This window comes from Rhinolophus sinicus, chromosome 1, assembly GCF_057876585.1.
Source record: "Rhinolophus sinicus isolate RSI-liver-muscle chromosome 1, RSI-T2T, whole genome shotgun sequence".
Classification (NCBI taxonomy): domain Eukaryota; kingdom Metazoa; phylum Chordata; class Mammalia; order Chiroptera; family Rhinolophidae; genus Rhinolophus; species Rhinolophus sinicus.
In genome coordinates, this window is record NC_142501.1 from 42,605,348 (window position 1) to 42,856,171 (window position 250,824).

The 250,824-nt window shown below is 39.0% G+C and overlaps 2 protein-coding genes and 1 long non-coding RNA gene across 7 annotated transcripts; 1 reads left to right on the forward strand and 2 right to left on the reverse strand.

The window, feature by feature from the left end:
- Positions 1-38,895: 38,895 nt before the first annotated feature.
- DENND5B (DENN domain containing 5B) lies at positions 38,896-191,640 on the reverse strand. Of its 4 annotated transcripts, XM_019736890.3 has the most exons (23): positions 191,145-191,640; positions 128,095-128,160; positions 125,015-125,124; positions 114,604-115,270; positions 97,718-97,905; positions 92,238-92,774; positions 89,302-89,533; positions 85,304-85,454; positions 79,607-79,697; positions 78,691-78,801; positions 75,281-75,412; positions 73,894-74,046; positions 72,950-73,028; positions 64,814-64,895; positions 57,905-58,033; positions 57,206-57,327; positions 54,282-54,427; positions 52,255-52,373; positions 51,227-51,414; positions 47,354-47,436; positions 46,996-47,122; positions 45,302-45,476; positions 38,896-43,760 (listed from the first exon to the last, which is right to left on the reverse strand). In XM_019736890.3, the coding sequence occupies exons 1-23, from the start codon at positions 191,263-191,265 to the stop codon at positions 43,577-43,579; spliced, it is 3,993 nt and encodes a 1,330-aa protein (XP_019592449.1). In that variant the 5' UTR covers positions 191,266-191,640; the 3' UTR covers positions 38,896-43,576. The 4 variants fall into 4 exon arrangements, with proteins under 4 accessions (XP_019592449.1, XP_019592458.1, XP_019592467.1 ...); XM_019736899.3 differs by lacking the exon at positions 128,095-128,160; XM_019736908.3 differs by lacking the exon at positions 78,691-78,801 and having other exon boundaries at positions 191,145-191,639.
- Positions 191,641-205,841: 14,201 nt separating this feature from the next.
- Positions 205,842-219,708, reverse strand: LOC141570122 (uncharacterized). Of its 2 annotated transcripts, none has more exons than XR_012494022.2 (3): positions 219,611-219,708; positions 215,039-215,136; positions 205,842-209,151 (listed from the first exon to the last, which is right to left on the reverse strand). It is a non-coding gene; the product is annotated as an uncharacterized LOC141570122 (long non-coding RNA). The 2 variants fall into 2 exon arrangements; XR_012494021.2 differs by lacking the exon at positions 205,842-209,151 and adding an exon at positions 211,256-211,737.
- A 22,721-nt stretch (positions 219,709-242,429) lies between these two features.
- Positions 242,430-248,615, forward strand: ETFBKMT (electron transfer flavoprotein subunit beta lysine methyltransferase). The gene is made up of 4 exons (XM_019736858.3): positions 242,430-242,608; positions 244,109-244,550; positions 245,810-245,940; positions 246,740-248,615. Exons 2-4 carry the CDS (start codon positions 244,225-244,227, stop codon positions 247,081-247,083), a joined length of 801 nt encoding a protein of 266 aa, XP_019592417.2. The 5' UTR covers positions 242,430-242,608; positions 244,109-244,224; the 3' UTR covers positions 247,084-248,615.
- The last annotated feature ends 2,209 nt before the right edge of the window (positions 248,616-250,824 follow it).

The window sequence follows — 250,824 nt, forward strand, 5'->3', positions numbered from 1 at the left end:
TATAATACATACTTAAACTAATAATTTACAAAATGTTTGTGGAAGAAAATAGAGGACTCCAAGACCTTTGAAACTAGTTCTGAAAAAATGCATTCTTTAAAATTTTACATTCTGTCATTTCTTCAAATCAGAACAGTTGTCCGTTGTGCTAGAATGAATTTCATTTATTAAATAATTAAGTATTTTTTTGTCCAAATTCGTGATTTTAGAGAACTGAAATAAACCAAACATATCCCTGTTAACTTTTACAGTAACTGATGTAATATAGTCAAAAGAGAAAATTTATGAACTTTTTCCTATTTTTGGCACGTCATGAAAATGATTTTAAAAGAATGTTGTAATTAAAGGATGGAATTAAAAATTTATATCAAATATTTTTTTACTCCTGGACTGAAGGAACTCGACAGACTTAAAAAACTAATAAACTTAACAACGTAAAATTTAAAAATTCATACATAGGGGAAAATACCAATAATCAAAGAAAAAAGTTGAACTGAAAAAATCTTGCAAAATAAAGGCATGAGTAAAAACCAGGAAGGTTAACTCACCCAAAAGTATATCAATGAACAAAAAATAAAAATACACAATTCTATGTTGATCTAAAAAAAAAAGTATATCAAGGGAAATAAGCATATAAACTAAGCTTGTTTATTTATACATTTTATAATAACTTTATTAATAATTTTAATGTAAATAGAATCAACCACTTTTTATCTAGATTTGATTGTAAATACGTTTATTTGATAATATCCAGGGTTGATGACCATGTAGGAAAAGAGAAACTCTCATATTTTATTATTGGGAGTATAAATTATTCGTTCCATTAAGACACCAATTTAATATTATCTATTGAAATGTAAAACTTTTTGTTTGGTTCCACTTCTGGGAATTTCCCCTAAGATATATTCACACAGGGCACACAGGTATGTGTATAAGAATATTCATTCCAGCATTTTTTGTTATGGAGATAACCCAAATGCCCACTCATAAGGAGTTAAATAAATGATGGAACATCCATAAAATGGAATTCTATGCTGCTATTACAAAGAATGAGGTTACTTTATATATACTGACATAGGAAGATATTAACATTCCAATTAGTGGCTAAAAAATTTTCCAGAACAGTAGGTAAAGTATGATTTCATTTGGAGGCAAAAAGGACTATATACATACATATATGTGTGTATATGTGTGTGTGTGTGTGTGTGTGTGTGTGTGTGTGTCTGTGTCTGTGTATATACATATATACATATATATATACATACATATATATAACATATATACAATGCATTTCTACATGCATAAAAAGTGATTATAAGACATACAACAGTGTTAATCACTATTACCTCTGAGGATAAAAGTGAGAAAGAAAGTGGGAGAAGTCATTTTTATTTTATATAAATTTTTCCTCTTTGAACTTTTATGAGCATCAATTACTTTTATAATATATTTTAAGGTAGAAAAACAACTATTAAAACACAAGTAACACATTAGGAATACAAGCAACATTACTAAAAGAAAAAGGGTCTGTATTCGTTTAACTAATGAATTATTGAAGTAACGGTTAGCTTCTTGAACCCAAGATCCATACATGAATTGGCTTTGAAGCTTCCAAAATATTTTGTACTGTACATGCATATAAATAGCTATAAAACCATGCAGTCCATAAAAGCTCTTCTTTCGTTCTTCTGCCTGGAATTCCCTCCCCCTCATCTCTAAATGTTTAAACCCTACCCATCCTTCAAGGTCTGACTCAAATGCCAGCTTAGGTTCAGACATAATTATCATTTATTGATTGCTAGCTGTGGATCTAGCATTACTCTATGTGCTTCCACATGTTTTATCTCTCTTCATTGTTTAAAATGTTCACGATAATCCTGTGACATAGATATGTCTTTCTCATTTACATATGAAAAATGGTCCTTAGCAGTTATGAGGCTTATTCATTGTCATATGTGTCATAGTAAATGGTGGAAGTGAGAGAGGAAAGCAGGTCTCTTGAGTCTACATTCCGGATTCATTCCCCAAGCACTTCTTCCTGATTTCTCATACAGGAAGTACTATTTTCCTTCTCTCTACTCTGCTAACACTTTGTCAGTGCATCTTAAGGCACACATCAATGTCTGCTTTATATTTAAGTTATTCATATATAGCCTTACGTTTCTGTATTACAATGGGACCTAAATCTAATAGTTTCAATCCTTGGAGGGCAAGAAAATCACCTGTGAATTTTTTTCCCCAATTTTCTTTTATTGTGGTAAAATACACATAAAATTTATCATCTTAACCATTTTAAGTGTACAGTCAGTGGTATTAAATACATTCATAAGGTTGTACAACAATCAACACCATCCATCCCCATAACTCTTTTCATCTTGTAAAACTGAAACTCTACACTCATTAAACAATAACTCCCATCCCCCCACCCCAACCCCTGGTAACCACCATTCCACTTTCTGTCTCTCTGATTTTGACTACTCTAAGTACCTCATATAAGTGGAAACATACAGTATTTGTCTTTTGTGATTAGCTTATTTTACTTAGCATAATGTCCTCAAGTTTCATTCATATTGCAACATACGGCAGAATTTTCTTCCTTTTTGAGGATGAATAATATTCCAGTGTGTGTGTGTGTGTGTGTGTGTGTGTGTGTGTGTGTGTGTGTGTGTAATATGCCACATTTTGCTTCTCTGCTCATCTATTGATGATCACTAAGATTGCTTCCATGGTTTTGCAACTGTGAATAATGCTGCTATGAATATGGGTATACAAATATATCTATAAGACCCTGTTTTCAATTATTTTTGATATATACTCAGAAGTAGAATTGCTAATCATATAATTCTATTTTTCATTTTTTGAGAAACTACCATACTGTTTTCCACAGGAGCTATACCATTTTACATTCCCACCAACAGTACACAACGGTTCCAATTTCTCTACATCCTCACCAACATTTATTACTTTCTGTCTTTTTGATAGTAGCCATTCAAATGGGTGTGTGGTGGTATCTCATTGTAGTTTTGATTTGCTTTTCACCAAAGATTAGTGATGCTGAGCATCTTTTCATGTGCTTATTGGCCATTTGTATATGTTTGGAGAAATGTCTATTCAAATCCTTGGCCCAATTTTGAATCGAGTTGTTTGTTTTGTTGTTGTTGAGTTTTAGGAGTTCTCTATATATTCTGGATATATTAATCCCTTATCAGATATATGTTTGCAAATATTTTCTCCTATTCTTTGGGTTTCCTTTTTATTCTATTGATATTGTCTGTTTTTAATTTTTATTGGGGAACAGTGTGTGTTTCCAGGACCCATCAGCTCCAAGTCAAGACATTGTTTTTTTCAATCTAGTTGTGGAGGGTGCAGCTCAGCTCCAAGTCAAATCTTTGTTTTCTATCTAGTTGTGGAGTCCTTGTTTTCAATCTAGTTGTGGACGGCACTGCTCACTGGCCCATGTGGGAATTGAACCAGCGACCTGGGTGTTATGAGCACTGTGCTCTAACCGTCTGAGCCAACCGGCCATCCTGATACTGTCTTTTGATGCAGAAAATATTTTAATGTTTATGAAGTCCAGTTTGCCTATTTTTCTTTTGTTGCCTGTGTCTTTGATGTCAGATCCAGTATCTATTATCTATTTGATGCTAAATCCAGTATCATGAAGTTTTTGCCTTATGTTTTCTCCTAAGAGTTTTATAATTTTAGATCTTACATATAAGTCTTTGATCCATTTTGAGTTAATGTGTGTATATGGTGTTAGATAAGGATCCAAATTCATTCTTTTGCATGAAGATATCCAGTTTTCTCAGCACCATTTGTTGCAAAAATTGTCTTTTTCCCCATTTAATGGTCTTGAAACTCCTGTCAAAAATCACTTTACCATATATGTGAGGGGTTATTTGGGGGCTTTCAATTCTATTTCATTGGTCTATATAACTGTCTTTATGCCAGAACCACACTATTTTGATGACGGTAGCTTTGTAGTAAGTTTCGAAATCAGGGAGTGAGAGTCCTCCAGCTTTGTTCTTTTTAAAGAGTGTTTTGGCTATTTGGGGTCCTTTATGATTCCATATGAATTTTAGGATGGGTTTTTCTATTACTGAAAAAAAAATAATTGAGATTTTGATAGAGATTACATTGAATTTGTAGATCACTTTGGGTAGTATTGACATCTTAACAATATTAAGTCTTCCAATTCATGAACATAGGCTGTATTTCCATTTCTATGTATTTCCATTTATTTATATCTTGTTTAATTTCTTTCAGCAATGTTTTTCAGTTTCATTGTGGAACTCTTTAATTTCACTGGTTCATTCCTAATTATTTTATTCTTTTTGATGCTATTGTAAATTGAATTATTTTCATAATTTCCTTTTCAGTTTTATTGTTAGCATGTAGAAATGCAACGGGTTTCGTGAGTTGATTTTTTTTGTCCTGCTACTTTGATAAATTCATTTATTAGTTCTAACAGTTCTTTTTGTGGAGTCTTTAGGGTTTTCTGACTATTAGATCCATATTATCTGTGATGAGATTCAAGACATGCTACTCCAAAATATGGCACTTTGGCATACTGAGTATTTTAGCTAAAGAGTTTGAGGAAACGGGAGAAACAGAAAGGTCACTCTTACTTTCCCCTAACACCCTTCTTCCCTGAAACAGGTCTTAAGACTCTCATGTGAGACATGCTCTCACTATACCCAGAGTAAAGGAACAATCTTATGTCCAAAATAAGGATAAAGTGATGCCAAGAAAAATCCAAACAAACAGGCCTTACTAAGTTTTCCTCAGTTCACCACACTTACCTCATACTCTTTGACCAATCATATTTCTTCACAACTGTCACTCTTCATCAAACCTAGCATAAAAATACTCAGGTTTAACTGTTATGGGGGGCGGGGGGTTCTTCATTTCCTTACAAAAGCTGTCATGTTATGTAAAACTTAAATAAATTTATATGCTTTTCTCCTGTTAATCTGTCTTTGTCCATTTAATTTGCTGATGCAGCGAGGTTCTCTAAGAGGGCTGAGGGAAATCATTTCATCCCCTACATCTGTGAACAAAGATCTCGTTACTTCTTCTTTCCCAATTTGGATTACTTTTCTTTTTTTTTTTTTTTTGCCTATTTCTTCTGGCTAGAACTTCCAGTGCTGTTAAATGGAAGTGGCCTTCTTTCTGATCTTTGAGGAAAAGCTTTCAGTCTTTCATCATTGAGTATGATGTTCAGTGTGGGTTTTTCATATATGGCTTTTATTATGTTGAGGTAGTTTCCTTGAATCCCTAGTTTGTTGAGTGTTTTTTATTATTTAAAAAAGTTCTATGTTTTATCAAATGCTTTTTCTGCATCAATTGAGACAATTATGTGGTTTTTTGGGAGGGAGTGTGTTGGACCATCCTTGTACTCCAGGAATAAATCCCACTTGGTCATGGTGTATAATACTTTTAATATGCTGCTATATTTGGTTTGCTAAAATTTCTTTGAGGGTTTTTGCATCAATGTTCATAAGGAATTTAGGTCTATAGTTTTCTTTTCTTGTAGTGTCTTTGTCTGACTTTGGTATCAACATACCTGTGAACTTTTTAAAAATGTTCATGCCACAGACCAATGGAATAAGAAATTCTGCAGTAGATGCCTGGTTACCCATATATTTAAAAACTTGCATAGGTCATATCGATGCATATACTGCATCAGGACTGCTAGGCTCATCTATACCTGATTCATCTTTGAATTTCCATAGTGCCTTGTGAAAAGCAGATGCTTAATAAATGTTTGTTAAATTACTCATTATCATTAATAATTTTTGTAAATCCAAATGTGGAATCAGAGTGGCCTCTGTAGAAAGAAAAGTCCAAGTGATTGGGTGATAGGGACACTGAGAATAAGGTGCCATAAGCTGTAGGGAGATAGTGCACTGTGAGAGTAAAAGGTGAAACAACTGGGATACAAAAGTCTGCTAAAAAGTATCTTAGGGGCCGGCGCACATGGGTCAGTGGGCTCTCAACCACAAGGTTGCTGGTTCAACTCCTCGAGTCCCGCAAGGGATGGTGGGCAGCGCCCCCTGCAACTAAGATTGAACATGGCACCTTGAGCTGAGCTGCCTCCCGGATGGCTCAGTTGGTTGGAGCACAGGCTGTCAACCACAAGGTTGCAAGTTCAATTCCTCGACTCCCGCAAGGGATGGTGGGCAGCGCCCCGAGCAACTAAAATTGAACATGGCACCTTGAGCTGAGCTGCCGCTGAGCTCCCGGATGGCTCAGTTGGTTGGAATGTGTCCTCTCAACCACAAGGTTGCTGGTTCGACTCCCGCAAGGGATGGTGGACTGCGCCCCCTGCAACTAGCAATGGCAACTGGACCTGGAGCTGAGCTGCGCCCTCCACAACTAAGACTGAAAGGACACAACTTGACTTGGAAAAAATCCTGGAAGTACACACTGTTTCCCAATAAAGTCCTGTTCCCCTTCCTCAATAAAGTCTTTAAAAAAAATCTGAGATGTTAACCTAGAAACAACCAAAAGGAATGAAGAAAACAGGTTTATTAGGTTATACCATCAGGTTATATATTGCCCTTTTATTATAGGCAGTATAAGGCCTATAATACTCTTTCTTGTCTTTTGAAAGACATCCTTATTTTATCTAGATCACACTTGTATAAAAATATTTTGGTATATTGGAAGAATAAAGAGTTTACCTGGGCTTTACCAAAATCCCTTGAACTTATAAGATAGCTAGAGAACTACATCATGCCAGCAATGCTTTAAAAAGATGAATTTATCTGGAACGGGGAAGGGACTTCAGGAGACCACAGCAGGAATGTGGTTGAACAGGACTGATGACATATGTACCATAAAATATGGTGTTCCTTACCTGAGGAATTGCCTTTTAAGGGAGCTCATTTTTGTTGATATCTCTGCCTGTTAGCTAGATACTTTTACAATAAGAAAAATATTTTTCTGTGTGTGTGTGTATGTGTGTGTGTGTGTCTGATTAACTGATCTTTCACTTTTCTCAATTTTTTATATTAACTGTCAGCATAAGAATTTAGATATCTTGTTGGGATGTGTTGAAATGAGTTGCTCTTATTACATAGGGATGATAGAGCTGACCCACAATTAGTATATACTTGAGTTGTTTTTCATAATGCTTACAATAGTAATTATTTTATAAATATCTTTATGCATATAATCTGCTATATGTTAAGTATGTACAATGTTTTAAAATATAGTTCCTACCCTTAATGAGCTTCCAGGTCATGAGGGAGACATAACAGTTACATTAAAATACTCAAAGTAATACAAGTTCTGTATTTAATAAAATATACTCATCATTATTGCTATAATGAGTTCAGATGGTCTGTTCTTAATACTTGTAAGGAAACAAGATAGGTAAATAGATAATTTCAGTATAACATGATAAAGTACGTACAAGGTTACTAAGGAAGCACAAAGTTGGAGTATTTAGCAGCCTGTTGTTCAGAGAAGTTTTGGAGAAAATGCTACTTGAGTGGATTTGGAAGAATGGATGTGAGGTTGACAGGTGAACAAACATGGGCAGGGTTTTCCAAGCTGCAGGAAGAGCATAAGCAAAAGCACCTAAGTGGAAAAAAGCATGCCATGTTGAAGGAACATTCAGAATTATTACAGTGTCAAGTGCATGATTGAGATTTATGGGGGATAAGTCTGGTCAGGTCATGGAAGGCCTGTGAGCCATGCTAATAAAGAGCTTGGACTTAGGATGTAGGTAATGGGAGCCATTGAAAGCATTTAAACAGGGGAGCAACATGATTAAATTCATGTTTTTAAGTATCTACTTCTAGGTGCAGTGTGGAGGATGGATTAAAGTAAAGTAATTTTGGAGGCAGGCTGATCACTTAAGATTATAATGCTACATAGTTTAGGTAAAGTATCATTAAGGACCGTAACTGGATTAGAATGAACCAAAAGAGGACAGATTTGGGAGATTTCAAGGAGAGAAAACAAGTGCTTGGTTATTGACTGAATGTATATGAAGGAGAGCACTGAGTCTAGAATGAGTCCCATGTTTCTAATTTGGATGGTGGTCACATCAGCTGAGATTGAGAAAATTGTGAAATGAGCAGGTTTAGAGAAGAATATAATTAGATCTGATTTGAGGAAGGGAAGGAGAGGGAGAAGCTAGAGAGGGAAGAAAAATCAAGGAAGCTTTTTGTTTGTATGTGTTATATTTTAGTGTGTGAATAACTTGATCATACTCATAGGCTGAGACCCAGGGGTGCTTTTTATGCTGCGTAGTAGGCACTCAATAAATATTTGTTGTAAGAATGGAAAGAGTGAATTGAGAGGAAGAAACTGGAGATCAAGAGAGCATGCCTGAAAAAGTCAGGTCTTGGGGAAAACAACATGGAGTAAAATCAGGAGCAAAGGTGGATGAGTGGGTCTCGAGCAATAGAAGGATAGCTCATCCTCTGAGACTCATGGGAAGGATGTAGCCACGGTGGAAAATAAAGCCACATTTTTAGGAGTGGGAGAAGCTCAGATAACTGTTGCTCGATGACCTTGATTTCCTCGGCAAAATGGAAGCAAGTGAATCTGTTTAAGAGTGAAAGTCAAGTACTTGAGTGAATTGAGAAGACTTGTGAGGGAACCATTACTGAGTAGAATAGGAGAGAGTGCTTTCAAAGGATAAATGAAAGGGTAGTTGAGGGGAATTGAAAGCTCAGCTAAGACTGGACATCATAAATATATAGTGCTGATGATTTTAGATGCCAAATTTCCCCCCATAGTAGAATTCAGGATTTCTAGAGACAATAGATTACTGGATAGGTGAGAAAGAAGAGATGAACGCAAAAAAGTAGAGGATGTTGCAGAGAGAGTGGTTTAAACAATTAACCATGCTGGTTGGAGTGAAGGAAGTAAGAAAAATGGGGCAATGTGGTAGGCTGAGTAATGGCCCACAAAAGTATCCTAAGCCACAGAGCCTGTGAATGTTACCTTATATGGCACAAGGGACTTTATAGAGGAGATTAAATTAAGGATTTTGAGATGGGGAGATTATCCTGCCTTAGCTGGCTGGGCTCTAAATGTTACCACAAGTGTCCTTACAAGAGGGAGGCAGAGAGAGATTTTACTGTAAGAGAGAGAAAAGGCCATATGAAGACAACAAAAGCAGAGATTGGAGTAAGGCACTTTAAAGACAGAGGAAGGGGCCACAAGCAGGTGGCCACTAGAAGCTGAAAAGGGCAAGTTAACAGGTTCTCCCTTAGAGCCTCCAGAAGGAACTAGCCCTGCAGACACCCTGACCTTAGCCCAGTGAAACTGATTTTTGACATCTGACCTCCAGAACTGTAAGAGAATAAATTTGTGTTGTTTTAAGCCACTGAATTTGTGGTAATTTGTTACAGCAGCAATAGAAAACTAATAAAAGCAGTGAAATAAAACGTGTCAAAAAAAAAACCTGGACTTTGGAGGAATGGTAGGATACGTATAAGCAAAGATGACGGGATGGGGAAATAAGTGATAAAAAATGCAGATAGGAAGAAGATGACAATGCCCAGAGCACACTCAGGAACCAGGACACTAGTTTGCTGGAACAAAAGTAGTGCTGGGAAATGAGGTTGAATTGGTAGGAATACACTAAAATGCTGAAGGCCTAGATTGCCTCCTCAATGAGTTGGGCTGTGTCCGGCAGGTTTTGGGGAGCAACAAAAGAAAAATGAACTTAAAGCTGATTTATAAGATTTTGGAACAGAGAAATACTTCCAGTAGAAAAACTAGTTAAGTTTCCAAAAGTACAAATATTAGATGATAAGATCCTTGATTGGGGATAGTGGCAATGTGTATCTTCCAGGGTTCTCCAGAGAAACAGAACCAATAGGAGATAGATATCTAGATATCTAGATGTATAGGTATAGGTATAGAGATAGAGATAAATAGAACTATCTCTTGCATATGTTAATAATATAAAACCTACCTCAAATCCCTTCTACTGGGGAAGTTCTTTATGGCCCCTGAGGGAGATGGACAGACTACTCATGCCTGTATCGACAAATATTATCACACACGTTCTTATCGCCTGTTTATTCTTGTGAAAACCCATTTGTCTTTCCAAAAAGTCATTTGTTTTCTCATAAGTGCTTTTCTTCCTCTCCCCCTCACCTATTAAGATGGTGTATAAGACCCACATTCTAGCCACTCCTTTGAGTTACTCATGACTGAGTTCTGCTATATGCACATTGCCTGGGTAAATAAACTTTTTTCGCTCCTGTTAATCTGTCTTTTGTCAGTTTAATTTGCAGCTCTTAGTCACACAACCTAAGAGGGTAGATAAAAAGTTTTTCCTCTCTTACACTTTCAACTGATTGGATGAGGCCCACCCACATCATTAAAGATAATCTCCTTTACTTAAAGTTAACTAGTTACAGATGTTAACCACATCTACAAAATACCTTCACAACAACACACACATAAATTAGTGTTTGATTAAATAACTGGCTACTGTTGTCCGGCCAAGTTGGCACATACAACCAACCATCACACAAATGTAAGGAAGAGTAGGTAATGTCAGAAAAATATTAAGAAAACATTATCAGGATTTGGTGATTGACTGTGTCAATGTAAAAACACCCAAACCTGTTAAGAATTTTTATAAGATTTTATTTGAGCCAAAATGATAACAATTGCTGGGAAACAAGATCTCAAATGTTCCGGGGAAATGAGTTTTGCAGTTTCTTTCATGAATTTGAAATTAAGGAGGGGATGTAAGGAACATTACATGAAGGTAGGAGAAAGCAAGGCAGGGGTTGGATTACAGGAAAGTTAACAAGATTTTACATTCTCTTGAGGGTGCTTACACTTATTTCAAAGGTGTGCTAACCTAGATGCACAAAAACAATGGACAGGTCTTGCTTAAGGCAAAGATAAACCTTTTACTAAAAAGTTACGTGCCTGGGGCATGACTATCCACCATGTCCTGCCCAGTTAAAAATATATTATCAGTTCACCCTGTGAGGTTACTTTCCTAGGACCCTTTTTTCGTTCACAACTGGGTTATGGGGAAAAAAAGAGAAAAGGAGGTCCAAAGTTTTAGGTTTGGAGGCAATGGTTTGCAACTATCCATCTCACTCTTGTCCTACCATAGAAACGTGGCACACACGTTTCTAACAACTGATTCAGGTTACGGATGCAATGTGTGGCAACGTAACAAAGGTATGCGCAGGGATGATCAATGTCCTTGGCCTTATAGGTGTGATGCTTAGATGAAAGTAGTCCCACTGGAAATACTGCCCTATAGAAATAACAGTCTGTTATCTAAGAACTGAAAAATCAGTCAGGCAGGAGAAGAAAAAAGAGCAAGAAAATTTTCTGAAACATAAGAGAATTGTCACTTTCCTTTGGGCAGTGACATGCTGACTGGCTAATGCACTTTAATCAATTGAAATTTAAGCAATTAGTGTAACCTTGAGCCCAAGTTTACAAGCTTTCTACATTTGACAGAAGATTTTTTTTTTTTTTTTGGGTTGGTGTTTTCCTGAGTTTCATTTTTATTTTTAGGTTGGGTTTCTTTCTAAGTGACACATGGGTAACTACCGTGTTTCCCCGAAAATAAGACCTAACTGGAAAATAAGCCCTAGCATGATTTTTCAGGATGACACCCCCTGAACATAAGCCCTAATGCATCTTTTGGAGCAAAAACTAATATAATCTTATTTTCGGTACTTGTAAATTATAAGCTTGGTATTTTGGCAACCGTAATAACGAAAACCTGAAGCATGAAGATTAAAAACCCTGCCTGGCCAGGTTTTAAATTGAGTCTGGATGCACTTCATTTACTCTGTTAGACTAGTAACTTGTTGCCAACAGAAACTTAAAGAAGCACTCTCTGCAATTAATATGTTAACTATCATTAATGGCTTTGTTTTCACCAGACAAGCCAACAGCAAAGGCATTCGTCTTTAGTCTGGATAAACTGGTTCTGAGCAATGAAAATCACGTGAGTTCAGGAAAGACGACAATCAAGTAGTTAAACTAGCTGCAAAATGCTTTTTGCCCCTCCAAGGTGAACTAAAACCTTGAACTTAGAAGCCAGTATGACAGACTTTATTTAACGTGTCAGAAATGACTGGTGACACAAGCTATATAGCCTGCAGTCCAGTCTCACTAAGCAAGCACACCACTCTGCGCAACCCCTAAGGTGCCAAGCCTCCAGTACACACACAGTTCCCCAGTTCTCTAGATCAGTGCTTTGGGCACTCTGGAGAAACCATTTTCAAAACCTCACCTGATTCCTCGTACTTTCCTCAGGGTGTCAATTATCCCATTTCCCTACATTTTAGCTGCAGACCAATGGCTAAGGTAGAGGTTGGGGAGGAAGGAAATTAATGTTTGATACTGGCCCTGTAATACAGGGACTCAGCTCCCACTTCCGGCAGGTGAACAGAGGAGACGTGGAGGCACTATAGTCTCGCTGGCGGCTGGGTTGGAGACACAGGAAGCAGGAGCCATACAATGCACAATCTGCCGTCCGCTTCTCTGCCAACCAACCCACCCCATAGCGTAGCCACGGCAGTTATATTAGTGGCTAATAGCTAACTGGTAACAACTGATGGCCACCCAGCCACAGCAGATGGCCATCTGATTACAGCTGATGGCCATCTAATAACGGAGCTAGCACCTTTCCACGTGAGGCTGAGAGCCTGGAAACTGCTCTCTGGGACTCTGTCCCCATAGGCCGCTACTACGCAAAACAACAGGCACTTTATCTTTTATCTACTTTGTCTCTTCCCTTCACTCTATCCCTGTGACCTAAGCATTATTATTATCACATCCATTTTATTACTACTTGAGAGAAATGAAGTAAGGTCTCACAGTGAATAAGTGATGGAAATGGGATTGTGCCCTGGTCCTTCTGAATCCAAATGTTGCTCCTTTAATTAAGCTTCATTACAAATGATCATTTTACCTGCTTAATGTCTACACGATCATTTCCTGAGAAAGGGATGCCTCTCCTACTAAGCGTGTGTGGAGGAGTCCTACAGCTTACCTACACAGTAGCTATTTCCCAAAACATTTGTTTACTTAGTACAAACAAGGGGGAATCAACTTGAGCTTCTGAACTGTCCTTACAGCTTTCAAAGGACACTGTCCATCTTCCATTTTAATCTCCTTGGTATGATGGAAACGGGATGGGCCATTCAATAGATGGAGTATTGTAGTCGGGGGATGCAGGGAGCCACAGCAGTCTCTATCATCTCCTGATAGGAGGCCATGGCACTGGCTCACACAGTCCAGAGTTCTGGGTTCATACCATGACCTGCCAGTTCTCTTCCAACACCAACAAAAACGCATTACACGGGGCTGGCCGGTGGCTCAAGTGGTTGGAGCGCCATGCTCCTAACACCACCGAGGTTGCTGGTTGAACTCCCACATGGGGCAGTGAGCAGCGCCCTCTACAGCTAAGATTGTGAACAACAGCCCTCCCTGGAGCTGGGAGGTCGCGAGCAGCCAGAGGTTGGTGTAAGCTGCCTTGGGCTGGTGTGTGCTGCAGTGGGCTACCGTGTGCTGCCATGAGCAGCCAGTGGCCAACGTGAGCGGCCAGCAGCCTGCGAGAGCTGCCGTGAGCTGCTGTGAGCAGCCGACCAACGACTGGTGACCGACTGCCTCAGCCGGGGGGAGCGCAAGGCTCACAATACCAGCATGGGCCAGGGAGCTGTGTCCTACACAACTAGACTGAGAAACAACGGCTTGAACTATAGCGGGGTGCAGGAGGCAGAAGAAGTGGGGGAAAAAAGGCATCACAGAGCAGCGTGAATGTACCACTACCAAAGGGATTTTATATCCATTATCTCATCCCACTTCAAACAGTCTCAGAAAATTAAATTGCAGAAAACTTTTATTCTGCCCTTCACTCTGTGTGCTGGAACAAAAAGAGTAATAATATAAGCCTGTTCCTGGTTAATTGCAGTTAATAAATGCATGATTTCAGTCTGACTGTGCACAGGAACCAGACTGTTTCTCAGTCTCATCTTAACTTGTGAGAACATGAGCTGAAATTTGTGAAATGACGCTTGATCTGTGAGATTTTTCCAAATGATGAATTCAAGGCCCTTACGAGTGTCTCTCAGAGCTGAATTTTATACATTTGTCTTTTCTGCTTGCATTCCTCCTTCTGGCTCCTGGAAAAACATAGAGGCTCATGTGTAAAGAGTGTGATCAGGAGATCTGTGATTATCTCACTTTCTACAGCAATCTCAACAGCCATGAAACTACATGTGTAAACATCCAACTAGAGCTTTTCTTGAAATTTGGTGTTTAGACTACCCAGGATCTGCCACTTCTTGGCTACGTAACCTTGCAAATCACTTAACATCTCCTACTCTCAGTTTCTTCATTTCTAAATGGAGATAATAACATAAACTACCTCATAGAATTCTTCTGAAGATTAACTAAGGTAATATCTGTGAAATTAAGACGCTTATTAAAGGTAACTCATATACTTAAGTTAATTATTATTCATCCTTACTAAATGATACTTTGGGGCAAGAATAAATTTTACTAGGTTGTTGCAATCATACCACTTAGGCAGTTGCCTACGGAATAGAGTTGGTACATTGGCACAGAAGATTTCTCATCAATATAGTACCGAAGAAAAATGGAAATAATTCCCAAAGAACTAAACTATAAAATCAAAATGCAGTGGAATTGACACAATGATATACTGTCACCTTTAAAAATTCTGGCTCACAGTTTAATGAAGAAAGTGAAAAATATTAATGTAAATGAAGTCCTTTTATGTCACCCAGGAGGGGTGAGGAGGGAAGGCTGTTGGTCAGCAGCAAAAGCAGAGTGTAGATGGAGGCAGAGGCTGCCCACCGTAGCCGTGTCCAGAGAAGACTGTCCTCTCAAGCCTCTTCCAGGATACTGTCTAGTACCCACTGTGTATTTTTATCCTCTTGCTCGGTTGGAATTATTCCCATGTGTATTCAAATGTGCTCTAAAATCTTACCCATTTTGACTTCACATTCTCTTTTTAGTTACTGTCCCATTTCTCGGCTTCTCATCGTAAACAAAAGTTTTGAAAGCATTGTCTACACTTCCTGGCTCCATTGCCCACCTTCCATTCACTCTTCAACCCATTCCAGTCTAGCTTATGTCCCCACCACTCCACTGAGGAAACGCCTGATGAGGCCATCAAAAGCACTTCTGTTTGCCATATCCAATAAACAGTTTGCAGTCCTCATCCTACTGGACATCTTAGCAATTGATATACATAATTGGCGGCTCCTTATAACACTTTTTGGAAACTGCAACACTATACTCTCTTGTTTTTTCTACCACTGCCTGGTTGTACCTTTTCAGTTTCCTTTGTGAACACACTGGCTTGTACCCAACAACTCGGTAAGGAGTTCCTCTGATCTCAGTCCCTAGGCCCTCTTTTTAGGCGATCTCAGCCGTTCCTATTGGTTTTTCCCAGTGACTCACAGATTTATACCACCAGCCCAGATCTTTCATATATTATATGAGACTCACATATCCAACTACTATTTAATATCACCACTTGGAAGTCCTAAAGGCATCGTATACCTAACATGTTAAAACTCAAATCACTCTTTGATCTTCTTGGCCCTTTTCCTTGCAACATCTTTCTTCATTATTCCTCAAGTCAGTTAATGGCACCACCATCTACAAGAAACTCAAGGCAGTAACGTGAAAGCTATTCCTGATGCCCTCCCTCCCTGTCACCTAGTACCACACCAGGCCTAGTACCATCAGGTCTACACGTATCTGAAATCCAGACTTCTCTGCTATCACGTAGTCCAAGCTCTCATCTCTCCTCTGAACTATTGCAAATAGCCTCCTAACTGGTCTCTCTGATCTCTCGTCTTCCTTCAATTAATTCTCTTTTTTTAAAAAACGGTAATTTGCAACATTAATTATAATTCTTCAGTGGCTTTCCATTGGAATTGAAATAGAATCTAGAATCCTTACAGCGGGTCTTTGCCTCTCTCTCTAGGCTCTTTTCAAGCCACTCTCTCTTCCCTCCTTAATTATACTTCAGCTTCTCTTTCATTTCTAGCCAAGCTCTGTCTGGCTGCAGGCCCTTTGTATACACCATTTCCTTTGCATGGAATTCCCTTCCCTTCTCTTGCCTTGCCTTATCATCCCCCTCTCCCATACACCTGTTACCTGGCTAACTTATACTCACCTTCAGATCTTGATATTCTCTCTTCATAGAGGCCTTTCTTAACCTTCCAGTCCAAAATAGGTCCCTCAAAATTACTTCTCATAACTTTTCCTTCATAATATCTACTATAATTTGTAATTATATGTTTACAAATATATTTATTTGTTATATATATATATATATATATATATATATATATATATATATATATATTTCCCCCCATTGACAAAATGCCTTGGGAGCAGAAACCACCCGTCTTTTGTGTACCATTATACAAGGTCAGACAATTAAGTTCATGAACTCATCCTAGAAAAAGTGCTCCATACCTCATTGCTGAATATCACTATGGTCACCTTCGAAGTGATCCCCTTGGGAAGCTATGCACCAACACCAGTGCCTAGTTCACCCTTCAAAGCAATTTTGAAACTCTTTCTGGAATGGCCATCAGAGCTGTCATCATATTACCCATGAAGTCCTGAATGTTAAAATGTCTTCCTTTCAATATTTCCTTTATTTTCAGGTAAAGAAAGAAGTCACTGGGGGCCAGATCAGGAGAGTAGGGAGGGTGTTCCAATACAGTTATTTGTTTACTGGCTAAAAACTCCTTCACAGACAGGGAACTGGTGCATTGTCATGATGCAAGAGCCATGAATTGTTGGCAGAAAGTTCAGGTCGTGGGGCAGTTGGATGGTTCAGTTGGTTAGAGCGCGAGTTCTTAACAACAAGGTTGCCGGTTTGATTCCTGCATGGGATGGTGGGCTACATCCCCCGCAACTAGATTGAAAATGGCAACTGGACTTGGAGAGCTGCGTCCTCCACAACTAGATTGAAGGACAACAACTTGACTTGGAGCTGATGGGTCCCGGAAAAAAACATACTGTTCCCCAATATTCCCCAATAAAAATTTAAAAAAAGAAAAGTTCAGGTTGTCAGGTTGCCTAACTTTTTCACACAACATTTTCAGCACTTCCAAATAGCAAACTTGGTTAACTGTTTGTCGAGTTGGTACAAATTCGTAATGAATAATCCATCTGGTATCAAAAAAGATTAGTAACATCGTTGCAACAACTTTGAGAACTTAATTGTCAGACCTTGTTTACTCATCCTTACTAAAATGCCTGGGACATAACAGGCCCATAATAAATATATGTTGAATGATGAATAAAGTAATGTCCTCCTGATAGGCATATTTTACTGTGAAAACAGACATCAGAGCCTAATGCCAGTAAACATTTAAATCATACAGCTCTTTTACTAGGATTCTAGGCTCACCAACCAGTGTTTTGATAATTTGCCTTTTAAATTCTCATTCAAATATCTTCAGGTCCCGTGAGAGCATAATCAAGTCCAGCTGAGCTTTAACACCAAAATTCCTAATTTGATGCCTCCTCTATAGAGTCCTATGCCTAAATCTCCAAAATGCCCCCCAAGTATTTCTCCGGGTCCACGGCTCTTCTCTACCCAGCCCCACTGTTCCTCTGGGCAGATGTTTTCCTTCCCAAAGGGTCTCCTCAGGGTTTTCCCAAACGGTAAAGCCCTCCAGGATCCACTTCATGCTCAGTCTCTTTTGCCATCACTATGCTGCATGTATCTCCTAGAAGAACTCTTTTCGTTCCAAGTGATAGAACCCAACTCAATCTCGTTTGAGCACAAAGGAGGCTTGATTAGTTCTCGTGACCGTGGGAGGGCCAGGACTGAGCCCTGGGGAAATCTGGAAGCAGGAACCTCCAAGATCTCTGGCTTTCGCTCTCTGCTCTTCATCTCAGCTCCTCTCCTCCTGCACCATAATATTTTCTCTTAGTAAAGACAAGTTCCCTCCATGTATATGGGACATAGCTGAAGCAAGTCCAAGATTTCATGACCAAGTTCCACATCCAGAGAGGAAAAACTTTTCACCACCAGCTATACGTAGAAAAATCCAACGGGAGGGTGTTAGTTGACCAGCCACATGCCCTGCTTGGATGACATTCGGTCTTATGTAGCCAGGGTATGGATTTCCAGGTTTGGAGTGGTGGGGAATACAGTCATGTGCTGTTTAATGACAGGGATACATTCTGAGAAATGCCTCATTAGGCAATTTTGTCATTATGTGAACATCACAGAGTGCATTTACACAAAACTAGATGGTCTAGACTATTATGCACCTAAGCTATATGGTACAGCCTATTCCTCCTAGTCTACAAGCCTGTACAGCATGTTACTGTACAACGCAAGATTCAATTAAGCATGAGAGAAAAGTATGCAATCAAGAGATGCGGTAAACACGAGATGTATGAGGCTGCTGCTTGTGGCATAACAAGGCATACTGTTTTACAGCCAACTTTTTTATAAGTAGAAAGAGAACCCTCTAAAACAACAATATAAAGTGTAGTATAATAAATATATAAACTGTAACATAGTCATTTATATCATTATCAAATATTATGTAATGTACATATTTGTACAAGTATGTGCTATACTTTTATATGACTGGCAGCGCAGTAGGTGTGTTTACACCAGCATCCCTACAGACACACGAGCAATGTGTTGTGATACAAAGTCACGATGGCAAATACGTCACTAGACAAAAGGAATTTTTCAGCTACATTTTAATCATATGGGACTGGCGTTGTGTATGTGGCCATTGTTGATCAAAACGTTGTTCTGAGATACATGACTGTAGTCTCCCATTGGGACAGAAAGAGGGCGGTCCACTACCAGAAGAAGGGAGAAAAGTGTATGAGGCAATATTAGAATGTCCACTATCCTATGTTTTATGCAGAAATAGTGAGGCTGCCTGTTAAGGGTTGAATTGTGTGTCCCCCTAAAAAGATACACTGAAATCCTAACTTCCAGTATCTCAGAAGGTGACCTTATTTAGAAATAAGGTCATTGCAGATGAAATTAGTTAAGATGGGGTCACACTGGAGTTGGGTGAAGCATTAAACTAATATAACTGGTATGCTTATAAGAAAAAATATTCATAACACTTGTTAAACAATGGTAAGGCAAATTTTACTCAGGGGTACTATCTAGATAGGTGTAGGGACCACTGCAATGGGGTTTTGCAATAGAAGAGAGAGAGTGGGCTTGACTTCGAACACAACAAGGAAAAGTGGGAATTTCGAGCCAGTGAGCTAGGTGGGGGTCATTGGATGGAAAATTCCTAAGAGGGGTAAGGAGGGATTTCTTAGTAAATTCACCTAACAGAATTCTTGCTGAAGGGAAGCCAGGGTGATCAGATTTTACCTGAGGTATGGTGGAGGATGACAACCCAAGCATATATTGAAGGCGATCAGATACTGAGGGTAGGAGATTCTGGCTAAAATTGGGTGATACCAAGAACTACATGGAACTCCAAAGGTCAAGGCCTCATTGCAAAGAGGAACGTAATTTGAGTTTGGTCAAGAAGAGAATCCTTATGGGGGAGAAGAACACCATGTGAAGGTGAAAGCGTTGCATATACAAGCCAAGGAATGCCAAGGGCTTCCAGTTGTCACCAGAAGCTAGGAGAGAGGCATGGAACAGATTCTCCCTCAGTGCCCTCAGAAGGAACCAACCTTGCTGATGCCTTGATTTCCAACTTCCAGCCTCCAGAATTGTGAGAGAAACAAAATTCTCTCCTAAGCAACCCAGTTTGTGGTACTTTGTTACAGCAGCTCTAAAAAACTAATATAAGGCCCCTTTCCCAGCTCCGAATGGCCTTTTGTCTCCTGGACTCAGAATCACATACAGTTTCTCATGAAACCCCCATGTATCTTCTGACCAGCTTCTGAGTATACTTCACTCTCTGAGGGGGTTCAAAACCTAGTCCATGAGTCTGGAAGGAGAAAGTGGTGCTATTACCATTGAATCTGCTCTACCGGCCCATTACTCTCCTTTCTGCCCAGCAACCATGGGCCCCCAAGGCACTCACCCAGTGTGAGCAATGGCCAATAGGGACATACACGTGTCATGGCCTCTCTTACCAACAGGGAGAGAATACTGTGACTAAGCTGACTCAATACCGGTTAAGTTGGGTAGTTATATTTCTCACTGGAAATGAATAATTTGGCATTCTATTTTATACCTTCCTATCTTTGAGCTTTGTTAGCGAGTTAGTATCTGAGTCCTGTTAATTAATTTTACTAATTAATTAATTTAACTAATTTGGGCTGCTAATTAATTTAAGGTTCTGAATCTGCAAAGGTGAAAGCCAAACCTTTTGGGCCTGCCTGGAGGGGCTGTCAGAAGGCCAGGCGGCACCTGTCTCTATGATATCACATTGTTCCTTTCCATTGAAATGTCTTCATGGATGCAATGGACTCTGGTCATAGCTCTCTTTCCTGCCCGTGGACCCCACCCCTCAGTCCTAATCAAGGATTAGAACTAAATGTGGCTGTTTTTCCTCTTTATCCCTGAAAGCTGCTCTGACTTTATTTTATCTCTAATTAATTTTTATCCATAGGAAGTAAAATACTCCCAACAGATTAAGTCTACTGTAGTTTAGTGGTTGCTTCAAATTCCCAAGAATATGTGTCCTTGGGCCTAATGTTTTTCACCATGAAGTAGTTACGAGTGTCTGCATGCGTGCGTGGAGGCTAGGCTTCAAATGAGTTGCTTTTACAATGTGATAACCTTGTGCCATATGTTGGGCAAATCTCTTGGCCATAATTCACAAGCCACTGACACATTAATAGATCCTCTGCCGTTCTCATTCTGGAGACTGTGTTAGTGGCCTTTGTCTACCATGGATCTGACAGAGGGGCAGGATTAGCTCACTGATGCTGGGAACACAGTTGACAAGGGATTTCATCAAAACAAAGCCAAACAAATGAGGCCCCTTCCACAGGCACCTGGATGAATAAATTAAACTTGATTGAATCCTCTGTTATAACGATGACAGAAAAGGAGGTGAAATATGACTTTCCTAATGAGTTTCTTTATAATCATTTACTATGTGAAACTTACTATTCCAGGAGAGCAGCAACTTTGCAAGACACCTTCAACTGGGTCTTTCAGGCTCTTTGACTGGGCCTGGGACCCCAGAGGAATTGTGCATACTTCCTGCAAGCATGGCCACTGGACGATGTTGCTTCAAAGCCGGTGCTAGTAAATGAAGCCAATGCTCTCTTCCCCTTGACCGGCCGTGGCTACAGAGTGGTTACCTGGGGAGGGTACGAACGCAGGAGAAATTAAACATGCCCAGAAGGGAAAAGACTGATTTGAAGTAACAGTCTAAAAAGAACTATGAAAATAGAGACAAAATAAGTCCGGATTCTACATGAAAGAGGATAAATATAGCACCAAGGTTTTTAGAGCTCCAAGCGTGGAGTAAATAACACTGTACCATTGAATTTAACATTATCCGTGGGTCTTTCCTTTGCTGTAAATTGGCATTACCACCCAGCATGAGGCACCCAAATGCAAAAGTACAAAGGAAAACATTTTTCATTTTGTAAAACCGAACACATACAGTATTACACAAGTGCCCTGTGGAAAGGTAAATGTCTGCATAGCGCGATTTTAATGGAGTCAGACCTTCCCAAATAGAAGTTCCCATTGACCTGCCATTGAGCTCTTCCCACTATGAACGTCCACCAACAGAGTCCCTCAACAAAAATAACAATGTAGGCTAAACGGAGTTAAAATATACTGAGATTAAAATGTTACCTAGGTGTGAAAGGAGTCACTGAGGTTAGCTTTTACCCATTAGTAAATTATAATTGACCCCAGAATCAGCTACCCACCTTGGTAGATGTGGGGTTGATGTTTGATTTCTGTGTAGGATCGGGGTGCCCTTCCCAAACAGGAAGTGACTGAGGGTCATACAGAGTAGAATAAATAAAGCATGCGAAACAGCAAAGAGGTGCAGGGAGGCAGTGTATGTGTGGTGAGGATACTTACGTACTGACCCTGCTCCATAAAACTGTTATTACCGCCACTTCCTAGGCTGCATAATTTTTCCGCATATTATCTAAGTTTTATGAGTCCCAGTTTTCTCATTTATAAAACTAGGCTCATAATACCAGTGTTATAGAACTATTGTGTTAATTAAATAAGATATATATGTAAACACAAACATATGAGACACATATGCCTAAGCTTTCCTACATGATAAGCCACAATTGTGAAGGAGAACACTTTAGGGAGAGCAGTGCGATACCTGAGGAAGTTTCTGAAGTGCAGCCAAAGCTGGAAACTTCTATGTTATCTAGTTAGTAGAAGACTTTCTTCATGTAACTGTTATAATCAGTGCTGGACCTCAACTAGGGCTTTGCGCAAACGTTTTCTGTAAAGGGTCAGAGAATAACTATTTTAAGCATGGCAGTTCAGCCATTGTCACAGCTATTCCTCCCAGAAAAGCAGAAAAGCATCCATGGACAATACATAAATGAATGAGCTTGGCAGGATTCCAATAAAACTTTACGTTTGGACACTTACACTTGAGTTTCATACAATTTTCACATGGCATGAAATATTATTCCCCTTTTGCTTTTTTCAACTAATTAAAACTGTGAAAACAATTCTTAGCTTATGGGACATACAAAACCAGATGGCAGGGCTGAATTTGGACTGTGGTCTAAAGTTGGCTGACCCCTGTTCTGGACACTGGATTATTTTCTTTATATTCATTATCTCCTTTAATTCACATATCACCCTGATGAACTAATGTCAGGAAGAGAACTCGTTTTACAAAAAAGGAAACTGACCTTGGGGTCAGCTGTGTGACCTTGGGCAAGTTTCTGAACATTTCTCTGCCTCAGGTCTCTCATCTATCTTGTAGGCTTGGTACAAGATTAAATGAGTTAGACACACACAAAGCCTTAGAACGGTGCCTAACACATAGTAGGCACCTCATAATATTAGCTGTTACTTTCCTAAGCATGAAAAACTCTTCTACAACATGATTTCTAATGACCGGATAGCATTTCATATAGATTTTCATGATTAATTTAACAAAATCTCTAATGTAGGACATTTAATTTATCCTTTATTTTCTTCCCTCAAAAGGAACTCATAATTATTTTGAGGAAAAGTATTAAAAAATAAAAATTCTGTCATCATTATATGTTTTTCTAGGTTTATTTTTATTTTTAAACAAAGTTGAGGTTGCATTGTATATACTGTTCTGTAAACTGCATTTTCACTTACCAAGATAATAAAGGATTTGTTGACCTCTAAGATCCGATCTTGAACTCCTGGCCTCTGACAGCTATTATCCTAGCTTAACTTGTGCCTTCCCGCTCACTGCCTCATACTTAGTCCCATACAGGAGACTCTGCTAACCATCTGGTCTTACTGGCAGTGTATGTCTTACTGTGAAAGTACATATTGGCAGCTGCTTGCACATCAGTCTCTTAGGAGTTTGGTTACTGTTAACTCCAAATATGGGTTTGGGGGATCTTCAAAACTGAGCACCTTGGACTTCATGACCTAAAGTAATACAGTCCGGTCCGAGCAACCAGTCAAACCCGGTCAGCCTCCTTCCCTGACATCTTTATTTTGCTTTCCTTAAATGCCTTACCAATTATTATACATGATGACTAGTATTTATCAGTTTAAATGGCAGACAACTCTAAGTGGTTCTGGTGGAGGGCAAGTTCAGACATCGTTGGTAGAGCCTGGCTGAAAGCAGATGCCCCTTTGGAGTATTACTTGAAGTGCTGACTTTAGTTTTACAAAATGCCAAATTATTTCTTCCACTGTTAAAACGTTTTTCTCCTCCTCCTTCCTGTTTATACTATCAAGGAAGCAGTATATAGACTTTAGAACTCAAATTTTGACGTGCACTTGATTAAACTGTAATTTACAAAAGTATGGTAATTTTTACACTGTTGAGAAAAGTTGAAATGCTGCAATAATGGATTTTCTGAGGGTATAGGAACTTCTGTAGTTGATTTCAATATCTAAAAACTTCAACATAATGTGTTTGGCTCCTCTTTGGATTATGTTTCAAGTCAGGCACTACTACACACAAAACCATAAATTTAACTGATTGGAAAAGACCACTGAAATCCATGACTAGATATCTTACTTACTGCATCTACTCTGGACAATGAAAAGAAAGTTGCATGCACTTAATTTTTAAAGACAAGTGTTTGTTGATCTGGAAATTGAATGATGTATGTGGGTCCTAAGAGTCTGTATACCTGCTGATAATGGCAGGAGGTGTGCAGCATGGTAGCCACTGCATTTTATGTGCTCTCGGGGATGTGGGCGCTTCCCTTTCATCTGTCATGGGGACAAAGCAGAGGCACAGCGATCTGAATACAAATGCAAAAAAACACCGTACCACCTGGGAGTCAGTGGCAGGTTCAGACACATCCATTCCTCAGGCATTTGAGCAGCTGGTTCCCAGAGCATTACCTCAGAACAGCAGAGGCAAAAACATCAGATGAGAAACCAATAAAATAGTGGCCCCCTAACATCACCCTCAACCTTCTCCGACTCCGACCATCCCCTGACAAGAAACAAACAAAAAACCTAATATGGCACTTCATCAACTAGACATCAAAACTCTTCCTTCGCTTTATATATTTCCAAGGAAAAAAATGACAAGAATTGCTAAGGTCCTTTGACACACACGACAGGAAGCATGTATTGAACACTTAGCACTATTATATGCCATGCATTGTCATAATTGTGGTTTAATGTAATCTCAGAACAACTGGGGAAATAGCTTAGTAGCAGACCCTATCTAAGATGAGGCCTGGGCGGGCCAGGTCACACAACCAGGGTCAAAAATCATAAATGGCAGAACTCATCTGGCCCTCGCTGCACATCTAGAGCACAATTGATGAGCGTGACCATCCTAGCAACAGTGATGAGCGGAAAGCAATTGCAGGAGGAAGGCCCAAGAGGGAAAGTGCTGAGAGTGCTAGAGTAGGCCAGAGAGGACAGAAGCACACCCTATAGGGTGCAATGTTATTTAGAAGCTTTTTTCTAAAATAGACAGGGGTGTGTTCATACCCAGGCGTGTCTCTCAAACTTTCATTCATCATCCTTGGGCACAATGGACGTGTTGGCAGATTGTGGCCATGGGGGTGGGGGTGGGGTGGGAGGGAGTGGCTAGGGGAGACTGGCGAAGTGGCCACCATTGCAGTGTACGGCCAGCACAGTGTAGCAGACGGACACCAGGAGGACACTGAGCCATCCTCCATCTAGCAAAGTGCAGGAGAGCGAACGACAGCCCACAGCACAGAGCTATCCAGACGGAGATGCTGCCAGAGACCCCAGGAACGGAGGCTGCACCTTATTCAGATCTCAGGGTTAAGTCAGAGCCAGTAAGCGGCCTACAGGTTGAGACATTAGAAAATGAAAGCATCAAGAAGCATACGGGCTTGCTTCTTTTTTTTTTTTCTTGTTTGTTTTTGCAGGGACACACCACCAAGTCCTCCTGAAACAGTTCTGTTGGCTGGAAACAAGGGTGGAGAGACTGAACAGTTCACAAAGGTGGAAGGCTCAGGACTGAGGGGGTTCTCCGTCCCCCCCTTTCATTCAGAAAAGCCACAAAAGTGTAGCCTGAGGGTGTGTGTGAAAGGAGCAAGGAGTGGCTCCACCCACTCTCCTCCTGAGTAAAGGGCAGTGGGCCCGAAGTGTCTGAGTGTGTGCATGGCTGTGTGTACATGCGTGTACGCTCGTGTGCAGGGATGGGGGCGGGGAGACTTGGCTCTAGCTGGCCCCAGCCTCTTCCGGGGGTTGCAGCTGCCCTTCAGGGCAGTCCCCAGTGGACACTGTGGGTATATACAGGTGAGGCCAGAAGCCGAGCAGGGATTTAGTCTTGAAAAGGCAAACGGTGACTTTCTTTCCTCCCTGCTTTTCCCTACAGGGCCTACAACCTGGGGGCAAAGATATGGACAAATCCTTCATTACAATAATAAGAACTAAGTACTGGGGACAGACAGGTGGAAACACACTGGTTCTAGAACTCAGAGGGCACTGAATTTGGTGTGGAGGAGGGGCAGGGGTCCAGAGGCAGTTTGGTTATCTATTTCTGTGCAACAAATCATCAAAAACATAGCTACATAGGGGTGGCTGGTTGGCTCAGTTGGTTGGAGTGCAGTGCTGATAATACCAGGCTTGCAGGTTTGACCCCCGCATGGGCCACTGTGAGCTGTGCCCTCCTTAAAAAAAGAACAAAAAAACAAAGAAAAAAATATAGCTACTTTAAACAACAAACGTTTATTATCTCACAGTTTGAGTCAGGAATCCAGGTGTGGCTTAGCTGTGTGCCTCCTGCTGAAGGTGTTTCATGAGGTTGCAGTTATGCTGTCATCTGAGGCCTGAGGCTGTCATCTAACTGTGTTTCCCCGAAAATAAGACCTAGCCGGACAATCAGCTCTAATGCATCTTTTGGAGAAAAAATTAATATAAGACCCGGTCTTATTTTACAATAACATAAGACCAGGTATAATATAATATAACATAACATAATATAATAATATAATGTATATAATATATGTATAATAGATATAATATATATAATATAATACAATACAAAGTCTTATATTCATTTTTGCTCCAAAAGACGCATTAGAGCTGATTGTCCGGCTAGGTCTCATTTTCAGGGAAACACTGTGAACTGCAGGCTCAACTGGTTGGAGGACCCAATTCCAAGCTTCCTCACATGGCAGCTGGTAGGAGTCAGTTCCTCACAGCTGTGGGCTGGGGGCCTCCCTCTGCTCCTAGTCACCTGGCCCTCATCACAGGGCAGTTCATAACATGGCAGCTGGTTTACCACAGAGCAAGCAAGTGAGAGAGAGCCCCAAGAAAGAAGCCACATCTTTATGGAACCTAATGTCAGGAGTGACATCCCATTCCTTCTGCCATAATGTGCTCTTCAGAATCACATCAGGAAATCCAGCTCACCCACAAGTGACACAGGTTAGTTAGCATGTCGTAGGTAGTGAGGAAGGTCCCTGGTGGAATAAACAAAAAAGCAGCCATATCCTGAAATTCGAGGTTCTGGAATGTCTCCTTCACTCCAGGACAAAGATATGAGAATGTGCCTCGAGGTTAATAAATTATTTCAAATCCCTTTTGGCTGGACAAAAGAGCACGTCTGATAGATAGGAATGGGTTATTTCGTGACTCCCTTCAGGATGGGCAAACAGGACAAACCTGATTGATGAATTCCATTAGAAGGCTCCAGCCCTTTTCCCCAAGCAGGCAAGGGAAGGTATAAAAGTAAGAGCTTTTGCCTCAGTCAGTGGGAACCCCCATTCGGGACCCCTTCCCGCTCGGGAGCTCTGACCCTTTGCTTTCAATAAACTATCCTCTTTTTAAAACTCTGCCTCTCCTGGGTCCATGTTTGCATTCTTTGGGTTCATGAGACATGACCCGGCACTCACTCACTCACTCAAAAGTTCCCTACATCATTTGGGGACTCAGAGAGACATATTCCTACCATCACAAGGGCATGGATACTAGGAGGCAGGGATCACTGGGGCCACCTTAGAGGCTGCCTGTCACAGTAGCCAAACTGCGACCTGAACAGGAGGTAGCCAGGCAGGAGGGAAGGGAGGGAGTCGGGAAAAGGCACGTGTAGTGAACTGCAGCTGTAATAAGTGTGGCTGAGCAGAAAGTGGTTCATGTGGATGGAGGTGTGTGGTGGAGAGACCAGCAGGGCCCAAAAGATATAAAACCTTTGAACCCACATTTGCGAAGATCGACTTCATCTGGGAGGGGTGGAGAGCTAAAGCTGGAGGCTAAAATTTAAGATATGGCTTCAGAAATGTTCTACTGCTGTTGGGGAGAGAGGACTACAGGGAGTCAGAGAGAGAGAAAGAGAAGGCCATTGGCGGGATTTCGACTAAGGTGGTGACTGGAGAGGCAGAATGAAGTCTAGAGAAATTAAAACCTAAGATCCACTAGATTTAGGAACTTGTTGCTTATTGTTCAGAATACAAGTTCAGTGAGGGCAGAGGTTTTTGGTTTGCAGCCTCTGGAATCCCCAGTGCCTAGAACACTGGCTTTCAATGAATGAATGGGTTACCCCCAGGTCTTGAGTAATTTGGTAGAGGCGTTCTCCGAGATATGAAACACAGAGGACAAACACGGCTAAAAACTTAATATTTGAGAAATATTGAGTTTGAAGTGCTTTGTGGGACATCCAAGAGTAAATAGTAGGCAGCTGAAATGTGAGGATCTGGAGAGCTTCCCAGAGAAAGTGAGCGATGCTGACTTGAGAATTATAAGCACCCCGATACCAATCCTGGGAAGGTTTATGTGGCCCGGGATCAGTTTCCCCAAGTTTCCAGGACACTCTGAACAGCAGCAGTGCTTTGAAAGACAGTCTAAGAAGAAAGGCCAATTGTCATTCACAAAAGAAAGCCCAAAATATGCTGCCAGAGAGGAAAACAGGGAATCATGGGACACCGGACAGAACACTGGGTAGTGAGAGCAACAGCATCAGAATGTTGGGTCAGGACTGAAGAGCCCAGTGAGGTGAAGCCGTTGCTGGGTAGGGAAGGAGGTGAAAAGGAATGCTTTCCAGAAATGCAAAACAGTAATATTTCCGAAGTTAAAACTGCCACTTCCATACTTCATTGGAAAACAAACGAAATAGGTAAGCATTAGACATCAGTTCCCCAGAACTGGTCTTTGTAGCAGCAGCATAAGAATCACCTGGGAAGCTTTTCATAAATACCATTTCCAGGGTATGTCTCAGCCCTATAAAATTAGTCTCCCAAGAGGGAGACAGGGAAAACTATAATTTTTTAAAAGTCGCCAAGTGATTCTGAAGTGTGATGAGGTTTTGAAACCATTCATTTAAACCTCCAAGAAATACGGGTTCATATTTGACTTAAGTCTTTTTAGAAGAATTAAAGTGGCAGAAAAATTCATAGATTGCTAAGCTGTTAGAAGCTGATTGGTAAATTTCAGACTTTACTAGGAAATTTAAAGTAATCAAGAAAATAAACTTCCCCACAAAGTTTAAAAACAACAACTATAAAACACATCCTGTATGTTTATTATCAACAAACTGCTGACTGTAATTAGGACTATAAATTTCGTTGAGGGCGAGAGCTAGATTCGTAAGTAAAATTCTCTGTAAACATTTGGAAATCGGTTATCCTCCTGGGTATGGTTTGCCAAGGAACCCAGTGGATATCTGAACACCAGGGGAACAGTTCCTGGCTATGACCGCGTGAGAAGTCCTCATTGTTTCATAGCCAAGAAAAGCTCTCCAGCATCACCTCTTCTCTGGGGAACCACCAAAGCTACCTTCTCACTCCTAGATCACAGCTGGAGCTACACCGCTGCCCCCACTTCCTTGTGATTTTTCTTTGTCCCTGGCAGTTTAACTTTGATCCTCAAAAGTCCATTAAAATCCCCTTCTGAGTCCTCAGGGTCCCCTGGCCTTGTAAGATCCACACAAAATAGCAGTCTCTCCAGTACAATCTCCAGAGCCGCCCCCACCCCCCACGCCCCTGCAGGCCTCTGGCTCACTCCCCTCCACCGCCCCCCCATGTTGGCAGCAGACACTCAGGGACTTACCTCCCATCTTCTGGAAATATCTTTCAAAGTTCCCCACTCACCCCTCCCCCTTCTCCAGGACTTGAAGTTGAAATCATTATCCTATTTCTACCTTTTCTTGCTGTCCTTAAAGACACGTCTGCAGGTTTTTCATTTGTTTCCTTCCCTGGCTCAACAGAAGCCTCTCTAGCAAGGCTCAGGTGTTTATATCTTCAGGTCAAATCATCCCAAACACAGGTGCTCTTTGGTTTCACCTCACTGGGCAGAAGGTGCCTCATTTCACCGGTCTCCTACCCTACGCAGGATTTCTCTGGGCTCCTTAGAGTGTTTCTTTAAAATTAGTTCAATTGCCATCTAATTAGTCCACAAAGAAGGGCAAATAAAATATCATTTTTGTTCCGTCAAGACGGTAAAAAAACAAAAACGAAGCCTGAGAACACCCAGTTTGGGCCAGCTTGCTGGGAAGCTGACTTATTTTTGAACTGCTGGAGGGGTTCTGAATTAAAAGCCCTAAATATATGCATAGACTTCAACTCAGTAATCCCACTTCTAGGAAAATATCCTAAGGAAATAATCAAGAGATGCAGTCAAGGATTTATGAACAAAGGATATTCGTTGCAAAGCCGTAATTGAGAAAAACTGGAAGGGACTTACATGCCTCCCAGGTGGGGCTTGGCTCCCCAAAGCCTCCTACATCTCTCTGCTGGAACGGGGTGCATCCAGCCATGCAGTCCTGTAGGCACAGATATTTATTAAGTACCTACTCTGCATTAGGCACTTAGCTGGGTAAACAAAACAGGTAAGTTCCCAGCCCCCTCCCCACCCCCCAAAGATGCTCTCACTAAAATTCATGATCTCCTAAAGCAATTTTAAAATTGTTCACATTATGTTTATTTGAGGAGGCGGGGAAGCAGGTTACACACTGTAGCATCCCCACTCTCTCATCTCCTGCCATAAGCAGTTACCAAATCCGAGTAACTTTTCCTTCAGTGGCTCCCCCTTGTTGACCTCTTCTTTCCTTTTCAAAAGCAGAGCCTCAGGCAGCGAGGTAACCTGATAACAGCGGAAAGAACAGCAATATGGAAGTCTTCCGATTGGTTTCTAATTCCAGGAAGTTGCAAGACTGGGCAAATCACATCACCTCTGGGACTGTTTCTAATTAGAATAACGAAAGAAAGGGCTGGACCAATCTTTCCGGTTCTCTGAGTCCAATAATTTTTGGCTCCGTGTCAGAACCATGCATAGATGAGGGGGTCTTAATCCATGGCTAAAGGGACGGGGAGACTGTGAGCCCCTTGAGGATCTTACGTTCCTGTTATGAGGAGTTCCAGGACAGAAAAAAGGCAAGGAATCATCTACACAGAAAGAGGGTGCAAGTGTTCGAAGACGGACAGGACTGTGGGTCGTGGGGAGGTCGATAAGTCTCGCAGGCTCAGTCCCAGGTCGGCTCCCAGCCGTCTGCTTTTCTTGCCCCTTAGCAGCTCCAGGCCCACAGCCAGCTTTGGGAAGCAGGCAACGTCCTTTCTTCGTGTTGCTATTTAACTATTAATAAAGAACAGCTAACAATTAGTGTGTGCTTCTAGGTGCAAAACATTGTGTAGGCGATTTACAGTCACCTTACTTTCTCACAACAAAAGTATGAGGTCCCTTCTGCTATTCCCTATCTTCTTAAGGCTTAGGGAGGTGACAGAGTTTATAGGAAGTCTTACAGCTACTGGTCAGGCCCAGGGATCTTCACCTTATTCTGGGCAATCTTCCTCTTCCCCTGAAACGGTTGTGGGACAGTCTCCCATTTTATCCCTCTCCTGCTGCAGAAGACAGAAACATGAGTCATCACAGTAGAAAGGGTTTGTAGATTACCCACTGGGAGACTGAGATAAATAACTCACAGCGTGTAGGTTAGCAGGGCTGCTGAAGTTTATAAATGGTCTTAGACTCTACTAGAGACTCCTGCTTCCATTTAGAAACCAGTTCCTCCTGGCCCTCGTCCCACACGGTCTCCTCCTTTGGCAGGATCGGTTCTGAAAATGCAGTCAGGAAGGAACAACCTGCATCCTCTTCCCAAAAGGGAGAGAGCAATTTGCATCTCAGAGGAGCCCAGTTTGGACTCTGATCCGTGCAGTAGATCTGCTAGGGGGATTTCCTGTGACCTGTTGAGGTTTGCTGGTCCGAAACAATAATAAGTCTTTGACATTAATGTCTGTTTAATTCAGGAATCTAAAAAGTCAATTTAGTGTCAGGGTTCTGTGAGCTCCCTGAAATTGTACATTAGAGTTTGTGTGTATATGCATAGGTTTGTTTTTCTGAGAAGTGTTCATAGCTTTCCTTGGATTCTCAAAAGGGTTTACAGAGGCCCGAAGGTTAAGAACTTCAAGTGACTAGTGCCACTAAGGGGGGGAACAAGCGTGTAAATCCTGTGGGAGGGGGAAGAGGGAGGAGGAAGAAAGACATGACTTAAGGAAGGGGGGAGTGGGAGGGTGACTTCACAAAGAGGGAGGATTTTGAGGGGGAGCTAACATTTCCTGAGCTCTTACTGTGTGCCAGGCATTGTTCTAGACTAATATTTATGAGGATTAGTTAATTCTTATTTACCTATAAGGTAAGTAAGATTATTTTTCTGGCTTTGTAAATTCATGTATTTAGTAAACATTTATTGAGTGCTTACTATGTTTCAAACACTGTTCCCAGAGCTGGGGATATAGCAGTTAACAAAACAATAAAAAATGTCTCCTTTTGTGGAGCTTACATTCCCGTCGGGAGACAGATGAGAAACCGGGTTCACACAGAGTTAAATGATAAGCAAGGGTCCTCAGCTAGTAAGCCCGTAGAGATTTGAACCCTGGCAGTATAGCAGCAGAAGCTGGTTTTTGTTTGTATGTTTATTTGTTTGTTTTAAGGAATGGATAATGATTTTAAACAATTGAAAACTAAAAATTTCTGCACAACAAAACACCAAAAATTAAAAGGAAAGAGAAATATTTACATCATATAGAACAGATGGAATAGCTTAAAAAATGTTTTCAAACTACACATCAAATCCAAAAATGCACATTAAAAATGAAGAAATGGGCAAAGATTACTAAAATCATTCAGAAGGGAAAATATGAATGATCAATAATGTTGAATACTGGCTCCCTGAATTATCAAAACGATCTTTATTGCTTGCACAGTAAAAAAGAGCATTACCTTGATGGAGTCTTAGCAGCTTATCAGGAGGGCAAAGGGCAAAGTCTGGATATTTACTGAGGTTTTGAAAACAGGTCTAAGGCAGGTCTTTCAATGGAGAAGGGGGGGTTTGGTTAAGATTGGGTAGGATCATAAAATAATAGTGTAGGATTAATGGACACAGCCAGGAAATGATTTTAAGGGGAGAAGTTTAAAGAGTCCTAATTGCATGCCATGTGGAAACCTAGAAATGCAGGTTGGCTTCCTTTGGAGGACTGCACACCTGCGACTGCAGCCATGCGTGTTTTGAAGGGGTTCAGAACGTCTTCCCAGAATATGCTACTTTGGCATGTGGACCATTTTGAGCTAAAGACAATCAAAGCTCAAAAAAAACTCAGGAAGAACTTATTACCTCCCTTTTAACTACCTAGAAGAATTTAGATAGGGGGCCTCGTCCAAGAAGAGAACTATCACCAGAGGGAACTACAAACAGCATGGGCTGTGGTGGGCTGAGGGGAACTGGCAGGAGCTGGAGATCAAAGTCCTGTCTGTGTCCCATTGTTTGCTCTGGTGGCATGGCAAACATTTGTTTACCAAACACTTGCTCTTCCCATCTTCCTGTCAATTGTTTTCCTTCCCTTTGAAGCCCCAGACCCCACACTCTTCTTCTTAGCTCAGAACTTTTTGTTTTTGCCTGGCTGCCTGTGGGTCTCATAGTCTTATGGGGCCCCTGTGTGTACTTAATTAACTTTGGCCCCTGTGTGTACTTAATTAACTTTGTTTTTCTCTGGTTATGGTTAATCCATTTTATGTTAATTTGATTAGACCAGCCAAAGAACCTAAATGGGCAGACAAAATTTTTTCTCCCCAACAGTTTCTTCAGACTAAGCATTTTATCGCTGACCCATGAACATAGTGTATCTGAGGTCAGGAAATTTGCTGAGTTTTTTTTTTTCCCCTAAGACATAATTAAATGAAATTGTTAAAAAATTTTTTTCCATTTTTTTAGTCTGTACACATGGTGAATTATATTGCTTCATTTGTGAATGTTAGACCAACTTTGCATTCCTTGATAAACCCCAATTAGTCATGACATCGTTTTTATCACTGGATTTGAACTGATACGATAACATTTGAGAAAATAACATTTGGACCTATGTTCATGAGAGTTTTTGGTCAATTATCTTCCTTTTCTTGTTATTTACTTGTTTGGTATTGGTATCAGGGTAATGCTGGCTTGTGGAATGAGTTGGGAAGTATTACCTTGTGGGCTGAACTGTGTCCCCTCAAAGTTCGTATGTTCAAGTCCTAACCCCCCAGTACCTCAGAATGTGATTGAATTTGGAGGTAAGGTCTTTAAAGAAATAATTAACGTAAAATGAGGTGATTAGGATGGGCCCTAACCCAATATGACTGGTGTTCTTATAAGAAGAGGAAATTAGGACACAGACAGAGGGGACATCACATGAATAGAGAGAGAAGATGGCCATCTCTAGCCCAAAGAGAGAGGCCTCAGAAGAAACCAACCCTGCTGATGCCTTGATCTCGGACTTCTAGCCTCCAAAATTGTGAGAAAATAAATTTTTGTTGTTTAAGCCTCCAAGTCTGTGGTACTTTGTTATGGCAGCCCTACCAAACTAACACATACTTCATAAATTTTATGAAAGAGTTTGTGTAGACTTTTCATTATTTCTTCCTTAAATTTTTGATAGGATTCACCAGTAAAATTATCTGGGCCTGCAGTATTCTTTGTGAGAAGGTTAACTAAAAATTCAATTTCTTTAATAGACATAGGCTATTCAGGTTATCTATTTCTTAAGTGAACTTTGATAGTTTGTCTTTAAGAAACATCCATTTCATCTAAGTTGTGGAATTTATTGCCAAAAAGTTGTTCAAAATATTCCCTTATTGTCCTTTTAATATTTGTAGGATCTGGGGGCCAGTCCGGTGGCTCAGGCGGTTGGAGCTCCATGCTCCTAACTCCGAAGGCTGCCGTTTCGATTCCCAAATGGGCCAGTGCGCTCTCAACTACATGGCTGCCGGTTCAACTCCTCGACTCCCGCAAGGGATGGTGGGCTGCGCCCCCTGCAACTAAGATTGAACCGGTACTTTGAGCTGAGCTGCCACTGAGCTCCCAGATGGTTCAGTTGGTTGGAGCACCGGCTCTCAACCACAAGGTTGCCGGTTCGACCACCTGCGCCCCCTACAACTAGTAACAGCAACTGGACCTGGAGCTGAGCTGCGCCGTCCACAACTAAGATTGAGAGGACAACAACTTGACTTGGGGGGAAAAAAAAAAGTCCCGGAAGTACACACCGTTCCCCAATAAAATCGTTACCTTTCCCCAATAAAATCTTAAAAAATATATGTATTTGTAGGATCTGTATTTATGTCACCTTTCTCATTCCTGATATTGGCAATTTGTGTCTTTTTTCTCTAATCAACCTAAGGTTTTATCAATTGAGATTTATCAATGTTATTGATTTCTCAAAAGAACTGGTTTCCCTGATTTTGCTTTGTTTGGTTTTTCCGTTTCATTGATTTCTGCTCTAATATTTATTATTTTCTGTCTTCCTTTTTTGTTGTTGTTTTTTAGTTTCTTAAGGTAGAAGCATATTTCATTGATTTGAGACTTTTTTCCCCTAATATAGGTGTTCAGTGTTATTAATTTAAGAGCTGTTTTAGATTCATCACAAAGTTTGATATGCTTTGTTTTCACTCAGTTCAAAATACTTTCTGCTTTCACTTTTGATTCATTTTTTGATCCATGTGTATTATGATTTCCAAACATTGGAGATTTTTCAGATATATTTTAATTGATTCCTAATTTAATTCCCTGTGGCAGAGAATAGACTTTGCATGACTTGAATCTTAAAATCTATTGAGACTTGTTTTATGACCCCAAATATGGTTAATCTTCGTAACTGTCCTTTGTGTACTTGGAAAGAATTTGTATTCTGCTGTTGTTGGGTATTCAATAAGTATCTATTAGGTCAAGTTGGTTGATTGTATTGTTCAAGTCTTCTATGTCTCTACTGATTTCCTGTTTACTCTATCAATGATTGAAAAAGGGGTGCTGAAATATCCTACTATCCTTGAGAATTTGTCTATTTCTCATTGATTACATCACTTTTTGTTTCATGTATTTTGAAGCTTTGCTATTTTTTAATAGGATGTGAGAAATCTAGGAAAAGTTCTGGAGCATTTAAGAACAGGTTACACAAATTATGGGTAGGTAAATAATAGACATTGGGCTTATGTTATATATAGAGAACATCTGGTCTACATGTTGGCTCTAACTAGAGGGATTTATTTTTAAGCTTTGCAGCCCAGAGATTAATTGCTCCATCTAGGTTATAGTATCTATTTTAATCAAAGTATAACACATGGATAAAGAATCAAAAGGATTATCAAAAATATTAGGTTGAACCATATGGAGTTGTTGACATGAGCCTTTGCCCTATAAAAATTATAATTTCTCACACAGCAAGGATGTTTGTTTGTATATAGTATTGTTCAGAATAGTTAAACATTGGAAGCTATGCAGATGTTTTTCATCAGAGCATTGTTCAGAACAGTGAAAAATCTAAATGTCAAACAATAAATCATGGTACATCCATATTATGGAATTAAAATTAATGTTTGGGAGGTTATTTAATAACTCACCCCCTTTGTGGTCTCATCCAGTTTGGGCACTAAATTCCATCTATATATGCTGGCAATTCCCAAATTTATATCTGAAGTTAAATTGCTCACAAAATCCAGACTCAATTTCCCGTTCATTATTTCCACTTGGATAGCTAATCAATATTTGAAATTTAACATGTCCAAAACTGAACTCTTGATCTATCTCCAAAGCCTGTTCTCCCCACACATTTATTTATCTCAGTTAATGGAAATTCTAGCTTCATCCTTCCAGTTGTTCAGGTCAAAATACTTGGAATCATTCTGGATTCTTCTTTCATTCATCCCTCACATTCATCACATCTCTGCCTTTTAACTTCAAAATGTGCCCAGGATCCAATACTTTTCACCATCTTTATTGCTGCCACCGTGGTCTTCATTCCCGAGACTGCAAAAGCCTCCTAACCTTATTAACTTCAGTGAATCAATATTTTTGATTAAAGTCAATATTTTAAAGGGCAGCAATGAAAACTGTACACGTCTGGGCCAAGTCCAAGTGTACATGGCAGCGTCTGCTCTAAACCATTGCCTCCTAAAGACATTTGCTCTACTCTTTTCCTCCTGCATTTTCCCACTCCCTTCGGATTTCCTCCTTAACTGAATATAAAGAACTAAATTGTTTTGGGCAGTTATCAATTTTATTGCCTCTCAGCTCCAAATCAACCCTTGATTGCCTGCTCTGCAACAAGGAGGTAGACCCTCTTGTAAACATCTCTCCTTTGCCAGCTAGCACAAAGTTAGCCGTTATCAGAATGCACTGGAGAGGGTTTCTTTTCCTGGTTCAGCTCGGCTCCCCTCTGCAGGCTCCTGCAATGTGCTGTGGCTGGCTTTTAAGTACTCAGCACTAACCAACCTCATGCAGCACTCCCTTGGGTGGTTCTGCAGTGGGTTTTACTGGTATAGCACCTCTCCATGCACGTGTTCCCTAGCAACCCCTCCAGTGGCTTCCCAGCAACTTCTGGGGTATGGCACCTCCACATGGATGCTTCCCTAACACCTGTGGGAAGATGCCAAACAAGGTCCACTAGTGCAGCATCTCTAAACTTCTCAGCCTGAGGGGGAGGGGACTCTTCGGTTTGCCTTGCCTTGGCCCTCGGTTTAGTGGCTGCTCCTCATAGATGCTCTTGTATTTTTTTAGAGTTCTTTTTTACTTATTAGCAAATCCTCCATTATTCCAATCTCTTGTTATAGTTTGAGATGGTTAATTTTAAGTGTCAACTTGGCTGGGCCATGGTGCCCAGATATTTAACCAAACATTATTCTGGATATTTTTGTAGAGGTGTTTGTTTGTTTGTTTTAAATGAGATTAACATTGACCTTGGTGCACTTTGAGTAAAGCAGACTACAGTCCACACTGTGCATGGGCCTCACCCAATCAGTTGAAAGCCTTAATAAAACAAACACTGACCTCCTCTAAGCAAGGCAAAATTCTGCCAACAGATGGCCTTTGGACTTGAACGGCAGCAGTTCCCTGGGTCTCCAGCCTGCCAGCCTACACTGTAGATTCTGGATTACGAAGCCTTCACAATTGCTTGAGCCAATTCCTTAAAATAAATCTCTCTATATATTTATATACACATATCCAGTTGGTTCTGTTTCCCCGGACTCTAATACAGTTCTTTACATTAGAGTGCCCCTGGTCAAATCGCTTTGGTTTCTGTCTCTTGATTGGACCATGACAAACAGAACACTGTTCTCCCCTGAATTCCCAATCCACATGTGCAACTGCCTACTCAGCACTCTTACGTGGATGTCTAACAGGTATTCCAAACTTATGTCCAAAAGTAAGCTATTGATGTTCCTCCTGCAAACTTATTTCTCCTACTCTTTCCCAACCTCAGCTAAAAGGCAACTTCATTTTCAGTGAGACCTTCCCTAGCTAACCCATTTATAATTGCAGCCCCAACCATACCTTCAACCCCTTTTCTTTGCTTGTTATAGTCTTATTATCTAAATACTATGTGTATTATTTATTTACCATGTTTATTGTGTAACTCCTCAATTAGAATATGAATTCCACGAGAGCAGGTATGTGATTTATTTGTATGTTCAAACTGCTGTGTGCGCATAATCTAAAGCAATGCTTAACACACAGTGGATAATCAACAAGTCTCTGCCTTCTGCTTTCAACATGGACTACAATGCTAGTGATTTATGAGTGTCTCGTTTAAGAAATCTTTTCTTTTCCAAAATTCATAAATACATTCTATATTTTCTCCTAAAAATTGTTTTGCATTTTAAATTTAGGTTGTTAAGCCATCAAGAATTGACTTTTCTGTATGGAGTGAGGTAGAGTTCATTTTTTTTTTTTTTACCCCTTCTGCATAACCAGTTGCTCAGTAGGCTGTATTTTTACTACATAATGGTTTTCGTTTTCTCTCTCTACTTTCTGAATTTATTTCTTCTGTTAAATACTTAGCATTAAGATTCTATAATAATGAAGCAAAACAAAGTATCAACCCCACAGTTTTATTTGTAAAGAACAAAGCATGAAAAGTCATATTTAAATGTACTCCAAAACGTGAAAAACCCACGTCAGTTTCTGATATGTATGCTAAAGTGCTTGATATCACAATACTCTTTAAATTTTATATTATGCTCAGATGAGAAAAAAAAAATCCAGTTCTGATGCATTTTGTTAACAATACAAAGAAAAACAATACAATTTAAATGCAGAAATGCTCATTTGTTAAAAAGATATACAGGATACATTTATACATGGTTCAAGTTTAACAAAAGAGGATTCTTTCTATATGTATAACACCTTCATTTGATCGACAACAGGAATTTCTTACCATATCTCTCTACTGTCAGCAAGATTTGGTGTTTGGAATAAAGACTGGAGCCACATACAAATACATTCAGGTAACTGGATCAAGCATGATTTCTTCCCATATAACCCAAGGATACCTTGGATTTCTTCAAATGAAAATAAATTTTTGATGACTTTTTTTCATTTCGGTATTAATTACTCAGTGTTAAACCTTTCTGGAGCCAATCTTTATTTTGTCCTTGAGAGGATGATCAGCTTTAGTCAAATCTGAAAGGATGAGGTTCTCCTTGGATTTTTTGATCACACTCCATTAACACCCTCCTCAAAAAGTTTGGACATCAGTTTGATTTAAGAGATTCATAAATGTATTTTAATAAGAATAGGGGCCTAGTAGTTTATTATTCATTTGTTTCCTTTTAAGCTAAATGGTAATATAACAAATACTTACATAAGAAACGGGACTTGAAAAGACACAGATGATTTGAAAATAGGATTCACTTTATAAAAGTAGAGAACAGCTCAAGACTCCATTCTCAATCAAAGAAGGTGTGTTAATACTGAAATATAAATAGCTAAGGTTCAGATTGTCCTTTCAACATGGTGAAAAGGATAGACTAGTTTCTGTAAACCTCACAGAGAAAATACTCACAGTTCTCAAAATAAAAATCTTCTGAAAAATCGTAATTCTTAGCAGAAAGAAGAAATTTCATTATTAAGAGCTACACTCCCACTGTGTCAAATAAATATTTCCCTGGGCATCTGAGGTCCTCGTCTGTTGCCTCATATTTCAAAATATCTTAGAGGTGTCAACATGTACTGCATACAAACTGTTCTGTATAGTCTCTACCCCTCTTTCACTTACATTTACATACAACAGTGCTTTATTGCCAAAAAAGGAAATATAAGCAGTTCAGTATTTCCCCTATATCACTCATACAGTGTGACAGAAGTTCACTAAGATGATTTTTCAAGAAGCCATGTTAAAGTAAATATCACAGGGTTACAAAAGGTACAAAAAGGTGTAAAACATTTAAAATAAATTTTAGAGGGAAATCTCAGACTTATGCAAATTTTAGGTTACTTATACCAAATTCTTGCCCCGAGTGGGAAAGAGGATGGAGTAGGATGGGAGGCCTTTCTTTTGTTCTCGGTAGTCTGTTTCCCCCCTAGAACCTCACTTGATGCTACTCCACACTGAGCCTCAGTCAATGTTAAGGCACGAATGAGCCTCGACCAGGCAAAGCTGTAGGGTCTCCAATAATACCGACATTGGCGTAATGCCACCATGTCACAAAGGTTGAGGTTAGGAGTCTCAGGATATTTGAAAAACACTTGGAAAAAAAAATGTTTCAAGAGGTAATATTTTTGGCAATTTAATTTTAAAACAATTTCTTCTTAAACCATTATTATGTGAAAATACTAGTTATGGTTCCAGGCATTACTTTTAACTTAATTTGAGAAAAAAAAAAAAGCCAATTACAAAATTTGATTTTTATTCACTTTAGCTTTAAGGTGTGATTATAAAGCAATGTACTAATTTGAAAAGTTAACATAGCAGAAAGGATACCTTTAAATGGGTATGGTCCTTCCACAAGTCAGCGTGGAAGGCTATGTACACTTATTCTAAGAATTCTGTTACTGTCTGGCCCAAAATATTTTGGTATTGGCTCAGAGGCAGTTATAAGCCATGTAAGAACTAAGTCTTACTTCTTTACAATTGGGTTTCTTATGTGACCCAAAACTCTTCTTAAGCATCCTTTTTACTCACCAACGTGGATTCTAAGGACTTTTTATTGTTTCTAAAAATTACATTTCTTCTTCAAGGCCAAGATTCACCATCACTGGCAATATAGAAAAGCATGGGCGTAAGCCTGTCAAGCAGCTCACAAGGGGGTCCCCAATGTTGGGAGCTCTGGCTGGATCCCTGGAATAAGGATATGGGCTCCCAAGGTGACAACTTTATAGGGCCTGGTATTGTAGAGGGTGTGTCAGTTCTGGTGTGATTCTTTTGACATTGGTCATTTCACTGTTACAGTCATACTACATAAAGTGGGATGAAACTTTAGGTATAACTCTTGTTTGGGGTATTACCTTCTAAAGCGATGGTTTTATTCACAGGCTCCAAATCCAATTTTCTCCCAGTTTTTATAATAGATGTTAATTCTGAACAACTTGAGAACAATGTTAAATGAATATTAATACTTACAAATGATTATTCTACATGAATATTAATCTTTATTTCCTATCTGTATAGGTGAATGAATAAAGATCCAAGGGTAGAAAGACTATTAATACTGAATACCTTGGAGGTCAGTCTCATGCAGTCTGGTGTAATAAAAAACATTAATTCTAGACCCTGTGTTGCTACTGACCAGCTGTGGAAGTATTTAATCTCGTTAATCCTTAAGTGTTCCCCTCTATAACATGAGAAGGCTGGACTAGATGACTCAATTCTCTGTGCTAACCTACGTCATCTCTCTGGTTGCCCAGAGTGTGTCAGAAGCTTGGCCTCATGGAAAAGGTAATAAGAACAAAACCCTGGACTGGACCATCCCATGGTTTCTGATCACTGAAACACAGTAAGCGCCTGGTGGGAAATGGGTCTTGGAAGAAGAACCACACCGCTACAGACACACCTTATTTAGCCTCAGGCAAACGACTCTCTGGCCCCCCATGCTGCCCAGAACCACCCTCTTATACCCTTTCCATGGATTTCTAAATACTTTAACCCCCACTTTCTTCCTCAAGTACTAAGCCCCACATCAAAAGGCGGTGTGCCTTGGTTGAATTCAGTGTTTGATAAAGGGAGTGAGGCACTTGTTTCATTAGTTTCTTCCTCTAGGAAATAAGGGAAACCAACTGTTGGCTAAAGCCCAGCACCCTCAGATTGCACAAGGGTCCTGGGAGGCCATGGCTTTGCTTCTCAGCCACAAGTGGGAATAAAACCCAGAGCTCTGCTGAGGCAATTTCACTGCTAACAATGTGCAAATGCCTAATTAGAGGTACGGGACCTACCATAAGATGAAGACTTAAGGTCTAGCTCACCCACATTTATTTAACTTCCTCATGAAAGACCAAACTGGAAAGTTACTCACAACATTTGGTTTTACAGGACTATTGTCTCTTCTTTTGCTTCCACTCTGCCCAGCTGTGCTGTCCTGGCTTTCACCTTCTCTGGGCAAGTCGTTTTATATTACTACCCCTTCTTACAAAGGAACGTAAAGCTTGCCCTGAACACCCAGAAAGGGTTCATTCTTTCTCTCTCCTTCTGTTATTTGCATTATCATAGTCAACAAATACTTTCACAAAAACATTCCAAGCCACACAGAGCCCTCCTCCTTCTTAGACATTCCTTCCATTTCCTGAGAGGGGGATGGGCACGGGGAGAGGGAAGGGGGTGACTGGAACCAAACAAAGACAGAGCTTATGGTTATCCTTAAGAGGTAAGGGACCTCGGCCGGGTTTAGATGGCTAAATACAAAGTACAGAATCAAACTGCTGTTTGCAGTTGTTATAACTATCAGGCGAACACTTTGAAATTCACATCTGCCCAAAGTACCTCAAATAGCAAGAATAAAAATGCCAAGAATGAAATTAGTCTAAGCTAATCTTTCCAAAGTGTAAAGGAGTATAATCCCACAATTTAACACACTTCTCAGGGCTTTGTGTGTTCTCTTTCCAGTTCAGCCAAGCTCCTGGGGTTCAGTATTTAAGGTATTTGAATTATATCTTCATCTAGTGCTGATGAAAAAAATTTCCCAAAGGGCTGGAAAAGTGACTCAATTAATATGTATGAAACTATTTGTAACTTAAAAGCTATAAGTGAGGAAGGAAGACCCCGTACAGTAGGTAAAGGTGTTTACATTCACAATACAGAGGCTCAGACACCTGGATGGATGGCTACGACATAACAATGCACTCTGGGTTCCTTTGTGATACCTGGAGAAAATAAAAAGCCCCAATGGGTTGCACTATATTTACATGTTTACTGGCTTCTTCCTGACTAGCACCACTCTTCCCCCCTAGCTCCCAATGCTTTTAAGCTACTCATTTTAAGTCACAGGAATATTCAACCTAAGAAAAGTATCTTATTAGAGTAATATAATTTCTTAAAGAAGATAGCATATTTACACACATCTAACACATGAAAATACTCTATTTTATACTAAATTCTTGGTTCAAATGAACTACAATACAGCATTTTGCCTTGTCTGTGGTGTGATGATTGTTCAAACTGGGGGATACAGTGTATCGCTCCCCATAGTGACTCACTACCTTGGCAGACAAGTCCACATGGGTCCCGTAGATGGGGAAGGTTCAGAAGCAAGGGGTCTTGGACCGCGAGTTTCCAGCCAGTTGGGTTACACATCCACTCCTTTGATGAGAGAGCCTTCTAAGACTATGGTGAAGTCCTGAATGGTCTGCAGGATGCGGATGAGGGAGTTGACGGTCATGTGGTCCCTCAGGAGGGCACTCTCCTCATACATTCGGGTAATGGCCGGACACTCGGCTAACAAGGGAATCCACTGCGGGAGCAGGCGATCCCTACAGACCCAAACAGAAACAAGTCCTGAGCACGGCTGACCTCGCTGCAGAATAAGGCACAATACTTGAGCTTTCAATGGGAAGGTAGGTGTGGGGCTGGAAGGGGCAAAATCTAGCTAAGTTCTGAGGTCAGCAGAGAGGAAACCAAAGGCAAGAAGCTGGATATTTACTGGTCAAAAAGACACAGTAATGAGGCAGTGTAAGCTATTGGGAAAACCCATCAGATTCTAAAAGAAGGTCTGGACAGGTTGGCCATAAGGACTTCTGCACATTAAAGAAACTCTCTATTCTATTCTGATTTTATACTTTTCAAAAGAGGCAGAATGTCATTTTGTATTTCTTTTTTACAGGTTGTTACTCAGACATGTGTAGTAAGGTATGCCAAAGTACACTGACCTTTTGTGAGGAAAGACTATCTTAAATAGTAGCGATTAGTTTTTTGTTTTTAATTTATACAACATAATAAGGTAAGGAACAAATCAAAGCAGAACAACATTAACTAGGTCTTTATAAACCAAAAGAGGTTGCAGGGGTCTAATAAATCAGCGCCGTAGAGATAAAAGGAGATAAGGATCATGTTCAAAAGGAACTTTAAAAGCACAGCTGAAATTGGGCCCCAGTTATAAGGAAATTCAGAACTTAGTTCTGTAATGCAGTTGTTTTGGGACAGAATTTCAGTCTTCCGTGTTTCCTGATTAAACACGGACAGTATAATCTGTCGCTAAGTACCTAAGACACCCTGAGACAGCATCTCTCAATGTGCCTTTCACAAGGGCAGCGTAGCTAGTCCATCCTACACCTCTGCTTGGGGCCTCCAGGGGCTTAGAAGAAAATAAACTTGCACAAAACAATCTTCTCAAGATCTGTGTGTTTCCTTTCTTATAATTCTAAGAGCTGTTTTAAAATTAATGGATTATACAGCGCGTATGTGTCATTTTCAAAAAAAAATAAAGGGGTAGGAAATGGTCTTAAAGAGAAGATTTTATATAGTAAGAATTCCACAATGTTATTAAATTTAATATGGTGGTGTACATGCACCACGCAAGCTCTACATAGTAAATATGTATGTGTGTGTGTATGTGTTGGTGTGTCTGATTATCTATCAACCTACCTGTTACCTATCTATCTATCTCTGGAACCAGAATCATGTAATGGTTGAGAGCCTGGGCTCTGGAGTGAGACTGGGTGTGAATCTTGGCTGCACCTCTTTCTAGCTGTGTGACTTTGGGAAAACTGGTTAACTTCTCTGTGCCTCATCTATTTTCTTTTTTCTCATCTATACAATGGGGAGATCAGTTGCTACTTCATGTAGTGGCGGTGGTGAGCAATAGGATTCCATGAAATAACGTATACGAAGTTCTCAGCATAGTGCCTTATCCAACACATACCAGGTACCCAATAAACAGTAGTCTCATAATGACACTTGGAAAGAAAGAAACCCACGGGAGAGCTTTGGAAGGGGCATGATCTGGTTTTAACCCATTCTAAATTCTTGGTCAACATATAGCAAAGATAGGGAAAGTCAAGAACTGGCTTTATACCGTGTTCCAAGGCAAACTAAAATCTGGAATTTGCCGTCCTTCCCAATGTTCCTGGGTGCAGTGTTAATAGCATTTACATAGTGGCAGAAGGTTTTGCAGGATGACTTCTGAATAAGGACATCATCTTCATTGTCTAGAATCTGGTCAGTGGTTTCAAAATAAGCAACCGCTCTCTCTGGGGAAGGAAGTCAGAATCACATTATAATACACATCGACACTTTATAACAGAGAGATTAAACACTTCATGGTGGAACAATATGCTCCCGGGAGTTTATTTTCTCATCTAGACTGCATTCTAGAAGGCTGGAAAGTATACTCTCTTTAGAATAGCTTCATAAAATGGAAATTGGCAAAAAAGAAGAAAATCAAAATAGACTCCACTGTTAAGACCGGAATCTACTAGGAGTAAGTAGCAAACACCTGGTAGCCACCAGGAAGGTGCCCTCTGTTCCAGCTACACAATAGTTGGCTAACACTTTGCAACAAAATCCCTGAAATGGAACTGAATCTGTAAATAAGAGAAAGAGGTATGTGTACACATATCAGAAGCAGAATAATATTCTAGGCATTGTAGAAAGGGGAAAAAACCACTCCTGGGGGCCTAATCTGTCAACTTTCCTTTCTTTGTCCAAAAATTCTAAGTTACATGAAATCAACTACTTCACCTAGGCCTTATTTACAAAACACAAAATGATTAATCACCCCTTTAAAGAAACTGGGAATTCGAGCGGAACTGCATACCAAAATAAAGACTACAAAGTCTAGCAAGCTAGAGCAGCACACTCCTAGGGAACTTGCTGTGATGATGAAAACATTCTCTATCTGTAACATCCAACTGGTAGCTACTAGTAGGGCCCCTGTGACTAAGGAAGTAAAGTCTAAATTAAAATGAAATCAATTTAAATTTAAATAGACACATGAGGCTAGTGGTACAGAGCTCGAGTAATCCTTGTAAAACGTGTTATTTCACGTCACTCCTTCGCTCCAAGCCTCCCAATGACTTCCCATGTCATGCAGGATAAAGACCAAAGTCCTCCGTGGCCTAGAAGGCCCTACACTAGCTGCCTCTGGCAGTAAACACCCCTCTCCCCCAACATCCTGTCTTCCTCCTCACTCTGCTTCCCTCACACTGATCGCTATTGCACGAAAGGGCCAGATGCACTCCCTCCTGGGGCACCTGCCCTGCAGTTCTCTCGGCCGCCGGGAGTGCCCTTCTCCCAGACACTACACGGCTCACTTCCTCACTTCCTTCAAGTCTCTGCTCAAATGTCACCTTGTCAACGAAGCCTGTAATGACCCCATTTAAAAGAGCACTTGCCACTCCATTTCCTTTTACCTTGCTCTGTTTCTTCCAGGTCAGCGATCACCTTCTAACATAGAGCTGAATTGCATATTTGTTATGTGTCCTCCCCGCCCAGACCAGAATGTAGGTTTATTAACCATAAGACTTTTTGTGTTGTTTGTTTACTTACGTTTTGATATATATCAGGAGCATCTAGAACAGTGTTTGGAATACTGTGGACACTATAAATATTTGTTGACTGAATGAAAAGCAGGGGTAGTGCTTATTGGATATTTATTTTTAAAAACATACGCCCTTATCATTAACTGTTATCTGCTCAATTCCTGGATCTTTGAGTTTTCTAAGAAACATGTCAATGATCGTAAAATAACATACACCTGTTTTAATTTACCTATGAAGTCCCAGATGAAGACGTTTTTGTGAAAGATGCGGGCAGATTTGAACCCGTGGTGGAAAACTTGTTCGAGTGCCGCGACCAAGCCATTTTCTCCGCAGAGCAGCACCGTGAGGCTCCCTCTCTGTGGAACATAACACAAACTGAGATGCCAAACAACAAACTGAGATGTCTCTGTTTGTGTCTAAGAAAAATACTGGAGAAAACAAGGGCAGAGCGTAGCTACGAAGCATGTTTTCTGCAATCTTTATTAGAAAGCTTACAAATGAGAATTAAAACACCCTGTATTGCCTTATGTTTCATGTACAAAGTGGCTTTAAAATCTTACTACACTAAGTGTTATAGTTCATCATACCTCTTTTTCAGGTTTGTGAAAATGTTTCACAATGTTGTTCACAGCTTCTCCAATTCCTTCTTGGATCTGTCCAGCATTGGGTTCTGAAAAATAAAAAACAGTGGCTGAATTCTCATGCAAGGGAAATAACCCAAAGTCCTTTGGGGAGTAACTGTACCACCTGTGCAGGAAACACTTCACTAGTGCAGGCTGGCTTGCCCAGGGGCTTCACGAAACTTGCATTGGGCCCGTGTGGCCAAGTGAGAGACATCTTGGCACAATGGAAAAGAATCCAACAGACCCCTGGATTCAAATCCTAGCCTTACCACTTGTAATCTACAATCTTGATCAAATGTCTAACTTCCTCTGAGTATGAGTTTCCTCAACCTAAAATAGGGAAAAATGCACACCTCATATATGGGTCCCTGGAAAAACTGAATGAGATATTAGGTGTAAATAACTGGGCAGGGTGCCTGTCCCAAGTGCTGACAAGTCTGCAGGACCTGAGGAGTGAGGTAGGGAGGTCCTACAGCTTCATTCCTAGGGTACCCCACTACCTTACCCCACCTACCTCTAAGTTCTTTGGTGGGCACAGACCAAAGCTGCTGCAGCTCTGAACGGCTAACCTGGAATCTGTGTTTTTGCTGCTGTGTTTAAAGTAAAGAGAAGATCTCAGGTCCACTGGGTCACCCTGCCTGAAGACCGGGCTAGTCGCTCCACGTGGGCACCGCTTCCTTCTCCAGCCAGCACTTGCTCATCTAGGCTCTGTTCCTGGGGGAGAGCTTGGTGGGCTGCTTAAATAGGATCTAAATTGCCTTTGCCTCCCAAACCCCAAGAATAGTTAAAAACAAAACAAAACATGGCAAACAAGTTTCATCCAGAGATAGAAGTAGGTAACAAGAAAAAAATTACATATTTGGTATTTTCTTGTGGTGATTAACTATTATATCTAATTTACATATTATACTATAAAGGGAAAACTATAAATTCCAGTGTTTAAGAATCTCTGAATTCATTTTAGGAAAAACTCAAGTAAGTTTTTTTCTACATCAATGCATATAAATTGTTAAAATGGAAACCTCTTATGATTGAAGCACTGATACTGGGGCCTTTTCAGCTCTTAGTAGTTTTACTTTTACTGAGTATTTCTTCTTTTAAACATTAACACCTATTTTAAAAGCCTTCATTCATTCAACACACTACCGATCAGTACAGAGCTCCGGTACTGATCAGTAGTATATTGAAACCGATTTAAAACTTTCCGTTTTCTAAAGATCACCTTACACACACTGTGAGAAAATACCAAGTTACCCATTTCTGAGTTTCAGTTTATTTAAAATGTTCTGCTTATTGAGTAAGAAAAGAAAATATGACCAAAAGTGAGGATAAGGCTTCTCAAAATAGGAATATTCCATGAAACTGGACTGATTCAGAAGTTGTAATAATTTGGATGGACTGACCTGAAATCTAGTTTAAAATTTTTTTTATAGGAATTTTGTTATTTTTATTTTTAATTTAATTATTATTATTTTTAAGGGGAACAGGACTTTTATTGAGGAATAGTGTGTACTTCCAGGACTTTTTTCCAAGTCAAGTTGTTGTCCTTTCAATCTTAGTTGTGGAGGGCGCAGCTCAGCTCCAGGTCCAGTTTCCGTTGCTAGTTGCAGGGGGCGCAGCCCACACCATTACCTTGCCGGAGTCAAACTGGCAACCTTGTGGTTGAGAGGACCAACTGAGCCATCCGGGAGCTCAGCGGCAGCTCAGCTCAAGGTGCCGTGTTCAATCTTAGTTGCAGGGGGCGCTGCCCACCATCCCTTGCGGGACTCGAGGGATTGAACTGGCAACCTTGTGGTTGAGAGCCCACTGGCCCATGTGGGAATCGAACCGGCAGCCTTCGGAGTCAGGAGCATGGAGCTCTAACCGCCTGAGCCACCAGGCCGGCCCCTAGTTTTAAATTTTAATCAGCATGATTGCATACAATAAATTCAGCAATTTTAAATGTGCAATTTGGTGAGCTTTAATAGACATATAGTCATGTAACTACCACTACAATCAAAATACAGAAAATCTCCATAAGTCCAGAAACCTCCCCTGTGCCCCTTTCAGTCAATCCTGTTCCCCAGCTCTCAAACCCTGGCAACTGCTGATCTGCTTCATATCATGACTACATGGCCTTTTCCAGAATTTAATATCGACGGCATTGTACAGGACACAGTCCTTTGTGCCTAGTTTCTTTCACTCAGCAGAATGCTTTGGAGAGTCATCCAGGCTGTTAGACGCATCAGTAGTATGTTCATTTTTAACATATTGCTGAGAAGTATCCTGTTAACTAGACATACCACCGTGTGCTTGGTGGACACTAGGGTTGTTTCCATTCTGGCTACTACGAGTAAAGCTGCTATGAACATCTGAGTACTGTTCTCAGTGTAACTACAGGTATTCATTTCTCTTGGGTAAACATCTGGGAGTTGGATGTTGGGTCAAGTGTATGGTAAGTAGATGGATATTTTTACAAGAAGCTGCCGAACTGTTTTTCCTTTTGCATTCCCACTAGCAGAGTATCAGCTGCTCTCCATCGTCAACAGTATTTGGTGTTACCAGTCTTAAATTTTCTCTTCTAGTGTGTGTGTGGTGTCAAGTTTACTTTTGAATGCAGAAAGGATTTATGAATCAGGGGAATACTTTAAGAATAAGGGGGCTTTTTAGATACTATTCTAATAGTGAGTATATCACTGTGGTGTGCTAACAAATGCGTTGGGACTAATACTATCTAAGGAAACTGCTTTGTTAGTAAACCAAGGACCTCTTAGGTACTTTTGTTACTCTACTGATGGCTGTTGTCTACAGTTGAAATAAAACCACTTCACTGATAAACTTTTGTAGTTTTTCACTAGATCATACTGCCTCTGCATTACTTTTCTGTGGCTCCTATGACAGATTACCACAAACTTGCTGGCTTAAAACAACAGCAATTGATTCTCTCACAGTTCTGGAGGCCAGAAGTCAGAAATCAGCGTCCCAGGGCAAAAATCAAGGTGTCAGCAGGGCTGCACTCCCCTCGGCGGCTCCAGAAGAATATGCTTCTTGCCCCTTCAAGCTTTTGGTGGCTGCCAGCATTCCTTGGCTATGGCTGCATCACTCCAGGTAATGCTTCTGTCTTTGCATTGACTTCTCTGTGTGTGTCTGATCTCCCTCTGCCTCCCTCATATAAGAATGCATGGGATTGCATTTAGCACCACCCCTGGATAATACAGGATAAACTCTCCATCTCAAAATCCTTAACTTTTTCCAAATAAGGTAACATTTACAGCTTTAGGGATTAGGATCTAATATCCTTGGGAGACATTACTCAGCCTACTAAAGCCCATATTAGTATAAACAGAAGTTTACTGTACTATTAAAAATTGCACGTGAACACAGTATCCTATCTATAGAACTCACTCTTTATAGAATCTTGTTCCATCCTTTCTATAGAAAGTTGGGGGATGGGGAGAGGAAGTTTTAGAATCCCTCTTAGTATAAAGGGCTCTAGATAGCTAGAGGTGGCTGTCTGTGAGTACTGTAATATATAACTGTCCTTGTTGCTCCTTTAGGTTTAATTATTCATATTTCCATAGCTTAATTGAAACAGAACATGCAGTTTTTATAGGATTTTTAACATCTAAATTCTTTAGGCTTTTAATCATTTCTAAAGCCTTGCCTTATTTTTCCCCTTTATCTTCTCTCCCTCTTTTCTAAGGTCTCTTCTCCCAAATTAATTTTCTTCAGCATTCTTTTTTTTAACCTTCTTACCACAATTTATTAGTGTGACAGTTTTCTGTCAAATGGCCACATGACGTCTGCAACATTTGAAGCACTCTGGAAAATTAAAAAAAACACAAAACAACTACTCACTGGGGGTTTTTCCTGTTAGTGAAGTGATACTCAGTCTCCTAGCTGTCGTGGGTGATTTCTGCTGGGGTGGAGTCCGACACTGCTTTACTAGATCCTCATCTGCTGCTGATGCCATCAATTCTCCAATAAGAATTCTCTCCAGGCTTCCGTCATCAATGCCCTTCCCGAGCCATCGACCACATGGGAACCTAGCAGGACAGGGAAAAAAAAAAAAAAAATCTGAATCACCAATATTTTACCAGTTTTAATCAGAATTTTAAAAATAGCACCATGGGTGAAGCCTATAATTTTAGTGCCTGTGGGTTGTTTCTTACAATTATTAAAAATTTCAAACATATAGAAAAGTAGAGAGAATAGTATAATAGACACCCATATTCTCACCGCCTAGACTTAACATTTTGTTATATGCTTCATTTTCTGTTGAAGCATTTAAAAATAAATCCCACATACCAGGACGTTTCAGTCCTAAAAACACTTCAGTATAAATCTCTAAAACATAAAGACATTCTCTTATATAGCCATACACTGTTATCACCCAACCAAGTTAAAGTAATTCTTTAATATTTTCTCATGCCTAGCCTATATTAAAATTCGGTGATTAGTTCTATAAAGAATATTTTAAAACTATAAATTAATGTGGGAGTTAAATTACAGAAGAAAAGAGGAGATTGTTCCCAAAGGGAGTGCTGGCCTTAACCAGCAGAGTCCAAAAAAAATCCTTTCCTCTCCCTGAATTATTTTAAGCTTTTTTTCTTTCAGAGTTACATCAATTTTTTTTTCCAACATAATATGCAACACTTGTGGACTAAGCATTAGGAGCAAACACAAGTAGTTTTTCTAAATTATTTTTTGGGCAAATTTGTATTATATAAACAAAAACAAAACAACCCCAAAATAAAACAACCCAAAAAACTAAGCTAAAATTCAAAAAGCAGTGGGAAGCCTTAGAAAGAAAAAAATTCTTAAACGTTTTCTTGTCTAAAGCGTCTCAAACAAAGAATTCTGAGCTCCCATGGACATTTACTTACCTGTATGTGTGTCCTGTGATTTCGTTTCTGACCATGACACAGTCCACCAGCCATTTGGCTAACAGTCCTGAGTTATCGTGACCAATCTGAACAGTGGTCAGCTTCCCCAAGTTCTGGCACTGTAGGGACAGGACCATAGGTTATTCAGTACCCGATCACATCCCACTACCTCTCAGCTTTACATGTGGTACTCTGGTTCCGCGTAACTTAGCTTCAAAGAAGCCACTCTGCATAATGTGCTTGGCTAATGCTCTAGAGAAATATATTCACATCTAACGAGACAGGGCACAAATGGACATCAACTATCTAATGAGGACGATGCACAAGGTGCTAGACTAGAGATGTAAACAACTGCTAGAAGAACATTGGGGAAGGAACAGTTATTTCTTTTCTTTAGATTTTTTTTTTTATTGGGGAAGGGGAACAGGACTTTATTGGGGAACAGTATGTACTTCCAGGACTTTTTTTTTTTTTTTTCCTTCCAAGTCAAGTTGTTGTCCTTTCAATCTTAGTTGTGGAGGGTGCCATTCAGCTCCAGGTCCAGTTGCTGTTGCTAGTTGCAGGGACGCAGCCCACCATCCCTTGTGGGAGTCGAACTGGCAACCTTGTGGTTGAGAGTCCACTGGCCCATGTGGGAATCGAACTGGCAGCCTTCGGAGTTAGGAGCATGGAGCTCTAACCGCCTGAGCCACCGGGCCGGCCCCAGGAACGATTATTTCTAACTGGGGAACCCAGAAACATCACACAGATAATGATCTGTGCCTTAAAGGATGAGAAGAATTTCAAGAAGTGGAAAAAGGATGCTATCTGGGTTTACAGAGGTCAGAAAAACAATTATTGATATAAAAAAAAATCACTGACATGGTTATTTTTCTAATAAAATACTAAGTTTCTAATAAAATACTAAGGCAGAAGTGACCTCAAACCTCATCTATTAGAAGTCTTTGAAGCTACCATAAAACAAAAAGCATAGTTAATTGACATCCTTCCTCGTCCTTTGTGAACAAGTACAAAAGGAAGCAATGATAATAGAAATAGTAAAAATAAATGTCAATTAAATTCTGACTTTTAAATTTTGATATAAGATCCCAGACCCCAACCGGCTGTGTAAGGTTGGGGACATCAGAGCGATGCGTTCTTAAAGCCCTTGACTTCTCTGTACGGCAGTGAGAAAGCATCACTGTGACCCAGGGAATGGAGGGTGGCCTCTTAAATTACTTGTGGCTGCAGAGATGGGAAGAAGTAGGTAGACTGAGAGTTAGGAAACAGCAATGATGGGACTTAAAATGCAGTTTATATTCCATACTTGGCAGTCAAGAAAAGCCAAGGGTTTTAATCTTTTATATACAGATGGTTGCAAATCCACTGGATAGATAGGGCTAAAATGGGCTCTTGGGGGTTGTTAAGACTCTGAATGGAAAGTGCTATTCTTAGACTGCAAGGAACATGAGAACAGGATGTTCAGTTAGTACCACTTCCCTCCTGAAACAAGAGCAGGTATTGTCTTTCTCCTGCATGCCAGGACCAACCTGCGTGTGGGCTCAAACATATGGGAATACTTCCCCAGGTGAGACCTCAACATTGACTACAATATTGAAAGGTATTTTTACAAAATCACTTTGCAAATGTCACCATGTGGTCTAAAAGCCATAAGCAAGGATGTCAGCTCTCCTGTCCTTTTGTCCAGGTTCAGGCAGGGAGCATTTTACAGTGAGGACAAGAACCACTGTGGGGCCAGCAGTCAGTGCTAAGACACTGGGGATCATGGGCCAGGACCTGGCAAAGCCCCAAAGTGCACCATTACAAGCAGAAAAATAGAGCTTAGCAAATGAAAATAATGACAAAAACACAAAACAAATGAGCCTAAGTGTTTAAGACAACTTTAGAGATGTGACCACAAAAATGACCCTGCATGCGTTGAGTGTTCCCTATACTGTCTGACTCAAGGCAAAGTGAAAAAGTGAAACTGCATCCTTGTGTAGAACTACATGACACCTTCTGTTAAGAAAGCTATCAGCTGAACCTACCTCGAAAGTCATTTCAAGGAGGTTTTTGGGAATCGGCATCACTCCCGTGTCTCCCAGCTCCCCTGACACACAGATCCAGGGGTTCGATGTAATGATTGCATTGCTCAGCTTTTTGATGGGGATGATGACTGACCTATATGGAATCACTGAAAGAAAAAGGCTGAAATTAATTAAAAGTTACAATGAAATTCTCTTGATAACAAAACAAATATGTGTTAAGAACTCTGTTGGCTTTCACACATAGTTCACTTTTTATGCTCTATCATGATGTCCTTAAACAAAAAGATGAGGTTATAACCTCTCCCTGACAAGAAAGGTGAGGTCCAGTTTATAAGCCGTGAGTCCTAATACTTGTGTTGGTTTCCCCGGTGTACCCATCACCATGCAGGCTCGGCATGCGTATCACCATGGTGATACGTATCACCATGGTGATACGTATCACCACTACGTTTATAAACAATCTCAGGAATCAGCACCAGAATGAACACTGAACAGGACATGAACATTGTTGCTGCTATATAGTGTTTTCATTGCTTTAATGTTTATATTAATTTTGTTCCAAAATCGAGTGCAAATGAACATAGTTCCTGGCATGGTTTCATATGAAAAGGGGGTGGATGACTTCTTGGATAGTATCCCCTTGTTGCTGATTTTCTTGGGCACTGCTTTAAAGCACTGCCCTTCAGAACTTTCCCATCTGAATTTTACAGCTCAATATGCACAGCCAAGAATACTAAATAATGGCACCTGCATTCTGGATGTAACATGAAGTCTGTAAACCACAACTTGGAAAGCTATTAAGATGACTCATAGGGGGACGTGAGGAAAAGAAGCAAGATGTGGAAAAAACTGTGTGAAACCTTTTTTGCAAGCTCTTCAAAAGGCATACCACTAGATGTCACTGTCCCACCACTGTCTTCTGCTCAAATGTAGAAACACAATAAAGTTAGACATTACAATACTCCCATCATTTTCCTTTAAAAAAATGGGGATGGCTCAAACACATTAGCACATTTTTATCCTTCAGAGCCATCTTTCTTGTTTTTTAAGCAGGGTAGAATTAATATTTTTTGTTTTAAGTCTTGGGATTTCTGCTCATTCACAAGAGGGCGTATTAGAAGCCCTCCTTGAAAGAACTACAAGTAAGATGAAAAAAAGTTACTAGACAAGGTTCCCAGATACAGCCTTACAATATGGGCTTATGGTTCAATGTGTTCTTAAGATGAAGAAAATGAATAGGATAAATGATTTATTTCCTCGGTTTTACATAGACTGCTTTCTTTATGTTGGGTGGATAACCTCCCTTTCTGTCCTTTGACTTTGGCTGAAGGAAAGGAAAATGTCAGAGGAAAGGCTGTAGTTTCATGGTTTAGTAACCAGAATCAAATAGTTTTTGAAACTGAAAGCAGAAGAGGTTAGTGAAAGACTATTTTAGGTGCCGTAGGCTTCTCTCATTTGAATCTTTCACTGACACGATTAGAAAAGCTGCTGAAAAAGGCCTATTAAGGTCAGCAGTTTTGTGGCTGCAAAGGCCCCACAGATGCACGGCAGTTATTCAATAAAGTATAAAAAGAATAATATTATTTAATCTCAGAATATTTCTTTTATGAGAATCTCAATTCCTCATATTGAAAGTTTCTCAGATGAAGAGAAATCTGCAGATATAAGGCGGATCTTAGGAGTCCTAACAACCCCTGCTCTATTTCTTCTCTTTCAAAACTGTAAATAACATTTTAGCTTCTTATACTTTCAGTAGACTAACGGGTACTTTCAGTAGCCTGACAGATATTACAGGTTGGCCCAATTACCATTCCAACTCCATTTTACCTTGTTCGCCTCTACCAGAGAACAGAAAAACTAAAAAGCAACACAATTCTGGCCAGTGAAATTTTAGTGATGTTTATTGTGTTTTCTTGGAAAACTGTTTTTCTAGCAGATTCTGACCCCTCTTCCTTCTTCCTGCTGGAAGATGGATTGACAATAGCCATCTTGTAACCATGAAGTGATTAGCACATACTACTGGGGATTGTCTAGGAGGAGAGGGATAAACAGCCTACATCCATGATGGCACTGGGGACTGCCTACCTCGAGACTTCTCGTTATGTAACAAAAATAAAATTACCGATTTGTTTAAACCACTGTTTTTTAAGTTTCTGGCACTTGCGGCTGAATACAACTCCAAACTGACACAAGTGAAAATTCTCTAAAGTAGGGATGGGGACCCACTGCAAATAAAAATTAGTAATGGCGAATAGAATAAATGCTATAATTGAGCTTATCCAAAACACGTCTCTAATCAGTATTTTCTTCCTCTGCAGACCTACCACGTCCGTCAAGATCCTCAAGTCTTTCTGAATCACCAAAGTTTAGTGATGTTCCCTTATAGAAGTTCACTATCATATACTCATTCTTTGAATTTATATGTGTTGGATAAGATATAGGAATATTTGGTTAATAAAACATTCCTTTTCACATCCATCCCATTTCCTGTTGCAGATTGGGTTTCCTGGGAAGCAGACTCTGAGTCAGAAATTAGCATTCAGAATGTTGCTTCTGGGATCAACATGTGAAGAAGAAAGCAGGTCAGCTGAGAGACAAACTGAGCCTTGACACAGTCACAATGGAGTCCTCAGCTGATCGGATGGTAAGTTCTGGGACAGTCCTCCGACCAGTCACAGGAGGCTGCTGGCCCTGGCAGGAGGGCTTACCTGGGGTAAGGTAGTTTTCTTTGGTGAGGCATTCCCCACAGGGCTGAGAGCTGAGGACAGTCTCCCAGCAGCAGCTGGAGCATAACCTTCATTCCTGAAGGGCCATGGGGGAGGGGGCACCACAGTGGCTACCTGACTGTACTATGGTACGTCTTGCTTTTAAAAATATGAACTCTTGTTCCATTAGTCACTTGGCAGTCAACTCTCCAGACTTACTGATAGTGGTGAACACACTGGTGAAGCAGAAATAGTCCACAGCATTGAGGGAAAGAAGGTGGTAAAGAAACTGTTCTCTTTCTTCTTCACAACGTAGAAAAGCGTATCGCTTATAAAGCTTTCTAGGAAAGGGTAAGACAAGCACAAATCACTAGTATAGTATATTCCATCTTCCATTAAAAGTAAACACCTCCACTTAGACAAACTATGGGTAGAAACATTAATCTGAAAAGAACAGACAATTCACAAAAATGAACATACGCTTAACAATATATTTTTAACCTAGTTAGTAAATCAAGAAAAAAACCCCACGAATCCATTTTGTCTATCACACTAACAAAGATTGTAAAATGATGGTGACAGCTGACAAGGGGCGAGGGGTACTGAATAACAATTCTGATAGACAGTGGGAATGAAAATTTCAGGACAGCAATTTGTTGGTGATACTTATTTTAAACCAGCCATACTCAGTAATCTGTACAAGAATAGCCATCGTGTGATCGAGGTGAATAGCACACACAGAGGACTGCCTAGGAGGAGAGGGATAAAGAGCCTGCATCCATGACGGCACTGTGGACAGCCTACCTCGAGACTTCTTGTTATGTAAGAAAAATAAAACTCGTTTGTAAGCTTATGCAATTTGCTTTTGTAAGTACACAGGTCATAGAAACAGACGTGCCTCAAGAGGCAAGCTCTTACTTGGTGAGTGGTTGGTTAGAGAGCAACTGCTTGAGATGCTGGGACAAGAGTTTCTTTTCTAGAGACAATCTTATCCATGCCCGAGCTCGTCCAACATCAGTCTTGATCTCACTCATGTTTTGAATATGCCTAAAGAATAGTAGCAACAGCAAAGATGTAAATCCTAAGAATAACCTTGAACTGGAAAAGAACTAAGGGTTACAGCACTTTGCAACAGGTAATACACAATTTATGTTGATTAAACCTTCAAAGATTCATTCTGAATCATGAATTTAGTCCCACATCGGAATTACCATTACAACACAAGTACACAGGCAACACGCTAAGACGAAGCATTTAACACTCATTTATTCTTTCAGGTCTTATTATGTTCTTGTTTCAGCCTCACAGACACCTATAAACTGGCACTTGGTTATTCCTGACCCCCAGGAAAATAAAATAAACAGGCTAAATATTCAAGTTTTTATTCAAAATAATTGTTCTATTGTTTAACTAAATATCTGCCACAACTTTAATCCACTGAATTTTTTTCAAGTAGCCCTGGACAACACATGAAAAATATGAAATCTTACTTTCTATGGCATTCGATGATAAGCTGTACTGCATTGATAAATTCAAAATCCTTAAAAATTTGAAAGACTTGGAAAACTGTGTGGCTACAAACAAACAAACAAACAAACAACCTGCGTGGTCAAACCCCAACTGAATGTTACATATATGTGTAAATCAGCATTCTGTGTAGAAGTCAATGTTACATATATGTGTAAATCAGCATTCTGTGTAGAAGTCACTGCTATGCCAAGCTGGACTGCCTTTATCTTCCTCATTTACTTTCTTCTAACGGGGGAAGGACTGGGTAGGACACGCAAGCCTAAAGAAAGGGTAACCGTAGAAGACTTGGAGTCATTGAATTCTGTGACTGACACACCATTCCTCCCTTTGATTTTTTTAAGTCTAAAATGACTCATCCTCGCTGTAATAAACATTACAACGATCCCTTTTCTCTGGTGATTCTAAGCATTCAGAATAAGGAACAACTTCCCGGAAACACACACACATATTCTTCTTCTCTTCCTTTCTGCTTTCCTCCTTCCCTTTCTTTTAATCCCTGGATCTGAGAATTTAAGCCCTCAATCCTCAGCGCTGATTTATGATCAAACACTCTTGATACAAAACAAGATGTAAAGCATTACATCACATCACATCACACAGACCCACTGAAGAGTGGGCACACGAACAAGTCAGAATGAGGAGATAAAAGAAACAGCTGTTGTCATTTGTGTGGGGCTTAGCCAACCTCATCTCACCACTAAGAATTTTTTTCAGAAATTATGAGACTTATTTTTAAAGTGCTCATACTGTTACACATGGTCATGAGTGGAGAAAGCTGATGTCTAGCAAGCCCTCTCCGTAGACCCTGGTTCTTACTGGTGGTAGTGGCAGTGGTGGGGCACTTGACAACCCAGGTGTGAGCCCATGAAACAGCACTGGCTGCTCCTCAACCTTACTGACATTTCCCAAATGATGACACAGCTGACTAAGAGCAACAAGGGGCAAATGCTAAGGCATTTACCTTTTAAACTTCAACAGTATTTACATGGTACCCTTATGAGCGCAATGTCAGGTCAGAGCTCACACGATCCAGGAATACTAAAATGAATTCACTGCAAATAAATCTATGAGGGGTTGATAAGCACTTATGTTGTATGATCTTTCCCTAAGTATTCTTCCTACTCTAAAACAGTAGAATCTACTGAAGTTATAGGGTGACCTTAAACAAGTTTCTGGAGACATGGTAGGTGAAGAATAACAGCAAATAATTATAAATTGAAAAGCAATCTATGTTTAAGGAAAATGGGAAGAATTGGAATACATAAAATGAAACCAGTTTTATTTAGGTGGAAAATCATAAAAGTATTTGTGCTGGTGTTTTTTGATAGGCAAGGGAGATGAGGCCACCAGGTTCTTCTCTTCAAGTCCACTTTGTTCACTGGCACAAGGGACATTACTCTGCCTAAAATATCGTCTCCTTAACATAATGATTTTGTTCCAAAACCTTCTAAAGCTCACAGGATATAGCCTGAACTGCTCACTACCCCCTCGGCCTCAACATTTCTTGCTATTGAAAAATTCCATTCCAAGCAGTTGACTTCTAAGACTTTGCATTCCATTACTTGACGTACTTACTCTCTTCTAGCTTCCCTATTTGATTCTACTCATGTTTAAGATGCCAGCTTCTTCTGGAAAGCATTCCTTGACGATGACAGCCTTTAATGAACTCTCCAATTTATGGAATTCTGCAGTCTAATTTGCATTTATCATGCACTGCCTACTACTTCCATCATTTTCTCTTGGTATACATTTTTCTCAGCTGGACCAAAGCTCCCTGAGGACAAGAGGCCCAATACTTCTTACTAGTCTTACATCCTTCTTTGTACCCTATAAGGCTTAGCCCATGTTACAAGTTTAAAAAACTCTGCTGCTTTGTATATCTATATCTAATTTTATGCTTTAAAACAATTTATACGTATTGTGTTATTAAACTTTAATCCAAATCCATTAAAACTTTTTCTGTGTAGCTGTACCATTTGAATCTGTTTTTAATTGGAATAATTTATTGTAGGTAATTATAATGGCATCCAGCATAACATTATACAAGTATTACTTCCAAAATAAATCCTGTTAATTCACAGAAAAGCATCCATGGTGTGGTTTAAATAACTTATTTACTTGATTTATTTTTTTAACCCTGATACAAAACTTTCTAATTTAAAATGTTTTTATGTACTTTGTCTTATTTGATCGTCACTATAACTATCCCTAGTGAGAGGGAGAGCATCATTATTTCACTTTAAAGATGAAAAAATGAGACTCACTGAGACCAAGTGATGCACCCAAGGTCACAGAGATAATAAGTATTATTCTAGGGATGCTGCCCACTTTCTACCAATCACTTCTTCCTGGCACTCACATTCTTGGAGAAGCTCCCCTTCCACAGACCCAGGAGACACAATTTCAGGTACACCATGACCTACGGTCCTATGCTCCAAATCCCTCAGCTGGACCTGACCAGGCACGTGCCGATTTAAGTTCAGCCAGTCAGATTTTCTCTCTGAAACTGGGAATTAGTACACTGGAAAACCAAGTTAGTTTTTATTGAATGCTTAAAAATAAGAAAGGCTGTTCAAGCCCGGGCTTGAGCAAGCATGTGCATAATAAAGCAGAAAAGGAAGGGAAGCAAAGGGAGGAGTGAAGCAGCAAATGTGAAGGGGGAAGTAGAGACGGTTTGCTTCTCGTGAGACAGAGAGAGTTATCTGTGACAAGACTGTTTCCAACTCAGCCACAGTTCTTACTCTTGGATTCTGGAAACTACCTTTATGTATCTCCAATAAATCCCCCTTTTCGCTAAGGCCAGTTTGAATGGGCTTCTGTTCCCTAAAACTGAATGATTTCTCAGAGTGGCAGCACCTAAATAAATTTGAATCCACATTTCCTGAGTCCAAATCTGGTGCTTATTTCATTGTATTACCAATGAAACCCCATAATATTTATTAGAGAAATAAAAGAATTAGCCAATTTTAGTACAAGCTCATACCCTGTACAGTCATAAAAATTCCTCCAGTATTCCTTCCCAGGGAAACTAAATCAGTCATGACCACTTAATTTTAGAGTAGAATAAAATCAGCTACTCATAAGCACATATGTACACATTATTTAGAAAAAGACAAAGTGACTCACCAATTTACCCTCAAGTAATTTATTTACATTTTTATACGTAAATAGAATATTTCTAGGATTTACTCTATCTATACTTGGATTATAGAACTCACAACTCCTAGGCTCATGCAGTGTTCTGTTATGCCCCTCATCATTAATTACATTTTGTCATTAAGAATAAAAATTTCAATTGCTAGATGATACATGCACAGCTACTCTGGAAAGAAATTGGTAATAACGGTAATGCCGTGATAATACTCCTCTCCTCTGTGATATGTAGATAACCTGTGCATACATTTACCGTCCCCAGTCTTTCTCTTTGGAACAGAAAAATCATTCTCTAACTGACAGCTTGGTGGTACCTGGCAACTACGCAGGTGTTGGGGAGTCGCTGGGACACTAAGACAAAGCGGACAGACTTCCGGCGTGTGTGTCCTGGACTCATTACAGCTGCTGAGCCTTCTGGTGCCAGACTCTTGACAGCTGTGAGAATTCAAAGTCCCGACACTGCCAATGGCTTTGCCTCAAGAGACAAACTTGGGAAGATGTGAGGAACTGATAGAGGCATGTGCCCAACAGAGGGCATGGACGCAGAAGGGTATCCCACCTAATCTTCAGAAAGTAAGTTTTTTCTTTAATTGTCCAGATTAAAAGAAATCAATTTAGAATATGACTGGGGAATTTTCTTTAAGGGAAAGCATGTACATCAACTATCTAGGCAGCAATTAGGGACTACAATGGAGAACTTGCCAAGAATTTGGAAATAGGGAAACAAGTCTGTCCACTGAATAGTTAAACTCTAAATATACCATGAATAAGAACAACAATACATAAAAAGTCATCTTCAAAAGGAATAATGAAGCAGAGAAAAGAAAGAGCCAACCATGGGCAGTGTTTCTGTGGGGCTTTCCTGAGATGACATCAGTCCCACGAGCTGGATGGTCAGGCTTCCATTTATCTGCTTCTGAAGACAAAAAGCCTTCTGATTCTAACCCAGCTTTCAGGCAGAGCCTACCCATGTCACTGAGAGAATATCAAGTAATCTGGTTAGGGAAGTAATAAATTGGTTTCATTGGCTTCCTGCGACCCTGTCCTTACCTGGTCATAGATGACTAGACAAGAGTGGACAGTTGATCCAAATCCAGCCCATTATTTTTCCATCTCTTTTAGGTATTTGAAGTAAATCTCTTGGTTATTAAGAGTCAGTATCTTAGAGAGTCTGATTACATTGGGTTTACTAATGACTTTGTTTCTGAGATTACAAAGCTGAAGACTCTAGCTCATGGTCTATGAAGAGCTATGGCTACGCATGCTGTAAGAAACTGGGAAGTCACATTCATTAGGATGGCTACTGTAAAGAAACAATAACAAAAATAACAAAACCTAGAAAATAACAAGTGCTGGTGAGGATGTGGAGAAATTGGAGCACTTGCGCATTGCTTGTGGGAATGTAAAATGGCGCAGCCACTGTGGAAAATGAAGGTTCCTCAAAAAATTAAACATAGAACTACTGTATGATCAAGCAATTCCATTTCTGAGTACATACCCAAAAGAACTGAAAGCAGGGACTCAACCAGTTATTTGTACACTCACACTCATAGCAGCATTCCTTACAACAGCCAAAAGGTGAAAACAACTCAAATGTCCACTGACAGATAATAGATAAACAAAATGTGGTATATACGTACAATGGAATATTATTCAACCTTAAAAAGGAAGGAAATTCTGATGCATGCTATAACATAGATGAACCTCAATAACTTTATGCTAAATGAAATAAACAAGATGCAAAGGGCATGATTCCACTTATATGAGGTACCTAGAATAGCCAAATATGGGGATCATGATATAAACCATGTGAGCAATTTTAGGGGTTTAGACTAGAAAGGTCACACAGCTCATTGATCTAACATTCAATGGAATAGGCGAGCAGCAGTTGTACCAAGAATTGTACTTATCAAGCCCTGGATAATAAGCTACCTACCCCTGCATATCTATAACAATAACAGCCCCTATACATTTACTTTGTACCAGGCCTGATTTAAAAATATGTATATTTTATTTTGAAATAATTTACTTACAAAAATGTTGTAAAAGTAGTACAGAGTGTTGTATACCGAGCTTACCCTGAAGTGAACATCTTATATAACCAAACTATGTTTTTTATGTTTCCGTTAAGACAGCTGGAGATCATCTTTCCCTCATAATTACAACTACTCCTCTTAGCTGACCATCAAAACGAATCATAAGCCACATGAGGACAACTACATTTCACCTACCAAGGAATAATGACATTTAAGATATAAATATCTAAATTGACTGAGATAAAAACCAACATTTACTGAACTCTTACTATAAGCCAAGTACTTCTTGAAACTTTTTACAGTAATGATGTGTTTAATTTTCATAATAATCTTATAAGACAGATAACTGTTTTTATCTCTACTTGAGAGATGAGAAATTGAGGCACAGAGAAGTTAACAAATATTGCCTAATGTCACACCACTGCTAAGTGGTAAAGCCAGTATGTGTTACTACACTATGCTGCCATGAATAAAAGTTATTCTTTGCAGTTGCAAGTATCTGACAAATCAAATAAACATCAATAATTAATATTAATAAAGCAAAAAACCACAAAAGAAGTTACAACTGTTATAAATGTTATAACATTCATTTTAAACCCACACATTTTAAGAACTAAGTATTGAACCTAAAATATTTAAAAGAAAAAAGCCTCTGCCTTCCTCATTCAGTAAACCTTTTTAGATATCCTGATACCTTCTAATGTTTTCTAAGACCAGTAATTCCAAGTGATAATTCTCAGATTTGTGTTTGCTTCAAATTAAATCTACCTGACAGCAATTTTTCTGCCAAGTAACCTATCATTATTTGCAGACTTTTTTGGTCTGTAGCTATGGGCAGCAGGTATTTAAGGAGGTTTTAACACACTGAACTAAAGAAGTTGTAAAATAATTTAGGGATTCTTTAAAACTCTTCTCAGCTGCATTTTGCCTTTGGATTTAATGTCAGGAAAAATATAATTTTACAAAAGTCAAATAAACAAGATTATAAAAATGTTTTCTTGAGAATACATAAGCAAAAAATACACAAAACCAGAATCATTTGAGCAATTTAAGTGACAGCATAAACATCTCAAAGTTATCACGATATGCTAGCACACATAACAAATACCTCATGTCTTGGATAAGGGAGACCCTGAGTGTTGGCAACATAACTCCTGAGTCAGATTTTCTTCTTTCTGGTCCCAGGGCAACTATGTAGAAAAATATCAGCACACTATTAGAAAAACAACAGTAAGGACAAAAACATCTATATGATTCACATTCTACAAATAACTACTTTTTAATTACTTTGATAAGAACACATTTTGAAGACAACAGAACAGCTCAAATTCTTTTTCCCGAATGTTGCTACTTTATTAATACAGTAAAACAGCTATTTTCTTTCTAGTTAATCTGGGGCTGTGTTTGTAAATTTAAAATGAATCATTAAAGCCCTCTTAGCAAATAATGCAATGTGTACAAATTTTGGCCATAAAGGCCAGTCATTTTCTACAGTTATTCACTCTAATTGCACTGGATAATTACATGAAAGCAATGTCTATAAATTTAACTACTAAGTATGTGAATCATTTCCGGGCTCATGAATTGCAATCACATAATTTCCCTATACAGGAGGTCTTTGAATAACATTGTTTTAACGTTGATGAGATGGCAAAGGAACCTAACTCTTGTTTATATCAATGAGCCTATGGTAAAACTGGTTTCATTATATGTCAGTTCTCCTCAAGTCGCACAAGCTACTAAGGCTGTTAAGTAGGACTTACTCTACTCTGAGTCTTTAAAACGGATAAAATCTGAGTTTGAGCTTTTTAGTCTGGTTAAGTTTCTACTTCAAAGTTCAGAATGCAAACTACAGTATATATATCATGCAAAGTGAGGAATCTGAACAGACATATCAAAGTATAATGTGCATGAGTCTCTTATGAAGCCTGAATAATTAAATTTATAAAAGAAGGAAAGATTATTCTCTTACACAGCAATGGGTAAACAATCAATTACTGGCTAATGCACTGTAGCTGGAGTGCTCAATCACACTTTAAGTGAGATGCTGTGGAGTTTTGTGCTCTTTCTTTATTTCTGTTTTTCCATCTGCAAATGAAAACTAAATTGCATCATCACACTTAGCAAATAGAGTTGATCCTTGAACAACATGGGTTTGAACTGTGCAGATGCACTTACACGTGGATTTTTTCAATACATATATTGGAACATTTTTTGGAGACTTCCTTCCTACTGGGAAGCAATTGTAGTGACGTCATTAGGCTACCAGAAAGCAATCGTATTATTACTTCTTTGTTATCAGTGCATGAATCATCGTACCTGTAAATACGTAAGTATGAATTTCTTTTTCACATTATCTTTTCATTTTTGATGTCTAATGTTAGTAATACGTGAAACATCCACAGTCTTTTGTATCATATAAGACAATATTGATGTGGGTACTGACAGATGATTCATCTTGTAAACAGACGATATAAATTTAAGGCATCAATAAATACAGTACTATAAATGTACTTTCTCTTCCTTATGATGTTAATATTTTCTTTTCTCTAGCTTACTTTAAGAATATGGTATTTAATACATATAACATACAAAATATGTGTTAATCAGCTGCTTTTCTTATTGGTAAGGCATCCCTCCCATCAACAGTAGGCTATTTAGTAGTTAAGTTTTTGGGGAGTCAAAAATTACACGTAGATTTTTGACTGTGTAGAAGGGCTTGGTGCCCCATTCCCTGAGTTATTCAAGGGACAAACTGTACATCGTTGCCATTATAATTTAGGATGTGGGTTTTGTTGTATATTAAGCCTGTATTTTCTCAGTTTTCAGACGCATTCTACTTTGGAGGGCTAGGATACAATACCAGAATACATACATGTAGTTGAAGCTGGGACTGAAGGAAGATAGGGAAAATTTTGCTGTATTAGGATACACATGTTTTGGCATTTGATGAAAGAAGCTGGGCTAATACTTGGCAGGTATAAATGTGTACTGATGGGGCTGCCAGGACAAAGAAAATGTGGCCAGGCTAACCTACAGGAAGTTTTTTTGAGGGCCTTCCATACCAGGTGGGTGATAAATAGGCCATTTGTCACAGCAGTTTTGGGAGGGAGTTTTCAATGGGTCACTGAAATCACTGGTTCATCTTGATACCGAGAAGGTAAAAAACACTAGGAAATTGTTCCAGAGACTTGCAGCTAATGTGCTGTGTTTAGTCTTCCTGTCTGAGACTATCACCACATAAGTAGGTTATTAATGAAAGTGCATCTCTCTTTTTGGAAAGTGAAATACCTCAGAGAATGCCTCTACACTCCAGATGATTAGACAGCAGGAAAGAGGGCCACATGAGTGATGAGAGATAGGTTGAGAAAAGAAAAAAGAAAAGATCATGAGGCAGGAGAAAGAAACTGAAACTGTCATCAGCAACTTGGCTAGAGGGAGACATGACAAGAAGGAATTGTGCCTCTGGGAGCAGAGAACAGGTGGGAAACTTAATAACAGAATCTGACATTTACAAAAGCATCCACAATAAGAGCATTCACAGGCCTAAGCATGTTCTGGGAATCCTATTTTGGGACCCTATATTCTAACCAGCTTTCTCTGATCAATGTTCCTTAAACATGTGATGTACTTTTTCATATCTCCGTGCAATTCATTAAAGTCTTTAGCTTACCCTTTAACACTTCTGTATCTTTCTTATTTCTAGCCCACTTATCACTTTAGATTGAGAGCAGTACAGCTTCATAGCTAAGAACATGGCTTTCTCAAACCCTATAGAGAACTTAACAGCTCACTGACTTTGGGTGAGTGACTTAACCTGTCTATAGTCTGTTTCCTCATCTGCAAGTTGGGAACAGTAGCAGTACCTACCTTATTCAAATAGATGTAAAGCACTTAGAATAGTGCCTGACACAAAGTAAGTTCTCAGTAAATAAAATAAAATAAAATTTAGCTTTAATTTTGTCTCTGTGCGAAAACTTTCCTGAATATTCTCTCTGCCCTAGGAACACTATTATCAGATGTTACTCCCTCTCTCTAACAGGACCTTTAAACTGAACATCATGAGCTTATTACCACAATTTAACATTTCTGTTACTCCTATGAAACTATATGCCTCTTGAGGCTCGGTCATATCCTATTCTTAGAATACCCAGAGGGCCTAGCACACGCCCCATACAACGTACACGCTCAACAAATACTCACTGAAGAAGATGAGACTATTTAGGGCCAGATGGCAGAACCTTTAAAGACAAGTCAGACATTTACAGAAACCCTAGGGAGGGGGTCGGGATTTTGCAAAGAAATGATATGCTCCTGAGTACGTTTTAGTTAACTAGAGTGAGAATGTGATGGTATAAGAGAAATAAGGGAGATGAGCTGGAAGTTATTCCAAAGGCTAGTGTGTGGATGAACTAAGACAGTGGCAACCAGTGAGAACAAAGAGGAGAAAATACAGGACTTAATGAGTGGATGTAAAGGGTAAGCAAGATTCGTGTCAAAAACAATTATTAAGTATGGATATAAAATGTTGTGATACATATTAACTTATGTAATAACTTTCCTTTGACTTTTTTTAAATCTTAATTTTGCAGATGAAGAAACTGAGATTCAAAGAGGTTAAGAAACCAGCCCAACTGCATACATTCATTAAAAGGGGCCGAGTGTTTTGATGTTATGTCCAATGGGTTTTCTGTCACATTATGGATAACTTTCTAGCTTCTAAGCTTGACTGTGAGAAGGGTGCTGATGCCATTAAACAAGATGTAGAGAGAAAGCTTGATAAGGACAGGAGGGAGAGTGCTGAGATAATGAGTTGGTTTTATGATACGTTGAGTCTGAAGTCCCAATGGACCATCAAAGATGGATGTCTCAGAACTAGGGCTGGAGACAGAGATTTGTGAAAATCTGCTAATGGGATCATGATGACATGATGACATCACAGTGAACACTACTCGTTATGGTTTTAATTATGTCCCCCAAGAAGCCCTATCCAATGTGACTCATGTCTTTACAAAGAGAAAATTTGGACATAGAGACAGATGTGCGGAGGAAAGGAGATGTGAAAATACAGGGAGAATGGCATCTACAGGCCAAGCTAATCTAGAGACTATTAGAAGCTAGGAGAGGGGCATGGGACAGATTCTCCTTCATAACACTCAGAAGGAACTACCCCTGAGGACACTCTGATTTTGGACTTCCAGCCTCCAGAACTGTGAGACAATCAATTTCTGTTGTTTGAGCCACAGTTTGTGGTACTTTATTACAGCAGCCCCAGGAAACTAATACAGTAATTTATTAGTGATTTTGGAGGGAAGTTTAGAAGCCTGTGAGCAGAAGGCAGAGAGGAGTTAGGGACTGAATCCATACTTTTAATTTAAAGATCTAAAAATCTAAGGATTCTACAAAGTCTACTCCAGAAGAGAAATTTACAGACTATTTAAATGTATACTTCTATTACTATTTCTTAATTCAATATACTGAAGCGCAATAGGCCACTTTCTCCTTCAATAAAACACTTGTGGATTAATATTAGGTGGGTGTGAAAGTAATTGCAGTTTAAAAGGTTAAAAATTGCAAAAACCACAATTACTTTCGAACCAACCTGATATTTAGCCATAGGAATTCCCTTTATATATCTGCCTGAATCAATACTACTGCACAGGCAGTAAGTTTGCAGAGGGCGAAGACTGTATGAATCATTTTTATAGAACCATCATGTAGTCTCTAGGTAGGTAAGTTAATTAATAGAAAACTTTTGATGAGGATGACTGAAGAGTGACTCAAAATTCTTGGGCTAGATCCAGAATATCCACTTACAAGCAGTATTTCCACCCTTTTCTGCATCCTACTCCACTACCCCTTGCCAATCAATTAAAAAATCCATTTAAAGTTTAGTGGAACCTTGTCTGAGGATAAGAAGAACATCTAAGTCTAAGCTGGCCAACATTTTCAAATGTAGAAACTTGTAGGTGATATGTCAAGAACAGTCCTCTTTTTAGGATTAACTGCATAGAGATCCTTTCTCTGAAGTAGGACTTCAAAGCACTAGGTGCAATGACTTGGTCAAAATTTGACTAGGTCAAAATTAAGATAGTCTGAAAGACATGGAGGAAACTTTAAACGCCTATTACTTAGTGCAAGAAGCCAATCTGAAAATGCTACATACTTTATAATTTCAACTATATGACATTTTGGAAAAGGCAAAAGTATGGCGACAGTAAAAAGATCAATGGTTGTCACAGGCTGGAGGGGAGAGGGATGAACAGACTGAGCACAGAGGATTTTGGGGCAGCGAAAGTACTCTGAATGATACTATAATGGGGGCCACATATCATTACATATTTGTCTAAACCCACAGTTTAACATCAAGAGTGAACAACCCTAATGTAAACTATGAACTTTGGGTGATGATGTATCAATGTAGGTTCATCAATAGTAAGAATTGTACCACTCTGATGGGGGATCCTGCCAATGGGGGAGGCTATTTATGTGGGGGGCAGAGGGCATATGGGAAATCTGTGTCATCTGCTCAATATTTCCATGAACCGAAAACTGCTCTAAAATATAAAGTCTATTAAAAAAATTAAGATAGTCTACCCTGCTATGGTCCTCTTGCTATAGCAAGGTAGACTATCTTACATTCTTCTGCAGCCCTTACAACGTCTCTGACTTCTGTTTAGTGCTGTTTCTGAAGGAACAGCAATGATCGGTCATCTAGTTTCATCCTGGCTCAATGCTAATAAGAGCAGTGTTCAAACCCACCGTTGCTCTCTAAGGACTTGGAGGAAGTTTCCTTAATATGAAAATGCAGTCTGTTTATTGTCATTAACAGTTGGCAAACAAAAAGTATTTTTTGAAAAGCCAAACCAAACCAAACAAACCACCCAGATTTAAAAGCAGAAAAGTCAACAAACTGCTAATTTCTGTATAATTAGAACACACTGTTTCTCAGTAATGAAATATTTTATTTTTAAACTGATGTTTTTATATATATTTCACACTGTCATAGTTTTAAATCCTAAACTTCATGGGCTGAGTCATCAAAAGTGTTAAGAGCAATATTTATAAAATCCATTCCTCCGAATAGACAATAAATTGATTTCAAAAGTTACATGGCTTATGTTAATCCTATTTAGATCAGTGCAATACTTAGCTTGTGTTCATTCTTATTTCATTAGCCCTTCACCAACACTTGACAGTGTAGCACAGCAACTGCATCAGGCTTTCACACATCTGGCATTTCTTAGCCTTGACTTCAGAGTTTTGCTGGTCCCACTACTGACCAAGCGACTGAGGGCCACTGCCAACAGCTGGGTCTCTGGTCTCCAGCAGCCAAAGCCACGAAGTCGCTGCTGGAGCCTGCAGCTGCTTACTCTAACAGCTGGCCATTCTCACGTGCCTCACTTGGCACAAGAGCCAAATGCTTCCTTCTCCCTGTCTTAACTGAGCTTGGCTTTCCAACATTTCGTCCTACGAATGGCTGTTTCTTCGTAGGAATTTATTTTTTCTAATTAGTGTAAGCTACTTTGGTTACGGTCTTATGGGCTGAAAAGCTACATTTTCTATGAACATAGGTAAGTGTTACAGACAGTTTCAGAACATACGCCAATGCATTTTTACTTTTTCACTAGAGAAAAGGGCAAAGGAGATGGACATTAGAGAATGCTTTTTAACTTGATCTCCATCTTTATAAATATAGTTACATTCTAGGGCATTAAAACCTTAACATCCTGTTGAGAGGGGCTCCCAGGCAATGTAGTACCAATTCATATTCCTAGCTCTTTCACTGGATTCATGTAAAAACTAGGTTTCCAACAATAAACACCACATTTAGGGTAGTACTATGCTCTACGGATAGTGAGGGGAATGGAAACGGGGTGCTTCAATCATATTTGCAATGCTTTATTTCCTAAGCTGGTGGTTGGCTTATGAGTTTGAAAATTTTTTTTTACATTTCTGAATGTCTAAAAAAAAAAAAAAAAACCCCATAATTTTAGAAAAGTTTCCCAAGTAGCTGATTCAATATAAAGCATTTTATCTCTACTAGGCTTTCCACTTTTACATCTACTTTTTGTGAAACAGATGGCTATTTTACATAAAGAAAAACAAGCTCCTTATGAAAAAATACACAGTAGATAGTACATCTACAAACCCTATATAACTCTAATTAGCTAAAGAAGTATGACACATCGAACATGGGATACACTATTATAAATTGAAGAAAAAAAACTTATCCCTGAAAATTCTGAAGACATACGCATATTATTTTCCCTGAAAGATTAATGATGGTCATAAAACTTTTCTTTAGGAAAAAGATCAGTATACACTTCACCCAAATATTGGTGAGAGTAAGGTATACACTAAGTCCTCACTTAATATTGGTTAAGTTCTTAGAAACTGCAACTTTAAGTTAAACAGTGCACGATGAAGCCAATTTTACCACAGGCTATAAACAATAATTAAGTACCTATAGCATATTTCTACAGCATGTATTTTGCAAAAACATCATCAAACTTCTAAGTAAAGACCCCAAATACTTCTACTATTAAACACTGAAATAAAAGTGAGCTATATATACATTTAAGAAAGACGAATAAAAACAAGTAAGATGATGACTTTCCAACCCACTTATTCCAGTTCAGGGTCCAGGTGGCTGGAGCCTATCCCAGCAGCTCAGGGGGCCAGGCAGGAACCAACCCTGGACAGGGCCACCCTCCCATCACACGGTGTACTCACACCCACACCCACACTCACTCAGGCGGGGACAGTGGAGACACGCCAATTCACCTCACATGCACATCTCTGGGATGTGGGAAGAAATTGGAGTCCCCGGAGAATACTCCACACAGACAGTGGCCCCGGTTGGAAATCGATTTTTCTTCTCATCAACGTCATAACAAAGCAACATTGAACGAAACGACGTTATTCAAAGACCTGCTGTGCTTGTATGATCCTTTATAATGCACGTTATCTTACTTGATCGACATTACAGTCTTGGCCTAGCTAACACTATTGTTCCTATCTTGTGGATGCGGAAGCTGAAGATCAGAAAGATCAAGTGAGTCTTCCCAGATCTCACAGCTGTAAACAATATTGCTCCTTAAACTTTATCTCTCTACTGACAAGGTGGGGTAAGTTCCAGCTTGAGAGAGAGAGAGGTAGAGACAAAGCCATACAGTATTGATTCTTCACATGGTCCAATGCTGCCACTTCTGTAGAAACACTGGAATCAATGAAGTCTCACCTGGCGATTCTGCAAGGTGCTCTTGTTTCTCTTCTCTGTCCTGAAACTGAATTAAATGTGACCACAAAGCAGACTTCCCCTGAAAGTACAAGACACATAACAATTTTCCTTTTATAAGAAATAATTCATCCAAAACTAATTTCTCATCAAAACCATTCCCACTGAAATGGCCATTCGGAAGTTTGGAGACTCAAGCTCATCCATTCCTAGCTGTGTAACATTCTGGGCATCACCCTTTGCCTCCCTGAGAAGACTGGAGACTGAGCCTGGGGAAGGGCAGCCACTAAGCATGAGGCCACAAGTGCAGGCACAGAGATTTCTGATTTCAGCTTGGTTACCTAGCTGTAGGCAATTAGGGCTGCCTATATTAGCCACACTAGTAACCACGGAAGTAAAAGGCTCTAGCAGCACATGCATACACATGTATGTGTATACATCCATATGCAAAATATATTTGAATATATGGAATGGCAATGAGTGAAGAAACTGGGGCAAGAGGAGAAAGAGAAAAGGGGAAGAAGAAATATTCACACAACAGAAAAACAAAACAAAACAAAAAACAGAAAGGGAGACTACAGGGACAAAAGCAAAGAAACCATTTGAATTTTTCCACCCTGAGTAACTAGATAAAATGGTAAAGAACTGTATATTCTGAGATTTTTGTCCTGGACACTGACGAAAGCAGATCCTTAATGGAATTTACAGGGAATACGCCTCTGCAGTGAATGTGCTGTTTCGTCCTGTCCTGTTTAACAGGGAAGAGCCCCAACCGCCTCCTAATCATGGATATTTTCTTTTTCTGGAATTAAAACGCCTGTGGCACATTTCTAGTCATCCTCTGACAAAGGAACAAATCCTTTAATTTTTATGATACCCTTTTCTTGTTACATTTCCTAACAGGGCCCCTAAGCGGCCACGTCACCAGGGCCTCCAGAGACCGTTACCTGCTTGACTTGCAAGCCGTGGCTCCATATCCTTTCCAGCAGGTCACAGAGGCTGGCGATCAAGGTGTTCTCCTCCAAGCCAGTTATGTTTGCTTCTCCATGGCCCAGTTCCACGGCTTCGTGGCCCATCTTCTCCACCAACATGCGTTTTGTCTGCAAACATCATGTGTGGTCACAAGTGTCTCAGCAGTGAAGCCAAAACCCAAGCAGCCTTTACGGGATCAGGAGACCTGGCTTCCCTTCATTTTTCTAACTGCAGAGTTTTATTCACCTTGGGAAAAGTTTCTTAATCTCTGTGGTTAACTAACTGGACTAATATGATGTATACAGAGGGTCACTAAAGAGAGATTACAATACTATTTTAAAGTATCCCCATGTAGGTGTTTATGTACGACAATTTTCAGATTACTAACTTCAGTAACACTGAGGAATTACATCAGACCTAGAAATGTACTGTCAGAACCTGAAACACCATCCTGCCCCAGCTAGCAACCTACTGCCTCACCTCTTAGCATACTCAAGATTCCTGCACTTAGTTTTGACTGCACAATACAAAGCAGCAGCTCTAAATTTTTTTCAGAATTCTAATTTGCGAGTAAACCAGGCCTCTTTTTTTTTCCTTCTGCTTTTCCTCTTTTATCTCTTCTCTGCTCATGAGTATGCACCAGAAAATGGAGAATAAATCGAAATCAGTTTCAAGTGAGTTAATCTACAGCTGTCTTAGCTGCTCTTATAAAATGTAAAGAGAGACAATCTAGTTCTTTTAGGCAGGGACCTTGTCTGGCTGATTCAGCACTGTCTGCTGACGCTTTGAAAATAGTGCCTTCATTGAATACACAGAGAAGGTCCTGAAGGAATGACTGTCAAATAAATGAATGAAATTATTGCCTAAAATGATGTTGAGTTTTGTCAACTTGTATTGCTACCTCTAATAAACACAGATATCACAGAGGCGACTAGTGTGTAATATACAGTAGCTTACAACACAGCTAAAGTTTTCTTCCTTATGGGTATATATACACACAAGTATAGGCATGGATAAGGTTCTACACAGGGGCACATACACACAGAAAAAATGTGTTGCCTTTCGCATAAGATGACAGCATCTCCAACACAACCTCTGACGAGCTTAATATCCATTCATGTTGGAGAGGAAAACAGCAATGGCTGAAAAGGTGAGAAAAACTGTGCCGGTGTCCCTGTCACTGATTCTGTGATCAATGGAGAACCCATGGAGGTTCATGACCTCAGTAGAAAGCACAGGAGGTTGAGGTCCCAGTATAAGATTTTTCCTAGGGAAGCTATAGGCTCAAACGGGCGTTGACTGCTCATCTTAGCCTCACACGTGAATGGATACTGCCTCCTCGCAGCAGTGAGTAATACGTACCTTCATTCTACATTCTTTTAATAAGCCTTCTACAAATTTCCAGTTGGTTTGCGCAATCACAGCAGGAGACAGGTCTGACAATTTGGGTTGCCTCAGGTTTTTTCCTAAACTTCGTGCCTCTTGCATATATTTCTAAAAATTAAAGAGTATTTTTAATGCATAAACATCAGATATTCTTCTGACCTACTTAACCTTAGACAAACAAAGGCAGGAACAACAAGATGCAAAAAGGTCGTAAGTGTATACGTGCAACAGCAACTCAAATTTTAGTGCCAAAAGGCAGAGGACATTCGTATCCCCCTCCGCCAACTGTTAACCCCTGTGAAAACAACAGCGACAGAAATCCCATCAGGTTAAAACTCATTCAGAATGAGATGGCAGTTCATCTAGTTTAGTCTTTTTACTGGGAATACCCAACGTTGTGATTAGTCAGGGTCATGGTTGGGTGAAAACATCTGAGTGTCTGGATTACAAACCCAAGGTTGTGCAGGAGCCCAGTGAACCTCAGACACTGGTTTCCGTCACTCCGCCTCTTCCCACAGATTAAGAGACTTATCGTACTTCTAGCTCTCTAAATCAGCCCTGTGTTCTAATCAAGTCAAAACGGTACAATGAGGAGCTCTAGAATCCAGGTGCAACTAATTTTATGACCTCAGGCATATCTGCTTATTCGTAAAATGGGCATAAAATGCACCCGCCTCCCTCAGAGAAAGGCTATGAGATCCCTCTGAAAAGCATCATGTGCTCCAAATGCAGGAGGTCTTTTGTTTTCTGTGACATGTTTCCTATATCCCTCCCTTGTCTTCTTCCACAATCAAGAGAAAGTGGAAACATCGTACCACTTTCAGAGACAGTGATGGCTCAGAGAGTACCACAGAAATCCAGTCCACTGCTCTTGAGCTTTGGTTAGCGAATTTTTAGGGAAAAAATAAAAAATCTCTACATGTGATTAGCATAGGACACCTGCTATCTCTTTCTATGCCATCTGCAAAAGCTCATCCAGATACCTTATGTTTGTATCAGGACCATCGGGCAGAATTCCCAAAAAGTCCAAGTATCTTAGCACCGTATTTAGAGAATAACTACTCTAAATTATACAGTAATACTAGCAGTTTGTTGGGGGGAGAGAGAGAGATTGCAAGCCAATGCATCCTCCCACAGACACATATGTGAAATCCATCTCACTATCTTAAGGGGAAATTTGAAATTGTAAGTGAAGATGTGCAAAATCCTTTGCATTCTTTAAATATAAAGGAGTTTGTATATTTCCCTTTGAAAGAAAAAGAATCCACTAAATCTGGTACAAATTGTTTAAAAACCCCATTGATTAGGGATTCAGCAGGTTAGTTTAGCTGCTACTTCCCAACCCTCCTGACAAAAGGCTGCATCAATAAAATAATCTGTTTCCTTTCCAGTGCTATCATTTTAAGGACAAATTTAAAAATCAAATGAACTCTACAAGCATTTAGTCCCCTTAACACTTGTATATACTTCCTTCTGCTTTAAATCTTTTTTAGAAGGTCAAAGAAACAGGGAAAATTGAGAATAAGAGACAACTATTACCGCTAGGGAAACTAAGTGTAACAATACACCCTGAAGGTTAGTTTTCAAATAAATAAAAGCAGGAAATGAAAAGCTTCAGAAAAACAAACCTGAGGTATAAGGCAGGGATCCTAGAAGAGAATTATAATAACTGCATTTCCTATTATTTCAGGTTGTACTAGTTATTTGGAACATTACAAATCAGAGATAAAAGGTTGGTAAAAACAAATGTCAACTGGTGAATGTTAAAAGACTCCGTTTCTCCCCCAGTCTTAATCCGCCTCTAGGACTTGCGCAATTACAGAGAGAATCACCGCAAGACTCAATTCTAAAGAAAAATTACGTATCAAAATTGGCTTAGGAAGAAATGCCGGCTGGAAGGAAAGGACTGAAGAACACCACCAGGTAGGAGGGTAGGAAGAAGCCTCTGGCATTCTTTTTTCCCGAAATATATGAATAATTAGATTTTTAAAAGTCTGTTAAAAATTAAGCGCTGTTTAAAATGTATGCTCTATTTTATAAGTGAAAACAAGCAAGAACGGGGCTGTCCTTTGAGTGACTATTTACCGAGCACCCATCACTATACCCATGGTACGGGGATGGTTGTTAGCTAACAGTAAGCTCCACAGGGTCTGGCATCACTGCTGGAGCCCTGAAACAAGCAACCCTCCACGGGCAGGAACGAAAGGGTACAGAAGATGGCAAAGGCCCTTACTCACAGCACGCCAGGCTGCCTCTGTGTACTGCAAAGACAGAGCAGTGCCTTTATAATAAATAAGTGATGAGAAATACGTGATTTTCTTTAAAATGCAGCTGGAGGAAAAGGTGTATTTTAAGGTGAAAATGAAGCAGAAAGAGAAACATTTCACAAGGAATGTTTTAATAATAAAGTCCATTTCACTGCAGAGGGAAGTCACCTCAGATTTCTTCTGAGATTTCTACCATGCTCTTCTTCACTTTTGTCAAAGACAAAAATAACAAACCACTAGGAACTACCTATGAAAATACATCCTATTAGACAATAAACACTGAACTAACTGTTCTTTAGTACAGGTTCTCCCTAAATTTTCTAAGAAATATCTTGTTCCTCTAACTGGCACGGAGCTTGGGAAGAGAAGATCATTATAAAGTTAAGTAAATTTATGCTAGTGTGTCATAATGGGAAAAAATTACAACCAATAGTCCTAAGTTACTCTTGCCCTCAGGTGAGGAGCTGTTTCGTGCCAGCTGGTATGCAGGGTTCCTGGGAAGAGTACGGGCCTGGAGGTCAGACGTCCTGTGCTGTATGCCCAGCGATGCCTTTGTGTGTCCATTTAACTTTGGACAAGTGTCTTGGACTTCAGTTAAATTATGTCAAGTTGAACAAGATGACCTCACGTGTTCCCCTTAGCACTAAGATTCTATAGTGATGACCTGATTTTCTGATCACGTAAAACATACACCAGAAAGAGTAAATTAAAATGCTGTGGAGATAAATCCTAGCCAAAGAAAAGCTGACTGAAAATGAATCACTTCAGCAAAATGCTTAAACAAAGGAGAGTTTAAATATGTAATATGTTTCCCTTTAGAAGAAAAATAATTTGCTAAATCTGCTCCACTCTCCCTACCCCCAATCCCACTGATTAGGAATGCGAATAATCAGTTTTACCTGCCAACAGGACAGAATTACTCGTGTTAGCACACACCACCACAAAAAGGTACCAAACACAAGAGGAAGTGGACAGCCAAATGGAGAGGCTGAGAGGTCACGTCACAAGGTGATGTGAGGCATTCTAAATCTGTGTGCACTCACACATGTGGATAATTCAAGGAACACCAAAGACAAGATTCAGGAACATCTGCAAAGTACTTTCAGGCAAAGAACATACCAGGCAGCACTCAGAGAAGGACTTTTTGGGAGGTCGTGCAGGAGGAGGTGGACCCTGATCCCACTCCCAGAATACCATGGAGTTCTGACAGACCAAAAGTTCCCCCGAAGGCTAAGAGGATGGAGACGTGCCAATGGCAGAAAAGCAAAAAAGAAAAGGATATGGGAGAAAGAGACAAGCAAAACAAGCATGCATATGATAAAGTCACAGCAAAAAAAATGGGAGAGAAGAAAATACAGCACAAAGAAAAGCACGAGAGAGATGACTCTTCAGTTCTTAAGAAAATGTTTAAAATCATAAACATGTGAACACATCAACTAAAAGCAATATATATTTGGAATGATGTTTTCCGCTTTATTTCTACAGATTTGAGTTTAGAAAATAATTAACAGATCTCCTGATTTTTCTTTTGAGCACAAGAAGTAATCAACTTATTTAATATCATTCAAATATGTAATTATGGCTTTATTTTCAAGTAGTACAAACAAAGCATAGGATCTTATTTTTAAAATAATTAAAAACAAACTTTTAAAATGGTGTCAGCAAGCCAAGGACAAAGCACAGGCAAATCCATCTTTACTCACTAAGTTTAAATTACGCTTGAAACTTAGAAATGTCTACACTTCAAGAAATTGCTTTTCCCTACCGGAGATATACTGACCAAAAATGTTCCTTAAACTTAGCTTTGTACTTGTGGTACAGAGAGAGACTTGTTTTACAGCCTTATTTTAGATGTACTGAAATTACAAAAAAATGGGAACAAAGGTCTTTTCTGCAATAAGTCAGTACAAAAGGATTACTATTTTAAAATGTAACTGAACTGTTTTATACAAAGAATGGGAAAGAACCTACACAGTGACACCAGCTGGGCCGAGAGCCTGGAGCTATCGGTCCCCCAGGAAGGCAGCCCACATACCTCCCTCAAGTCGTTGTCCAGCCCCACGTGCTCAGAGTGCTGGCGAAGGCGCTCTTTCCTGCGCTGCGTGGCACTCCGACTCACCCAGCGACTGAAACAACAGGAGGAGTCGGTGAAAACAACCAAACCAAAAAAATGGGGCCACTTACCTTTAAAACAGAAAGAATGAACTGTTTAAAACAAAAGATTAACAATACTTATTTTTCTGTTTCTCAAACAGCTTTATTGAGATATAATTTAAGTACCATACAATCACCCATTTGAAGCATGTAATTCAATGGTGTTTCGTATATTCATCACCACAATCAATACTTTTTAAAAACTGAGGTTAAAAACTGCATAGTATCTCTGAAATGATCCTCTGCTTTCCATCTTACCTGTCCAACAGAGCCCCAAACCTTGGCCAAATACTATCCTCTCACTTCCCTATTCTCCTATTCATGTAGACTCGTTCTTGATTTCACTCACGACTACCCACGAACCACTTTACCTGCCCTTTATCAACTCTCCCCCAACCCCCTCAAAGACTATTCCGTATCTTTCACTCCTCTCTCTCCCCTCTATAATTATGTTTAAATCTCTTTCTTCACTCTTCTCATGTAAAAATGCTTAAAGAGAAAAGTTTAGATGTAAGGTCTCTACTTATTTACTTTTAGATCTTTAGTTCATCTCAAATCAGCTTCTTCTCATGAAAACGCGCTTGACTGAAGCCATCGATATCCCTACTTGCCATATGCAATGGCTATTATTCATCAATTATCAGCTTACTCAAACCTCTCTGCTACGTTCAGTACTACTGATCACTCTTACCTTAAAACTCCAACTATTTTCAACTACCTCAATTGTTCCAATGGGATAAGCTCTTTCACCTTTCTCCATGAAGTTTTCTCCCAACTTCTGTTCATCTTCAGATAGCTTAGATGGCACACAGAATATGTTCTATGATTACTCCAAATGTAAATTAGATGCCCCTCTTGTACTCCCCAATTGTAGTACCTATCACAGTGTGTTATTCTTATCCCTATTTTCTATAAAATCGTCTCTACTATATACTCCTGAAGGGCTTGTATCATGTCTGTCAGCCATTTTACTGGCAGAGTCTAGTACATCACCTGCCCCTTCTATAAAAACACTTTAAATAAATAATCAGAGATGCAGTCTAACATTTAAGTGTACAGAGGTTCATCACAGAATGTAAGCAGTAACAAATTCTGTTTCCTTCATTCCAAGACGCACGTTTTGACTTTTAAATGTTCCTGAAATTAGGATGTATCTTCCACTCCAAAAGCATGCTGAATGCACAATTTTTCCCAAAAGCTTTTGAGTTAATAGCAGATTTTACAGCCAACAGTTACTTAGAATTAAGTAAATGAGCACAAAACAACCTAAAATGTTTAACAGTAGGGGGTGCTATACAATGAAATATCATATAGTCATTATAAAATCAAGTTTCCAGAAATATTAATAATATGGGAGAGTGCTCCTGATATAATAATGAATGAAAATTAGAGTATAAACAATATTCTAATTTTGAAAAAAAAAAGTGTGAACATGCACATATGTGTTCACACATACCAGGATCCATGCACTGGAAAAACATAACACTAAATGTTAGCATCTCATGGTGATGGCCTTATGGGTGGTTTTAAAATGTACCCTTATCACTTTTCAATACTCTAAATTTTCAAATGAACATTTTTATATCAAACTATTTTTTAAAATTTCCCTGGTCTTAACTATGTATTCATCACACTATTATTTACTTTTGAGTATATATCCTTGACAGCATAGAGTTATACACAGTTTATAAAATGAATTTGTATTTTTGCCATTCAGGAATAGTCACACATGTACTGCATTACTATTATTAAAATTTTTTTTATTAATAAAGTACTCAATTTACAAAAGTTTAAAATGAGAATGCTGCTTCCTTTCTTTTTAAATAATTTATGCATGCCTTTGGTTTTAAGCTTCTGAATCATCTACTTTCAGTCTGCTAGAGGAACACTGAATAATTATGATAAAAATGGTAGCAAGGAAGATGTCCGCTCTTAAAGTAGTGAAAAAAAAAGGGAACAGATTTATATCAGGAAAAAAATGTGCAAAGATGTAGTGATAGATCTTTGAAGTGGAGTCCTTGGAAATGCCCCTAAAGCAAAGGATCAATGTAAGACTGTAAAAAGGATACAAAGGAAATTGGGGAAACTGAAAAAGAAGATCCAGGAAAAGAACATTAAGACACTGACAAAGATTTTTTTGCTTGACCAAACTTTAATCAGGCTCCTGAACCTTCTCCTAGGCCCATTTGTGCACTTCCTTGTAAAATCCAGTTTTAGCAAGAATCCTGCTAAGTCAGTTTAGAAGGAACCCCCATCCTCAGATGATCACTGTTACCTGATCTGGTTCCTCATCCTTCCCCATCCCCCAGGTGATGCCTAAGCACTCTGACCTGCCTTCAGCAAGAATCCTGTTAGGTCAGTTTAGTCAGAATCCCCCTTTACCCCTAATGTTCCCTCTTGGTAATTTTCCATCCACTGACCTCCACTCTGCTCCTTGGCTATACATTTCTACTTGCCCATGCTGTATTTAGAGTTAAGTCCAATCTCTCTTCCCCACTGCAAAACCCCATTGCGGTGGTCCCTATACTTATCACCATGGAATTCCCTTGAATCAAGTCTGTCTTATCATCTTCAACAAGAGTCATTAATATGTTTGTTCTTTAACAACTCTGAAGCAGAATATAAACACCAGCTGATAAACTTACATAATAAATAAAGGGGAAGAGTAAAATATAAGTAACAACAACAACAACAAAAATGTATAAAGACCTGGGTAAAGATTTTTGACCTGGAGGCCTTAGAAATAGCCCTGTAGAAAGAAAAGTCAGTGTAAGGTAGTAAAATTTGTTTAAGGATTTAAAAAATTAGGGGTACTGGGTAGGGTGGTTTAAGTAAATAATAAAAATCTGAAACAGAATATAAATGTCAGCTAACGAATTTATACAATAAAGGGAAGGAGTAGATGAATATAAAGGCAAGAACATTTCCCTTGGCAGGCAAAAGTGGAAAAGGCTTAGTCAGGTAAAGAAAAGGATAAATGTTACTTACCTAATATAACTAGCATCTCACTGTACACTCTGTGGGACAAAATGCCCTATTTCATTTTATTTTCAAAACAGGGAAACGAGCACCTGCTTAAGAAAATTGCTATGAAGTCCACACATTCCTGGTCTTGTTAGGTAATTAATTTATTCTTTGCATTATGAAACCTCATTTACTAAGCATAATTTTACTAAAGATAATCACATCTGCTGAATCACTAAAGATCACTTATTTGCTTTTGCCTTGTAAGCAGCATATTAAATTCTAACAGTTAATCAACCATTTACACAGGCCTGGTTATAAATCTCTACCCTGCAATTAGTTCTGCGATCTTTTTCCTTTCAGACTACAATCTACCTGAAAACGTAATGCTTGGGGCTCTGTGTGGACATGGGAAATCCTGAGATTATATATAAGGTTAAAAGCAAGAAAATATGGCAGTAAGATTTTAAAATTGAAATCTTCCCACCTGAGCACTCCCTACTTCCCTTCCCTGTTTAATTTTTCATCACAAATCTTATCACTAACAGGTTACTTATTTTACATATTAAGTTTCTTTATTGCTTGTTTCCTCCTACTTGAAAGCAGGGATTTTTGTTTTGCTCATTGCTAGACTTCCAGTGAACAGGACAGTACCTCACATATACCGGTAGTAGGGGTTCCATAAATATTTGCCAGATGAATGAATGAGCCATCTAATGCTATCAAAACGGAAATAAAATTATTAAATTAATAATCTACCTGTATCAAAGTGATTAAAACAATTAGGATATTTTACAAAATGAGGGGGAAAAAAAGAATAAACTGATGACTAATCTGTTATGATAGAAACTCATCCACTTCTGAAAAATTGGACATTGTATCTAGTACCATGACCTGGAAAGTTTGAACCCCACAACAGTCAACATCAATTAACAATTTTTAAGTTCAGTGTTTATCAAAGCAAGGACAGCTCTTCAGTGGAGGCTAAAACCCTGCAAATTAACTGTGGATACTGCTTTTTCTTTTCCTTTCAGAGTGTAGTATTTATCATTATAAATCTCCACCCTTTACAGATCTCAGTTACAAAATTTGGAAATTTTCATCACTGCTTTATTAAAAGCATTCTGGGAAATAGAGAGTTAAGTACCAAAACCTCTGCAACTTATAGTTCAGCAGATTATCTGAAAGGGAGAACTATCATACTCTTTGGCCATCTTTCAAGAACCTTCATATTACTTACTTATTTACTTTGGGCTACTTAGATCAAAAGGCATAATTCCACCTCTTTTTTACCACCCTCACTAACTCTATACTTGCCTTCTGAAAATTCAGGTGGCTCAACGCCACTTCCATTTTGTGTACCTAGTCTTCACTTCAGTCTTCTATCCCATTTCTTTGCTATGACCTGGCTTCTTTCCCCTTTTCTTCTCTGATTCTCTTTAATAAGATCATGGATGCTAAGAATGTTAGAGTATTTTCAGATGAGAAGACAGGCAAGTAATTCCAACTTGTCCAAGGTTCCTAAGCTGGTTAGTGGTGAAGCATGAACTAAATTCCAGAACTGTTCATTTCCTATTCAAAGCTCTTTCTTTCCAACTTATCATATTCCCCATTAATACCCTCCTTTGTCTCCTTTCTTGTAAAATCCTTCTTTATTACTCATTTGTTAATAAAACACTACTATCCACCTAAAATCAAGAACTCCCCTAAACTCAAATAACTGTTTTTAATTCTAACCATATTCAGGTATTTTCTGAATGGAATTATCTCCCATAAAGAATGATAGGGTTTATCTTTATTTTGGGTTGTTTTGTAATTTTTGCACAAGATACTTTTAAAAGTGCAAACATGGTGTTATGAGTTGAACTCTGTCTCCCCAAAAGACAGGTTAAAGTTTAAACTCTGATACCTGTGAATGGGACCTTATTTAGAAATAAGGTCTTTGCAGATGTAAGTGAGTTAAGATAAGGTCATTAGAGTGGGCCCTAATTCAACACGATCGGTGTCCTTATCAGAAGGGAAATTTTGACACAGACACAGAGAGATGACAGCCACGTGAAGATGAAGACAGAGACTGGAGTTATGCTACTAGAAGCCAAGGAATGCCTGGGGCTACCAGAAGTTGGAAGAGGCAAGGAAGGATCCTCTCCTGGAGGTTTCAGGGGAAGCACTGCCCTGACAATACCTTGGTTTCGGATTTCCAGCTTCCAGACTGTTAGAGAATAAGCTTCTGTTGGCTTAAGTCACTGAGTTTGTAGTACTTTGTTACTAGGAAACTAATACAGATAGTAAAATAATACAGATAATGAAGAATAACTTTTCTAATTCTATTAGACAGTATTAGCATTATATGGAAACAGTCATTTAAAGTGAAACTATTCCCAAGGGCACATTACCTAAAAAAGAAAAAAAATCTCTAATCTTTGTCTTTTTTTTTTTTTTTTTTTTTTTTACATGATGGAATTAAAAGTCAGATATTCAGAGTGTCAACCCATATTTCAAATGGATTAATTTGGCCTTTGAATAAAATAATCGGATTCATGTTTAATGGTTAAGCATTACTGCACCCTTCACTCATTTTTCAACCAACAACTCAAGTAAAGAACGTGCTTACTTGTTATTAGTTGGTCCTGTTGCCAAGACATCGGACTGTAACTTTGGAAAGAACCCTTGCTCATATTTGCCTTGACCAATTTTCATATCGAGTAGATGTGGGTGGATTGCAGTGTGATCCATTTTCATCAGCCGCTGTTCAATAGACTGAGCTGTAAGTTAAATTTGTAACAAATTAGAGACATTTCATTGGCTAAGCCTTAAAAAATAATGCTTCTTCCACTCATGCATCAACAAGGAACTCAATCTTTCTGACACTCTGAAATAGGCTGTTACAAAAGCTCTTCAGAAATCAGTATAATTTAAGTATAAAAGGGTTAATTTTAAGTAAATACTGGATGACTAATTTTCTTGATATTTCTACCTTTGTCAAAAGCAGGGCAGTGGGGTTGAAAAATCTATAATTCAGTACTGGCCGTTTCCGTTAAGTGGGAAATTCAATATTCTTCATGAAAATATGGTTCTAAGCACAACGTTAAAGAAAATGATGGCAAATAAAATATTTTCCTTGAACTGAAAGACAAGGCAAGGGAAAAGCAAGCACAGAGTCTTACACTACTTTGTATAAGATCCATTATACATCCATTAAAGATCCATTAAATATTCGTGGTTCTCCATTTGTAAAAACAAGGAACTGTGTGACGTTTATTACTTTTACCAACAATCACATTCTCATTAGTAGCAGTCATTTAGAAGTGTTTATTAGATCAAAAGGGAAAATAAGCAGGCATTTAGAAAACGCCCAGAGATAAGAAATTGACCTTTAGAAGAATAAAATAGGGCAAAGCTAAAGATAGGAATTACTCATCATTTCTATTTTTAAACACTTAAAGTTAGGAGGATGTCTCAAAAACCCAAGAAATAGTGAATTATGTCTCTGGTAAGAAATCTGATGTTAACTGTTTTTATCAACTGAATTTACTAGAGGAAATGTAATAGTTGAGAATCAAGACTATGTCTTCAACCCTTTGCCTAGACATTACTAGAACAGGAGAATAAGCAGTGATTGTGGCTGTGTGATAAATAGAACACACTGTGGGAACCGCTAATCTTGGGATTTAAGAGAAGTAAAAAAGTATTTTTATAAATGCCTCATAGAATCAGTTTATTTTGCCTCGTCTACACCAGCAGATTGAGTACTGTTAGTTATTTCTCACACAAAGTCTAAACAAATTCTTCCTTGGGTGGGGAGGGGTCTGTCCGTGACACACTCTACTCTTGTCAAAAGGACATGCTTAATACCATCTTACATGAGCTCGATGCTTCCACGCCAGTTGCTTGTGTCTGATAATATTAAGGGAAGCTTTGTGGAAGTCATTATTACCCTCTACAACTTAAACTTCAAAATGTTAAATATCGACTGTAAACTTCCCTAAATTTTCTCCATAACCCACATGAAATTTATACAAAACTTTATGAATTTCATTTTATTTTTAATGTGTAACTTGTAACTTCTCTTGAAACATAATCCATATGTTGTGTGCTAGGCAAAAGGATGACATGTTTTAATATGAAGTGACATTTAATTTTCAACAATGCCCCTCGGCTCTCCACAATCCTATCTCTACTCTCAGTGCTTCCTAATGTTTATAAAACACAATTAACAGATGGTTTGGGCAAAATAATGCTTAGATTTATGGCATGGAATTTTCTGAAGTTCCTGCCAATTTTGTTCCATGAAATACTACAAAATTCCATCTCTGCCAATGAGTGCCTCTGTCCTCATGAAAGGAAAAAAGGAAAAATAGCTTCAGTTTTTCCGTTGGATTTAACATGACAGAGAAATTCACCTGACATTGAGTTATTCTCCTTTAGTTAGGAAGCTTTTTAAAAGCAAAAATCATAATTCACAGTGAATTACTCTCGGGTTTACATTTAAGATTGCATAAACATAAAGAATGCAATGTTACTTTTCAGTGATTATATCACAAGTGAATACTGATTATTCAGAAATCATTAAATGCCTGCTTTGAGAGGTCACGGGCCTGTTATACTTTCAAGGGTTTGTGCCAAAATGTATTTTCTGTGATTGGCAAAGAAAAAGAAACTGCATTACTATCAACTTCATGAGGTTCTGGTGCCACACTGTCAACAGCAGGTAGCCTCTCCCTAAATAGTCATCTGCAAATCAAAATTCTTTTCAGTTAGACTCAAAACAAAAGGAAAACAACAAATGACAAAAACAATTACACAATAAAAATGCAATGTTGACAACAAAATCCCAACCTCTATAGCTTTCATTGTTGTTGGTGCTGGAGGTAGACAATTTGACCTGATAAAAGAAATAACTGCACCCTCTTGGAGGGACTGACAGTCACAACCAGCTGCCTCCGTTAACTTTTTAAAAAAGTCTTTGATAAATTAAATTCCTAGGAGACTACTGCTTTAGCGAATCTCATTTTCATCTATGTTAAATCTAGGATGGTACATTTTCAAGAGTATTATATAATTTCTGTCATCATAGTGGGAGCAAACTCTTTGAGAGGCTGAGAGAAAATCTATTTTAATTGAAAAGATTTTCCGGAAGCACACAAAGGAATCAGTGCTTAGCTCCATTAAAAAAAATCCTGTCAGGAAGGGAGGAGTGAAACTGGCTCAACAAGGCATTATACTATTCATATGGCTATTAAAGCACTGAAAGTCATATTACTCTCAGAACTGGCATAGACAATTTCATTCATTCTACTCCCTCAATTTCCAAAAACACAGAAGTAATTGCCACTTCCTGAAGGGCTCCACGGATCTACCCTCACAAGTGGGACTATGACAGGATGATGTGCCAGCAAGTTATCAGACAGAGACCTGCACAGAAGGCATCGTTCACATACTTTCCTTAAATATGCTGCAACTACAGCATCAGAACTCCTGTGACTTTGGTCTATTTAAATAAAGTGGGAAAGGCAAGCAACAGAGGCAGAGCAAAGAAACTCCACATGCTTCCTTTTTCTCCGGATGAAAAATTGTTTTCAAATGTCTTCTATGTTTGAAGGAAAAGAAACAAAAGGAGGGGGCACTCAGGTGATACATATCAGTTTATTTGGCAAAGAAAGAGGAACCATGTATAAATGAATAAAATGGTATGGATTCATACGTTTTACATGTTTCTTTATTGAATGAACCACTAACATGGTAGTAAGGCTTCAGAGTCTAAAGTCATTCAAACCTGGGTTCAAATCATGACTTCGCCAATCACTAGCTACGCAATCATAAGCAAGTTACTTAACCACTCAGTTTTCTCAATTGTAAAATGAGGATAGTTACCAAATAAAACAGAAGTAAATGTGTCTGTGCCCCCACATCAAGATCAAATGCAAAAAGGCATGTAAAACACCTGGTATAATGTCCAGTACACAGCAAATACTCAGTAAACATTGACTATTAATGATTATTTATTTAGTGGACTATATTACACTGCCAGTCAAGGCTGGCCAAGACTCATCATTTTCTTAGGGAAAAATCGGTGTCAGGGTTGGGAAAACTCCAATTTCAATACAAGAATCCAAAGATTTAATTTCAGTAAATGAAGCTATTATAATTGATGGCACCACTAAAATAAGTATACTGTTTTTGTTATGTAAATTAGGCAGCATCTCAGATTTACTATTTTAAATTAATACTTACCTTTTCCTGGATAAAGAGAAAAGAGGTGAGAAGTAAAAAGGCAACATAAACAACAAGACAGAAATTAATGGTTTTTTTCCATTAAGGCAATAAAGAGAGTAAGACAAAAATCACAGCAATCCTATAGTTTATACTCCACTCAGTTGGTTATTGCTTTTCCTCTTCTAAGAGAAGAGGAATGTCAAGTAGCAACGCGATGACCATTAACTCACAGAAACAGAAGGAAACAAAACTAAAGAAAGCACCTCTTGATACTGTGCAAAGATTAAATATGAAGTCTAAAACTGAAAATTAACTCTGTGGTATATAAGGCCAACAATGTATAAAAAGAAATAGTCATGGATTTTAAGTTAATTTAAAAGGGGATGGCAAATGTACCTGCTTCTTTTAAAGTGCTGCATTTCTGATATATAGAAGTCCTCAAGGTGGGGGCCCTTACATTATACAGTCTTATCTTCTCAATCCGAGAGTCAAAGACCCGAAGCAAAGGATCTTTCTCCTCCCACTGAGACATAATTTTATTATCAATAAAGGTGGCAAACATCTGTGTTTCAATGAAGCGTGAAAGAAATGGCAGGTATGGCTCAGGCTGGTCAGACAGAAAGGAAGCCTGTAATGAGATAATTAAAAAATTATTAGTGCAAAGAGACCATCTCAGTACTACATGATAAATCCAAAAATTACCTGTTAGTAAGGTCATTTTTTTTTAAATCTTATACAAAACTGACACTTGAAATTCAAAAATCCTTAAAAATTCACTTTTCCTTCCTTTCTTCTAAATTCATGGAATTTAGGTCACTTAGGTCTTGAGCACTGATCTTACCTTTCAAAATTGATTTACATTCTGATTCTCACAGCCATTATGAAGAAAAGAGAGCATCATTAATGAAAGATGGTGGATCAGTTGCTACACAATCGTCAATCATCCTTTTCACTTACCATTAAATTTGACCCCTTTCCCTAGTGAGCTATAATTTCTTCTGCTCTCTATTCCTAGCCTGTGCAATATACCTCCCAGTCGTAGGCGGTGAGGTGACTAACTGATACAATAATGATATATACATAAGTAATAACCTTAAGTAAAAACAATATGGAGTTTGTGTTTATAGATGAAATCTTTTTGTTCTTTTTCAAGTAAGTGGATGTTTTTCTAGGCCTCAACTCTGTTAGAGACTGATGGATGAAGTTAATTCAAAATCAAGCTCCTTCCAGACCTGTGCTGACAGAATAGTCTGGGCCTTAACAACTAAAAAAAGTATCGCCCCGAAAACCATTCAAAGCCAGCCAAACCTTTGGAAAACATGTGCCACCAGCCAGACGTCCCTGTACCTACCAGTGTGTCTGTTGCAATGGAATGGTTCAGTAAACTGCAATCTGTTTTTAATTCAAAATGTTCATTTTTTTTCTCTGGTTCTTCAGGTCTATATGTGTATAAGAATTCTATTTGCAGTTTGGTTCTAGCTGAAGTTTGGAAGTGAATTACTACTTCATTCAGCTGCTGGGTTGGTTTGACTTTTCATTCATTAGAGTAGAAGCAGGGCGGGAGAAGACAGAAAGGGAAGGATGGAAGGGTAAGTTCTAACATAGGGTTACTCTCCTGGGTACTCATCCCCTTCTTCTTAACATATTTATTTTTCATTCTGAAACGTATGAAGCCTTTTAAAAACTTCCTTACAAAAACCCACTTACTCAATTTAAGTGCCTCCATAGTGCAGATGTAGCCACATAAATCCAAATAGCCAGAAAAAGGTTCACAGTAGTCTCTAAAAATCAGTCAACCTCTTCAAAAGGTATTTTACAGATAAACATTAAGTTTACGTTTTATAGAGCAAAAAGCCTTTTTTCCCTAAGTGGGCCAAATGTCTATCTTTTGATATTCAGACCCTCATGGACTATAACATGTAAGGTTATCAAAGGTTGGGCTTGCAGGACTAGTATGTGATAGTCCTGCAAATTTTCCTAGTGAAAAATCAGATGATTACAGGACTTCTGGAATCCAACATGAAACTTCCATGTCTCTAGGGGTTATATAAGAAGAATTCCATTTATAGTTTGAAGCTACATAAAGATTAAGAAGGAAGAAAGTACCAGTGCGTGATTCAGATAAGAATTTGAATTGCCCCAAGGATAAATCATGAGTGTACACAGAGTAGTTCCAAGCTGGATAGGACAAAACGTGGAAAATGGTTAAGCTTAATGAGAAAGGAACCTAAGAGTAGGAATACATTTGGAGAAATGAAGGGCTTCTTAATTTATTAAAGAAGTCTTCTCAAACATAAAACGCACCAGAACTTAACTATTCAACATAGTTTATGTTCTCCATCTGAAAAAACATCTGATGAAATCAGAAAATAATCTTTCATGCTGCTTCCCTAAACAGAATTTTTTTACTCATACTTCTCTGTCAGATGTTCCAAGACTGCAGATTAGCCTCTTAGAATGTATTAACCCTTCTGAGCTGTCTTTTTCATGGCACAGAGATACCATTTAGTGAAAAGCTATAATTCACTCTAACAGCAATATCATGCCTCAGCAATCACAGAGGCAGGGGGCTGAACTACACCCTGGTGACCTGAAGGACCTAATGCCCATTCCTAAATGCCTTTCTTTGGAAAAAACAAACAAAAAAAAAGGTGGATATGTCCAGAAAATCTGTCAGAAGAATACTCTATAGCAAACCCTAGTTAGAAAGAAGTTTCAATGTCAGCAGGACAATCGAAAGCTGGTGCTATTTTGTCTTCCCTTCCCCCAAACTGGAACAAAGCCTTAGACTTATCATCATAAAACCCAATTCATTCACACTCTCTTTTGATCCAAGAATGAAATAAAAATTTGGCTTCTAAAATTAAACTGTTTGCTACCTTTACATGGACAAGTTATGATTTCATTATAGGTTGAAGACAAAATATAAAAATAAGGATTTATTGAAAAGGAGTAGGCCTTATTTAATTGAACTTGATCCTAAAATAAATGAAATTCTTACAAGGTCAGATAGTATTAACAGATTTGAAAAACCTGTGAAATTCGAGTTTCTATAATTCAAGAATTTTCAAAGTATCGAAAATTTAAAAATGAGGTTAAAGGCAATTTAAACACAATTCAATGACCAGCTTAATGAGCTAGTTGATTTGCTTTCCTGTGAAATTATTTTATCTAGTGTAAAATACTGGTAAAGAAAAGTTCTTTTTTTTTTTTTTTAAGAAAAGTTCTTAGTGGAAAGGGAGAGGAAAAAATCTGCATTTAAAACAAAGTTAACAAAATCGAGTACAACAGCCCACTAAGAAACACAAAAAGGGAACTATGGTTCCTTTTACTTTGTCAAAGTTCTGCATCTGTTCCCGGTTGGTCAGCCAGGATTCCATGTCCTGGGCAGTCTGAATCACAAATGCTTCGTAATCTGCAAACATCTGTGTAAAGCGGTTGGCGAAGACCTCTCGGAGCTGGACGTTGAGCTGGTAGTCCCTTAGTTCTGCCTCTTCACACTGAAGTTTCAAATCCTTTTCTTTTTCACCCAGAGAGGCAGGGAGGTCCATTTTTTCCACAGTCACACCTGTCCGCTTGGCCAAAGCCTGGAGGCGGGCTATGGTTTCGTTGCCCTTCAGTAACTCATACATACTGATGTTATTGGCGGAGACGTTGCCGTTCTTTTTGTCATTGACCAAGTCTTTTAGAACCAGATTCTTCAGTTTGGTGGCATTCTCACTGCAATGGAGGCTGCCCTCAGGAGGGATCCCAAATTGAAAAAGAACTTCGGAGAGTTCCTGGATAAAATCAACTTTATTGGGGAACTGTGGAAATTCTTCAGGCAACTCAATAAAATGGTTGTCAATATCCACAAAACACAAATTGGCCTGAAAGAGGAAAAAGAAATATAAAGGTTTTTAAATAAAGGCATGATGTTCTAAAATATTGTTGCTATTATAAACAAAATCATAGATTACAGTACCTCTCATGTTAACCTTCTCAAGATTAACAATTTTTTATTCTTTAAAAATCAATCTCTCTTGCCAGCATTTCCCCCAATGTGAGTATTTTTATACAATATTTAATACAAACATATAATTTTCTCTGGCTCTCATCAATTCATTATAATCGGGACATGACTGTGTAATTATATGGCATCCATTAGGCATTCCTGAATGGGCCAAAGTGCACCGACTGATAACACTGTACAAACTGAAGGCAGTGGGTAAAATGCTCACTGAATGACCTTGAACTTTCTATGCCATTCCAGTGCTCTAACGCCATTTGTAATTTAGAATTAACAATAACTGCTAAAATTTAGCAGTCTTAGTACCCTCAAAATGGGATAAAATTGGCAAAGAGCAATCCAATTCACAGAAAATCCACAAATTTTCACTTTATCCAACATTAGCTTCAAACGCTTGGACAACAAAAACCAGAAGTCATTAGACAAACAGCAGGAAGCAGAGAGAGGTGGTGGATGCAGTCCTTAGAGAACTATAAATGATTAACTCTTGCATAATTAAGAGTTGACTCAGGAGATATTTTTGAGTTGAGGAAAAGAAGAGACAGAAATCAGAGTAAATGTGTGTTTTTTTTTTTTTTTGAGTTTGCTTAATACTCTAGATTTTGAATAAAAAGACTTCCATATTTTTCAAGTAGACATGGAAAATTCAAGGGGCCAAGTCCCTGCATAAAATTCTGATTACCCCTCAGGTACCTGATTATAGCGGACTCCAAAGCAGTACTTTACTTTCACTGTTCAGACCTGGCTCTTACTCAGAACCAGGTGAAGGAAGACTGTGCTCCTGAACTGGGGCAGGAGGGACAGGTGACAAAGGTGAAGCCCATCATGTAAAACTGATCCTGACCGCCGCAGGTGCTGAACACAGGGCACAGGTGGAAGTCAACAAACAGAATAGGAAGCTTCACCTTACGGTTCCCCATCTTGGCCTCCCCACCTCCCTACCCCACCCCCAGGTCAGAAAAGAGAGCCTTCATACTGCGCTCTGATTCTGAATGCCACGGTAAGGTGAAAAAAGGAGAGCAAACAGCTGTATCTCTGTTTTTCTCTTTTGGTTCCTTCTCTTCATGTTAGATACTGATAAGCAAGAAGTGTAGCCAAGTTCCAAGTCAAGCTCAATAAAAACTCAAGATATCCCCTCATACAAAAACAGAGAACCAAGAATGACTTCTTTAAGTCTGAAGTAACTGTTGAATCCAACCCATTAATTCTGCAGATGAAGACACTGAGGCCCAAGGAGGTAGGTGACTTTCTGACACGTGTCCCAGATATGCATCCTCAGAGAGCCTGGTGGCTTAATGGACGTTTTTTTTTTCTTTTCTTTTTTTCATTTTTTCATCATGTTCAATGTCAGTAGTTTTCTCTAAATAAAGTAAGAGCTGTAGTAACATCTTACTGAAGACAGTAGGGCTGCCTATTGCTTTCTTTAAATCCACATCTTCATACATGTTTCTACAGTCGCTAGAAAGCGGATATATTGAAATGCTTAAAGGGGGAAAGTAGGTCACCATAATTCAAATGGATGATTCAGTATCTTTAAAAATAGAAGGAAAAAAATGCACTAACCTGCGAATCTAAATATTAACCAGCAACCTCCCACCACTTACATTTTGTACTGTCTCCTTCAGTAATGCCTTCCTGCTATCCTTTTCTATCCATCCTTTTCGTATGAAAAGAAAAAAATGACACATTTGGGGAAATTTTAACACTTGTTATACTCATGAAATCCCTGCTGAACTGAACATGTGGCGAGGCGGGTGTTCCAGCACCACGGTGACTGTCCTGCCCATGTGTTCCCAGGAGACTCTCATACCTCCTCTGTCAGCTTAGAAAGGCCCAAACTGGGGCTTTGATGATCACAAAAGAGATATAGGAAATGTGAACTTATGTTATAAAAATGTACTGAATGAAGTTAAAAAGCCATTTTCTAAAATAAGTAAGAACTCCATACAACAGAGTATTCTGATAAGTCACTTTCTCACTTTTAATACTACTAAATTTAAAAAAATTCTATGAGAAGAGCTCAAGAAGTATTAATACACAATAAAAATATATTTGACATCTTAATCTTACACTGTTCTCAGACTAAATATTTCTATAGTTTTACTGATCAGTGATGCGCAGAAGCCTTCACGATATGTAATCACTTCCAATGAAAAACAAACATTCCCTCAACAGGGAAAAAAGACTTGAAGCTTCTTTATCTCTTCTGGAGCCTTCCTATGTCCCTATCCTAAAAGCATTTTGATTTTCTCTGTGTACATTCTTAGTTCATTCATTCCTCTTACTAACACTTACTTTTAGCCTGTGTTACTGATACTGTTAAATGACTTATCTGGGAAAGCAGAAATCACCTCTTACTTATCTTGATGTCTCCCAATGTATCCTACACTAGTAGTGTATGAGAAAACTATGTGCTGAATGAATGAATAAGGCTAAAAGAGATGGTCATTTTGTGGACCTCCAAAACTGTAGGCAGGAGGAGGAAGTACCCAGAAATGTGAGGCCAGGGCAGCTTTCTCCACGCTGAGTAAGGGATCTAGTTTCTCAATGGCTAAAGTTGAGCTGGCATAAGGAAAAGCCAGGAGACTCACATTTAAAACATTCCCAGAGAATTTCAGAGAAAGATATAGCAAAAACAAAGTGGCAAAAGCAATTCCACTTCAGTTTTCTCTGATTTCTTGTCTACCATTTACTGTAAAGACGAGTAAGAATGGTAGAAAGTGAGGTACCATTCAATGCAATTAATCCTCAGTGCTATCTATATCCTTTGAACCATCACTTCCACCCCTGAAGAAACAGTACAACAAATGGCTACTTGTACCTATCATTTTGGAATCATGGGGAAAGTGAGTGGGTGGTTAATTATAAGTCTACGTAGGTACATTAGTTAGCTAACAACTAAAATCATACCTTCTTAAAATAGTCATTTCATAAACATCATTTTCACAACTATACTAAAAATCCCTGTCTCTATTTTTAGCTATATTTTATTTTACAGAAAAACGGAGGGGGTCAGGAGAGTTGAGTATTACTAGTGAGTATATTTAAGTCACTTTTTAAAATGACTATTTTTATACCTACTTCCTCCTCAAAATTATGTGAAGTACATTATTTCATCTCGTTGTAAAACGATGTAAGAATGAAGTGATACACTGTTAGCCTTTTGTTCTAAAACAGTCGTGTACTAATTTATACTTTTTATATAGAAGCACTGCTAATTTCACAGCTGATTCAGGTAATTTCATGTTATTTTACTCTATGAATAGATAGGTATGTATATTTATTAAACAGTGTTGATTTAATAAATGAAAAATTATAAAAATCACAGATATTATTGTAAGAACTTTCTGAATTTTAAAGTTTGTTTATATTTCGAGTCAGAGGATACACACAGAGACAGAAAAATTTCTTGACTATGAACACATCAAGGTGGTATTTAAAAATTCTCAACAATTATGACTAATGCTAAAATGGAAAGATAATATTTATACATCTAAACAAATGACCTTCTAGAATGTCATTTGATTAACATACAATAGACCAGATCTCAAGAAACTGAAACATGTCATTGTTTAAGTCTTTAAAACAAAATGCATTTGGCTAGTCTACTTCTTTTCCCTTGAAAATTTAAAGAATCTACTTATTTGAATCAACAAGATACCTAGATTAATTAAAAAAAAAAAGAGAAAACAAGATAGTTCAGGTAACAGAGAAAAGGTATAATAGGGAGGCAAAAGCAGAGAACATACACAAGCTCAAAAAGAGCAAGAGAGGAGGCATGTTTATTTTATAGGATCTGAATCCAGCTATTTTCCCCTGAACAAAAATGTTAATTTTGTTAGGGAAACATTCATTAGAATAAAGTAAGCAACGGATGATTACAGGAATCATTACTGGGTATAATGGCTGTGGCTTAGTGTGTTATTTTAAATTCACTTATTAAAATGAGAATCTCTATGAGAAATAAGAAAAAATAAAACTGAAGCCCAGCATGAAAGATGTTCTTAAGAAAGGTGCTAATTAAATAGCTAATAATATAATGTAATTAATCATTTTATGTTTTTTACAGGCCATGGCACTCTCATCAATATTTCATTTCAGAGGTTTTACACTGTAATTCTGAGCACCATTAACAATAGCTAAAAATTAGATTCAAAATGCTTACAAAGAATTCCTGTTTATTTTCTTCTTAAGCAACATTTGAAAATACAACACACAGAACGCATAGTATCCTTAAGGTAGCCTAAAAGCTAGGGGTTAGAATTTTTATTTCAACCACCTAGTGAAGCTGACATTTAGAAAAAGATCACTAGCCTTAGGTCTGAAAACAAAGACTACTGAAGTATTTGATATTTCCATTAACCCTAGCTTGCTAAAGGATGTTACTTTTCATTTGATGGAGGTCAAGAATCAAATTCACCTCAATTAATGTCATGATTTCAAAGGAGTTTAAAATTGGGCTGTATCATTTAGAAAACAAAATTTATAACATGAATGGGGAAAAGAAATGAAATGTTATTAGAATAACAAAGCAACTAGATAATACTACTATTGTTCCAACTTCACAAATTTATAGCTGTGAAAATTTGCCATTGTCCTGTTTTGAACCACGTTTTATTAACGGCTATGTCACAGTAACCATCACATAGCTCTGCATTCTATGGCTCAGGCTCTGCTCCAAATGGACCTGGGAGATTCAGAACAGGCAGAGACAGTTTGGACAAACACAATGCTATGTAACAAAGGTAGCCTTGACCTACATCAACAAACAGCAAATGCTTCATCATTCATTATAGGTTTTACCTCTTGAGGAAGTTCTAGTTTAGAGCGGTCAGTTCCTTCTTTTGACTGAAGGCCCATCAGATAAGGGACAGGAGCATCGAGAAAATGTAGCAGAGAAGCAGGGAGGATGGGCACATAAACATGCTGCCATTGAAATGGGAACAAAAGTGTGGTGATGCCTTCCGCCACAGTCATCAGGCGCTGATAATCTGCACAGAACAAGGAAAAATGGAGGAAGAGTCCAGGTAAAAACATCATTACTGCATTAAACTTGGAAATATCAAGTTCCAGAAAAAAACCTCTTGCACTAGTATGTAAAATCTTTATGACCATCCAGAAAATAGGTCAGTTCTATCCCACCATAATTCAAGAGTTAAATGGTTTGACTTGAAAGGTTTTAAGGGGGTATGGGTAGGTGGAAACGTCATCATCTCTTTGCTTCTGAAATCACTAGTATGTAAATTTACATTCCTTTAGAATGTGGAGGAAACAAGAACTAATAAAATTGCTCTTGGCACTTCTCCTATCAAAAACGTACAAGGATATCACTACTAACCACGTTTTGTATACATACATATCTATACAATCTCCAATTCAGAGGCTCTTTTTCACCTGTATATACTATCATGGCTATAATCTGTAGTTATCCTGATTATATTTATGTTAGCCTTCATTTTGTAGTTACAAGAAATCAACAGATACATGCATTCATAGTCACACTTCCTACATTTAACCCCCAACTATAGAACTATCAAATCTAGGGACAAAACGAAAAGTTACCTGAAAATTTAAGTTTTTAAAAATATTTTATTTTGTTTACATGAACTAATATATCAAAATTAAAAAACTGTCTACAATGTTAAAGTGCCCTCTTTCCCCTGCCACCCATTTTGTTGAGATATAATTGACGTGTAACACTGTATTAGTTTTTGGTGTACAGTGATCTGATGTGTATATATTGCAAAATGATTACCACAATAAGTTTAGTTAATATCCATCACCTCACATAGTTACAAAGAAAGTACCCTCTTAAACCACTCTGCCACAGACACTTTATGCATACACATGTCTATAATACCTTGGAGGCAGACATGTTTCAGAATTCTGATTTTTTTAAATTGAAAAAAGTAATATTGTACATATAACATATACATGAACTATCTAGGGTAGCACCCTGTAATCCAACACATGAATATTTCTGCAGCAAACCATGTAAGTGTACCAGGGCAGATAATCAAACAATTCAAAGAATTTAAATAGGGTCACTTTGGTTTAGGTCTCGTTTTGCCAATATATGAGTTACAAAAAGAATGCTTGGTTTTCAGAATTTTTTTTGGATTTGAGGATTGTAGAGACAGGATATTACAGAATTGCAATAATCTCTCGCAGAATTCACTGTGCACAAATATAGTAAAATCTGGGAGAGGAAGACTTCGGGGAGTCTTCTTAAAAAGGTTCTTCTTAAAAAGCTACTTGGTTCACATCAACTTAAAGAACACTTAACAAAGCAAAAACAGAGTATTTTCCATTAAAACATTTTTATGTTATTTTACAATTTGTAAACGACTGCCTTTAATAGCCTACAATGGGATTTTGTGGTAATGAATCACCAGCTGTCCATAGGCCAAGTGTTTCCTTATCTGAGTCGTTATTAAGACTTACATTTTTGGTGCAAATCTGTTTACAGGAATACTTCTAAAAAATAAATACCAGATGGCCTGAGGGGTGGGTCAGTCATATGAACGCAAAGAGCTGACCTAAGGTGGTGATACAGGAACATGGGGAGACAGACAGACAGAAAAATAGACTAGATCAGCTGAGGCTCAAAGAAGAATCTGGGCTGAAACAGATCACACTCTGTGAAGGTGGGTGCTGGGGTGGTGGTCAAAGGAGACTCGATAATCAGTCACCTACCTGTCAGTCTACTAGTGAGCAGCAGATGTTTGAGATGAAGGAGACAGGGTCTGACAACGTGTGGGTGGGGTTAGGGATGAGCAGCTGACATCACACCCCAGAAATCCGTCAAATGCTCTAGGTTTAGAAACTAACAGCAGCTCTGCACTGTGACAGGCCACCATCACAGCATTTGCCCCTCATCTCCCCCTCACTGTGGGCTCCCTACAGACAGAGTAGTATCCTTTCATCTCATCCTCCGCACAAAGCGCAGGGCCTCGTTCATAGCCAAAATTTACTGACGCTACTGAAAGTCGCATTTTTCTCCTCTTAATTACAACAGAGTTCTAACAAAACACACACAAAAAAGGAGTAGGAAGGCATGCAGATAAGTAATTATGAAAAGACCAAATCCAGAGAAATGTTCTAAAGATTCTCTTCTGTGGCCATCCATTTCAGTCAAGGGCTGGAGACTTTTTATTTTTGTAACCTCAGCACTCAGCACAGTATATGGCATATAACAGATGCTCAAAAATATTTTTAAATGAATTAGTGGGATAAGACTATATAATTTTGCTGGGTATCCACAGGTAAATAAACTTGATTCGATTTTGTCCACATGAGATTAAAGAACCACTAATCTTCCCGTAGGAGAAAATGGTAAGTACTCAGACAAGAAACTATTCCCTCAAAAATCACATTTCCTGGATAGTCATATATTCGGTTAATTATGTGCATGCCCAGGCACATTATAAAGAAAATTCAAATATCCGTTTACTAAGCTGTGGATATTGTTCATTATACAGAGAACTGTTACCAAGTGACTCATGCTAATCATGCATATAGGGACCAGAACTGCTATTTAGAAACACGTATCACATTTTAACATTTCTTTCCTCCTGAATATCAAAAATGTAGAGCTTTAGTGGTGAAATGTAATGCAGGTTTCCCATGGCCCTGCAGAGTGGGAAAGGACTCTCGGGAAACTTCCTTTTGGGAAGTAACTAGAGAATGAAGGCACAGTGTCTGTCCACTAGGAAGATGTGTTCATGTGTCACTCCTGAAGTATGAGGAGAACAGAGCTCACTGAAAATTAAGAGAAAAACAACTTTATATTCATTTAAGCATTTTATAATTTGTATTAAAAATATACAGTATGTCCTATGTAGATGGGCTACAAAAATAACTTGACTGTTCTTGTCTACAGTATTTGCTAACTTTAAAAAATTGCTGTTAGTTTTACTCTGGGTTTCTATGGAGTTTTGTCATAAAAATAGTTATAGAAATAAACTATTGCCAGGTTTTTTAAGGGGAGTTACTGTTAAAGATTAGCATTCTAAGACAATCACTTCCTTAATAAAAGGTTCATGTTTTTGACTCAACTAGCTTCTTTAACAACAAAAAAACTAAACTAAAATCTAGGTTTAAAAAAAAATTACATTTTGTACAACACTAAATGGGAGAAAAAAAACCTACTTTAAAGTCAGGGGATATTCTTCCTCCAATCCCTTACCCACCTCGAACTTCTGAATGCCTTACTTGATTTATTTAAGGAAAAGGAGAATATTCATTTGGTTAAGAAACACTTAGTAATCACTCATTCTGCCAATACTCTCTAGTCAAATACCCCAAGAACACACCTGTATTTGAACAGTTAAGTTTATTACACATTGCAGAGATGGAGAACGTACACCCTGGGGAACTATGGGATGTGTTAGTAAGAGGGTTTAGAGAGAACCTATTATAAGATTTGGGCTTTGTTTGGATACTTCTGGGGATGGTCTAAGGAAATGGATGCAATTGTATGACTCGGGATCTTAATAAATCTGACAAATAGGGAAGGCAGACTGAAGCGGGGAGAAAGCTGTGATTGGTAAGAAGTGAAGCAGCAGTTACTAATTTGGCGAGAAGAGGGTGGTTGGCATCTTGTGGGTTGTACAGTGACCTTGCTTGAAGTAGATGTTCCTGCGAGACTGTGTACGTTGTTTAGAACCACAAGGCTCAGTTGTGAGCGTCAGACCAGTTTGTATAACAGTGAGGCCTGGCTGTGAGAGGTACATCAGTTCTTGGATGTCAGGGCTGCTTTTTATTTCTTTCTCAATTGTAAGCCAGACACAAGTGAAAGGCTCAGGGTTTTAAAGAGTCAGATGCTGTACCAGTAATCTATTTATTGCCTCTCAGCTCCAAATTTACTCAGTACCTGGTCTATGATAATGGACCGGACCGTAAGCATTTGTCCTTTCCAGTGAGCACAGCGTTAAGCTCTGGCCATGGAAGGCACTGGAGAGACACTGAAGGAGGAAGGGGCTTCTCTTCTCAGTTCCAGAGCGCCATGTGCAGTGTTTGGTGTTCTTGTTCCTGTGCACGGTTGATCCGGTTGATCGGTAGGGTGGATATGCGAGCACACCTGCTGGTACACTTCCCCAGCCACACACCCAGCGCAAGCAGCCTTCAGTGAAGGGTCACTGCTCACCTGCACACGGCACTCTCAACACAGACACTGCACACTCAGATCTCAAACCCACAATGGCATGCCAACAACTTCTGTATGCCCGCTCACCACCCACAGCTCACTTGTGCCTGGGAGGTTTGTTTTCTGCTTGTCTGGTGACTGAGGACCAGCTCCGGCCCAGACAACCCACTGACCTTTTCCATCACACAATGACCTGCAACCATACTTTCTTCAATGAGGTGTGAACCTCAGTCTTGGGAAGTGGCTCCCCTTCCATGTTTGTCCTTCCTAGGGTACCCTTCAGTTTCCTTCATGGCTTTAGAGTTACTTTCCTAGTATAGGTTTATAATTCTTCATATTACATTCTTCTCTTTTAAGTTACTGTGTGGTTTAATCTGTCTCCTGGTTGGACCTAGACTGAAAGGTAGAGGGTTTTAAGCAGTCAAACCAAATCCCTATCAGCTTGGCTACTTTATTTACTGTTGATGGGGAAACTGTTCAATCTCATAGAAAACAAATTCTTGAAGAACTGGAAACTACCACCTTGGTCTATTTTCTTGCTTTAATTATGGAAAACTTTCACATGGGAAGTTTCTAATCTTCTAGTAGACACTGAAAGCCTGATATACATGGTTTATTTTTCCTTCACCACAACTCCACCTACTTGTTGTGGGTGTTCTATGTTTATTCTTCTTTCCAGTTTCTGTGCTCCCTTCAAGATTGGATGAAATGCCACACACTTTTAAATAATGCAATTACTTAGCAGAAACAGGCAATTCTTCTTAACTGAATCAAGAAATAAAGGTAGGGTTTTCTTCTTCAAGCATGTTTTTAAAATTTTAAATATTTTAGGAAAATTATTTTTTTCTTTAATATTCAAAGTGATGAATGTATAGAAGTTATTTTCATATTTAAGACACGCCTCAGCATGGCATATGCGAGCTCCTCAATGATTTGGCTTTTCCTGCTTCATTTCTTACCATGCCACATGCAGTCAAATCATCTGCTTGCAATTCATTCACTGAATGTGACACGTTTTCCTAGGTCCCTGTCCTCTGTACATCTCTTTCCTCTACCCAGAATGTGCCTGCCCCTTGCACAGCCTGGCCAAGTTCCACTTTTTCCTTAGGTAACGGTTCCTTTGCAAAGTCTTCCCTATGATGGTAACATTTCTTATCATCACGAGTCCCTTCCATATGCTTCCATAGTACCTGATCTTTATTTCTATCACAGTAATTATTCATCTCACTAAAACCATTAACTTTCTTTTATAATTATCTGTTTCTGTGTCTCTCTTCCTTACTATACCATCATTAACCAAGTGCATAAAATAAAAATGTCGAAGTTGAGGGATTATTAAAATTCTGAACAACTATAACAAGTAAGCCATGTGGGAAGTGACTAGAGTCAAAACATTTTACAGTATCTGTATTTTAAAGATTCTGACTGACATAAGACTAAGTGTTCATGTTAAAACTTCAAAATTTACCATTAAGAAAAACAGCATATAACATCTACACTAATTAAATGGAAAATGGCAATGAGAAAAAAACATTTCAATTAGTTAAGAAGGCAAAAAAGAAAAAAAAAAAAACAGGGAGTAAAGCAGGACAAACGGTCAAAATAAATGAAAATTAAACATTTTTAGAATTGAATAATGAAAATATCATATACTAATACTTGTGGGATGAAGCTAACACAAGATTCTAAGATGTTAGTATTTGGGCGGTGTGTGTGTGCAAAATAATAAACCCAGAGGAAGTAAAAACCAAACCAGAAATTAATAAAACAGAGAACAAAGATACAATAGAAAGTACCAACACAGATAAAGTTCTTTAAAAAGAGTAACAGAGTTGACACACTTTAGGTAAAAATAATCAAGGGAAAAAGAAAGAAGGCACACGTAAGTAGTATTAGAAATGAAAAGGGGGACAAAACTACAGCTATAGCAGCGATTAAGAAGACAGGGAAATATTACTCAGACTTTATATCAATAAACTGAAAGCTTAAGAAAATTATTCCTATATATGATGACCGGGGGACACTAGGTTATTGTAGTGATGACCGTTTTGCAGTGTATACAAATATTGAATCACTATGTTGTACACCTGAAACTGTTATATGTCAATGATATTGCAATAAAAATAAACTAAAAATAAAATTATTACTAGAGAAAACAGAAATGAACAAAAATTGATTCACGGAGCAATAGAGAAGCTTCTGGTTTGATGAACACATGGGAGGGTGGTCTGCATGGAGAGGGCCTGGAAGCTTTGCGACCCTCCCCCTTCCTTCCCGATGCGTCTCTTCCATATGACTGTTTCTGAGTTGCAGCCTTTATAATAAGCCAAGGACAGTAAGTAAAGCACTTTCCTGAGCTCTGTGAGTTGTTCTAGCACATTACGAAACCCAAAAGGGGGGACGTAGAAACTCCTGAATTCGTAGTTGGCTGGGCAGGTAGATGTAAGTAGCCTGGAACCTACCTCTAGCTGGTGTCTGAAGGGAGGGCAGTCTTGTGGGACTAAAACCTTAAACCTGTTGTCTGATGTTAACTCCAGGTAGTTAGTGTCGCAAATGAACTGAATTGTTGGTGTCAGAACTCACTGGTATCAGGGAGGAAACAAGCTCACATTTGGTGTCAGAAAATGTGGGATTTGCTGAAACGGCCCAGGCCCACAGAAGCATGTGGTTTGGGAAGAGAAAGTCTAAAAGGGCAGGGGATGAGGAACCTTTGACTCCCAGGTGGCCACGTGGACAACTATGGTATGAAGCAGCAGCTATACTGAGGCAAATTACTGAAGGTAAAAGTTACTAATGGAATTTGTAGACAGATCCAACTGCCAGTGAGTTGTTTCACTGAATGCATAAAGAAAGGCACACTGAAAAGAAGAAAGTCAAGTATACAATCCCTTGGTTATTGTTATTTATAACAGCTGAAACGAAAATGCTGGGTCAGACTGTGCAGCCTTGTGGAACTGGCTTTATGATAACCAGGATATTTGCCCACTGAATATGCACAATGGCCAGATCATAGTAAATGGTGAGGGCCCCTTTTGCATTGGCACCTCATGTAACCTCTGCCAGAAAATCAGTCAGATTTGCTGTCTCAGCTTTCCCTCATGAATCTTAGAGATACCAATAAAAACATTCGATTACTTAACAAGAAAAGGCAAAGAGGCAGAGGGGAGAGTCAAGGGACTCATTCCAGCAGGGTGGAAATTTGTAAACAGTTATTAAGAAATCGGGTGAATAAAGCAAACATGACAGGAGCAAAACAAAGAGGAAAGGGCTGCCCGGTGCTCAGCCGGTTAGAGCTCTGTGCTCCTAACTCCGAAGGCTGCCGGTTCGATTCCCACATGGGCCAGTGGGCTCTCAACCACAAGGTTGCCAGTTCGATTCCTCGAGTCCCGTGGGGGATGGTGGGCAGCGCCCCCTGCAACTAGGATTGAACACGGCACCTTGAGCTGAGCTGCTACTGAGCTCCCGGATGACTCAGTTGGTTGGAGCGCGTCCTCTCAACCACGGGGTTGCCGGTTCGACTCCCGCAGGGGATGGTGGGCTGCGGCCCCTGCAACTAGAAAAAAATGGCAACTGGACCTGGAGCTAAGCTGCACCCTCCACAACTAAGACTGAAAGGACAACAACTTGACTTGGAAAGTAGTCCTGGAAGTACACACTGTTCCCCAATAAAGTCCTGTTCCCCTTCCCCAATAAAAATCTTAAAAAAAACCCCAAAAAAACAAAGAGGAAAAAGAAAGGGAAGTGTCGAGGAATTCATCCCAGCAGGGTGGAAGTCTCTAGATGGTTATTAAGGAATGGGACAAATAAACTGAACACTGATGTGTTGAAACAAAGGTCTTACTGTAGTACTATGTAAGACGCTTGCTGGTCCCCTACATTAAAGGTCTCCAAATAAGTTAAGTCTATTTACCCCAATTTGCTGAAATTTTAAAAATGGAAAAGGCAAAGATCATAAGGAGGAGAAACCAGACCTGGAATCGCTCCGGGCAACAGTCAGATGAATCAAGACAAAGACTGACAAAAGGGCTAGCATTTCTTGGCCCAACCCGCTGCTGGGAACCCAAAGCCTAATGCACGAAAGTGAGTAAAGTGGTGGGTGGGATAGAAAAGTTTCTGGGACCCCTTTACATGGGAGCCTCGTGGACTGTGGTACCAAAACCCTTTGGTGAAGTCTTAAGGCAGGCTGCAATTAGAATATAAAAATGTTCAGGTTGATAGGATGAAAGTGGATATTTGGGTGAAAACTGGAGTATTTAAACAGGCTTTACAGCAATGTTTTACTGGAATGGATATTATGTCTAAATGGGGGACACTTCCTCCAGAAGTAAAACATAAGGCATGTAAATCGCCCTTCAAGCAATATTAATTGGACATGCTACATGGAAATAAGACTGCCAATGGAGAAAAGGAACTGGAGTGTTGGTACCATGTTTCCCGAAAATAAGACCTAGCTGGACCATCAGCTCTAATGCGTCTTTTGGAACAAAAATTAATATAAGGCCCGGTCTTACATTATATTATATTATGTTATGTTATATTATATTATATTATATTATATTATATTATACCCGGTCTTATATTATTGTAAAATAAGACCAGGTCTTATATTAATTTTTGCTCCAAAAGACACATTAGAGCTGATGGTCCGGCTAGGTCTTATTTTCAGGGAAATGGTACGAACAAATTTTGCTCAGTAACACTTTGTGGAGCACAGACTGGGTGGGGCTTACGGCAAAAACCTGTGAGCCCCTCTCACTGACAACTAGTGGGATGTTGGACTGGAGAATTTCCATTTGAAAGGCAGTTACTAGCTTGATATTGGACATTAATCTTTTTCCTAGCTGATGTCCCTATGACTGAAACACATAAAATAATCTTGAAACCTGAATACCATGAGGTCTTGGGTGATGTCAGAAAAACACTCTAAGGGAAGGTAATGCTTGGAAGAGTTCCATAATAAAATGGAAATGGTTTATACAGGGGTCCTGTTACAGGGAGGAAGCAAGGAGGAGATACAACCAGGAGCCTCTTTTCCCACAGGACTGACTCTGGAACTGAGTGAGGAGCCGCTGGGTTCTATCATCACTTGGACAGTAAACACCTCTCAACTGACCCACACAGAGCTGCTCAGTATACGAATGACAGTTCCAAGGTGAATGGACAACATTCGGTTTGGAAGGCCACCACCCTGATCGCAGAAAGTAAAAACAGATCAGCTCAGTGGGCCGACTTGCATGCTGTTTTCCTAGCAGCGACGGAAAAATCAAACGGTAAAAGCATTTGGGTTTTTTATTGACTCGTGGGCAGTGGAAAACAGGACGACTGAAAGGATCCCTTACAACGCGCAGCCCTATGGAAATCACTCCGGGAATTTATGGGGCGCGTTAAAGTAGGACATGGAGATGCCCATCAGAAGAACCCCCTTCCAGGTCTGGGAGGTGACTGAACTACCTTGCAGTGGCCACCTGGGTCCATGAAATGAGTAGACATGGGGGGCTGCAGCAATGCAGAGATGAGTTGAATCTAAGCATATTCCTCTTACACCCTCTGAGGCACAAAATGCCAACAAGAACTGTTTTGTCTGCCAACAAGAGAGACAGAGGCTGCAGATGGCTACTGGGAAGATTTCCCGGGAGGAGGCCCCCCACCAAGTGGCTTATACTGGAACAATGCCGGGAGCCCTGGGCTCCTAACAGGAATAGACACTTAACTCCGGATTTGGCTTTGAATACGCGGTGGTCAATGCAAGTGCTCAAAATACTATGAGAGGATTGAAACAGAAGATACCCTGACCAATCTGAGCCGCCAAGTTACATTTGTTCAGATCAAGCGACATGCTTCACAGAACATAGCATTCAACAGTGGGCAAAGAGATATCTCACATCAAATGGACACAGTCATGCTGCTCACCATCCTCAGAATAACGGCTTAATAGAGAATTGGAACAGGCAGTTGAAACATTTACTGTCTAACACGGACAGAGAAAAAGGCATGCATGAAGGGCCGACCTGCACAACTGTGTGTGTACCCATGGTCAGCATGAGGAGGCTTAAGGGAGGGTCTCAACTAGATAAGAGTCCTCTGTTTTTCTGGTACATCTGGGGGCAGGGGGCAGAGACGGATGCTGGCATGAGGACAACAGGTTTTACTTCCTTCCCCACATCACCACAACTTTCTTTTTCCTACCTGATATAAGACCAAGACTACAAGTGCCGGAAGCAGGGATGATTCCAAAGCAAGAATCTGTAAGTCTACTTGTAAATCTTTATGTCAGAATTCCTAAGCGCTTGCTCAGTTGTGTCTTCACCCCATCTGGCAAAACTGCGGTTAACAGTGAATACAGCTGTATTGCTTAGTGGTAAAAACAGCCCACTAGTTCTGTACCTATGTAACCTTACCCTACACAAATGGTAGTGGACTGAGGGGGTGGTACTGGCTAGACTAATATTGCTGACTCCAACTTAAACCAATTATGGCCAAACCTAATGTCCCTTCCAAAGGTGGAAATATTTGGGTGCAAACAGAGAGAAGGAGGAATAGCAGCTGAGGGTAAAGGAATGAATAAATGAGATGTGTAATAAGGGAAGTCCAGTATTACATTAACACCTTGAAAGATGCTCCAAGTAAGAGGACGTTGTCTCTTAGCTCAGTTATACCATATGCCTTGAAAGGGTGAAGCCATATATTGCTGAGACCACTCCTGCTTTTGTAACCTGACAAGAATGAGTGGAAACCTGCAAACCTCAGTGGCCTTGTCCTGGAAGACATTTTCATACAATAGGATGACGGAAAGAACTAATTTTAAGTGAATGAGACTAGTAATGTGCCAGCATCTTTTAACTGTTAGGATCTTTTGTTATGAAGGATCTCTAATCAAAGACTGGGGGAGTGGCTTGTGGTATAATAAAAAATATTTGGTCTTTGTCCCCAGTTGATAATGAAGATGATGATGATGATGACAGAGAAGGTGGGGGTGGGGGAGGGGAAGGGAAAGGAGAGGGAAGAGAAACAGAAAACCTAAATAAACCACTAAAGACATTGAATTGGTACTTATCATCTTCCTAACAAAACCAGTTTACAGAAAAGTTTTCTCAAGTAGTCATGGAACAAATAATTCCAACCTTAAATAAACTCTTTTCCACTTTATCTTCCAGAGAAACATGGAACACTTTCCAACTCTTTCTATGAAGCTAGAATAATCTTAATACCAAAAGCCAGAAAAGATAGTACAAGCAATAAAAATTATAAGCCAAATCATTAAAAAACATAGATGCAAAAATTCTAATCAAAATATAAGAAAAGTAAATCAAGCATATATTAAAAAGGTAATAATACATCATGACAAAGTCAGGTTTATTTCAGGAATATAAGGGTGAAATGTAGATTTTTTTCCCCACCTTACTAAATGATTAAAAAGAGAAAAGCATGATCATCTTACTTGACGCAGAAAGAACATTCAATAAAATATAACATGCATTCATGATTTTTAAAAAATTTGAACTAGAAATAAAAGGAACTTCTTTAAGCTGGTACAAGGTTATTTATCAAAAACACTACAGCAGGGCGGATGGATGGCTCAGTTGGTTAGAGCTATGGGCAACAGGGCTGCAGGTTCGATTCCCACATGGGCCAGCGATATGCGCCCTCCACAACTAGATTGAAGACAACTGAGCTCCCAGTGGCCAGATGACTCAGTTGGTAGGAGCGCATCCTCTCAACCACAAGGTTGCTGGTTCAACTCCTTGACTCCCTGACTCTCACAAGGGATGGTGGGCTCCGCTCCCTGCAACTAAAATTGAACATGGCACTTTGAGCGGAACTGCGGCTAAGCTCCCAGATGGCTCAGTTGTTTGGAACGCGTCCTCTCAACCACAAGGTTGCCGGTACGGCACCCTCCACAACTAAGATTGAAAGGACAACAACTTAACTTGCAAAAAGTCCTAGAAGTACACACTATTCCCAAATAAAGTCCTGTTCCCCTGCCCCAATAAAATCTTTAAAAAAAAACCAAAAAACCAAAACACTACAGCAAATGTTATACTTACTAGTAAAACATTAAAACCATTCTTTTTAAAATCAGGAAAAAGAGAAGAATGCCTGTTACTATCTATACCATTCTATATTGTACCAGAGAGCCTAATTAGTGTGGTAAAGCAAGAAAAAGAAATAAACATGACAAAGATTGGAATAGAAGCAACAAAATTGTCATTATTTGCACATTATTATCTACTCTACTGTTATAAAACGTTACTGAGAGACATTAAAGTAGATCATTATAAATGGAGGCATGGATCATTTTCACGGAAGGAGAGACTCAATGTTTTAAATATGTCAATTGTCCCCAAACTGAATTCAATGCATCCAATAAAAAGATGGTGGCAAAGAAGAGAATTGCCCTATCAGATAACCAAGATTTACTTTAAAGCTATAGTAATTACAACAGCATGCTTTAGTACTGTACTAAGACAGAAAGACTGGCAGAATAAATGGAAAGCCTAGAAATATACCCTTACATATAGGAACTTATGTATGACAGAAGTGGCACTGCAGATCAGAGAGAGGAAGAATGGTCTATTTAATAACTAGTACTAGGAAAACTAGTACAGATATTTCCAAAATATTAAATTTGATCTCTTCCTCACAACATAAAAATCAATTTCTTACAGACTATGGCCTTAAATGCTAAATGTGACTTAAAAATATTTAGTAAAAAATGTTGACTGTTATGATCTCAGAATAGAAACGAATTTCTTCAATAAAACAGAGTTAAGTCATAAGTTTAAAAAATTGATAAATTGGAATTTATTAATATTAAGAGTATTTTAATTAAGAGAAGACCCCCTAAAAGAAAATTAAGAGCCACAGATTGGAAAAAGATATGTGCTACACATAAATTAGCAAAGGATTAGTTTCCTGAATATAAAACAAAAATGTATTAAGAAAAATGTCTTAAGATTCTATTTATCACAAAATAAAGCTAACAGCATGCTAATACTGGCCAAAGCTAGTCAAATCCTTCTGCTTTTCAGGAACAGATCATGGGAACCCACTCTGCCATCAAAATATCAAGTTTGCTTTTATGACTTATAAACTCCATAACCAATAAGCTATGATATTCAGTTGAGCATAATTAGCAACTTGTGACTAGAAGACTGCCAACTTTTTAAAGAAAACCTCAAATAGCTTCTACTTTCTGACAAGGTCCATTCATGCCCGACTTACGAGAGGGAGAGAAGGGGGAGGAGCCCTGTGAGGGCACACGGGGGGCGGGCAGTGCCGTGTGTGCAGTGGGGAACTGCTTGTTTCCATTGGGAAGAGTTGGAGGACGTAAGCAAGGCTCAAAGACGTTCCTGAGACTTGAATTATTGCTATCGAAAGTAAGACACTGGTGTTTCAAGTCCCCTATCTGTTATTCCTCCACTATTCCTTTGAAAAGAGGATCATCCACCAGTCTTCCCTGTCTTATTCCAGGGATTTCTAGGCTGCAGGAGAAAGTGCACTTTTTCTGATCTGGGGTCCTAGAAAAGAGCCTTTACCTCCTGGGTGCGTTCTCTACTTAAGATTTTCAGCGAGTCACCCCCGCAAAGTGACTGTGATGTACATGCTCTCTAAATAACACACTGACTCTCTTCATATGGGCTGTGGACCAGAATTCCCAATCAGTCTAGAAAGACATTTTCATCACTGAAATCCATCTACTTTGATTCACCTTGGGTTTTCATGGTAATTTTTCAGCACCTGCAATATTTAAAAATTTTATGGCACAGCTTTATCAGTGAACAAGAAATGAAGTATCACATGTTATTAAAACCTCCTTAACACTTCAGGAAGAATGAAGGAGGGCACCAGAGTACAAATCAACATAATGACTCTTTTATTTCATTCATTTAAAGGAAATGTCTTTCTTTAATGGTAGAGACAGTGTCAATGTTAAAATCTGCATTTACACAGAGCTTTCATTTTATAATCCACAATTAGTTAGCATGGTACCTCTACAATAGACCTGCAGAGTGAGTTTATGATTTAAAAATAAATATTGAGACAGATAAGGAAAGGTTACGTGCAATGCCCAATACAGTTAACACGCTGGTTTAGTGCTGTGTAGACAGACGGATCTGAACCCTGTTTTTAGCATCCACCCCAGGACATAATAATTGTGTGATCTTGGGCAGGGTACTTAGCTTCCCTGAGCTTCAATTTCCTCCTTGATAAAAACGTGGTTAACGGCACTAAACTCACTACTGAGAAGATTAAAGGCAGGGATAAAAAACCAAAACATACAGGCATTTTTATAGTACAATTCCTAACATAGAGTGATTGCAGTGAATGGTTATAAAATTATTGTATGAGACTTTTTTTGTATGACACTCTTAAAAATACATATACGAGTATAGAGTTCTATGATCTCAGTAGTCATTCTTGTTCTCGGCATAAGATCAAGTTACCAAAAAATACTTGAGTACAAAAACATGCTCATAAATAATCATTCTTCTTCATTTGAAACTAAAATAGGTGGATATTAATCAAATATAACTTTTCAACAGACTTCATAAACCAGATGGGATAAGGTAATCAAACAGAACAGAAAGATGAGAGCTCGGGACAGACCACAAGCAGTGAAACATAGAGTGCTCTTTAAAACAGGAAATGTGACAATGGAAGGTTTTTTCCTAAAAAAAGCATGACATTCAGAATAAGAGAACATTTACTAGGTTCTCAACCCTGAAATAAATGCCTTAATTATTTCATTTAACAAAGTTATACTTTAAATGCAGTAATAAATTAGACCTTCACAATTTAAGATATGCATAATTTGTAGAGAATTGTGTAAGACTACTAAAACTAATAATTACAACAACACTGGCTATCATTTAGTCAGCTAATTTTGCCCAAAGTATTTTGTATGGGTTTTCTTATTTAGCCTTCATAATAAATCAGTGAGGAGAGGAAGAAAAAAGCCCTGTTATCCCCATCAAGATGAATTAACTGACACTCAGGAAGATTATGTAATTTGTCCATGGTTATAGTCAGTAAGTGACAGAGCAGAGAGTTGAACCCAGGGTTGTTATGACTTCAAAAACCAACATTCTTTCTGGCCCAAACTGCTTCTCTAGGCAGAACATTAAGACACTGAACTAAAAGACCCTGAAGATCCCTTGTAAATCTAGGATCTAAAATTCTTTTTTCAAATGGGTTAGTACACCTGAGGGTATTAAACTCCAAGCCTCTGCCCCTTTCAGCATCTCTCCAACCCTTACCCTCTTTAGGGAAAAAGGCAATAAAGGAAGAAATAGAAAGGAAGGGAGAATTACTTAAAGTTAAATCTTTCAGATACAAAAGGGTGATCTGTAGTAATGGTGAGCACTAAGAAAGTGACAGCATGAGGAAAGGGAAGAATTTATATTGGCCATTAGAGAAGAACTTCCTGACAACAAGAACTGAGACACTGGAACACATTATCAAAGAACATTATGTAGGATAAACTGAAGAAAACACAACCTTGTGAAGGACTGTCAACACACAAATAGTGTCAACATACACACAAGATGGGGAAGTACAAATATAGCCTACTTGGCTCGGCCTCACTTATAATTTAAAATAGAAAACAACAACGAAAAAGAAAGTGGTAAAATAAGCTTGCAGCAGCAGTCAGGAGATTGCACTACAATTCTGCCAGCCTAAATACAATTTAGCAAAATGCTAACCTAAATATTAGTGCTACATTTCTCAAAGGACTCATCAATGCACAGGTACCATTTTATATTTTCCTTCAATTCACTATCCATTAAGGCACAGCATCTCTATTTCCTCTGCAAATTCATATTCAGACTGGAACCAGTATTCTATCTAGTCTAGGTACAACATTAGTTATCTTGAATGCACTGCTAAAATAGAACCCGAATTTTGTTAGTTTCTTAAGTATGTGTTGGGAGAAATCTGAATTAAAAAAAAAAAAAATCACAAAGATAACTTCCTTAAAAACAGAACAAAACAAAAACCCCACAGAACTTTGTTGGAATTGTTAGACCGAGGAGAGTCATGTCTTTTTCACGCCTGTAGCCCTTTTCTCACCACACAGGCAAAGATCCAAAGCTGACTTCTTTAGGGAGCTGCAGAGTCAAAAATTTCATTTCTCCCTTTCTAATGTTAGCTGAGTTTTGACGTAAACCTTTACTAATCTATGAAAAATGAGAAGTCTCTATGTTCTCTTACCGTCATTATGAAAAGAAATGTTTCTTTTACGATAATTATGTATTATCAAGAGAAAAGTGGGCTATTTCCACGAAAAAACAGACTCAAGTCAGTCAAATTACTGCTTTTGTATTCCTTTCTGTTTTTCTCTACCACCACTGCCACCCTAAGAGAAGTACCATCTCAGCCTCTGGTCCCACCTACCTGTATATACCTGTTCCTTTTACACAAAACAGAAAAGACTTCCAACCGTGAATTATTTGGTCCTAATGATATACCCCATGGCAATACAGCAGATGGGAGCATAAGTATTTGTTTCGGGGAGACTTAAAATCTAGAGAAGACCTACCTTGTGAGTAGAGAAGGATCTGCATCTCTAAAAGAACACAGGTGAACACCTGTACCAGGTTCTCCAATCCCAGCAGCTCAAAGGCCTCTCGAAGAGGGTAATCAGAGAGGGGGAGTTCGTTGGGCCCAGGCCTCTGGCAGATGACGGGTTCATAGACACCATAAAATTTCAGTGATCTCCCTGGAGGTGGAAGGGGTACCTCATAGAGAATATTATGGATGTAGCTCTCAAGCGGCAAAGGTGGTGGTTGCTGTGAGGTAACTGCCATGTAAAGCTGGATAAGAAATTTCTTGCAGGCCTGCATGAAAGGCAGCGGTGTGATCAAACATATACTTTTTGAAACATACAGGGTGTCTCTGCTGATGTCATAGGAGTTGTATCGCTGGAGTTTCAAAAGGGAAGTCGTATCTCCCTCATCGATACTGCTCGCCAGCGAGTCCATGCTGCAGGAGGAAGAAGCGTACACGCTGCTGGAATGCTCTGCGTTGTGCATCTGGTAAAGCGTCTGCATTGCCGTGCAGATTGGCTTACTTGTAACTTCTTCATAGAAAGTGAGAACAAAGCCGTAGGTACGAGAACCATCTTCCCGGGTAATTATAAATGAGTGGAACTGAGGATCTCTAGTGTCAGTCTGTGTTCTGAAAGACAGCCCTTTGGGCATGCACAACTGTGGAGGAAGGGGGAAAAGAGCATCAAAATGCAGTACATGAATTAACTTCAGACCAGAAAAAGGGCTGTGACCTGCATCAAGTCATGTAACCTCTCTCAGCTTGTTTCTTTATCCACAACATTCGCTACATCAGTGGCTTAAGGACAAAATATGCAAGGGCACTTTACAAATATGTAAATACTATTTTTGGAGTAATGATAATATTTCAGGGGAATAGGGAAATAGGTAAAGGCGCACTTAACAAATAGGAAAAAGTTAAAAAGAATAACAAAAACATAGCTATTTTCTCTATTTTGAACAGTATGATACTTCATCCTTAAAAAATAAACTGCAAATGGAATGACTGTGATTTACTGAAGCAGAAGGGCAGAAATCAGACATTTTAGATTATTTTCAGTAGATGCTATGCTCTAGGTCTCGGGAACTATCCAGGATCGAGTCAAATTTGGAAATAAAATTACCTGAAGAATTAAAGAAGTTATATTTAAGATACTTAAAATGCATAAGAAATTAGAATTGATTCTTTAAAAGCCTGCTAAAAATATTTCAAATAAAAGAAATAAAACAAATTACAGAAAATTTGAAATATACTAAGGAAAACAGAACTTGTAATTCAACCACCCCAATATAATGATCATTATTAATTTTGATATATTCCTTTCTACTTTTATATTACAATATGCTTTCTGTACAATGTGCACAGAAATAACTTTACCATACATTATTACCTTACATTCTTTTCTTTTCCCCAGACTTAACCATTGGTCTGTTGTAAAATTAAGACGTTCTCCCAAATTCCCACATTACCAAGAAACCTCAATTCACCTTAAAAGTTACACATACTTTATTGAAACGGTCAACAAACACTTATTAAATGCCTTTATGACCTAGGCCCTTGAATGGTAATACAATGGTGAGAGAGACAGACATGGCCCCTTTGGAGCTTCTAGTCCAGTAATACCGACAGAGGATTAAAAAAATCATAATTATAAAGTATGGGAACTGCTGTCATAGGGTAAATACAGGCTGCCATGGGGGAAAAAAACAAAACATAGCAGGAGGACATAAATGAGCAAAGAGGGAGCTACCAGGAAAAAATGAAGAAAATCCAAGCAGAAACCTGAGTATAAGTAATAGGTGTTAGCGAAATGAAGAGAAGGCAGAGAGGACAGCATGTGCAAAAGCTCAGAAGGCATAATATGAGGGTCTGAGGAAGTGAAACACGTTCATTGCGGTTGGGCAAGGGGATGCACGGCGCGGGGAGGTGAGAGCGAACGCAGGAGAAATAACGGGCTCGATCATGAAGGGCCTTGGTGAGTCATGTCCGAAGTCTGAGGAGGACAATGGGAAGCCTCTGAAGGGTTTTGGTAGGACGGGGACAGAATCAGTTGTGCCTCTTTTAGCGGATCAACTTTTCTGCTTTGAAGGGCAGTGGTATTCAAAGGGGCTCCAAGGAGGCAGCAGGAATGCCGCAGGGCCTTGGGGTCACCTCTGACTTCTCTCCTTCTCACCCCATTATCCAATCCATTAACAAAGACCATCAGTTCTACCTTTAAAAATATATCCAGAAATGAATTGCTTCTTCCTATTTACACTTATTACTCTCATCTAAGCCACATTCTTGTCTTGCCCGGTAACTAATATCCTGCTAACCAGTCTCCCTGCTTTTGCATTTGTCCTCCATAACCTAATACCCTTCCAACAGCCCAAGTGATCCTTCAAAACATGATAGACCTTGTCACTCTTCTCAAAACCCTTCAGTGGTCTCATCTCACTAGAAGCAAGCCAACGTATGAGAAGTCTGGCTGACGTGAAGGTGCCATGCTAGAGAGACCATATGGAGAGATGACACAGAGACAGAGGGAGCCCAGGAGACCTACCTGTGAGTGAGCGAGTAAGTGAGTGAGCGAGCGAGCGAGTGAGAGAGTGAGTGAGCGAGCGAGTGAGCCTTCAGACGATCCCAGTCCTCAGCCTTCAATCTGCCCTACCTGACATCCAGTGGAGCAGAGAGGGGTTACCCTGCCAAACCCTACCCAAACTGCAGATCTGGAAGCAAACTAATGGTTTTGTGTTTAATATCAAGAGTCAACAAACAACAGCCTGTAGGTCAAATCCAATCTGCCACTTGTTTTTGTAAATAAAATGTTATTGGAGCACAACCACGCTCATCCACTTAAGTGTGTAGGGCTGCTTCTGCATGAGGACAGCAGAGCTGAGTGACGATGACAGACACTGCATGGCCCCTAAACCCTCAATTGTTCACTATCTGGCCCTTTGTGGGAAAACTGCCAAGCCACTTAAGTAGCATTGGGATGATTTGTCATGCAGCAGTGGGTAAGAAAATGCTCCTTTACTTCCTTTAAGTCTCCACATAAATACTACCTTACAGAGGCCCTCTTTACCTTTCCATTAACAACAGTAACAAAAAAGTGTTTTCATCCCATAAATGCCATTAAAACATCAACTTCTCTAAAAAGTCTTTATGGAATGAAGTAATTAAAATCTCGACCCCTCTGTGTGTGTGTGTGTGTGTGTGTGTGTGTGTGTGTGTGTATACAGAGGGTACCAAAAATGTATACACATTTTAAGAAAGGAAAAAGTTGTATTAAAATGGTAATATATACTGATAACAAAAGATGAATGAATATAAGTCACGTTTGACTTCTGCAATTACAAGAGGTGCTCAAAGTGGTTACCATCAGCGTCCAGACACTTCTGATTACAGCAAACTACTGCTTGAGCAATGTTGACCAAAGTGTCCACTTGTAGCCATTTTTTTGGCACCCCCAGTAAATAGTACATTCACACACATTACTAGTTTCTCTAATTTTGTTTAATCTCTTGATTGTAAACTACTCAAGGATGGGTAATAACCTTAAACATTCCAGAGCACCACACATGGAAGAATTTTCCGCAGTGGCTGTACCAATCTACATTCCCACCAACAGTGTATGAGGGTTCCTTTTTCTCCATAGTCTCTCCAACACTTGTTATTATTTGTCTTGTTGATGATAGCCATTCTAATAGGTGTGAGGTAGTATCTCATTGTGGTTTTGATTTGCATTTCCCTAATTGCTAGTGAAGCTGAGGATCTTTTCATGTATCTGTTACCCGTTTGTATGTCTTCTTGGGAGAAGTGTCTGTTCAGGTTCTCTGCCCATTTTTAATTGGATTGTTTGGTTTTTTTTGCTGCTGAGTTGTATAAGTTCTTTACATATTTTAGATATTAGACTCTTATAAGAGGTGTTGTTTGCAAGTACTTTCTCCCATTCGGTTGGCTGCCTCTTTGTTTTGTTGATGCCATCCAGAAGCTTTTTAGTTTGATGTAGTCCCATTCATTTATTTTTGCTTTTTCGAGGTGTGATAAAAAAAAATACGGTGAATCTTTAAATAAAAATGCATTACAGTAAAAGACAGATTGCCATTAATTCCCCTCAAAATACTCCCCCTCCTATCATTCATGCCACTTTCTGAAGCTGTGCTGGAAGTTCTCTTTCGTTAGTGTCTGTAGTTGCACTGTTGTGGCTGCCTCGATCCTGAATCATTTTGACTTTTGGGAAGAGCCAGAAGTCGCACGATGCCAGATCCGGTGAATAAGGTGGATGAGGACACACTGTAATGTTTTTATTTGACAGAAACTGCCGTACCAGAAGAGATATGTGACAAGGAGTGTTGCCATGATGGAGGATAAAGACACTCACGAAAGAGGACTTCCAGAACTGCTTCAGAAAAAGACAAGAAGGATGGGATAAGTGTGTTTGAAGAGAGGAGAATTATTCTGAGGGGGATTAATGGCAATGTGTCTTTTACCGTAATAATTTTTTTTCATTTAAACATTCACCGTATTGTTTGATCACACCTCGTATACTATTTGGGCCATAAAAAAGTTGATTGATAAGAATAAAACGCAAAAATCGTGAAGCTGAGCATCAGTATGCCAATGAAAATGTCTTTATATTTCATATCACTGAATATGAGACATGAAGAACTAAGGTAGCTTTGCTTTTTTATATATGTCAACAAGAATTAAATTACTGTGTTTATCTGGGTAGAATATGATACAGACTTAGGTAAAACACATGAATATCTGTATTTACTAGGGGAAAAAGATCGCTTATTTCTAATCTTAGGGGAAATTGTATAAGGAAAGGCCGTGGCAGGATCTTTTCATAATTATGCCTTCACATTAAGGTTGCTTTCTTTATAAGTCAATGAGATACTGTGTTGATAATATGAAAACTCATCTGACACATTTACTGCAGTCAATAAAGAGCGTAGGAAGGATGATTTGAATCCCTCTTGCTCCAGGATAAACTCAAATTTGTTCAGCATAGTGCATGGCACATAAGTATTTCTTGAATGAATGAATACAGGAATGAACAAGAAAACAAAAACAACAGCTGGGGGTATAGGATCAGATTTAGTTCATCTCCTGATTCAGTCTGTAGTTCTGTTTTTGCATCAAGTAGGCAAGACAGAAACACAATGACCTCCGAAGTCAATATGAAGATTTAATTTAATTGATAGGCTTTCCCGACATCATAAACCACAAAATTATAGCTTGAACTGTTTTTGAACAGCTGCCATATATTCCCTTAAGGGTTTGTAGCTTTGTTGAGCACGCATTCAAACATTTACAGGAAAAGCTTGCCAAAAATTGTGCTCAAAGTAAAGAATGACTTTCTATGCTACAGAAAACAGATGTAAGAATTCTTAAATTCTTTTCCTACAAATCAAAAAAAGTAAGAATTATATTTCTAATCTGGGAACCATTAACTGGAAAATGCCATTGTTTTTTTATATTTAAAAGTGAGAACTGTTTTAAGAATTCTCAGGTTTATTTTTCAGAACACCTGAGATATAAATCAAGATTTGCTCACCATGGCATTCAACAACCACTAGTTATCCCTTAATATTGCTGTTTACTAACAATATCCCCTTCCCATCCCACTTTCCCACAATGAAACAACTAAAAATTTAGAGTTGTCATTGTTGAGCAGATTGCCATTGGTAATCAGATTACTTTAGCCAAAGTGGGCTCCCAATGCTATGTGTCTCTTCTGGTTTGAGTGACTAAATGTCTTCATCATCTCTCGAGAGACTCTTTCAAGAAGTATAGCTAGAATTTTAACAATTCCTTTTTCCATTTTCTATACTTCTATGACTTCTATGCCCTCTCTCTTATTATACAAAAGAGAAATTATTCAGAAAACTCTCAAAGAGATGTTCAGTTTGCCTTCCTTCCTTCTTTTCCTCTCTCCCTCCTTTCTTCCTTTAAAAAAACATTTGTTTTAGACCACGTATTGCATTAGATCTCCATAACTCAAAAGACAACTATGAAAATAATCCCTTACTTCAGGGAGCTCATAGCTTAATAGGAAAGACACATAAATTAACGGATACAAAATATTGTATCCTTTAGTGCTGCAATGGAATGTATTCAAGATGTTATAGAAATAGAGAAGAGAGAGCACCTAACTACTCCTGCTTAAGAGATGGTTTTGCAGTACAGGTGTGAATAGACAAGGATGGGGAAGGGAAGTATTGTAAACAAGCAAACATTCATTTATTCAATGACTTGAACCTCTACTCTGTTCAAAGCTGGGGCTATCGCAATGATTAAGAGAGAGTGTTCTGTCCTGATGGTGCTTACATTATAGTAGAAGACACAAAGATGACAACTAGCTACATAATTATTATAACTGCAATTGTGATAAGTGTTACAAAAGGTACAAGGTGCTAAGAGAATCTAAGGAGACCTGCCTGAGTGTTGGAAGGGTGGTGGAAGGTAGTACTCAGGGACGGCTTTTTGAGGCAATCATGTTTAAAATGAAATCTGAAGGGTCAATAAGAAGAATTCAGTAGGTAAAGGAGAAGTGGGAGAGCCTTTCAAGACAAGAGACGGCACAGGCAGAAGCTATAGTGTGAAGACTGGAAAGGACAGGAGCAGGAGGCCAGTTAGTTACTGTAGGAGTCAGGTGACAGAGCTTGACAGGTTGGACTAAGGTGGGTCTGCAGAAACAGAGAGAAGTAGACAGATAACTGACTCATGTGGGGAAGGGTGAGAAAGTGAGAACTTTCAAGGATGACGCTAGATTTTTGGCTTAGGCAACTGGTAGATGGTTGTACCATCCCTGACGGAAGTTGGTGGAAAGACTGTGAATTTAGTTTGGACATGCTGAGTTTGAGATGTCAATGAAATATTCTAGCTGCTTTGTTAAGGAAACAAGTGGGCTCCTCCAGGAATGATGGGATTAAAACCCCATTCCTGTGAGTTTAATGTGAGAATAAACTTAAATTTGGGTCAAAATGAGTGCTTACTTTCATTCTAATGTCAAACCTACCATGTTTCCCCGAAAATAAGACCTAGCTGGACAATCAGCTCTAATGCGTCTTTTGGAGCAAAAATTAATACAGTAATTTTAGTAAAAGTGTAAGTTACTATAAGTATAGTAACTTATAGTAAAATAAGACCAGATCTAATATAATATAGTATCGTACAGTATAGTATAATATAATATAATATAACATAATACCAGGTCTTATATTAATTTTTGCTCCAAAAGATGCATTAGAGCTGATTGTCTGGCTAGGTCTTATTTTCGGGGAAACACGGTATTAATGTAGCTAAGGCTTATGTGTTTCAAATTCTTGCTGACTCTGTAAAAAGTATACAGTGCTCTTTTTCTTTTGAATCTTGCAAGATGGGCATCAAAATAGGTTTTCTCCAGCCAACCGTTTACCCTTTTACTCTTTGCTCATTATTCTAATCCACCCATCAAAACAAATAGTAAATTGCAAACTTAGAGCTTTGAAGATTATAAAGAACTTTGTAATAGTTATTACTCTTTTAATTACCTGAAATATCATATATTAAATGTTTCATTTAGGCCAGATATACAAAACAGAATATTTATAGTTCATGTAACTTAAAAGGTACTAACCATATTTTCTTCCTAACAATTTCCAGGCTCGGTACATTCTTAAGGATAAGGTTTATCTACTAGAACATTACATAAACAGTCACGGACGCCGATACAGATTACCTCAAAATAGGGGGAGATCTGAGATAGGGGGAAGGGCAGGAGAACATCAGCTCTATTTGCAATGCTTTGTTTCATTTAAGGGGAAAGGTACGGATCGGAAGCAAATTTGTCAATGTTGACATGTGCTAGTTCTGGGTGGTGGGTATATGATTGTTGTATTGTTCTCTGTTTTATTATTCTTCCATGTATTTATTTTTTCATAGAAATCTCTGAATCAGCAAACAAAAGAGACATAAAAAGCAATTAATTCAGAAACAATGTCACCTGTCACCCATATATATGTGTGTGTGTGTGTATATATATATATATATGTATACATATATGTATATGTTTATATATATATATATATATGTTCTATTATATTTGCACTGCACTCATACATATGGAATTCTTTTTAACAAAGTTCATTGCTTTGGGGTACTTAATTTGTTGTGAAGTTAAGGACCCTTATTTCAAAGCACCACTGCTTCTTATTAGAGGAATGACTGATACTACAGAAGGCAACGAGTTGTTGGAGAGGGATTTTGCTAAGAGAAAGAGCAAAGCTTTATGCCTTTAGGTGCGAATAAATTAAAGCTTCATACAAAGGCACTTCCTAATAAATCAAAGAGGAAATTAAGAGCAGTAAATCTATGACCCAAATGCAGACTAATTTAATGGGATCCTTTTCAGAGATTTTCAAGGAGTGCCAGCAAATGCTTTCAGATTTGCAGCAATAAACAAAATGCTGTGTGGTGCTTATCCATCAAAACACACACCTATGCATTACTCAACAGAGGGAAACTTCTGCTGCTTACGCAGAATAATCTCAGAGGAAAGGGGTAAAGAAAATACCAAAAACAGATCAAGGAAGCAGATAATGGCTTTAAAACTTACTGTTTTGCAGACAGAAGTAAAAGCTATCATGGAACGAGAGGGTAAGGAGGGTGGGGGGGTGGGAGATGAGGGTAAGGGGGGATCAAATATATGGTGATGGAAGGAGAACTGACTCTGGGTGATGAACACACAATGGGATTTATAGATGATGTAATACAGAATTGTACAAAAAAAAGCTATCATGGATATCTCACTATTAATCCACTCAAATGACTAAAAGAAACAAAACACATCAAGTGTGGCAGTTGGTTCCCAATGACTCTGGATTCATATTATAGTAGGAACCTAGTTTTTCGGGACACTGTTCTGATTTCTTACAGAATAAGTTATGCCTTGAAATATCTTACTAATTTAAGAGGATGAAGTGTTATAATCTATTTACATTCTTATCCATTTTTCCATTGCTTCATTTTGACACTCTTTTCTTTAATATCTTTCCATTTATTTGCTGACATAAGTGGCTGATAAATTATTTTTTTATCACTGCTGTTTGTTGAATATTTTAGTCAGAAGCTTGTCTGTACTCCTCCAAGTCTCATAAATATAACTAACAGTTGTGATCTACTTAATATCTATATTTCGGTCTTCACCAAAATTGAGGCTGAGTCCCACAGAACTTCCAACAAAATGGCATTTCTGACTGTTTTGGTATTGGGTAGCAGTTTAGAGAAATAACACTGCTCTGTAAAGAATCTAAGTGCCAAGTGGCTTAGGCATTTGTCCTTAGAAAAATTACCATACTACTGCCTCCTGGGAGCAAGCCCCGTTTGGAATGGGTTTACTGTGAAACACAAATACCACAATGGGTCCAATGCGACCCATATCATTTTGGTGTGGGTCAAAACTAAGTCACAGAGTTTTTCTTTGGGAGAGGCAGCATGCTGGTAGGAAAAAAATTGAGTTAGAGAGTAAAAATGATCTGGATTTAACTTGAAACTCACTGAATAACTTTGGGCAAGTAACCCAATCTTTATAAAATGTAAGACTCCTCACTGGGTACATATAAGCATGCATGTCAAAGTAACACACATGAAGTAGTTAGCAGGCATCTACCATACATTAATTTTCTTCCCCTATAGTTTTCACAGCATAATGAGATGTTTGGACTCTACCTTGAAAATACTCAGAAAGAACTACACCATCTCAGCCCACATTTAATAATTTCTGTGTCTATCATGATTTGCTCACTTTGGAGTCCCCTGATTTTTATAATCACAGAGGTTCAAGGAAGTCCAAAATATTATCCAGGCTTATAAGCAGGACCCTTCCTAAGTGATCTGAAAACTATGACCAACTTTTGTCCAAGAATCTCTAAAGGGACCTATAATCACCACTGGTAACTCATTACATTAATTCAAATTCCTTATAAACGAATTCCTACTAACGTCTAAATGATGCCTTGAAGTTCCTGTCCCTCTTTACTCTGTGAATACGATAAATTAGAGGCCCATCATACAACATTCCTTGAAATAAAATCTGTAATCATATTCCTTCCATCAGGATCTTCTCCAGGCAAACAAAGTAATAGCACTGTTTATCAAAGAATCATGTATTAATTAACACAAACTCACAACACAGCTTAAGAGCAGGAAAAGAAAATGGACTTGGAGGGTCCGTTGTATATACTTATTAGCTATGGGGACCATAGGCAAATTACCGAACTTCTCTGAGTTTCATTTTCTACATCTGTAAATGAGGATATCATCTTATAAAACTGTTTACTTAAAGGATTAAATTAAATAACGTAGGACATTGAAACTATAATCACTATTGTCATCTTCATAAAAAGGAGGCTAAAGGGGAAAAGAAAAGCACATACCATATTCACTGCATCTTGGTCAAAAGGGTTCCATTCTATATTCTGAGGATAGTGGGCCAGAACCTTGGATTTGAATGTTCTTCTCAAAGGACTCTGGTCAAAATTTTCACCTATAACAAATAATTAATAATTAGTTAATGTCCAGAATTTTTCAAAAGCATGTCATAGTTTTGTTTTTATTTTGTAGCTAAGTCAACTGATAATTTTGAAATCTGATTCAATTTCTACTTCTTAACAGTCTGACTTGTAAAATTCTCAATGGGCAACTGAAAAGGAACTGTTAATAAGAGATCTGCATTTAAAACTTCAGAATCTGAATTTTAAAATTCTGTCTAGACAACTGATACTAAAAATCAGATATGCTAAAATAATCCATGCTGTAACCTAATTATTGTCCTCATTTCAATACGTGGTGATTTAAAAAATCCATTTGGAAACATTAAAGAAACATTCCTGATTAAGCTAATCATACTTCCTATGATCCTGAAATTTTGTACGTAGATCAACCCAGTGCTGCAGTGCCCAAAGGAGGCAATGTGCTCGACTTTCCACAAAATTCTCTAATAAATATGACTGCATCTCCAGGCTTTTACAAGTAATAGAATTAATAGAATTAGAAACGTCATTACTGAGTTGTCTAGTTTAGTAGACAAAACACGTCTAACACACCAAACTGAAAAGAAACAAGCTATTTTAAGCCAAATACATCTGTCAAAATTCTGGAAAGAAAAGTAGGCTATACTTCGATTATTATATATAAGAACATTTAATAAGAGCTGTCAGCTCAGTTCTTTGTCTCCTTAACCAAATTAACTCCCATGAGACCTGTTACCTGCAAATGCCTTAGTTTCATAATATTTTAATGTGGATGGATCTTAAAATTCTCAATGTCAAAAAGTTGAGACTGATGAATGAGAATACCTTGGAGCAGTATTATGTTGTCTCCTGTGTTTTTTCTACTTTTTAATAACTTTACTTAGTAAGCACAAAACATGAGCTATTATATCAAAAGATGAATGCAACTTACCAGTATTTATACAAGTAAAAATATCATAAAGCAATTTATGAGTCACTCTTGGACATGTAGTTAGACTCAGTTTCCATTTTTGAAAAAACTATGAAAAGATAATCCTAAAACACCTTTTACTGCAAAACTTAACAGTTCACAGAGGGCGGAAAAGTCATACTCTAAAATCTTGCTGAAGACTGCAATATAAAATACACAGAAGCTCTTTTGAATAAAGGGACATAATTTAAATAGATTTGCTGCAGCAAGTAACCTACAGTTTCTAATTTAAGACCTTGGCTAATGATCATTTTCCTTTGGATTCCTCTTACATATTTAGGCAAGCACTTCATCTCTGTATCTTTCTACCCCCGCATTTCCATCTTCTAACAGACAGGGAGTTTTCACTCCTAGAAGAAAAACTGTCAAAGGCATCCCTAAGAAAAGTTTATCAATTTTTTTCACTATGCTTCTAGGATATGTAAACATCAAAAAGTCAATGGAAAAAAGTGAAACTGTCCATGAGTCAATATGTCTGAAGAAAAGAGTCAGGGTTCAGAATGGTTCATTTCAGGAAGGATAAATGATATCTTTAAAGCTGATACTGGATTCTCATGCAAACACTAAGATTTTTAGATTATTCACTTCTTCACTAAAACAAACAAACAAAAAAGGTTACTTTTCACCTCATTTTAAGTCAGAGAAAAAACAAAGCAAAACTTCTTCCTTATTCTAAAGTTCTATGCCACTGACTGTGCTGTTGACACAGCGACAGGATATCCTTAGAAAATAAACAGCCATCAAAAAACTCTCTCCTTCGCTCATCCTCAAATACCAGAAATGCTTATTTTTGTCATCCATAAATGTAAACAAAATAGGAAACACTGTGGGGCAGATGAAAGAGAACATAACGCAGGATATAACTCCTTCAAACACTTACCTTTTAATGAATTCCTGCCTGAGTTTGGTTAAAATAGTAACATTATCTTCATTCATATATCAAGTTATTAATGGGACAGGAGGTAAATCAGAAAAGTCATGAGAGTGCCATTTTCAACATAATTGTTCTGTTAAACTCAGGAACACCACACCCTCTTGAGGCACAATGAATCAACCAGGAGAGAGAAGGAAAACCACCTCCAGAAAGAAAAAAGTTCACAAAAACAAAAAACCGAAAAAACCCACAAAACAGAAACACAAATCTAACAAAAGAAAAACAGAATCACCATCACCACCACCACCACCACCACCACCATCACGACCACAACCACCACCAGCACCATCAGACTGCCAAAAAGGCGGGGGTGGGGGGTGCAAGAATAGGACAGATCATTGCTATATATACAGCTGTCTTGGCAAATATTATTTTTTATTAGAATTTATCGGGGTGGGAAAATATTATTTTGAAGGACATTATGGGAAGAAAAAACTATGTAAAAATTCTGATAACACTGTTAAAGCCTTAGAAATGAATGGATGCAGCTATTCCTACCAGTATCAGCCAAAGAAGAAAATCTTGGAGATGACTTTTAGAGATGTAAAATGGGAGAACAACCTATCTTCTTATTTTGAGCCCATATTTTACAAACCTCTAACTTAGAATCTATTGGTAGGACTTAGCAGGAGAAATGAATCAGTCTAGGAATTTGGATTCTGAGGATATGGAAGTTATATATAAGCATCCTTTACTTAAAAATCCACCTTTCAAACATTATCCTGAAATGAACAAGGATTATGAATTTGTGAAAATATTAATACCTCCCACTATAACTACATATAGACTTAATTCCAAGTAATATTGCCAAGTAACCTCCTGCTACACATAAGCTGCAATGAAGTCTTTCCTACTAAGAAATTAGGACATATCTGCCAAGACAGCTTAAAAACTCATGAATAATTTTTTTAAAGATTTGAAGCAAATGTGGTCTTTATGAAAATCAAGATGCAGATGAGAGAACAGAAATACAAAATAATACCTTTTTTGCCTAAGCAAAACTGAATAAACAATTATGATGGGCTTGGGGTGAATTAAAATAATGATTTCTAAAACCTCGACTTTTATTTTTATTTTTACCTGAAGTTGTATTTGCAGCATCTTGGCTCTTGCCATGACGATCTGCTTCTAGCCATTGGTATAAAACTACATATGTGACAGAAACAAAAAAGCTTTATGAACAAATAAACAAAAAAGCAAAAATGACTTTGAAGAATGGAAAATGAGAATAAAAAAATTAAACAAACAATTAAACATGAAACATTAATGTCAATGGAATGTATCTTAACACCAATAGTATACAGCTTATAGCTATTAGTAATAAGAAAGCAAAGAGAATAAGTAATTGTATTTTACTATAAGTGAAATGCTATTTAAACATCTGTAACAGTTACTCATATGAGGAAAATCACACATATTCTTAATGCTAATTTGAAGATAAGTATAGGAGAAAGCTAATGTTTCTATAGTCAGATATAACAAAATATGATAGTAAGGCTAAATTAAAAATTACATTCCAATGTCTACACACCTATCAGAATGGCTAAAGTCCAAAACACTGATTATACTAAATGCTGACAAGTATGCAAGTGACATAATTCTCATAACTTGCTGGTGGAAATGCAAAATGGTACAGCCAATTTGGAAGACAGTTTGGCAATTTCTTACAATGCCAAATATAGTCTTATCATATGATCCTATAACCCCAGTCTAATCAGGAGAAAAACATCAGCAAATTCCAAGAGGACGAACCTACGATATACCTGAAGAATACCTGTCAAAGTTGTCAAGATCATCAAAAACAAGAGAAGTCTGAAAAATTGTCACAGCCAAGAGGAACCTAAGGAGACATGACAACTAAATGTAATGTGCTATAACGGATAGGATCCTCCAACAGAGAAAGAACATTAAATAAGCATGACGGAAATCTGAATACAGGACAGACTTCAGTTAACAATAATGTATCAGTAATGATTCATTAATTGTAACATGTACCATAAAACTATAAAATGTTAATGATGGGAAAACTGTACATGTGTGAATGGGTGTTTATGACAGTATATGGGGACTGTGTACTATCTTCTCCGTTTTTCTGTAAAGCTAAGACTGCTCTAAAAATCACGTCTGTTTTAAAAATTACATTCCATTATTTAAGGTGAAGACAAAAGCATGTATTATACCCAAATCTTACAAGTAGTTTATCGTTTGTAAATCACTGTGCAAACATAAGCTAAAGTCGGCTCTGTACTGTGATTCCACTTAATGAACTATCCTCTTAAGCACTTTAAACTAGGAAATGTCAACAACTCCTGGAGGAAAGTTTACTACAATGAGGACACAGGCTATTAAAAAATTCATACCAGAGCTCTGTAACTTAGCAGCTTGGAAGAGTGTTAAAACTTCTGGATGTCTTTTATGGGTTACCCAAATGTCTACAACTTTTAGACATCTTTTTATTATTAAAATTTACTGGGGTGACAATGGTCAACAAGACTATATAGGTTTCAAGTGTACAATTCTGTGATACACCATCTATATATCACATTGTGTGTTCACCAACCAGTCAGCTCTCCTTCCATCACATTTGACCCCCCTTTACCTTCTTATACCGTCTCCCCCTTTTCCTCTGGTAACCACTATACTGTTGTCTGTGTCTAGGAGCTTTTGTTTAACTTTTAGACACCTTTAAAGAGATATCAGAGTCTTTCCTGTAAAGAGTCAAATAATGATAATGTGTGGTTCTAAATGACCAGGAAAAGTTGCTTATGGAACTCCTATACCGAAGGAATAAAGGAACTGATTAATTATAAATGACTAAAGGCACCCTGAAATCATCAAGGAAGTCATCTGGATCTTTAGGGCCAGCTAGGACTGTGAACTGACACCCATCATCAGGGACAGAGGCCCAACAGACCTCTGAACAGCCCCGCCACACACCCAGTGTGCAAGGTCCCTGGTTGAGGGTGCCCAAGTGGGGACACAGGTCAGTACTCCCCCAGGACACTGCACACTTCTGGGAGGCACACAATTGTTACAGTTTGGACAAGTATGAAAGAATTCAGAATTCGAGAAGCAGACCTCACTCATTAAATATACAGTACAGGTATTTCTTCTTTCTAGTTTGCAGGAATAACAACTACTCATTAGAATAGAGTAGAATAGTATTAGAACATGACACAAAAATCTCCCCATTTGGAAAAGCAAGCATGAACTTTGCAACTAACACTAATATCACTCTCACAAAAATAAGACTCAAAGTAGGGAAACTAATCCATTAATTGGTCTAATGATTCTGCTTAGCTCTTATTTAAAGTGTATTCTGCTTTGATTAAGGTGAAAACTCTTGGTTGTGTTCAGGGTATCACCAGGAATATTTACCAATAGTTCCATTACTTCACATAGCCCTTGTTTCTGGTTTTATCAGAAAAAAATAAAAGAAATATGAAAGCTATTCCAGGTCAATTTACTCTGGCCAGTTACACAGAGAATTATACATAAGCAACAACCATTTAAACAAATTTAGAGATTCAATTATTTTATCATTGCCTCCAGGTTACCAAAGTCCAATTAACTATGGTCTAAATAATTCACAGAATCTCCAGTGCAGTGCATCTGCTTCATGCAAAGCTATGTGATTCACAATCAGACCAAATTTGGATTTCAAATCAACTTTATAGCATGTATATTTAAAAGATAATGTGTAACTAAAAAAGAAATATTACTAATATTTTTACTTAAAATACCAGAATGTATGGGCAATTTTAGAAGGACTGAACTCCAAAAATTTCTTAACTCTCATAAAGTATCTGAAATATGTCATAATACTAAGAGTCTGCTACCGTGTTGTAGATGTTAGAATACCAAGCACACACCTATTCTCACTGTGGCTGAGAACGTGAGAGCTGGCCTTTTGGTAGACCCATGCTTCCTTCCTCTCAAATACCACTGGAACATAGGGACCCTACCCCCAGCTCCTGTGCTTGCAGTTGCAAGTAGATAGGGATTTGTGAACCTTGGAGCTCGGTCTCAGCCTGAGAGGCCCTGTTATATATTTTTTCACTTATCTCCTCTGAACCTTCCCACTCCTAGGGCCTCAATGAGTTCCCTCCCTCATTATTGTGAACAGTAAGAGAGAAGATACCTACCAGAAAGGGCACTTGGTGGCTAACTGGACTCAAATTTAAAAGCAGATTCTAGCAGCCATTTCTAAACCAGGGCCTCTCAGGCAAACCACCCTTCAGGGAGAAGCCTGCACTAAACTGCCTACCTCCCCCACTGAACTGCCTACCTGCACTGTGCTCCTGTTGTCTGAGCCAGCCCTTATAAAGGAGTTCCTGGAATTGCACTAGGTCGGTGCAAAAGTAATTCTGGTTTTCACAATTATTTTCAACCTTTTAAACTGCAATTACTTTTGCACCAACCTAATATTTCAACCAATAGGACTGAGGCTTTCCTTGTCCAATCAGAGCTACGCAGCTATATCCACATCAGCAACTTCACTGACTAATCAGAGCAGCTCCATCCTGACCAATCAAATTACAAGAATTTGGAGTTCTCATTTGCATGAGGACAGACCAATCAGGGACCAGGGGTGGGTACTTCTGTCTATATAAGTCAGCTTCCCTCTGGTTGGGAGAGTGCACTTTCCCTTTCTATCAAAGACTGAAGACTGTGCTTCCCTGGTTGGAGATGAAACACCAAAGACATCTCACTGGAGCAGAGCTGTCTAGCCAGAAAAAGGGCATCACCCTGGCCTACTCACTGCTATGGTGTTTCACAGCTGAACTGTGACACTACTGAGCTGTTCCACAGCCGAGCTGTATCACAATTGAGTTGTTGGCACTGAATAAAGTTTCTTTCTTCACTGCAATCCAAATTGGGGATTCCTGTTGGTGTTGAATTGGCACCTACGACCATTAGTTGACATTTCCCATTTGTACCAAAGCCTATTTCTGCCCAGGGTATTTCTCCACAAAACAAGGTCAAGTCACAGTATTTTCCTATCCTGCTGTCCCTGAAGGATACTACACAAGTCTAGATGTTTCAAAGAAAGATTGCTGATAGGAACAATGAAGACAGACGGGAAGCTTAAAAATGCAATCTCTTCTGTCCTGTCCCTTTTTCATTCTGTTCCTTTTCTAATGGGAAAGTTAAAACACACACACACACACACACACACACACACACACACACACACAGAGGTAATAAATATGGACAGAATATTCTGAGTAAAAAATGTTTCCTCAGTACTTTGACAAAGATGAGAAGTTGTTCCAAGAAAGAATACAACAAAATATGGAAGTAGAGGCAGAAAGTATAAATAACTCTTCTGCAGAGTTTTGCTAGAAAGATAAGAGATGGGTAACATTAAAAGAGAATATAGCGTCAAGGGAAGTGTTTTTGTTTTGATTTTTAAAGACAGGCGATATTAACTAACTAATTCAAGTAAATGTCCAGTGTGCCCATCCTGTGCCAGGAATTCAGGACAAAGACCAGCCACATTCTAACCAGGCACCATGCATCGTACCACTAAGCATAGAACACAGCAGTAGATTAGTTATTTGCAAAATTAACCTAACAACGAATCCAGGATCTACAATACAGTCCTCTGATAATGAGGAATACACAAAGCACTTTGCTCCTAACCCACGCTTACCATACTATCCCTTTTGTAATAAAATATGAAACAAGAAAATAACTTTAAAAAGTCAGCAAAATATTGTAATTGATATGAATTTCCTAAGAGGAAAGGGTCCATAATTTTTAGGTAAATAATCTAGTAAGTACCATGTGTTCTTCAGTGCTTAGTAAATGATTGCTCTTATTCTGAAGAATATGTAAGTGATTTTCGTATAATGATAGCCAAGAAAATAAGGTTCTAGTTCTAGTTGAATATCCCGAGGTCTAGTAGCCTAGGACAAACCACAACTTCTTTGAGCAAAGTTTCCCTCATATATAAAATACTGATTATTTTATTACTGTAACAATGCGTTATTATTAGTATTATTAGATATCTATCCTCTATGAGAATCATTTATCTAACATTCGTGGGAAAGCATATTATTATTCATGTTGCATTTTATCATACAATATAGAACAAATCTTCCCCTATTGCTAAAGAGCTTACTTTCTGCTAAAGAAAATCCTAGAGGCCACCTGTTACCTTCTGGAACAAAAGAAAGTCATCTACCAATAAAATATTTATAACTAAAAAGTAATACTATAGACCTAGAGTTCTAAGAAGATTCAAACTGAAACTTTTCTGCTGCTGACTCAAAGAAGCAGTTATGTGCATGGAGCTAAAGTAGACCTTCCCTCCATTTCCATTCATTACTTTGTGCTGCCAATATGCTCACACACACAAAAAAAGAAGTCAGAAACACAAGTAACTCAGTTTAGTTTACACAGGGGTGCCAATTAACATATACAAGGATACCACTTTCTTCCTCTTACCCTCTTCAAAAAAAATCCTGCATAAGAGACAAAGTTCTGTAAAGCAAAGATACAAATTACACGGTAGAAAGGGGGGTACATCTGTTTTTCTAATGCTACTGCCTTATGGTTTAAAAATCATTCTAGCATAAGTTAAATAGAGCAAAACAGTATCCGGAACAGGATTCACTGGGGAAGACAATCTTCCTGTAAGACTCAAATGGAAGTACTATTATTTCAACAATTACCTGAAGCTGGTACAATGCTCGGTTGATGTGATTTTTGCTAAACCAAAACAGCCCCTAAAGTCTCTCTGCATCACTGTGACTTTCAATTTTAATTTAAAAAAATCTAAAGACCATCTTCATCTCTCACTCTATTTGGCCTTTCTATAGCATTTGACACTTGAGTCTCCTTGCTCCCTTGTGTTCTGTGACACCAATCTCTCCAAGTTCTTTCACCTCCATGATCTCTGCAACAGTCCCTCTGCCGTAATATATGTTTATCTTATTCCTTTGTTGGACAAACGCATTCTGAGATGGTTAGCCATATGAGTCCACAGAGTAAGGTCATACCCTGTGGGCAGAGGGTACTGCCTCTCCTGAAGGAGGTGGACATTCCCATTGTCAACCATCTCGGGAAATACATCTTATGACCTGAAAAGAAATCATGGAAGATGGAACTTAGACTGACATGGAACTTAGACCCTTGAGCCTTGTACAAGCAGTCCAGACATGCTTAAGGACTCTCCTCACTTGTGGGAGAAAAAAAAAAATCTGTCATGTGGAGGCAGATCTTGGTTTTAGCAAGGAAGCAATTCTCCACCTGGGAGAGAACACAACTCTGTAAAGGGTGGCAAAGGATCAATGGATTCTATGAACAATGAAAGCAGGCACACAGATGTTTCCCTAAACTGGTTATGTTACTTCCCATTTATGATTTCCTTCTGTTATCTGTAAGAATTTTATGAAGTCTTACACTCTCAGCTGTAAGAAATAAGAGGCCAGCACAGTAAAGAGACAGCTGCATTCCCCAAGACCAGCATAGTGGCAGCAGCAATGACTGGTGAGAACCCCAAGTGGAAGGTGAATCTTGGTAACAAGATTTGGGGTTGGGAAGTTCAGCTGCCCATATCCAAGCTGGTATTCTCTCTTTCCTACCAATTCTTATGGGCTGGGCAGTTGTTAAAGGAGCTGGTCGTTAGTCACCTCCGTACGTTTCTCTTCTTCTACTGCCCCCTATATACTTGTAAACGCATATTTGTGTTCCACCGGGTTCTGTCTGCTCATTTTTCCTTACTCTACACACTCCCAACAGCTTACACTACCAAATTATATTAATGACTTCCAAATATACACTCTTCTCTCCAGGTCAGCCTTTCCAAGTGCCTATCGGAAATCTTTACCACCAGCTGTAACAAGTCAAGGTATCTTAAACTGACCTCCTTCGATGCTTCTCAAGCTACCCCTTCTTCCTCTAGTCCTTGTGTCAATTAATAATACCAAGATTCACCCAAGTCAAACCCTGGAATTTACTCTCCCTTCTCTTGAAAAATAATGAGGAAAATAAAATGGAATGGAAGAAATCCCTTTTACCATACAAAGTGTTTTCTGTAATGAAAAGGGTTCAATTTTCTCATACTGTGGAGAATGAATCTTAGCTGTTCTGCTTCTGGAGCATAAATATAGAATGATGACTAAGCCAAGTGTGATCTTAAGTAAAGTATTGAGTCTTTCTGTGTTTTCCAGAAAGGAAAACGGCAATGATGAGTAAAGTTATGTCATAAAAATATGTCATAAATATTACAAAGGTTTTTTTCAAAATCCTCCTTCAAATGTTAGGAAAACTGGGCACGACAGCCAGCATGCTTAGCAGCGTCCTTGATTTACAGTCAGTTCTCCATTTGCTTGCATCAATTTTTCATTTAAAAAAAATCCCACCAAACTATTCAGTAATATGAATTTATTATTAGGTACTGACTTGTAGGTGGAACAAATGCCCTAGAGTTACTTATGTAAGACAACATAGGCAGTATTTCCAACAAATATTGTAAAAGCCAGGAAAAAAAACATTTGTGTGTGCATGCACGTGTGTATGTCTGAATAAAAGGTAACCCTGAATAAAACATGATCCACACGTCATTATCACCCTAAGGCCATAGTTTCCAACAGGATTCACCCTTGGTGATGTACATTCTAGGGATGTGGGCAAATGTACAATGACATTGATCCACTATTACAGTGTGGTACAGATAGTTTCAGTGCCCTAAACAAATCCTCTGTGCTGTCTGCTCGTCCCTCTTCCTCTGCTAACCCGGCAACCACTGATCGTTCTACTGTCTTGATTGTTTTGCCTTTTCCAGAAAGTCATATAGTTGGAATCATATAGTATAAAGCCTTTTCAGGCTGGCTTCTTTCATTTAGTAATATGCATTTAAGGTTCCTCCGCGTCTTTTTGTGGCTTGTAGCTTATTTAGCACTGAATAATATTCCACTGTAAGGGTGCACCACAGTTTATTTATCCATTCACCTACTGAAGGGTGTCTTGGTTGCTTCCAAATTTTGGCAATTATGAATAAAGCTGCTAGAAACATCTCTGTGTAGGTTTTTGTATGGATATAAGTTTTCAGCTCCTCTGGAAATACCAAGAAGTGTGACTGATGGATCATATGGTGAAGAATGTTTAGTTTTATAAGAAACTGTCACACTGTTTTCCAGGTTGTACCATTTTGCTTTCCCACTGGCAATGTATGAAAGTTATTAAATGTTTACTTTTAACATTTATTAATTTATTTAGATATTAATTTATGTTGTTGGCCTTGATGTGGTTGTCAACAGTGGTTGTCATCATTACAGCTACTTTTTGAGTCATCTAACACATGACTATATTGACTATAAAGGGTTATTATATAACAGTTATATGTAACGACAAAATTATACATGCCTACAGAAAACAATAATTTCTCTACTTTAACAAACCAATGAGCTCTAACAATGAATCTTAACTATTACTTTGAAGTCTGTGAGTAACCAGGGACATGGACATCTCAGGAATGACATATTTACTCCCCACTTTTATAAAAGTGGCAGTAAAAATGGTCTAATCTGCAGGATACAGGATGAGCTTTCTTAGTCAAGAATCAAAATTCTTGGACTCACAGTAGGAAGAGTTCTTAGAGAACAAAGAGGGAATTACTTCCACTCCCCCACCCGTTAATTTCTCTTGCTCAATGAGTAGTACAACTATTCAGCCAGGGACTAAGTCGGATAACTGGAGTGGTCCTTCACTACTCTTTCCTTTACTCCCCACGTCTAATCAATCACTTCATCCTATTGATTTAACCCCCTATTTTGCCTTTTTTTCCTTCAAAAACTTTTTAAAAATGTTATTTTATTTTTATTTTAATTGTGTCTCTCCGGGACCCATCAGCTCCAAGTCAAGTAGTTGCCTCAATCCAGTTGTGGAGGGCGCAGCCCACAGCAGCCCACGTGAGGATCGGATCAAACCAGCAACCCCACCTAAGAGCACCGCGCTCTAACCAACTAAGCTAACTGGCTGCCCCAACCACATATTTTCCTTACATCTATCCAACTCTCTCCATCCCGCTCCCACTGTGCTAGTCATATCCAATGTCATCTCTCATCAGAATTACTACAAATGTCATCACTGTTTTAACTGCCTCAAGGCTTATTCCTGCCAATTACTACTTAATAATGCAGCCAAGAAATCTTTCTAAATACAAATCTGTTGATACTCCCCTTCAAAACCCTTCAATAATGCTTCATTATCCTACGATAAATCTCAAATTCCTTAACATAGCTTCAAAATTTTTCATAATATGACTGCTTATGCCTTAGCCCTTCCTGTAGAATTTTCTATATCCTTTGTATTCTGTACTCCAGCCATGCAGAAACCACTAGCTGTTCACCATATGCATTGTGCTTTCTCAAATTAGCCTTTTACATATGCTGTTCTTTCTTCTAGTATTGCTGCCCCCCCCCCCCCCACCGGCCCCAGTCCCCATCCCACCTACAAATTCTTGGCCACCCTTCAGATCTAAGCTTATAGTCATTTCTTCTGGAAAATCCTGCAGCTCTATGAGTAAGAGTGCTATCTTGTTCACTACTGAACCCCAAGGCCTACACAGTGCCTAGTAAAATGAATTCAAGGACCATTTACTAAGTAAATGAATAAGTTTAAACATGGGCTAATTGAAAGAACATGGGATTGCTACTGACTGTGTGTAAAGATTTTTATCTTGTGTGTACAAAGTCCAGAATAATAGCTTTATAGCATGAAGGTCATTCAGTAAGAATTTAAGAGTTGTAATTATAATTATACTGAAATTATAAATTAAAATTACCATTGCTATTATTGTAGAAGTATTTTTTTTTCTTTTACACTATAATGTAGAAATAGCTGAGAAATAACCTGGGAAGTGGCATTATGGATTCTGTGCTCCTGCAAGACCATTCCAGATACTTGTAATTTTGCAGGTATACTTACATTAAATTTCATTGCCACAAATATCTGTTAAAAATTGTATTTATGTGAGAGAATACTGTAAGTCACATTCTTTTAGGGTAAGTGTTTTTCTTCCAATTTTTTTTTATTGTGGCAAAATACACATCAAATTTATTATCTTAACCATTTTTAAGTGTACAATTCAGTGGTATTAAATATATTCATATATGCAACCATCACCACCCACCACCATCCACCTCCGTAATTCTTTTCATCTTATAAAACTGAAACCCTACACCCATTAAACAATAACTCCCCATTCCCTCCACCCCCTCAGCTTCTGGCAACCACCATTCTACTATCTTTATGATTTTGAGTACCTGATATAAGAAGAATCATACAGTATCTTTTTATGAATGGCTTATTTTATTTAGTGTAAGGTTCTCAAAGTTCATCTATGTTGTAGCATATTGAAAAATATCCTTCCTTTTAAAAACTGAGTAATATTCCATTGTAGGTATAAATCACACTTTACTTATCCATTCATCCATCAATGGATACCTGGGGTGCTTCCATGTTATTCGTATCATGATTAATGCTGCTATGAACATTGGTATACAAATATCTCTTCGAGACTGTTTTCAGTTCTTCGCAATATATACCCAGAAGCAGAATTGCAGATCAGATGGTAATTCTATTTTGAGAAAACACCATACTGTTTTCTATAGTGACTGAACCATTTAAAATTCCCACCAGTAATGCACGAGGTTTCCAATTTCTCCGCGTCCTCACCATTTGCTGTTTTCTATTCTTTTAATAGTAGCCATCCTAATGGGTGTTGAGGTGCTTCTGGATGAGTTTTAAAGGCCTTTTCATTTTGTACAAATGAATGAACAAAAATCCAACAAATTCAGACTTCGTTCAGTTACATGTAAGTAATCAGTAGACTGATTTAGAAAACTATGTTACATAGAACCACTTTTTGCACTAAGATTAAGCTTATTTATTCACCAGGAACACAATATTACTAGTGATGAGTAGACTGTTCAAAATTCTATGCTGCCAATCAACAAATATATTCAGTTCTTGGTATAAGCTTAACCAACCATATTAGGAATACAGAAAAATTATTAGTAATGGTTTTCCCTCAGTGCTTATAGAAATTCTTAGGAAGGGAATAATTCAAGCTGGTGAACAGAGACAATTATATCATAAAAGAGAGGCTAAACAGCAGTATATTTTTGAAGAATTTAAATAAATTATTTAAAGCCCCTCTTCCAGAAAAATAATGCTATACTTACTTTTCACACAGAAATACAGGTGTGAAAACTAGGTGTTCATGTTACCCCTATTTCTTGTGCACTATTCCTGAACTCCTTTTGATGATATGGACTAAAATACGTCATTTATTTACATTCATTTCCTCTAATGATGTACAGCATAATTTCTGTGTTAGTGTATCTGATGCCTAAAAGATGGTAAGCCCAAGCCGTGAAGAAGCTTTGGTCTATTTTACTTTGTCCACGTCTTCATTAATTTGATCTTTCATTATGGATGATCTTAGTGACTTTTCAGTTCTTGAGTTGCAGAAAAAGACATTACTTGTGCGTGTTCCTTCAAGACCCTGATAAAATAAGTGACCACCATTATCATTTGCCTACTCAAGAGCTGGCTACTGATTTGTATATTCAATTTCTTTTGTCTTTTGTGCTGCTCAGCTTTAGGGCTATTTATCTCACTTTTTATAATTAAGAAAACATTTCAAACATATAGAAAAGAGGAACAGAAATAATGAACACCTTTGTGTACTTATCTTCTGCCCAAATTCAACAAATGTTAACTTGTTGCCTAACAATTTTTAAAAACAGAAATAAAACTTTAGAGGTAGAATTACAGTTCCCCTGTGCCCTCGCCAATCCTTTTAGGCCTGCCCTCGTTCTGCCCATCCTACCTTTCAAGGCTGCTTAAATCTTACTTGTCAACTACCCTAGTGCAGCCCACACTGATGCCTCTTTTCTCTAAACCCTATCCACTCTGTATCTAGTATAGGCAGATCTTGTTTTTCCTGCGAGTTCCCTCCAGCCTGTGAGGAGTTAATGTCCTGACCACACTGCTGTGTCCTGAGTCAGTACCGTGTTGCTGCCTTGGTCTTGAGAGTAAGGTACAAACCATCTTAGCCGAGCTGAAGGACAGTGAAAAGTACAGCACGGTGCTGAATGACAAGTGCACAGTCGGTAAAAGAAGGATCCGTCTCTAAACACAAGTTGCAGTTACTAGCCTTATTTTCATTAATGGCTATGTTCAGAGGTTGGTCTGTAAGAGAATTCATTTCCCATAGGGACAATGTTACCGGTGCTTAAGGTGGTTGTCTCCCTATCTTCCTAGCCCTAAACTAGCAGGGGTGCTCTGAATGACCCAGGACAAGGTCTGGGAAGGTCAGAGGGGAGAGAGGAAAGGAGATAAAGTTCAGAGGCTCTTGGATACACAGCTGATGAAGGGCTGGGAGGTGAAGGCCAGAGGCCCTGGGAGTCAGGTGAGACTTCCGAGAATCATCCCATGGAGCTCATCCTTCACTGTGCCTTTTTGTCTCACACTCTCTTCTCCGTATTTTCCTTTTCTCTTCCCCTTTCCCCTCCTATCTCTCCTTCTTACCCTCAGCTATTTACTGTGCCCTTGCAACCCGCCCCCCTCAGTGTGTGTGGGGGTGCGTGCTCCTTCCCTCAGTCTTGCACCATTAGCGTGGCTTCCCAAGAGGATCAGTGAGTAGGCTTTGCAATGGGAGCAGTGCTGAGAGAAGAGAGGTAGGGAAAGGGAGCCTGGGGAGTCAGAGACCTCTAGGTTCGGATTCTCTCATCGCATAGCTCATCTTCACCTTTTAGACTAAAAGTCCCCATATGAGAACACTCTATAAACACATAAAATCCGATTCAAATATTTTAGAAAATAACACCGCATAAGTGAGCAATTGATAACATGCTAGATTTGAATAATCTTTAAAAAATAATGCAGTCCATCTACTCCCATCCCCATTTATAGCAAACAAATCTTTCAGATGGCTTTTAATCAAGCTTTCAGTACTACCATGTTTCCCCCAAAATAAGACCTCGCCGGACAATCAGCTCTAATGCTCCTTTTGGAGTAAAAATTAATATAAGACCCAGTCTTATTTTATATTATCTAAGACCCAGTATTATGTTATGTTATATTGCATTGTATTTTATTGTATAAGACCCAGTCTTATATTATAGTAAAACCGGGTCAATACTATCCTCCCTTCTCAAACTAACTTAAAATCACCTGAATTCCACACTCACTGCATCATATTCAACTAGCATAGCTAGTTTTCTATTTTTTTCCTTTTTTTTTTTTATCCGATTTGCTTCATGCTGTGCAAATTTAACCTCATCTTGGTAAACAACAAAATGGTCCGCATTTGACAGACTCTAGCTGCAGCAACTGCAGCTGGCCTGTGTGCAAACCAATTTTGTTCACTCTTTATCCTGGCAGGGAGCCCTGCCCTAGAATTGTTTTGGGACTAGTCAGCATTAAACCTGTGTCAGGAAGGTTGCTGAAAGCAGGCATAGAGCAAGGCCGAGTAACAACGCTGTTCAGGAGAGGGATTAAGAAAAATGCAACCGCTGTGTGCAAATCTAGGCATTTTACTGCTGATAGTAAATCTGGGGCCCAGCTTCTTTTCTGTGCCTGGCTTTCTGTGAAAATGACTTGGAAAGAGGATTAGGGAGAAAAGAGATGCACCAAAATTGCTGTGTTTGTTTCTTCCTGGCATGATGGGTGCTTGGTGACTACCAGAAAATGTTACTTACTTCAGATGATAGAAAATGGGAAAGAAACAAATGCATCCTTTGCCACTCTCTGTAGCCGAAAGCACTGTACAGCTTTTCTTTGGGTATTTAAAAGTTAGATGGCATGATTTTCTACAGGTGAACTGGAGGTACAAGAAACAGGAGATTTGCCTAACAACATCCAGAGTAGACATAAACAACTCTAACTTTATCGAAAAACTTTGTTAAAAAATAAATTCCTCAACATCAAATGAGTGAATATTGGAATAATTTGTTTTTCTGCTTACCTGCTAACGGATTCAGTCTATACCTTCGGTGTGTCACATTCATTTTGTACTACTAGAACTTGAATGAGAATGTAGTGTATTCAATCTTTCAATACCATTAGCCAGTTAAAAATTGTTTAATAATTTCACAAGTACCTGCCAAAGAAGGCCACGAGGCTTCCCTAAGTAACACCAGATCTGTGGGGCTGGCACAGAACCCAAAAAAGGGCAGTCCATTTTGTCTGATCACAGTAATTTTTGAACATGTTGTTCTTTGTGTGTCTGCTCACATAATCCTCTTTAAATGCCTAGTATGTCAGTGACTGTAACAGATGTGCATGTAGAGACTGAGTTTTTTTAAAGCAGTTTTATTGAGATATATTTCATATACCCTGACATTCACCCTTTTAAAGTATACAATTCAGTCGTTTTTAGTATATTCACAGAGTTGTGCAACCATCACAACTAACCAATTTTATTTTAGAACATTTCAGTACCCCCCAACAAAACCCTGTACCCATTAGTAAATAGAACTTTTGATATAGCAGCCATCCCTGTTTGCTAGCAATGGTAGTTACCGGTACAGGCATTTCTTGGCCTTTGTCAACTGGAGCATAGCAAAATAAATTTTAGAGTGCTTCGACAACACTTACCAAGTCTCAAAAAATGTTTTACAAATAAACTTTTTCTTTAGTTCAATCTTATCCATGCATCAGCTTGGTAACCTTCACTGCAAACATAATTTATTTGCAGAAGAATGAACATTATCCAACTTACAGATTTCAACGCACGTTGTAACCTCATCTGCAAAAGCCAGTTTCCTGCAGATATTGTGTGTTGAGGCTCTTATTAATAAAGTTAGCTATAAGGTCCTATCGAACTTTTCAACCTTGTTTCCCAAATATATGAAAACAATTTTGTATTATCACAGTTTCCAGGCACTTATTATGAAATAAAGTGAAACACTTTCTAATCAAACAGCTAGCATAAAAGGCAAGTAATTGCGCTGAAATGAATTTAATCATCAATGAAAAAAAGAAAAATATAATGTAAGCTATATATGTACTTTAGAATTTTCTAGTAGCTACATTTTTAAAACTGTAAAAAGAAACTGGAAAAATTAATTGTAATAGCGTATTTTATTTAGCTCAATGTATCCAAAATATTGCTTCAACTTTTAATCAATATACGAAATTTTTACTGAGATACTATTATAAGTCTTACAAATCTGGTGAGTATTTTATACCCACAGCACATCTCATTTTGAAATAATCAAGTTTTAAGGGCTCAATAGCCATGGCGAGCGACTAAGTGGCCCCAATACTGAGCAGCACAGCCTCAGATTACTGCAGTCAGTTTCTCTGTCAATTCCTCAGAAGGGACTGCATTGCCTAGGTGCTGCATCCCTGGCCCAGATTACTCTGTCCTCCTAACAGTCTCGTCAATCTAGCCTGCACACGGCTGCCAAAAAGACCTTCATATGCTAGTCTGATCATTTCAATCCCTTGCATAAAATCCTTCTGTGGCTCTTTACAGCTGAATAAAAATCCAAATTCCTTAGCTTATAACATAAAACTTGTGTTTGGCCTTTGACTACCTCTCCAGTTTACTTTCTACTCTTCCTCTTCTCTGCCATGTTGGCTATAGTGAATTACTTGCTGTCATATTCTTACCCCTTTCTGCCTTCCAAGTGTTTTCCCCGCAGTTTAAGACATCCTCCCCTTAATCCATGCCAATTTAGCAAATATCTGCTCCTATTTCAGTGTTACATTTTCTGTGGAACTTTCCCCATTTCCTGCGATGGAAAGTGAGACGCACTCCTCTAAAGTCCCTTTACAGCATCTATCACATTGTACACTGGAGTCAAGTTTTATGAGCGTTTGGCTCTAATATGATCATGTCAGGCTAAAATCAGAGTCAAATTACCTTAGGAAATTTCTTAGGAAAGCATGCCCATATTGGGAACTGAGATTCACTGTTCCCTGCAGTCCTAAATACACCTCCCTCTGGGAGATAACCAGATCTTCATATCATAAATGAAGGAAATATCAAACAAGTTATGACTGGTATGACATTTTAATTAGTAAGGTTGCTAACATTATTCTTAGTGTATCCTATAATTAACAGGACTCCTTTTCAACATCTTGTTAAAAAAAACACTGGGATACTAGTATCTAAGGAGATTTTTTCTTTAATCTTTTTGCTTTTTTTGTCCTCTATCCCACTCTACTCATTAAGATGGATTGCTGAAACGATCAATTCTTCTGGACAGAGTATCTCTTTTCCTTTACAGATGTCTCCTTCCTCCCCATTCCCTCCACCCCTTTTTAGGTCAAGGGAAGTGGTAGTTAATTCTTGAGACTGTTGGAGGTGTGTAAGGGAGAGTGTAAGAAACATTTTTAAAGCATCTTGAAGTCTCTAGTAACTTACTACATCTGCTCAGTTCTTTTCTGATCTCAGTTAAGTACCAATGACAAAAATATCAAATACCTTTCCATTTTTAGGGGGGAGGGAGGAAGGGCCGCATGGAGCCTGCACCAAATGTCCAGTTTATGAAGGGTGGCCTCGGCCCTTAGGACACCTTATGTCAGTCATTCTGTAGGCGTGGAAAAGGACCAGGAGAAGCTAATGAATGGCCATAGTCCCTATTCCCAGGGAAAAGGCTGTTCTCAGGTCTGGAATGGTCTGTGAAACTCCCAAGTTTTGGGGTGTTGGGGGCCAATTTGGTAGATTCCCTGAGGATGCTTACCATCCCTAGAAGAAGCAGGAAGGTAAAAGTTATCTATTCCTGCGATTTTGGAGGATTTTGGAAGCTGACAGGAAGCGACGAGATTGCTTAGGCCATCCTGCTGCTGACCAGACACTGGCAATTAAGTGGCAAAGCAGTGGCCCCAGTGTAAGGCAGCGCATCTCTGATACGTTCCACCAGACATGCTATTTCTGAGTTAATGTTTGGACACCTTATCAGTCTGTTTTGCAATAATTTTACTGTTCTTCACTTTCCTGAAAATAAACTCTTTCTTTAAAAAGTATAGAAGGAGCTGCACAACATTGTGAATGTACCAAATGTACTACGTGCCAATAAACTGCACACTTTAAAATGGTTAACTTTATGCTATGTGAATTTTCACCTCAATTTTTAAAATGAAAAAAGTGTATGATGAAAAACATACTGCAGGATTTCCAAAACCACCATATTTTTCTTCACTGTGTGCAGATGACACACGTGGTCCTGTAATGTTGTCCAGAAATACAGCTTAAGTCCTAAGACTGCTGTGACAGGCTCTGAGAAAAGAGATTATAATGTCAGAATACTTAACTCCTAGGATGTGATTAAGCTCATTTTGTTCATCAGTGAAGTGGCACCATAACATTCTTTCTACCATATTAAAGGAAAAGGAATCCTAATTAACATCTGTAATAGCTTAGTAAGCCTCCTTGTTGTCTTTTAAGTGAAAACTACTGAGACTTTTTTTAATTCCCAATTTTGAATCATGTCTTAGAAATACTGGTGGCAAGATGTATACAGTAAGGGATAAACAAATGCATGGATTAAAAAGTTGGAAAGATGCTTAACAATAAACAGAGGGATAACTTACAAATTATCGTATTTTTAATGAAATTCTTTATTAGAAAATTCTAAGCACCTATTTCCCTGTGGTAAAATGTCACAAAAGATGGCCACCAAAAATTCTTCCCTTCCCTGTATGTGTATGCCACCTCTTCCATCGAATTTGCACTGGTCTGGTGACGCTTTAACAAGTAGAATGTGGCAGAAGTGTCACTGCGCCAATTCTAGGCTTAGCCCTTTAGAGTTCTTGCAGCTCCTGCTTTTTCTTAGAATCTAACCACCATTTAAAGAAATTTGGGCCAAGTTACTGAATAATGAGATAACATGAAGAAGAGGGGAGTGGCCCACCTGCCCTCTAGCCATTACAGCCATCCAAGGCAAGTGAGAAAAGCCACCTTGGACATGCAGCCACATTAGTGACACCAGCAGACACCATGTGAAGCAGAATAACCATCTCACCAACCCAGAGAATCAGGTATAAGAACTAGTAGGTCACTGGCAATTTAAGCCACTATGGAATAGTTTGTTACACAGCAATAAGTAACTGATAAATCCCACATATCATATCCCCTAATTTTCTTCTAGATCCCTAGATTTAGAGTAAGAATTCAATTTCTGCCAATAATAAATTGACCAATCACTTTGATCCCCAAAGAATCCTGACACCTCTAAATTAAATATTTTTCTAATTTTCAAAACCAAACGTCCTTATATCTGACAAAGGATTGTCACCAGAATATTTAGAGAATTCCTGTAAATCAATAATTAAAAAGGCAAACAATCCATTTTTAAAAGGATAAAAGAGCTGAACAAGAGAATAAATATGACATATATAAAGACCCAATGAACAAATGAAAAGGTATGCAATATCATTAAAATACAAATTAAAACCATAATGAGACACCACCTCACATCCACTAGACTGATCAAAATTGAAAAGACAATACCAAGTGCTGGTGAGAATATGGACCAACCAGAACTCTCGTACACTATTGGTGGGAGTGTAAAATGATAAAACCACTTTAGATAACTATCAGGCCATTTCTTATACAGTTAAACACATATCTAACCCATACCACCTACACTTCTACTTCTAGAAAAGCATATATCCACAAAATAATGTGTAGAAGAATGGCAGCTTTACTCATAGCAGCCAAAAACTGTAAACAACTCAAATGCCCACTAAAAAGCAAAAGGATATACAAAATGTAGTACATTCATGCAATGAAACACAACTTAGTAATAAAAACCAATAAACTACGGATTCACGCAACAATGTGGATGAATCTTAGTAACATTTTGTTGAGTGAAAGAAGCCAAACAAAATATTCCATATGAAGTTGAAGAGCTAATCTATGGTTCTTTCAACATTCCACCACCTTCCAGTAATTTGTCAAAACGACCAACACAAAGGGAAATAAATAGGAGAGGTAGTCACATATATTCTAGGCCTTTTAGAAAATACAGATTGTTCCTTTGGCCACATACATATGAATCTATAAGAAAGGTGATACAGACATCAAGGGAATGGGCACTGTTCAAAAAGAAATGCCCCCCAAATGTTACCATGGCAACACTGAAAGGAGTTCATCAGCAGAAAGCAGTGAAAGTACATGAGCAAGTAAGCAGGAAAATTATTTTTATAGCTATGTATCACAAATTTGGGATAAATGGATAGAGCACCATTAATTAAGTCCTGCTGACATGACAAGAATAAATTAACAAAGTAGTTTAATAACCTAAATATTTCAACTAAAATACCTTTGGTTTATGAACTTTTTTAAAGATTTTATTGGGAGAGGGGAACAGGATTTTATTGGGGAATAGTGTGTACTTCCAAGCCTCTTTTCCAAGTCAAGTTGTTGTCCTTTCAATCTTAGTTGTGGAGGGTGCCGTTCAGCTTCAAGTTGTTGACCTTTCAGTCTTAGTTGTGGAGGGCGCAGCTCATCTCCAGGTCCAGTTCCCATTTCTAGTTGCAGGGGGCACAGCCCACCATCCCTTGCGGTACTCGAGGAATCGAACTGGCAACCTTGTGGTTGAGAGTCCACTGGCCCATGTGGGAATTGAACCGGCAGCCTTCAGAGTTAGGAGCATGGAGCTCTAACCGCCTGAGCCACCGGGCCGGCCCGGTTTATGAACTTTTTGTAAAAAAAAAAAAAATTCCTCAAATGGGTGCTTGTTTTTTTAAGGACTCAAGAGATTTTCCAGCCTTCTAACAAATATTTATTGAATAGCTTATATAAATAAGATACTCTGCTAAGTGCTATGAGAGATATGAGGCAGCAAAGACCCAAAATCCATACTTCTATTTTACTATCTCATAGTAATATCTCACAGAACTTACTCATTATAATATGCAGATTCATTATACATCATATGCAGGAATGTAATGACTACTGGACTCAGAAAATTTAACAAACACTACTGCACTATGCAAATTCAATGAACATTACTATACTATCAAGCAATCTGAAACCAGATTAATTCATACAACCATTTGTACAAACAATGAATGAAGCAGACAATTAGGACTTTTCAAATTCTATCTGATTTATCAAATGAAAATCTATCAAGATTTCTGGACAAAAAGAATACCATTAAAATAATTTGTACTGTAGTAATAAGATACAGTATCTGCTTACCACCACACTTAAAAATTAAATGGGGAGATAAGAAATATTTTCTATTTCTTCTTAAGGCCATAAAACCTATGTAACTTATATGACAAATGACTGATAAAGAATATTAACACTATGTAAGACTGAAACAAGAGATTACTGTTTACAGGATCTAGATTAGAATGAACTTTAGAGTTTGTCTAGACAAACTGACCTTACATCTCATACAAAAATTTGTATTTTTACATCCCTGAAATAAATCATTAAACTTCTGTTCCAGCAACTTATGAAATAATACATTCTATTTTTTAAAATGGTCTTAAAAATTAGATTAAAAAATGTTAAAGATGGAATCTGCTTTCCTTCAATTTATAGTCTCTAGTTCTAGTTCAGGTCTCTAGAGCTACTGAGGTCCACATTCTCTTCCATAGGACCAGGCTTGATATTTTCAAAATTGGCTGATACATTCACTACTTTCCTTTTCTAAAAAAGCACACTGTATTCATTTTACCATTTCTCAAGAAATAGTAAAGAACCTTTACCATCCTATTTTCTATTCCCTGGATTCAGTAATTAACAACAAAAACAAAAAAATACAACGAGCACCTATTATCTTCCAGGCTTCAATATTCTGGATCAATCATAGATACTAGAGATAGAGCAGTGAACAAAACAGACAGGGTCTCTGCCTCATAGAATGAACATTTTAGGGGATGTACTCCAGTTAACCAGTGTGTATCTTAAAATCTATCACCTTAGTTCAACACAAGATAGTGGAATTATTCTGAACACTACATACAACTAAGGCAACTAGGAGTCACACTAAACTGTTTTTTCATAGCCTGGTCATATTATTGAATTATACTGAGCTTGCAGTCAATTCATTTTCTAAAGTGAATATGTAATTATATACCAAGTATATACTAGGAACTGTGAATATACAACAAGAGAATATACTCCTTCCTGCAAATGCTATGAAACCCCATAAGGAAGACCAACAAGTAGACAGTTATAGAGCAGTGAAGTAAGTGTCATAAAAGAGGTATTTACAGAGTGCTAGGAGAACATAGTGGAAGAGTACTTATCTTGGAATATATAGTAGAAGCTTTCCAAACCATTCTCTCCTTAACCAATCACCTGGACTGAACTAATGCTGTTTCTCCTGTAAAACACAACGGCTGATGTCCAGAGTAGCCAAAAATCCTCACAGCCAGTAGCACTTCTGCTTCCTCTACTTGAATTTGCTTGCCACAGCCATTCCCAACCTGTTCATACAGTTGTACGTGATACTGAATTCATAATTTAATTATTAAGTAAACCTATGAAATATGATTATGAAAAGAGTTCTAATTTCTATGAAAATGAAGCTGAATATGTATATATGCAAGTTGCTAAACAAAATAACTAGAACAGCTGTCCTATGTAGTCTTCTTACAGGAAGACTAAAAATTAGGGTAGAAAATTATAAAAACCTAAAAGGATTTTACACTCAGATTTCTTTGAAGTGGCTTTAAATTCTCGCTCCACTATTAAGAAATGGGAACTAAAAATCATACATGATTCATTATATGTGGGGTTTATAGAAGAAACATCACAAAAAATTACAGTCAGCAGATTCTTATTCAAAGAAAAAGCCATGCTTCTAAAACAAAAGATTTATAAAACACAGATGTGTATATCTTAAGAGAAAATGTCTAAAATATGCATTCAACTATTTTCTTTATAGTTTATCAGACTTTTTATTATTAGTTTCAAGTATACAAAACAACATAGTGATTAGACATTTACACACCTCACAAGGTGATCACCCCAATCCCAATACTGGCGGCAGCCTGCCTTGGTTCACAGCGAGGCCCCTCCCACATGCCTCCAGGTTTGCACAGGCAGTAATCAACCACATACAGTTTCGTGGCTCCTGCCAGGTAGCCCTGGACTGGTCACAGGCAAGGCTGAAATTGGCCTCTCTCAACAGACAGCAGAAACAATACATCCAGAGGCTGGCTTCAGATCACACCAGAGCACTACCTGGTTAGCCCCACAATGGCATACCCAAAGGGTGGTTTTAACAGGCGCCACCAAGAGTCCACTGGGGTGAATCCTGCTATGAGGGGTCAGCCACCACATAGCAGTTCATGTACTATGGGTGTAGCCAATCCGAACAGCTAGTCAGCTTGTGAGGTAATCCCACCCACTGATGTGCCAAAGGCAATCAAGGCTCAACTACAACAGGACAATACACACAACACACACAAGGGACACTCGCAGAACACACACAGGTGATCAGCAAGACTGCGCCACTGGACCACACAGAACACATACTACATAAGGCCACCTGGCAAAGACTGAGAGACATAGGAGATCTATCTAATACATAGAAGCAGATACAGAGAAGCAGCCAGAAGATTAAACAAAGAAACATGTCCCAAATAAAAGAACAGGAGAAACCTCCAGAAAAAGAACTAAATGAAATGGAGGCAACCAACCTACCGGAGACAGAGTTTAAAACACTAATTATGAGAATACTTAAGGAACTTAGAACTTCAACAAACAGATAGTAAGCATAAAGAAGAACACAGAAACCATGAAAAAGAACCAGTGAGAAATAATGAATACAATTGAAGTGAAGAATACACTAGAAGGAATCAACAGCAGATGAGATGAAGAGGGGATCAGATCAGTGATTTACAAGACAAGGTAGCAGAAAACACCCAATCAGAACAACAAAAATAAAAAATAAAAAAGCAAAACAAAGATACTTTAAGGGACCTCTGAGACAACATCAAGCATAACAACATTCGTATCATAGGAGTACCAGAGGGAGAAGAGAGAAAGCAAGGGGTTGAGAATCTATTTGAAGAAATAATGACTGAAAACTTCCCTAACCTGGCAAAAGAAACAGATATGCAAGCCCAAGAAATACAGAGAGTCCCAAAAAAGATGAACTCAAACAGGCCCACACCAAGGCACATTATAATTAGAACACCAAAGTTTAAAGACAAAGAGATAATCCTAAAAGCAGCAAGAGAAAGGCAACTCATTACTTAGAAGGGAGCTCCCATAAGACGATCAGCTGATTTTTCAACAGAAACTTTGCAGGCCAGAAGGGAGTGGTAGGAAATATTCAAAATGATGCAAGTCGAGGGCCTACAGCCATGACTACTCTACCCAGCAAGGCTATCATTTCAAATTTGAAGTGAAGGACAAAGAACTTCCCAGACAAGAAAAAGCTAAAGGAATTCATTACCACCAAGCTGGTATTACAGGAAATGTTAAAAGGACTTCTTTAAAAAGAAGAAGGGAGAAAACAAACAAAAGATCAAAAATGTGAAAATAAAATGGCAATAGCTACGCACCTATCAATAATCACTTTAAATGTAAATGGATTAAAGGTTCCAAAAAGACATAGGGTACCTGAATGGATAAGAAAACAAGACATGTGCAAATGCTGTCTGTAAGAGACCCACCTCAGATCTAAAGACACACACAGACTAAAAGTAAAGTGATGGAAAAAGATATTTCATGCAAACGGAGAGGAGCAAAAAGCTGGAGTAGCAATACTTATATCAGATAAAATAGAATTTAAAACGAAGACTATAATAAGAGACAAAGAAGGACATTACATAATGATAAAGGGATCACTCCAAAAAGAGGACATAATGCAAGTAAACCTCTGTGTACCCAACATCTGAGCACCTAAATATATGAAACAAATATTGAGTGACATAAAGGCAGAGATCGATAGTAACACAATCATAGTAGGGGACTTTAACACCCCACTGACACCAATGGACAGATCTTTCAGACAGAAAATCAACAAGGAAACAGTAGCCTTAAATGACACACGAGACCAGATGGATTTAATTGGTACTTTTAGAGCACTTCACGCCAAAGCAACAGAATATACATTCCTTTCAAGTGCACATGGAACATTTTCCAAGAGAGAGACCACATCAGGCCACAAAACAAGTCTCAATGAACTTAAGAAGACTGAAATCATATCAAGTGTCTTCTCTGATCACAATGGTATATGAAACAAGAAATCAATTACAAGAAAAAAAGTGAAAAACACACAAACACTTGGAGGCTAAATAACATACTACTAAATAATGAATGAGTCAACACTGAGATCAAGGAAGAAATCAAGATACCTTGAGACAAATGAAAATGAAAACAATGATTCAAAATCTCTGCAACACAGTAAATACAGTCCTAGGAACGAAATTCATAGCAATGTGGGTCTACCTAAAGAAACAAGAAACATCTCAAATAAACAGTCTAACTTTACACCTAAAGGAAATGGAAAAAGAACAGCAAACAAAGCCCAAAGTGAGTACAAGGAAGCAAATAATAAAGACCAGAGTGGAAATAAATGAATTAGAGGCTTAAAAAACAATACAAAGACCAATGAAACCAAGAGCTGGTTTTTTTGGAAAGATAAAATTGACAAACCTTTAACCAGACTCATCAAGAAAAAAAGAGAGAGGACCCAAATAAATACAATCAGAAATGAAAGAGGAGAACTGACAACAGACACCACAGAAATACAAAAAATTTTAAGAAAATACTGTAAACAACTATATGCCAACAGATTGGGCAATCTGGAAGACATGGATAAATTCCTAGAAGCATACAATCATCCAAGGGGCTGAATCAAGAAGAAACTGATACATTGTTTTGTACACCTGAAACTAAAAAGAAAAAGAAACAGAAAATCTGAACTGACCAATTACTACTAACTGAATCGAACCAGTAATCAACAAGCTCCCAACAAACAAAAGTCCTGAACCAGATGGCTTAACAGGTGAATTTTGCCAAACATTCAGAAAAAGAATAAACACCTATTTTTCTCAAAGTATTCCAAAAAAATTCAAAAGGAGGGAGGCTCCCAAGCTCACTTAACCCTGATTCCAAAACGAGAAAAAGACATTACACATACACAAAAAAAACTATAGGTTGATATCCCTAACGAACATAGATGCAAAAATCCTCAATAAAATCTTCTTAATATCCTAGAGGGTATTATGCTAAGTGAAGTAAGTCAGACTGAGAAAAGACAAATACCATATGATCTCATTTATATGGGGAATCTAAAGAACAGAATAAATGAACAAACAATACAGATATAGACTTATACAGAGAACAAACTGACTGTTGCTAGATGGGAGGGGTTTGGGGAGATGCGTGAGAAAGGTGAGGGAGTAGGAAGTACAAATAGGTAGTTAAAAATGGTCCCTGGGATGTTAAATACAGTATGGGAAATACAGTCATTATTATTGTAAAAACCAAGTATAGTGTCAGCTGGGTATTAGATTTATGGGGGGAATCACTTAATAAATTACATAAATGCCTAACCTCTCCACTGTACACCTTGAACTAATATAAAATACTGAATGTCAACTATAATTAAATATGTATCTATCTAGTCACAGCATGTAAAGTACAGCATAGGGAACATAGTCAGTGATATTGTATGGCTATGTAAGGTGTCACATGGGTAGGCCAGCCACTGCTCACCTTGGGCCAACAGATCCCCGAGAGCTGCCCAAGAGAGGCTACAGCGCAAGTTGTGGCTGACTATCCACCACAGACAGTTCCCCAGATTGCCACGGACTTTCCACTGCTTCTGAAGCTTGTGGAGAGGGGCCGGCTGCCCAGGAGCTGAGAGCTCCCCAAGTGATGCAGCACTAGCTGAGTGGGGTGGGGACCCAGGGTATCACCAAGGTGGTTTGCATGCTCCAATTTTACCAGACCAATGCGGTCTCAGATTTGGCCCTTTGGGGAAGGGTTCAACATAGAAAACGTGGCACCTTCCTGTAGGCTACACGTGAGGCAGGTTTTACACAGGGACAATGGCTGCTGTCCCTCCAGGCCTCTCTCCAAAGCCACACAACTCAGTCTTTCCCTGTATGTCCCTGGCACCTCTAAAGTTGTTGCCCCTCCACTGGAGCCCAGGTGTTTGCAAGCAAGTGAGTCTATGTGCAGGCCATTTAAGAGGATGTCTGGGTTTCCAGCTGCCTTCCATCTCACCGTGATGGATGGACAGAGTCCTCACTGCTTTTCGCTGCCAGATGTGGGGACTCCTCTTCAGGGCACAGGACACTTGAGTTGGGCAGCCCGGGGTTGGGCTGGGATCCCTCCCTCTTCAGGAGGCACTTCTGCTACTGAGGTGTCCCTCCCGGTGTTCAACCACTATCTGTGGGTTTGGGTCAGCCCGTTTTGAGTCTCTGCCCCTCCTACTACTCTTGATGTGGCCTCTTCTTTATATCCTTAGTTATAGGAGTTCTGTTCAGCTAATTATCAGATGATTCTTGATGTTGATTGTTCTATAATTTAGCTGTAATTCTGATGTGATCCTGGCAGGCAACAGGCATGGCATTTACCTAATCCACAATTTACCTAAACTAGCCTCTCTGTCTACTTTATCAGACTTTTTTTATTAATTGATACTAACTACAGTGGAAAAAAGGACTTCACCTATAACAGTCCCAAAAAGAGAAACAAAGATGCCAAGGATTTCAGGCTGCTACTGTGTAAGGGATGATTAAAGATTAAAACTTAAGTCTGAAAATGTGAAAGCTGAAAGGGGCTATGACCCAAGCCAATACAATCATCAGCAGCATGAACAAAGGAGACCTGATTTGTTTACCAAACCCTGAAATGCTGGGATAAAGGCAGCCTCTAGCAAGACTTTTTTATTGGTATAAACTCATCCCCATCATAAAATAAGTTCTATGAAAAGGAGCTTGTCTGTTTTTGCTCACTGGTCTACCCCTCTCACTAGCGGGGCCTAGAATGCCTGGAAATAAGCCCTCAATAATTCTTTAAGGTTGAATGAATCAGTCGAATGAGCTAGCCACAACACTCTCTGACATTTACAAAAGAAAGAATATTTGAAATGTGAGCAACGTAAGCTTAAGATAAGCAGAGGACAGTGTGACTTGACCCATCAAAATATAAACTTAGAAACCCAAACAATTTTCCAGCGTCCTCTCACTCCCTTCCTCCTCTGGGGACTCTACTCTCTAGTTTTACTGATTGTCTCACCATTTCTCAGGCCTTTGTCCCTGTTCTCTTAGGCTGAAGTGCTCCTTCCCTTTCCCTTTCTCCATCTATTAAAATTCTATGCCTCAAAAGAATATATACAAATGGCTAATAAGCACATGAAAAGATGCTCAACATGATTAGTCATCAGGGAAATGCAAATGAAAACCACAATGAGATGCCACTTCACACTCACTAGGATTAGGCTAACATGAAAAAAGGAAAAAACACACACAAAACAATAACATGTGTTGGCTAGGATATGGAGAAATTGGAACCCTCATACATTGTTGGTGGTAATGCCAAATGGTACAGCTGCCTTGGAAAATAGTCTTGACAATTCCTCAACCCAGCAATTCCACTCCCAATTTCAATACCCAGGAGTTCTGAAAATATGTCTACACAAAAAGTTGTACATGAATATTCACAGCAGCATTAGTCCTAATAGCCAAAACCTGGAAACACCCACATGTCCATCAACTAATGCATGGAAAACCAAAATGTCGTTATTTTCATACAACAGAATTAATTATATTTGGCAATAAAAAGGAATGAAGTACTGATACGTATGTACTACAACATGGATGAACTTTGAAAATATTATGCTAAATGAAAGAAGCCAGACATATTGTATGATTCCATTTATATGAAATGTCCACAATAGGCAAATTTATAAAGAGAGAAAGTAGATTTGTAGTTGTTAGGTACTAAGGGGAGGAGAGAATAGGGAGTCAACACAGGTATGGGGTTTCTTTTGGGGATAATGAAAATATTCTACAGTTAGTTGTGGTGATGGCTTCACAACTCGGAATATACTAAAAGCCACTGAGACTGTTCACTTTAAATGGTATGTTTGATATATGTAGGGTATGTGAATTATATCTCAATTAGGCTGTTTTTAAAAGTTCTGAACATACTTTAAGGACAAGTTCAAATGTTATGCTCCCCCATTTCTCACCTCCCACAGTCAAAATGAATAATTTCCTCTATGCTGTCAAACCAGTTGTTATTATGCTCTGTTATTTATTATCTATATTAGAACACAAGCTACTGAATGGTAAAAACTTATTCTTCTTTGCATCCACCTTTCTATGACCTAATGCAGTATATGACGCAGAGCAGGTCGTCCATGTATCTCTATTGTACTACAGAATTAATTACCCTCAAAGACTGATGTAGGTAGATAACATGATAAGTATATTTTATGAAATTTACCTATTAAAAAGACAGACATAGTTAACAGTTATTCTAGGGCTCACCTCTTCAAACGATAACATGGATGGGGTTGGGAAGTTCTGATGGCAGTAGAGAATGGACTAGACATACTCTGTCTCCAACCCAGAAAATGTCAAATCCTACAATCTTCTTGTCTAAAGTTCAACCATGCCCCGTAACTACAAAATTCTAGTGTTACTATCTCTTCCTTAGAAATAGTCTCTTCCTCAAACAATGCATAATTGCAAGTATTTAGCACAAGTTAGTATTCCTGGGGAAGACTCATAGTCTTTTAAGAGTTAGTCTCCCTATAGATTAGAGGACCCTCAAGAGGTATAAACAAATGCAGTGTGGTATCCTGGGTTGGCCAATGGAACAGACAAATGACAGCAGTGGAAAAATTAGTGAAATCCAAATACAGTCTATAGTTTAGTTAGCAGTATTATTCCAACGTTAATTTTTTTAGTTTCCATAAATGTACCGTGTGGACTGTTACGTGGAATGTTAACATCTAGAGAGCTGGGTGAAGGGCATACGAAAACTCTGTACTGTCTTTGGAACTCTTCTGCAAATCTAGTTATTTCACAATAAAGTGTTTTCTTCACTGTTTTTCTTTTTTAAGCAAACTTTCTAATGTAGCAAAATGTTACCAACCGGTGAATCTAGCAGGAAGGATTTATGGGTGTTTATTATACTAATCTTTCAACTTTTCTGTAGATTTACATTTATCAAAATAAGAATTTGTAGAAAAATACATTTTAAGAAACTACAGACTGCAGGCGGGGGTGGGGGTGGGGGAGTAGGCGGGGGGGGGGGTGTAAAGCAAAGGAAGAAGCAGAAGACTGTGGAAGCTGTAATCCAGGCAAGCGATACTAATAGTAACTCTGACCAAGGCAGCAACAGTGGAGTTGGTATGGTAAGATGCAGTTGGATTCTGGATATATTTTGCAGGTTGAGATAACTGATGGACTAATCATGGAGTGTGACAAAATGAGAAGAATCAGGAATGACTCCAAAGCTGTTTTTTTTTTTTTTTAAATTAGTTTCAGAAGCTGAACAACAATGAATGTCGACTCCAAAGCTTTTTTTTTTCTAAATGGGGCTTCACTTAATTTTTTTTTTTTTAAAGATTTTATTGGAGAAGGGGAACCGGACTTTATTGGGGAACAGTGTGTACTTCCAGGACTTTTTTTTTTCCAAGTCAAGTTGTTGTCTTTTCAGTCTTAGTTGTGGAGGGCGTAGCTCAGCTCCAGGTCCAGTTGCCATTGCTAGTTGCAGGGGGCGCAGCCCACCACCCCTTGCGGGAGTCGAACCGGCAACCTTGTGATTGAGAGCCTGCGCTCCAACCAACCGAGCCATCCGGGAAGCAGCTAAGCTCAAGGTGCCATGTTCAATCTTAGTTGCAGGGGGCGGAGCTCACCATCCCTTGTGGGACTCGAGGAATTGAACTGGCAACCTTGTGGTTGAGAGCCCACTGGCCCATGTGGGAATCGAACCGTCAGCCTTCGGAGTTAGGAACATGGAGCTCTAACCACCTGAGCCACCGGGCCGGCCCCGACTCCAAAGCTTTTGAGAGATGGAATGACTTACCATCAACTGAGAAGGGAAAGATTAGTTTTTAAGGGAAATAACAGGAATTTCATTTTAGACATATTGAGATGCTACCGTGTTTCCCCAAAAATAAGACCTAGATGGACAATCAGCTCTAATGCGTCTTTTGGAGCAAAAATTAATATAAGACCCGATATTATATTTTGTTAGATAAGACCCAGTCTAATGTTGTAGTAAAATAAGACTGGGTCTTCTATTAATTTTTGCTCCAAAAGACGCATTAAAACTGATTGTCCGGCTAGATCTTATTTTCAGGCAAACAGGGTAATTCAAAATGGAGATGTTAAGAAGGCAGTTAGATGTTTAAGTTTGGATTTCAGGAAAAAGTTCTGGCTTAGAAACACAAATTTAGCACTCAGAAGTAATATGCTGATAATGGATCATATTAAATGGACATTGGACTAGATCACCAAGGGAGAAGATGGTGTTGGCAAATCCATAAAATCACAAGGTGGTAGACATCAGGGTAGAAAAGAACTAGAGAACATTTTATAACTTCAGTCATCTTAAGATTTGGTGAACCTAACATTTCTTTCAGGGGATACTATATCCCCTGAAAGAAGCCATGACTGCTTTGGAAGATTTTTCGTGTTCTCCCAAATTTTAAAATATATAAAGCTAGTAGAAGGGCAGGTCCAGAATCCCTGAGATGGGGGACTTAGGACCAAGAGTCTACGTAAGCATTCCACAACAGCATTCCAAGTCCAACAAAAAGAATTAAATAACCATCACTCAAGAAAATGCACTGAAAAATGCCCAACAAAAAATTATGTCAATTTTCACTAAGAACCTCTTATATTATATTTTAAAAAGTAAGACAAAGTAATAAAAACAGGTATAGCTATATTTGCCATAACAATAGTCATTGCTTTGAATTCTGCACCTTCCAAAAAAATCATTTAGCACAATTGCCCCTCTATTTTATTACTGCTTCCAAATAGAGGATCTAGAACTTTTGTGTTATACAAAATAAATACTACAGCATTATAGTTCAATTTTAATAAAAGTGAATAAAATGGGACACATTACCTAATGGAAATAGACTAGCAATATATCTGAGGAGGAACACAGTTTTTACAAACAATAAATATATAAATTTCAGGACATTTGAGGAAAATCTGAAATTGTACACATTTTGAATGTACATATATTTTTCTAGAAAGACATTTCAAAAATTTTATTACATTCTAATGGGATCCATGATCTCAACATAGTTTAAAACTTTCAAATTTGAAAATTAACATTGCTAGAGAAATGAAAATCAAAATAAACCACAAAATGTGTCAGAATTGAAAAATTAGTGAATTTTAAAAATAGAATATACACTTTCACACCTTTAAAAGCAATTACATTGACAATGAGAAGGGAAATTTGTCAATTTCAAGCTATAAGTTAGGCTATAATGAAAATTCTGTAGTGAGAACATGCTCCAAAGAATTTCCTTAACAGAGCCAAGAACATCGATTTCTGAAAGCTTAACAGAGCCAAGTACATCGATTTCTAAGCCTTAAAGAAACACAGCCTAGCATCTTAAATTTAAAAGGCTGCTGTCAGTTACCAGTGAGGTTATTAGGTAATTCCTTCTGCTTCTAATCATCAGCCAAGATTCATCTCCCATTTTACTCTGGGCATCTAAAAAAGGCTTTTAAATTAGAGAAATGGGTAAAACCAAAAAAAGTACTCAGTTAAATGGGTAAAACATGGAAGGGAAGGAGAGGCACAGACAGGTTTAAACATTATTTTCAATTTGGTTCAGTTTATTCAGTGTTCAAAGAAATTCATGCTTTCCTGAATTAAAAAAGCTTCTGCTACATTTAACACTAGACATAAAATTGACTTAAAGTCTCTTCAGTTCTACACACAACACTAAAGACATTCTTACTATGTGATAAGAACTGTTCTTAGTACTTTATTTGTATTAGCTCACTTAATCCGTGTGTGTGTACATATTTTGTATTGATTTTTGCAGAGATGTGAACTCCCTGGACTGACAAGATCTACCTGTATCATATCCCAATTATCCCTAAAAGTTCACTTTGGGGTTTGCTTCAGAAGTGAGATACCACACGAAGAGACTCCAAAGCCCTGAATCCTGGCATCAGAGCTATCACAAGTCTGGACTAGAGCTCCTATTCTGGCTCTGTTCAACCTGGGATTACATTCTTTCCAGGATGAACGTAAGAATTTCATTCAGTTCAAAACTCACTCAAGTATCAGATGGACCCTGCAACTGCCTCGGTCTCTCCAGCAGAAAATGACTTCCTAGGTCCATTCTACTCACCATGGTAGACAACCTGCACCTGGCCTAAAAGTAAATCAAAGTTGAAAGATACTTCTAGACTACCTATTTGTGGACCATGAAAGTGATCTTCACCCCAAGCTGACAGAGAATCGTTTATTCAGGTAATATTTATAAGAGAATGTATTATAATGAAAAGTGCAAATTTTACAATGTTCAGTGAAAATAAAACAGGATAAATGGATATATAAGGTAGAAAAAAACTATATAAAATACCATTAAAAATGGAAATAAAAAATAGTGAAATATTAACAATGGTTGTGGCTGGCATTTATGCTTCTAAAATATTTTTTTCTTTAATTTCTAGTTGTCTTTAATAACCTGGCATTAATGTATGATTTAAAAATATTATTCCCAAATTATAAACTATGTTACCTATATAACTAATTAAATAAGTTAGCTTTACATTAGAGCATATTTGTTTTTCCCATATCAAAATGTTACTTCCTAAACATTTTGTCATTCTGTAACTGTTTTCTGATAATTTCTTCAAATCCTTACTAAAACAAAGCTCTCTGAGCTATATTCTTTCTCCATTTTATTTGTTTTCAACTCCTTCCTGAAAAACACGTATTTAGTTGGAATCAAATTTTTATAGAGTATAAAATCTCTCTGGATTTAAAAGCAACATTATAACCCCCACGTCTAAAAGATCCCTGGTGTAGTAGAAAATATTTGTTGGATGTCCAGGTACTTCCTTACCCTATTTTAAGTATCTTTGTCCTATAAAAATATGGTAATCTTTGATTGATACATTCAACAACAGCAACCAAAATCTATTTTGAGTTTACAGTTTGCTAAGTGAATTTCCAAAAATATCACATGAACACATTCAAGTTTAGTTGGCATAGACACATGTGCAATGTTTAACAGAAACAAACAGCCTAAGTCTCGCACATGGAGAATGGCAGCTTTGAGTTTCTTTCCAGCAAATGTGCTTCATTAGCCATTATGCTTTTTCCCTTCAAAGAGTTTCTCTCAGGTCACTGTGACGTTGCTTCCTATTAGATGAGCTAGCATCTTGAGAAACTAGTGCCTAAAAGGGTAGAGGTTGGGGTACGGGTGGAGGTGGAGGTGGGGGTGGAGGTGGAGGTGGAGGTGGAGGTGGAGGTGGAGGTGGAGGTGGAGGTGGAGGTGGAGGTGGAGGTGGAGGTGGAGGTGGAGGTGGAGGTGGAGGTGGAGGTGGAGGTGGAGGTGGAGGTGGAGGTGGAGGTGGAGGTGGTGGTGGTGGTGGAGGTGGTGGTGGAGGTGGAGGTGGAGGAGGTGGAGGTGGTGGAGGAGGTGGAGGTGGTGGTGGTGGAGGTGGAGGTGGAGGTGGAGGTGGAGGTGGAGGTGGAGGAGGTGGAGGAGGTGGAGGAGGTGGAGGAGGTGGAGGAGGTGGAGGAGGTGGAGGAGGTGGAGGAGGTGGAGGTGGTGGAGGTGGTGGAGGTGGTGGAGGTGGTGGAGGTGGTGGTGGTGGTGGTGGTGTGTGTGTACATCATCAGTCTGTGACCCTGGCAGATTCAAATTTTTGTTTGTGTTTTACTTTTACTTTTTAAAATACATGTTCCAATATACACCGAAGGACAGAGAATAAGGAAAAAGTATAATGAACCCCTATGTACCCATCACCTGCTTTAATAATTATAAATATTTTGTAATTCTCGTTTTATTTATTCCCCTCCCAACTTTTTAAAGGAGACAGTTAATGCTGGAATATATTTAGACAAATCTTAGACATGATCAAAAAAAATTTCTCACTAGCAAATTTAAAAGTTGTTAAGATGCTTGTCTTCTTTCACTTAAACCTTATGACACTAAAAATATTAAAAATGTTGACATTAAACTTAATGTCTAGAATAGCTTAAGTTAGAATCAGACTTTAGAGTAGCAAGGGAACATAGATATCACCTATTCCTTGCTATTCTAATTGTGACACTTGGGCCAGAAGCAGACATTACCCAGAAGCTTCTTAGAAACGCAGAATCTTACGCCCAGCCCAGACCTACTAAACTAGACTCTGCATTTTGACAAAATCTTCAGGTGATGACACGCTCATTAAAGTCTGCAAAAGCATGGCTGAACCTACTCCACTCAGTTGAGAAAACTGAGACTAGAGAGAGGTTAGTGGCTCTTGCAACAGGAATAAAACCCAGAGTATCTGATTCTGAGAAGAAGTTTTTTTTGCTTACTTGACACACTGCCTCTCAACAAACCTGATTCCCAAGACCCTCTTGGACTTTCATGTCCTTCTGGAAACTAATTCATTAACAGGTAAGTGAATTTCCCATAAGTTTTTTTTTTTTTTTAAATTCATAAAAGCCTGACATTTCCCCCAATACTATGTTATATGCTGGAGCAAAATCTGTAAATTAATCAAACCTCTTCCTTCTTTGGGTAAAAGGATAGACCTTTTTAGCAAGAGTACCTTCAAGGGGACCAATTCAATTAATTAATGGCTATGTATTTTTTCAAAGGTCAGTACGACAGTCTCCTTATGCCAAGAACATATTATTGGAGGCAGCTGAAAACTTGGGCCTTTTACCATAGGATCGATAAACACAGTACTGAAAGCCAAGCCCATTTTCTAATTGTGGCTTCCGTAAGAAAGTTCAGAAATGAGTTAAACTGTACCATCTGTTCCCATCAGCAATGATAACCAAGTCGTCTTGTTACACTAAAAAAGCACTGCCTTTTTCTCAAAGCAAGTATGACATTTTTAAGGAAAATTGTGAATGAAACCCAAGATTACTGAAATTATTTTAAGAGGCAAATATTACTTTAATTATAGTATCTATGTATTGTTTAAGAAAACTAAAATTTTTTGGTCAAATGGACTTCCATAGGTGGCCATTCTTAATTTTCAAAAGAGAACTTTGACACCTGGGAATTCCAGAAACTTTGCAGAACACTATTCAGAGATGTACTGTTTATAAAATAGAGAGATTCTGAATCGTTCAGTGGGGTGTGTTTTCTTGACAAAATACACAGTGGAGGGTAGGGAAAAAAACATCAAAATCAGCAGTACTTCTTCAAGAATACTGCCGTGTTTCCCCAAAAATAAGACTTAATCAGGAAACAGGCCCTAGCATGATTTTTCAGGATGACATCCCCTTAACGGAAGCCCTAATGCGTCTTTGGAGCATAAATTACTGTAAGACCCGGTCTTATTTTCAGGGAAGCACAGTGATAGAAGAGTAAACCAGTAGAGCGTTTATGGAGGGCAGTTGGACAATATGCATTAAAAATAAAATATGCAAACCATGTGACCCAGTAGTTCTGTCTTAAGAATGTGACATGAAGAAATAATTTTAAATGTGTATAAAGACTTTCCTACTAGAAAATTCTGTGCAATACTGTTTATAATAAAAATTCAAAACAACCTAAGAACCTATGGGAAGACAATATGTAAATAAATAAGGTTGCACCATGAAGTACATGGTATTCTATTAAAAGGATAATATAGGTCAAAATGGAATCATCTCCAAACTATATTACTGAGTTTTAAAAGGTTAAGATAGTGTTTGTACATAGTGAAATCATATTATAATTATTAAAATATAGTAAATAAAATATTTAAATTATACATATTAAATATATCATACATATTAAAGTTACTTATTATTACATATTAAATAAATATAAATTTCCTATTACATGTTGTATCTTCACATATATATAGAGAATATGTCCAATAAAATGTATCAATAGTTATTTCTCAATAGCTGGGTTGCTGTTCATTTTTACTTCTTTTACATTTTCCTGTGCAGCTTGAATTGTCTACAAAATCATGTATGCTTATCCACAATCAGTTTAAAAATACAATTATATTCTTTTTTTGTTTTTGTTTTTGTTTTTTATAGCAAAAGGTAGAAGTACAAAGTCAAGGCATAGGGTGAATAAGAAAGCTTAGGAATGGAAAAAATAATAATAATGAAAGTGAAAAAAATCTACCACCTACTATACTTCAGGTTTTTTGGAGAATAGGGAAAAGGAGAAATAAAAAAAAGAGCTGAAGGGGTGGGAACAATCTGTAACCTGTTAAAACCAGAGAGATGTTCACTCCTTTTGCCACATCAAAAGCAGTTGCAGGGCGAAACTGCCCTTAAGTCTACCAAGCCCCAAACAAAACCAACCACATGAGTTCACTGTCATGACATCGTAGCTTTAGCAATACTCAGACACTGAGCACATTCTAAAGTAACATGGAAGTATATCACAGACCACAAAGTTTGACTATTCTTTTCAGTGATTCCGCATAGAGGGCAGTTCTAAATTTCCTTATATATGATGCACCAATATGGATCAGAGCTTCCCCACCGCTCCTGTTTTTCTTTTTCCTTCCTGAACATGGAACAAAAGGCAATTGCACTGGTGACGCTTCACAGTGACATGAGCTTTCATTTTTCCCATAAAAGATTACTGCAGTGAAACCAAAAGTGAAACAAAACAAGAAAACTGAACCCAGCTTTTTCATCTATGGAGGCTTGTAAACCTCCAGAGTCCAAATAAAGTTTTCCCTAGACCTATGCTAAAATTTAGATGTGAATCCAAATAACTTCCTTTCCTAGTCTTTTAGTTTGTACCCAAGTGTCACAACTTTATTCACAAGGTTTATTCTGACCTTACAGATAAAACGGGGGTTTTTATTAAAACTTTTGTGAACCCACTATTCCATGAATAAAACAAGAAAAATACTCATACTAATGGAGAAAAACATACTTTGCACTGTACTCTCAATTAACTCCAGTTTGCTTCCCTGCTCCTAAAGAACTGGCTTAATTACAGTAGTAAAACCCAAACACAAATCAATCTAATGACTAAAAATTGACTATACATCCATTTAGCCAATGAAAGTTTATTTCAGTATTTGAAACTCTGTGGTTCTTCAAACTAGAAACCTCATGAATATAGTTTGCTATTGATTTTTATTAACAAATGCAACTAGCACAATTTCACCCCTCATTAGGTGTGATTTAAGACTCTTTTGACTGCCAATTTATTCAGCATTATTGATGCATTATCTGTATGTGGAGAGAAAAAGTACACTTGTCCCTTCAAATACTTACCTTGATTCAATGGTAAATATACCATTTGAAACAAAGTTTTAACCGCAGGTGAAAAATGAAAAGTAAACTTTCTGCCATCCTAGTATTGACAGATGATCCTCACTACTGATGGAAGGGAAAACAATCAGACTCCAACCTATTTTAGTTGAATCTTTCCATCAGAAGAGGAAATGATCTGATGGCAAATCAAGATACTTTCCGTAAGTTACTTTTCCTAAACATATCAAATTCAAAGACAAGCCTAGGAATTGGGAACACAGCATGGAATAAGAGAGACAAAAGGAGGACACGGTCTCCTAAGCCATATTACAGTTCAGAATGAGCTCCATTCATCTAACTGATTAAATACCAGCAAGGATTTTCCACCAGCTAGATGAGTTACCTTCTATCATTCATTATGAAGTACTGCTTCAGCACATAAAGTTGCTAAAACACAAATATTTTGGAATTGTCTCAGGCAAGGATTAAAAACAAGAGAAAAATGAAAAACTCTACCATGTCCAACAGCTGGTCATTTTCAAAATTTATGATATTAATATATTATTAGCAGTAAGGAGATTCTGCCTATATTTTGTTTCAATGTTCAGCTTAATGCAAGTGTAATGGAAATGTAAGAATCTGACAGTATTTATTTCATATCTGTTTAGCAATTATATACCTGAAGTTTAATCAAAGATTTAAGAACATCAATGAAATAGCGAAGGGAACAAAATCAAAACATGTTAATCTACCACGAAAAGGGTCAGCTATGTGTTCGCTCTGAGTCTCACCTTGAGCTTATTACCAAATAAAAAATTTTTAAATATTGTATAAGGGAAGGAAAACAGGGAAGAAAAAGAGATAACTCTGAGTGCTGCTGCCAGCCTTCTTTACTATTCTGTCCTTTAAAAAATACTCCTGGGCCAATACCAGATGGCTCAGTTGGTTGGAGCACGCTCTCAACCACAAGGTTGCTGGTTCGACTCCTCCACTCCCGCAAGGGATGGTGGGCTCCGCCCCCTGCAACTAACAACGGCAACTGGACCTGGAGCTGAGCTGCACCCTCCACAACTAAGATTGAAAGGACAACAACTTGACTTGGAAAACTCCCGGAAGTGCACACTGTTCCCCAATAAAGTCCTGTTCCCCTTCTTCAATAAAATCTTAAAAAAAAACAACTCATAATTTGTTCTGTAAAATGTTTTAAATGTGCTTATTGATATGGACTTAACGTGAGAGCATTCACAAGCTGTATTTGGCCCTTTTCCTCTTCTCCATCTACATTCCCTCCACCTTGGTGCTCTTATCTAGTCTCAAGGATTTAAAAAATGCATAATTTATAACTACAGCTCAGTTTTTCCTCCGAACTCCAAACCCATACATTTAACTGCCTTCTTGACTAAGGTACCTAATAGGCATCTCAAATTCGGCGTTTCCAAAAATGAATTCTGTACCTCCTCCAACCTACGCAATCCAGTCTTCCCGTTTAAGTTGACAGAAACTCTATTTTTCAAGTTGCTCAAGTCAAAACCTTTCTTTTCTCACCCTCACCATTTAGGAATGAAATCCTATTGCTTCAATTTTCCAAATATACCCAAAACCTGATTATATTTCACCATCCATTGAGCTGCCACCATCTCTGACCTAGACTTCCTGAAGGATCTCCCTGCGTCTACCCTTGTGCACTTACAATTTAGTCTTCAACACAGCTGCCAGATGATCCTTGTAAAACTAAGTCAGAGACTCTCTTCTGTTCAAACCCTGAAATAGCTCCCCATCTACCTAGAGTTAAAACCAAAGCCCTTTTTTTTTTAATTTACTGGGATGACAATGGTCAACAAAACAACATAGGTTCCAAGTGTACAACTCTGCAATATACATCATCTATATATATATCACACTGTGTTCACCACCCAGAGTCAGTTCTCCTTCCATCACCATATATTTGATCCCTTTCCCCCTTACCCTTTGGAAACCACTAAACTGTTGTCTGTGTCTATGAGTTTTTGTTTCATTATTTGCTTTGTCTTGTTCCTTTGTTACCTTCAGTTTTATATCCCACATATGAGTGAAGTCATATGCTTCTCGACTTTTTCTGTCCGACTTATTTCACTTAGCATAATAATCTTAAAATCCATGCTGTCACACATGGCAGTATTTCATCTTTTCTTATGGCAGAGTAGTATTCCATTGCTTATATATACCACAAAGCCCTTTCAATGCTACAAGGCCCTTTAGGATTGGGCCTCCATGAGACTCTTCTGCCATCCCTATCCACCCCCCCTCCCCTCATTCCTTCAGACTCCTTAGGGTTAAGTCATCAGAGAACCATCACAGTCCCAAGGAGGGCCTTTGTTGGGCCTGTTCTCTCAGCCTGGAAAGCATTTCTCCCAAATATCCACTTAGCTTACTGCCTTTAAGCCTTTGTTCAAAGATGGCTTCTCTGTCTACCCTATTTAATATAGCAACCAGCTCCCTCCCCCGCCAAGAAAAAAAAAGAATTTACCATTAGTGAACCCACCTAGCAAAGACTGTAGCAGAAATACTAGAACTACATAAAGGAAGTATAGTCCCATGAGAAAATGGAATAGGAGATTAGGTAAAACCTTTTGTTAAGATCCCAGTCATGTTTAGGGACTTGAAAAGAGAATATTATATGCGAAGAATGAAGAAAATGGGAGGTCAGTTACCAAAACATATCTACATTCAGAGGCCCTATCTGAATAACAAATGTACAACTGTTACACACTAATGTAAGAGTCTTGTGGGGGAAAACACACACACACACACACACACACACACACAATTGAAAGCATAGCAAAGCATTTCCTTACCCACACATGGCAAAAGAGAAACAGCAAGGAAATATATCCCAATTCCAGGTACATGCAAATAAACTAAATAATAATTTCTGCTCCATATACTTGTACCAGTATGTCTGTAAGAAAAGAGGCTTACCCGAGACTTGATGCTCAGCTTGAAAAATAAGCAAAGAAATCTCAGCATTTTGAAATCTGATTAGCCAACATCTGACTTCCTAAATTTATAGTTTCAGTTTTCAAAAAGGATACTTAAAATCCCAATCTGTGTAGGATAACAAAGTGACAAACACAAAAACTTGTCATTTCAAAGGGGAATGAAAAAAATCAACAAGTATTCAAGCATGTAACTGAGTGCCTCATATTTGTTAGGCTTGTGATAGGAGCTAGTATGGCCTAGAGTATAGGCAAAATGAGGTACAATTATCAAACACCAAACTTTTATTTCCTTTTCAATATATTTGCCAATTATATTGACAATGGCTACACATTCTGGAAGTTTTCCCATTCAACAAACGTTCCATGAGCATCTATTATATGCATGGCACTGTACTAGGTGCTGAGGGCTTGTAAAGGTGAACAATAGGTTATATTTACTGAGTGCTTCCTATGTACCTAAGACAATATATCTCATTTATCAACCCAGAAACTTTATGAGTTAAATACATCCCTGCTTTGGAGATGATAAACCAAGGCTTAGAAAGTTTAAGAGGCAAAACTCGCAACTGGCAGATTTAATCTCAAGCACTTTCAACTCCAGAACTCATCCTCTCACCTATTATGCGAAATCGTTTTCCTCAAGCAGCTTCAAGTCTAGAGGGCAGAAAGATATGCTTAGAAATAATGTTAATACACAATAGCCAGCCCTACCTCCTTAGTGCCCAAAGGTCTAACTGACAAATGAAAATGGCAAATTAAGTACCCACAGGTGAAGAATGCACACATTCTATACTACAGAATTACTCCCTAAAGGACAAATTTAATTTTAAATAAGTAAATGGCTTGTAGTTGTGTATGATCTCGGTAATGATAACCATTTTATTTTTTAAAAAAGAAAGAAAATAATAAACAAATAACTGACAAATTTTCAGCTTCTTCCTTTCTAATCTAAAAAAGCTGCTCTGTAATAACTTCAATTTAATTACTTCAGTGAAAGACTTCTAATTCTATCCAACTCATCTCTTCTTAACACATGGGAATAAAATCAGGTAACTTGCAACAGCACAAAACTAAATACCACTTTATTTACCCAGAAACTGTTTTTTACAAATTCTAAATACTTATGTAGAAAAGGCTTCTTCCTGCCTCTAAGTAAAACTTCTTTGTGCATATTAGCCACACACAGCTTCCTGAGACAGATGGCCAGCCTGCAAGGCCTTCAAATCCTTTGTTTCAAAGGTGGCCAGTGGGTCCTATTGACCATTAAAGTCAGCCAGGTTTCTGGGAAGCACTGACCCCAATAAAGCCATTATGTTTCTTCATCTTGCAAGACCAGAGCAGACAAAGGAGCCAAAGCTAAAGGAAGAGAAACCAAAAAACCATTAGACTTAAACATCAAAATCCGTACCATGCAAATCTGTGACACAATCTGCCCCGATTTTTCAACACTGCTATTACAATGTAAACCTACAAAAATGAAAAGGCTGACCCCACTGTTTTTAATATCTTAATGACTCAACTAGGTAGAATCTCAGCAAACTGTCAACCTTTAAAAAAAAAAAAAAAGTGAGGGTTCTCTTCCCATGTAAAACGGGGAGCTGATGGAATGAAGAAAATCAGATTTGAACATTGAAGACATTCTTCCTAATAGTGGCAAAGTTTCTTCCTAAAAAAGTAGGAATAACTAGGTAAATCTCAAGTTACTATTCAGTAAAAAAGCAGTCTGATGAGCTTTGAGAAGAATTTATAAGACCAATTTTCAGAACTTCGTTTTTGAATGCTAAACAATAACCCTAGTATCAATGAGCTGAAGTAAAAGAAGTTCATTTCAAAATATAAAAAGATTACTTATGATCCCCTTTAATCTACATCCTGATTTCAAAAGATCTCTGGGAAACTAATAAGAAACTAGCAAATGCCTTTTATAAATAAAATGTTTTAAGTTTACGAATCTTATGCTCTCTAAGTCAAAACTAAAATTTCTTTAATGAAAAAGAAGGGTACTGGGTAATGATCAGAGGAGGTCTGTAATTCAGAGATGTTTAAAGTATTATCGATACTTTAAGGCAGAATGAACTGTAGTGATAACTTTAGCCATTGTTTTCAAATCTTACATTAATTTGCCCCACACTTTATTTTGCAAGAGGGTTTTGAGTATATACAAACTTTTCCTCCAGTGTGTATTCTTTATTGATTACATCCTCAGCAATAAAGAAAAAAAGAAGGGCAATTCACTGCAACTCCAGATTGGCTACTGGAAGATGAGAATATGTGAGGGTCTGATGGAAACAAGGCAGGGACTGTTGGAGCCCATGAATATTTCAGAAGAATAATGAAAAAGTGTGCCAGATGGGTTCACTTGCAGCTGGCTAACAACTGAATTTCTGACCAAAGCCAAATGCTTCCTTACATAATTTATCATCAAGCAGTTTTCAGTTCCCTTCCACTACCACCCTTTTCATTCTTTTTTTAATTTTCCTTTTTCTTTTCTTTTGTAAAGAGAAATACCACCATCACTTCTCTTTCGAAGCGGGAGTATTATTTAAAATTTTTTTTTTTTTTTTTTTTTTTTTTTAAAGAAAAGAACACCTGTGTGTCCTATATCGCTGAGGCTGAAGCATGAATACAGGTGTTATTACTGAAGCAAAAAACGGACAAAGAAGTGCTCCAAAAGCCTAACCACTCTATTTTAAACAAAGTAGTTTAAAATAAACACTAATTGCCCAGGGTTAGCAGCAGCATAAATACAAATCAACTGCTCAGCCCTCAGAGGTCAAGGCTCATCCTTCCCACAGCACACTGCTTCCCGCCACCTCTCTCTCACCTGCCGACATTCTACCCTGCATCCCAGATACAAAAGCAGCTGAGTTTACTTGCATTCTCAAGTTCTTTTAACAAGAAAAATAATAACATAACATTTGAGCACTTACTACGTGCCAAGCACTGTTCTAAGCATTTGACCAGCAAATCCTATGAGGAGTTAGAGTACTATTATTATTAGGTAAAGGGAATTTAAATAACTGCCCAAAGCAGTCTGGCTTCAGAGCCTCCACTCAAAGTCTGTTAACACTGCCTCTCTAAATCAGTAGATCTGTATTATTCCTTTCAAATACACAGTGCATAAAAATCCTGCATGCTACTACAGCTTCGGTATACGCTATTTAAAATCGTTGCTGAAGATGTTAAGTCCTCCATCAGAGGTATAAAAGCTTTATCACTGCAAAACCAGTGTGGCAGCCAGCCTCCAAGACGACTCAGGAGGATCCCTGCCTCCTGATATTCACAGCCCAGTGGAGGTCCTTCTCACAGCGCACCAGGCTTAGGCTGTGTGACTGACAGTATAAGGCAGAAGTGATGGTATGCCACTTCTGAGATTAGGTTATAAAAAATTACCGCTTCCATCATGACCTCCCGCCACCACCTGCTCTGAGGGAAGCCAGAAGCCAGGTCACCAGGACAAACAGGCGGCCTGTGAAGAGGCTGAGCATCAGAGTCCTGCTAACAAACACACAGGTGAGTTTGGAAGCGGATTCTTCAGCCACCAGTTGGGCCAGGCCTGAGCAGCCCCTGCCAACAACTTGACTGTAACCTTGAGATAGACTGAGCCAGAACCACTAATTGAAGGTGCTCCTGGATTCCCGACCCTCCAAAAGTATGCAAGATAATAAACGCTTGTTTTGAACACTGTATTTTAGGATAATTTGTTCTACAGCAATAATAAATACAGTTAAGCAGCCCTACTGACAAGATTATTTATAACAATTGTGTTAAAAGAAAGAGCCTTCTAAGATTTCTAAATTACCAAGTTGGAGTAACATTGATGCTTTTTCAAAATCCGCGTCAATATAACTTTTAAAATGTTAAAAACATGCATAATATTTACCTCTTGATTTAATTATTGCATTTTGATGACACTAAGGCATTTCATATTGTTTATTGAATACATAAATTGATTGTAACCATGATCTGAAGATTAAATAGGAAATCAAAATTCATTTTTTAAAAGTATACATAAAAGAATTCTTTAGAGACACATTCTAAAATATTATGAGTGAAATGACATAAAATCTGGAATTTGTTTCAAAATAGCGGTCGTGGTAGGCAGGCATGAGAATGGATGAAATAATATTGGCAGTGAGTTGATAATTGGCTAAGGGGCACATGAGGGTTCACTACACTATTCTCTCTACTTTTGTGTATGTTTGACATTTTCCATATCAAAAGGTTTGGGTTTTTTTTTTTTTTTTTATTTTATTTTTAATTTTCTAAGAACACAAAACCAACATACTTTACACTGGATTTCCTTCTCTCCCACTTTAGTCCATCAAAACTTCCACTTAGCATAGCAAAACTCATCTAGTCAAGGTGGTATCACATAATTTGTGGAAATGTATCTTACCAAAGAAAAAAGGTTAACCAAAACATGTGTACTGTTATTTCTTTAGATAGTAAAGTGGAGGTTTTCTTAAGTAAAATTTTTATTAGTGCAACATGTGCAGTTAACCTTGTAGATGATTTTCAACTATCAAAAGAAAGAATTGTACCTATTGAGTCCTCTTACATTTATGTTCTTGAGCCCTCCTGACCAACTTAGACGTCTGCTTACCTGAGTGCCTTTGGTCAATTACCCATAAATAACCTATTCCTTAAACAGATGGGCAACCAATAAAATCTGTAATTCTCATATGTACAAAGGATCAACGAAAGCTGGTCCTGTTTTCATTCAGAATGTGATTTAAGTTAACATATAATGGGTTTATTATTGTTCTTTTTCTAAAGTATAAGTGCTCTGCTTTCCATCAAACTAAAGAGGTGGGGCTCTTTTACACATGAGAATGATTAGGTTTCTCTGTAGTGAAATGGGCCTGTATTTGGACCCAGAAAAATCTTCTGGTTCTATGAGAACTTCTGCTACTAGCAATGCAAACTCAGACAATTCATTTAACATCTTTAACATGACTGTCAACTGCAAACTAGGGACTGTATTTGACCTGCTATAAACAAAAAATATAATGTGAACAGTACCTTTATTATTCATGCTACTAAATAAAGTGAGGTAGAAAGACAATAACATGGGGGAAAGACAGACACCAAAGTTCAAAGGTAAGAGCAGTAAGAGACATGGCATAGAACACAGACTACCTCTGGAGGCATGCACGAGTAAATGGCAACTACGGTTTTGTCTAGGGAAGGGAATTGGATGGTTGGGGGAAAGCATGAGACCTATTTTTAACATAATCTTTTTGTATCTTCTGAAAATGATACCACATGAATATGTTATCTATTTAAAAAATAATGGCTAAAATTAGCTGTCAGTAAAAAAGGGCACAACCCTAAGGGATTGTATTTGAACATCAAAAGAAGGTTCCAGCAACACCTTGAAAGTCATCAAAGTGTCTGCGGCTTAATCCAATCAGTTATGTTAACGAGGATATGGTTCCTGTTCATGGAGCCATCGCATCCCACCAGGCTCTACAGCTGCTACAGCACCACACATGCAGTGTCAGCCAGTTTGTATACCGAGCTCCAGCGCATTGCCAGATGCCCTGACCATTCCAGCAGGGCCCGCCTACAACCCAGTGCAAGCCCCAGCAGACATTCAAACAGGTTAGACAGCTGTCTGCTGTACAAACTCCAAAGTGTTAGGAGCATGTGGTTCACTGCCTCCTAGGTGAAGAACACAAATGCATTCTAAATGCACTACTCAAGTCTGCCACAAAAACAACTGTGCATTTTAATTACAAACTGAAGCACTGCAGGAAAAAAGGTAAATTGTTTACTAATTAATGCCCAACAAATTATCCTAACTCAAAAGTAAGTCTCAGCCTGTATCTTGGGTACTTTCTATATTTTTCTTAATTGTTTTTACACCATGTTGAAAAACACAAATTTAAATTAACATACACACATTCTTGGTTCCCTTAAAAGAGGGAGGAAGGAAGGGAGGGGAAAGGGGGAGATAAAATGCGTGACAATAATAGCTAGTATTCTGTAGCATGCGATACGTCTATAAATAAAGGTAAGTGTGACATTATGGAAAGAACAGAAACCTCTGGGTCTGAAGCCTGGAATTCAAGTTTCGCTCTCCTACCTGCCTGCACACACATCCTTTAACATAGTCAGTCACTACTTTCGTGATAAGATGTGGGGAAGTGGTTTTAATCCTCTCTGTTATAACGGAATTAAAGTCATACCAGCAGCATCACTAGCACAAATTCAAAATTAACCATCCATTCTCTGAAACGTCCTGCTGCGCTCCTTCCTTCTGTGAATGACACTATCATATCCCTGTTGCCTGGGCCCATGATCTCAGTCACGTGTCTCATCTCCCCTTTACCTCACATATAATAAAGCTGTCAAGTTCAATTCTAGTATCTACCCTATCTCTTTATCTATCCTCTCTTTACTCCCACTGCCACTATGCTAATTCAGCCCCTTTCCCTCTGGTTTGTTTTACAGGACAATTTCCTAGTTGGTTCCCCCCTTCTAGTCTCTTCCCAGTTTAATACCATTCTACACCCCTCATCCAGAGTGATATCCCTAAAGTACGGCTGTGAGCATGCTGTTCCCTAGCTCACAGCTTCATGGGGACTTTCCTCTGTCTTGCAGGGGCCCTCTTCATAGTCTAGCCTTCCCTGCGCTGCTTTCCAACAGCCACTTCCCCTTCTTCTACTGTGAAGCAGTGCTGTCCACAGTCTTTATCACAAACTGGTCTCTAAACAGTTTACGCCCATCTTCCTTGCCACAGTAATGGTTCTAGGATGGGCCCCAGGGAAAGAAGCCTAAAGTGGTCTAATCATAACAAAGACCCCGATTTTTTTTTTCATGACCGGAGGGAGGAGTGGTTGAGGAAAGTTAAATCTCTCCCAGGGAAGGTGTGATGTGCAAACATGAAGCCTCAACTAGGACCACCACTGCATTACCATGAAGGAAGGCACGCTGAAGAGGAAGTTAACACTGGGGACACACAGAGCACAAAGACATGCAGCAAAATGGAGCTAGAGCTCTGTTCAAATTACACCCGGACACTTTCCACCCGCCAGAAAACCCTGCTATGTGAACCAGCCAAACTCCTTTATTTTTTAGCACCTCTTTGATCTGTAACAATAAGCATTCTGATAGAATAATCCTCCAAAAGCCAGATTCAAGCTCTCTTCACAACTCATCTCCCACTCTATAAAATGCTTGTAACAGGCTAGTCTACATACTTCTTTTAAATGTGTAACGTATACAGCCACTTCTATAAACAAAAAGTGGAAACAGAGATCTGGACATACGTAAACAAGCCCCCTCTCCCCCATAGCTTGCCCCTCTACTTTCTTTTGTGACTATGCTATATTCTCCAAAACCTTTATTAAAGAACCAATGCCAGTCACGATGCTTAGAGCAACTAAAATTCACCTCAATTCAGTCCATCCTAAAAAATAACTAAACAGAAACAAAATGCAAATAATACCTCTCCAGATAAAAACCAGAATTCTCTCTCTCTTTTAATGTTTTGTTTGTTTTGGAGGAGGAGTTTTGTTTACTCAAAAGAAAAAATTTAGAATGTACCGTCATTACTAACAAAAGTCATATTCATGTCAGTAAATTGATTGGTTTAAAGAAAATGAGAGAAGTACATCCATCCTTCTGTAAGTTTTTCCAATTACTATGACAAATATCCCCTCTTTGGTATCTTAAGGTCTTTGGTTGGTTGGTTGATTTAAACATACGAAACTCCTAAGTATGTTTTAGGAGAAAAGTCATTTACAGAAGGGATCTAAAAGCACCAACAGGCAAAATATTCCAAGACAATTAAAAGATTGTTCCTTTTCTTACTATTCTGTTTCAGGCATTCTGTGCAGCCAGTGCCAGCACTGACCAGGAAATGTTTACACAGCCCTTATTTGGGGGACAGGAAAGGAGCTGTGAGGGACAAGTGTCAGATCTTCTGTGGCTTCTAGATTCAGCCTCCCTGAGATATTATTCTCTCCCAACAGCCTGAAGGGCAACAACCAGATTTTCCAACAGAGGTTTCTTATACCATCTAAACATATGTCCCTTCTGCTACTAACTACGAATAAATCAGATTCCCAGTAAAATAGAGGTCATTACTTCATCTTATTGGTCACTGAATTGCCTCCTTTGATGACTAGCTTCTCTTTCCTGTCTTCCCATCTCATTTGTCACCAATGCTTTCCCCTTTTCCACAATGGACAAAAAATCTTAAATAGATTATTTTAGCTTTAATCTCCTGAGATTCAAAGTTACTCTTTCTTTTCCCATTTCACTTTAATTACTGATAGTATAGAGGACTTGGGTTCTAAAAAAATGTCTTGCAAGTACTAAGGATTTAATTTTTATCCCTCAAAGTAAACACCTGAGGTAGACGACTCCATAATATTTATTCCTTCACTCTTTCAATCAACAATTACCAGAGGTCTTTACAGATGTCTTACACTAAATCACTGGCAAAGACTTGGATTGAAAAAAAAAACAACACCTTATGTTGCTCAGCTCTTTTAACCTCAGTAAAATGGTCACTCTGGCTTCTGTTCAGTGACCAGATATCAGAACTTCTATTTTTATTTTCTATTCCACCCCTTTGGAATAACAGATGATGTTTTCTTTAATGCAATCCTGTATTGTCGTTTTTAAACTAAAGATATATTACTTTTATAATTTGAAGGCCACAATTTTTTAAAAAGCAGTTACTTTTATTATTTCAAGCCAATTATTTTATTTATCCTCACTCCTAGTGAATATTCAGTAGCAGGAAAGTACCATGTAAACCAAAGTCCTAAAGCTTCATAGTTAAAAATCCTTCTGACACTACATGAAACAGACATTCCTCAGAAAGTCCGACTAAAATGTCTGTAACACAGCAAATGCTTAGTTTTCTGGATAAACTTGATGATAGTATGCAGACAATAATAAAATACATAGATAATCCCCAAGGCTTTATTTTGACACTAATTTTACCCTTTCAAAACACACACACACACACACACACACACACACACACACACACACACCAAAAAACAACTTCTTTTATGAACTACTAACAAGTGGCAAAAGTAAATGAGATCATCTCCTTTTGTGTGTCCCCGATCCTCTCGCTACTCTATTTTAGGCATCTGATAAGGTGTCTAAAAAAGTGTCTATTATAAGATAAGCAGATTTAAAGCATTGATTCTCTCTGAAAATATTCGATTTGTTGCTGTTGCCTAATACCCTCTGAATCCAGATTTTAACTTCGCATACCTAAAGAGGCAACAATGGGGAGTTAGGTTCTCTTATCCCGGAAAGCTCTAATTTTTGGCCTCCCTAAACAGGCAGCATTATTTTATGTTTTATTCCAAATGAAAAACATATTTAGGAAAACACACACCCACAAAATTTGAAAGTTCCTATTAGAAAATAGATACTTTGAACAGTATTAAGAAAAATAGACTTAAAAAAAATTTTTACAATTCTCTTGCCCACAATTAAATCTGAATGTTCTCCTCAATTCTAAGAACATCTTTTACAGACACTTAAAGCTTTATGCTGCTGTGTAAGGAAACCTGAGTAGACTGGAGAAAAACTGAAAGGCCCATAATCTCATCACAAAGCGGCAGGGTCAAAAGGTAGAGGTCAGGGAACAGGGGAACAGGGTGAAAGTAGTTCCCACACTTGAGAAGAGACTATATCTCATTACTTAAGAAGACATTAAAAAACTATTCAGTGTGTTTACTAAAATAATGTAACCATTTACACTCTCCTTTAAGCGCCAAAGCAAATCTGAATTTTACAAAAGAGTTTCTTATTTTTAAGAGCAAGGTATTCAAGTTACTTCTTTTTCCCCTACCCACCAATCTCCCTCTCACATATACACCAATGCTTCAGCTGTCCCTCAAAGACTGACTTTCAACAAAATAGACTGATCTATTCAATAGAGTTCAATGGGACACAGAAATAAATACTAAATGTGCACACACGTCAACACACATTTCACATCAAGGCCTCTGCTCTCTAATGATTCAACAAATCATGTCTACTTCTTGGCCTTACGGCCACGTTCAGAAAAGCTAAATTTTAACTCCTGCTTAGAGAAGATTTCATTCCAGGGAAGAGCGAGCATGATTTTGTTAAACTTTCTGTAGGTGTAACATTTGTGCAGGAGACTCTATAATGACTCCTCTGGGGGCAATTATATCTGTGGGGACTCCAGGGGCTAGGACATTTGTCTGGGTATCTCTCTACTCTTTCTCACACTCTAGCCATAAAACGTGATTTTCCAAGTAGAAAAGAGGGTGCGAGAGAGCTCTATGAGATCAGGGAAAGAGGATTTTGAAATAACAGGTGTGGTTTTAAATTTTTGTTTTCCCCACTTTCCACCTTCCGCACACCCCCCCTGTAATTTAACCCTCTCCCCACTAGGCCCTTCCACCAGGGACAAGGGGTTTACAAGTGGTTCACAGTAAATGAGGCCTGATGGTCCTTCACTGTGAGGAATACACAAGATTTTACATTTGAGCACACACAGCTTTCATTTAAAATCAAACTGTAGCTAGGGCTGCCAATGGAAAAATAAGCACTGCCAGACAGGAGTGAGAACAACTAAACAAAATAACCTATTTTGGCATAATCACCTTAGTGGTACCAACGCCTGTGTTTTAATAAACTGTGAAATCACAGTCATTGTTCTCGTGAACAATGGCACAAAGCAAATGAAGCAGGAAAGCTCATTTCTCTGGAGCTGAGCCAGAATATTTTGAAATCCAGACAAAAGTTTATGTATTAAGAAAAAGAATACACTTGAGACAGGAGATGAGAAAGATTTTTAAACAATCTGTTATCTTGCTACCCCAGCCATTTAAATTTCCTTAAACTGAAGAGAAATTAACCTAGAAAATGAAACAAAAGCCTGTAGTCTAGAAGTGAATCATTCATACGCCTTACAGCTCTAACCAGTCCTGAAGTCCTACTGCTCTCACTCCTTACGGAAGCCACTGTCTCATTCGTGTGGAATTCCAGTTGATATGCTGGTGCTGATTCTTACCACAAAAAGCACACTCATGTCAGGACACTGCACGAGAGATGCTCACTGCCCCTCCAAACAACTCCTGCCTCACCTGCCTCGGGAGAAATAACCTCTCCTTGCTATTTTAGTCCTGATCTACAGGGGGAAAAATGATATGAACTTAATACGTACAGAGAAAGAATTTTGTTGATCTAGCAAAATGTCCGTTTTCTCAAAGGACTGAGAGAGAAGGAAACGGAAAGAAACTGAAGGGATACTAGAAATAGGAAGTATGAAACCTGAAAAAGCTGTGGGAAATAAGAAACTCTTCCCAGTTTCTGCTGGCGGAGAAGGTAACTGGAGGATTCAATTAGACATTATAATTTCTTCACTATGAGGTTTTAATGACGCTGGAATTCTGGCCAAAAGCATATTCTTCTTCTACAGGTTTTTATAGAAAAGAGACAACCAAACTAGCAAAAGGAGGCAGGTTCATGAGGACTAAGGTGAAAATAAGGATAATCTTTGAAAAAGGAATTAGAAAAAAATAGTACAAAAACCTGGTCTGAGCAAACCTGTACCAAGCTGTACTGAGGAACTAGTAAGACTATCGGAAACTTAATTTATATGTCACTTCTACATTCATGCTTCTTCAAACTATAGAATAATTTCCTGTGTTACACAAATGAGAGTAAAAGGGTGACATACTAGAAAAGAGGAAGACTGGCAGGAGCAAGAAAACATGGCCTTCAAAGCAGAAACCTGGATTCTCCAGGCCCGGGCAGGAGACATTATACAAAACAAGTGGATTTACATCACAAGGCCTCTGGGATCTAAAACAGCCCACTTAAAAATGTCTTTAAACTGGGTTTCACAGTTTAAAACCTAGCGGTCCGCACTGTATATAACAATTCAGCATGCTCATCCTCACAGCAGGGCTGAACTTAAAAGAGTCCACAACTCTAAAATTCTACGTCATATTTTTGTACCATTCCATAGCTTCAAAGCTCTTTCCAAGACATCATCACATTTTATCATTGAAGAAAGTATCTAGAAACAATCTAGATTAGCCTAAGTGTTGAAAAACGGACTCTCAAGTATGTCCTCAGATTATGAACGATTTTCGTTTTTACATCTACAGGGAAGGGAAGCGTACAGACTACTTTTGCAGTGGCATTCCTAAGAGAATATGAGTATGTGCGAACTATTCACAGCGCATCAGTAACAGCAGCTTAGCAGTAGCCTTAACAAGATAGGCCTCCATCATGCCCACGGAATGCCACCTCTTTCTCTTCCATCCAATAAAAGCCCATAGGAATGGAAATGAGTGCGAGTGACATCACTGGAGGGAAGACCTTGAATCCATTCCATTTACAGAAAAACACGTATCATTTACACCTCAGTATTTCAACTATTGCTTATAATTACTTGTGACCCAGCTCACAAATGGCAGGTCCACTAATGTGTCACTACCCAGCGGCTGAGGACAGCTAGTCTGCAGGCCTGGGAGGGGCAGCAGGACAGACTGGATACAGGCCCTCTGAAGCCAGACAGCCTGGGATGCAATCCCGTTTTGGCCTTTACTGTCTTTGAGTTTGGGCAACACCTCGCGGATCCTCAGCCTCCTTGTCTGTAAAATGGAAAATAACACCTTCAAGTTATTGTGAGGCTTAAAGATAATGTTTATAAATCACCAAACACAATTCATGACCCAATACACACTATTAATACTTTCAGAGCTACATCATATAAATGTGATTTCCTGGAGCTACCACTAACTTAATAGTGCTAGTACACAACTGGGAAAGTCATTTAAAGAAAGCATTATTTTAAAAAATACCTTTCTGTACCAGTGATGTATACAAGTTTACAGAAAAATTAAAAGGTATTAACTCAAGAAACCCGTGTTAATTAAATAATTACAATATTTTAATTAGACTACAGTTAGTAAATGTCATGGATTCTTGGGAAAGGTGCAGGGATGTCTGAGAAAGCAACTCTTTCATGTTCTTCCAGCCTTATAATGTGCTGTCTCAGCAGCGTAGAAAATGGTTCCACTTCTATTCCTAGAATTCTCAGTTCCTACCTGCTTACACGCAGCCAACCATCTTTGCATTCTGTTTGAAAAGTAATGTGGAAAAGACAGTCTCATACTGAAAATTTTTGAAATCTCTGGCTAAAAGGTCATTATATGGTGACATCTTAAAAAGTCAAGCCTTAGGCGGAACAGAACATTACACCATGCACAATAAAGACAAAACATAGAAGGAAAAAATATATAAAGAATTAAGCTTTACAGAAATAAAGCACGCAACTGACTAACCATGCCCAAAGCTGATGTGGATGCCCGTGACGAAGGAAACTGAATGCCATTTCCTAAGATATTCTCGTAAAACCACAACTGATGCTACAAGCGCTCTTTAATACAACCACTTTCTGAAATTTCATAAACACTACCCACCATTTACGTGTTCATCACGTGGCATTAATTTATAAATAAATAAGACATGTTATTTGCTTAAAAAAAAATCAAAGCCTTGCTAATATCTGCATGTTCGCTAGCGTAACGGTGGTAAAGAAAAAAAGGGTTACTAATTTTATTTATAATAGCTTATTTCAAGAGGGCAGGAATAGGCTAATAAATATAATAGACAGAAGAAATTTTAGTAGCTTACCACAAAGCTGATATATACCTTTTTAAAAAATTAATAATTCATCCACACTCTTGCTTCTTCATCAATCTCAAGCTTCCCATAAAAAAAAAAAAGCAACGAAACCTCTAGCTTCCACTTTAGAGGTTATAAACCCACACATAAATCAAAACCTACTAACTTTTATTGTCAGTAACAAAAGGATAAGTTATATTTTTGTCCATCTCAAATTATCTCATCCACTTAGTCGAACAATCTATTTAAGTCCCTATTATGGGTCAGGCACTATCTTGGTGACTGTACAATAATAAACAAGAGAGACAGAGGTCCCACCCTTTAGCAGCCAGCCAACAATATTGGGGAAGACTGACATTACAAAGTAGAGAAATGCATTTACAATGTATCGTCAGGTACCAGTAAGTGCTATGAGGAAAATTGAGCAGGGTGACTGGCAAGAATGGGGAGGCAGGGGAAGGAAGGACACCATTATACAGAATGGCCTGGGAAGGCTGCCCTGAGGAGGTAACGTGCGTGCAGAAACTCGAACGCTGAGAAGAAGCCAATCTTGCAAAGATGTAGGGCTATACTGTCTAACAGGGTAGCCACTGGCCTGGCCACATGCGGCTACTGAACACTGGAAATGTGGCTAGTCCAAACTGAAACAGGCTGTGTTAAATATATACTAGATTTTGAAGATCTAGTTAAAAAAAAAAGAAGTATCTCATTAATAATTTTTATGTTATGTTGAAATAATATCATTGATGCATAAATAAAATCATTAAAATTAATATCACCTGTTTCTTTTTACTTTTTAAATGTGGCTACTAGAAAATTTAAAATTACAAATGCATCTCACATTTTATAATGGATGATGCCAGTCTAGGGGAGAGGATGCCCGGGAGGGAACAGAAGATGAACAGGCCATGAGACAAGAAGCAACTTGCTGTGTTTAAGGACCTGCAGGAAATCTGACGTAAAAAATCCAACATAAAATACAACGAAAAAGTGATCCAGTCAGAAGAGGATGCAAAGGAAGGCAGAGGCCAGATCATGAAGAGCTTTGTAAACCAGGGTGTTATAGACTAAATATCTGTGTCCCCCCAAAATTATCATGATGAGGTGGGGCCTTTGGGAGGTACTTAGGTCATAAGGGTAGAGCCCCCATGAATGGGATTTGTGTCCATATAAAAGAGACCCCAGGGATCACCCTCACTCCTTCTACGTAAGAAGACCATGTATGAACCAGGTAGAGGACTCTCCCCAGACACCGGATCTGCTGGCACCTTGATCTTGGACTTCCCAGCCTCCAGAAATTTGTTTATGAGCCACCCAGTCTATGGGTGGCAGCCCAAACAAAGACACAGGGTAAAGAGTTTGAATCTTAATCTGAATACAAAAGAAGCTACTTAAGAATTTTAAGTGGAAAAAAATTATTGTAAGATCCCATCAGCTATTCTGTAGAGAACCGGCAGGATCACCCATACTACTAGAATACAGACTTCTAGAGATGATCTAAGATGGTCATTTCAAACAGGGGTTCCTGGATCCCTAAGAGTCCATGTAGGTAGAATCCATGAACTGATATTAACATTTCAAAAAATGTATTAAGAATTGCACCTCTCCTGTAAAGGGAAATGCATAGACTGATTTGTTTTCCTTTCCGTGTAGCAGAAATAATTACTTGATCAGTCCTCATGTGGTATATGTGGTATATATTCATCGTCACGTTTTTATGTCATTTAGGGTTAATTTTCGTATTAACTGATGCATTTAGTTTTTTTACTGAAAAACAATTTCAGGCCCATGGAACAGAAAGCGGTGATATGTTCAGAAATCAGTCATCTCACTTAACCCCTTCAAGACAAATGAAAACACTGAGGCCCACAGCTGTCCTAAATGACAGGTTAGGACTGAAATCTCGGCTTCTGACTATGTGTCCAGCTTTAACTACTGTTCTCACTGTCCTTCCAGCCAAGGTTTTACAAGCAATCAGACATTCCTTTTAAAAATTATAAACTTATCTAAGGACAAGTAACAATTCATGCTAAGAAAAGATAGATAAAACCCAGTAAGAAGAACAAAGAGGTTAAAAAACTTAAAAGTGTTTTTTTATTTATATATACATTAATAAAAATAAAAGTAACATCAAATACCTACTCTTCCAATTTTTTTGAAAAATAAATGTAGGAGTGCATGCAAGAGACATTATTGGTGCTGGCCATCAGAAGAGACAAGCGAGGTCAAGTCATGAAGGTCATAAATACCAGTAGTCTCCCTCTTAATTATCTTTCCTACCGTGTTGCCACGAAAATAAGACCTAGCAAGACAATCAGTTCTAATGCGTCTTTTGGAGCAAAAATTAATATAAGACTCGGTCTTATTTTAATATAAGACCGGGTCTTATAACAGAACAGAACAGAACGGAACGGAATGGAACGGAACGGAACAGAACAGAACACAACATAACACAACATAACGTAACACTGGGTCTTATGTTAATTCTTGCTCCAAAAGACGCATTAGAGCTGATTGCCCAGCTAGGTCTTATGTTTAGGGAAACACGGTACATAGAGGATTTAAAAGGTAGTCTCATTTGATTATAAGGTTATCCACATAGGGTTCCTATACTAGTAGATTTCATGATCTGTATGATACAGTGTATATTACTAAGGAGGAAGCAAAGGTAGTGGTTATGGGCATAAATCGATCACGTCAGACAGACCTTCAATCCAGGTTTCTGGCTTATTATATCAACCTGCGTTAAATACTTAAACTCCCTAGCCTCAGTTTCTTCATCTGTAAAACACAGAAAATAGTGCCACCTCCGAAGGTTGTTGTCACGATTAAATGAGGTAGTAACTATGAAGCATTTAACTATGAAGCTTGGCATGTAGAAAGCACTGAATAAATGTTGGTTATCTTATTATTGCTATTTCATTGTAGATTCTTACAGAATGGTGACTGTCACCTGTATACTCCACAACCTGGCACACTATAAGCATATAACACTGAATAATTAATCCAAAGTATAATAGCTAGTTATGCTTACCAAAACAAAATTTAGATCATTATCCACCAACAATGTTAAGGGTCTGGAGATATGGCACTTGCTTCCTAAAGTACCTTATGAAGGAACTGTCTTTACCCTCCAATAAATGTTTTCTTCCATATGGCGCTTCATGGAAATTACGATTAATAGTGCATTGTATTCTTAATACATGCATTTACTGCATTACTTGCATTACTCCAGCAGTGTCCGTGACCAGCAGTGAAAATATAAGCAAAAGCATATACTCAGAAACGTCAGAACAGTCTGTCACCACACCTCAGCAGCAGATACACTTGCACTCCTCCAGCCCCCTGTATCTCTGCCCCCACCCCATCCCCTTTCACTAATAACAATTTTCTCCTCCTCCAAAGACTCGTATGTTTCTCCGTCCTCCCCTTTCCCTCCACATCGCATCTTTTCTGATCTGTCCTGCATTAACACACAGAGCAGATGCCTGAGCCCTGGGGTTATCACAGGGAGTTTAGCTGCACTCACTGTTGGACCAATTTCACCATAGAGAACTTTTTATTCCCAGTGGATTTTAAAAACCAAGTTATCAATATACCATAGCAACTAAATCTTAAATCTTCTTTGGCCTCATTAGAATGGAGGCTGATTCTTGTAATATTACTTTTTCCTCAGCTCCCCAGTTACCAGGCCTGACCATCCAACCTCCCAAACATAACCTACTGTGGGCCTTGGATGTCAGCAAAGCTAACAACTGAGGCAGTACCAGCGGCGGTCAGACCGGGGCCACTCCTACCCCACCGAAACCTGGCCACTATTTTTCAAAGACACACTTTAGCACAGTCTTGACTAGGATATTCAGTCTGGACTAAGGGCAAGCCTTAAGTGCTTGCTGAACTCAAGTCAAGTCATCTTTTTTTCTGAGCTTAAATAACTACGGAGTGTAGTGTACTAGAACCACCAGGTGTCTGTGGCTGGTCAAATGTGACCTCTGAGAGGGCCCTTCATCTCTCAGCCTTGGTTCTTCTATGTAAACGATGTCTAAGGTCCCTTCCAGAACTACTGTGGCATGATACTCTGCCAGTCTCAACTAAATTTTTTATCTGAATTTAGACCATGTCTCCACCGCCCCTAAGCTCTTCTGGAAACCACACCCAAGATAACCAAAGCTAAAAATAAACAGCTAGAGACACCAAGAAAGAGGGCTAAACAAAGGCCTGTGGCAGGAATCTCACCCATCTGACTTCAGTATCTATCAGGAGATCTGAATCCAGCGACCATGGGAATGCTTTAAGAATGTTCTGCTCACCACAGAATTTGTAGACGCGTACATAAACTTCACATTCATTCACTTATTAATCACGGTGTACTATGTACAACGTACTATGAAAGAGAGAGGCAAAGACCCTTCCCTCTTGGGGACTTGCATATTTATGTTACTTGAACAAAAGTCTAAATACATCCTTCATTTTTCCACTGCCTAAAAGATTTGTTGCTATAGATCAAGACCCATAAGTTCCTACAGCTAGGTCTTAGATGAAATGAGCCATAAAAGAAATTTTCAAAATGACATCTGCCTTCCTTCACATCAACTAATTCCAACAACTTACTCCTACTTACACCTCTTTTTTGTATCTTTAACATTTAAAGGAAATTTAAACATTTCTGCTTTAGCACTTGACATTTTTGTTTATGGATGAGGTGTATCTTGAAAATGTACAGTGAACAGGAGAAGCACAACAGCTAATACGTGCTAGAAAAAGAACAATGGCCGGCCCAGTGGCTCAGGCAGTTAGAGCTCCATGCTCCTAACTCCGAAGGCTGCCGGTTCTATTCCCACATGGGCCAGTAGGCTCTCAACCATAAGGTTGCCAGTTCAATTCTTCGAGTCCCGCAAGGGATGGTGGGCTCTGCCCCCTGCAACTAAGATTGAACACGGCACATTGAGCTGAGCTGCCTCCCAGATGGCTCAGTTGGTTGGAACGCAGGCTCTCAACCACAAGGCTGCCAGTTCAATTCTTCGAGTCCCGCAAGGGATGGTGGGCTCTGCCCCCTGCAACTAAGATTGAACACAGCACCTTGAGCTGAGCTGCCGCTGAGCTCCCAGATGGCTCAGTTGGCTGGAGCGCGGGCTCTCAACCATAAGGTTGCCAGTTCGATTCCTCGAGTCCTGCAAGGGATGGTGGGCTGTGTCCCCTGCAACTAGCAACGGCAACTGGACCTAGAGCTGAGCTGCGCCCTCCACAACTAAGATTGAAAGGACAACTTGACTTGGAGGGAAGTCCCGGAAGTACGCACTATTCCCCAATAAAGTCCTTGTCCCCTTCCCCAATAAAATCTTTAAAAAAAGAAAAAAAGAACAATGGGTAATATCAGTCAGTATAACTGTATATGTATATACATGCATATATGTGTACATGTGTATATACTGTGTGTGTGTGTCCCTGTAAAATTTCTGGGTCCTCCATTAAAAAATATTTTTTATTTATATATTTAAATTATTTTTATCTATTAAGAGACCTATTTGAGATGAAAGAAATCTTTTCTACTATTGGTAAAGCTGGGCTTTACTGGGAGGAGTGTCCACAAAACAATTTAAAGTCCTGACAACTTTATCATAAGATCCTAGTCTATTTAATTGTGACTCTATCATATGGTTTGTGTCCTTAATTTGATTTCAATGTTCTACCACCAGCAGAGTATAAATTCTAGGAATATGTGCATGTTAATAAAATGTCTATAAGGTAATTGATAGAATTTATGCTTACTATAAGTCAATTAAGACCTTCTGCAGGCAGGGTGACAACTTGCTAAGAAACAGTGTAATAAAAATAGATCATCAGTTCCAGAAGAGTAAACTAGAAACTTAACTATGATTAACTTTGAAATTAAAGCAGCAAAACAGAGACAACCTTCTGACTAATTTGCCTAACTCGCTGGTCTTGTTTCCTGATCCTCACATGTACCTCTATAGAAATAGTCAAGAAGAATGCTAGTTGGGAACACAATATTACATTTTCCTGTTTTCCTCTCATCTTCTGGTTACACTTCTTAATCTCTTTAGAAATGTCTCCTCTTCATCCTCCCCACCTCTGAATGTTGGAGTGTCTCTGGGATGCAATCCTTGATCCTCTTCTCACTCTCACTCCCTGGGTAATGGTACCCGTTTTCATGGCTTTCAATTTATATCTAAATATAAATTTAGACCCCTGAGATGTCTTGCCAACTGGATAGTCCCATCTGAATGTCTAAGGGGCACCTCAAACGTTAACAGGCCCAAAACTGAACTAATCTTCTCCAGCCTGCTTCTTCATCATAGTCTTCCTATTTCAGTAAACAGAGATAATTGTTTAGGCTGAAACTCTTAGAGTCATCTTGAATCATTTTCTTTGAATATAAATACCACATCTAGTTCATCAGCAAGTCCTGCTGGTTCTACCTTCAAAATATATCTAGCTTATTAACACTTCACTACTACCGCCTTGGTACAAGCCACCAATACCTCTCACTTAGAAGGTGGAAAAGAGCCTCCTAATTGGTCTACCTCTATCCTTGCCGGTGATATAGTCTAGTCGACATGGCAGCCACAGCAGTCCTTTTAGAGGACACATCAAATCTTGTCATTACACTGCTCAAAACCTTCTAGTGCTTTCCCATCTCAGAGTAAAAGCCTGACAATTGTCTATGAGGCCCTACACAAGCTGCCCTACCCTTTCTCTATGGTCGTATCTCTTACTCTCCCCTTCACTCAGCTCCAACCACACTGGCCTCCTTGCTGTTACCTGCACAAACGAGGCACTATCCCACCTCAGGTCTTTGCACGTGCTATTTCATCTGCCTACAATGCTGTTCCCCAAGAAAACCCACATGGCTTACTTCCAAGAACCCTTCAGGGCTCTGTTCAAATGTCAACTTATCTGTAAGGCTTCCCTAACCATCTTATTTAAAATCGTAACCCCATCACCCAACCATTCTGCTCCCATTACCCTAGCCTCATTTCCCTGCTGTATAGCATGTATTTACATCTGGCAAACTATATATTTTCATTATTTGTTTACACTAGAATGTAAGTATTATAATGGTAGGGATATTTTTTATTGCTTTGTTCACAGCTGTTCCCAGTGCCTAGAGCACACCTAGAAAAAAATCTACACCTCAAGACTTTCAAAAACCTTTCATTCAACTACAGAGGGTGCCAAAAAAAATGTATACACATTTTAAGATAACATCTCTTAAAATGTGTATACACTTTTGTTGATACTTGAATATTATCAAGCAAAATGTTATTTCAAAACACCAAGTGTTACGAGGAACAGAAATTTCAAACCATCACCCATACTCATGCATAGTACTGCAAAAGGAAAAGCCAGCTTGTGTCTAAAAAAATGCATTAAAAATTAATTTTTTTACTGTTTAATTTTGTTAAAGGCATTTGCACTGTGCCTAAAGAGTCCCAAGCCACACCTACAGGTGTTGTTTTAGCTTAACTAGGCATACATACTTGAGATGGAAAAGAAAAAAAATACAGGCTTGTCCCTTTCATCAGTCACCAGTGACAGAAGGCCTCCAAGTGGACCTGGTGCCACAAATGTTAGAATGTTTAGGGAAGACGGAATTCTAGAAAATAAAATAACCCCTTCACCAACCCCAAAAGAGGGATCTCTCTAAATTCTCCTGCAGACATTTTTTCTGACTTTCTACCCCTCAATATAGCCAAAATTAATATGTACATGAAATCTTAATTGAAGAAATAACATGATTACATAATTACACATACAGAAAAACCTGGTACTCATTCCTCCTTTTCAAAAAAATTTTAACTAAAACTTACTTATAGTTTTTCTTGAAAACGTTTTGCTGTGAAACTGACTTAAAAAGATACTCACTTAGCTAAGACGTGGGTTGATGGGTACTGTATCTTAAGGCTGAACAGTTTTGTTTACTATTGTTTAGTAGTTAACACATTCTTCCCAGCCCCCACCCACTCAAAAAGAAGAGTCGGGGAAAAAACACACATTGGTGCAATCAGTAAGGAACGTTGTGTCCAAAGGAAGCCGTTCTGAAGGGTTATGACCTGTTTAACACTGACACAGATAAAGTTCAGGAGGTAGATATCACTTGTCTCACCCATTAAAAAAAACCAAGATTCAGATCCAAGAAGGCAAGCGGAAAGGAAAAGGCGTGAAAAATGAAATCAGTCGTTTCTCCTCGGCCTCCTCTTGACACTGTGCACTCTCCTCCCCCCACCCCCACCATCCTTTAAAGGCCCTTTTCCCAGCGTCGGTTCCCCAGCTCAACCCTGCACTGCGCCATCAAATGAGTCAAGGGGAAGGACCGAAGCCCCTCCAGGAAAACCCAGGCAGTAACACACGGTGCGCCCAACAGAGAGAAAAATATCCCACTACTAAAACTCGGGAACAGTGTACACAGTGTCACCAAAGCATCGTGCCGGTCACCAGCGGTCAAAGGTCTTCGTCAGCTCCATGACATTGCCAAATCGATAAGATTCCAAAAGGTGACTCGACCGTCATCGCAGAACCCGAAGCGGGAGGCGGCGCTGACCGGGAACAGTCAGGGATGAAGTCCAACTAGCCTCCCTCCCTGCGCTCGCCTCGCGGGGCCACTACCGCCCCGGTAGGGGCTCGCCCCGTAGCCCAGAGCTCTCCCGCATCCCCTCCCTCGAGGGGTCCCGAGCGCCGCGTCACGCGTCGGGCTGAAACTTCGCAGCCGGGGCACAGAGGGTGTGGGGTGGGGGTGGGATACACGGGATCGCAGCAAGGCAGGGGAGTTAACGCGCCCGGTGACTCACTGGCCGCCTCCGTGTGCAGCTGCAGGCGAGGGGGCCCGCGTGCCGGTGGGGGCATTGCCCTCGGGGTCACCCCCGCCCCTGCCTCCGCGCCCGTTATTAATAACCCCGCGCCCAGAGGCAAAAGCCCGCAGCAGGCGCTCTGGGCGGCGCGGCGCCCGTGGGCTTAGGAGCGCACCCTGCAAGTGGAATAAATAACAATGTCATTAAATCGCTGCCCGAGCGCTCGGCCGGCCGGGAAACGGGCGCTGCCGGGAGCTGACTTTGTCTGGAGCCCGCACCCCGCCTTCCTTGCGTCCCCCGCGTTCCTCAGGGAACCTCCGCACCGCCACAGCCCGGCCTTACCCGCCAGCTCATCGGGCTCCAGCCCGCTGTCCGCGTCGATCCCGCACAGCACGAAGTAGTGCGCGAAGCGGCAGGCGGCCGGGGAGGAGCCCGGGCCGGGCGTCGCGCCGCTCCCGCTCATCCCGGCCGCGCTGCTCCTGCCGCCGCCGCCGCCGCTCTGGAAGGCTAGAAGCCGAGGCTGCTGCTCGGGCTGCGGTCTCCGCGTGCCCGTCCTAGGGCGACACCGGCGCGCCCATGGCCGCGCAGCCGCCGCTCGTTACCGCAGCTTCAGTCCTCGCTCAGCGCCGGGGAAGCGGCCGCGGGCTCGCGCCCAGTGGTTCCCGATCTCGACCCGGGTCCCGGCGGGGAGGGGCGCGCAGGGGGAGTGTCGGCGAGAGAGGCTCGCGCCGCCGCAGCTGCGCTAGTGAGCTGGGAGCTACTGCGTCTGGCGCCCGCCGGTCAGCTGAGCGGCGCGCTGGCTGTAGGCGCGCGGGGAGGGCGGGGGCGCCCAGGACCAGCGCGTGGAGCTGGTGAAGGGGGGGCGGAGGGAGGGCGCGCGCGCGAAGAGCACGCGTTTCGCCCGTGCGCGCGCGCGCCCAGCGGGCTACGGGGGAGCGCCCGGCGCGGGCGCGATTCGTGCCAGCCAGCCAGGGCTGCGGCGCAGGGGGCGACCACACGCAGACACGCCTCCTGACCTCCAGCCGACTAGAGGGTTAGCCACAGAGCGGCATTCCGCCTTCTAAAGGGATGCTACCTATCCTAATGTTAAAAAATAAAAATAAATAAATGCAGCTTTAGGGAGGGTTAACAGCCGCTCTGAGATCGTTTCCCACAACGGTCTGGACCATCAACATCTTTTAAACTGTGGCATGATCAGATGCCTATCTCGTTTTAAGATCCTAGTCCTTAAATCCTCCAAGCCTTCGTCCCCATTCACAAGCAATCCTTCCTCAGTGAATTGGTGACAGCTCAGCGGTGGGAGAAAAACCAAAAACAAAAAACCTCAATACCCACAAAGCGTTGAGACTTATAAAAGGACTACCACTGCCAACTTCCCCTCATCCCGCCCCCCAATTCCGTAATTTATCCTGACATTTTCCAGGTCAGTGTAAAATAGCCAAGGCGCTCTAGTTCCCCAGCTCTGTACTCATTTGATATTATCAGCTCTCCCTGCAGGTACAATAGGAGACTGATAAGGCAACAGGAATTAGACTCTGAACTCTGATCCTCACAAGGCCGTGGCTTTCTTACCCTGCTCTTTCCTCTGATTATCCCTTATTCAGGTGGAGCTCACCCACTAGTTCTTATTCCTTCAAGGTGAAGAGTTGAATGGATTCCATCTCCACATTGTCATCCCTTCCATACCATTCCCTACTCTCTTCTTTCCGGATTTGGGTATAAGGTGGGGTGGTGATGGGGTATCATGAACATTGTAGACACACAAGCAAACCTTCCAGGGAAGTAGACAGAAAAGGAACCTCAATTATTTGACTGAATAATGTTCTTCCTGGGAGATATTTATGCATGCATACCCTCATTTACTGTAGTTTGTATCCTCGTTTTCTCCCGCTTCAATTTTGAAATGTAAGAAAAAAATCAAGAAATCAGGGTAAGGATAATTGACACAGCCAGGATAATTGACCTTTAGCTCCTATTGCACCCTGCACTTTTCCTTCAAAACACTTGTAATGACTTTTTCTGTGTCTGTCTTCTTCGCTGGATTGTAAACTCCACAGAGCCCGAGTCATGCTCTCTGGTTCATCATATTTCTAGTATCTAGCAGAACCCTGGGTCCACCTAGCCCCTCACCTTATATTTATTGAATGAATGAAAGAAGGGTAGTTATCTAGGTAGCAACAAGTTGTTGATGCTACTAGGAAAATACACAAACTTTAATATCTGTAACATATTTATGAACATGTACTCATTTGCTGTTGTACAATTATTGCTTTTCCTCATATAGAGGATACTGAAATATGTAAAAAAAAATTTCACTCATAAGGAGGGAAGGGAGTGACTGGGCGTATATGTGTTTCTCCTATTTTTGGTGACAGCTTCTTATGGAATGTTTGTTAGATTCTAGACTAATCAAACAAAGCACAATAGAAAACTAATTTACTGTTTGCACTAGCCATGAGACATGTCACTTTTTGTTCATTGGAGAAGTAACTGATTTATGAGGTTGTAAGTCCTGAATTAATGTTTGTAAGATAAAAAATCGGAAGATGCCCAAACACAATGCATTGAATTATGATGTATAAATCTCCTCAAAATAAACAAAATCTCTAAAATCTTTCCTAAAGCTTTCAAGAGAATAGTCACACATTACAAGAGTATACACTCATTTGAAAATACTTGGGTACCTTCCGAATTATCACTTCAGAATGGCACTGTGTAGGTATATTCCACATTAAGCTGCAGTGAAACAGTTGAAAGGGTAATCAACAATTAACTATATATCATTGCATACATGTTTTCCTCTAAAATAATGACAGATATAAATTAGCTGAGTGAACACAAATGACTTGAAATAAATCTTCCAAAATATTTAAATTGTGTCGAGGAGGAGAGAGATCATATACCTCTTCCCATGCTAAGACAACCCTTATCAACACCATTTTTCAACTCCACCATGCCATGCAACACATACACACAAGCAAGACGGAAGGGGTTATTAAAGTAACTATTCAGAGCCCCAGACATTCACTGGACCACATTTTACTTGTAGTCAGTATTCAGATGCCACGAGGTTAGCAGTGCTATCGATTCCTCACTCTTCTGTTTCCTGCAGGCAGTAGCCCCTGGCAGGGCTCAGCCACTCCACACATAAATCATGCCCTCCATTTGAGGTTTTAGCAGAGTTCTTCAGAGGAATCAGATCATTCATTGCTCAGATACTTAGAGCATTGTCTTCCATCCTGCTGTTGTTCTTGTGCATCTGCTGCCTGAATTGAATTGAGAATTTATTGCAATGGAGGCAATAATCCCAACTTTAACCTCTACATAGCACAAAACATGCCAAGTAAACACAATCCCAACAAAAGGAAATCTTGAGTGACATTTTCTTCTGCCAGAGAAAATGCTTTCTGGGAAAATCTTATCACAACAAAAGGTTATTTGGAAAAATCAATAATCATAGTCCTTTATGATAGTTTCAGAAAAAAAGGTCATTTTATGCCGATAGTAGTTTGGTACAAAACAGATGACTCACAATTTTGCATAAATCTGTTTCTACCTTATACAATAAGTCCAACATTATAAAAATTCTCCTTTATGTAAGTCATCGTGCTAATGCTTTGCGAATATGCAACTAAGAAGACATGATCCCTCTTCTTCAGGAGTTTATAGTCTAGTAGGAAGGAAAATATTTTCCAAAAATAACTACAATACCCAAAAGAGATCATAAAATATAAAATGTGGTATATTCCACATAACAAGTTCAGAAAGTGATATGGGATTTAATGAGCAGAGAGGTCAAACCTTGTTAAGAAATCTAGTTAGATATTATGAAAGTGCTAATATTTGAGATGGACCTCATAAGAGGAATAGGATTTCATCAAGTAGAGATGGGAAGGAAGAATTTCCAGGCACAGAAAAGAATGACTGGAGTATAAAAAGTGTGTAGAAGACGGTAGTTCAGTTGCAGCCAGAGCATGAAGAGCCATGAAAACCAAGCAAGTAGGATTGACTCACTTTCTTATACTCTTGTACCTACTTTGCTGATACCTGAAAGCTAGTCTTAACTAGCTTTGAGTGAGTTTAACATAGAATATTCGAGATCAGCTAAACCAGCCCCCTCATTTTACAAATAAAAATATCTAAGTCTCACACAATTTTGGTGGTTTACCCAAACAGACATTGTTAGTGGCAGAACCAGGAGCAAAGCCTAAAAGACTGGATTGTAGGATATCTTCAAGGCCCTTTCAATTCTAATGTCTATAAAACCTCTGTACGTGGGTTGACTAATCTTTCCTCTGTATACTGCTTATAACTTCTTTTCAGAGATCCACTTTAAAATTTGATTTTTTCTTTTTATAATGAAAAAAATTAAAATATACAGAAAAACTAGAATAATGAACACTATATATGTATGTACCTATCATCTAGTTTAATATCAACATTTTGCCATTTTGGTTCCTCCTATTTGATTTTTACTAAAGTGTTTGAAAGTAAATAAGGCATAACATTTGTCAACATTTTTATGGTCTCACATGAATGTTTGCTTAGTTTTTCAATGAAATCTCCAGACCTTCTCCTCTTCCTTTACCTCACAAAAAATATCCAGCATTAGCTCCTATTCATCATCTAGTCCTATTCTCTCACACTATTTTTTCCAATAACACTATAGTAGTTTCACATGTAATTGTTTTCTCAGGAGTGCCTCCTTCTTCTGATAACCTCCTTCCCTTCATTCCACCCAATTGTTCGCTCAGGAGATACAACGATAAGATAAAACATCGCACACATTCTCTCTCTCTCTCTCTCTCTCTCTCTCTCTCTCTCTCTCTCTCTCTCACACACACACACACACACACACACACACACACACCACAGTTGATTGGTCTAGAAGAAGGCTAGTGGCCCAAGTGGGGCCAATGAGCAATTTCCCATTGGTCTTGGACTTAGGGCCCAGAGAGTTGAGACGGTCTCTCTGCAGGTGGACAACTTTCTAAGCGGAAAGTCTCAGCAGATACCAGTGGTCATATTTTTATTATGTGAGGAAAGATAGTCTGCGTGAGAGAGGAGAATGAGGATGATACTCAGAACAGAGTAGACAAATGGAGCAAGCATCATCTATTATTATCATGAATTTTACTTTTTTTTGCCTAAGCTAATTTAAATTGGGATTCTGGCACTTGCAGCCAAAAGAGCATATATGTAACTGCTATTAATAGGAAGAATAGGGTAAAACCTTCAGGCTACCCCTGGCTAAAAGGTATAAGGACTACTCTAAACATTTACCCAACCACGAATTCAAACACTTGAAGAGAAGCTGTAATTCTGTGTATGTTTTGACGGTCTCTATATAAATATAAACACATAAATCTATAAAAACTAATTGTGCCTTGTCTTCTTTACTTATTGAAACAATAACAAAGCTAAATCAAAAATATAATAAACTTAATTTTCTCCTGTCAGTAGTTTGTATTTTGTGTTCAAAAATCTTAATGTTACAGTGTTTGCAATACATATATATGACAAAGGACTTTTACCCAGAATATTTAAAGAACTCTTACAACTCAATCAGATAACCCCGTTTTTTCAAATGGGCAAATATTTGAACAAACAGTTCACAAATGAAAATATACGAATGGCCAAGAACCACAGGAGAAGATGCCCAACACCCCTGTTTCACCAGGTAGAGATGGAAAGGATAAGGAGTGACTAAATCACATCAGGGATGACAAAACCATGAAGAAAATACCATGTAATATGCACTAGAATGGCTAAAATTTAAAAGACTGACAATACCAAGTACTGAGGAAGATGTACATATAGCTGGTGGGAATGCAAAATGATACAACTTGGAAAACGGTTTGGTAGTATTTTATCAAGTTAAACATACACTTGCCATATGTCCAGGCATATTCCACTCCTATATATTCCCCAAGAGAAATAGAAACATATGACCACAAAAAGACTTGTTTTACAAATATTCATAGCAGCTTTGTTCATAGTAGACCCAAACTAGAAATAACCTATGCTAGTTATCAATTTATTATCTCTCAGGTTTGAATCCACCCTTCTTTGTCCTGCTTTGTGAAACCAGAGCAGGAACCTGTAAGCATTTCTCCTCTGCCTGATGGCACAATGTCAGCCTTTGTCAAGTTGAAGGCACTAGAGGGACAGTAAAAGATGATATCAGCGGGAAGGCGTTCCCTTCTGAGTTGTGGTCCTTCTCCCATATTTTTATTCAGCGCAGGTACTAACACGTGGTAGCACTCACCTTTACAGCCCTCACTGGCCAGTTCCAGCCAGTCTCAGGCCTTGTTTTTCCCACCCTCAGGCTGCTCCCCCAGACCAGCTCCAAGCCGCCCACATCACGTGGAAGCTGCAGGCCGCCTGCTCTGTGGGCCAGCTCTGGCCTGTGTCCTTCGGCAAGTTTCTTCACCACAGACAAACATGCTTTGCATTCTGGTGGTGCTACACTCTTCTTCAAAGAGGTCTGAAACAAAGCCTGTGAAGAGCAGGGCACCCTCCCCTAAGCCCTTGGTTTCTTCAGAGTCCACTCTCCTGCAGCCTACTTACTACTTCTAGCTCCCTTACAGTTCTCTTTTATCCCTTGAAGTCATTAGCCCCCTTTTACTAGTTACCAATTATGTTAAAATTTCCTGTTCAAATGACTGGGTCTGTCTCCTGACTGATATATAACCTAGATGTCCACCCCTAGGTAAATGGATAAATAAATTGGTGTACTCATGCCTTGGAATACTACTCAGCAATAAAGAGGAATGAACTTCTGATACATGCAACCAGGTGATGACTGTCAAAAATATGCCGAACAAAAGATGCCAGATGCAAAAGAATCTGTACTGTATTATTCCATTTACGTGAAGTTCTAGAATTGGCCAAAAGCAGATCAGTGGCAGCTTGGGACCGGGGGTGAGGTGGGGGGTAGGGGCTAAGGAATTGACTACAAAAGTGCACAAGGGAACTTTCTGGTGTCTGAAAAAGTTTGATATCTTGATTGTGGTGGTGATTTCACTGGTACATACATTTGTCAAAACCCATTGAATTGTACTTTTATAATGGGTATATTTTAATATATATAAATTATACCTCTTTTAAAATCTATTTAAAAAGAAAAAAGGCAAATGATTCTCGTCAATTTTTAATTGTATCTTATGTTTCAAAACTTTATAGTTGCTAAAGTTCTACTCATTTTAGTTCATTGACAAGAACTGATTCAAATTCTTACAAAACCCTTGTTCAATAGCCATTCTTTTCAGCTGGCATACTTTGAGGCAGTTTGGTGTGCGTGTGAAGGGGATGCCTCCAGGGTCACACTACCTGTGTTCAAATTTCACTTCCTTCTTCCTTAACTATAAGACAATCTGCTTCATGTTACTAAGCTTTAATTTCCCTACTCGTACACTGGGGATTGAAATAGAGTCTTTGTGAAGTTCAAAGGAAATAATACATATAGAGAGCTTAGCATAGTGTCTGGCACACAGAAAGCACGGAATACCTGTAAGGTATTGTTTCTATGTGTCAGCCATTGTGCTAACTATAGTTTAATATACAATATCTCATTGTTTGACTTTGGCAGAAGTCATGGGATGGGTAAACCAATGCTTGGATATTATAATATTATAAGTATTTGAAATTCTTAATGAAAATTCTAAGAGGAATGTCCAGTCTTTCTTGGGTAACACCTCAGAATACAGTGGGACATGACCAGTTATAGTCAGACAGGTCCAGTGGAGATATCACACCCTAGCCTTGGACCTACTCAATAAGGTGGGGGTAACCTAGAATTTGTGCTGGTGCCAACAGCAGAGTTCGAATCTGATAGTCAAACATGGCGTCCAAGGTGGGCCACAATCTCTAGATAGTATCTAGACAGTCAGGAAAAGGGGTCATAAGATTTATTTGTTGTAAAAGGTGGCAGAAGGGAAAATCCAATGCAGGTAGCCTTCAGAAGTCTGGGCAAGTATTCAGACTCAGGAAGTCACAGTAGTCACGGTTTCTCTAGTTGGATTAAGAAGTGAAGTTGGTGGGTTGAATTGTGTCCTCCCAAAAGATATGTCCAAGTCTTAATCCCTGGCACTTGGAAATATAACCTTATTTGGAAATAAGGTCTTTGCTGGTGTAATTAAGTTAAAGATCTTAAGATGAGGTTCTCTGGATTTACGATGAGCCCTAAATCCATCCTTGTGTCTTTATAAGAGAAAGGCAGATTTGAGATACAGAGACATACTGAATAGAAGGCCATGTGAAGACAGAGGCAGAGATTGAAGTGATGTTGTCACAAGCCAATGAATGCCAAGAGTTGCTTTCAGACACCAGAAGTTAGGAGAGAGCCATGGAATGGATTCTCCCTCACAGGCCCCAGAAAGAACCAACCCTGCGGATACCTTAATTTTTACCTTCCGGCCTCTAGTACTGAGAAAACACATTTCTGTTCTTTTAAGCCACCAAGTTTGTGGTGATTTGTTGCAGCAGCCTTAGGAAACTAACATAAAGGGGAATTAGCAAGGGCCCAGTCTGAGAAAGGAACTGGAGAACTAGTTAAGTTACCCAAGTTGGACCCAAGATACGTAAGACTGCAGGGCTCATCGAAGGAGAGTGACATCTGCATATGATAGGACCCAATTCCAATAACCTAGGTACAATGACAAGTTCTAAATAGAAAATACAGGGACTAGATTTGGTAGAAGGTCTAGATTTGAAGCAGAAAATGAGACAAGAGTAGGCCTGGAAAATCACATTCAGATGTTTTCATCTCTAGGAAGGAAAACCCCTAAGGAGGCCGGAATCTGAGACAGTGTTGGGTTTTAAAAGGTCAATAAACAATTTCATCTCTCTCTCCTAAGAAGAGAACTAGTTCAGAAGTAAGACACAGGACACCAAGAAATGGGGAACAAAATACAGATTCTATTACCAATAAAATGATTAGAAGAGAGAAATTTAGCTTTGGACAAAACAATTTGCTGTATTCCTCTATGTCCTTCCAACCTCCTCTTCCCTCAGGTCAGAGGCTGGCATAGTACAGGCCAGAAGGGGATATAAGAGGCCGCTGAGCATCTACATTTATCCTAATATTGCCGTTCATATAAGCTCCAGGTGAAAGGAAAACAGCTGCATCTCCAGGGCTTGCAACCTTGAATTAGATTCGCTTCATCCAGTGGAGAAATGAAGACCATGAATATCAGGCTTTGCTATCCACCAGTCAGGGAGAAGTAAGCAAGAGGTGAAGGAGGGGCCCAGGGTGCTATAGTAGTACGAGTCCCTCTGTATGGAAACATGAGGCAAGAAAAATGGAAGTTCCTCCCTAAGAGGTGGTGGTTTAATCTTCCTCCTTCATTGTGAAACATTTACATTGTTTGGGTAGGATTGGCCTTACTCCTAGCTCTATGGGGAGGCTTTGTGAACCTATGTCCCTTATAAGTGTTATTAATTCAGGGACAGACAACTGTCCTAAACTGGTCTAATTAGTGTGAGGTTCAGGCTTTTGTCTGACAGTTGTAGGTTATTGGAGTTGGATCCTATCTTATATGCAAATGCCACTCTCCTTTGATGAGCACACAAGGATGAAGCCAACATACAGAATGGGACAGAGCCAAGAGAAACTCTGAAAAACAGATTATATCATGAACTCTGGATCAAGTCACACAGGAAGCCTGCCTGATATCTAGAATTTGTCAGTAAATGTGAGCCAGTACATTCCATTTATTGTTTCAGCCAGTTTCAGTTATTTTCTTTAATTTGAAACTAAAAGTACACCTCCCAAATCAGAGGGTTGATCTCTAAATTCCCTTCCACTTAAAAAAAATTATATGCTAAATCTAAAAGGAAAGAAATATATAATTCCATATTCTGGGGGAAAAATCCCAGAGCTATCTCTTCTTAAGGAGGTGATAATGGGGTGCCACTAGAGCCTCAGGAAGCTAAGGCAGGCTCCCCTCAAGAATCAGAGCCCATAGGATGAGGAAGAAATCTTCTTAGCAGTCTTCTGTAGAAGGTATTTTCCTTAGTGGGCTGGGTTCCTTCTCACTAAACAAAGTCTGAAAATATAAGAATAGCTATTAAGATGTAGATTTTCCATCAGAATTTAGAATACTCAGACCCTTTGATTCATCAGTTCTGCTTCTCAGAATCTCTCCTACAGAAATATACAAGTGAGGGGCCGGCCCAGTGGCTCAGGCAGTTGGAGCTTCGTGCCCCTAACTCCTAAGGCTGCTGGTTCAATTCCCACATGGGCCAGTGGGCTCTCAACCACAAGGTTGCCAGTTCAATTCCTCAAGTTCCGCAAGGGATGGTGGGCAGCGCCTCCTGCAACTAGCAACGGCAACTGGAGCTGAGCTGCACCCTCCACAACTAAGATTGAAAGGACAACAACTTGACTTGGAAAAGTCCTGGAAGTACAAACTGTTCCCCAATAAAGTCCTGTTCCCCTTCCCCAATAAAATCTTAAAAAAAAAATATATATATATACAAGTGAGGGACATGTGTACAATGATGTTCCCTGAAACATTGTTCATAGTATTTTAAAAGTGGAGAGAATCTTATTTCTACCAAGAGGAAATAGTTGTATAAATTCTGATATACCTATACAATGCAATGCTAAGAATGAGGCAGAACTGATGGAAAAAAATTTTTCTAATATATGGAAAATATATTGGAAAATCAAGATAGAAAAATATATAGTGTGAATCTACAAAATCTACTGTTTGTATTAAAAATAAATTGTATACATATGTTTGTGCTTAAAAATGAAAGGCTGCCATTTTTTATTTTTCATATTTCTTCATTTAAAAAATTGTTTTACAATAGGCATCTATTGCTTTTTGTAATTCAAAACCCTTCTTTTTAAAGTGTGTGCATATATTTTTTGTGAAAAAAGATTATCAACATTGTGAATCATGGTTATATCAATAAGTCAAACTTATACTTATTTTATTGATTTATTTTTGACACTAATTCAAATGATGATGTATTCATATATGCATATATACACATGCATGTATGATCATTCATTATTCAACAATTCTTATTGTGTGCCTACTATACGCCAGGCAGTGTTCTAGGGATATATCAATGACTAAAAGTCCTATTGATAAATCGTGCTGTGCATCTATAGATAGCCTCAAAAATATAAGTAATTATAAATATTGAAACGAAGCAAAATATATAAGTTTATGTATGTATATTTTTCAATCATCAAAACATTTAATTCAGCCATTCAATGATGAGCTCAATTTCATGTCATAAAATTTGTAATCTTTGTCAATTTCATCTGTAAACCTAATGGTTGAAAGCACTGATTTGGATAGCCAACTAATATAACTACCAATCTTGATTGGGGTATATTTTGGGTACGGCATCTTTAGACTTTTACCACATGGCAGAATTTGAACCTGAGTTCTCAGTTCCAGACTTCACATACAATTTCTAACACCTCCTTTAAATCACAGAAATCTCACTCATCTATTCTCTCCCACTTTGAATTCAGAGGCACTGGTAATTAGTCCTACACAATTTCGTATTGCAATAGTAATTAATTCAGGCATACAAATCTATTCTTTCCAACCTGTGCAGCTAAGAGCTTCTGGAGGTCAGGCACTCTTTTCTCTTTCCTCCCATCCACACATAGCTCAGTTTATTCTTTCAGAAAATCGATTGACTAAAGGCATCCCTGAGCTTTCTCAACAAAGAGCATTCATTTAAACTAAAAATAGAACACAGATCCTCTGTGCTTTTCAGTCATAATCAATATTACTATTCATGAGGCAGTTATTTTAAGTTTAACCATTTAGACATAATCCCATTGTTGCATTAAGCTTGAAATCTTAGACAGAAATTTCAGTATATTTATTCACCTCAGCTCACTTCTAAGCAATTGTAATCCCCGTGCTTACTTACAGCCCCTTCCACGGCGTCTTTTCTAAGGAGTAACTTTAGTTTACATAATAATTTTTGGAATACACTGTGGAAAGTACCTATTATGTTTTAGGAAAGCTATGGACTTTCTTTTTTTTCCTAAAGAATTCTTCTCCTATGACTATTTCCTTGAACTTCAGCATCCAACAATAATTAAAGGTAGCAAGAAAGATGCCGGGAGAAAAGCCAATTTAATTGTACTATCCTGAATAATTGTTTCTGACTTCCAGCTTGCTCATTGTGATTTTTTTTTTTTTTTGGCAGGAAATAAATTAATATCAGACTCCAACAATCTTCAAACAAGTAAAAATTATAATCTGGTGGATACCTATTTAAAGTAACAGAATCCAAGGCAACACAAGAGGCTTAATTTTAGATATGCATGTTATTAACTAAGAGTAGGAAAGAACATTATCTAGTAGTGAAGAGCCAGGAGCATGAAACAACCATTTTAATATACTCCCATTTCTTCAAGTTTTGACATGGATGAAATAACTTCAACTCTCTGTATGTAGCTGCTCTGTCCTTAAATTTAGTTAAGTTTAACTCTTTATCACTTCACAAAATTGTTGACTATCTAGGCTTATAAAACACCAAACTCCTTGCCTTAGTTCAGGCTGCTATAGCAATAGACCACAGACTGGGTTGCTTAAACAATAGAAATGTATTTCTCACAGTTCTGAAAGCTGGGAAGTTCAAGATCAAGGTGCCAGCTGATTAGGTGTCTGGTGAGGGCCCTCTCCCTAGTTTGCAGACAGCCATCTTCTTATTATGTCCTCACATGGGGGGCAGGGAAAGAAGCAATGAAAAGAATACCTTATTTAGGGATATATATACTATATATTTTATAGCTAGAAAAGTCAAAATATTGCGGATCCATCTTTTCAACATTGTTGGGTAAAAAATGAGTTCTAGAGACTCCTCTAAGGCAAAATATGGCCAGATTATAAAGAAGAACTCAGTCAATAATAGAATTAAAAATTTTTAACCTAAAAAATAAATTCTTGAGAAATGGAAAGCTTGCTAAGTTAATGTCTGAATTTAGACACTAAAATGTCTGTTTTATCTAATAATGTGTTTTTCAATGTTATCACTGGCTACAGGCAAGCAGGAGCTACAAAAAGGCAGCAATTAATGTGACAGCAGTTGAGTGTTAAGACCAAATTAGGGGTAATTATTTACTCACATTGCTATAATTGGAAGTGTATGTAAGGCACCCAGAAGCTACTATAAAGGAGGTTATGGATAAATACACACTACTTTTTATATTCGTCTTGCAATGTACGACTTCACAAAATCCTTTCAAAAAAACAAACAAACCCTAAAGTAAGTGAGCTATAGAAAACAATTTATAGTCTTGTATTCTGTGGTTTCCTTTTTTTTTTTTTTTTGAACAGCAGCCAAGCAGCCATAGTCACCAAACATTGGATAAATATTGAACTCTTTTTTAAACCCTTCGTTATGGAAATTTCCAAACATATACAAAGTAAAAATAATAGAATAATGAGTCCCCATGTGTCTATTACCTGGATTCAACATTTATCAACATATGGCCAATCTGATTTCATTTATAACTCTACTGTCCCCACATCCCCTTCACACTAGATTATTTAAAATCAGCTATAAGGTATCATATCATATCATTTAACCAGAAAATACTGTAGTATGTATGTCTAAGAAATTAAGACTTTTAAAAAGCAAAACGATAATGCCATTTTCAAACTTAAAAAAATCAACACTTTAATATCAAATATCATCAGTAATATCAAAAGTCTTATGTATAGTCACCTAGTTTAGATACTATTTCATAGCAATACAAAATGTTTTCAGATTGAACTTCACAGGAATCTGAATTTTTGAGTTTAAGTATTTCCATGTACTTTTTTGGTGTGTTGAAATTATGTGAAAATGAATATATCTTATACATCACGAACCCATATTTGATAGATTGGTTGGTTGATTTTATCCAAGAACTAGAAATGGAGGCAGTTGGTTGTTTTCAGGACAAGAAACAGAGCAAAACTGAAATCCAACCTCTCCACTTTTGAAAATAATTTCTCTGAGTCCAGGGTGGAATGAGAAATATTTTGACATCCTCTTTCCTAATGCCAGGGCTGACTTTCAGCTGGTTTACACTGCTACTGTCGCATTCAGTGTCAAAATATTAAAATTCTTCTTAGAAGATAGGAACTGCTACTCTAAGACTTCCACTTTCTTTCTCCCTCCACCCAAACTCTGGCCTCCCTGGTCTTGGGCTAGAGGAGGCCTGGGCTCTGGTGGGCAACTCTGCTGGCACCCTAGTGAGTGATGCTTGGTGCCCGTTTGGTCCCCTCATCCTGATTGGCCAGGCTGTGTCCTACAGATAACCTAGTGGCTACTTGGGGAACTGCAGACTCCACAGAGTACCAAACTGGTTGTTACATATTTTAAGTAACCCTTTTACCTAAATCCCTTTATTGTTTTCTCCTGGTTTGGAGATTAGGGCTATGAGATGAGCGTGGACTTCAGAGTCAGATCTGGTTCAGATTGGGATGTGTTCTAGGCAACACATCTCCTGTGTTCTCGGCAAACTCTCAGTCACCGTGTCTTCATCCGTAAGATGGAAATATTAGTAATACTAACTCATCAAATTGGTGGGAAGATTAAATGAGATCATCCTCTAATGTCTAAATGTCTACATTTCTGATACAGAACTTCATATTCTCTACCAATTCCCCTCCTCACACAGTTCTCCCCATTTCCGCTCATGGCACCACCATTCACATTTGCTTAGGCCCCAAACCAGAAATCGTTCTTGATGGTTTTTCTTTTACTTACCATGTTAACGCCCCAGCCATGGGGTCTACCTGCAGATATAGCTTAAATCCAATCACTCTGTACCACCTCCACTGCAGTCATTCTAGTTCAGCTATCCTCTCACTTTTTGGTTTTAGGATCCCTTTACACACTTGGAAACTATTGTGGACTCCAGTGTTTATGTGGGTTATATTGATATTTATTGTTAGCATTAGAAATCATATGTGAAGCAAATTTAAAATATTTATTTATTAATTAAAAAATAAGTCCACAGCACATTAATATAAATAATACATATTTTAAAGCAGCCATATTTTCCCAAAAAATGTAGTAAGAAGAGTGGTATTGCTGTCCACTTGTTTGTTTGATCTCTTTAATGTCTGACTTTTTAAAAAAGCTTGTATTTTCATAACTACTTCTGCATTCAATCTGCTTCAATATCACATGTCATGTAGCCTCCGGAAAACTCTACTGTATACTCATGAAAGAATAAAAAAGGCAAATAATGTCTTACTGTTATGAATATAGTTTTGACCTTACAGATTCCATAATACGTCCCAGACCACAATTTTTAACATTCAAAAAAAATTGAGATGTAATTTTCATACCATCAACTTCATTCTTTTAAGATATACAGTCAATGGTTTTCAATATATTCACAAAGTTGTGCAAAATCACCACTATCTTATTCCAGAATATTTCCATCACTCCATTAGCAGTCATTACCCATTTGCCTCATACCAGTACCTGGTAACCATTAATCTACTTTCTTATTCTACGGATTTGCCAATTCTGGACGCTTCATAAAAATTGAATCTTACCACGTGTAGTTCTTTTCTGTCTGGTTTCTTTTACTTAACATAATGTTTTCAAAGTTCATCCATGTTGTAGCATGTATCAGTACTTCATTTGTTTTATAGCTGAATAATATTTCATTTTATGTATTTATCAGTTGATGGATATTTGGGTAATTTTCACTTTTTGGCTATTCTCAATTATGTTGCTATGAACAAGAGTGTACAAGTTTTTGTGTGGACATCTGTTTTCAGTTCTTTTGGGTATGTATATAGCAGTAGAACTTCTAGGCCACATGGCAAGTCTATGTCTAACTTTTTGAGGAACTGCCAAACTGGTAAGACCACACTTGGAGAACCGCTTCCCCAGTCTGAGCCACTCTCACTCAGTGCTTGGGCTATTACTGCCCGAGTTGCCTGACTAATTTCTCTGAAGGGGCAGGGGGGAGTTTCCACCAGGGTGGCTTGTTGCCTCTGCAATTTTTATTCCACAAAGCTGCCAGAACCATCTTTTTAAGAGCTCACATTAGAGCATATCACTCCATGTGTAAAACCCTCCAATGGTTTCCTTTACACATAGAATAAAATCCAAAGTCCACCGTGGTCTAAACATGATCTAGTTCCTACCGACCTCTTTGACTGAATTTCCTCGTCACGCTACCCCTCACTCACTGTGGTCCAGCCCCTGGCCTTCTGCTTTTTAAACATGCCAAGCCCCTCCCACCTTGGAGCCTTTTAACTTATCTGCTGTCTGGAACTTGCTGCCTTCTAATCTTTTGGCAGTTGGCTCCTTCTAGATCATTCAGATCTCAACTTGAAAGGAAGATCCTTAGAAGGGCCTTCCTTGACCTCCTCATCTAAAATAACCACTCTCATCTGTCACTCTTTATCTGGCTACATTTTATTCAGAGTAAACATTGTTTATTTGTTTGTTTAATTGTTCATTTTCAGCACTGTACGTAGTTCCTGGAGCTGGCACACAGTAGAGAATAAATATTTGGGAATGAGTGCACTGAAAAATGGCAAAGGCACCTGGTGCTCCAGATAGCTACTGCTGCATGACCGCCCTCAAACTTGGTGATTTAAAACAACAACAGGTTATTTTGGCTGGGGTATGCTGAGTGACTTTCTATTGGTCTTGCAAGCCGTCACTTGTGTAGCTGAATCAGCGGGCAGATTGACTGGGGGCTGGGCTCAGATGGTCCTCCCTCTCTCTCTCCCCACCTGGCGTCTGCATGGTAGAGATTCCAACCACAAAAAGTAGAAGCTACTATCCTTTTAAGATATAAACCTGGAACTAGTAGCACAGCATCATTTCTGCCATATTCCAAATTCCATTGGTTAATAGAGTCAACAAGGCCAGCCCAGATTCGAGGGACTACGTGGGGGCATGAATATCAATAGGAGTGTTTCGTGGGGGTGGGTCAGGGGGAGGGAACCAATAAAATCGACCAGCACACCATGCAAAGGCTCAGTATATTTTACCTACTCTTATTATGACTATGTGATAGCTGGAGAGGGAGGAAATCCTCTAAAGGTTTTCGCTGTATTGCAAATTGTAGCATCTTTTCTAACCTGGAGTTGTATGATCAAGAAGAGAAAGAGAAACCTTATGAATTATTTTGAGTACAGGACTCTTTGCTACAACTTGACCAAAAAGCATGCACCTAGATAGGAAAACATTTTATTACAGATTCTTTGTAGCTGCATTTGTTAAAATGGAATTCTAGTGGAATTCTGACCCAAGGAGTGTAGAATCATAGTTACGTACAGGACTCTGGGGGCCGACTGCTCAGGTTCGAGTGCTGGTTGGGCTGCCCACTAGCTGGTGATCTTGCACAAATTTCTTAACCTCTTTATGCTTCAATCTCCTCATTTGTAAAATGAGAATGGTAATAATAGATGTCTTCCAGGTTTTCTCCAGTCGTTAACTATACAAACATAATTAGTGGTCATGCCAGCTAACTGGATAGTTCTTTTTTAAAATCTGTTTTTGCAATTATTTAATCAGAATTTCTTGAGACTTTGGCCTTTAGTGAACTTTCTTTCATCTTCCTTAATAACTCTTTTTAAAAGCCCTCTAAAAAAGACACACTAATGACTAGCAAGTTAAGGTAATATTGAAAAGCAATCCCTGTTCAAAGGCTGACTATGAAGGGTTGGCGGTCACTCAGCTATCAGTGTCATTGTGATAGGAGGGCTGGTCCTTGGTCTTTGGGACCCAGATTCAATTCAGGGCCACTCCAAAAACTTCACTTGCAGTTTGATTAGCACAGACTATTCCAGACTCGATAGCCTCTTCACTTAGAAAACACAGAGTCCCCAGGAAAAGAGAGGCTGTGAACAGAGGACCTAGAGTTAATGTAGTTCTCACCAGAGCATTCTAGGATAAATTCCCAGGACAAATTGCCAGTGACAATTTTAGAAACCATGGACAAGATGGAATCATGAAGAAAAAAGATTAAAACATCACCTTATGTTTATGTGCCATAGTAGCTTTTTAAAGTGTTTTCAGTGTTACAGCGTGAAAGCCTTAGACACATAGCAAGACTAATACAATAATTATTGCTTCCATGACAATCAGCATTCCAAAGATGAAGGGTCAAATCAGAAGGTTAATTATAAATGAGAATATCTGTGGATAGTCTGATCTGGCAGTCTGTCTGAATCTGAGGGAATTGTAGGGAGAGCCATGGGTTCCCCTTGTCTTCCCTACACTTCTTCAGTACATGTACCTGGGGATGCCTGGTTAGCTCAGTTGGTTAGAGCGCGGTGCTAATAACACCAAGGTTGCTGGTTCAATCCCCACATGGGCCACTGTGAGTTGTGCCCTCCTGAAAAAAAAAAAAAGTACACGTACCTGCCAAGTACTGAGCACTGACAATTAAAGCTTCAGTTCTCTTCTTTTCTTCTAATTTTCATTGGTGTGTGTGTGTGTGTGTGTGTGTGAAGCTATAACAATAAAGAAGAAAATGGAAGGCATACATAATCTTACCACCTCAATGCAATTCTACATATTTCCTCTTAAGAGTTTGTCCAGATACATGCAGGTGTTCATATATAATTATCATCATAGTGCCATGCTTTTTAATTTTACTTTTTCTTCTCTTATAGCAACATTTGTTCATGTTGTTTCATAACCTTCTTAATTATTGTGGCTTCATATTCTTGTTAGTTGGAACATGTATGTCAGTATTTTACTTACTAACTTATCTATTAGTAGATATGTAGGTTGTCTCCACTTTTCGTTGTTGTTGCTACAAAAGTTGTGATGAGTTTCTCTGTTTTTATAACTTCTTTGGCATTATTTCCATGTGATAAATTCCTAAGAAGAAAATTATGGATTGTAGCAGATTGTATGATCTAAAGATGACTACAACATCTCTTCCAATCTCATTGCTCTTCTGTAATATGAACTTGACACTCCCCCTTGAACCTGGATGAGTTCTGTGACCAATGAGTTCTGCTTTGACCAATAGAATATGGCAATAGTCACACTACACCTGTTTCAGTACAACCCTTATTTGGCCTGATTACATCTATTTCCTGCTTCTAGGAAATGCAACTATACTGAAACCACCATGCTGTAGGAAGCCCCAGCTACATGAAGGAGCCCTGAGGTCTGAGGTGCTAGGTGGAGAGCAAGAAAAGCCCAGGAGCACTGAAATATCAGACACGTGAGCAAAGACGCCACTTGAAAGTGTATCATCTAGACCTTGCTGCCACACCTGAAGCCAGGAAGACAAACTGCCCAGTGTAGCCCTTCCCAAATTCCTTACTCACGAAACTACATGTGAAATAAATGGTTGTATAAACCCAAGTTTTGTGATTGTTACCTAGTAATGGTATTTGAAACATGGATCAAAAGATACACCCCCCCCCCCCAATTTCTGGCAAAAGCAATTCTAACAGGATTGAACCCGTTTATACCATACGCAGTGCCTTAAAAGTCTAAGCTTTTCAAGGTGCAAGCCTTAGAAAAATTTTAATCACTATATTGTTTCTAACTTCCTTCATTTAAGGTAGATCAATAGCATCCATTTCTTTGGAGGGATTTTTACTTTTGTCTCTCTTCTGAGAAGGTAACCACTTGCTTTGGAAGTCCACCAATTTTCTTATCTTCATCATCTCTGGTTTGCTTTCTTCTTCCTTCTTGCTCCCCCCACTTGAGGCCCTGCTCATTTTCAAACAAAAATAATACCTACTATTCACTTACTTTGAATTTAAATACACGAAGCTCTTTGAACTCACTTGAAAAGGAACCGAGAAGGACTAAAGTGTGTGTGGATACCTGCACGATACATTAAAGATAAACATGTGCCGGGGAGGTGGGGGAAGAAATTTTACCCTACCCTTCTAGGTTCTTTCAGCTGGTTTAATAATTAAATCTACATGAGACAGACTAACAAGAGAAAATAACCAAACTTAATTACATGTGGACTTACTGGAAATCCATATATGTGAGAGTATCGGAGACTCCACATTTATGAGATGCTCAGAGACAGAAAGGTGAAATTAAGTATATATTACATTCTGAGCTAAGGATGAAGTAAGGCACATCGGGGCTTCAGAGGGAGAAGGGTCATTCTCAGGATGATAAGAAGAGCACATGTTCAGTAATTACAAGTTTGCACTAGCCTATAGATAGGTCATTAAAGTTATTTCTGGTGATAACTCTCATTATGGGCAACAGTCCAAATTTAAATTCTTTAAGGGAGAGGTAAAATTTTCTCTTGAACCCTCAGGGTCTCCATTGCCCTCAGCTCAAAATAATCCACATGCCAAGGTGGCACATCTTGGGGAGGCCTGTTCTGAATTCCTTCAATTGATTCATAAATTCATTCCGGAACCTTTTTGAGCACCTATTATGTGTTAAGCATATTGATTCTCTCAGATAGGACGGGGAGTGTCCAGTGATAGAAACTAACTCAAATTGGATTGAGGTTAATGGGACTTTATTGGCACATGAAACTGAGGACTGGTTTCAGGAGAGAGCTGCCACAGAAATCAAACAATGTGATTTCTCTCTTTCTTGGCTGCCTCTGCTCTCCTCTGTATGCTGGTTCTGTTCTTGGCTCTGAGTAGTTGGTTGAAGAAGCAGCTCCAGCCTCACTGTTTCTTAGGTTCAAGTTCAATGAGAAGAGAGACATTCTTCCAGAGAGCTGCCACACAAGTCCTGGGATCCAATGATTGGACCATCTTGGATCTTGCGCCCATTTCTAAACCAGTTACAGTGCCTGATGCATGAGGATGGGCTGATTGGCCTAGGCTGGGCCACCTGTTCCATTCCTGGTGCTGAGTCAGCATCATCAGGAGCACAGGAACCGAGAGTGAGCAAGGGCAAGGAGGAGGGCTCTGTTCTCGATGTGGCTGCAGACGACACATTCGCCTGTCTTCTCCTGCTTCTGTGCAGGAATTCCCTGCAGACATTACACTGTCACTGAGAGTGGTAGTGCACAGCCTGTGTGACCAAATACTCTGCCCAACCCCACCCCCTATGGAATCAGTGCCTCCCTCTAAGAGTGTTATCTCTATACCTGTGGTTCACACTGCCTCAGCTTTCTTTTTGTGCCCTCGATGCAAGGGTATTCCTAAATGTTTTGTTGTTTCTTCTTTGAGGTGCCACGAAATACCTTTTCTACTAAAAGAAACAGCCTCCAGGGGAAGGAAGCAGGCCAACAGCTGAAAAGCTACCTCTCTCACTCCTTGGAAAACACATAATTAGAATCTTCCAACATGTCAATAAAAATGGCTAGCATTAGCTTTCCAAATGTGGAGTGTCGAGTTCCTTCTAAGTTATAGAGGCCCCTATGATTCACATCCTTTGTTTCAGAACAGGCAGTTTGGGGGGTTTTGTATTGAAGAAGGGGAGAAGGCATTGGACTGGGGAGAGAAGAGTCTCTTCAGGAAAGAGGATGGGTCAGAAGGGGAGGGGGGAGTATGGAAAGAAAGACACACTGTACCCACTTCCCAGCTGCAGCTGTCAGACAGCTTCCTTGGTCCCCACTTGGATTTTGAGCATTTCCACAAATTCCTCAGAATTAGTTCAAATCATCAGCTTGTACTTGACAGCATTGGTCTCTTGGCTCATGAAAGGAAAAGCAAATCAGAGCTTAACTGCTCAGAACCTAGCAGGAACATTTTATAAAGATGTCCCTCAAGGGATGGGGACAGGCTTAAGTACCCCTGGTCATCTCTTAGGGTCTACTCCAGATGCAGGCTGGCTTCCAGGACACAAAGCAAGTTGTAGGAATTACAAGTCTGCCCAGCTCTGTTGCGAAATGAATTCGCAGCCCTGTAAAGTCATGTCACAGCAGGACAAAATGCTATGAGAGAGAAAGGAAGAAAGGGGAGGTGTTATGGATGCAAACTGGTTTAGAAAACCCTGACATGTAAGCAAAACGTTTGAATTCTTACAAGAGAAGTGAAGTAAGCAACACAGGAAACCATTCAGGGGAGGCAGAAGCACTCTGCCGGGGAAGCATTTCAGTGCTGAGCTAAAGGCAAACACTTGCACCGAGAAAGAGAGAGCTGTCAATATGGGTTAAACTAAAGTGCAGTCTCAGCACTTATGCTGATGCTGCCTCATTTTAAGTTTTACTTCTCCTGGATCCACTAGGAGGTCAGAAGAAATGCAGGAGCTACACAACAAGCGAGTACGTTTGCCAAGGGTGGTACAAATAAACATGCCCTCTCCCCAGACTCTCTCCCTTCCGGATCTGCACCTCTGTATAAAGATCCAGAATCTCTCAGGTTATATATTAAAGCCCCAATTTCATCCTTTATCTGAAATACAACAATTTGAGAAATAGGAAATATGTACTCTGCAACCTGACAATGTTGATTTTTACCTGAGCCCAGTGATCCTGGAAAACAGTGACTGAGATTAAGAAATCCCACAACCCTTGGTGTTCTCCAAAAGGGTTTTACTGCAAAGACCCACCCTTTCCCGTATGGCTCAGATAAGACTCACCTTGTTTACCTGTGACAGGGCTGGATACAGACCCTCAACATTGCCTTTCTTTGCTTCATAAATGATTAGCGGAACTGCTTGCCCCACTGATCAATTGCAACAAAATGCTGATAACCAAACTTTGGTTAAGTTTCTTTCCTTCCTCTGAAAGTTTCTTTCCTTCCAGGCCCCTGAACTATGACCCACCCTGCCTTTAGCCTGAGCCAGAATACAGCCCTTGCTGAGAATAGCCTGGCCTCAAGCGCTCTGACCCACTATCTGATCATTCCAGTCTTCATCCCGCCTTCCCATACCTGATTCTTAGCCTTGTTTTACTCTTGTCTACAACAGAAAAACTCTTTTTACCTTACTCCTGAGATGCTCGCAGACCTTTAGGTCACAGCACTATACTGTAATACTTCCCTACCCCCTTGCAATAGTCCTTTTAATACAAGTCTCTTCTTACTAAATTTGGGGTGTTTTCAAAAATTTTGACAAACCAGGCATGGAAGACAACTCATCAGCTTCTTTTCTGAACTCTTTCTAGCAATACAAATTTTATAGAAATCAAATATTGTTTGATTCTTCAGCCCTCTGGATGGGTTTCCAGAGTGCGTTGTGATTTGCCAAGAGACGGGGACCTCTGACAAATGATAAACAGGGTAGAGAGTCTAAGTTAAATGCTTATCATGTGTTAGACACTGGTTTAAGGATATATGTTATCTCATTAAAACTTCCTGATTTCCATAAGACATAGGTACTATTTTTCCACTCTGTTTCAGGAATGAGGAAACAAGCACAGAAAAGTTAAATAATTCACTCAAGGTCACACTGCCAGTGACTGACAGATCTGAGATGCAACATCAGGTGGGTCCAAGGCCACCGGCCTGGGCCTTACCCCCCATGCCAGGGCTTTCCTGAGGGATAACTGCCTGGGGGGTCCTTCTGGCAGTTGCTCCTTCTATAGAGAGGAAGCAGGTGAAAAAGAACAAAGCAGTCTGGAAAACTGTCAGCTGGGTACTGGCCTAGTATCCACAGCAGGGAACTGGTTTTAATACCTACCAAACATAAACTATTTCACAAAACGGCAATGTCTAGTGAGGTGACTCTGTGACCGCCATGAAGTGAGACAAAGAAGAGACCACTTGGCAATCATGCCTTTAGCACAGACAAAAACACCGTGTGAAACCCAAAAACAACCCAACAACCCCCTCTCCTGGCTAACATGAGCAACTCTTGCTTCTTTATCAGTGAGCGTGTTAGCAGCATCCCTCCCCTTCCTGCTACCTCCTAGATAAAAATTAAGATACTCAATCTCCAAATTACCCTCCCCTTTCTGACAGCACCCAATTCACAGCAATCCTCACAGCTGAATCCTTCTCAAAATCATCTAACAGAAACCCAAATCCTATTATAAGTCCCTCGTAATTCCCTCTTATCTAGATGCCGCGCACTTCCCAAGGGTGTATTTATAGTCACATCTGCTTTGTTTGACCTGGTGGGCTGGTGAGCTTTCAAACAAGCCTGTAGTCCGCCGAGGACTTGAATTTGATGCTTTCTTATGTGCCACCTGGTGGTTATATCTTGTAATAGCAGGAGCTCCTACCTGGGCTGGTTCTGTAAAGACCCCTCCCTGAGGTTGTTAGCCCCTTTCTGCTTAGCCCTCCCTCTTCCCTCTTCTTAAACACTCTCTCCCTCCTCCTTCCCCCCACCTCCCAACTTTCCCTGAAAAAGGTTTAATTTCCTCTGGGATAGTGTAAATGGCTTACCATGCTGAAGAGGTATCTGAGTTATTTTCAACTCAATTTCACCAGCTGGGGAACATGAGGCCTCAGCCTTTACACCTCCCTGTGGCTTCTCGACACACCTGCAAACAGAGGACAGGGGTTACTGTAGACCTCTGTTGGTACACTTAGGTTCTGTCTGTGGGAATAAAAACCCCAGAAGCATCTCTACCCTGGTTCCTCTTTCCACAGTGTATGCCCTGAAGAATAAAACTGTTCAAAGAGTTAAATTGTTGTTCTTACTAATATTCCCAAATACTAATCACAAAAGTCACAACAAAATTCCTTGTTAAGTGGGCCAAACATTGGCTCTAAATTACAAAGTTTATTTCAGTTGTAACTTTCTCTTATTATCTATAGACACGTGTCTTGCAGAACAACCCATGGCTGTTGGGCCCTGATGAAATAACAGCAGCACACATCTGGAACTTTTTTTTGTCACATGAATGGAAGTTTAGAATGTGGAAACTCAATGTCCCAGGTATGACTGCAGCAGACGAAAGACAATGACCCCTCTGCCCCTCAATGTGGTATTGAAAATGGATGGCACTGTCATGTACTTAACTTCTGTTATAATGACAATACATGAGATTTCTAAGATGATATGACTGGAGCCCAGTAATGCAGGTTTCTGTGACACTGCTTTCATTATTTCCTAGAGCAACAATTTCTTATGGTAAAATCCATGTGATTTTTTAAATCAATCAGGTTTGTATTTTGTCTAGATATTTTTGGGTTATTTTAGAAAATACAAAACCTGTATTAATGAATGAAATGATAGACTTTTTTTAGTATATAATGGGATGCTTTCTAAGAGTGCTACAATGACCGTTCAGATCTATACATCACAGTTAAAGTTCCACAAATCATTCATTGGTAAATAAATTCTCATTGTAAAAATTACAAAATTCAGAAATAAGAGTAAATGGGAAAGTCACCTATCATTCCCAGTCCCTCCCCCAAAACTCACTTCCCTAGAACTAAACCACTATTACCTGTTTAGTGGGCTACCTTCCAGATCATTTTTTGCATTTACATTCATATATACATATACACGTATTTAGTAGACAATAGTAAATATTTCTTCCATAGTGATGTATTTCAGATAAACTGTTATCTTATTTAATCCTTGTAAGCAAAATTTTACCTCTACCCTCTTAGCATTTTCATCTGAGCCTGAGAATTAAAATGACATAAAACAGACTAACGGGAGAAAAGTATGAAAATTTATTTCATATAAGTTTTAGGTGACAAGGGAGCCCACATAAGGAAATGAAGACCCAAAGAAGAGGCAAAACCTAAATGCATTTATATTAAGTTGAACAAAGAAAGGCCATTGTTGAAAAGTAAAATATATGGGGAGGCTACAGGAAGATAAGAATTATTTTAACAAGGTCTGTTTGTACAGAATTCTCTCATCTTCAACTTCCTGTCCTAGATGATAAGAAGGTTGCTTTCGTTTCGGTACAGGGAGGACATCTCCCATATGGGGGTTTTATCTGCTTTTAGGAAGAAAGGGGGGAGAGTCAGAGCACTCTTCTTGCACCTGCTGTTTTCAAAAGTCTTCAGCTCAAAAGAATCCTTATGCCAAAGTGGCCTATTTGGGGTGGCCTATTCTGCCACCCCTCATCTTCACAACTTTGGAGGCTGGTGCCATTATTTATCTATTTACAGATAAGGAGCTGGAATCATAGAGGAGGTAACTAGATTGTTGAACTTGCACTATGGTAAACAATGAAGCCAGACTTTGAACTGCAGCTGTGTTCAGTGTCCCAAACACTCAACCACTATACCGCACTGCCTCCCAATGGCAGATTGAGCTCCATTCCAGCTGCTTTTTGGTTTGCTAACCACAGGACGTGGGTGGACTACATGCACGTCCTATGTGGTTATTCAGTGCAGGCAGATGAGACAGCAACAGTGGTCACTGGGCAGCTTGTGCAGCTGAACCTGGGCTGTCACAAAGCTTCCCTGTGGTACTAAGCACAACAGGAACCCAGGAAGAGGTGTGCTAGCTTGAAGCTGCAAATGCAGCCAGTCTAAGCCTTTATGCATTGTCAGAAACTGGGTGGGATTTTTCAGTGGAACGGCAACATCTATTTACCTGTCTTAGTTTGGCAGGTGGGTAAAATTAAATTTGCGGAATATTTCATCACAATCACTTTCTTGCCACATTCCTGACCCCCAACTAGGTTCTCCAAGTACTAGTCCAATTTATCAAGAATGAAAGAGTAGATTTAATCTTGGATCTCATTTTATGCCCCCGCCTCGGTTTCATCTATGTAATCAGGATAATCCTGACCCTATTCCTTCAGAAAATTGGGAGGATTAGAGGACATGTAAGTGAATGCACTTTATAAACTGGAAAGCACTTCATGTCAGCATCTCTGACTTGTGCCTCATGCACTCCTCTGTGGGCTGTGAAGGTGGATGAACTAGCTCTTAGCATCAACTATTAAGAAACAATTAATGAAAGTGCTCAGACATGATTAATGCTTTGGAAAGAATATTCAACCAACACAGACTCCTCCTCTATACCCTCTTGTTATGAATATCTGTACTCAATATCATACGGGTCAAATGCTATTCTTCTTGCTAATGTAAGTGTGTTCACTCCTAGGGAATATGGAGCAATGACATAAAAGCTGCATTAGATGCTTGGCCAACGGTAGGCATTCACATATCTATTCAAAGAATAAAAAGGAAACACCGGTCTGAGTTCAGCCCTATTAAATATTGAGATGCATCTGTTTTTCTCATCCTAAGTTGGAGAAAATAATGTCTGCCATCATCTTAGCCTCTCAGAGTTATCATGAGATTAAGATCTTATATGAAGTATTTTATTTCAATATGTCAATTTAAGATTATACATATTTCCCATTAAGGCCCACCTAGGTAAGATGAGGTTATCAACATAGGTGTCACCAGGGCATTGATGGTAATGGGAGCTGGCAGCCCTCAGGTCTAGGTGTTAAGCAGAGGGCAGGCAGTATGTAAGGCAGGAACATGTGTGAGAAAAGAAACAGCTAGAGATCCTGACAGGGAAGCAGCATCCAGAGTTTGGGAGGTCTTGGAAAGTAAATAGAAACTAGTTAATATTGGGAAAAGGATGAAAGGCAAAGGGCTCTTCAAAGGTCCACCCAGCAGGCAGGGACCTGACAATCAATGACAGGGAGCTGGCAAACAAGTGATTGCTGCTGGTCATGGCGCAGGAGTTACTGCATTTGCCCTGACTTACTGTGTCAGTGGCGCCAGAATTCCTTTGCAGGTTTTGCTAACACGTGGAGCTGAAGGTTAACATCAGCACTTAGAGAGAAGTGGTCATTATCTAATTGGTTGGTGTTGCTTGTAGCTGTTCCGTTTTATAGGTGTGTATTCATGGCACCATCTGCTGTTAACATGAGTTATCCTTGCAAATAAAATAAATATCAATATGATTATATGCATGGTATACCTTGTGCAAATCCTGTGAGTGGCATTACAAGAAATAACACATTTGGGAAGCAAAATAAATGATCAAGTTGGCAATTTCCACATGTGATTCTGATGGTGCTATTAAACTTGCTGGTGTATCTGAATGTTAGTTACATCACTCAAACACCACCTATGAATGTTTTCTCGTGGTTCTCTAGTGTTTCAATATTTGCTATAGGCTGTACTTCTTTGTAATACTATACTATACTTTATACTTAATTATTAAACAGATTTGTTTCAGGTGTCCATAACAATGAATAAAGAATAGGAACAATTTTTGCAGTATTTTAAAAAGAACTTATGGTTTCTGGAATTCTTGGGAATTCTGATTTCTCATTTCTGTATCTCAAAGATTAAAATCTGTCAGGAATTTGGGAACATTACTCTAGTTTAATATTCTTTGTTGTGTATGGAAGAGTTAAGGCTTTGCAACTGTGAAGAAGCAAGACCCTTCAAGTGGTTGTAGGTTCTAATTGTAACATAGTCTGAAGTCAAAAGGGGGTAGTGGTGGCGTGAGGGGGAGTAAGGGTGTGTTCTTCCATCTATGGAAAGTGGTTTATAATTACAATATTTTTCCAGGTTAAGTGAAACTTACATAGATTAAAATGCTCATGTAAGTTAAAATATGTTTAATAATGTCACAAGGATGCAAAAGTTTTATTAATTTCTCCCTTTTATTAGAAATTTCATAGACTCCAAGAAGGTGGGATTGAAATGGAAAGATGAAATTGATATTTAGAGAAAGGTTCTTTGTTAGAAATAATAAATGATTGTGGCCAAGCCGATTATGTGTTCAATAAACCATTTAATTTTCCTTTTGAGCTCAGAAGAAGATTACATTTCCCAACACCCATTGCATAAAACACCTCTCATAGTCTTTCAGGCTGGCTCTCTTTCCACCTGCATAGCTGGAAGTGAAGGTTCCAAGATGGTGGGGGTACATGATAGAAGGAGCCCCAATCCCTGAATTTGCTGCTTAGAGAACAGCTGCCCTTGTGAACCGTCTGAACAGGAACATGGGCATGAATGAAAAACAAACCTTTATAGTGTTAAGGCACTGAGAGTTCAGGGTTTATTTGTTACCTGGCATAGCCTCGCCTATCTTAATAGCATGCTGTGATCTTCCTTCATCTTCGTTGAAGTAGAGGGTCATATCAACCTGTGGAGGTGCACCAGGTGAGATTACACTGTGGTAAGTGACTATAAAATAAGACATATTCATATTGTAGTACATACGGGACATTCTAGGAAACTGTATCCCTCACACTTGGAAATAATGTACCCACTGAGAAACCAAGCAATAAAACCCACATTTAACAAATTAGGCTGCCATCTGTTGACATAACCTCAATAACCCAAGAGCTCTTTCCATTAAAGCACGTGCCTCCATCATTACGCCTACGCCTTATTTGTTCATAATGACTTAATAAATTGCAATTTATTGTTCTTTGTACAACAATCTCTTGGGAATATGGTAATATAAGACTCAATCATCATGCTCTGCCAAAGTTGGTTTTTGGACTGTGATAAAAAAAAAGACCAGACAGTGGAATGTGGGGTCCCCACCAGCTTTCAGCTTCCCAGGAAGACCTTCAGCAGCCAGGCAGGCTTACTAGCCAAAATTTCTCATGCAGCTTGGTTGTCCTTTAAATGGTTTAAAGTAACTTAGACCTTTAAAAAAGCAGATTGTTAGCTAGAGGAAACAGCTGAAAGAGAACAGTGAACTAGTGCACAGCAAGAGAAGGGGGACCTACAGCCATCATGCAGCAGCACTACCGTGTTTCCCAGGAAATAAGGTCTACCTGGACCGTCAGCTCTAATGCGTTTTTTGGAGCAAAAATTAATATAAGACCCGGTCTTACTTTACTATAATATAAGACCGGGTCTTATTTTACTATAAGACCAGGTTTTATATAATATAGTATAATATAAGACTGGATCTTATATTAATTTTTGCTCCAAAAGATGCATTAGAGCTGATTGTTTGGCTAGGCCTTATTTTCGGGGAAACAGGGTACCTGTCTCAATAGGGAGCAGACTCTTGGGAACTGAGGGTGCTGGATAGCTGCCATTTTCTTAACTGAGGATTTGGTTTAGTCTGGACTGTAACTCCTGTCTTGACATAAATAGTATTTAAGCAGATAACCATAAGTGGGACAGTTTAATTTAAAGACTTATAAAGATCTAAGTTCAGGTTCTTACTTAGGTTTTATGTTTCAGAGTTCAGAGAGATAAGATAATCTACTCCAGCAGATAAAACTACTGGAGCCATGTCAGAACTGGAATAATTCTCTTGAGAGAATGGAGAAGTGAGTCATTACCCTCAAGACTGCATTTAAAAGCATTTATACAAGGTATGTTCGTGACACAGCAAAAACCTAATTACATCCCGCATCTCTGGCAGTCTCTAGGTTACAAATCCTCATTTGTAAATGTTCCAGCTGAATGAATGCATTAAAGAGCAGGTTGATTTTTCCTTCTTAAACGGCATTAAAAAGAGTCCTTCCCCACTTAGAGCTCCCATAGCCAGACAGTTAGGAGCTGATGGTGTTCCCTAGTGGCCAAAGAGGGGAACCACCAGGCACAGCGCGCTTCCTGGCTTTGTACTGGCCAGCTCTACTCTTGGACCTATGCACGGCATTGCTGAAAATTAAAAGGAAAAATGTTGGATTTATGTATTCTGTATGAATATACATGTGATGGCAGTTTACCTTTCTAGAAAACCAAAATGGTTAATCAAATTCTTAATTTTATTTCACAACCTTCACAAAATACAAATAGTGTGTATTTCTAATAATTGACACACATTCTTTAATTTTCTTTTCCTTCACAGTTGGATCGTTGAACATTTGACTGAGACTTAGGATGTTTTCCTTGAAATTGGTCTCTTTCTCAATTGTATTCTATCAATGTGGTCTATATATTATCTCTCTTTAAAATGTTTTTTTGTCTTTTTAAAATTAAAATAAGGGGAAACAGAATCAGGCATTAAACACATGGGCAAACAGTGCCAAACAAAGATGGCATACTGTACTGTCAGCTGGCAGAAACCTCTGTACAAGGTCCCAGCTGTCCCAAATTGAGCCTCAGTTTCCTCTTCCAATGTTTACATGTAAAAGGTTTGAAAGTGCAGTGGTTGAAAGTATGAAAGTAAAGGACTATTATAAAATATTTTTTTTCTTTTTGGAAACTATCCTGCCCTTATTTCTTAAAGCTGAGTTAATCCTATTCCAGATAGTTTTTTTCTCCCACATGAATACACACCGTTTTAAAGAAAATATACCTTCTTTTTCTCTTCTTCTGTCTGTCTTTTAATTCCCTGTATAAGTGCAAAACCACTTCTAACAGCGGCTGAAAAAAAACCATGTTATGTAAGTTCTGAATGAAATAAAACTTCTAAAAAATTAATGTCAACCTCTAAAACCTTTCAAGTACCCAGATGCTTCCTTTTTTTGTCTTATCACAAATTTCCATATTCCTTTTCATTCATTTTAAAATCTACCCTGTTTTTCTTCAAGTGTCAGCTTTCAAGATAAATAAAAAGCTATTGATTATATTTTAAATCATTATTCCATTTATTTTCTGTATTACAATAGAATAGTCTTAAATTTGTTTTTAAACCGCAAACATGCAAGTCTTAAGTGATATCACGGCTTAAAGAGCCTTTTGTTTGGGGCCTGGGAACCAAGCATCACCTATTACCAAGTTTCTGTGTAAAGATATACAGCATCCTCCAGAAATGGAAGGAAAAACCCAGCCTCAAAAAAAGTATATACTGGGCAGGCCCGGTGGCTCAGACGGTTAGAGCTCCATGCTCCTAACTCCGAAGACTGCCGGTTTGATTCCCACATGAGCCAGTGGGCTCTCAACCACAAGGTTGCCAGTTCAATTCACCGAGCCCACCATCCAACGATGGTGGGCTCCGCCCCCTGCAACTAAGATTGAACACAGCACCTTGCTAAATTTATAAAAATTCTAGCTGATTTAATTCATGCAGAGACATAATATTTATTGGTAGTTTAAATAATAATAGTTATCATAAATATTTATTGAATGTTTTCCATGTTCCAGGCCCTACTGTAAGAAGCTTATACACACTGACTGATTTAATCCTCACCACAACCCTACGGCACAGGCACCTCTCATTATCTCGTTTTGCATACCAGGACACTGATGCACAGAGAGATTATGTCACTTAATTAAGCCCATGGAGCTATTAAGTGGTGGAAAAGTTTGGCTTTAGAACCACTGTGCTCTGCTAGTTTACTGAATTTATTTTGTCATATAGGCATATTTTAAAATGTCAGTTAACTACCGAGATTCATATTAAAGCTTCTTGAAGGTAGGCACCAAATCTTACTCATTTTTGGTTCTCCCACAGTGTCTACCCTGAGCAGATACTCAACAGAGTGATTGACACCTGAGCTAGTTGGGAATACTGCTCTCTAATTGTTCTTATTATTTTATCCACTATACACAGGCTTCTGTTCCCAATATGCCCCCAAGGGACATTCCTTAAAAACTGAAAAATGTCAGTGCCATAAACTTTGATTTAATCAAAAGGGCTGAAGACTGGCTTGGAGCACTGGCTTAAGGAGTCCCTCTAGCCTACAGGGCTGGCTGGGAGGGAGACAGTCCATGCAGCCTGTAGCAGAAATTGGCCGGGGTCAAAGGGTACTTTAGACCTGAGGTACCTTCTTTGTTCTGATCCCACTCATTCAACAAACAGCCTCCTTGTCTCTGTTCCAAAGCTTTGGGTTCTGCCTGCTAATCACTGCACAATACTGTGGTGTGTGATGTGCACCCTTGCTGAAGTAGCCTAACCAAAAAGAATGGGGCAAAGTTCTTGGGTTTCCTTTCCTTGGAGTCTTTTGCTACAGGAGAGGATGGGGGAAGGTGTGGAGGGAGACTCCTGCATGTTGTCTCTAATGGGTGTGGGTCAGCTCTTTCCGCCCTGGCACTGCTACGAATGTTCGAGGCATTATTTGTTGAAGCCCACTGCTGTCCAAGCAGGCTGTTGAAGGAGAGTGATTTTGATATAACTAGAGACTACTACTGGGAAGGAAAATGGAGAGATAAGAAAGTGCAAGGGACATATTATAGATAGAAGTCTTGAGCCAGATGGACCTGTGTCGGAATCCAGTTTCTGCCACTGCCAGGCCCTCGTGAATTTAGGCAAGTTCCTTAAGCCGTTTGGCCTGTTTCCATATACGGCATTAAAACTGAGAACAGTAATCTACCTCACAAGGTTGTTATGAGAAGTAAGAGATAATGGGAATGAAGAGCCTGCCACACGATCACACTCAATAAATATCGTTTTATTTTCCCCTGAATTCCCTTGTACTTCGGTCATATGAAAAAATAATTAGGTCGAAACAGGCTGAGTACAGGAGGGGAAAAATAAGCTAAACTTTCCTGGATGACATTTTTATGTGGATAAAGATCTTTTCCCCTACACATATAAGCAGCACTTAGTGCCTTTGAGATATTAGTGATATTCTTCTCTGACGTTCTTTTAGCTTCTAAAGGTCACGGGGCTGAAGGCTGGGGATAGGCTTTGTGAAATGCTGCCTGTCCCCACCTCTCAGAAGCAGATATGACTCAGTAGGCAGGACTCTAGTGACTCTAGTGATCTTCAGATGTTGTAGAGCAAACTGAGTGCTACCATGGATGGCATTAATCTTTCCTTTGAACTCTAGAATTGAACCTCAGTTTCTTCTTCCAAGCAGGTTGCTGTGCAGGTTAAATGAAATACTTTATATGAAGGATGTGAAATGTAGTGCAGTCATGTGCCGTCACGATGTTTTGGTCAGCAATGAACCACACATATACCAGTGGTCCCATAAAGTTATAATGGAGCTGGAAAATGTCTATCGCCTAGTGATGTCGTAGCTGTCATGACATCATGGCGCATTACTCACAGCTATTAATATACAATAAGGATATAAAGAAAGAAATATTTTTGCATAGCTGTATAATGTGTTTGTGTTTTAAGCTAAGTGTTATTAAAAAAGAGTTGAAAAGTTTAAAAAATTTAAAAGTTTGTAAAGTAAAAATGTTAACATAAGCCAAGGTTAATCTATTATTGAAGAAAGAAAAATATATTTTTATAAATTTAGTGAAGCCTAAGTGTACAGTGTTTATAAAGTCTACCATCGTGTACAGTCCTGTCCTGGGCCTTCACATTCACTCACCGCTCACTCACTGACTCACCCAGAGCAGCTGCTAGTCCTGCAGGCTCCATTCATGGCAAGTGCCCTATACACGTAGATCATTTCTTATCTTTTAAATCATAGCATTTTTATTGTACCTTTTCTGTTTAGATACACAAATAGTATTGTGTTAAAATTACCTACAGTATTCAGTACAGTAACATGCGGTACAGGCTTGTAGCCTAAGAGCAATAGGCTATACATATACAGCCTCGGTGTGGTAGGCTCGACCATCTAGGTGTGTGGAAGTGCACTCTATGATGTTCACATGATGATGAAATAGCCTAATGATGCATTTCTCCAAGTGTATCCCTGTCGTTGCCCAGGGCATGACCGTATGCAGATGATACCAGGTCATGATGGCATCATCACTATTAGCAATGGTTAATTACGAACTTGGATGTCTAAATCTGTCTGATGGAGACAGGGATAGTGATAAGATAACTGGGCTATCTTTCCATCTTTTTATAATGCATAATATAATCCAGAGTAGTTTGAGCTTGGGGATGAAAAAGCTATGTTTTCCCCTTCCCAATATTCCTTACTTGGTGCACTTTCTTTTCAGAGGCCATTAACATGCTGACAGCCACTGAAGTGCTGTTTTTATTTTGTTCCTCCTCTGATCCACATCTATGATGACTCCCAATTTCTAGTGGAATCCAAGCTTCTAAGCCTGGCAATCGAGACCCTTCCCCAGCTGTCCCACACTATGTTTCTCCCACTCCCCGGCACCTTTGACGGCTCCTCGCTAGCCAGACTGCACTCTTTATTCTCTCCAGAATGAACTTGCAAATTCTTGCCTTTCACTCTGTGCTAGAAATAGCTTTCTCCTTTCTCGTCACCGAGTCTAAATCTCAAAGGCAAAGGGAATATAGCCTGGTCTTTACACGCACAGCTCTGGAACTGGACTGCCTGGGGTTTGTCACCCCAGCCACCCCGAGAATCATTTATGAGACCCTGAGCATGTTATTTAACCTCCCTATTCCTCCGTTTCTTTTTTGGCAAAGCAGAAGTCATTAAGAAGAGCACCTACATTCTAGACTTATTGTAAAGCTTAAAAGAGACGTACTTAGAGTAATATCTAAGTATGTGATCAATAAATGTTAGCTGTTATTGTGAATGTTGCCTTCTTGGACCTGAGCCTTTCCTGACCATCCAGTTTTACAATAATGACTCCTTTTACTAAATTCATATGTTGTCTCTGCTACTTCTTTGCCACATACTCCTTCATTTCACAAATATTTGCTGAATGCCTGTTATGTGCCACACAATCTTCTCAGTGTTGTTAACAAAGCAAAGTCCCTGTCTTCATGGAGTTTATCTTCTAGTGGGGAGACAATCAGTGGACAATTAAATAAGCGAGACATGTGGTATATCAGATGGTAATCAATGCAATGGAATAAAAGGGAGGGATTGGGAATGCGGGATGGGCATGGCCGTGCTGTGATTTTATATAAAGTGGACAAGCAGACTCCCTGAAAAGGTGACATGTGAACAGAGACATGAAAGGAAACAAGGGCAAGCCTCAGGTGTCTGGGGAAAGAGTGAAAGAGCAGTGTAAATGCTTGCTTAGTTCATGGGAAAAGGAGCAAAACGGCAGGGGGACTAAATCCTTGAGAGGGCAAGCGGAAGAGCAAGTTGGGGGTGAGCTCGAACCTGCAGTGGGGGCCTTCAAGATCAAACCACTTTTTTCTGAAAGTGGTTTGCACATACGTGTCTTTTCTTTTCCTGGGTACTATCTCCATCAATTAACCCCTGTATCTTTAGCTTTTCCCTCTCTGTTGTTTTTTTTTTTCTTTTTTTTTTTACCTTTTCTCACTGTAAAACAAATTTAAGTGTCATTAAGAATTTAAGGTGCTTGCTCTCTGGTTTGTATCCCTCATCCAATGATTGCACGATTTCTCACCATCCATTTCCACAGGAAGCTCCTTGAAGTTGTATGGTGTATGCTTTCTCAGTCTACCTGCAGCAGGATGGCTTTCCCCCACATGGCTCAGCTGCAACTGCCCCGGTCAAGGTCACCATGAGACATGAAAACATTTCTCTTCCTTGGCCTCCATGTAGCATTTGTAACTATTGACTCTCTTTCCCCTTTGTTTCTGGGACACAACTCTTTCTCATTTTCTTCCCACTTTTCTCTCCCTCCTTTTCCAGCCCTGTACCAGTTAGGATAGGTTGGCTGCTCAGTTGGCTCTTTCAGGCATGGTTCAGTGGTCCCTCCCTCTGTAGTCACCAGGTGATGCTGAAACCCCTTGTAGGTAATACTGGTACCTACGTCAGTGTCCCAGACATTTCCTGCCATTTTACCAGTGAGGTCTTCCCTGACCTCTCTATATAAAATATTATTGTACCTCAATTCATTTTTCTCTGTTCCTCTTTTTCTGCTTAGGAATTATCAATAGCTGACATATGTCTTTAATTCTTTATTATCTGTCTCTTCCTTCTGTAATGTAGAATCTATGAGGGCAAATATTTTGTCTTCAACTGTATCCCCATAGCCTTGGCGCTTGGTAGGCAATCAGTCACTGTTTGCTGAAGGAACGAATGAATCTCATTTTCCAGAGTTGAGTCATATGTCCACCCTCAGAACCATCATTAGTAAAGGGGGAAAGGATTGCAATGACTGGCTTGGACCAGTCATGATTCACCCTCACAGCTGAGTATATTGCTCCCCCAAATTAAAGAAGGGACAGTGGATACTGGGTAAGCAACCAATAGTGCCATACAACTTTGGCCAGTTTTTCATTTCTCTACCTTTTCAAATTCACTGTCAGTATTCCTCAAATTCCTTCTTTGGCAGTATTCTCTTTATACCACATTCTTCTTGGGTGATTCTATCCACTTCCTGGTTATCACTTACAGGTGATAATGCCAAATGTATGTTTCTAACTCAGGTCTCTCTCTTGGACCCAACACCTATATTAGGGTAACCAGTTGTCCTGCTCTGCCTGGGACACTAGAAATGTATTTTTTGTTTGTAACATTTTCTCTTAATCTATTTGATTTAAAAGGCAACTACATAATGCAATAATTATAAATCTGTGTTAACGGGCATACAATGTACAAAGGTGTAATATGTATGACATTAATAGCACAAAGGAGAGGGGAAAGAATGAAGTTATATGGGCACAAAGTTTTAGTATACTACTGAAATTAAGTCGATATGAACCTGAACTAGGTTTTTATAAGTTAACATATTAATTGTAACCCCCAGGGCAGCCACTAAGAAAATAACTCAAAAAATTTATAGTAAAACAAATGACAAGGGAATTAAAATGGTACACCATCAAATAGCTACTTTACACAAAGAAAGGCAATACTGGAAAAATAAGAGAACAAAACAGACATGAGACATATAGGAAACAAGTAGCAAAATGGTAGAAGTCTTTACTCATCAGTATACACTTAATGTAAATGGATTAAAACTTCAATTAAAAGGTAGAGATTAGCAGAATGGATTTAAACATTGATCTAAGTATATACTGTTTACAAGAGAGTCACTTTAGATTCAAAGACACAACAGGTTGAAAGTAAAAGAATGGAAAAATGATATTCCATGAAAAGAGTAAGCAAAGAGAGAGCTGGAGTGGATATAACAGTATTAGGCAAAAGGGACAATTAAGACAAAAATAGTTATGAGAGTCAAAGGACCCTATATGACGACAAAAAGGCCAATCCATCAAGAATATATTACAGGGCCGGCCCGGTGGCTCAGGTGGTTAGAGCTCCATGCTCCTAACTCTGAAGGCTGCCAGTTTGATTCCCACATGGGCCAGTGGGCTCTCAACCACAAGGTTGCCAGTTCGATTCCTCGAGTCCCACAAGGGATGGTGGGCTGCGCCCCCTGCAACAAGCAACGGCGGCTAGACCTGGAGCTGGGCTGCGCCCTCCACGGCTGGGACTGAAGGGACAACAACTTGAAGCTGGGCAGCACCCTCCACAGCTAAGATTGAAAGGACAGCAACTTGACTTGGAGAAGAGTTCTGGAAGTGCACACTGTTCCCCAGTGGAGTCCTGTTCCCCTTCCCCAATAGAATCTTTGGGGGGGAAAAAAAGAATATATTACAATTATAAACATACACACACTTAACAATGAAGCCCCAAAATACATGAAACGAAAACTGACAGAATTGAAAGAAGTAGAAAATTCAATAAGTGGAGATGTCAATATCCCACTTTCAACAATAGAACAGCTAGAGAGATCAACAAGGAAACAGAAGACTTACACTACACTACAAAACAACTATACCTAACAGATATCAATAGAACACTACATCCAATGACAGAAGATAACATGTTCTTCTCGAGTGCACATGGAACATTCTCCCGTATATACAATATGCTAGGTGAGAAACAAGTCTCAGTAAGTTCAAAAGTATTGAAATCATACAAAGTATGTTTTCTGATCACAATGGAATGAAATTTAAAAATCAATAATAGGATGGAATTTAGGAAATTTACTAATATGTGGAAATTAACAGAGAGAAAAAAACTTTTAAATTAATCAGTCTCAAATTCTCCCATTCTCTAAACACCATCTAGGTGTTCAACAATTTTCTTCTCTCCTGACACTAACTACCTGTTGTTAGCCTCCAACTCCACAGGCAAGGCCTCAGTCCCACAAGACTACCCTTATTTCAGACATCAGTCAAAAGTACCTGATCCTCAGGCTACCCACACTTCTTTCCAATTTGACTGCAAAATCGGGGGTTCCCATAATCCCCTTCTCAGGTTCAATAACCACTAGAACAACTCATAGAACTCAGGGAATCTCTTTACTTACTGTCCCTGGTTTATTATAAAGAGTACAATTCAGAAATGGTCAAATGGAAGAGATGCATAGGAAAGGTATGTGGCCGGGAGGGAAACACAGAGCTTCCATGTCCCTTCCAGGCATGGCATCCTCCCAGAATCCTGGAAGCAATCTGAACCCCATTGTCTAGGGGTTTTTATGGAGGTTTCATTATGTAGACATGATCAATTCAATAATTAGCCATTGGTGATTGAGCTCAATCTCCAGCCTCTCTCCCTTCCTGAGTTCTGGGGATGGAGCTGAAAGTTCCAGCCTTCAGCTCACATGGTTGGTTCCTCTGGCAACCAGCCCCCACCCTGAAATGATCTAGGGGCCCACCAAAAGTCACCTCATTAACCTAAACCCAGGAATGGTTGAAAAGGACTTGTTAAAAATAACAAAAGATACACTCATCACTTAGGAAATTTCAAAGGTTTTGTAAGTTTTGTTCCAGGAACTAGAAACAAAGATCAAATATATATTTTAAAATATACCATAGGTCTGAGGATCCTAATGGTTAAAATATACTGGCACATTACTAGGATCCCATTTAGTCATTATTAATTCGTCCAGTCTGTCATCCTCATTCTATGAAAATACCTCCCAGAAAGAGGCCACTCAAGTTTGCAGGCTTCCATTCAATCTTGTCAGGTTCCAGAAGCATGGTTGGTCTCCGAAATTTATGGCTGCACCATTTCAGGCGTTTAATAAACTGAGATAAGAGACAATATAATCTCTTGTTCTGAACTTCTTTTGAGGTATCAGTGTAGTATTGGATTTCCCTTAGTTCATAACTTATTTATGCACTCCTTGACCCTCAGCTTCTATTCCTCCTTCTCTCTACTTACACCCAAACGTTTCCACCTTTGGAAGGGACATTAGGTTTGGCTACTGTGCTAGCCTGGATGGCAGGCAGCACCACTAATCTAGCAAGTACCTCCCTTCAGCGCACCCCGATTCACATAGGGTACAGTTACAGAGCTAGTGGGCTGTATCTTCCACTAGGATATACGGCTGCATTCACTGTTTGCCCCAATTTTACCAGATGGGGTGAAGGCACAACCTGAACCAAATAAATATATATATATTTTTATTACATTACAGTCTTTAACAAGTCTTTGAGGAAAATCTGCGTCAGAGTTCAGAGGATATCTCAGGAATACAATCCATCTGTCCGAACCACAGTCCTGGGGAAATTGTAAAGATGGAACATTGATACGAGCCAAAATCTTTATGCCCTTTAAAGCCTCAACAAATGGATTTAATTCAGTTTCTTCCTTGTGGGGCTGTAAATACATTCTTACTACTCTGTCTCTGTTTTCTGGTTGGGTGGAAACCTTCTCTTATAAAAAACTGCTCTGACAGTAGCAAAGAGACTTAGTTTTAATGTTTCCCACTTGGGGAAAACCCACCTAATTTGAGTGGTGACAGAGGAAACCAATTCACTGAAATAGTAATGAAGGAACTCTCTAAGGCTCTGTCACCCATAAGCTTTGCTGTGTTAACTGCCCACAGTCCTCAGAGACAATTGAACAAATAAATGGTAAGTTGCAAAAGGACCAGAGGAGCTTCAGGTACACTTGCCTAGAGTCCAGTCAGAATCACCATCTGAAAGTCTGATTAAGGCGAAGATAAAGAAGCAGTCTATCAAGACCTGGAGGAGATAATTCAAAAAGTTAACACTGATGTCAAATCAAGAAAGAATGAAGAAATCTTAGACCTGGAATGTAGGATAGAATAGTTTTCAAATTGTGTTCAAGGGCCATTCATTGCCTGCCAAACTTTTGGGCTGCTAGTCATTTGTGTTCCTTGTAAAACAGACTCTGGGATTCCGTCCGAAACCTAATAAATCAGCATCTCCCAATGAGGGCCTGGAAATTGGAACTTAGTCAAGCATCTTAGGTAGTAGTTATCAACCGGGGAGTTTGGAATACATTGTTCTAGAACTGTGTTTGTAAACAGAATTGGCACTTGGAGCTTAGAAAATGACAGTTCCTACGTCCTGCTCTGAAGACTCTACACCTAAACATGTAGAGAGGGGTGTGCTTATGTAATTGAAAAAATCCATTTAGGTGATACCCACTTGACAGCACTGCCTTCCCTGGGAGCTTGTTAGAAATGCACTCTGGGGCACCACTGTGACCTGAACCACAATCTGACCTTTATACCAAGATTCCTAGGTGGTTGGTATGCATATGAAAGCTTGAAAAACACTGTCCTGGGGTACTGGGAGGTACAAGTATATTGATTCCGGTTCCAGGGGCACCACAAATGTGGGCCTCCCTTCAGAGGGGAGGCACAAGGTATCTGTGAAGAGGAACCCAACAGGTTTTCTTGGGTTCTGGGTAATTTTGCATTTGAAAAACAGATTTTTGCTGATGAGACAATTGGAAATAGGCAAAGGTGAAGTGCTGCTTTGGAAAGAAAACTGAAGTGGGAGTCAACAAGGTTTGGAGTTCAGAGTTTAGGGGCTGCAATACAGCTGGAAGGAACGCTGAGGACATGTGTTGAAACTGTATTTGCACACGGCTTCTCCTTAGGGGATACGCTTATTTAAGGCTGCTAGAAAGAGGTCATGGCGAAGACACTCAGGCTACCCTTGGGGTCCCCGTGGCTTTTAGGCAGACTACCTCATCTCCCCAGATCTTAAACTTGACTTCTGTAAACAATGAGGGCTTTGGCCAGGCTCAAGTCTCTTTCAGCTTTAAGACTAAAAGAGACTGGAAACAAGAGACATTTTTCCTTTACCAAAAATAAAAAACAAATTCACTTTTAATGGTTCATGTGTAATACTACATGTAGTTAAAGCCAAAATGACTGGCCTTAGAATTCAACTCTTGTTTGCTGTCCTAGGATTTTTCTGTATGATTTCGTATCTGTAATCTAGGCAAGGAATTTCTGATCTCCACAAAGAACAAAGGAATCTGTCGTTTTCTGAGTGTTTCCTCTGGGCCAACAATAAAGTCTTCAAATAAGTTTCATAATTCTCTAGTGAAAAATGTACTATATTGTGAAAATAAATGAAGAGCACCAACATAAGGACAAACAGGCTATGTATTGAAAGTTTGCTATACAGCAAGGCAGTCAGCCAGCCTCACTTAACATTTGGCAGAGACTCAAAGGGGAGTTGGAAGTCTCCAGGCGTGCTGTGATTGGAGGCTGCTGGCCTGGGGAAGCAGGAGGTGGACTCACTAGAAGTAGGGCATCTTATGAAGTAGTTTGGGGAGCATATTTGGCTTTCTCTGGTAGGTTCTGAGTTGCAAGTGGGGCAACTATTTGGGAAGCTGGCAGTCATTGACCTAGTCTGAGTGTTTTGGGCTAATGCTGCAGAGGTTTGGGGTTGGCTTCTGGGACTGGTTGCTGCAAATGTTGTCGGCCAGAGTTCTATTGTCACATAGGCTGGCTATTGTCCATTTTTATCTTCAGTTTCTTACTATGAAATTGTTGGAAAAACATAATGATTTTTTTGTCTAAGAATAGCTCCTGTTGGGGCGGCCGGATGGCTCAGTTGGTTGGAGCGCGAACTCTCAACAACAAGGTTGCCGGTTCAATTCCCACATGGGTTGGTGGGCTGCACCCCCTGCAACTAAATATTGAAAACGGCAACTGGACTTGGGGCCAGGCTGCACCCTCCACAACTAGATTGAAGGACAACCACTTGGAGCTGATGGGCCCTGGAGAAGCATACTGTTCCCCAATATTTCCCAATAAAAAATTTAAAAAAAGAATAGCTTCTGTCACAAGCCACATTTAAAATATATTTTGAAGCACAGAAAATACATTCTAGAGCTAGTCTATCCTGGACAACTTTTTCTTTTAAAAGACACAAGAACCCATGCCTACTGAAGACCAAGTTTCTGATCAAATATCACCTCAATTATCTATTCATAATCTGATCAACTTGATCAATAGATAAGTGTGGAGAGGGGGGAAACCAACAAAATTAATTCTGGCTATATTAAGTCAGACCCCAATTACTAAAGATCCTCTTTCCGTTAATGATGCACCTAGGTGTGCCAGACTCCCAAATTCAGAACTTAATTAATAAGCCTTCTTGTGTGGTTAATTCATTCTTTAATTGATTGACCAATTATTTAATTAAAGGATAATTTTCCTCAAAAGAGTAAAATCATTACTCCCATACAGATATAAAATGAACATGTGTTAAAAATTTTTAAAAACTCATTAATGAGGAAACTGGTGCTAAAGAAAAACCAAAATGGAGGCCACAGTTTGAGTATATCCTTAAGCCAATCATCCACAGCCACATAACCAAAACTTCAACTCTTCTGATTTCCCCAAAATGCTCACTCTGACCTTAAACAAAAAACTTAAGCTTTCTTCAAGCCAGAATGACTGTGCAGCTTCCTAGACAACTAGCCATAAACAAGTAAGCTTATGCAATGCTACTACTCTAAAAGGAATGTAAGTTTCTAGTAACCAATCACAATAGGAAACAATGTACTTCCTCATTCATGCTTTATAAACGAGCTATAACTGCTGAAAGCTGAGCTTTTTACCTTTGGTTTTGAAGTCTTCCAGTTTGTGAACAGTTTGTTTATCACTCAATAAAATATTCATAGCAAGTAACCTCTGAATTTTCTTTTGACACTGGTAAGCTGGCACAACTAGTTCAAATGAGATGCCAACAGATTCATTTACAGATCATTAATATTGAAATGATATGCAAATGGAGACAAAAGTACTTTCATGCAGGGTCTCAGCTCCCGCACCGCACAAGAACGCAGGATGTGGTGAGGCCAAAAAGAAACATCAACGGAGCCATGGATAGGGGGTTCGTACCTCTATATTCTCACTGACGGCTGAGTTGGAGATACAAGAAGCAGGAGCCGCAATCTGCCATCCACTTCTCTGCCAACTAACCAACAAAAACCCCACTTGGCTAACTGCAATCCGTGCTTGCTAGCTTAGCCACGGCAGTTATATTAGTGGCTAATGGCTAACTGGTAACAGCTGATGGCCACCCAGCCACAGCACATGGTGATCTGATTACAGCTGATGGCCATCTAATAATCAAGCCAGCACCTTTCCACATGAGGCTGAGAGCCTGGAAACTGTTCTCCGGAACTCTGTCCCCACAAGTATCTTCTTTTTCTACAGAGCAGGAGAGAAGGCCTTTGAACAAGTCAGAACTTTCATGTTTATAGTCAGGATTTATTTAGGATTACTATTAGCTATCTATACTTTACAAAATTGTGAAATAGTTCTCAGAGAATCAGAATCAGATGACTCAGAGGGTGTATGTTAAACAATACATATTTTTCCACTGAAGCATAAAGTTTTCCCTCCAACCATTACACAGAAATTCTAACCACAGAATCCTTATAGTTAATATCTCTATTCCCAACATAATTTTTCTTTGTTAAGTATCAGTTTATGTGAAAGTTCATGTACATGTCAGTCATTATACTTTAAGAATTCTGAGCATATTAACTAAGTGCTCGTGGAGAAAATAAAAATCCAAGGATAATTTCCAATCAGTTACATACATTTTATTAAAAGTTCTCATGTTTTTTTCTCCCCAAACTATAAAGACTGGTGATATTCAAATGTACCACACAGCCCTATGGGGATAAAAAAAATTTGGAAAAGTATAAATGTATTTTTAGGGAAGTAGAGTATTATGATAAGTTCTAATTATCATGACTATAATGTGATTATCAGTTCAGAATGGGAACATCTGAACTGAGTTTAATATCATTCCTAATCAACTAGGCTAGGGTATCCTTTCTTTCCCACCCAAGAAAGATTTCAAAATTCAAGTCAGAGTGCTCTCTGTGTTATTTTCAAGGGATAATACCTTGAATTCACTCTAATTTGTTTATATCTTAGAGTAAATCATTTATGCATTCCACAAATATTCATTGAGCTCCCAGTATGAACATCACCTTATTCTAATGTACAAGAAATAAAGCAATAAATAAAATGGACAAAACCCCAGCCTTCAATAAGCATGTGAAAATTAGTCATAGGAAAATACAAACTAAAAAGTACAATGAGATGGATTTTCAGTCAAGATGGTGCAATAGCTAAATGCTGTGCTCACCTCCTCTCAGGACCACATCAATTACAACTAAACCACAGAACAACCATTATTAAGAAATCTCCTAAAGTCTAGCTAAGCCTAAAGGCCTACGACTAAGGACATATAGAAGAAGCCACCGTGAAACTGGTAGGAAGGACAGAGACTCAGAAGGAACTGGTCCCACACCCATGTGTGACCATTAAAAATTGGGAGGGATATCTCAGCTGTGGAGGTTCCCCCCACCCCACCCCCGGAGGAACAAGGGGTCCCAGCCCCTCCCCATCCCAGGGTTTCAGTGAAGGGTAGAAAAGTCCTCATAAATCTGACGGTGAAAACCAGCAGAAATTGTGGCTGAGAGAGACGGAAGGCAGCTGCACTCCCAGGCGCAACTCTTAAAAGGCCCATGCACAAACTTACTCATTGATGGATTCACTCGCTCTGAGCTCCAGCGCTGGGGCAGCAGCTCAAAAGGTGCCAGGGACATATGGGAAGGAACTGAATTGTCTAGCCTCAGAATGAGGGCTGGAGGGGCAGCTGTCTCCCAAATGGAGGAGCTGGCAGAAGCAATTGTTCTTTGTTGAGCCCTCCCCCTTCCAGCGTGCAGACGCACACAGACGTCATAGCCGAGTCTCCATCAAAATGGCTATCACCTTTCATCTGCCCCACCCTAGTGATTCCCTGAGACTACACCCCACCCAACTTTCAGGCACACCTAAACTGCTTCCAGTGGCTTTTCTGTATAAATCTCCCGCCTTGGCTGAAGCTGCAGAGTTTTCTAAAATCTCTGAAATGTTCACAAAACCCAAACAGGCAGCATCTGGCTTCAGCCTGTTCATTATCTCTGGCTGAGCAGCCCACAGTCTAGCTCTAGCAACAGCTGGCCTTGCTTCACGGCTTGAACTCTCAAGGCATCTCCAAACACAGAGCGGGTGGTGGCCATCTGTGGATTGCTTTGTGGCTCATGCCACGTGTCCTCAGGCAGGGCACAGGCTGCAGCTGAACTTGGCCTGTAGTGGGTCCCCTCTGAGGAGGCCCTAGGGCTGGCAGACCCAGTGGCAGCTTCGGACTTGGCTTGAGCATCACCTGGCCACCTCCAAGGACAACACACCCAAAGGGCAGACTAGGCAGGACCCAGAGTCCCACTAAAGTGAACCCTGCTCTGTAGAGTCAGCCCAAGCACAACAACTCCTCCACTGTAGTCACAGCCAGTCCTCACAACAAATCAGCCTGAGGGTCAATCCCTCCCACTGATGTGCAAATAGCAATCAAGTCTCAACTACAATAGGAGGGCACACACAACCCACACAAAGGACACACACATGGAGCACCTGGTTCTGGGGACTAGGGAGACTGCACCACTGGGTCCAACAGGACACCTGCTACATAAGGTCACTCTACTAAGACCAGGAGGCAAAGCAGCCCTACATAGAAACAAACACAGGGAGACGGCCAAAATGGGGAGACAAAAAAGCATTTCCCAAATAAAAAAAAGAAAACAAAGCTCCAGAAAAAGAACTAAACAAAATGAAGACGAGCAATCTACCAAATGCAGAGTTCCTAACACTGGTTATAAGGATGCTCAAATTCAGGGAGAACTTCAACAAAGATATAGGAAGCATAAAAATGGAGCTAGAAAACAGTGAAAGAACCAGAAGAAAAAAAAAACTACAATAACTGAAATGAAGAATACATTAGAGGGAATCGACAGTAGATTAGATGAAGCGGAGGATCGAATCAGCAATTTAAAAGAGAAGGTAGCAGAAAACACCCAATCAGAAGAGCAAATAGAAAAAAGAATTTAAAAAAATGAGGAGAGTTTACAGCACCTCTGGAACAACATCAAGCGTACCAACATTCACATCATAGGGGTACCAGAAGGATAAGAGAGCAAGGGATTGAAAACCTATTTGAAGAAATAATGACTTAAAACTTCCCTAGCCTGGTGAAGGAAATAGACACACAAGCCCAGGAAGCTCAGCGAGTCCCAAACAAGATGAACCCAAATAGGCCCACAGCAAGACACATCATAATTAAAATGCCAAAGGTTAAAGACAAAGAGAGAATCTTAAAAGCATCAAGAGAAAAGCTGTTAGTTACCTACAAGGGAGCTCCCATAAAACTATGAGCTGATTTCTCAATAAAAACTTTGCAAGCCAGAAGAGATTGGCAGGAAATGTTCAAAATGATGAAAAGAATGGACCTACAACCAAGATAACTCTACCCAGCAAAACTATCATTTAGAATCTAAGATCGTTTAGAATCTAAGGACAGATATAGAGCTTCCCAGACAAGAAAAAGCTAAAGGACTTCCTTACCACCAAAGCAGTATTACAAGGAATGTTAGAGGGACTTCTTTAGGACAATATATATATATATTATATACTTTATATACTTATATTATATATACTTATATATAATATATATATATATTATATACTTATCTATATAATATATATAATATATGAATAATAAAATGGCAATAACTATGTATCTATCAACAATTACTTTAAATTATAAATGGATTAAATGCTCCAATTAAAAGATAAGGTGGCTGAATGGATAAGAAAACAAGACCCTTACACATGCTGCCTACAAGAGACTCACTTCAAATCTAAAGATACACACAGATTAAAAATAAAGGGATAGGAAAAAGTTATTTCATGAAAATGGAAACAAACAAAAAACCTGTGGTAGCAATACTTATAACAGACAAAATAGACTTTAAAACAAAGGCTATAACAAGTGACAAAGAAGGACCCATTAATCCCACTTCTGAGTATTTATCTGAAAAGCTATCTCGAGAGGACATGTGCATCCATATATTCATTGCAGCAGTTTACAATGGCCAAGATGTGGAGGCAGCCTGGGTGTCTATTGATGAATGAATGGATAAAGAGTAGTTGGTACATATATACAATATATGATAAAAGTGAAGGCATGAAGAAGTAGAAATTAGTAGTTACAAAACAGTCACAGGAATTAAAGTAAAGCATAGGGAATATAGTCAATAATACGGTAATAACTATATATAGTGCCAGATGGGTCGTAGACTAGTCAGCAGGATCACTTCTTAAATTATATATATTGCTAACCACTATGCTGTGCAACTGAAATTAATGTAAAATAATATTGAATGTCAACTGTAATTGAAAAATTTTAAAAGAGGGGAAAAGGGTGAAGGGAAATAAAAAGTCCAAATTTCCAGGCATAAAACCAGTAAGTCATGGAGATGTAATGTACAGAAGGGGAATATAGTCAATAGTATTGTGAGAGCATAGTACGGTGTCAGATGGTTGCTGGACTTGTGGTGATCACTTCTTTAGGTATATAAATGTTGAATAACTATTGTGTACACATGAAACTGATACAATATTGTATGTTACCTATATTTTAATAAAAATCTTAAAAGAGAGAAATAAAATAAAAGCCACAATGAGATAACACCCCACATCCACTAGAATGGCTAAAATTGAAATGCCTGACACCAAAGTCCATGATGTAGAACTCTTATAGACAGCTGGTTCAATAAATTTGCGAAGTTTATTGTCTGTCAGTTATACCTCCATAAAGCTGTTACAATTTAAAATGAGGTATCGATATGTGACATTTGTTAATTTACTCATTTGCTTTTTCTTTCTTCAACAGAATTTATTGAATGTCCAACTGTGGCAGCAGATAAAGAGGAATGAGATCGTCTGCCTCTAAGTCCAGTCCAGGAGCCAGGCAATGAGAGTTTTCTGATATTCTTGTTGGATACACCCATAGGAAGCTAACAAAATGTCAAGATCAGTGTGTGTGCTGGGGAAGGCTTTTCAGGGGACCTTAAGCCTGAGCAGAATTCTGAAGGGTAAGGACGTGGTTAGGTAGGGACAGTGAAGAGGGATGTGTATGGATGGTGCTGGTGGCAGCTGTCTGTCTTAAGCAAGGCCTAGGGCGAAAGAAGAGGTCCTGTGCAAGGAAAGCCAATTGCAGGGGAGAGGAGGAGGGTTTTGAAACAAGGCTGGATAGAAAAGTCGGCGCTGATCACTAAGAGCCTGGGAAGCTGTGATCAGGAATTTGGCTCTGGTATTGAAGGCCTGGGGAGACAGAGAGGATTTCAAACTAGGGAGAACATAATCAGATAGCGTGGTGATTAGGAGCACAGGTAGGTCACGTTGAGAAAGAAAAACTGACATTGTGCCCTTAGGTTGTCTACCACTATGGTTAAGCAAGCATATTTAATTAGACTCCAAGTCCTGCTAGGAGCTTTTCCGAAATCATTTTCAGATATGTCCAACTCTTTCCATCCCTGCTGCAATGCTTTAGTTCTGATCCTCATTATTGCTTGCTTGGATTACTACAATATCCTCGAACTGGTAGTCTCCCTGTCTTCAGTCTTGCCTCACTAAATTATGTGCTACCTGCAGCTTAAAACATTTTTCTAAAATTGAAATCTGATCCTCTCACTCTTAGCTGAAAGCTTGATCTTCAGCCTCCAGTCTTGCTCCTTAACCAACACTATGTCTGTATTTCCAATAATGATAAACACAGTAACATGACTTATCAAGCATTTACAATATACCAAGAACTGTGCTAAGCACTTCATTTTTATCTCATTAAATTCTCCCAATACATTATTATTATTATCACCACTGTATTACAGACGAGAAAACTGATTCTTAGTGTAGGGGTGGAGAAAGTTTCCTCTATCTTCTTATTTTCAGGGTCTGCGACATGTGAATTAAGCCAACAAGACAGATTAATGAGGGGACAAAACAAAATTTACACATGCAACACAAACTTGCAGGAGAATTCAGTGAAGAGTAACTAAAAAGGAATGCAGAGTAAGATAAATTCTCCCTTAGGGGAAGAAACAGGAGATATGACAGTCTTGTGAAGATGTCTGTTTGGATATGCTGTCTATTTCTTAAACCAAGAAGAGTTGCTCCTGAAAAGGGGGGTTATGACAATTGAGTTCTTTTGGGATACCTCAATTTAGGCAGATAAAGGATTTCAGGAACTTAAATGCCTTCAGCTCAAAATAATTCTTATGCCAAAGTGGCATATTTTGGGGGAGCATATCCTGATCCTCTTCTTTAGGAAGGTTTAATAATGTACCTGAGGTTATACAGTTAATAAGTATAATTGAATAGCTTGTCTGGAAAAAAAACTTTAAAGATAAATTTGAGAACGGAATTATTTTTGTTTTTACTTGCACTTACAAGAGTGGCCAGTTATTAGAGAATTGGCTCTCTGAACAAAAATGGAAACTGGTTTTTAAAGGCAAAAATCACAGGGTTAGAAAATAGTTCAAATTGTTATCAGTTGATAGGTCTGCTTGGTTGTATTTAGGTCAATTTTGATAAGAGCAATTAAAATTTTCTTTCAATTAAAACAAACAAACAACAACACACCAACACCAAACAACAGAAAAGAAAAATCCAGGTGTTTGTTTTTCATGGTTTATCTGGGACTACAGGAATATAAGGCCTTTTCTGAACTATAAGAATGTAAATTTCGGGGAAAAAAAAACATTTAAGCTGCAGTATAAAGAATGGATTAGAGAAAGGCAGGACTGCAGAGAGAGACCAGTTACAGGAATTCAAGTAAGCGATCCTAAGGCTGAACTAAGGCAATCGCAGCAGGGATGGAAAGGCGTGGATCAATTTTAAAATTATAAAGGAGAACGGACTTGCAGCAATCTCTTTAGCCTAGTTCCAAGTTTTGGATAAGGTGTCTTGACATTAGTATTAATAAATGCATCTTCAATGATGAGCACCAAGACTTTTTTTTTTTTTTTTTTTTTACCAGAAATCCTCTTTTGTAGAAATGTTAGGCCTGCCTCCTCTCTCTGGTTTCTTGGGCCATGATTGGGATGTCCTTGCCATTCACTGGTCTAGAACACAGAAGCTGGTTAAAAACAACAATTGTTAAACAAATTACTCTTGAACATGTATTATGGTTTATTGTTAGCAACAGAATTGGTGAGTGTATGGAAAGGAGGAGTTTATAATTGAGGAAACAAAGGTTTATATCAGCAGCTAATTTTTAAAAAGCATCTAGTAAGTTAGTGAACACAGTTTCATGCAGTCATAAAAACACCATATTGGTTATTATAGAGGAAATCTAGAGCAGAATCCTCGGAAACGCCCGGTGTGTAGCCTATCAGAAATAAATATGCCATTCATCTAAGAAGCATGATAAAGATGCATCTTGGGCTGTTAATTGATATAACACAGCTTTATTTATAGTAGTTCCTAGAGGTTCCAGTATACAGGGAACGCAGGAACCCCATTTAAAGAAGGCAGAAGCAGAGAACCCACGTGACAACTTCTAAATTTTGAGCAGGCGGCTTCCAGTTCACATCTCAAACTACCAACTAAGAAGCAGAAGCATTGTTTGCCTGGTTCTCGGTTTGGGACAATTGTCTTCCCCCTTTGGTGCGCCGGAGCAGGTTTTAATTGTAAGGTGAGACGATCAGTTAATGTTGGGATGTGCTGAGGAGCCAGTGGGATAGATGAGTCCAGTTAGAAGATGGACATATGGGTCCAGAACTTGACTGATTCAAGTTGCACGTAAATTTAGACTGTACAGTAATTAAAATTATTATACGAGAGGGCTTACGTTATGATTTAATCGCAGTTCAATGTAAGCGCCGTAAAGGGCATATACACTATTTTGCAAACCACTCCGTGCCCACTGCCTAGAAATGTGATTGGTACAAAGTGTCATAAATAGTTTCATAATGAATATTTTAGAAATCAGAACTTGCCGTTTCTTTTATTTCCAAAGCGAGGTCAGGGCGCCCTCTGGTTTCGCATCGCCTGCCCCTTTAAGAGAGCTTGGGAAAGGGAAGAGGAAGCGCTGCTGGGAAGGAGGGCGGAGCCTGCCGCCCCCGACCCCGCCGTGGTGCTGCTCTGCTACCCGGGAGCCTCGGGCTCAAGAAGCGGGACCCGCTCGCGGTAGTAAAGAATGCGTGAAAAGATGCACAAAGGCGAGGGACAGACGTACCTTGTGCTTTAGCTTCTCAGGGCGGGGTTGGCAAAGCCAAGGTAAGGCAAGAAGACTGCCTGTGCCTGTCCCTTTAAGATTGAGCCCTGTCCTCTTTGGAGGGAAATAACACTTTTGTGGTCACAAACACTTTTGTAATTTACCCATGTTAACCCGGGTTCTTTCCTTACCAATTAATACATATACTAAGTGTCCATCACATAAGCACATACTCGTAACCGATTGTTGCTGGGCCAGGCGTCGATGTCCAAAATCATCTGACATGGAGATGACATGGTGTCCCAAATCATCTCATGTTTCCTCTGCTTTATTTTTAAATCTTAGGCTGGTGCAATTTCAAAGGCTAACCCAATGCTTCCTAACAGAATTGGATGTGCCGGGCTGTTAGAGACCCCTGAGATCCCCAGGGCATAAACGCGGGATAACTAACCCCCACTTAAATCTATCCTGAATTCTTAGACTTGTGGTCTGATAGGCATTTTAGCCTGCCCCGTGTTTTGATATTTTAATTGTTAACATTTAAAAATGGGAGTTTATGGGTAAATATCTGGATTGAGAAATTGGAAGGTCTGGCAATGCTGTTGTCCCCTTTGAGCCAGTGTTAAGAAGCAGTCTCCAGTTTCCCACAGCCCCTCTGTTACCCCACCGTCAGCCCGTGTCACTCATTTATCACCAGTCCGGCTCCTGGTAGACATCTGAGTTTTGGGCCCCTACTCTAAATACTTAGGTGGATATAAGACTATTTAAAATATTTATGCAGAAGAGACCAGAGATCCCAAACAACTGGCTGTATAATTTGTGTTTAAATTGCTGTTCCTCCTTCCTACTTTTTCTTTTCAAAGTGTTTTTCTTTTGAAACAGATCTTTTCACCCCAGGCTTGGTAAAGATAAATTATCAGAGATATTTACAGAAAGAGATTTGGGAGTTGATATTCTTTTATTACAATTAAAACCATGAAGTTTTTTAAGGAAACAAAAATCTGAATCTTGTTTACACTGATGTACGCTATGACAATCAATCATTACTGAAATAGAGTGTATTCAGTATAGTTTGTATACCTCTGCCCACAGACAATAGTTTGTTAACCTCCACAACTCTTGGCTAGACTCATAAAGGCAAGAACTATGTTTGCCTGTTAATTGCTCTATCCCACCACTAGAATCTCTAAGCTCCCTGAACACAGGGACTTTTTTGTTCACAGTTGCCAAACATAGTGTCTGCTTAAAGGTAAGTGATTAAATGTATGAAAGAACTTTAAAGGTATACCTTATTTTGTGCAATAGGCACTGTTCCTGAAGATTTCTCTTAAAATAAAATGCTTGGATAATTGTTGTTCAAAATTGTTAAAAAGACTCCATTGTGAAAAGGTATCCTTTTAAAAGGTTGGATTTTCCTAAATTGATGCACCAACGCTTTCATCTAAAATGAACTTGTATCTGTCAATTATCTGCTAGAGCTTTCACTGTAATATTTGCTTTCTATGTAATAGGATTTGGACGTGTGTGAGCCTTGGAATTTTCAGTATTATTTCTGTTTTTAGAGATCTAGAGATTCCAGTTGAGACCAAGTTGGCAGCCAGATCCTTATTCTTTGCCCGTGAGAAGCAGCTCTTATCAACAGCAACACTGACAGAACCTGTGTTTTAGAAAAGGACGGATGGCTTTGAGCCTAGGTTGGAGAACATTTGCACCGTTTCCCATGAACTGCTGTGGTGTGTTTCTGAAGGCTGTGAGAAGCAGTGGTCTTCCCTTGTTTCCCTGGGGCCACTGCCCTTGGAGAGGAACTGGACGCTTTTTGGACCCTGAGATGAAAGCTTTCCTGGAGGAGAACACTGAAGTTACCAGCAGTGGCAGCCTCACCCCCGAAATCCAGTTGCGGCTTTTGACCCCCAGATGCAAGTTCTGGTGGGAAAGAGCTGACATGTGGCCCCACAGCGATCCTTACTGGGCAATCTATTGGCCAGGAGGCCAAGCCCTGTCTAGGTATTGCCCTAATTGAAATAGGAACCAGGGGCCAGCCCAGTGGCTCACGCCTCAGTGGGGGTGGGGGTGGGGGACCCCTTCCCTCCCCAAAGCTCATAACAACTACATTGAGAAACAACTGGCTTGAACCAGAGTGCGGGGGTGGGGGGAGCGACGGAAGAAGGGGGGGAAGGGAAACTTTAAGGTTGCTGCAGATCTTTGGCTTTTCAGCCCCTTCCACTCTGAATTCTCCGAGCTCTTTGTGCCCCTTTGCTTCTGGGATCTGGAAATAATACATCTTGGGACTGTTTCCTTTGTGGAAATTTAAACTGTCTTCAATCAAAATTACCCTGTGGTTTTCACCGCCCCAAAGTGGGAGCTCACATGCAGAGGGAGGTACCCGCTCCCCCTCGTGGATGACTGGGCCTCATGCCTCAGGCTCTACTCTGCATATTCTTAATTCAGCACACCAGCTCCTGCTCCTTACCACACTTGTAAACTTTTAAAATATCAGTTCCTAACATTTAAAACTTGAGAGATTTCATGTAAAAATCTACACTGATTTGAAAAACAGGAATAATCTCTGATAGTACGGGATTTCTGTGAGGCAACAATCAGCTGGAGATGGGTAGCAGCTGTCCCTTTAGACAGGGCCCATACACCCCTACTTTGCCACAGTCCCTGCTATTTATTATCCCAATACTAAGGTCAAGTGTCAGTTGGCTTTCACTATTTCAGTGTTTTCCCACTCATCTTCACTTTTGGTAACTACTTAGCCCTGATCTGATTTTGGTTGTAAGCATATCTTACCAGAGAGGTCATTATAATACAATTCAAACAGTAGTTAAAACTATTCTATGGTGAACAATCAAAAGGAGATGGTGAATTTTTGGATCTAGCGAATTCCATCCTGACTATAGCAGTATTTTGTCAGTCTATATTCTTGGTGCTTGGTAGTTTCTGGATCATAGTAAGTGCTCAGTACTTTTTTAAAGTTGACTTTAAGAGCACGATTCATCACTTGTATGGAACTGCTCTTCACACCTGCTGAAGAGAAAGATCAAATGACTGGGTCCTCTCTCTGCCACCTTTGTCCAGCCTTAACATAAGATCGACATTTTGTCTCACTCTAGTCAGGCTCAATTTGCCAAGGTTGGACCAAGCTCTGCTAAGTTCCACTATTTCTTATCTAGTCAATCCATAGAAATTTTTGGGGGTCACCTCTTAACTGAGTTTCTTCCATCTCTTAGATAATGTTTCTCTCTTTCTTTTGGACTTAGGTATCTTTTGGATAATCCTGACATTGTCAGAGGCAAATCCGTGTTGGATCTTGGGAGTGGATGTGGAGCCACGGCTATTGCTGCTAAGATGAGTGGGGCATCGAGGATTTTGGCCACCGACATAGACCCTAGTAAGGATTTCATATTTAAAAATATTTAAAGCTCATCTTTTTTTTTTTCTTCCAGGATAAATATCTATAGATGTCTTATCCACCTGATAGCTTATTTCCATGTGTATAATACGATGTTGTGAACTATGTTCTGTGCTACATTATCTGGGAATCGGGAGGCCGGAGTTGATGGTGCATTTTTCCCAAGAGAATTTGTATTTGTGTCCGTCAGCTAGCCCAAAGTGACACTAACCTGAGAATTTACTGTTCATTTCTGGGCTAAAAATGTCCTGAAATATGTAGGTAGTGTTTATTTGACCTAAAACCCAAGTAAGGGTAGGCCTGTGAATTTAATGGATTTTGTTCCATTAGAACACAAATTGAGAGAGGTAAGTTTTATCTGATTTTCTTCTCATCTTTCCTTTCACTGAGGATCCAACTCTTGAAGGTCCTTATTTTATAACGGGGTTCAGTTCTAACTTGCCACCCTACTCAAGCCCAAGGCATATTTCCCTGTCTCCTGTAACAAACCAAACCTCTTGGTTATTGAGATCAGCAAATGTTCCTTAAAACCCCAACATTTCCAGGTCTTTTGTATCTTTTATTTTGGTTTCAAAATAATTAAAAACAATGATTGGATATCCAATCATATATTTGAAAATTTCAATAAATAGCTTATACTGGCATAAACTTTATGTAAAAATCATCTTTTAACAAAAAGGGAAAAAAACATATTGTTAGATTTTCTAAATTACTTAGTCAATAGGGAATTAGAAGAGCCTAGTATATTATACCAATTCATCATGTGTTTTTTTTAAAGTTGCAGGAATGGCTATTATACTAAATTGTGAATTGAATCAACTGAATCCTTTTCCCATTTTAATCAAAAACATTTTGGATTTGGAACAAGATAAGTGGGACCTTGTAGTGCTTGGAGATATGTTTTATGATGAAGACCTTGCAGATAGTCTTCATCAATGGCTGAAGAATTGCTTTTGGATCCACAGAACTCAAGTGCTGATTGGTGACCCTGGACGACCCCAGTTCAGAGGACATAGCATTCAGCATCAACTGCACAAAGTGGTAGAATATTCACTTCCGGAACCTACTAGGCAAGAAAACAATGGACTGACAACAAGCACAGTGTGGGATTTCCAGCCTTGAGTTGTCAAAGAGCTTCCGAGTATGGATATAGCTATGTGTGGGTTTAACCCTAAAAGACTTTCCAGTTTAAAGAATGCAATTCCTATTAAATAGAAAATCTTGTTTCCAAAATATGAAGGTCTAAAATTTTCTCAGCCTTTGTCATGTAACTAGTTCTGCATTATGCCAAATATACAAAACTCTATCTGCAATCCTTTTTTCGAGTTTCATTGCTATAGGAATATAATTATAGAAGGCAATACCCAGTGGAAGCAATGTGTAATTTAAGAAGTGGAAAGGAATTAGAGATTGTAGCAGAGTCTGTTTGTGTAATTCAGGACAACTATATGATGTATTGTTGAGTTAAACAAACAAAATACAAAGTAGAGAAGAATGTAAGATTTAGTCCACAATAAGGTTTCATTGACAATCATGGATTAAAATAAAGATTTTAGAATTTTCCTACATACTCTGTACTATGACACCTTATGATACCTCCTTCATGACTTACCAAGGTTAGCTAGAAATTGGTTATGCCACCACTACATGCCCCAGATTTTCGGGATCTTCTGTATCAATAAAAACACTATGACATAAGTGAGAAACAATGTGAAGAAGATTGTGTATAGTATACCACTATTTATGTAAAAAAACCAAAAAACTGTATATACATACTGAGGAAAAGAATGAAGACAGGAAAAATACAAAATGGAGTCACTTTAACCAAGCTGTTAAATTATTAACATTATGAAGCTTGAGGCATAAGGAAACGATTCTTTTCCTTGTCTTAACTAGACTTGAAACTTAAACTTTTGAACTTTCCAGTCCTTTGTCAATGCCCGGACATTTATTTACCTATGGCTAACCCTCTGACTACCCCCTAAAGGACTCAGGATGTGGCCCAACCTCCTGTTGCCCTTCCTCCAGACTCCGTCATCCATCATCCAGATCTCTGATATCAGGCTGATGACCGTCCTGGACTAATCCTTGGGCTCAGAACGCAAGACTGACCATTCTCAGGGATATGACTTTTTCTATAAGAACTCTTAACTTTTCTTCTTGGGAACACTTCTGGATTTTTGCCTAGCTGTGTTTCCAGTTTAAAAATTCTAAGATCCTTGAATAAATCTTTGTTACTTTTTTTCTAGCAAAGCTTCCAGACTCTTTCTGAGTTCGTTTGACAATACCTATATATGATGTATATGTATAAAATACAATGTTGCTTGCAGTATACATAGAATATACCTGGAAAGATAAACAAGAAACTGGTAATAATGGTTGACTTCTGAGAGGATACCAGAGAGTTGGTGGACTGGGGTGGCAGGGATACCTAGTTTTCACCTTTGGGTCTTGTAACTTTGTACTAATTATATGTATTGTATTTCCTATTACCTAATTTAAAACTGCTGTAGTCACCATTATATATGTTACAAGTTAAGTATAAAATGTAGCCTGGTAGTAGACGGATGGAGATTATATATGTGTACACACACACACACACATATTTACCATATGTATGGTAAATGTTTAAATAAAAATTTCTTACATTAAAAGACATTGCCATTAATCCCCTTCAAAATACTCCCCCTCGCTTCAAACACACTTATCCCATCGTTCTTGCCACTTTCTGAAGCAGTTCTGGAATTCTGGAAGTCCTCTTTTGTGAGTGTCTAGTTGCGCTGTCATGGCTGCCTCAATGTCCTGAATCCATTCAAAACGTTTTCTTTTCATGGTCATTTTGACTTTGGGGAAGAGCCAGAAGTTACACGGTGCCAGATCCAGTGAACAAGGTGGATGAAGATACACCATAATGTTTTTATTTCACATAAATTGCTGTACCAGAAGTGATGTGTGACACAGAGCCTTTCCGTTGTGATCACAAAAGATGGTGACTGCTGCTGCCAAGTGCCATCCAATTGAAAGGCAGGAATCTTCAACATGGGAAGCATCGCGTCGAACCTTAGTAACAGTGTGTGACAAGTTTCAACTTGTTCAGTACAGTCAGTCGGATGTGAGCTACAGTTGAGAGGAGGTGTGTTTTAAAGTGTGCTGTAAATCATCCTCCATCATGACAACTCCGTGTCACACATCGCTTCTGGCATATGGCAATTTCTGTCAAAAACATTTCGGTGTGTCCTCATCCACCTTATTCACGGATCTGGCACCGTGTGACTTCTGGCTTTTCCCCAAAGTCAAAATGATTCAGGACATTAAGGCAGCCACAGCAGTGCAACTAAAGACACAAAAGAGGGCTTCCAGAACTGCTTCAGAAAGTGGCAAGAATGATGGGATACGTGTGTTTGAAGCAAGGGGGAGTATTTTGAGGGGGATTAATGGCAATGTGTCTTTTACTGTAATACATTTTTTAAATTTAAATATTCACCGTATTGTTTGATCACACCTTGTATTTCGCCACAGTATAAGCATATCACATTTATAAAGTAATAATAATGACAAGAAATAGAATTGAATATGTAAACCCTTCTAAACACATACAAGAAGTTTACCGTATCATACTTTCCTTGTTTTTTATGACATCAGCGTTAAAATAGGAAATCTTTAAGATAGTACCACTGAGACAGGCTCATGGGACAGGTAATATGATGAAATTGGGGTAGTTTTAGCACATTATACGTGAGAGAATTTTGTGATTATACAAGAGTAATATGTTTCATTTGAAAACTGAGACCTGTGTTTATTTCACAATGTGAAGCCAACAGAACTGCAGGATACAAACTCTGAATAATAGTTTGTATTCACTCATTCTTACACATTCCCAAATGCAGTTTTTAAGGAAGAAAGTTCATAAATGGAGAGAACATACTTGGGAAATGTGATATTGTGATTTATAGGATAGATATATATTTGATCATTCAGATGACCAAAATGTATTTCTTAGACGTATTTGGTCTTCATACAAAGTTCCTGGCTTACAGCTCCCAAAACCTTTGGAATTTTCCTAAGCAATAAGAGTAATGGAGCATCATTTATTATACAGGTAACCCCTGTATAACACGGTTGTTAGGTTCCTAAAAAGGCCATGTTATACAAAATAAAGAACTAGTACAAAAAAGGGGGTTAGTTTACAAAAATTAAAAAAAACATACTATTATATTTTTATAATTAAGAGAAATATCTTTATTAATTTTCACCAAAAGTATAACACATTAATATGTATTAAATAATGTTTTCTTCGTCATCACTACTAAAGTCTTATTACATTCCATGTTGTTCAGGGATTTCCCTAATTTCGAATGAGATTTTTTGCTCTTAAAAGCTCTTATTACGCTCCGGGTTATTTGGGGATTTCTCTAATTCTCAAACCGTGTTAGAATGAAACTGTGTTCCAGGACGACGTGTTATACGAAGGTTTTCCCCAATTCTCGGACCGTGTTAGAGTGAAACCATGTTTACAGAAGTGCCGTGTTGTAAGGGGGTTACCTGTATTTGGTCTCTTGTCCTCAGTTCCTGAAAACAGAGCCATAAAGGTGAAAGTGTGTCTTGTTATTCATAATAAGCCCTTTCCACCATAACTGCGTTTATGTTAATGAAGGTGACTTTTGCAAAGCGCCTAAGAATGGAAGCTGGTTGCCATGAACCAACCATGAATAAAGGGTTGGAACTTTCAGTCTCACCCCCTGATTTTCTGGGGAGGAGGGACTAGAGTTTGTATCAATCACCAGTGGCCAATGAATTAATTAATCATGTCTATGTAATGAGGCCTCCATAAAAACCTACAAGGAGGGGGTTTGGAGAGCTTCC

Excerpts from the sequence above, each read along its gene's own strand:
- DENND5B (XM_019736890.3), bottom strand. The coding sequence starts at position 191,265 with ATGAGCGGGAGCGGCGCGACGCCCGGCCCGGGCTCCTCCCCGGCCGCC. Across the intron at positions 75,413-78,690 it reads CCTTCTCTGAGTGCTGCCTG|AAATATATGCAAGAGGCACG; the intron begins GTATGTTCTTTG and ends TTTAATTTTTAG. Across the intron at positions 47,123-47,353 it reads TTCACAAACCTGAAAAAGAG|AGAGGGAGCCTCACGGTGCT; the intron begins GTATGATGAACT and ends TATGTTCCACAG.
- ETFBKMT (XM_019736858.3), top strand. The coding sequence starts at position 244,225 with ATGGCTTTGAGCCTAGGTTGGAGAACATTTGCACCGTTTCCCATGAAC. Across the intron at positions 244,551-245,809 it reads GGAGGCCAAGCCCTGTCTAG|GTATCTTTTGGATAATCCTG; the intron begins GTATTGCCCTAA and ends TTTTGGACTTAG. Across the intron at positions 245,941-246,739 it reads GGCCACCGACATAGACCCTA|TTGCAGGAATGGCTATTATA; the intron begins GTAAGGATTTCA and ends TTTTTTTTAAAG.